This window comes from Scyliorhinus canicula, chromosome 8, assembly GCF_902713615.1.
Source record: "Scyliorhinus canicula chromosome 8, sScyCan1.1, whole genome shotgun sequence".
In the NCBI taxonomy this organism is placed as follows: domain Eukaryota; kingdom Metazoa; phylum Chordata; class Chondrichthyes; order Carcharhiniformes; family Scyliorhinidae; genus Scyliorhinus; species Scyliorhinus canicula.
Window position 1 is genome coordinate 44757262 of NC_052153.1, and position 288358 is coordinate 45045619.

The window sequence follows — 288358 nt, forward strand, 5'->3', positions numbered from 1 at the left end:
GCCCAGGGGTTGGGTCTCTGACGGCATCGGTGCACAGGGCACACGCCCATTGCGGCTGACATGGGTAGGTGCAGCCATGTGGGTCAGGGCGGGGGTGCGACCATTCCCCTGGGGGATGCGGGCCACATGTGTGTGGGGGTCGGGTGGTTTGTGCCGGGGGTACAGTGCTGGGTACTCACCCTGGCCGCCCTGAGGAGTTTGTGAAGTTTCTTCCAGCACTGGTCTGCGGTCCAGGCCACTGGCCCAGGCGGCGTTGGCGGCATTGGCCACCTCTGCCCAGGCACGACGAACGATGCCTTTTCTGACCTCTGTTCCGGCCCGGGGTAAAACACCAGCCACCTCTCCTCCACGGCGACCTAGGGGCTCTTCAGATCGCTGTCCCGGAATCGCAACGCTGCTCTCTGCGCCGCCATTTTGCCTGTGACGTGTGTGTGGGGGGGGGGGGGAAGAATGATTAAGTGCAGCCGCGGCGTCACGTCAATCATGGACCAAGCTAATCGGCAGCCGGTCCATCGGGCGTTTCACGATCCGCCCGTACTCTCCCCTTGGGAGCGGTTGAATCGCTCCACCTCGTCAATTTAATTTAGGTAAAACCGATCCACGGTAAGCTCAATACAGTAAAAGTCAAGCGATTTGAGTGAGCTCTGCTTTTTCACAGCATTTAGGATCTGGGTTTTTGAACGGAGTGAGAATTTTTCATTTGATGACTCCACGGTTTTCACGACGTGTCAACATTTGGCCTTATTTTGGGAGAAGCCAGCCGAGCATCGTAAGACAAGTATACCTGAGCCCCAGCTGCATTTGTAGCTGCTGCGGCAGATTCTCCATGGATTTATAGCTGGATTCTTCCGGAACAACTGCACAATTCACCTTATTCCATAAATCAACTAATATACCAATTCAGAATGACCAATGTTAGTTGGATTATCATGATTCATAAGGATAAGACATGATTCAAAATCAAAAAAAACAAACCAAGCGGCTAAAAAGTAAATTAGTTTCATTGGAATCACATTAGATAGTGCAATGAATATTTACAGTTCATATGGTTCATGGCACAAAAGCAATTTAGTGGTTACATAACAAGCAATCTGTCCAAATTGAAAGTCAGTGGTTAACAAAATGACAAGTGGAAACACAAGCCCTGTACAAATATAATTGAATGCACTTATACAACGCTTCACAGAACCATAATTTCAGTAGCTTGGCGTCATGTACCATTCTTCACATGTTACCGCTCTTAATGGGAACATCAATAGAGTAATAAAAAAAGCAACAGTTAAAAAATCAGAATACAATTAATCAAAGTCAGCACAGGTTTATGCAAGGGAACTCATGTTTGACAAGCCGGGGCCTGAATTCTCTGACCATTACGATTCTCTGTTCCCTCCATCAGTCCATCTCCGTCCAGGGGTTTCCTGGTGGCATGGGGCGGCTTCCACGGAAAATCCCATTGACAGTAGGCGGGAGTAGTGAATTCCACCACCAAGGAACAGCGCACCACCAAAAAACATGGAACGCAGGACCGGAGAATCCAGTTCCTGTTATTTTTGGTGGATGTAACTTGCAATACAGATAAGGAGGAGTCAGTGGATGTAGTTTATTTGAATTTTCAGAAAGCCTCGATAAGGTGCCACAAAGGTTATTACACCGAATTTGGACTCGTGGGACTGGGTGTAACATATTAACATGAATTGAGGATTGACTAATGGACAGAGAACAGAGTTTAGGGGTAGAATTCTGCTAACCCACTGATAGCGGGTCGGTCTTCCCACTGTCTCGTAGCATGAACGTCTTTTGTACTCATTTGCATCTGATGGATGCTCATTTAAGCAATTGCTTGCAGGTATCCTGTCTGGCATTTCAATCTTGCTTCACGCCCCAGAAATCACTTTGGCTTCAAATCCGATTGCTAAAGAATGGCATCCACTAGGCAGCTTTCAGTTTGCAAGAGATTATGAGGTTAGTGCAACAAATGGTACTGCCGTAGTGCTCCACTGCTCCTGATGTGCTGTTCACCATTCTGCCAGGGCACAACGGTTCCTGCCCTCTATCTCCATGCTGAGCTGGTCTTCATGGACAGCACCATGCTGCTGGGTCTGGTGTCTTGGATCAGTACTGAGCCTGAGGTCTTCTTCCTGCCTGATACCACACACCAGGGTCTAGTTTTGCGCTGCGGGACTTATGCAGCCATCACAACAAAAGTCCAAAGTTCAACAGGCGCTGGAGTGTAAGGTGAGGCAGGGGAGGCATGACAAGGACAAGCTAAACCGAGGTGAGAAAAGTGGAAGGAGGCAGTGCATGGTGGGGGGGGGGGGGGAGGGGCAGAAACACTTTGAGAAAATGTGGAAGGAGGGCCATGCAAGAAGTGGGCTGGGGTGGGGGAAGGGAAAATTCTAAGAGGCAACGTGAAAGGAAGGGGAAGGTCAAGGGCTCACAATGGCAGGCAAAGTGGCAAGGAGGTGAACGAAAAGGTCAAACATTGGAATGCAGAGAGAACACCAAGGGGAGAGAACAGCGACAATGTTGCATGGAACACAGACAAACAAAGGGTCAAATGGATAGCACATATATTACTGGAGGGAAACAAAACCAAAAAATCCTGCACAATCTCAGCAAGTCTGACAGCATCTGTTGGAGCTCATGTTTCAAGGCTGAATGACTCTTTGTCAAAGTGACCCGGTGGCACAGTGGTTAGCACTGCTGCCTCACTGTGCCAGGAACCCGGGTTCAGTTCGTGCCTTGGGCAACTGTCTGCGTGGAGTTTGCACTTTCTCCCCATGTTTACGTGGGTTTCCTCCGGTGCTGGGGTGCTCCAGTTTCCCCCCACAGTCCAAAGATGTGTAGGGTAGATGTGCTGGCCATGCTAAATTGCCCCTCAGTGTTCAAGGATATACAGGTTAGGTTATGAGGATAGGTTAGGTGGGGGCATGGGCCTAGGTAGACTGCTCTTTCAGAGGGCGGGAGACTCAGCAGACTCGATAGGCCAAATGGTTTCCTTCTGCACTCTAGGAATCCTATTATCCTATGAAGATGAGGTGGTGCAGGAAGCCTTGAGGATGAGAGGGGCAACATGACAGCAATAATGTCATGGAAGAGTGGAGACATGGGAGGTGTGCCAATGATAACCTCATAGCTGAAAGTTTCCAAGAGGAGTAAAACTATATCCGGCCATCGGGAGACATCTCCTCTCGCCCTTCAAGATATTTTTTGACTTCTGAGGGAATAGCAGAATAATTGCTGAGAGGATGGGTATTCACACTTGGGCCTTAAGAGCTCCTGTTTCACTCAGATTGGATTTTAACTGTGGTCATTAGTGTCCTGGTAATGCACTCACTCTGTCAACGTATAGTCCAGCAAAGGAGAACAATGATGTGAGTTGGATCTGGGCGTTTCCCATACTATGTAATGATGCAAACACTGCCATAAAGGAAGTGTGGACCAGCGTGGGGCTGTCATCCTAAAGTGCATGCCTTGATTTGGGACACTATTAGTTGAAATCCCAAATATGCAGAGAGTCACATTGCTGAGGAGCCCGCCTCAGCTATTACTATCCCTTGAGGACTAATGATTGAGAACTCACCCACATACACTCCGAATAAAGAATTGCGCACATCTCCCTGACAACATACAAGAGTTGGTACCAAACTGACACTAATATTGATATCACATGAATGTTAATCTTAAAAGGGGACATTCTGGGTGGGATTCTCCGTTCGCCGACGGCGAAATCGCGTTCGGCGATCGGCCGGAGAATCCCCGTTCACGGCCAAATCGGGGGCGGTGCCTCTTTCGCGATGCTCCATCCCTCCAAAGTGGCGTACCGACGGCCTCAGGACGTTGCCTGAGGCCAGCCCCCCGATGCTCCACCCCCGACCGCCCGAAGTCCCGACGGCATCGCTCGCGTGTGGCCTCACCCGTCGGGAACTCAGGGTGCCAGCTGCTGACTCAGTCCAGCGCCGCCACAGTGGGGGGAGGGCCGATCCGTGGGCAGGGGGGCTTTGCTAGGCTGGGGGCATTGTTGGGGAATGGTAAGGGGTGTACAAGCTGGCCAAAGGGGGGGCACTATTTCGCAGGCCGGGCCCGCGCTGGCCTTGTTGCACGGGGCGGCCGCTGCAATTCTCAAGGCTGTATTGGCAACTAGAGCCGGGTGCTCTATGCTGCCTTGATGCTGGCCCCCAGCCAAATGGAGGATCGGTGGCCTTTTACACTATTATTTCTGTCGTAAAACGCCGGACATAGCCCCAGAATCTGAGAATCCAGCCCCCTGAGTGTCAGGAAAGCTGAATTTCAGAATAAGAGGATTGAAAAGATCCAAATCAAAATGCTTTCATCCGACCATCATTATTATTTTCCCCCAATTAATGGGGCAATTTAGCATGGCCAATCCACAAACCCTGCACATCGGTGGCTTGTGCTGCTGGAGTTGGTGCAGAAACAGGCAGAGAGAACTCTGTACGGCTGCACACCTTTGGAGTGCCCTGAGTGGAGGCCCCGGGGTATCCAGTGATGTTCATCCCCTGTGGGAGACAGAGGGTCTTCACAAGACCCCTGATAATAATAATAATCTTGATATTGTCACAAGTAGGCTTACATTAACACCGCAATGAAGTTACTGTGAAAAGCCCTTAGTCGCCACATTCCGGTGCCTGTTCGGGTACACAGAGGGAGAATTCAGAATGTCCAATTCACCTCATAGCATGTCTTTCGGGACTTGTGGGAGGAAACCGGAGCACCCGGAAGAAACCCACGCAGACACGGGGAAAACGTGCAGACTCCACACAGACAGTGACCCAAGCCGGGAATCTAACCTGGGATCCTGGAGCTGTGAAGCCACAGTGCTAACCACTGTGCTACTGTGCCGCCCAGGATATAGGGCAGTTGGAGGGAAGTTAAGTGCCTGGTCCCCATGTAGCCCACATCCTGATGGTATCCACCGGGGTGTGTAGCTATTGAAGGCATGGCTGAGTGCAAATCCAGCAAGACCTGCTGGACCAAGATCTCCATGTGGATGTTGAAATTCTCATCGTGGCCTCAAAATGCTTGCATGTGGGCGGTAGAAATTGCTATTTATTATATTTTGTATTCTGTTGCAGTAATGTTATTAACGCCCATGGTTTAAAATACACATGGGCAGTATGTGTTTTAAAGCTGCAATAAGGTGCTTCTAACTACTTACTTGGTTACAGATAATGGACGAATTGTGTTTTATTGCTGGAGATTCCCTGGAGTGTAGATACTTTATGAGGGAGTGGTGTTTAGTCCTAGCTAAGCATATTATGGATCTTAGCGGGATACAGATGATGTAATTAGTGAGAGGAGCCAGGTCTGTTTGTAGTTTTCAGCCCATTATAGGATTTTACATTGAACAGCAGTTTTTCCAAAGATTTAGCAGACGTGTATTGGATCTGCTCTTGAAAGGGATGCACTTCTCCTTGTTATATGTTAGACTTAGTTTCTGAGCCGTCTAGAGAAAACGGTAGAGGTTGGCGTCGTGGTCCTGCTGGTCATAACCGCAGATGGTAACGTTATCCAAGTACGGGAACGTGGCCCGCAGCCCGTACTGGTCCACCATTCGGTCCATTGCTCGTTGGAACACCGAAACCCCATTTGTGACACCGAAGGGAACCCGGAGGAAATGGAAGAGGTGGCCATCGGCCTCGAATGCCGTGTAGTGGCGGTCCTCCGGGCGGATTGGGAGCTGGTGGTATGCAGACTTCAGATCCACCGTGGAAAAAATCCGATACTGGGCGATCTGGTTAACCATGTCTGTAATCCTGGGGAGGGGGTACGCGTCGAGGAGCGTAAACCTATTAATGGTCTGACTATAGTCTACGTCCATGCGGAATTTTTCCCCGGTCTTGACGACCACCACCTGAGCTCTCCAGGGGCTGTTGCTGGCCTCTATGATCCCCTCACTGAGAAGTCTACGGACCTCCGATCAAATGAACACCCTATCCTGCAGGCTGTACCGCCTGCTGCGAGTGGCTATGGGTTTACAGTCCTGGGTGAGATTGGCAAAGAGAGGAGGGGGGGAGATTCGCAACGTGGTTAGGCTGCAGATAGTGAGTGGGGGTAGGGGTCCGCCGAAACTGAGTGTCAGACTCTTGAGACTGGAAATCAAGGCCTAATAAGAGCGGGGCGCAGAGTTCGGGCAGGACGTAGAGCTGGAATTTAGCATAGCTAGCGTCTTGGACTGTGAGCATCGCGGCGGTGCGCCTTGGATCTGGACAGAGTGGGAGCCCGAAGCGAGGGAGATAGTTTGCCGCGCAGGGAAAACGGGGAGCGAACAGTGTCTTACCAGATCTGGGTGTACGAAGCTTTTAGTGCTCCCGGAGTCGAAAAGGCACGGCGTGCTGTACCCGTTGATTTGGACCATCGCCATCGAGTTGTGGAGATGCTTCGGGTGCGATTGGTCCAGTGTGACTGCGCTGAGTTGCGGGAGTTCGGCGGACTCGATCAGCAGTGCTGGAGTGGCCCCGTGATGACTGCCCTCTGAGTTCGTAGTCATCGAGGTGAGTTTCAGAGTTGAAGGGGATGGATCCAAAGAAGCCGCCGCATGAGTCGCACATGGCCGGCCGCATGGAGGAGGATTGCCAAGAAGGCCGCCCCCCATGAGTCGCACATGGCCGGCCGCATGGAGGAGGATTGCCAAGAAGGCCGCCCCCATGAGTCGCACATGGCCGGCCGCATGGAGGAGGATTGCCAAGATGGCTGCGCCCATGAGTCGCACATGGCCGGCCACATGGAGGAGGATTGCCAAGATGGCCACCCCGATGAGTCGCACATAAGAACATAAGAACATAAGAACTAGGAGCAGGAGTAGGCCATCTGGCCCCTCGAGCCTGCTCTGCCATTCAATGAGATCATGGCTGATCTTTTGTGGACTCAGCTCCACTTTGTCGGGTGGGGGCGGAGTCGGCATACAGGCTGCAGCATTTCGGGGCCTGAGGGCCTGTGAATTCAGGGAACGAGTGCTTTGAGCCATAGGAGGGTTAGAGGCTGGGGCTTTCTTCGCCAGACACACTCTGGCATAGTGTCCTTTTCGCCCGCAGCTGCTGCAGGTCTTTTGCAGGCCGGGCAGTGCTGCCGCGAGTGCTGATTCTGGCCGTAAAAGTGGCAGGACGGACGCGCAGTGCAGGCCTGGGGGAGTCGCTGGTCGGGGGCCCATGACGGGGTCGCAGGGTCCACGGGGAATGAGGTGAGACTGCGAAAGGAGACCTCCATAGTTGTAGCCAGTTCAGCAGTCGCTTCAAGATTTAGGGCCCCCTTTTCCAGCAGTCGCTGGTGCACATAATTCAATCTAAGGCCCGCAACAAAGGCATCGCGTACAGCAAGTTCTGTATGTTGTGCCGCGGTTACCACGTTGTGGTGAATGTGATTCACACCGGATTGTAACCTGTATATACATGTGCCTATATTGTAAATGCAGTTGCACTACCTGACCTCCAGGGGGAGCAACTCTGGGAACGCTTGAGAGTTGTACGGGGCTTCTCCCTTGGCACCGCCCAGGACTCCTCCCCCGGAGCTAAAGATCAGTGCCACAGGGTCAGCCGGTCAGTTCACCGAACGTTCAACGGCTAACAGGCTGGCTCTATTGTAAGTATATTAAAACCGCTATTCTAATCCTACAAGCACGTGTCCGTAGAATTGTTGGTTCCAACAATTTAATATACTTAGGAAACAGTCGAAGAAATCATGGAAGCAGCCCTCAAGCCCGGACGCCTAGAACTCGACCCACAGGATGCAGAGGCTAAGGAAATTTTTTCCCACTGGCTGAGATGTCTTAAAGCCTACCTGGCAGAAGCCAGCACCGCCGGAACAACGGAGGAACAAAAACTCAGCCTACTGCACGCGAGGGTAAGCCACAGAATCTCCACACAGCTGAATCCGGCCGGTTCTTACACCGCAGCGCTGGCAATATTGGACAAAATGTACATTAGGCCCATTAACGAGGTTTATGCACGCCACGTGTTTACGACTCGCCGTCAGCGGCCTACAGAAACGCTAGCCGAATTTGTAAGGGAATTGAACAACCTTTCCAATGACTGTAATTATCAAGCCGTTACCGCGGCTGAACATAGGGAGCTTACTGTGCGGGACGTTTTTGTGGCGGGCCTTAGGTCTAACTATGTGCGCCAAAGACTGCTAGAAAAGAGGGCCCAGGACTTAGACACTACTGTGGAGGCTGCTACCACTATGGAAGTTTCCTTCCGCAGCCTCACGTCGTTTCCCGCGGACCCCGCGACCCCATCGTGGACCCCCGACCAACAGTCCCCCCCAGGCCTGTGCCGCACGGCCCCCCAGCTCCCGCGCTGCCGAAGCCAGTTACTCTGCTGCCCCAGCCAGCTACTCAGCTGCCCCAGCCAGCTACTCAGCTGCCCCAGCCTGCCATTTCTGTGGCCAAAGCCAGCACCCGCGGCAGCACTGCCCAGCCTGATCCGCAACCTGCAGCAGCTGCTCACCAACCGACCAACCTTCACGATCCGCGCCAGCTGACTTTCGTGACCCGCACTGGCAGACCTTCATGACCCCATGACCCGTGCTGGCTGACCGTTACGACACACGCTGACCAACTTTCAAGTCCCATTCCGGCTGACCTTCGCAACACTTCATTTTCGCTAACCTTTAATGCCACAGGTGAGCCTGCTTGGTCCTCACAATATGACTTGCTTTGTCATTCAAGTTACATTTCTGCGAAGGACTTCAACTAATAATTTCAGTTCTCGCTGCATCCTTTCAAAAAAATTAACATGTTTGTCCTTGAATTCATCATGCTTAGTCTTCAAATGCTTTTGAAGTTTTGAGGGTTTTAAACTTTCATTTTCCAGCACTTCTCTGCAGAAAACACACGTGGGCCTGCACCTTGACTTGCATTGACAAATTAACAATGCCATTCCTCAAGAAATCATCTTTATACTGCTTTGTTCCCGATTTCAATTTCTTTTTGATGAGCTGTTCACCAGAGGCCCTCGATACAACTCACACCAGCATTGCTATGTCCTGCCGTGGTCCCTCCTGAGAAGCTCTCTCCAGCAGATTCAATTGTGCGATCCTGGCCTGTTTGTGTCTATGGCCCTCTCTTCCTTTATTACAAAATGACCCATCTTCAGTTCTTCACACAGTTTTGTTGTCTGCTTGCTGGCAGCTACAAAATCGTGGAGTCTTTCCTCCGTAATTTTGCGACCAAAGCCCGGACCTAAAGGGCGTGTGACATCAGTGTCTATGCCGGGAGCGTGGCCTGCTCTCTGCTGCCACTTCTGGTGGGAAGACATCAACGTTCGCATTTAAAGGCCAGTCGCTGCGACATTCTCAACTTCGAAGCCGGTCATGGCCGGCATTCTGAAAAGCCAGTGCGCGGCCGTTGGACGTTCCTCCCACGTGGTGAACGCCGAAACTGATCGCTCCAAAACACTCCTGATACCTGCCCGTGACCAACCCGCAGATCACAACTTGGAGTTTGAAAAACCCTGAATTACAGGATTTGTTGAAGTGATGGAGCTGAGGTCAGTACGAGGCTGTTGCAGGATGCCAAGCGTTGTGTCGCCACAGGAGTGATCCCGGTCCTCGCCGGCGAGCTCTGGAACTTGGTAAGGCCAATGGGCTCTGCTGTCCGCCCCCGCCGCCAGTCTGTTCCCCCCCCCCCCCACCTTGTATTAAACATAGAACATAGAACAGTACAGCACAGAACAGGCCCTTCGGCCCTCAATGTTGTGCCGAGCCATGATCACCCTACTCAAACCCACATATCCACCCTATACCCATAACCCAACAACCCCCCCCTTAACCTTACATTTATTAGGACACTACGGCAATTTAGCATGGCCAATCCACCTAACCCGCACATCTTTGGACTGTGGGAGGAAACCGGAGCACCCGGAGGAAACCCACGGTTATTGTGCGGGTTTAGCCTGTATGGAGACAAAGAAAGACATTTGCTCAGAGGAGCAGAGGTTGGGTGAAATGTATGTTCCCTGTGTGTGGTGCACCGTACCCAGAAGGGACTGAGATTGGAGTTCAAGCAACAAGACGGATGAGATGGTGATTTTCAGAAAGTATTGTTGAGGGAGTAGGCCCACTGTTAATGGAATGGTGAGATCTGTGAAGAGTAGCTGTTTGAGTACATGATGCCATCCTGATCCTGGAGGGATCTGAGACAGATCTTGCCCTAGCAGTGCAGATGAAATCATTTATCCACTTCCTGCACTGGGCTGTGCTTTGTGGGTGGGTGACAGCCACCCGTCACCTCCTGGGAAATGGCTTCGCCAGGCCAGAGAGGTATGTTCAGGGTGCTTCTTTGAGCCATCCCTGGAATAGAGGACATGCCAGTGGATCCATACTCCCCAAATAAGGGCCTCGAGGGCCCCAGGGGTAAAAAATTGATGCTGCCTTCTTCTTGAGGCTGCTGGACTTTTCCCTCTGGACTGATGACACCCTGCACGGTCTGGTGAAGACAGGCGGGCTGTAGAGAGTAATATGAGGTTGCAGAACTGGTATTTAAATATGGCACTGGGAGCTTCATACCCATCAGCTGACAGCGAGTGGATGAACATCTGCCGGCACGCCAGGGGAGACGGAAGGGGAACTTATCTGTGCATATAGAATGAAGATCCAAGTGCAGGATCTGGCGTGAGATCCCACCATTCTTGTTGGCGAGACAGGTGCCCATCACCACACTTCGGCTGGGCATTTCCGCTCGCGTTCAAGGCAAGTGTGTGTTTGGCGGCATGACTGGGAAATATCGCAAGGAGGCCAAGATGTGTTTCCCGGTGGGGTAAATGCATGACGCGATCATCCCTTGCCCCTAACCAACATTGGCAACGTCACCATAATACATTTCTATATCATTATCGGACCTAAACAGTGGAACATCCAGGCGACTCTGCACACTGTCTGGTGCCAGGGCCTGGGCCTCAATGAAGGGCTAAAGAAAGGGAAGTGAAGGAAACCCTGGGGCAGGAACCTCAGTGCAGTGGAGGGTGGGGGGGAGTCAGTACAGACTTAAGGTTCCGCGCAGTTGTGGATGTGAGATGAAGTCAAAGGCAAGGAAAATGGAAAAACATGTGAAAGATGTGGCTGGCACGGTGCCACAGTGGTTAGCACTGCAGCCTCACAGCACCAGGGACCTGTGTTCAATTCCAGCCTTGGGTCACTGTTGTGCGGAGTTTGTACATTCTCTCCGTGTCTGCGTGGATTTCCTCTGGGTACTCCGGTTTTCTCTCACAGTCCAAAAGATGTGCTGGTTTGTGGATTGCCCCTTAGTGTCCAAAAGGTTAGGTGAGGATACTGGGTTATGGGGATAGGGTGGGGATAGGTAGAGTGCTCTTTCAGAGGGTCGGTGCCAACTCGATGGGCCATATAGCCTCCTTCTGCACTGTAGTGGTCTAGGTTTCTATGAGTACTCTTTTGCAGCTGAGGCCATTCGACTTGAGTTCAATTGACATGTTTAGAGTCAGACTAATCACACAATTGTGCTCACTTAATGTGTGCAGCACTAATGTGTGAGATTGCCAATGATCTGCATTTAACCCTTAGCGCATAGACTTCCAAATTCAATGACTGCAATGATGTGGCTGTACCATTAACTGATTGGGGAAAACTTGAATATCCCCTGGCACATTACCCAAAGATAGCAGCCTAATCCTTCAGTCTATGCTGAAGTGTCTATTGACAAATGTCCCCAATGGTCCAAGCAGAGCACAAGGCCTTGGAGTGAAGGCGAGGACAATTCCTGCACCTGAGATGAGAACTCAGGATGTAGTCAAATGGTCTAAGCTGTCACCACTTGGTAATGTGGTGTGGGATGGTGTCTTGCCCAACCAGCCTGCAAACAAAGGACTGGGTGTTAATGTTGTGGCTGGAACATGAGACAATGGGGTTTGATAGGTAGCTGCTGATGATAAATGGGCAAAGAATTGTCCTTAGGAGACACATGCTAACGATCAAGTCTCTCTCTTTCATACTGCAGTGAGGAGACTGTCAGGAAAATTGAACCTAGTGATCTTGCTGTCTGCCATATTGCTTATAGAGGAGAAGAGAAGAAGAAGACGTCAACGATGGTACCTGGTTTGCCAAGGCAGGAGCAGAATGTTCCAAGAGCAAAAGCAGAGGAAGAACCCCAGAGAACCTTTGCTACATCCAGGGTCTACAGATGGTGCGTGGAATGCCTGCAGATGTCATAGGACCAGCGTGGCTGAAGACTGCAGATGTCCAGGGAACTCTTCAGTTACGTCTGCAGGATTCGGCACCATGGGGACGTGGAGGATAGCCACTACCAGTGTCACTGAGAATTACAGTTGTGCTCAATATTTACCCCAGTGGCTCCTTCCAGGACTCCACAGGTTATCTCTGTGGAATTTTGCAAGTCTCCGCACACAAGTGGACCCAGGAGGTGATGGACGCAGTCTTTATGAGGGTACACAACTCTGTGCATTTTGACCAGGATCAGATGAGAAAGGAAGCAAGAGCACTCAGATTTGCGCAGACCTCAGGGTTTCCACACATGCAATTGATGGCATTCAGGTGGCACTCAGAGCGCCATGGCATCAAGTGGTCAACTTGATGTGAACCGCAAACGGGTGCGGAAGCAGATGTTGTAGCCTTCGCCTCGTTGATCGCCTGAAGGCGGATCCTGTTAGGGTGGAGATCAACCTCTCCACCCTGTGCCCTGGCTTGGCGGGGGGAACTGCTGGAATTCTTCACTCTTGAGAAGGTCAAATTTGAGCTGAGGGGATGGATAGGGGGGTTCTACAATTCATGGGCATTATTCATTCTGCACTTTCAAGAATTGGATTGCATCGAACATTATTGGGGAGTGGGCTGGGAAGGTTGGGGGGGGGGGGGGACTGTATGTGTTAATGGTGACTATGGGTAATTCCTGATTCCTTTTTGTCATTTATTTATGTTAACATGTGGACTAATGTTTGGGGGTTTGGTGGGAGGGTGGGATCGATGTTATTGATATGGGGATTGACATTGCATTCATTGCTGATTATTGTTTACTGTTGGGTGTAAATTTGGGAGAAAATGTGAAAAAGGAGAATAAAAATATCTTATAAAAACTATGTGAACCGCAAGGGCTTCCATTAGCGGAACATTCAACTGGTCTGCGACCATACCAAACACATCCTCCAGCTGTGTGCACCAGTCCAGGGTGTTCAGGGTTCTCGCCTCGGGGAGAAGAGCTAACCACTCAGATTGTAACTGATAACGCCGGTGCGGAGACCACAGAGTGCAGCAGAGACAAGATAAAACGAGGCTTATGCGGCAACTCATATTTTGAAGCAGACATTTGAGATGCTGAAGATGGGGTTCCGGCCCGACAATGGTATAGTGGATCCTTGCAATATAACCCGCAGAAGGTGCCGTGCATGGTCGACACCTTCTGTGTCCTGCGCAACCTGGAACTGCAACAGAGGAAGTAACTGCCTGAGGAGGAGATGGAGGAGCGGCATGTCTCCTCTGAGGGCAGTGCTTTGATGGCGATGAGGATTGTCATGGGAATATCACTTTAAGAAATGTTTGTCTGCTCAAGTGATTGCAGGGATGTCAGAGTGTGGGTGGAGTTGAGCTCTGGCTCTGCTTTTTAGTTTTGCTTTGCGGAAAAGCTTGGGTGTGTCTGTTGTTTGGTTTCATTTTAGTGTTGGAGCTGAAGCCAGCCAGATCATTTGGTGATTTCAACATGGTGACTGTGCTCAGTAGTGAAGTTAAACCTGGGCCGGGATTCTCCCCTACCCGGCGGGGCGGGGGGTCCCGGCGGGATGGAGTGGCATGAACCACTCCGGCGTCGGGCCGCCCGGAGTAGTTGGCGCCCCTCCGTCCGGCGGGAACGGCCTTTGGCGCCACACCAGCCGGGCCAAAGGGACTTCGCTGGCTGGCGGAAGTCCACGCATGCGCCGGAGCGTCAGTGGCTGCTGATGACATCCCCGCGCTTGCGGGCGGGCTCTGGTGTTCTGGGGGGGGGCGCGGGGAGATCTGGCCCCGGGGGGTGCCCCCACGGTGGCCTGGCCCGCGATCGGGGCCCACCGATCGGCGGGCGGGCCTGTGCCGTGGGGCACTCTTTTCCTTCCGCATTCGCCATAGTTCTGCGTCTGCCATCGTGAAGACTATGGCGAATAGTCTATGGCGAAGCGTGCATGGCAGAGGCTATCCCCCAGGGGTTTTAACATGGAGGCAGTGGTCCCACCTACCAGCCAGAAGGTTGACAGTGGCCCCTCTCCACTGTCTTTGGCAGCCACCCCCCAGGACACCAGAGCCCGCCCGCGCCATCTGGTCCCACTGGTAAGGTAGGTGTATTTGATTCCCGCCGATGGGACAGGCATGACAGCAGCGGGACTTCGGCATATCTGGCGCCGTCCTCAACCCCCTCCTCAGAGGTGGTCACCTGTTTCTCCCCCTCCACCTCCAGCATGTTGCCTCGGTGCTGTGCCAGGTTGTGGAGGGCACAGCAGACCACCGCAAAGCGGGCTACCCTCTGGGTGGTGTACTGCAATGCAGCACCAGAGAGGCCGCGGCATCAGAACGGCATTTTGAGGAGTCCTATGCATCACTCAATGACGGCCCAGGTGGATGCATGGGCCTTGTTGTATTGGGTCTCCATATCGGTCACCGGCCTCCGCACTCGCGTCATTAGCCAGCTCCTCAGCTTATCCCCCAAGATGGTCATCCTGGGGTGGTCCTCAGGACTGCCCCATTGTGTAGCTGTCGCGCACACTCGCTGGGAAGCGTGCATGGCAGAGGCTATCCCCCAGGGGTTTTAACATGGAGGCAGTGGTCCCACCTACCAGCCAGAAGGTTGACAGTGGCCCCTCTCCACTGACTCTGGCAGCCACACTGGAACTGGAGGTGGTTCTGGCATTTCGTTGGCTGAGGTTATGACTTCTGGCCACCCGAGGCAGTGTGTCCCGCCTCCACGATGTGGCATTCAATCAGAGTGCTCGTAGCTCTTTAGTGCCAGCAATGCCACTGAGAGCAGTGGCCACTTCTGGCACTGCAACAGACCCCAAACTGGCAACCATCAAAGAGGCATGGCATAAAGGAAGGTGGGGTGGTGGATGGCCAGGTTCATATTGAGGGGAGGGGGCAGAGTGGTGGATTGTCAGGACAGTGGAGTCTTCCAGTTGGATAAAATACCAGCGGAAATAGGAAGACAACAGGTATTGCAGCCACTGCTATCCTGCCCAGTTTTATACCACCCCGCCACCCCCTTCCACCTCCGTGTCTGCTCTCTGCGGGAAGCATAAAATCCCGGAATTTAGCAATAATCTGGCAGCTGGAAGTCTCCTTCGATTTCCAGATCTTTTTTTAAAAACTGCATTCACGTTCTACAACCACCAATTTTGGATGGAGGGATATTCTCTATATTATTCATCCACACCTCTGAATTGCTGATCCACAACATAACAATTGCGTAATGATGCTTGTGTGTTTCAGAACCATTTATTTTGATGTCGTCAACAATCAACAACATTGGAACACAGTTTTAGTTAACCTGCTGTTGCATCTCCAGACCGATCCTTTGCTCCACAGCATCACCTGCTGGCCTTCTCTGAATAAGCTACTTAACTGATTGTTCAACCTGAACAACCAGCAAACAACGTTCTCCCAATGTATCTGTTGCAGCATTCTTTAAATGGTATCAACTTAATTCACTTTTAGATGGGTGGCTAAGTATAGTTAATTTACTCAGCTTCGATATAATGCTGGCAAAACTGTGGAAAGTCAAAGTTGAACTGTTCAGCATTAAAATAATTTTTAAAGCTCAAATAAACTGACACGAACTGGTGATGTTGTACATTTTAAAGTGTGACCAATCAAATGATTTTGTTTTCATAAAATGAAAAATATGCACCTTCACAAACAAGACCTTTCCTGCTTCCATTTTGTGCTCCTTTTTCTCAGTATATATAGGCGCTAAGGTTCCTCTTGTGCATTTGTATAATTGAGTAACTCATCCCTTGGCCAAATGGTTAGATTTTCATATTTGAGTTGAGTCAATGACTTGTCCAATCCTTCTACTATAACATTTAAGCTAATTTCCATCTTGATGCAAACATTCACATGTACCCTTTTTAGTTAGCATCACAGAGGTACGAACCCTCGCCAAATCATTCCCCCCTCATGTCACTGAGAGCAAAGGTATCACCTCCTATGCCACCTAACCGATATTTGTTCACTCAGCGCTGACCAGGGTTGAGTCCGAAATCTTATATCCCAAATGGTTGCAAATCAGTGACTATACTGACCGATATTAGCTTCTGGGCCACCGAAGCAAAGGTGGACAATGGTCAATAGTCTCACAATGGTGACAACAGCTCACATTGATATGGAGCCTTTAACATTGTAAAACTACCTGAGGCATTTGATAGGAGTGTAATCAGATAAAGAATTGACTCCACGCTATTTGAAAAGACAGTAAGAGATTTGGCCAAAGGCTTAGCCAAAGAGGCAGACATTAAGGAGACCCTTAAAGAAAGGAATAGATGTAGAAATGCAGGGAGAAAACTCAGGAGCTTTGGGTCTGTACATCTGAAGGCACGGCAGCCATTTTGGAGCAAATGGCATGAGTCAGCATTGGAGGAACACGGATTTTTGGGGAGGCTGAAGGGTTGGAGGATGCGATAGAGTTGGGAAGGGAAAAAGTAATGGAAGAACTCAAAAAGAAGGATGAGAATGATAAACCTTTGGTGGGCCAGGAACCAACATAGGTCAACAGGACTGATGGTTGAACAAAACTTTGCGGGAGTTAGGATTCAGGTAGCAGAGATTTGCATGAGGTCAGGTTTACAGAGGAGAATAGAAGGGATGCTGGCCAGGAGAGTGGTGGAGTTGGCACTGTGAAGAATGGTGGCCTCACACAGGATGTCAATGTAGGTATTTCCAGCTGGAAGGATCTGTCTCACGATCTTATTCAGAAGTTACACACGTGCACAACAACCAAAAATAATCAATCCATCATCACCATAACTCCACAACGTTTGTAGGTAAAAGGTTATTGCCCAGCTGAGGTGACCTCACACTGATTGAGAGATAAAAATCCTCAGAATTTCTCAGGAGTTTTGATAGAGATGTTCAAAATCACGAGAGAGCTAGACAGAGTAGATAGGGAGAAATTGTTCCTGCTCGTAAATGGATCAAGAACGAGAAACAACAGTTTTGAAGTGATTTGGAAATGAAGCAACTGTGATGTAAGAAAAATCTTTTTCACACAGTGAGTGGTTCAGATCTGGAATGCTCTGCCTGGAGTGTTGTGGAGGCAGGTACAATCGAGGCATTCAAGAGGGCACCAAATGATTAGTTGAATAAAAACACTGTGCAGGGGTTCAGGGAAAAGGCAGGGGAATGGCACTAAGTCATGACTCACTTGGAGAGCTGGTGCAGACACGATGGGCCAAATGGCCTCCTTCTGCGTCATAACAATTCTGTGATCCTGAATCTGCATTCAAATGTATATCACAGAGACAATAATGAGGGAAGAGCCTGGTGTCAAACAGAAGTGAGTACAAAAAAGTCACCAGACTCGGCAATCTGTTCCAAATAGATTAGAACAACATTGTTTCTTCTCGAGTGTCTCTTCTCTCTTTCTTGCCTTTTGCTCCCTTTTTGTTTTATTTTTGTCTCTCTACATCTCCTCAGTTTCTCCATCCTTTCTTCCTCTCTGATGCTCTCCTTTGCTGTAGAATTCAGACTTGCAGTGTTTATTTTTTCAGCGCCAGAGGTGCCATTTGGTCCCCTGAATGGCGTTCACGGCACCTATGTACACTTGTGGACTGAGGAACATTGAGGCAAGGGTGTGAGTGTGTGCAAGTGAGATCAGTCAGAGGTATACAAAGAGGGCATTGAAGTTAATCAGCATGGCACACTGATTTGTTGTTAGCACTGTCATTTCAGAGTTCCACACTATGGTTTACACCTTCTCTTAACTTCACACCATCAAGCACACATTCATGAGCTGAAAGGACACCCTGGCCACCAGTGTTATCTAAAGGGATCATCAACTATTTCCAGGCTAGTTTCTGATTGATTTTTACTGTCTCCTGCCGCGATTGTAAAAGTGTTTGGGGGGTTTCTAGAGTCCTTTAAACATTGTTAAAGTATGCAGGCAGTTTTGTGACACATACTGAGGGACCTTGTCCTGACTTCAAGCTTTCTACTCAGACTACCTGCTCCCAGTGGGAAGTCTTACAACACCAGGTTAAAGTCCAACAGTTTTGTTTCAAATACTAGCTTTCGGAGCACTGTTCCTTCCTCAGGCGAATCAGTGAAGGAGCAGTGCTCCGAAAGCTAGTGTTTGAAACAAACCTATTGGACTTTAACCTGGTGTTGTAAGACTTCTTACTGTGCTCATCCCAGTCCAACGCTGGCATCTCCACGTCATACTTGCTCCCAGGCATGGGTGGAGGCGTATGTATTCCCCTTGACACAACATGACAGGGAGAATGGGCAGAGGCAACACAGAACAGGACACGCTGCTGGATGATAGAGAGGGAAGAGGGAGAATAATCAGAGGCAACACAGAGGAGGACAGGCTGCTGGAAGATGGAGAGGGAATAGGGAGGCCACTCAGGATGTGCAGGGAGGCATTCTCCTACTTGAACCTGAGAGAATGTGTGTTAGTGTTTCACTAACTAAGTCATCACTGCTCTCTGCCATCTGCTTCAACAAAAACTGTGACTTCAGAGCAATGACAGGATGGCACTGCCAGTGGCTGAGAAGGTGAGTGTGGCCATGAACATTTATGCAGCAGGCAAGAATGATGCCTGCAGAGGAAGCAACATCATGATTCCCACACCCCTTTTCAGGTCTAAACAAATTTGACGTCTTTGCCTCTTTATCAGCCTTTTTCACTCTGGCTTAATTCTTCTTGTTCTTTCTAATCATATTTCTCCCCTCCTACCACTTGTTCCTCTTTCTTTTTCTATGTCTGTTTTTCATCCTGCCCCTTTCCCCTGTCTGTCCCTTTTCTATTTTCCAGCTCTTTGATCTTGCAGTTGAATTTTGCTTCCTCTGTAGTTTCAGTCAGGTTTTTCTTTCCACTTCTGACTTTTCTTCCTTTCTATATCTTTTCTTCATTCTCATTAAGGATCTGGGAATCCTGACACCTAAATCAGCAGAAGTTAGTACATAGATACAGCAAGTGATTAAGAAGGCAAATGGAGTGTTGAGCTTTATTACAAGGGGGATGGAGTATATAAGTAGGAATGTTTGGCTGTAGTTATATACGGTGCAACGACATCCCGAGTAATGTGTACAGTTTTGTTCTCCTTATTTAAGAAAGGATATGAATGCATTTGAACCATGGGGTGGCAGGGTGACACAGTGGTTAGCACGGCTCCCTCACAGCACCAGGAATCCGGGTTCAATTCTGGCCTTGGGTGACTGCCTCTGTGCAGTTTGCATGTTCTTCCCGTATCTCCATGGGTTTCCGCTGGATGCCTCAGTTTCCTACCGCAGTCCAAAGATGTGCAGGTTAGGTGGATTTGCCATGAGTGTCCAAAGGTTATGGGGGGATTATGGGGATAGTGCTGGGGAAGTGGCCTAGATAAGGTTCTCTTTCAGAGGGTTGGTGCAGACCCGATGGGCCGAATGGCCTCCTTCTTCACTGTAGTGATTCTACGAGTCTAAACCAGTTCAGAGAAGGTTCACTCAATTGATCCCTGGGATGGGGGCGGTTATCTAAATGAGGAAATGTTGGACAGGCTGGGCTTGTCCATTGGTGTTCAGAAGAATAGGAAGTGATCTTGCTGAAACATACAAGACCCTAACGGGATGAGACAGGGGCCAGATCTTCTTGTGGGAGAGACTAGAACTAGGGGACACCATTTAAAAATATGAAGTCTCCCAATTAGGATAGCTGAGGAAAAATGTTTTTCTCTCAGACTGCCATGAGTCTTTGGAGGGAACAACAGATGCAGGGCCATTGAATGTTTTTTAAGGCAGTGGTTAACAGATTCTTGATGAGGGGCAGCATGGTAGCATAGTGGTTAGCATCAATGCTTCACAGCTCCAGGGTCCCAGGTTCGGTTCCCGGCTGGGTCACTGTCTGTGCGGAGTCTGCACGTCCTCCCCATGTGTGCGTGGGTTTCCTCCGGGTGCTCCGGTTTCCTCCCACAGTCCAAACATGTGCGGGTTAGGTGGATTGGCCATGCTAAATTGCCCGTAGTGTCCTAAAAAGTAAGGTTAAGGGGGGAGTAGGGTGATCATTGCTCGGCACAACATCGAGGGCCGAAGGGCCTGTTCTGTGCTGTACTGTTCTAAAATCTAAATCTAAATAAATGAGTTAAAGATTATTGGGGGTTGGAGGCATGTGGACCCGGGACCATGATAAGATCAGCTATAATCTTATTAAATGGCAGAGTTGGCTTGAATGGCAGAATGGCCTACTCCTGCTCCAAATTCTGTGATGACTTGCCCCTTAGTGTCCAAAAGGCTAGATGGGGTTACTGGGATAGGGTGGAAGTGTGGGCTTAAGTAGGGTGCTCTTTCCAAGGGTTGGTGCTGACTCGATGGGCCAAATGTCCTTCTCCTTCTGCACTGTAAATTCAATGAAAGGTTTTGAGAGCCAGGGGTGCAATTAATGCATCATAAAAGTTGGGGGTAAAGACATTTTGTTTGGATTAAGGGAGTTCTCTGTCTAGTTAATTATATTTCAGCTTGGTAGGGTTTTGTAATTAATGGGAGTAGATAAGGTATCAAGCATTTTGCAGACCGTTTTCATTGAGTTTTTGATTGAGATGTGAACAGAAACCAAGCATCTTCTTTCACTGCAGTTCAGTTAAAGATATGTCTGTTTCATTCCAAGCGGTTTAGAATTGTGTGATTGGAAGATGAGCTGAAACAAGCTGCGAAATAGCTTCTGAAGAAATACAACCAGAGTTTCTGCATGGTTCTGACAGGCTTTGTGTATTTTCATTAAAGCAGTGTCGAAATATCTTCCCTTCTCAAAGTAGAGTATCCAGGCATCTCTGTACAGCAAGTATTCTTGACTGCTATCTGTATTTGAAAGTGGATAGAGAGCTGAGATGTTTTTTGTTGTTTGAGTGGGAATAAAGATAGCAGTTAAGGGTTATTGTTCCAATGTATTGATTGCCATCACTTAAGGCAGTGATTTTTAAAGTGGGTCATGGAATGGTGTAGAATGGGTCACCAAAACGTCACCAAAAATGATCCCCAATGATGACCATTTTTTTGCCGTTTTCTCTCCAGGTAAATTCTCACTGCAGTCCAATCTACGACCACATGAGACGGAGGTGGAAGCCGGGGCCATGGTCTGCCTTGCCTCTCTGGGCCACAGTGTAGTTGGACAGTTTGCAGTCAGAGACCTGTAAAGTTCTCTTTGGATGGTATTTCCTGCTATTGTATTCAGCTCAGGATCTGTTTTATTTCTTGAGTTCAGAGTGTCACTAACAAACCCCGTGAGGCTTTATCATTCTCTCAGTTAACCCGGACAAGCAGCCTCCTCCACTCCTACAAGCCCCTATGTCCACTCCTTCCACTTCCGAATTCCCTCTCCACACCGGGGCATTTGTTCTTCATCACTTCCCCCACCTCTATCCACCCAATCTTCCCAGGTAACCGTCCCCAAGCAACCGTCTCTGCCCTCTGGCTACATGGACTCCATTAGCTGAATTGGTTCCTGTGCCGCAAAGACTTTGCATCTACCTTTATCGGAACTTCAACTGTTCGCCAAGGATGACATTAGCTGGTGGATGAACTACACTCATGTCTCCAGAGGTTTTGAGTTTAATTTCCTATCCGAGGTTGTCTTAGGTTTTGAACGAGTGAGCATGACATTGTTAAAACTGTGCAATACTGAGTCTGTTAATCTTTCGAGTGCTTGCAATTAATTCCCCAATGTGTGTGAAGATATTAAATAATCCTAAATTACACCCTTGAGCATGGTGTCAGTGTGGAGCTATCGTTTAAGGTGAAACAGCTCAATTTACAAATTTACATTTAATAATACAGACCTGCCATCAATGAGTGTGATATAGTTTTTAAAAGTAACTATGGAGAATCTTTTGTGAATGCGGTATGGATCGCAAGAGTTGGCCATTCTGTAAACATGGGTTGCCGGAAAAAACGTTTGAAAAATATAGAACATAGACATAGAATTTACAGTGCAGAAAGAGGCCATTCGGCCCATCGAGTCTGCACCGGCTCATGGAAAGAGCACCCCACTTAAGCCCACACCTCCATCTTATCCCCGTAACCCAGTAACCCCACCTAACTAAGGGCAATTTAGCATGGCCAATCCACCTAACCCAGCACATCTTTGGACTGTGAGAGGAAACCGGAGCACCCGGAGTAAACCCATTCAGACACGGGGAGAACGTGCAGACTCTGCACAGATAGTGCCCCAAGCCGGGAATTGAACCTGGGACCCTGGAGCTGTGAAGCAACTGGTTTACCACAGTGGAGGGGCTAGTTTAGCACAGTGGGCTAAACTGCTGGCTTGTAATGCAGAACAATGCCAGCAGCGCGGGTTCAATTCTCGTACCAGCCTCCCCGAACAGGCGCCGGAATGTGGCGACTAGAGGCTTTTCACAGTAACTTAATTGAAGCCTACTTGTAGCAATAAGCCATTATTATTATTATTATTAACTGTGCTAATCATGATGTTAAAAACACTGGTTGAAGGGGTAGTTGTGAGTAATTTTCTTGGGTGATGTTAAAAATATTTGAAGATTGCGTTAGTAAAGTTTGTTTTCATGTACCATATCCCTATTTTGTGTGAATTCACTCCTGGTGTGAGGTATCCTTCCCTCACAGTCTTACAAAATTAAAACAAAATATTGGGGTTTCTGTCCAGCATCCTAGCCACTGTTTGGGTCTGGTCAGGGATCGGAATAATGTTCATATGTTCTCTCTCTTGTCCATCCCTGTCTCCCTGACTGCTCCCATCTTTCTTCCTTCCTATCTTTTCTTCAGGAACTTTCCCCCTCCATCCATTCCCCTCCTTTCTTTCTGCTCTCTCACGTATCTTCGCCCTTTTTTCTCCTCTCTTTCTCTATTCTACATTTTTCTTTCCTTTTCTTTCGGTAGTTGCCTTTTTCCTTTTTTCTGACACTTCCAATGGTACAGCCTGTGTGACGTAGCATCCCTATTACTCCCCCCTACAGGCTGTGGCTGCTTGTGTTGGAGCAGGGGCTGGGAGAGATAGTGAGAGGCGGCACATCCTCTGCTCTCTCAGCCTGTGCCTGTAACCATCGCAGAAGTTGCCAGTGTTTGACAGATGCGATTCTAGGAGTTAGACGTGATTTTGGCGGAGGGCTCCACGGGTGTTCGTGGTTCGCTGTGTTATAGATGTGACCGTTGATGTTGTAATGTTAGCAATAAGATGTGAAATTAGAAACGACATTATGTACACGCGTTAGTCCTGAGCGAAGTGACGTTAGAATGTTCTGATAGTATTCACAGGTCCTCCCTTATATTTCGAAGAACAGAACAGAGATTTAGCTTCAAAGGCGGGTGAACCTGCGGAATATTTGCTTCAGTATCCATCCTGCCGAAGGTAAGGAATTAATTTCTTGATCTTTCATGAACTAAAGGATCAAATAATACTTCAATAGTACTTTAACGAATCCTCTAATACTTCACCAGGTTAACTTGAAGTGAACTTGCAGCGTTGAATTGAAAAATGTTATTTAAGACTAGATTTTATTTATGTTGACTAGAATGACTTTGAGTCAAGAAGAGTGTGTAATTAAGTCGGTGGCACCACGGATTAATTTATTTGAAGTCAGATTTAGTTTTCATACAAATGGTCCTTTACAATTTCATGGCACATGGGTAACTGCAGTTTTCAGTCACTCGATTGAATTTCCAGGCAATAAATCACGTTTGGACTGGATGTTTTATACTCTGCTGAAGCAAGCCAAGCTGATTACTGCCTGCATTAAGAAATGAAAAAAACACAGTTTTGGAAATGCACAATAGATATCTGGAAAAATAGACTGGAGTAGCGGAAGCTGTTCCCACAACTTGAGGTTTGACAAAGTCTCTCTGTGTCTGAATTGTTAACTTGTCTTTTTTTTCCATCTGTTGTCTGACTACAGAAATTCATATTTTATCTTGGAATCTAAGCAGTTTTGTTTGCCATCTTTGTTGTGAGGCTGTCCTATAACTAATTCCCCTGGGAACCCACTTTTTAACTTGCCCCCCTTGGTAAGGTTGTCCTGCAATCCATTCCTGAATAACATCTATACCGCAGGTTGCATGGTAAACCTTCTTGTAACTTATTCTCTAGCAAATTCACTCTGCGACCTGGTCCCAGGTACTTTACACTGAAAATGATTCCTGCTTAACCTGCTCTGGAGCTGATTCATAAAATCATAGATGATTACTGAAGGGAAAGGTCATTTACAAATCCAGCTGGACAGATGGTAATATCCTTCCTTTGTAGTATTCAATTGTTCCTGATATGACTTCAGGATTTTCACCTCCAGAACTTGTTCTGCAAGGTTTTTGTTGTTGCACATGTTGTTTACTCTTTGTATGAAGAGAAATGTTCTACTATCAGTGTTAAATCATGCTTCATCTTTAAATCACTGTACTCTAGCTCTCCTCCTATATTTTGATTTCAAGTAATATTCCTGCTTCACTTTATGTCCTTAAAAATCTTATATGCTTTAATATGTTCACTTCTCTGACACTTTCTAAGCTGAAAAGTCCAAGTTTCTTGAAGTGTTTTTTTCTGGGAATGTTTGAAATCAACCTTGTGAATATACGGTGCCTCCTGTCCTTAGATTCTGTTTCTCAGCATTCAGAGCTGGACATAGTATTCAGGACACACTCTGGCCACAGCATCATAAAGTTTAATCACAACTGCTGCTGATTTGTGTACTAATATTTCAGCAATGTAGGTAGTTCAAAATCCCCTGGCATTGATGATTGCTGCCTTCCATTAGTTGGACATATTCAAGTGTCAATTCGAGATCATGATACAGCAATGACAACAATTACGTTTTGGCTCGAACAAAGGTCAATGTACTCAGGAGAAATAAGTTAGAGAGCAAAAAGACATGGATAGGATCAGAGGCAGAATTGATAAAGGTTCAAAGACGTGATCTACGCAGCATGGTAGCATTGTGGATAGCACAATCGCTTCACAGCTCCAGGGTCCCAAGTTCAATTCCTACTTGGGTCACTGTCTGTGCGGAGTCTTCACATCCTCCCCGTGTGTGCGTGGGTTTCCTCCGGGTGCTCCGGTTTCCTCCCATAGTCCAAAGATGTGCAGGTTAGGTGGATTGGCCATGATAAATTGCCCTTAGTGTACAAAATTGCCCTTAGTGTTGGGTGGGGTTACTGGGTTATAGGATAGGGTGGAGATGTTGACCTTGGGTGGGGTGCTCTTTCCAAGAGCTGGTGCAGACTCGATGGGCCGAATGGCCTCCTTCTGCACTGTAAATTATATGATTCTATGATTAATAAACCAAAGAGGAGCTGTTACCCTGCTGGGTCTCCACAGTGGACCACCAAATACTGAGAGAGAGAAGATGGAGATAATTCGCACGCAAATTATTGAAAGAGGTAAAAACATTAGAACAGTGATTATTGGGACATGGGTTATCCTAGCATAGGCTGAGGGAGAAACTGGAAGTCCAAGGAGGGGAAGGAATCCTTGAAATGTGTGCAGGAAAGCTTTTTTGATCAAATTCTTACATTAAGAGTCCAACAAGGGAAGAAGCTATGCTGGATCCAGTTCTAGGGAGGTAAGTAATGCAAGAGGAGCCAGTTTCAGTGGGAAAGCATTTCGGGATGTTATGACATGGCAGGTGGCACATGCCGATTGCCCAAAATCCCAGATGGGAAACATGAAACAGCTGCCAAATAATTTTGTTTTTTGCAATATGTATAGTATGGGGCAAAGTACTATAATCTGGAAATGATGTCCCCAACTACTTGTGATGAATTTATATTAAAGTGAATGTTTATTGAGAAATAAAACAAGAAAATCACTTCAAATCAAAAATGGCGTCAAACGGTAGACGAATTTCAAAATATTTTAACCCCCAAAATATTTTAACCTAGCCACCTTTCAAGCTAAAATTAAAAACCTTCCCCTTTTGTGTTCAACAGCTCCTTGTAGATTTTTAGATCTATAGGATTCCAGTATTTGTTTAACCACACAGTGGCTTTGTTTTCTCTGGGGGGTGCCCTCTGAGGTTGACAGCAGTTGATTTGTCAGGTATGGCATTGTTCACACCATTCTCTGTGAATTCTGACCAACTATTCCTGCTGTCTGATAGGAGATCTAAACAGCTCCTCCTCACATAGGTTTCCATGACTCCTTAAATACACTCTTCCCTTTGATCTCTCCATTGTCTCACCAAGCCTCTTTAGAAATGCTCTCTCCCAAAATTGATCAAATTAATTTATTTTAACTCTTAAGATTTAGAAGAGAAGTAAACTCACCCTATCATTATTTTACTTCCTTACACCATTTTGTACAACCTAGAAATACACATGGGAGTATATGGGGATGGATATAGGGAGGATGGGATCAAAGGCTATGGGGAGACAGCAGGATTAGGCTATTGGGCTGGATGATCAGCCATGATCGTGATGAATGGCGGAGCAGGCTCGAAGTGCCAAAAGGCCTCCTCCTGCTCCTATCTTCTATGTATCTATGTATCTATATATATATATAATTGCTTTACATCTGCCTTCAAAAGAGGATTGTATACTGCCAATGTTATTGTAAAGGAAGGGGCAGGGATAGGGAAATTGGAAAGGATTAAACTGGATATATGAGATATCTGCATGGTAGGTAGTGCTCAAAGATCTAGGTACAAGGCGTATATATGCAAAGTTTGTCGACGAAACAAAGCTTGGAAACGTTGGAAGCAGTGAGGAGGGAAGTAGCAGATTTCCAGAGGATATAGGCAGATGGGTAAAATGGGCAGATGCGTGACAGGTGAAATTTAATGCAGGCAAGCATGAAATGATGCATTTGGAAGTTGGCAGTCAATATAAATTAAATGGGACTAACTTAAAGGGAGTCTAGGGTCAGAGAGATGTTGGGGGGGGGGGGGGGGGTACATGCACAAACCTTTCACCGTTACAAGTAAAGTTGATCCGGCTGTTTGAAAAGGTGCTGGGTCCAAAGGTGAAGTCACACAGGATCAGAGATTAGGTGGTAAGATGGATACAGACTGGTGCAGTCCCGGAGGCAGAGGGTAGCAGTAGAAGGGTGTTTTTATGAATTGAAGGTTGTAACATGTGGGGCGGGATTCTCTGACCCCTCCGCCGGGTTGGAGAATCGCCGGGGGGCGGCGTGAATCCCGCCCCTGCTGGCTGCCAAATTCTCCGAGGCTGGGGTTTTGGCGGGGGCGGGAACTTTGCCACGCTGGTTGGGGGCCGTTGGCAGCGCCCCCCCCCCCCCGGCGATTCTCCGGCCCGTGATGGGCCGTGTGGCCACTCATTTTCAGCCGCTCCCGCTGGCATAAATCAGAACAGGTCCTTACTGGCGGGACATAGCTCCATGGGGCGGCCTGCAGAGTCCTTGGGGGGAGCGCGTGGGGAAATGGCCCCAGGGGGTGCCCCCACGGTGGCCTGGCCCGCGACCGGGTCCCACCAATCCACGGGCGGGCCTGTGCCATGAGGACACTCTTTCCCTCCGCACCAGCCGCTGTCAACCTTCGCCATGGCCGGTACGGAAAAGAACCTCCCTGCGCATGCGCTGGGATGACGCCAGCACACACTGGCACTCCCGCTCATGCACCAACTCGCGCCAGCCGGTGGAGGCCCTTCCGCGCCGACTGGCGTGCCGCCAAATACTCCACCGCTGGCCTAGCCCCTCCGCACCTTTGGTGCGGCCCGACGTCGGAGTGGTTCACGCCACTCCTCGGCTCCGGAGTGGCCCACCCCACCGGTTCGCGGAGAATTCCGCCTGTGGTGTTCCATAGGGATCTGTGCTGGGGCCTCTGTTGTTTGTAGTATACATAAAAGATTTGGTGGAAAATGTAGCTGGTCTGATTAGTAAGTTCGCGGATGACACCAAGGTTGATGGAGTGACAGATAGTGTTGAGGATTGTCAGAGGATACTGCAGGACATAAATAAGTTGGGGACTTGGGCAGAGAAATGGCAAATGGAGTTTAATTCGGACAAATATGAGGTAATGCACTTCGGTAGGTCTAACATAGAGGGTAAATATACAACAAATGGTAAAACTCTTAGAAATATAGAAAGTCAGAAAGATGTGGGTGTACAGATCCACAGATTTTTGAAAGTGGCAACACAAGTGGACAAGGTAATCAAGAAAGCATGTGGAATGCTTGCCTTCATTGGACGGGGTATCGAATATAAAAACTGGCAAGTCATGCTACAGTTGAATAGAACCTTGGTAAGGCCGCACTTGGAATATTGTGCACAATTCTGGCCGCCACACTACCAGAAGGATGTGGAGGCTTTGGAGAGGGTGCAGAGGAGGTTTACTAGGATGTGCCCTGGTCTGGAGGGTATTATTTATGCAGAGAGGCTAAATAGACTTGGACTGTTTTCATTAGAAAGACGAAGGTTCGGGGCAACCTGATTGTTGACTACAAGATTATGAGAGGCATGGATAGAGTGGATGGGCAGGCACTCTTTACCAGGTTGGAGGGGTCAGTCACTAGGGGGCATAGATTTAAGGTCCGTGGGGCAAAGTTTAGAGGAGATTGGGCAGCATGGTAGCACAAGTGGATAGCACTGTGGCTTCACAGTGCCAGGGTCCCAGGTTCGATTCCCCGCCGGGTCAGTGTCTGTGCGGAGTCTGCACGTTCTCCCCGGGTCTGCATGGGTTTCCTCCAGGTGCTTCGGTTTCCTCACACAGTCCAAAGACATATAGGTTAGGTTAGGTGAATTATCCATAATAAATTGCCCTTAGTGACCAGAAAGGATAGGAGTGGTTTTTGGGTTACGGGGATAGGGTGGAAGTGAGGGCTTAAGTGCATCAGTGCAGACTCAATGGGCCGAATGGCCTCCTTCTGCATTGTGTGTTCTATTTTCTATGTGGGAGGCAGGTTATTTTACACAGAGGGTGGTGAGTGCTTTGAACGTGCTGCCAGGGGAGGTTGTGGAAGCAGATACATTAACGGCATTCAAAAGGCATCGCGACAAACACATGAGCAGGATGGGTACAGAGGGATATGGCACTAGGAACGGCTGAGGGTTTTGGCCAATGGTGGTATCATGACTGGTACAGGCTTGGAGGGCTGAAGGGCCTGTTCCTGTTCTGTATTGTTCTTTGTTCATATCCTTGGCTTTAGAAGTAAAAGTGTCGAGTATAAAAGCAAGGAGGTTATGCTAAATCTTTCTAAACCATTGGTTAGACTTCAACTAGAGTACTGTGTCCAACAAATACTGCGGCTGCAAGAGCAATTCAAAGGTTGAGTATTCGAGTATTCTACACCAACTAACTCACTTCCTGACTCCCCTCAACCTTTCCACCACCTATGATGCACAGGCCAGGGGTGTGGTGGAATATTAGGCACTTATCGCGTGTGTGCTGTTCCCACAACACTCACGAAGTTGGACACCATCCAGGAAAAGATATTCTGCAGAAACTGCATTCTATTTATTCCTGTAATCTAACATTTCCTTTACATCAGCGCAACAGAGCTGCGGTGTATAGCACAGACATAATGCACTGCAGCAACTTGCCAAGGTTTATCTGAGAGCATTTCCAAATCTGCAAAGTCCACCGCCTAGAAGGATAAGAACAATAGGCATATGGGAATACCGTAACCTCCAAATTCCCTTCCAGGATTCATTGCACCCTGGGTGGAATATATCACTGATCCTTCATCAGCGCTGGGTCATATCCTGGAACTCCCTATGTAAGAGCACTGTGAGCACCTTCAGCACTGCGATTCAAGAGGGTTCATTGTTGTTAAGGATAGCCGATAAATGGTGACAGTGCTAGCATACCCACATCCAGTGAATAAATAAGTAACTTTGATCAACAAAGTAATGGTCATGCAATCGGTACAGAGGGAAATTACTGAATGTACAGAGGGATAAGGGGCTGTTATGCAAAGGGAGTAGAGAGGATGGGGCGAGGGAATATTTACTCGAGGTGTTCAAAATTATGAAGATTTTTTACAGAGTAGATCGGAGGAAATGTTTGCCACTGGCAGGAGGCTTAATACAGAGGGAAAAGACTGAAAATAGAGGACAGAAATTCCAGGGGTTGATGAATAGAATTATTTAATGGGGAAAGAACATGGAGTGGGATTAATTGATAGCTTTTTCAGTGAACTAACACAGGAATGATGAGCTGAACTATCTCCTCCTGTGCTCTATGTCATTTTGATTCTCATGGGTGTTTTCTATTTTTCATCCTTGAGTGTAGCACTTTCTATGTACCTGCCATTGCTCCTTAATTGAATATATTAGGTGAAATTCTCCCTTTGATAGACGAAGGGCGGGATTCTCTGTTGCCCGATGCCAATATCGTAATCGGCAATTGGACGGAGAATCCATTCCGATGCCTAAATCGGGGAGGGCACCGGTTTGACGCCGGTTTTCGAGTCACCCCATCCTCCAAAATGGCGTCATCGCGGCACACGGCGCACGCCGTTGAAACAGCGGTGTTGTGTCATCAGAAGGCCTTCCCACAATGCTTTGCCCCCGATGGGCCGAGTTCCTGACCGCGCAGTTGATGTGTGGTCTTAGCAGTCAGGAACACAGTGTGGCGGCCATGGAGTGTGTCCAACGGCACTACACTTGGCCAGGATCTGTGCCGCTGGCCGGGGGGGGGGGGGCTTCCATGAGAGCTGGGAGGACTGGTGGTGAGTGGCCAGGGGTTGGCCTGTGGGGCCGCACTTGGCAAGTCAAGTCCGCGCACGACCAGCGCCATGTTGTACAGCGTGTGCATTCGCGGCCACGGACCCGGCCATTCTTCGGGCATTATTGGCAAGGGAGCCAGGAGTTTTACCCGGCGCCGCTGCTAGCCCCTCACCAGTCCCAGAATCGGTGAGGGATCAGCGCCAATTTTAGCGTCATAAATCGTCCGGGAATTCTCCGTTTCAGCTGGCACAGCCACTGAAATGGAGAATCCAGCCCCCTATGTTGAGGCCAGTACTGAATTACATATGGTTCCATTACCCATTGGGAGCGTTTCTTTCTTGAGCAATTCATGACATGCTAAAGGGCCAGCACTCCACCCACGCAAATCTAGAGCATCAAATTCGCTGGCGCTGGAGTTGGTGCTGGAGAGCTTGACAAGCTGGAGCTGCTTATAAGCACTCGAACCCCCACACACTCTCATTCCAGCCAAGACGATGGCCCAGCGAAGTGCTGCCACACGATTATGAGACCGAATATTGGATGCGGTGGAGGAGAAGCGGGTCACCATTTTCCCCAGGGTAGGCAGGAGGCTACGGCCCGCAGTCCTCAACAGGGCCTGGGCGGTGTTGGCAAAGGTGGTGAGTGCTGTGAGCCTTACCAGGCAGACTGGCACACAGTACAGGAAGAAGATAAAAGGCCTCCTTAGGGCATCTCAGGTGAGCCACCACCTCTGTTCCCCTGATATCACTCCTGTCCCTCATTCCTCACATCACCCCCGACCCCCTCAAGGCCAAACAAACCCCGACTGCCCACATCTCCCTCACATCCCACCCTGCACCAAACTCCAACACTTGTATTGTCCACTTTGGTCAGGTGCTATGCACACAAACCACCAGCTACAGACCCCCCACCCCCCATGTAACTCGCCCACATATGTCTCACCGTGTCCTTTGTGTGTCCCCGAGGAAAATATGGCCCGTAACCGAAGAGAGCGCGAGAAGGCTGGAGGGGGCATCTAGGAAATGCGGACTCTCACCCCCACTGAGCAGAGGGCGATGGCATTATCCAGGGAGGTGCAGGAGAGGGCTATCTCCAAGGTGGAGGTTGGCATGCGACAAACAAGTGAACCCCTAATGCAAAATGATGTCGCGATAGCAAGCGAGTGACCGCTCACCCTCGATGCCTTTACTGGCCTAGGCAAGGCAAGGAGAGACTTGACTCACTTGCTGAGGGATGTCTCTGAGCTCCATGGTTGAGGACATTGAGACCTTGATTGGGACGAGAGCGGGCCTGCAGGACTGGCAGTGCCAGTTGATGTTGGAGGCTCTGGACCACACTCCTGCCTCACCTCCATCACATGGAGTAGCCCCGGGGCTATTGAGCACCCCGAGGGAGGAGGATGTGATGGGACCCATGTCGGTGTCTCCTGAGAGGAGGTGCTGGAACACGTCATGGCTTCTTAATACTCCCCACCTGATACTGGTGGACCTGATGGGAATCAGGCTGAACTGTGTGATACCTCGTCACCTGTCACACCTCAAAAGTCAGCCCAGCAAATCCAGGTTCAGGCCCTCCAGAGGAAAGCGACCAAAGGCACCTCAGGCTAGAGGGTGAGGTATACAGCAGGCCGCTTCCACATCTGATGTGCTGTCTGGGGTCACACCGAGTAGAGCATTAAAGATAAGGGGCGGGATTCTCTGACCCCCCGGCCGGGTCCGAGAATCCACGGGGGGGGGGGGGGAGGGGGGGGGCGGCATGAATCCTGCCGTACTCACCGGCGCCGTTTTGAGGGTGGGTCGGGATTCGCGCCACGCCGGTCGGGGGCCGTTGGCAGCGGTCCCCCTGCAATTCTCCGGGCCCCGATGGACCGAGCGGCCCGCCGTTTTTGACCAGTCCCGCCGGCATGGGTTACACATGGGGATCTGGCAGGTGAGTATGCGTGGGCGGTCCTTGAGGAGGGCGCAGGGGGATCTGACCCTTGGGGTGCCCCGCGATCGGGGCCCACTGATCTGCGGACGGGCTTGTTCCGTGGGGGCACTTCTTTTTTCCGCGCCGGGCCCCGGTAGGGCTCTGGCATGGCCGGCGCGGAGAAGAAAACACCTGCGCATGCGGCAAAATATGCCGGCCGGTCTGCACATGCGCGGAATGAGGCCATCTGTTCTGCACATGCGCGAGATCATGCCAACCCTTTGGCGCATGCGCGAACTCAGAGAATTCCGCGCTTTCGGGAGCTGTTGACACCAGAGTGGTTGGCGCCGGTTCTCCCGCCAGCATGGGGACTTAGTCCCCAGAAGGGAGAATCCCGTCCAAGGAGGCTAGGCACCAGTTAAGTTGGCATGGGTGCAGCACATAGGTTGGAGGTAGGAGTCAGGGCACAATAATGTGTCTAGTGACTATTAAACACCTTTTCGTCAACATTCCTACCTGCCTTATTCCTCTGCCTGAAGGGTATGAGAGATGGACTAGGTGCAGAGGGAGTGTCGGATGGGGTTGTGGGAGATTGCTGGTGTGGGGTGTGGATGCTGGAGGATGGCACAGGGCAGGGGCCCCAGGGCAATTGGACGTTCCACCTGGGGTCACCCTCAGATACTGGAGGAAACAGTATGAGGCCACCGTGTGGTACAGTTTACCCAGTGAGTGACCCACCACCGCTCACCATCTCCATACCCCCCCTCACCCCCCCCCCCCCCCCCCAAAAAGAATATATGGGCTTGTGAGATGGAGTTGCCATCACATTCAGGGATCACCCGGGCGGAGAGGGAATGTTATCCTGAAGGCAGGAGTCAAACTTTGTCAAACAATGAGGAGCACCAGGGCTCATCTCATGGCGAGTCATCATCATCTTCCATCCCGTGGGCAAGACCCAGTGATACTGCCAATCCAAGGACAACACCCTGGGGTGATGATGGTATGACCCTTGGCGTGTCGCGTCTTTTCGTCCGACGTCACTTCGTCCAACGTCACTTCGTCCAATTATCCAATTACAAATTAACTCCGTATAAAACCATTTAATTGATAAAATGCAAGTACAATGCAGCAAGTGAATTTAATTGTTAAAATGCAAGTAATTGATAAAATGCAAGTAAACTGCAAGTTGAAAAATGCAGTTAAAAAGTTAAAAAATCTAAAAATGCAGTTAAAAAATCTAAAAGTTTACTAATTACTTAAAATTCCCGAAATTACTTAAAATTGATGTAAATTGTAAATTCCCGAAATTCCCTAAAAGTTAGATTTCCAGAACTGTACCCGAGAGAGAATAATGGAGAGAGGACAAGATGATTTGATATTCTACAATTCCGACAGACACAGATATAAGTGGGAGTCTAATTGGATTTAGACAATGAGTGCAGTTCTGAAAGAAGCAGATTTAAACTCGACTTTCGTCGAGTGATTAAAACCTCTGGTTGGCAGTGGGTTCTGACATTACAGGTCTGAAATGATCAAATATTCCATCAGATACAATGGCTCTCATCACGCTGGAGCATACATGGGTGAATATCCTGCAGCTTATCTTAATAATGTCTGGAGATCAAGCAGCACAAATGCAGAACTCAACATCAAGAGGCGAAATAGATGGAGAGGATCCTTGAGCAGTAACATTGAAAAACTAAATTAAACTATTTGTAATTGGATAATTGGACGAAGTGACGTTGGACCAAAAGACGGGCGGACAAAAAGACGTTGGATCAAAAGACGTGGACGAAGTGTCGTTGGACGAAATGACGTCGGACGAAAAGACATAGCACCGACCCTTGGAGGGGGAGCTGGGATGGCATGGAGTAAAGGGGTGAGGGATAGGGTGGATGCGAAGCAGCTGTGGGTAAGGGGGCACCACGTGGAAGGAGTGTATGGAGAGGTTGGACAGGGTGACGGAACTGCCAATGGCCAGGCCTCCAAGTCGGCAAATCTGATGGTGATGAGGGTGTCCCGCGTGCGGTGGCCCTGGAGCACACATTGGGTGGCCTGCCGTGTCAGCCAGGGCTTTCATGTCCGGTTATTCCTATAGAATATAGAACAGTACAACACAGAACAGGCCCTTCGGCCCTCGATGTTGTGCCGAGCCATGATCACCCTACTCAAACCCACGTATCCAACCTATACCCGTAACCCAACAACCCCCCCCTTAACCTTACTTTTTAGGACACTACGGGCAATTTAGCATGGCCAATCCACCTAACCCGCACATCTTTGGACTGTGGGAGGAAACCGGAGCACCCGGAGGAAACCCACGCACACACGGGGAGGACGTGCAGACTCCGCACAGACAGTGACCCAGCCGGGAATCGAACCTGGGACCCTGGAGCTGTGAAGCATTTATGCTAGCCACCATGCTACCGTACTGCCCGTGCTGTCCTGTCATTCTCTTTGTCAGATGAGGCCTGCCGTTCTTCCTCCTCTTCCAGTATGTCACTCCCTCTACTACACGATGTTGTGCAGGACGGAGCAGGCCAGCACAATGCTTCAGACCTCCTGCGGTTATATTGGAGCACCCCACCAGAGCACTCCAGGCATTGGAAGCACATCTTGAGGACGCTCAATAACATTCCCGGTTGCTGTATGGGCATCGCTATAGCAGTTCTCCACCTCAGTCAGGGGTCTCCAAACAGGTGCCAATAGCCAAGATCTCAGTGGGGAACCTTTTTCGCCTAATATCCAACCCCTCACCCAAGGGGGTGCCTTGTAGGTGCCGGGAACTGACGAGTGCGCCAGGATGTATGCGTCGTGCATGCTGTCTGGGTATCGGGCATAGACGTGCATGATGTGCAGCTGGTGGTGGCACACCAACTGCATATTCAGGGAGTGGAAGCTCTTCCGATTGATGAAGGGCACCCCCTCTTGAGCTGGTGTTTGTAGGGGGACATGTGTCAAATTTATCACCCCTGGACCTGGGGCACGCTGGCGTTGGCGCAAATCCTGATCCAGGACATCCTGGCGGGCTTGGTCTTCATTAAAGTTTATATAGTCTGCAGCTCAGGCGCATAGGACATCCAGCACAGCATGGATGCACATGTGCGCAGATGTCTGGGATATCCCAGACAGGTCCCTGCTCTGCCTCTGGAAAGACACAGAGGCATATACGTTCAGGGTGATCGTTACCTTGATGACCACCAGGGCCAGGTGTCCTCCTCCAAACCCCCAGGGTGCCAGGTGCATCACCATCTGTCACTGATGGTGCACGGTCTCCCTGATAAGCTGGTGGCACATGTGGTTGGCTCAAAGGACAGGCACCGATGGTATATATGTGGCCGAATGCAATACTTCCTTTGCACCTCCTCTTCGGCCTGTTGGGTGTCCAGCTATTCAGCCTCACCGGCTGGCCCCTGTTCTTCTTGGGCAGGCTTCTCTTGTGTAGGGTTCTCACCCAGCAAGCCCTCTGCTCCAGCCTCCGCCCTCCATAATAGCAGCTGTGGCCATATAGTTAGCGAGCATTCTTAGCTGTCATCTGAAATTCAATCTTTGCAGGGCGATAACATTTATTCTGCCATTCCTGTGTTGCCTCTTCTGATTCCACTGCCCCTCCGAGTTTGGTGCCTTTAGCAAGTTTGATAACTTTGTATTGAGTTTCTGAAACGTGGACATTTATTTGAAGGCGGAACAGTCTTGCTCCCAACATGGAGCCCTGGGGCACCCATTGCAGTCTCACCTTACACCCTGAGATCCCACTAATAGATATTTATTGTTCTGCACTTTCTTTCAGTTTCTTACCTGTTTCACAGTTTATCCTGAAGCCCCATTGGTTTGCGTTTGTTCGTGAAAACATTTTTTGGAAATCGAAGAACAGCACATCAAGTCTATCTTTTGTAACATAAATTGGTGAAAGTAGTCTCGAAAGTAAACCCGCCCTGTGATTCGTTCCTTGGCAAATCTTCCCCTTAACTCATGAATGTGGAGATGGCATTATTGTGGGCACTGGCATAAATGTTTAGATCAGTTTAGATCAGTGTTGGTACTGGACACATAGATGTGATTCTGGTATATAAGGGTTATGGTTGTAATGGTTTTGATAGGCATACTGGGTGTGACCATGTGGAGTTGAGTTTTTTGGGTATTGGGGATGTGGAAATTGTCCCACTGTGAGTCCCATCCTTTCCTCCACTTCCAACTCTCCCCATAACCCCTCCCCTCTTCTGACACCACTATTCCCCCCAAAAGCAGATGCAAAGATCTTGTAGGACTTTTTTAATTAGAAAGACCTGAGACAATTTATTCAACTAATTCTTTTGATTTCCCATTTGTCCTTGCACACCAAGCCAAACCTAATCTTGGTTTCCCCTGCTAGAGTCCTAAGCCAACGAATGGGATCGACTGTCGGCGAGATCCTCCGCTTCGCTGGCAGCATGCGCACGCCTGCGGATGTCCCGATGGCGTAAGGGGTGGCCACAATGGGAAACCCCATTGGCTGGCTGCCAGGACGGAGGATCCCACTGACGGCGGTGGCTCTCCGCACCAGAAAACAGGTCTGGTGGGACGGAGAATCCTGCCCTGTCTTTCCCCAATTGATGTCCTATCTGTCCGTGTGTCCTCTTTAAGCTCATCTTGTCAGGGAGGGGTGTTTCCCAAGATCCTGCTCTCACTTAACCTGCTGGTCAGCCAACATCCTTTCCTGGCCTCCTGCTACCTGATGTCAATCGTTTTGCTCCTCAGATACTGTCCCTTTTGCCTTGATTGACATTCACAGTATATCAGCAATGCTAGCAAGGATGATATTTATGTAGTTGAGAGATAGTGGTGGACCTTCTTCGTAAGCTCCTGCAGTCCATTGGTGAAGATTCGTTCACTGTGCCATTCAACATTTTGATCCAGAGCAGTGTGATTTGGAGAGACCTAGAAATTATTATGTGTTGTCGATGCTTCTTGCTTTATTCCTGCTGGGTGATGAAACTTACAGGGTCCCCAGGTTCGATTCCCCGCTGGGTCACTGTCTCTGCAGAATCTGCACGTTCTCCCCATGTCTGCGTGGGTTCCTCCGGGTGCTCCGGTTCCTCCCACAGTCCAAAGACGTGCAGTTTAGATGGATTGGCCGTGCTAAATTGCCCTTAGTGTCCAAAAAAAAGATTAGGAAGGGGTTATTGGGTTATGGGGATAGGGTGGAAGTGAGGGCTTAAGTGGGTCGGTGAGACTTGATGGGCCGAATGGCCTCCTTCTGCACTGTATGTTCTATGTTCTACATATCCAGGCAATGGGGAGTATTCCATCACACTCCTGACTTGCACCTTGCAGCTGGTAGGAGGGGTCAGGAAGTAAGTCATTCAGTGCAGAATTACAGCCTCTGACCTAACCTTGTAAGCATGATTATGTGAGAAAAACGCATGGCAATTGAGGTAACCTGTCATAGGAGACACCACCTCGCTCCCCCCTTCACGAACACCACCCCACCCCACCCGCTTGGAGTTCGATGGTGGAAATTTTGAGTACCAAGTAGTTGGTCTGTTTTCTTTTGCGGGAGGATGGTCATTGCATGCATGACTAACCGTGACACTAAAATGACTTGGTGTTCATCCATCCAAGCCTGGCTAATGGCGAGGTCTTGCTGCACGCGCACTTGGTCCACTTCCATCACTTGAGGATTTGCGAATGGAACTGACCCGTCTGTTCAAATAAGGTGTGTGTGTGTGTGTGTGTGTGTGTGTGTGTGTGTGTGTGTGTGTGTGTGTGTGTGTGTGTGTGTGTGTGTGTGGGGCGCAGATACGCCAAAACAAAATAGCAAACGCGCCCCAGTTCTGAGCATTGTGTTTGGGGGAAGATCATTGTAATGGAGCAATAAAACAGACAGGTGATATAGTGTTGGTGTTGGGATTACTTTGTGGAGGTGATATTCAAGTGAGTGTAGAGTGGATGCAAAGATGCAGGTGTAGATGTTGAGTGTGAGCTCTGCTTTAGTTTAGAATAGTACAGCACAGAAACAGGCCCTTCGGCCCTCAATGTTGTGCCGAGCAATGATCACCCTTACTCAAACCCACGTATCCACCCTATACCCGTTAACCCCAACAACCCCCCCCCCCCTGAACCTACTTTTAGGACACTATGGGCAATTTAGCAATCCCCCCATTAACCTTACACTACGGGCAATTTATCATGGCCAATCCACCTAACCCGCACATCTTTGGACTGTGGGAGGAAACCGGAGCACTCGGAGGAAACCCACACACATACGGGGAGAACGTGCAGACTCCACACAGACAGTGACCCAGCCGGGAATCGAACCTGGGACCTTGGAGCTGTGAAGCATTGATGCTAACCACCATGCTACCGTGAGGCCCCAAATTAGTTTGATTATGAAATTTGCATTTTACTAAAATGAACTAAAATAACTGCAATTGAAGTATGAAATCAGCAAAATTATCAGACATGTCAAATAAATCTCTCCAAAGTTGGAGTGGCAAGGGGGCACAGTGGTTAGCACTGCTGTCCTCACAGCGCCAGGGACCCGGGTTCAATTCCTGCCTTGGGTGACTGTCTATGTGGAGTTTGCACGTTCTCCCCGTGTCTGCGTGGGTTTCCTCCGGGTGCTCCGGTTTCCTCCCACAGTCCAAAGATGTGCGGGTTAGGTGGATTGGCCATGCTAAATTGGCCCCTTTGTGTTCAAAAAGATGGTAGATTAGGTGAAGGGGTTATTGGGATATGGCGGAGTAATGAGCTTGGGTGGAATCCTCTTATCAGACGGGTCATTGCAGACACGGCTGGGCAGAATGGCCCCCTTCTCCACTGTAGGGATTCTATGATTCTATGAAAGGTGACGTAAGTTCAACCATGGAATAGACTCAAATATTTCGCAACATCCATCTCTGAATTGTTTGCTTTCAAAGTTGAAACAACAACTTTAAAGCTGCCAGCATGCTCCAAAAATACACATAACGCTTTTGGAATAGGGAGTGGGAGGTGTCCCAATGTAGTCTCAAAAACAGCGAGCTCCAGCATTCTGCCAAGCTGAGGTTGAGAATTTATCTGTTCTGCATGATAAATCACAATATTTATTTTTCCTGCCTCTTGATACTGTACTTTTTTCATAAACGCATGCCATTCACCTAAACATACATTGTCATTACTGGTGCAACCATCAGACATTTAACAGGTTCATATGATATTTCTCTGCTATTTTGGTGGAGGTATTAAGCAGTTCAAGTAAATGGTTTTATATCTCTACTGAATAAGAAATGTGAATCACTCTCTGATAATATAATTTACAGCAATTTCTGTTAAATTGATATTATGATATTTTGATACAATGCATTAGAGAACAGCTAATGTGGTCTCACTATTTAAGAAAAGTTGTAGAGATAAGCTAGGGAACGATAGACCAGTGAGTCTCACATCAGTGTTGGGGAACTACTGGCGAAGATTCTGAAGGAGAGAAATCCACCTCCACTTGGAGAGGCCAGGTTTGACTAGGGGTAGTCAGCATGGCTTTGTCAGAGGAGTCATGCTGAATATATGTGATTGAATTTTTAGAGGCATGTAACCAAGTGTATAGATGAGGGTAGTGTCAGTTGATGTAGTTTACATGGATTTCAGCAAAGCCTTTGACAAGGTCTCACACGGGAGAATTATTAAGAAGACAAAAGCACATGGAATACAGGATGATTTGATAAGGTGGATTCATAATTTTCTTGGTGGTAGGAGACAGAGGGTGATGCTAGATGGCTGCTTTCGTGTCTAGAAGTCAGTGTCCAGTGGCGTACCGCAGAGATCTGTGCTGGACCCCCTATTGTTCGTCATTCATATAAATGACATATATAACTATGTTGGGGGTAGGATCAGTAAGTTTGCGGATGACACAAAGATTGGCAGGGTGGTTAACAGTGAGGTTGAGTGTCTTGGGTTACAGGAACATATAGATGGCAGAAAAGTGGCAGATGGAATTTAACCCTGAAAAGTGTGAGGTGATACTCTTTGGAAGAAGTAATTTAACAAGGAAGAATACTGTGAAAGGTCTGACACTGGCAAGTTCCAAAGAACAAATGGACCTTGGTATGTTTGTCCATAGATCTCTGAAGGCAAAAGGGCAGGTTAATAGGGTGGTGAAAAAGGCATATGGGACACTCACTTTTATTAATTGGAGCATAGATTATAAAAGCAGGGAGATCATGATGGAGCTGTATAGAACTTTGGTGAGGCCACAGCTGGAGTACTGTGTGCAATTCTGGTCACCACATTATAGGAAGGATGTAATTGCACTGGAGGGGGTGCAGAGAAGATTCACCAGAATGTTGCCTGGGATGGAATATTTGAGTTATAAAGAGAGGTTTGATAGGCTTAGGTTGTTTTCTGGAGCAGAGAAGACCAAGGGTGACCTGATCAGGGTGTGCAAGATTAGGAGGGGCATGGACAGGGTGGCTAGGGAGCAGCTGTTCCCCTTAGTTGAAGGGTCAGTTACGACGTGGACACATGTGCAAAGTGAGGGGTGGGAGGATTAGGGGGGGAATTGAGGAAAACATTTTTACCTAGAGAGTGGTGACAGTCTGGAATGCACTGCCTGGGAGGGTGGTAGAGGCGGGATGGCTCACATCCTTTAAAAAGCACTGGCTGAGCACTTGACACGCAATAACATTGAAGGCTATGGGCCAAGTGCTGGCAAGTGGGTTTAGGTAGGCAGGTCAGGGCCTTTCATGCATCTGTGCAGACTCGATGGGCCGAAGGGCCTCCTTCTGCACTATTAAACTCTATGATTCTATGATTCTGCACTGTAGTATTTTGTGATTCTGTGATTCAGACTGAGTGTACTGGACGTTCCCCTGGAAAAGAAAGAGTGGCTTTGAGAAAGAGCAGAGGCCACACAGAGTAGGAGAAGCTGCTGGAAGAGGAGGGAGAAAGGTTTACAGCCACAGGGCCTATGTGGCCGGGGTTTCAGGGTAAAATCATCCGATTTGAAACTCAGTAAGGAATATTGTATGAGATGTCTACGTTTCAGTAAGAGTACCCTCATTGTTTTCTGCTACCTACTATAGCTACAACCTCAGAGCAGGACAAATAGCGCATTGCAAGTGTCTGTAAAGGTGATGAGCAATTTTATTTGTAAGTGTCAGGGCTCATTCTGGGTTAAATGTTGAGATATTTACAACACGTCACATTTTGCCACCTACTGTTGCATAAGGGGTTTTACTGAGACTCTCCATTCATGAAGATCTAGCCAGATTTTCTTTGCTCTTGTCAAAGACGAACAGATGGAGTGAACACATGGCTTCACGGGGTTGCAGGATGCCATTGACTGCAGCAATATTGCTTTAAGGGCAGCATTTGTCAACTTTACTCTAAGCTGGAATCAAAAGCATGAAATCATACAATGTTGCATCCAAAAGTCAACTAATCAACCTTTTGCCTTCACTTATGCTTGTCTTTCTGTTCTTCTGTAGTGATACCCTAGTGGCTACAGAATGGCTGATGCAAGGCAGCTGATTTTTAGAGGTTGTTGATGGCCTTAAGCAACTCTGGGCCTTGAAAGTTCTGATTCAGACTGCACCTCAGCAGACTGGGCTGACTGGCTGATAGACAACAGTAAGAGCACTGACAGAGTGGCACCCAGATATTGGGTAGCTGCTGCTTGTGCGATATTGGCTACCAGTCACTGCATCATCTTTGGATAATCAAATGTGCTAATGGAGTTGGCCAGCTCTTGCACACTGGAAATAGAGTACGCTCAATACTCCTTGACATATGTCCCTGCAAGTTTTCTGGCGGGCTCCTCATTTCACACTGGGATTTCTGTGTGACAAACACCATTCCGTGTTTTCCGGTAAGTTTCCCCCATCATAATTCCCATCTGAAGCCTCTGCCAGCAGGAACTGGCTTGTCAAGCTCACCCTTTGATGGGCTGGCATGTGCACTATTATTTCATAGAATTCTAAAACCCTTCCAGTGCAGAAGGAGGCCATTCGGTCCATCGAGTCTGAACCTACCCTCTGAAAGAGCATCCTCCCTTGGGCCAGACCTCCCCTATCCCCGTAATCCAGTAAACTCCACCTCACCTTTTGGACGCTCAGAGACAATTTTATCACAGCCAATCCACCTAACCTGCTAATCTTTGAACTGTGGGAGGAAACCGGAGGAAATCCACCAGACACGGGGAGAAAGTGCAAACTCCGCATTGCCAGTATCCCGGGGCCGGAATTGAACCCGGGTCCCTGGCGCTGTGAGGCAGCAGTACTAACCTCTGTGCCACCTTGCCGCCCATTTCTGCTTTGCCTGGTTGCATTCCACTCATACTCGCCGTCTCACCATAACATGTGTTTGTGCTATCGTCTAAATTAGGTACAGTGCGAGTATCTGGAATGTTAGCTCTGGCAATGCTGCGTTTACTTTTTTTGTTGTTCTCCCACTGCGTGATGAGGTCTGTTGGGCGTCTGAAAGGAAAAAGGCAGAGGGTAAGCCTGAGGTCATAGGACTTGGGAAATGCAATCCTACCGATCGCGTTTTGATTGGTTCCTGCGGCTTCTGATTATATACCACTTTCCACTGCAAAAGAACGGGGAGTATTTCAGAGATGTCATGTAATCTGTTTAGGAGGTGTGGTTGTCATGGGAGAACAGCTGGCAGCAGGTGCAAACTGCGAGATGCATGTGCAAGGCTTGTCTTCCCAATAGCATTGTGGGAGTACGTGCACCACATGGATTGCAGCAGTTTATGAAGGTAGCTCACCACCTAAGGATCGGCAACAAATCAACAATTTAAAAAAATGAGGCTTACAAATGTGCGAGTCCTAATTAACAGAGATTGTTGGTTGGTGAGTGGCGGGCATGTGTTGCATTGAGCAGCGTGTGAGGTTAATGGTGCAATTGTTATGGAATGACATTTGAAGATGCATTGACCGTGACTACTCATGTGAGATCATTGAACTTCTTGCAGCACTGCATCCAGACGCTCAGGGTTTGATTCCTGATATGGCCATCCACAATTATCTGCTCGCTCGTTTTTGTGAGGGTCTCCTTGTCATTGCAGTTGACACATCTTTCTTCCTTTCCGCACACTATGCCAAGGCCGTCCAACCTCCAAAAATCTTGGGATTTGTTCTGTCCCATGATGTGTCATTCTGCATTGTTTCCCAGGCCAGGGTCACTTCCTGCATGGCTGCCAGCACCTGATCCAGGCACAATGCTCCTCAAGTTAAGAAATGCAAGCTAGCTTTTAAACCATGCAGGTGAACTTTAAGTTTGACGAGCGGAAGTTTGTTAGGACTCTGCTGAGTGCATGCAGCATTAGTGTCGGTGAAATTCGGCACTTGCTCAAATGAATAGGCAGCACAAAGTTGGCATGTCGCCTGCATAACACTGAATGGACACAAGCTCTTCATTGCAGCACACCACCTCACCTCAGTCTCCTCGCCATCTCTCAGTCTCACACCATCCTTCCCTCCTGGAAGTTGATTTTCCTGAGCTCTATCTGGGGAACAGCAATCAGGTCAAAGAGGATCTTTGAAGTCAGATTTTTGCATTCCTCAAGATGTCCTGGGATAATGGACCTTCCCTCAGGGACAGAGCAGGATGTGCACCTGCACAAGCTTTGTGTTCTCATTGAAATAAGGTATGAGGTTCCTGGGCTTTTGTTTTCAATAGAGTACAAAAAAGATGGTGTTAGAGCTTGTGTCTACACAAGCTTCCTATTGGGTGCCTGGTCTCAGGGAAACAATGTAGGTCAGTGTTCCTTCAAACTTTTTTTCCGGGGACCCATTTTACCAAACGGCAGATGCACTGGCGGTAATTTTCCAAATTCGCTGGAACACTGGGGCAGTCCCAGAAGATTGGAAAACAGCAAATGTGACGCCACTGTTTAAAAAGGGAAGTAGACAAAAGATGGGGAATTATAGACCGTTAGCTTAACCTCTGTCGTGGGAAGATGCTTGAGTCTATTATCAAGAAAGAGATAGGAGGGCACCTCGATAGAAATTGTCCCATTGAACGGACGCAGCATGGATTCATGAAGGGCAGGTCATGCTTGACGAATCTCTTGGAATACTATGAAGACATTTCGAGCAAGGTAGACAAAGGGGACCCAGTGGATGTGGTGTGCCTAGATTTCCAAAAGGCCTTTGACAAGGTACCGCACAAGAGGCTGCTGCATAAGAAAAGGATGCATTGTGTTAAGGGTAGAGTACTAGCATGGATAGAGGATTGGTTGTCTAACAGGAAACAAAGAGTGGGAATAAATGAGTGCTATTCTGGCGGGCAATCAGTGACGAGTGGTGTGCCTCAGGGATCGGTGTTGGGACCACAATTATTTACAATTTATATAGACAATTTGGAGTTGGGAACTACGTGTAAGGTATCCAAGTTTGCAGATGACACAAAGGTGTGTGGCAGAGCAAAGTGTACTGAGGACTGTAAAACCTTACAGAGAAACATTGATACATTGAGTGAGTGGGCAAAGGTCTGGCAGATGGAGTATAATGTCAATAAGTGTGAAGTTGTGCATTTTGGTAGGAGTAACAATAGAACGGATTATTACTTAACCGGTAAAAAGCTGCAGCGTGCTGCTATGCAGAGGAACCTCGGTGTTCTTGTGCATGAGTCACAGAAGGTTGGTCTGCAGGTGCAACAAGTAATTAGGAAGGCAAATGGAATTTTGTCCTTCGTTGCGAAGGGGATTGAGTTTAAAAGTAGAGAGGTAATATTGCAGTTGTACAAGGTGCTGGTGAGGCCACACCTGGAGTACTGTGTGCAGTTTTGGTCTCCACACTTGAGAAAGGATACATGTGCTAGCAATGAGGGGGTGCAGAGGAGGTTCACTAGGCTGATTCCGGAGTTGAGGGGGGTTATCATATGAGGAGAGGCTGAGTAGATTGGGACTATATTCACTGGAATCAGAAGGTTGAGGGGGATCTAATAGAAACATATAACATTTGAAAGGGAAGGGATAAGATAGAAGTAGAAAGGATGTTTCCACTGGTAGGTGAAAGTAGGACAAGAGGGCATAGCCTCAAGATTAGAGGGGAGCAGATTTAGGACTGAATCAAGGAGGAACTTCTTCACCCAGAGGGTGGTTAAAGTATGGAATTCCCTACCGAAAGGAGTAGTAGACGCTACTTCATTGAATATATTTTAAAGATAGGGTAGATGTTTTTTTGAAAAATAAAGGAATTACGGGATATGGCGAGAATGCGGGTAAGTGGTTCTGAGACCACAATAGATCAGCCATGATCTTATAGAATGGCGGAGCAGGCTCGAAGGGCCGGACGGTCTACTTCTGCTCCTAGTTCTTATGTTCTTATGTTCTTCGGGGCCCAACCCGGCCGACCTTCGTGACCCGCGCCGGCCGACCTTCGTGACCCGTGCCGGCCGACCTTCGTGACCCACGCCGGCCGACCTGCGCAACCCACCATTTTCTATTACCTTGTTTGTTGCTGACAAAAATGGAGGAAATGGTTTTGTGTCCTTTGACCCTCGTACACACTCCTCCAATGGAACCTGTTGGATGAAGGTGAAGCCTTCCAGTGTTGGAAAGTATGGAATCTCCATCTTTCCAAAGTTCTGCATTTTTTTTCCCGGTAAAATTTTATCAAATAAACCCCCCCAAACTTGAAAAAAACAAAATAAAATGAATAAAATAAATTAATAAAATTAATAAACCCCACTGAACTTGTGAAAACAAAAGCTGAGACCACTGATAAAAAAGTGGCCGCACTGCGCATACGTTCCCGATCATCGGCGCGCATGCGCATAGTTTTCCACATGGGCGGCGATGATCTGGCACACGTGCGCAGTGCGGTCGCATTTCTTTACATGTTCACGGCCATTTTGAAGGCCGCTTGCAGCCGCCGTTTTTAACAGCCGACTGTTGCGCGCAGATTTGTGCGATCAGGAGCGCCGCGACGTATGGCCCTCCCGACACCCGACCACGACCCATCTGCGGGTCGCGTCCCCAAGTTTGACAATGCCTGATGTTGGTCAATGAAGCATGCAGCTGATCTTTGCATGGCAACAGATTATACCTAATAATGTTAATGACTAATTCTTAATGAATTGACATTCTTGCCAGGTAGAAAGTAGTTACAAGGGAGTCCTCATAATCAACCATTTTGCATAGTTTTGCTTCAGATTGGCTGTTTCATGAAATTGAGCCATTATGGATCAATGTAGCACATCACCCATTTATATTTAACGACAGTGTGTAAAAATGTGCAATAAAAACAGAAAATACTCAACAGGTCTGGCAGCACCTGTGGAAAGAGAAACAGAGTTCTTTCCAGGACTGCGGTTTTCATCAGAAGAATTTACATTGTTTCCATTCTACTTCAATCAATTCCAACTTTATTTTTTAATGAAGTAAAGCGTTTTCCTGAGGTAGTGACAAGGTAATTACGGCTTGCAAGGACTTGCACAGAGGTAGCATATCTTGCAAAGTCAGAATTAATGTTAAACTAAAGCAAAATTATTTGCGCTGCCACTTTAGAATTTAATTTACTTGAGCAATTTTGCACAAGCTTTCAGATTGCCATTAAAAGTCCAACTGTGTCACTATTGTCCATTAGAAAAGATGCCTGCCACCCTGACTTGGTCTGGCCTATAGGTGGCTCCACTGCCCTCTGAAGTGGCCTATAGGAAGACATTCAGTTGTGTCAAAACGGCATCACCAACTCAAGAGCAATAAACAGTGATTTGTTATAATCATTCCCATTTCCTGAAAATGTGTTTTGTTTCACTTGCGATGGTACCTTGGCCATCATGATGCCCACAACAGAAGTCCGGATCCATGAGTCCGATTTATTTCAATCCATTAAGTTTTATTACGACCCCCTGCATTAGTGCACAGTCAATTCCAGCCCCATTTGACTGGGAGGCAACATAATTGAATTATAAACAATTCTTAGAGAAACACTTAAAGTCTTTGGCCCTTGGCTGGCCAATATCTACAGTCACCAGGTTTGTAAATTTAAACACAATTAATTTTATTACTAATAATAATAATAATAATAATTGCTTATTGTCACAAGTAAGCTTCAATGAAGTTACTGTGAAAAGCCCCTAGTTGCCACATTCCACGACTGTTCGGGGAGGCCGGTACAGGAACTATAATAGTCACTATAGTTAAATATGCAACAAATTCAGCAGGTCAACTGTCACCTAATTCCTATCCCCCCCTCCCACTTAACTCGCCCCACCCTCTACACCCGCAGACAAGACAGACAGAGGGGAGACAAGGAGTGTAACAATTATAATGAAAGTAAAAAGGTAAGAGTCTTTGTTTCAGATTGTTATTTTACTGCACACCTTCCTTTAATTCAGGCTTTCAGTTCAAGATTTATGTTTCCAATCTACAATGGTTTTCACTTTAAATTCATTCAGGTTTCTACAGTTTCAGAAATGTAACAGCTATTCTTGAGAAACATGAGGGGGGGGAGAGGGAGTGAGCAGATCATTTTCCCTGGACATCCAGGACTCAACTGTCTTTCCCCCGAATCGTCTTTTCTCTGAAAATCATCCCACTCAGGCAGGACCCAATCATCGCCTGTTACTGGGCAGAATACGGCCTTTTGGCCAATTCATTGGCCACCAACCAACCAATCGAACCGAGTCCCACTGATCTCTCAGGTGCCGAAAGGTCTGAGTTCTGCTGTTCAAAGCCAGCACAGTGTTCTCTTTTGCAACTTTTGAATTCCTCACTTCCTCTGCTCGACTCAAATATTATTAAGAATCCACGGATCAAAATAAAAGCAGCAAAAATGAACGAAGGGGAAATAAAGGAATCAACAGGAAGCGCCCCTTACAGATTACAAGTTGTAAAACTGTGGGGTGTGCACAAATTTGTTCCTGGTGGTTAAAGTGCTTAAAATCTTAAATCTTAAAATTGCCTTGGCGGAATTCTCCATTAACTGACGCTAAATCATGAAACGCGAATGAGCGGAGAATCGATTCCGACGCCAAAATCGCGGCAGGCGATGATTTGATGTCAATTCCCAATTCTGTCACCTCGACAGCGGCACTAATGCACATCATTTGCAGATCATTAGCGGGCCCAACTCGTTATCCTCCTACGATGGGCGGAGTTCCCAACGTTGCGGTACACTTGTGTTTTTAAAAATCATGAACCCGGCATCGCAGCTGGTGATGGAGAGAGAGGAGGTAGGACACAGAGAGGAGCGACAGTGGGCTGCCAGGTCAGACACCCAGCTGGCTGGGGTTGGGGGGGTGGAGGCGCTCTCCCAGGGTCAGGGGATGTGATGGGGGGAACAGGCCGAGTGGCCGGGGTGACCCCCAGGGCACTGGGGCGGTGTCCAGGCACGACCGCCATAACCATAGCCTGTAAAGCAGCCATCTTGGTGCACACCCCACCCTGGCCCCTGGTTCTGCAGAGTGACACTGACAGTATAGGCCCCGCAACACCCTGCCCTCCCCCGCCACCACCCGCCGCAGCAGTCCCTACGGGGGGGACATGGTGCCAGCCAATGGTATCCCTGGCATCTGGGAAAGGCGCCAGGGCCAGAGGCCTCCTGGTGCCGGCCACCGACGGGGCCAGGGATGCGGGGATGGAGTGGATGGAACATGCGGGGGCAGAGCCTGCAGTGCCAACCGGGGCCACCATGTAGCCCGGTGAACCTGGATGGGCACAGGGATATGCACCATGCTAACATGTCAGCCTTTCACCCTTTGCAGACAATGGATATTGGAATTCAACCAGCAATGTCGTCGCAGCCCTGGGGGATGCCCTGCAGCTGTACTATCTGGAGTTGCTCGAGGAGGAGGAGGCAGCAGCGGAGTGGAGAGCTGAAGGGCAGGTGTGTAGGGCACCGCCTGTCATTCGAGGACCTGCCGGTCAGGCATGCCGTTGAAGACTCCGGTTGAGCAGGAGTGCGACATATCTGCCAGATTGTGGCACACCTGGCACCGCGGAGGTATGGGGGAAGGACACCCGCTCCTGGTGACCGTCAAGGTGACGGTTGCCTTGAACCTTTACGCGATGGGGTCTTTCTAGACGCTGAGTGAGGATCTGTCCGGGATCTCACCGACCTCAGTGCACAGGTGCTTCCACACCGTCAAGGAGGCCTTATATGCGCAGGCAGATCATTACATCCATTTCAATGTGGATCAGACTCACCAGGATGCCCGGGCAGCAGGGTTCGCCGCCATCGATGGGATGCTCAAGATCCAAAGGCGATTGACGGGATGCATGTCGCCCTATGGGCACCTGTGGATAACAGGCCACTCTACACAAACCGAAAGGGGTACCACTCAATGAACATGCAGCCGATATGTGACCAACAGCTGCGCATCATGCATGTCTGTGCCGGTACGTTGGCAGTGTGCAGGACGCCTTCATCCTGGCACACTCGATGAGTCCTAACATGTTCGAGATGCCCCCCCTGGCTAGGGGGTTTGGCTCCTGGGTGACAGGGGTTATCCACTGTGGTCGTGGCTGATGATGCCTATCTGGAGGCCAAAGACCGACGCAGAGACCGGCAACAACAAAACCAATACAACAACCAGGCGTGTGATGGAGTGGTACTTTGGCCCCCTGAAGATGCGCTTCAGGTGCCGGGACTCCACTGGAGGGGCCCTCCAGTATGATGCTGAGAGGGTCGTCTGCATCGTGACGGCCTGCTGTATCCTCCACAACATCGCGCAGCAGAGGGGCAATGCATTGGAGGAGGAATTGGAACACCAGGCCTTGTCCGACGAGGAGGATATGGGGGAGAGTGAGGGTGAGCAGGATATGGAGCCCAAGAAGGACATGGGACACTCTGATCGCCTCCAAGTTCAGCGACTGGGGGTGGTGTTGGGGTGCAGGCCAGGGGCACGGATACCACATCCCACCCCCACTCCCCCTCACTCCCACCCCCCTCGCCCCTGGCCACGCCCCAGCTGCACCTCCCTCTGTGATACCTACCTGCCGCACTACGGGGCAGGGGCCCTGGGTTGGCAGTCACACCAGGTCCGGTTTATGAGATGGAGGATGATGACAACCCGCTCTGTGATGAGTTCTGGTGCTCCACATTGCTTGACAACATCTGACCCCTGTCCATGGTGGCACTTTCCACCGTCCACCTGGGTGACCCCTGCATGCAAGCTGGCCATTTCATCACATGGCAGCATCAAATCCCTGGGGTGGCAGTGGTGGGGATGGTCAGAGGTAGTGAGGGGGAATGTGGAGCCCAGGTCAACCACAGGGTCTGCCAATTCCCCCCCCCCCACCCCATGCCCGCCCATTGCCCCCCACCCACGCCGACCCCCGAGATTTTTGAAGCATCCGTGAAAATTACTTTTGAAGCCTTATTGAAATTACTTTTATTTTGAAGCCTTTTCTTTTACTCACCCTTATCTCAAAACATAGAAGACTTTTTGCTGTACTTTCAAAAGTTTATTCAATTTATTTTTGCGCAAATATATTAAGTGAATTCTTGAAAAATAAAGAGTGCTTTGGATACCTCTTCAACCGGACTGAGTACCTTGTCCCGAGTAGACATAAGAAGATCTTACAAGCCCCATCACCACTTCCTTCCTTGGGGTGCCAGATGACCCCGGTCTCCTCCATGGGGCAGGGGTGCGAGGGAGCTGTCCCTTGAGGCTCCCCCGCCACTTGGCACGGCCAGTCCTGGAGGCCCACTCTGATCTCGTCCAGGATGTGCATGCTTGCGGCAATGGCGCACAGGGAGTGGACCATCTCCATCTGGAATTATGCCACATCACCCATTGACTGTGCCACCAGCTTCTAGGTTTGTGTCACATAACAGTAACTGCACCATCTCCCTCTGGGACTGGGCCACCTCCCTCTACATCTGTGCCACGTCAGCCAGCGCCTGGGCAATGCCGCCAATGTTCCCAGCAATGGCCCACTGTGACTGGGCCACGCTCAGAAGCCTCGTTGTGATTTCAGGCGGCTCCGTGACATGGTCGCCTGTGAGGCGGCAGCCCTGTCCTGGGTCTCGGCCAGCACCTGCACGGAATGCCACAGGCCTTGGACATGCTGATCCACAGGCGAAACTGTTACCCACAATGTCTCCTCCGTGGACGCCACCCGTGCAGTGTTGATCTGGGTGGCATGGATTGTTGACACCACCGCTGCTCCAGTACGTGGTTGGACTTCTCCAACTGCACCAACAGGAGCTGGGTGCTCGCCGACAATACCTCATGTAATCCCTGGCTCTGCGACTACATCTCCACTATGGATGGGACTGTTTGTTCCAGAAGCTCAAGTCCCAACTGGACGACAGTTAGGTCCTGAGGTCAGCCTCCCCTCCAACCATCCACTCCCTCGGGTGCTCCTACCTCCACCTTCTGTAACGGGTCAACTGTGCGTTGTTCACCAGATAGTATCCAGCAGCCTCTTCACTAAAGTGCCGAACCGAGATGATAGTCTCTGGGATGGTGTGGTGGAAATTCACTGTCATCCTCGACCCGAGCTCCGATGTCTTCTGAGTTTCAGGAAATGACAGTGTTAGACGGTCCAACGCATGCAGCCCAGGGGGTGGGCAGCTGGTGGCCTCAGTAACCAGGGCAGCCGGCCATGGAGGCCGGTATGGGTAGCGGCGTGTGGGGCTGGTTTCCAAACTGCTCTCCTCGTCAATGCTCGGCTGACCACGGGCATTGGCTGTGGCACTGCCTGGGGGCAGGGGACGCCAGATGGATCCTGCAAGATACAAGACAAGACACATGATTAGACCATGGCCGGAGAGGAGTGGAGTGGGCTTGTGGGTGGGAGGTTGTGGTGTTGGCATGAGGGCGATGTGGTGTTGGCATGAGGGTGATGTGGAGGTGAGAGTGGTGAGGGGGGTCCTGGGGATTGGCACATGTGTCACAGGGAATCGCAACTCAGCGGGGTCTCACTTCCTTGCCCGCGGCCGGTATGGGTAGCAGCATGTGGGGCAGGATAGGGGTTCTGCCGTCCTCCTGGTGGGGGGGTTAGAGTTACAGGTGTGTGGTATCCGGGTTACTGCCAGGGGCATAGTGCTGCCTACTCATCCTGGCAGCCCTGAGGAGGTCCTGCAGTTTTTTACGGCGGTCCTGGCCCATCAGGATGGTATTGCCCACGGCGCTCACGGCCTCTGCGCCCAGGCAAGGTGAATGGTGGCAGCTGGCAGCCTCTTTCCCGGTCCGGGATATAGGGTCATCCTCCGCTCCTTCACCGCGACCAGGAGGATCTCCAACTCAGCATCTGTAAATCTTCGGCTGCTCTCCTCGCTGTCATCTTGTTGGCTGGGATGGTGTGTGTGGCGACAGCTTGTCAGCTTCATCAGTGTGAATCGCAAAACCGGGTGAATCCGGCACCATTTCACATTCAAATCAATTGTGTTCCACATGGCGGCGGTGCCAGTCCCTTAGCGGCCGCGGAATCGTTCCACATGTGACGCCAGTTTTTCTGTCACGAAACTCCACGAATTCTGGGTTGGCAGATTCTGAGAAATGGAGAATCCCGCCCCCTGTATGTGACTAGCTGCCCTTGTGTTAAAGTTTATTATCTTCGGACATTCAGCAAACATGCTGAATAGAACAGGCAGTCAATTACATTTCAAAGACTTTCTGTTCCATTTTTCTTTCCATAGTAGCTTTGTTCCATTCTACAGGTTGTGCTATATTAGTCTGATCTGTTCTGATGGCTGAAGGAGCAAATAAATGCGATTGTACTCTCTGTGTGATTAACTCAGCCTTTCAGCGGCCAAAATGTACATTACAGTAATAGTTCCTCGTATGCTGCATTAGCGTAACCACGTTAACTGAATTGTTTTGTTTGAAAGTATTTTCCTCACTTTGGAAAGCCAAAATCCGAAGTTGTTTTCCATTTCCAAAGTTGGTATGGTTGTTTGTGAGTGACTATGGAGTTGTGAAGGGATTCGCAGGCCAATTCATAGCCTGGCAGGCCATGACATGAAGACCATAAGACATAGGAGCAGAATTAGGCCACTCGGCCTATCGAGTCTGTTCCGCCATTCAATCATGGCTGATACTTTCTCATCCCCATTCTCCTGCCTTCTCCCCATAACCCCGATCCTCTTATTAATCAAGAACCTATCTATCTCTGTCTTCAAGACACTCAGTAATTTGGCATCCACAACCTTCTGCGGCAAAGCGTTCCACAGATTCACCACCCTCTGGCTGAAGAAATTCCTCTTCATCTCTGTTTTAATTGATCGTCCCTTTAGTCTGAGGTGGTGTCCTCTGATTCAAGTTTTTCATACAAGTGGAAACATTCTCTCCATGTCCACTCTATCCAGGCCTCGCAGTATCCTGTAAGTTTCAATAAGAACTCTCCTCATCCTTCTAAACTGCAACGAGTACAGCCCTAGAGTCCTCAATCGTTCCTCATACAACAAGTTCTTCATTCCAGGGATCATTCTTGTGAACCACCACTGGACTCTTTCCAAGGCCAGCACATCCTTCCTTAGATAGGGGCCCAAAACTGCTCACAATACGCCAAATGTGGTCTAACCGGAGCCTCATACAGTCTCAGAAGTACCTCAAAGTTAGCTTTGACAAAGAGTCATCGGACTCGCAACATTAGCTCTTTTCTCTCCCTACAGGTGCTGCCAGACGTGCTGAGATTTTCCAGCATTTTCCCTTTCGTTTCCGAAGTACATATCTGGTCTTGTATTCTAGCCTTCTTGACATGAATGCTAACATTGCATTTGCCTTCTTAACTGCCGACTGAACCTGCACGTTAACCTTAAGGGAATCATGAAGAAGGACTCCCAAGTCTTTTGTGCTTCTGATTTCCTGAGCATTTCCCCATTTAGAAAATAGTCTATGCCTAAATTCCTCCTACCAAAGTGCATAACCTCACACTTCTCCACATTGTATTCCATCTGCCACTTCACTACCCACTCTCTTAGCTTGTCCAAATCCTTCTGCAGCCCCCTTGCTTCCTCAATACTACCTATCCCTCTACAGATCTTTGTATCCGTGTCTCTTTTGTGGTCAAAATCACCTTCATACCAGCCAATGACCTGGTTGGTTCGATACAGCAGCAATGAAAATTTAAATATATATAGTGTTCATCTCAACATACTTCACAGAGGCATTATTAAAGAATAATGAGAATGAGAATGTGAGAATGAAAGATGAGTCATAGCCACAGAAACCCAGGGAAACCGGGTGCTAATAGCCACAGAAACCAAGGGGGAAGAGTGCTAATGGCAGTCCCCAGAGAGGACAAACGGTGGAAGGACAAACTGCAGAGAAACTGACATCAGAGGGTGAACTCTGACAAAAAAAAGTTAAAATGAAATGGGATGAAGTTGTTGAATTTGACGTTCAGGCCGGAAGGCTGTAGCGTGCCTAACCGGAAGATGAGATGTTGTTCCTCCAGTTTGCGTTCTCAGTCCACAGTATAAATATTTCTCACTTTCTCTGTCTTTAGCTTTGGCAGAGGGTCATCTGGACTTGAAACGTTAGCTCTTTTCTCCCTACAGATGTAGATTTTCCAGCATCTTTTTTTTGGTTTCAGATTCCAGCATCTGCAGTAATTTGCTTTTATCGACTGTTATAATGTAGCAGACACAGCGTCCACTTTATGCAGAGCAAGGACCAATATGGAAATAATGACAAGATAATGGTTAGGATTTTCCACTCTCCCCCGCACCCCCACCTTATGGTGGGTTTCTAGGGGGCAGAGGTGGCTTGCCATTGGCCGTTGGCAGGATCTTCCAGTCCCAACTGCCTTGCTCATCGGCTGGGCTGCCGGGGAAGGCGCCGGCCAATGACGACCCATCTCTACCACTGGGAAAACACGGCGCAGAGGTGATGGGAAGGGGACTCCCAGCCAGTCTGGGTTTTTTTTTACTGCTGCCAGAGGGATAAATATTATCTTGGGTTATATGGATAACGTCCTTGTTTTCCTTCAAAATGTTGGCCAGGAAGGGCGGCATGTGGCGCACTGGTTAGCAATGAGACTGCAGCGCTGAGGGCCCGGGTTCAAATTCCGGCCCCGGGTCACTGTCCGTGTGGAGTTTGCACATTCTCCCCGTGTCTGCGTAGGTTTCACCCCCACAACCCAAGGATATGCAGGGTAGGTGGATTGGCCATGCTAAATTGCCCCTTAATTAACAGTCCAAAGATGTGCGGGTTAGGTGGATTGGCCAGGCTAAATTGCCCTTAGTGTCCTAAAAAATAATGTTAATGGGGGTTGTTGGGTTACTGGTATAGGGTGGATACGTGGGCTTGAGTAGGGTGATCATTGCTCGGCACAACATTGAGGGCCGAAGGGCCTGTTCTGTGCTGTACTGTTCTAATTCTAATTCTAATTGGAGGAAAACTAACTGGGTACTCTAAATTAAAAAACGGTGGCCTGGATCTTTTATGAGTGGGCAGGCAGAATTTTGGTTTAGCATCTCACTCACACAGCAATGCAGAGCTCCCTCAATACCACGTTGGAGGGTCAGCCTTGATTTTGGAGAATTAAACCCAGAACCTGCTGCTCACTGAGCCATGGTTACACAAGTGTGTCTTAAAAAACAAAAAAACGAGATCTGGGAGGTTTAGAGAGGGAATCTCAGTTTTAGGGCTGAGGCCGGTGAGGATACGCCAGTAGTGATGGAGGGATTAAAATCAGGGATTCTCAAGAGGCTGGGGTTAAATAAATGCAGATATCTCAGAGGTCATTACAGAGTTTGCGAGGGGGGAGGTCATAGAGGGATTTGAAAACAAGGACAAAAAGCTTAATATTGCGGCATAACCAGGAGCCTGTGTAGCAAGAACAGGGGCAGTGGGTGGATCGCACTTGACGCCAGTTCAAATAAAGACTGCAGGGTTTTAGGTGACAGAAGGGTTTTGTATGCCTACAATACTCACAGCCGTGACTGTCCCACTGAATATCAGGCCAAAATTTAGAGCAGGAGGTTTAGGATTGGACCCTCCGTGTTGCCGCACCTGTTTTCTGGTGCGGCGTGCCCCCGTCGGCACCGGGATTCTCTGTCTGGGCAGCCAGCCAATGGGGATTCCCATTGTGGGCACTCCCATGCCATTTGGAAATACATGGGCCTGTGTGCGCTGCCAGCCAAAAGCAGAATCCCGCCAACTAATGTTTCCATGTGTTGCAACCGCCTGCAGTTGAGCTCAAACTCTGCACCCTCTTGTTTAGAAGCAGGGATGCTGCCACAGGGCAGGAGGTTTCCCCCACAGTATGGATGGTGATTTAATAGCGCAAGCTTGCCTATCACTTCACTGGATAATGCATTGCCTGTGATGGACTTTTGAAACCAGAAGATGACCAGTTTGATGTGTTTGATGTGCAGAGTTTTATGATCTCGCCTTTTGGCAGTAATGGCCTTTTGACAACCAACCAAGCTGACCTTAAACCAGGGGTTTTCAAAGTCCCCGTCATGACCCGCGGGAGGGTGTAAGGAGGGTCAGGGAGCGATCGACCATGGCGATCCCACATCGTTCCCTCAACCGGCTTTTAAATGGAACAATGCACTCTTCCGGCCAGAAGCGGAGAGCAGGTCACGCGCCCAGCAGGGACACTAACGTCTCGCGCCCTGCACATCTGTACTTTTGCTGCAAATTCCGGAGGAGAGATTCCTCCATTTTCTAGCTGCCGATGGAAGGCAAGGAACTGTGGAGAACTGAAGATGGATGGTTTTGTTATAAAGAAGAGGGAGCCAGAGACACAACAGGCAGTGTACCTCCTGGCCAGGAACTCCCAACTGAATCTGTTGGAGAGAGCTGCTCATTGGGCAGCATGGTAGCACAGTGGGTAGCACTGTTGCTTCACAGCTCCTGGGTCCCTTCGGCTTGGGTCACTGTCTGTGCGGAGTCTGCACGTACTCCCCATGTCTGCGTGGGTTTCATCCCACAAGTCCCGAAAGACGTGCTTGTTAGGTGAATTGGGCATTCTGAATTCCCCCTCTGTGTACCCGAACAGGCGCCGGAATGTGGCGACTAGAGGCTTTTCACAGTAACTTCATTACAGTGTTAATGTAAGCCTACTTGTGACAATAATAAAGATGATTATTATTAAGGAGAGTCTATGGTAGGGCAGAGCAGTGGCGTTTGAATTCTGAACAGAGCTCCAGGGCCTCTGGTGAACTGCCTACAAAGAAACAACTGAAATCGGGAACAAAGCAGTAGAAAGATGATTTCTTGAGATATGGCTTTGTTAATTATGCCAATGCATATCAGGATGCAAAACCCATGTGTGTTGTATGCAGGGAAGTACGGGCAAATGAGAGTTTAAAACCCTCAAAACTTCAAAGGCACTTGAAGTTTGAGGACAAACCTCTTGACTTTTTTCAAAGGATGCAGTGAGAATTCAGCTGAAGTCCTTCGCAGAAATGGAACATTGAATGACAAAGCAAGTGAGAGTCTGAGGACCAAACAGACTCACCTGTGGCATTAAAGGTAAGCAATAATTGTGTGTCGAGAAGGTTGACTGGCATGAGGCCCGGAGGTATAAGTAGGTCCCAGGAAAAGAAGTTTGAAAAACACCCTGTTATGCAAAGGAATGGAGACAAAACAATCAGCCAAGGTTCTCAATGCTGATTCGTATCCAATGGCATTAGTAGAATGTATGTGTATGCCGTGGGAGGAGGCTGGCTGTATTCTAATGGAAGGTGAATCTCCAGAGGCGAATTTCCTTGGGGCGCCTTCTGCTTCATCACCATAACTTTGTGTTGAATGGAAATCTTTGTTTCATTTCGACTGCCAAAAACTTTTTGGCCCAGTTTCATGGGAAAGATCTCGAAGTAAACAGAACAAAATGTGAGAAATGTTTATTTCAAAACGAGGGCCCAATTCATGCCTTCAGCTCTGCTTGAACAGAGGGGGTTAAAAATGGTGGGTGCAACCCAACTGTGTGGGATTCTCATGGCCTGGACTAAAGGTATGGGCATCGAGCCCACACTCAACAAATCCACCCTTATTAACCCCATTGTATTTGAGACTCTCCGCTATTTTTATGGTGCTGCACCTGATGTGGTCGACTCTTAAACGCCCTCAGGGATGGGCAATAAATTCTGGCCCAGACAGCGCCGCCCACATTACATGAATGAATAAAGAAAAAAATAGATGTGTTTCGCAGTACCTTAGTGTAGTGAACCGTGGGGGAGCAACAGTTCCAAGTGGGAATTATTAAAAAATCAGTCACCTGCTCCTGAAATTCTTTCATTGCCAGGCTTTGAAATACAAAAATAAATTGGCCTCTCAGTTTCAAGACATTCTGTATTATAAGTTAGATGGACTTTTAATGTACTGATTTATCATAGGGCTGTGGCCTACAAGGTAACCATTACCATCATGCGCATGTGCCGTCATGCATTACAATACATTTCTGAATGGAGAAATTGCCATAATGCATTCAAAAATGCAAAACAAATCTGCTGGGAATATCACCTGTAATGCTTTAGAACAAGATATAAATCTCTAACAATATGCATCTTTGGAAAGCTTGCCCTTGTTGCTCGTTTTGGGTGAGTGTGCTTAACACTCACTTGGCTCTGTTTCTCGTTCTAAGCTCTGGAGTCGCCAGGTGCCGTAAAGACACCGTCACAAGTATCAAGGTCAAGTTCAAAGCAATAAAGCTGTACACCAATTAGTAAGTCCAAAACAATTAGAGTTTATTATAACACAATTATAATAACACTCATGCACACGCTAAAGATTAAACTTACTTCTACCACTAGATAACTAATACTTAGCTAAGAAGGAACTGCGAGGTCAGGGAACAAGGCCTTCGTTCCGTTCTGGGCTGCAGGCTTCGGGTCACTATCGGTCGGCAAGGGTATAAGTAATGCCGGGGTCAGGTAGCGATCGTTGTTAGGCACTTACTTATTGGTGGCTTCAGTTCAATCGGCTGATGGAGAAGACAGGGGTCATGAGGCTGGATTCAGAAGCCGGAATCAGGAGAAAGAATCAGAAGACTGAACCATGCGTGGGACCTCTCTTTTATAGGTCCCAGGGGTCCGCGCCCCTTGGGGCGGGCTTCCTCACCTACTGGGGATCGATTGGGCCTCTTCCCAATCGATATGGTTTGAACCCCCCAATCCTAGGGCCGTTCCTTGATGGCTGGAGCGGTTCTTAGGACTCATTGTCCTGGGCTTCTCTGGCTCCATCATGTCTGGGCTGCTATTAAAAGTATCAATTGATACTTAATTGTATCCATTGTACCTGGGACTGCCCGGTATCACCTCATTACTATGTTAACGGCTTTCCCATTTACAGCGCTGCCTGATCTCTGCAGCTGCCAGGAAACTGGTTTCTGCAATTGTTTCAATGCATAATTGCTTCTGCAAGCTGTTTGCTCTTTAACATGTCCGTTTACCCTGCACTCTTTGCAGTCTTCCATTTTGTGTCCGTTTGTGGCCATCTTAGGTGGCTACACCCTGATATTGAGCATTAAAATAATCTGCTACACTTCATTGATCAACAGTCAAATTGAAATTAAACCACAGCTGCAGCTTAAAAGAAAGGGCATCTCGTCTTTCAGTTTCAATGGACTTTATAGTTGACATTTCCCAGGGTTTGTTTTGATAGCTGAAGCTATTATGAATGTTTGGTTAAGTTGCAAAAGGTCCAAAATGCTTGTTTCAGCAACAGGCGCTCTGTTCACATTTGGATTGATAGGTGAAGATATTCTTAAAGGATTACTTATCTTTGATGTTGTAAATGGGTAAGTGTTTGAGGCCCTGGCATTCATCAATAAAACCAGTAATTGGAGGTGGGCATTTCAGTTTGCTGGTCTGGCTATTCACCCATCTCTGTTGCTGGCTTGGGCCTGCTTCCAGAGGCGGCAGGCTCAACTCTCTCCATCTGCCCCACAACCCCCACCCCCACCACCTCTCCGTGAAAAATAAGGTGAATGGGAGAATGTCTTAAAAGTGATGGATATGCCACGTCGGGAAGTTGCCCGATTCGATATTCTTTCCTCTAAAAAAATCCTTTGGCTCCTTTGCGGCTTAGCGAGCATGTTTAATGAAGGACAGAAGTGCACAGATCTGCCAACATTCTCAGTTGAATCCTGAAACAAATTAGTTGAATTGAACTTGGGTGGCAATGTGTGAGTTAAGAAGAGGAAATCAGCCATTTCTGGTCATTAACCAGTGGCCCATATAAGAGTTGTCTGTGTATGGTCATTGGGTAGGATGGAATAATGCAGTGTTCTGTGTTGTTCAGTGGTCTTCTGATGTTGACAACCAAGGTGAAGAGCACCAATGGAACTGTAACCCAGGAAAGAGCACTCATATATGGGGAGAACAGAGAAAATTGGCAGCACCAAAATCAGAGAGTGCTGGTAGGAGGTGGAATACCAGACTGGTGGCAAATGTTTTGACTGCAGTTCCCATGAGAACCAACACCGGTAGTAGGTACAACGTCAGACTAGACGGGAAGCATTAAGTCGAGCCAGGCTAGTGCCAGCATTTGAACCTATTAGTTTCCTGATCTATATAAATGACATGGTTAGTGAAACTAAGTTTCTAATATTTGCTGCTAAGACAAGGACTTAAAAGTTATAAAATGCCTTTCAGATAGTAAAACATGCCAAAGTGCTTCACCAAGCCAAAGAAGAAAACATTAAGCCTGGTGACCAAACATTTGGTCAAAAAAGTAAGATTTAAGAAGTCTGCAGAGACTGGCAGCATTGCAAAAAGGGTCAGCTTATGGGCAAATACGGAGAATAAATACTGTCAGGGGCCCATTGGCCAAATGATCTGCCTCTGTGCTGTAAAATGAACCATAGGATGACAGAATTCCTACAGTACAGAAGGAGACCATTCGGCCCATCAAGTTTACACTGACCCTCTGAAAGAGCACCATGCCTAGGCCCACTCCCCCGTCCTATCCCCATGAGTCCAACTAACTGACACATCCTCGGACACTAAGGGGCTCTGTAATTCTGTGTAATGTATAATACGTCTTCAGAACCTTTGGACATTTAATATGCTTCACGGTCATTGAAGTATTTCTGAAGTGAGGTCACTGTTGTGACATGAAAATTAGAGGAGCTGATGTTTACACAGCAAAACCCCATCAACAGCAGTGAGGTAATTACCAGCTAATTTGTTTTTGATAATCTTCATTGAAGGAAAACAGTTGAGGAAGAATTCGCATTTTCTTCTTTGAATAGTGTCTCTACTTCACAAAATTCCTTTACCGCCTTTGTGGCTTAGCGAGCATGTTGAACGATGGACAGAAGCGCACAGATCTTTTTTTTTTAGAAATTTAGAGTACCCAATTATTTTTTTTCCAATTAAGGGACGATTTAGCGTGGCCAATCCACCTAGGCTGCACATCGTTTGGGTTGTGGCGGCGAAACACGCGCAAATACGGGGAAAATGTGCAAACTTCACACAGACAGTGACCCAGAGCCGGGATTGAACCTGGGACCTTGGTGCCGTGAGGCAGCAGGGCTAACCCGCTGCGCCACCGTGCTATCCCGGAAGTGCACAGACCTGTCGGCATTCTCAGGTTGAATCACTGGATGGATACATGAATAAGGAGGAAAAAGAGGGATACGGACCAAGTAAGGGAAGAAGGTTTTTTTTTTAGTTAGGGCATCATAATCGGCACAGACTTAAAGGCCGAAGGGCCTGTTCCTGTGCTGTAATTTTCTTTGTTCTTTGGTGTCTTTGAAGATTACCCAAGAGGCCAGAGAGTCTTGGTTTAAGATCTCATCCAGAAATCAATACAGCACCCCGCTGAGGGCTACAGTGAAATGTAAGCCTCTGTTTACAGGAGGTTTTAACCCATAACCTTCCAACTCCAAGGCAAGAACGCTATCTTCCCAGATGTCATTATCTTTTCAAAATGTGATATGTTGGCAAACAAACTACTTCTGTCATTCAACAGAAGATCAATTATCTTTATTATTTAGCAAAACAGCATGGCATTTGCAGTGCTTCTCGACATAATTACACAAGGAAGTTTGTAGGATGCATATCAAAGCTATACAAAAACATTTTGATCAAGATTTGGGATCATTGCCATTCGCAACTAGAACAGATGCACAATGGACATCTTTCAGTCATAGGACCCCAACTATGCCCCTATCCCTCAATCTCACAAGTGCACTACATTATGCGCCTATATGAGCTTTTCTCATTTCTATTACAGCTGTTGTATCGCTGCTGTCAATGAGATATTCCAGTTTTTGGTGGCACGGAGCAGCTTTTTTGCTGTCAGCTATGTTGATTTTGCCAAACTCACAGATGCAGCAGGAGGCTAATTCTTCTGATCACTCCCCAAGCTGGTGCATTAGTATTTGCAAAGAGGAAAGACTGGTAAATGATTTGACTGTAACAGCTTACCCAGAATTCCTGAGCTTTGACCAAGGGGCTACTCCTGAAATAAGGTAATGATGCAAGGTAAACACAGCCGGTCTGCCAGCATCTGTGGAGAGAGGAAAACAGAGGTAAAGTTTCCAGTCCGACGTGACTTCTCTGGAGCTACTGGGTCTTGTCAATGGGATTTCCCATTGAAACCACTCCACGGGCCGGGGTGCGCTGCCAGCGGGAAAAACGAATCCCAATGGTTGAATTCCGGCCACCGTTTCCGAAACGTTACCCTGCCTTTTCTCTTTGCAGATGCTGACAGATGTGCTGAATATTCCCATGTATTTTAGATATTAAATGTTAAGTTCTTCACTTTTGAACTTCTCCAATCATTCAATGATGGATCTGTGTAGGATTTTCAGGGCGACTGTCAACATCTAACCCACTTATATTGATGTGTCAAGTCAATGTGATTGTTAGGTCACAAACCCTTATCCGTCAGGGTGATTGTCAGATCGCCAGCTCACATACTAACAGGTTTATTAGACTTCTTTGAGAATGTAATGAGTCAGGATTGATAAAGGGGAACCAGAAGATGTGGGGCGGGATTCTCCGTCCAGCAACGCGGGATTCGCAAATCGTGATCAGGTGGAGAAATCGTGCGTCTGATGAAAATCGAGGTCATTGCCGGGCACCCATCGGAACGCCATGCTACGGTGCCTCAATAGCAGCGTCAATGCATTCCACGGTGCGTGCCAGCATCGGCATGCACATTTTACAGTAACGGCCGTTAGCATATCGTTAGCGAGCCTGATCCAGTAGTCTCCGGCATCCCATGATGCTCTGCCTCCGCCAGTTCACTTGTGGTATTTAAAATCTCGAAACAGCAATTCTCCGGTCCCCAATGGGCAGAGCGGCCGCCCGTTTTCGGCCAGTCCCCGGTACCGGCGTGAAATAGACATGGTCCATCCCTGTGGGACCTAGCTTGGTGGATGGCTAGCAGAGTCCTCGGGGGGGGGGGGGGGGGGGGGGGGGGGGGGGGGGGGGGGCAGGGTGGCCTGACCCATGATTAGGGCCCACTGATCTGCGGGCTGGCCTGTGCCATGGGGGCACTCTTTCCCTCCGCACCAGCCTCGGTAAGGCTCCGCCATGGCTGGCACGGCAAAGAAACCCCCTGCGCATGCGCAGGAAACATGGCGGCAGTTCTGCGCATGCGCCAGAACACGCTGGTGGTTCTGGGCATGTGCCAACTCGCACCGGCCCATGGGGGCCCTTCGGCAACAGATGGCGCGGCGCCAACCCCGCCGGCACCGGCTTAGCCCCCGGAAGTGCGGAGGATTCCCTAACGTCCGGGCGGCCCGACGCCAGAGTGGTTCGCGCTGCTCTTGGGGCCATCCTGCCAATTGCAGGAGAAGTCCGGCCTCTGTTCCCACCATCTCTTGAGAAAGACAAGGCTCACGATCCACTGAACAAAAAGAATTTGCTCTATCCCTGTCTTAAATTGGCGACCCTTTATTTTTAAACTGTGTCGCCTAGTTCTAGATTCACTCACAAGAGGAAAAATCCTGTCATTATCTCTCTACTTTTGTATTCAATTGTCCTTGCAACAATCAATAACAATCTATTAGCTTTCTTAATTACTTGCTTGACCTGCATAGTGATTAATGCACTACAATTTCCAGATCCATCTGCAAATCAGAGCTCTGCAATCTCTCACCATTTACACAATATTGTTTTTCATTCTTCCTGTCAAAATGGACAATTTCACATTTTCCCACATTTTCTGCTCACTTAATTTATCGATGCCCCATTGTAGCCTCTTTATGTCCTCTTCACAATTTACTTTCTTCCTATCTTTGTGTCATCAGCAAATTTGCCAACCATGCCCTCAGTCTCTTCATCCAAGTCAGTAATATAAATTGGAAAAGGTTGAGGCCCTGTTCTGATCCCCGTGGCACATCACTCATTACATCTTGCAAGCAGACAATGGCCGTTTATGCCTCCCTTCTGTTTTCTGTTAGCTAGCCAATCTTCTTTCCACGTCAATATGTCACCCCCCCCCCACACCATAAACGTTCATTCTTTGCAATAACCCTTGATGTAGAACCTTAACGAAAATCAAAGTGCAGTACATCCATTCCCCTTTATCAATAGCACATGTTACTTCAAAGAATATTTAAAAATTAGTTTAACATGATTTTCCTTTCACAAAACCATGGTGACTCTGCCTGATTCCCTGTTTAAGGAGATGAGGAGGAGTTTATTTCTCAGTTGTTCTCCTCCAGACAGTAGTGGAATGTGAGTCGTAGAATATATTTAAGAGTCGGACAGATTTTGAACTATAGGGTAGTCAAGGGTAACGGTTCTTCTGCCATTCACATTAGATCAGTGTCCTCTGGTATTTGACCCTCTTGCCAACAGGAACAGTTTCTCCCTTTCTACTCTGTCTAGACCCCTCGTGATATTTAACTCATCATTTAAATCTCCTGTCAACCTTTTTCTTTCTGGAAATATTCTTGTCAATCTTTTCTGCACCCTCTCTAAAGCCCTGACAACTTTTCTAATTGGACAAAATACTCCAATCGAGGCTCAATGAGTATCTTATAAAGGCTAATTGTAACTTTAGGTAGATAGATAGAGAAATACAGCACAGAACAGGCCCTTCGGCCCACGATATTGTGCCGAACTTTTGCCCTAGGTTAATCATAGATTATCATAGAAGTTTGGACACTAAGGGCAATTTATCATGGCCAATCCACCCAACCTGCACATCTTTGGACTGTGGGAGAAAACCGGAGCACCCAGAGGAAACCCACGCACACACGGGGGGGGGGGGGGGATGTGCAGACTCCACACAGACAGTGACCCAAGACGGAATCAAACCTGGGACCCTGGAGCTGTGAAGCAATTGTGCTATCCACAATGTTACCATGCTGCCCTTAACTTCGTGCGTTTATAATCTGTGCCCCTCTGTATCAAGTCCAGGGTCCTGATTTCCTTATTAACCGCTTCCTTAATCTGTCCTGCACATCCAACAATTTGTGTCACGCACCCTATTGCGATCCCAGACCAGACCCAAACAGTGGCTAGGATGCAGGACAGAAACCCCAATATTTTATTTTAATTTTGTAAGAAAGGATACTTTTGAGGAAAGGATACTTCACTCCAGGAGTGAAGAAATAAGGATGCTGTGTATTGAAATAAACTTTATTATGAACACAATATTAAAATATCTTTCAACATGATACCAGAAAATAGCTTACAACTACCCCGTAAACAATGCAGTGGATGCCCTTAACTGCTGTCTTTATTCCCACTCAAGCAACATCTCAGCTCTCAATTTACTCTAAATGCTATTGACACGCCGGAATACCTGTTTCAGAGAGATGTTCTTTAAAAAAGAAAGATACTTTGCTGCTGCTTTAAAGAAAAGAGAGGACTCCAGTCAGAACCATGCAGAAAGTCTTCAGAAGCTGTTTCAGCTGGTTTGTTCCCATTTGCAACCACACTGTTCATCTGACTGCAGATACATACTTTAAGTAAACTGCAGAGAGCAAACTTCTTGACGTCTGTTCACTGCTTCATCTAACTCACAACTGAATTGCTTTTCCTGAAAAAGGCCTGAGACCTTAGCTCCTCCCAGAAATGTCATCATCTTACCTAGCTAAAATCTAATTAACTCCCCAGGGAATCCCCTTAATCCAAACAAAACTGCTTTAGCCCAAGCTTTTTACGATGGTTTAATTGTACACCAGGCTCCCAAAACCTTATTTGCCTTTCTAATTAGGATTCTTTTAAAACATAAACAAGTAATCGCACACACACTAACCCAGATTTTTAACCCTTACTGCACCAAATACCTATAATGCAATAGATCTATAATTCCTACATTCATCACAATCAGCAGATATCTCTGCTTCTGCACCCTCTTTAAAATTGTGCCTTTTACTTTATATTTCCTCTCCTCATCTTTCCTACCAATATGTATCACCTAACACTTCTCTGAATTAAATTAAATCTGCCGCGTGTCTGCCCATTCCACCAGTCTGTCCATGTCCCCTTCAAATCTGGTAATATTCTCCTCAAGGTTCACAAGTGCCAATTGCAAATTGTGAAATTGTGCACTGTAGACCCAGCACTGGAACCATAATTTATATCAAGAGAAAGCATTTGTACTAGTACTGATCTCTGGGGAACATCATTATATGCATTTCTCCGTTCTGTAAAAGAAATAACCATTCACAACTATTCCCTGTTTCCTTTCACTCAGCCATCTTCATATTCATGCAGTCACTGTTCCCTTTATTCCATGGTCTTCAATTTGCCAAGAAACCTATTTGGTGATTTTTTTTTCCACACACCTTTTGGAGGTCTAGCTACACCACATCAACTACAATACCTGCATCAACCCTTTCTGTTACATCATCAAATCAGGTTCACCAATCTGTGTTGGCTATAATTACTTAATCCACACTTGTCCAATTATCTGTTAATTTTGTTCCAGATTATTGTTTCCAAAAACTCTCCCACTGATGTTAAACTGACTGCCTGTAGATACTGATATCCTTAGAACCTTTTGGAACAAGAGTGTAACATTTGCAATTCTCCAATCCTCTCTCACCATCCCTGTATCTGCTGTGCAAAGATGCACAATGGGAATGGACAATCGCACAGCAAACATTGTTTGACATGTTAAAGGCAAATATAGTGGGTGGAATTTTCCCGAAAAATAGCAAAGTGGTATTTTCGGCATGAAAATCAGTGCGAATCCCATCGACTCCAGAGGGATCCAGGTTGAAGTCTTTGGGCACTTTGAAAATAAATTGTTTCCCCCACGTAAAAGATAACGTGCCTGAGGCGCACAGCATCGGGTTCACCCTGCCCCAAGGTCATCTGAACATTTCAATCAAGGGGGCATTTAAATGGATCCACAGCACTTACTCACAGTTAAGCCAGGAGGATAACAGCAAGAAGACCAGCTCCCAGATTTTCGGAGGGAACCATCACTCGATTGCTGGATGCCATGTAGGAGAGGCGGATCAAAATTTACTCATCGGTTGATAGCAACCCTGCCTGGGAGACAGTGACAGCACTGGTCAGTGCCAGCAGCCTGACCAAGAGGACAGGGGTTCAAAGCAGGAAAAAAATGAATGACCTATTACGATCTGTAAGTGTCAGTGTCCGTCTCCCCTTGACACTCCACCCTTCTGTCAAACCTCGAAAGTTCACCTTGAACCCACATGCCGCCACCTCACAGGTTCCCAGCTCCCACACACATCCACAAACCCGCCCTGGCACTTCTCATCAGAACCCCTCCCTGCTTAAAGGTACTACCCAAACATACCAGGGGCTGGATTCTCCGTTTTTGGGACTATGTCCCCACGCCGTCGGGAAAACTGTGGTCTTTTACGCAGTTTTACGCCAGTTTTACGGCAGTTTTAAGAACTGGCGTCAAAAGGCCACAGATACCCTGTTTCGCTGGGGGCTAGCAGGGAGCCGCCATAGAGTTCACAGCTCTAACTGACGATACTGTCCCCGCACTTCCGGGTCAGAGGCTGTTCATGCAGAGGCCTCCAGCGGCTGCGCTGTGATCCATGGCGGTCTGAGCCCGCGGACTTGGACCGCCGAAATAGTGTCTGCATCGGCCGCTCGCGAGACCCCAACTGACCTCACAAATTGCTCCCAGCCCCAAATGAAGCCCCCCTCCCCCCCCCCCCCACCCGCCGACTGTGTCCGCAGCCGCCACGCGAGGATCACGAACGGTGGGACCATGTTAGAAACACGGAGTCAGGAATTTAGCCGTTCGGCAACGGAGCATCGGCCGGCGGGCGTGAGACGGTGGATACTCGGCGTGGTGTACTCCACGAGTATGCCGATTTTCGAGGAGCGGAGAATTGCGAAACCGGCGCCGGTCCTGATTCGTGCATGAAAACGGATTCTCCGCCCCATCGCCGAACGTGATTTCGGTGTCGGGGGGCAGAGAATCCAGCCCCAGTTGTCATCGACCTTTGACCTGTCAGGCATCTGGCTCACATTGTCCCCTTTTGTGTCCCTGCAGGAGAAGATAGCCCACATCCGCAGAGAGAGAGAAGGCGGCTGGTGGAATGCCTGAACCAAGGATCTTGGCTCCATTTGAGGAGAGAGCCAGGAAGCTCACAGGGGTGGACCAGGACTGGCCCTGCACAGAAATCGAGGTTGGACTGCGACAGAAAGGTGAGGAGCCAGTGCACCTTCATCCAGATGCCCAGTCTCGAGTTAGAATTTTGTTGTACTCTTGACTAAATCATGGACAAAAGCCATGTTGCTTTGCAGAAACATCAACCAATTAGCCTTGGCAGTCATCCAGCAGTCAACCCCCCCCCCCCCCCCCCCCCCCCCCCCACACCCCCAACACCCCACCGGCCATTCTCGTCAAAACCTCTGAGATCTCAGAGAAGGATATGGATACGGATGATGCCCCACAGATACCACCCACACCATCCACCATCGCAGACTCAAGCACCTCAGTGGGTGAACATGGCAGACAGGCGTCTGTGTCATTAATTGGTAAGCACCGCACTGCTTCTGAGACACATCGGGTGGAGGTAGGAGAACCCCAGGGGTTGAGCGCAGGACTCTTCCGTATCCCAGCCACGTGCCATGCCTCTGTCCAGGTGCTGGTGATGGGAAGGCAGAGCCGGGAATACCAGGACGAGTAGTCAGCGACGCTCCTGGGAGTGCAAGGCTGAATGGAGGAGTCTCAAAGCCTTCAGTCGCAGCAGGCGTTATCGACATTGCATGGCACCCAGGCCAACACTGCAAGGGCAGTGTCTGCAGTGGAAAGCCCAGGTCAAGAAATCAGAACCGTAACTAGACAACTCAAAAGCGCGGCTCAGTCCCTGAGGACCATGGTTGAGGGGTTCAACATCATGGTGGAGACAATGGTGGGCCTCCAGGACTGGCAGCGCCAGGTGACTTTAAGGTTTCTGGAACTCACACTAGCTGCCCCTCTGTCCTATGGAATACTCCAGGGACACACGTGCACCTGGAGGAAGGAGGAAACATTGGAGTACCTCTTGAGGCCTTCCACCAAAGAGAGCCTGGGAGAAACCAGCCCTTTTGATTCCCTCATTCCTGACACCAGCATATTTTGGGGCAATTGATAGTAGGCCGAAACCCTCCGAAGGGCGCCCATGAAGAGCATCTCAGGCAACATGTTGTGGAAAGCAGTAGACCATCTCCAGATCTCGTGTGCACCCTGGGAATACATGGAGATGCAATGGGCGGGTTAACAAGTGTAAGGAGTTGTAGAGGCACAGATTGGGGGTGGGTGACATTAGGCACAAATAGCTGGAGGTCATAATGAAATGTCACAATTGCACTTGTCACTTTATTAAAACCTCTAGTTCACAACCTTAAGGCCTCACTCTCTTTGACCCTCCTCTCACTGGGGCAGGCCTTCACCTCATCTGTACGCAGCTTTTCTCAAAGGCCCTCAATGTGAGGGAAACAATTAGGCCCACTCAAACCGAGAGTTACATACATCCTGGAAGGTCTCTAGCATTAATCAGTGTACCCTAGACCTCACCCCTTATCCCTCTCTCATGCTGTGGAACAAAGGGACGTAGGCCCAAACCTAACTCGCACATGAGCCGGGGAGTCAGCATTCTGGCAGCAGGCAGACAGGAGACAGACATAAGCAAATGCTGAGGAGTATCAGAGCTTTCCTCACTGTGCGTCACCATAACCCCCCCACCCCCCAATCCCCGAATTGACAGGTTAAAAAGGCACAAGGACTCTCAGGCCCAGCACTCTGCAGTCTTGGTTTTCAAGTGGATCCCCTCCCTTGGTCGCAGAGGGGTCATGAGGGCCTTGAGAGGTGGGGGGGTTGAAGTGATTGTAGAGCTGTTGGACAACATGATGGTGCTATTGTACAAAGCTGGAAGCAAAGAGGGCATCCCTAGCCCTCCTGCCCTGCCTATGGGAACCCTCACCCTTGCCTGGTCTTCATCATCCGGCTCCTCTTTGGCTTCTCCCTCCACTCTCTACTGGGCATCCTCCTCATCAGAGGAGAGGTTCTGATCCACCTGGTCATCATCAAAGCTGTCGTCCTACTTCTGTGCCAAGTTATGTAGGGCACAGTTGACCATTCTGATATGGGCGACTCTCTGGGGACTGTACAACAGGGCCTCAGCAGAGACAGCCGAAGTGCATCTTAGACAGCCCGATGCACCTCCCAGTCACAGACTGGGTGGCACTCTGTGAGCATCACTGTGATGGGCTTCTACATCGGTCTCAGGCCTCTGCACTGGCATCATCAGTAAAGACTTCATCGGGTATCCAATGTCCCCATTAAGCCCTCCCTGCAGCCTCTGGTGACCCTCAAATATCCCAGGGATATGAGATTGTCCAAGAATGTAGCTATCATGAACGCTTCCTGGAAAACTTGCACACACATGCATGATCCTCATCTGCTGATCAACGACCATCTGGGCATGAAAGTAGTGGAACCCCTTCCTGTTAATAAATTGGCACATAGAGCCATATGACTGCCATTGATGGCCTCCTGTATCTGTGGCAGATCAGCTATGGCGCAGAATCCCACAGCCCTCTGGTCCTGATCTGCCTGGTCCAGAGCAAACTGAATGTAATCCGATGCCCTGGTATAGAATCATGGATGAATTGGTGTAGAGGTTTAGGACTGCCATCATCGACACAGCCACAGGGAGTGGATGCACTCCTCCTCCATGTAACATCAAGTTGGCAAGAATGTCACACAGGTGCCGCACAGTCTCCCTGTTGAGGCAAAGTGTCCATTAGTGCGTATTGTTCAACAGCTCCATGAAGGACACCCAGATCCTGTAAACTCTTGGTCTCCTTCTTCACCTGCGGGCTCCCTGGTAGGCTTATGCTGCATTGGGCTTTCGAATCTGCCCTGTGGCCCCTTGGACTCTTGGTACTGGGTTCTCTCTGGGTGCAGCTGCTGGAGTCTGTGCTCCTCCAGCGGTGTTATAAGCAGAATTGCCAATTCCACTGGCTCCATCCCGAGATCTCTCAGAAAGCTGCGAGGGATGAGAGGCAGAGAGAGAGAGAATCAGATTGATACCTGAACCAGTTACGTTCAGACCCTTCTCTCACCTTTTGTCCTCCTTGTCCTGGAAGCAACCATTCCTCCATCTTATCTGGTGGATAGCACTCACTCTCATGTCTGGTGCCCTTCCCACTTCATTGCTTGACCGGCCTCGGCCTCTGCCCTCCCCCCTCTAGAGTTGCCTGTGGCCTCCCATCTGGTTGTCCCCTTGCTCAATATTTACATCACCGAGAGTTCTCTCAGGCTGTTTCAAAGGTCGTCCATCCCCCATGGGCAGGGTCAACTAGTCCCTTAGGAATAACTTGAGGGCTAAGATATCCTCAATGGCTGGTGCTGGGAACCAGCAATTATACTAACACATTCCCTCTCAATCCTGCACCCAACCTTTTATCCTTCAGACCTGAGTTTTTGCCCATATCTTTGACTTTGAGAATGTGTGCAGCTGCAACTGTTGAGGGTTAACTCATGATGGCCAATTACCGTCTGAATCAGGGATAGGTAAGACTAAGAGGCACCGTTCTTACTCAGGCTGCATCATCCCAAGATCTCATTGCTATTAAGCCACACCACGATTTTTAAATGCTTTCCCACCTGTCTCACCCCTCACCGTACTGTCACCCACCCCTCCAGGCAGGATAGTGTCCTGCCTGACACCACCTGAATGAAATGAAATGAAATGAAAATCGCTTATTGTCACAAGTAGGCTTCAAATGAAGTTACTGTGAAAAGCCCCTAGACGCCACATTCCGGCGCCTGTTCGGGGAGGCTAGTACGGGAATTGAACCATGCTGCTGGCCTGCCTTGGTCTGCTTTAAAAGCCAGCGATTTAGCCCAGTGTGCTAAACTAGCCCCAGGCTTGTCAGCGTGTCCTGCCTTCTTTTTCGGTATCGTATCCAACCAGCCCCTTAGACGTGGTCTCCTTCAGTCTCATCACACCCTTCTGATCCCCGCAAACACAGACATCCCAGATCCCCCTCATGTCACTAACTTGTCGAAACATGAGTAACTTGGCGCTCAATTTCATTTCCTGATCACACAGTCTGCAGACCAACATAGCACTCTTGAGTATTTTTTTAAATACTCAGCTTACAGCCTTCAGGGCAGAAAATACCAGCCGTGACCACCATCCCGAAGGAGGTACCAAGCCCCCACCCCACCAAAATCCTTGAACCACCACCTCGCTGGAACTGGCCACTGGGAACTGCCCCCTGGTACAGCCTGGTACTAGCGGGAGATGGGTGCTCACCTCATTCCTCCCTCTCGGAGGTCATGGTGCCTGATTCTCATTTTTAAAAACCTGTAGTAATTCACACCCACGTGATTTCCTACCAGTGGGCGGGAAGGTTCAATGGGGTCTGAAGACTCGACTTTAAATTCACTAATTAGAGTTCTCGCCCTTCCTGGGCATGAGGCTGATCGCGATATCAAAGATGGCCCAGATGTTCCAACATCTCGCCGACGCAAATCCGTGTCTGGCCTCTCATGCTATTTTACGGCCATTACGGGATTTACGCACATGGTTAATGGACTCACAAAATCACACCCAGTCTCACAACAGGGGCTTTTCACAGTAACTTCATTGAAGCCTACTTGTGACAATAAGTGATTATTATTATTATCATATGTCACAACAGGTGCATCTGCATCAGGGAATGCGATTGGAGCAGTACTCTCACATGACGGTGAATTTTTTGAAACGACCTATTGATTATGTCTCATGCCCATTGTATCATACAGAATGCAAATGCTCTACTGGGGATTGGGAGGCACTGCATCTGAACATTGCCACATGGGTCTCCATGGTAAAACCTTCACTCTCTGCACTGATCACTGAACACTAACTGCATTGCTAGCCACATCAAGATCCAGTTTTTGTCATCTGTGAATGGTCAGATTGCGTTCATCCCTACAACTTCAAGGTCAAATAGCATGCAGAACTACAACCTCATATTTATATATCACAGCATCATCATCAGGAACCTTCATATTTCACGGACCATTTCAGCACTTAGAAAAAACAGACAAACTGAACTCTAAGAAGTGACGCAACTTACATATGTTTGATGTTTGGAATGATTTAATGTAAAAGCTCATTAGCTTCTTGAGTGTTGTTGGAACTGCACTCATCCAGGCAATTGGAGAGTATTCCATTACACTCCTGACTTGTGCCTTGTCGATGGGGGACAGGCTTTGGTGGGTCAGGAGGTGAGTTACTCACTGCAGGATTTTGACATGCTCTGGTAGCTACAGTATTAATGTGGCTAGTCCAGTTCAGTTTCTGGTCAATGGTAACCCCTAAAATGTTGATTGTGGGTGATTGAGCGATGCTAATGCCATTGAATGTCATGGGCGATGGTTAGATCCTCTCTTGTCGGAGATGGTCATTGCCTGGCACAAATGAAACTTGCCCTTGTCAGCCGAAGCCTACATATTGTCCAGGTCTTGCTGTATTTGAACATTCCCACTTCTGACCTTATGATGGAAGGGAGGTCATTGATTAAGCAGTTGAAGATGATTGGGCCTAGGACATTACCCTGAAGAACTCCTGCAGTGAAGCCATTGAGGTGAGATGAGTTAACTTCAAACACTACAACCATCATGGGCAGCACAGTGGTTAGCATTGCTGCTTCACAGCGCCAGGGACCCATGTTTGATTCTGACCTCAGGTGAGTGAATGGAGTTTGCACTTTATCCCCGAAACTGCATGGGTTTCCTCCGGGTGCTCCAGTTTCCTCCCACAGTCTAAAGGTATGTAGGTTAGGTGGATTGGCCATGATAAATTGCCGCTTAGGGTGAGTTGCAGAAATCGGGCAAGGAATTGCGCCTAGGTAGGGTGGCCTTTCGAAGGGTCGTTGCAGACTCAATGGGTCGAATAGCATCCTACTGCACTGTCGGGATTCTATGACATTCTCTGGGATCTTCCTTTGTACCAGGTATGACTCCAACCAGCGTAGAGTTTTCCCCCTGATTCCCATTGACTCCAGTTTAGTGAGGGCTCCTTGATGCCATACTCGATCAAATGCTGCCTTGATATCAAGGGCAGTCACTCTCACCTCACCTCTGACATTCAATCCTTTCGTCCATGTTTGAACCAATGCTGTAACAAGGTCAGGAGATGAGTGACCCTGGCGGAGCCCAAGCTGAACGTCAGTGAGCAGGCTATTGCTGAGTAAGTGCCGATGGATAGCACTGTTGTTGACTCCTTCCATTACTTTGCTAACCTGGGGCTGGTTTAGCACACTGGACTAAATCGCTGGCTTTTAAAGCAGACCAAGGCAGGCCAGCAGCACGGTTCAGCTGTACCAGCCTCCCCGAACAGGCGCCGGAATGTGGCGACTAGGGGCTTTTCACAGTAACTTCATTGAAGCCTACTCGTGACAATAAGCAATTTTCATTTCATTCATGATGGAGAGTAGACTGATAGAGCGGTAATTGGCTGGTTGGATTTGCCCTGTTTCTTGTGTACATGACACACCTGGGCAATTTTCCACATTGCCAGGTGGATGCCAGTGTTGTAGCTGCACTGGAACAGCTTGGCTACGAATGCGGCAAGATCTGGAGCATAAATCTTCAGTACTATTGCCAGAATATTGTCAAGGTCCATAGCCTTTGCAGTATTCAGTGCATTCAGCCGTTTCTTGATATCACGTGGGCTGAATCGAATTGGATGAAAACTGACATCTATGATGCAGGGGACCTCCGGAGGTGACTGATACGGGTCATCCACTCGGCCCTTCTGGCTGAAGATTGTTGCGAATGCTTCAGTCTTATCTTTTGCATATATGTGCTGGGCTCCTCCATCATTGAGGATGGAGATATTTGTGGAGCCTCCTCCTCCAGTGAGTTGTTTAATTGTCCTCCTCCTCCAGTGAGTTGTTTAATTGAATATAATTCTGCTGCTGGTGATGGTCCACAGCACCTCATGGATGTCCAGTCTTGAGTTGCTGGATGTGTTTGAAGTCTAACCCATTTAGCACGGTGGTAGTGCCACACAGCAAAATGGAGGGTATCCTCAATATGAAGACGGGACTTTATCTCCACAAGGACTGTGCGGTGGTTACTTCTACCGATACTATCATAGACAGATTAATCTGCAACAGGCAGATTGGTAAGAATGACGTTAAGTACATTTTTCCCTCTTGTTGGTTCCCTCACCTCTTGCTGCAGTCCCAGTCTGACAGCTTTAGGATCTGGCCAGCTCGGTCTGTGGTTATACTACCGAGCCACTCTTGATGATCGGCATTGAAGTCCCCCACCCAGAGCATATTCTGCATCCTTGCCACCCTCAGTGCTGCCTCCAAGTGGTGTTCAACATTGAGGAGTACTAATTCAGCAGCTAATGGTACCAATACGTGGTAATCAGCAGGAGGTTTCCTTGCCAATGTTTTACTTGGAGCCGTGAGACGTCATGGGGTCCAGAGTCAATGTTGTGGACTCCTACGGCAACTCCCCCCTGACGGTATACCACTGTGCCACCACCTCTGCTCGGCCATTTCAAAGGGCATTTAAGTCAACCCCATTGCTGTAGGTCTGGAGTCACATGTAGGCCAGACCAGGTAAGGATGGCAGATTTCCTTCCCGAAAGGACATATTTTTAATGACAATTGACAATGTTTTCATCATTAGACTTTTAATTCCAGGTATTTTATCGAGTTTAAATTCCACACCTCCCATGGTGCGATTTGAACCCGGGTTCCTGGATCATTTTCCTGGGCCTCTGGATTTCTAGTCCAGCAACAATATCACTCCACCACTAATTTAAAAAATTGAATAAAGCTCCACCTGCAGACAAAGTATTTTAACAGTGCCAATGATCAGATGACTTGTGGCAACATTTTTGATCATTGTATTTCCTTATATTTTTTAAATAACAGGTCTTTTTTAACAGTTCAATATGTCTGTACTTTAATGGGGTTGAGCAGGGATTGAGCTATAATCTTCTGATTGAGAGGCGAGAGTATTGTCTACTAAATACTCTCAGTGGGCAGCACAGTAGCATAAGTGGCTAGCACTGTGGCTTCACAGTAGGTCCCAGGTTTGAGTCCCCGCTGGGTCACTGTCAGTGCGGAGTCTGCACATCCTCCCCGTGTGTGCGTGGGTTTCCTCCGGGTACTTCGGTTTCCTCCCACAGTCCAAAGATGTGCAGGTTCGGTGGATTGGCCATGCTAAATTGCCCTTAGTGTCCAAAAAGGTTAGGAGGGGTTATTGGGGCATGGGGATAGGATGGAAGTGAGGGCTTAAATGGGTCAGTGCAGACTCAATGGGCCGAATGGCCTCCTTCTGCACTGTATGTTCTATGTTCTAAACAAAGCTGACATTTCAAATTTAAGTGGACTTAAATCGGGATTGGAAAATGTATTGAAATCTCAAATTGTCATCAAAATGTTTTTGGACTGACTTTGAACTACAAAGAATCTGACATAATTTATTTGTCCTGCAATTTATCCGATATCCAGTGGCTTTTCTTTGAAATAAATGTGTCAGCAAATATGACAGTAAAATTGCATACGATAAGTTCACATTGTGAAGACAACAGGAAACTGTGGCTGAATACAAGCTACCTATACCTTCACCAGCTAACAACAGACACATCAAACTGTTTAAAGAAGACCTGTTATTTGGAAAAATATAAGGCATGCCAATGATAAAGCTGGTTGCTGCATGAAATCATATGTTTATCTGTCAAGAGTATTTTAACAGTTTCGGCGATCAGGTGACTCATGGCAGCCATTTCTATATTTCCTGGTATTTTTTAAGTAACAGGTCTTTTTTATACAGTTCAATATGTCTGCACTTCAAAGGGATTGTGCAGAGATTGAGCAATAATCTTCTGATTGAGAGGGCTGCGTATTGTCAACTAAACAAATGTGACATTTCAAATTAAGGCTGATCCTGTAAAGTTGATCACTTCACTGGAAAGTCTGTCTGAATTGCGCGGCTGACCCGTTACCTGTAAATTTCACACTTGGGAGAGGTAAAGATCCACTTCAAACAGGGACACTTTTGAAAGGAAGACACCAAAGATGCAAAGTGCTGGATTCTGATCATATATTTATCTGACATTTAAAATCCTGCGGGGGGGTGAAATAGCCCCCATCTCATACGGATATATATCTTGAAATGTGTCAAAAGCTTTGGAGATGCAAAGATCAAAAAACTGAATTATTCGGTCGACAACAATGAATGCAAGGCATGGTCAACGACTTCCCGTCCGGGAATTTAAAAACCAGAGGTCTGCCAAGCGGAATGAAGAAATAAAAAGCTGGAGGAGAAAGAAACATGGCAGTCATCTAAAAGCACTGCTGGAATAAAGCTGGACCGATCACTCTCTCGAACTGTACACCCTGAGCAAAGAGAACTGCAGAATTCTACAGAAAGCCAATTAACTTCCAACAGCTGCAACGTTCAACAATCTATGGCTCAAAGGCAAGTAAAGGGCTTCATCGTATATTCTTTTAACTTCTAATTGGATTCTTATGATATCTGCATGTGCATCATCAGATGTTTATTGTTTTTTCATGGTTATAATTACTTTTACTCACACAGGAAATTAGTTAATAACTGGGTAATTTATTGCTTGTTGTGTTAGCTGAAGGGGCAATGTCTCCCCATTGTTTAAATAGTGTCAGTGCTCTTTTATATTCATTAACCCAGGTGTATGGGGAGAAAAAAATGCCCTCTTATTACTGGAGTATCCGGCAATGCAGCAATTCTGAATAATTTGATCAACTGCTGCGTCAGGATTGAGTTGTCATCTTCTGATTGAGCAGTGAGAATATTGTCAACTAAACCAAGGTGACACTTCAAATTTAAATGGACTTATAGAAATAGTTGTCAGAATCTTTAGGGAGAGCTGTGTTCAGGATTCAAATGTTAAGGTCAACATTCTGGGTCATCAAAGTGCATAATATGAAAGGAATTTCACTCTTCAGAAAAGAGAAAAGCATTCGTCCCCAGTGTTTTGCTCAACGTTTTCGCTCAATCTGCATTCCAAGCAGAAGTGGGTCCACAATTTGTAAGGCATTAACCATTAGTTAGACTTGCCCTTGCGCATTTGCTTGTTTGTAGCTGCCTGTGTGTCAAGTTGTGAAAGTGCATGCTAACAATATCACAATGAGGGAAACACTGCATCGGGGACCTGCATGAAGCAGGAAAGGAACTATAAATCTCCTTAATCTTATAAGGGTTCTGTACTATTAGATCCCCCATGGCCTCACCTGAGTATGATCTTCCCAGATGAGGGGCAGGGCTACACCCTTTACCAAGGGTGCACTGGGACATAAATACTCCGGCTCGAGTGTGGGCCGGGCGTGGGAGACCCTCCGGGGAGTAGAGTGTGAGTGAGTAAGTCTAATAAAACCTTTTTTTGTCACAATCCATTGTTGCTTGCCTGGATCCTACACTGGACCGACTAGTGTGGGATCCAACGTTTGGGCTACGGGACACGGATGTAAGGTTGACACTTTGCACGGGTGAGCTATTAGAAATCCCGTCAACCTCAGAGGTCCCTATGGAGTACGGGGGGGGGGAGACAATCTGTAAATCTGTCTTTGGTGATAATGCGACGGATGGCCCCCAGCCTGCTGGGGCGAGATTGGCTAAAGCGCCTCTGGTTGGACTGGCAGCAAGTGTGCCAGATGTGCTCTGATGACCCAGATGCGTTTCTGGCAAGATTTCCAGCTGTCTTTAAGGAAGATTTGGGCACCATCCGAAGGACCGCCACCAAGATTTTTGTGGATGCCAAGGCTCAGCCGCAGTACTTTCGCACCACCTCCATTCCCTGTGCTGTGAAGCCAAAAGTGGACGCGGAGCTGGCCGAATTAGAGCAGTTAGGGATTATCCACCCGGTGCAGTTCGCAGATTGGGCACCGCCCATCGTTCCAGTGATGAAAGCTGATGTTCCGTTAGGTTGTGCGGGGACTACAAAATGAGGGTGAACCATGCGTTCCGTTTGGACCGTTATCTAGTCCCACAGAGCGAAGACCTGTACCCACGGATCAGCAGGGTTCGCACTTTTACTCAACTTGATATAAGCCATACCGACAAACAGCTAGTTCTGGACCCTGAGTCACGGAAATACGTGACAGTAAATACACACCGCGGCTTGTACGAGTACATCAGGCTGCCCTTCGGCGTGTCGTTCACCTATGCCATATTCTAAAACGTTATGGAAAACATACTTCAGGGCTTACTGCAAGTTGCAGTTTGCCTGGACAATGTTTTAATAACTGGGTCGTCAGATCGTGGTCATATGAAAAACCTTGCAGATGTACTTCATTGCTTTGAGGCAGCAGGGGTCAGGCTACGCAGGGAAAGATGTGTATTCCACCCCCAAGAGGTGGTCTACCTAGGCTACAGAGTGGACCTCTATATGTTGCACCCGGCCAACGACAAGGTGTGGGCAATCAGGCAGGCTCTCTTAACAAAGCACCTGCGGAACTTTAGTCCTTTTTGGGTCTGATCAATTATTACGGGAAATTCATCCGAAATCTGGAGATCGTATTGGCTCATTTGCACCTTTGATTAAAAAGGGCCAACGATGGTTTCAGTACCCACAATAACAGACCGCTTTCACCGAGGTGACGCGGCAACTCTCATCCTCGTGACCTTTGATGCACTTAAACCCATCAAAGCCCCCTTCTGGTGACCTGCAATGCCTCACCGTTTGACATCGGGGCTGTTCTGGTACACAGGATGGACAATGTCACAGAGCAACCTATCGTGTTTGCATCCCACACCCTGGCAGCGGCAGAGCGGAACTATGCCCAGATAGAGAAGGAAGATTTAGCGATATATTTTGCAGTGAAGCTGTTACACCAATATGTGTAAGGTCATATTTTCACAGCCCTTACTGATCACAAACTCCCCCTCGAGAACCGAGTGATCCCGCTCATAGCTTCCACCAGGACCCAGCACTGCACATTACTTTTGGCGGCATATGAATATGTCCTGGAGCACTAGCCAGGATGAAGATACAAAAGGTGGACAACCTTAGCTGGCTCCCGTCGCCATCCAGGCCACCGACGCCTGGCGCATCGGACGAAGTATTCGCGGCTTTGCATTTTATGAACCCATTGCCATTCACAGCCTCCCCGATTAAGGCATGGACGCAGACTGACCGGGTGTAGGCCCGGGTCCGCCACAGGTATTGTACGGGGCCCAACATCAGGCACTCTGGGATAACCTGAAGGTGTTTACCACAAAGGGAGTGGACCTCAGCATTGTTGACAGTATTCTGCTGCAGGGTTGACACATGATCGTACCTGAAAGAGGCTGAGTGGCCTTTCTACAGGACCGTCACAATGGCCATCCGGGGGGCTCAAAATTGAAGATGGTGGCCCGTAGTTATCTCTGGTGGCCAAAGATCGACACAGATATTGAGGCTCTGGAAAGACAATGCACACGGTGACAAGAACACTGGAAGTGGCCGGGCCGGCTGTGGTCATGACTGCATGGCGATTTTACAGGCCCTCTTCAAGGCTCAATGGTTCTGCTGAAATGGTTAGACCTCCACAGCATCACCACAATGACACCACCGGTCATGATCGAAAAGCTCCACCGAACCTTTAGCACCCACAGACTCCCAGAGGTTTTAATGTTAGACAACAGCACAGCATTTACCAGCTTGGGGTTCGGGAGTTCCTGCGGATGAATGGCGTCCGCCACTTGAGGACTGCACCTTACCATCCATAATCCAGTGGGATGGCCGAGCGGTGGTAGAAACCTTCAAGCTGGGCATGCACAAACAGAACTCCAGATCCTCGGACGCCCATTTCGCCCGGATTTTGTTTCATAACCGTATCACGCCGCACGCCACTACCGGGATCGCACCTTCCCAGCTATTGATATGGCGGTGGCTGCGCAGATGGTTGAGCCTCATCCTGCCGGGCACTGGGGCAAAGGTCTGTGACTGGCAGGAACACCCCGACTCGAGACGACCCAGACCCGTCCGGGAATCGGCCGCAGGCAACATAGTCTATGTGCGAAATTTTGCTGATGGCATCTTGTGGTTTCTGGGGGCTGTGGTGAAGCAGTTGGGACCGATCTCTTACTCAGTACAAGTGCAAGGGAAAGAGTCAAAACAGGAATGTGACCCACCTCCGGAGCCTCACTGAGGAGGTCCTCGAAGACCGCCCGGAGGTCCCAAGGGAAGTGGCGTCACTCCCTTCGATGCAGCTGCCATTGCCATCATTTGAGGGGAACTTGCTCCGTAACTTGAAAATGCGGGATGTCGATACCTCAGACCCGGAGTCCGACATGGAAACTCAACTGACCGAGGTCACCATAGATCCAGTGGCATTCACTGGTACCAGCGAGGTGGTGCCGTTCCGATGATCTGCCCGAAAACATCACTCCCCCAGTCCATTATATGCCGCTGGACCCAGGACAGTGGACATCCAAAATGCAGCCCAGGGCAAATCAGACTGAGGACCAGACCTCTCCAGCTGTTGAGATGGACGACATGTCGGACTTAGGTGGGGAGCGGTGTTCAAATCGACTGGAGGCCATGGTGTCTGTACCTCACCTGAGTATGATCTTCCCATATGAGGGGCGGGGCCACACCCTTAATGAAGGGTGCCCTGGGAGATAAATACCCCAGCCCGAGTGTGGGTCTGGGCATGGGAGACCCTTGGGTGAGTCGAGTGTGTAGTGGGTAAGTCTAATAGAACTTTTTTGTCCCTGTCCATCATCGCTTCTTCATGGTCGCTAACCTGGATCTTACACTTAACAAATTAGATTGAAGCATTGAGAAATTATTCGCACAGAAATTGAAACATTAATCATCGAATTTACAGCGCAGAAGGAGGCCATTTGGCCCATCAGGTCTGCACTGGCTCTTGGAAAGAACACCCCACTTAAGCCCTCACCTCTACCTAATCCCTGTAAACCAGTAACCCCTCCTAACCTAAGGGCAATTTATCATGGCCAATCCGCTGAGCCTGCACATCTTTGGACTGGAGGAGGAAACCGGATCACCCGGAGGAAGCCCACGCAGACACGGGGAGAACGTACAGACTCTGCACAGACAGCGGCCCAAGCCGGGAATCGAACCTGGGACCCTGGAGCTGCGAAGCAACTGTGCTAACCACTGTGCTACCATGCTGCCCACTGATGATCTGGACGCGAATGTAGAATGTATGATCAGTTAATTCGCAGATGACACAAGAATTGATGGCGTGGTAAATAGTGCGGAGGAAAATCTTAGATTACAGCTGAGGCAGAGAATATAAGAGAAGGGAGGTTATGATGGAGCTGTATAAAATTCTCATTAGGCCACAGCTGGAGTACTGTGTGGAATTCTGGTTGCTGTACTATAGGAAGGAAGTGATTGCACTAGAGAGAGTACAGAGAAGATTCATAGAACATAGAACAGTACAGCACAGAACAGGCCCTTCGGCCCTCGATGTTGTGTCGAGCCATGATCACCCTACTCAAACCCAAGTATCCACCCTATACCCGTAACCCAACAACCCCCCCCTTAACCTTACATTTTAGGACACTACGGGCAATTTAGCATGGCCAATCCACCTAACCCGCACATCTTTGGACTGTGGGAGGAGACCGGAGCACCCGGAGGAAACCCACGCACACACGGGGAGGATGTGCAGACTCCACACAGACAGTGACCCAGGGTAGAGGGGTCAATTACTCGGGGGCATAGGTTTAAGGTGCGAGGGGCAAGGTTTACAGGAGATATATGAGGCAAGTTTTCTAACACAGAGGGTAGTGGGTGCCTGGAACTCGCTGCTGGAGGAGGTGGTGGAAGCAGGGACGATAGTGACGTTTAAGGGGCATCTTGACAAATACATGAATAGGATGGGAATAGAGGGATACGGACCCCGGAAGTGTAGAAGATTTTTGTTTTGATGGCCAGCATGTTCAGCACAAGCTTGGAGGGCCGAAGGGTCTTTTCTTTGTTCTTTGTTGTTTTGTTCATTCGAACCATCGGGTCTGCACCGGCCCTCCGAAAGAGCACCCCACCCAGGCCCACTCTGCCACACTATCCCCACAACCCCATCAAACCTGCACAACGTTGGGATGTGAGAGGAATCCGAGCACCTGGAGAAAACCCACACAGATACAGGGAGAACGTCCACACTGCACATGGACAGTCGCCCAAGACTGGAATTGAACCCGTGTCCCTGGCGCTGTGAAGCAGCACTGCTAACCACTGTCCCATCATGCTGCTCATTTGGTTGCAAGACGGAAAGCAGAGAGTGGAAGTAAAGGATAGTCATTCAGAGTGGCAGAAGTGGGAAGTGGTGTTCACAAGGATCACTGCTGTTCACAATTTACATTCACAATTTGGGCTTTGGAATCAGAAACACATTTTCTAAATATGCAACTGGCACCAAATTGCATTGATGGGTGCGGGGGTGGTGGACAGTCAATACAGAGGAGGATCAAATCATATTAATAAACTGGCAGAATTTACAAGTAATTGGCAAATGAAGTTCCACTCAGATAAATGTGAGGTAATACATTTTGGTAGGAAGAAGGGGGAGTTAATTTATGTGTGGAAGAGGCAAGTTTAAATTGGGTAGAGGAACAAGGAGATCTCAAAGGGCAAATATATCAATCATTGAAATTTGCACCATAGTTTAGCAAGGATATTGAAAAGGCAAACCAAGCACCAGACTTTCCTTAGAATGAGAGAATCAGTGCAGTGCAGAAGGAGGCCATTCAAACGGGCAGCACGGTAGCATTGTGGATAGCACAATTGCTTCACAGCTCCAGGGTCCCAGGTTCGATTCCGGATTGGGTCACTGTCTGTGCGGAGTCTGCACATCCTCCCCGTGTGTGCGTGGGTTTCCTCCGGGTGCTCTGGTTTCCTCCCACAGTCCAAAGATGTGCAGATTAGGTGGACTGGCCATGATAAATTGCCCTTAGTGTCCAAAATTGCCCTTAGTGTTGGGTGGGGTTACTGGGTTATGGGGATAGGATGGAGGTGTTGACCTTGGGTATGGTGCTCTTTCCAAGAGCCGGTGCAGACTCGATGGGCCGAATGGCCTCCTTCTGCACTGTAAATTCTATTAAAAAATGTTTTTAAAATGTTTTTAAAATCCATCGAGTCTGCACTCATCCTCCAAAAGAATCTTCCACCTCGGCCAACACCCTAGCCCATCCCACCATAACTTCATAATCTAACCTGCACATCCCTGGACACTAAGGGGCAATTTATCATGGCCAATCCACCGAACCTGTACATCTTTGGACTGTGGGAGGAAACCGGGGCACCCCGAGGAACCCCATGCAGCCACGGGGAGAAATTGCAAACTCCACACAGACAGTCACCCAATTCTTTCAGTAGCCGTTCTCTCAAAACCATTAATAATTTTAAAGGTCTCTGTTAGGTAATCTGGATCCCTGGCACTTTGAGGCAGCAGTGCCACCCATTTGGGAGCAATGGGCAGCACAGTAGCACAGTGGTTAGCACAGTTGCTTCACAGCTCCAGGGTCCCAGGTCCGATTCCCGGCTTGGGTCACTGTCTGTGCGGAGTCTGCACGTTCTCCCCGTGTGTGCGTGGGTTTCCTCCGGGTGCTCCGGTTTCCTCCCACAGTCCAAAGATGTGCAGATTAGGTGGATTGACCATGCTAAATTGCGCTTAGTGTCCAAAAAGGTTGGGTAAGGTTACTGGGCTACGGGGATAGGGTGGAGGTGTGGTCTTGGGTACGGTGCTCTTTCCAAGGGTCGAGGCAGACTCGATGGGCCGAATGGCCTCCTTCTGCAGTGGGAAGTGGTGTTCACAAGGATATGCCTTCTGGAGGGTTAGAACTGAAAGGAAAGAAGTTTTGCTAAACCTATATCACTGCTTGGTTAGACCACCCGATGTTCTGTGTGAAGTATTCTAAGTGTGGCCGTCATATTATAAAAGGACATTGAGGCATTGGAGAGGGTTCTGAGGAGATTCACAAGGATGATATCAGAAAATTGTGGGTATACAGATCGTGAAAGGTTTTGGCTGGGCACTTTTCTCTTGAATAAGGAAAGTTTATGCATTACCTAATAGAAACCTTTAAAATTATGAATGGTTTTGAGAGAGCGGCTACTGAAAGAACGGTTCCTCTTGTGGGGAAGAGCATATTTGGAGATCATTGATATAAGATTGCCACCAAAAGATCCAATAGGGAATTCAGAAGAAACCCAAAGAGTGGTGAGAAGTGAATGCTGTAGAGATATTTACTGGGAAGCTAGACAAGTGGAAGAAGGGGCTTCAAATGGTAGATTTAAATTAGGAAAGATGGGAGGAGGGTGAGTGGAATGGACTAGTTGGGTTGTGATGGAATCACCAATTCACCAGAAACGTGTTTCCGATGTGAATCTAGGCTTTAATCGACTTACTTCAGAGCCAGCCTGTTACCTGTCGATGAACTCGTAGTGACCCAGGCTGACTCTGGACACGGGTACTTATACAGCTGCATGAGGGGGAGGAGTCGTGGGCGGAACCAAGGGTGGAGCCCAGCACAAGTTCCTAAGTGCTCCCAGCGCTACTCCCCTTAGTGGTAGGACAGCGCTACTGCGCTTACAACAGTGTGAATTAACATATATATTAACATATATTACATTCACCACAGGTTGTATGGCCTGTTTCTGTGCTGCATATCCTATGAAAGACAAAAGAGATAAAGAATGGTTTAAAAAGATTAAAGTGTAACATTTTGCACTTTTAAAATCACCAGGAAAAAATGAGCTTCAGACTTGTTCATTTCTAACACCAGAGAGAGATTGATTGTCAGTAATGAACACCTATCATGTCCATAAAATGCTACTTAGACTTAAATGATAAGACTTACTTTTCTGTAGTTGATTTACATGGAATGACAGGAAACATTGAGCACAAAATCAAGCCTGGCATTCTACTCAGCTAGTCTATGCTGACATCTATACTTCACACAAATTTCTCCTGAGTATATCTCCTGCATTTCAACCTTTCAATACATTTTCCGAATCCCTTTTCTCTTGGTTTCCATCTGAAAGCATCTGAGTTACTCCTCATCTGCTTCTTGCAACGGAAAATTCCACATTCAAACATTCCACATTCCCTGAGCAATGAAATTTCTCTTTAATTCTCTGGATTTATTAGTAGTCATCTTATATTCATAGCCCGTAATTTTGGATTCTCACAGGGTAGAAAAAGATTGAGCCCACACTCTACACCCAGGAGAAACTTGGTCGCAGACTCAAAATCCAGACAGAATCAAAAAATATTGGGCGGGTTTCTCCAATAATGGGGCTATGTCCCCACGCCAGCGTCAAAATGCGGGCGTTTTCTTAAGGAAAGTCCAGAGTGATTCTCCTACCTGCAGGGGGCTGGCAGGGCCCCGGAGTGCTTCTCGCAGCTCTGGCTGCGGATACAGGGCCCTGCATTTCCGGTCACCCCATGCGTCATGACGGACTCACACTGCGGATCATGAACGAAGTAGGTTCCTCTGAGATCACGCGTGCCCGCGGATCAGCACCACCTGATCGCTTGTCTGGCCGTCTGTGAGCCCCTCCCCCCGCCGCCTGACGGAATATTCACCGGGTGTCAGCGTCATTTACAGCAGGTTTACAAAAACATGAACCCGCAGCCTCACATCTGAGGGGGCTATCGGGGTTGAGCGCTCTGGCAACCATGAATCTCCAAGGTGATCAATGCTCAGGGTTTACCGGAGAGGGAACACATAAGTTCAACTCAGGGTCAGGGCTGGAATTCAGGCACCCAAGCTTGGTGGGGGGTGGGGTGGGGTCGCCCACAGGCCTTACCTTCCATTCACTTCAGGGCGTCCCTTGTGTGGAAGTCACCACAAGTAGTATATTACATGTATTACGGCACTGCCCATATATTAGAAGTACAAGGGTAAATCCCTGCCTGCCGGCTCCGCCCAGTAGGTAGCGGATAAATATGCGTGCTCTTCTGTGCTGCGGCCATTCTGGTTCCAGCTACTGGAGGCACAACATCTTGCTCAATAAAACCTCGATTATTCCACTATTCTCACCTTTGTGGTAATTGATAGTGCAATAATTTATTGAGCAAGATTTTTTTAAACGATGGATCTCCGCATCAAGCCTGATCGCCTGCAGCTGAGCCCTCAAGCAGCCAACGCTACGTCCACCTTTGACCACTGGCTGGCCTGCTTCGAAGGCTACCTCAGAACAGCCGCTGAAGAACCCTCGGACTCGCAGGAGCTCCTAATCCTCTATTCATGGGTGAGCCCTGACATTTTTGCCCTCATCCGGGATGCGCCCACCTACTCCGAAGCGATGGAGCTCCTGAAGGAACATTACATTTGACAAGTAAATCAAGGATAGGCCAGGCACCTCCTGGCTATGAGACAGCAACTCCCCAGGGAGTCTCTGGACGATTTCTGGTGTGCCGTGCACATCCTAGGTAGGAACTGTGACTGCCAGGCAGTGTCAGCAGTCCAGCACACAGAACTTTTAATTAGAAGCGCTTAAGTCACGGACATGAGGTCTGCGTACGTCTGCCAACGGCTACTTGAAGGCGGTACGTCGATCTTGCGGGAACTAGGCAGCTCACTAACTCGTTAGAAGTGGCCTCCCGTAACTACGCCCCCGACCGCGCGGCACCCTCGTGGGCATCATGGGCCCCACCAGCTGCTGACTCCAGCTCACTGCAAGCTTGCGCCGGGTGACAGCCAGCCAACTCTGGGGGGCCCAAATGTTATTTTTGCGGACAAACAAACACCCCAGGAAGTGCTGCCCGGCACGGAGCGCGGCCTGCAACGGTTGTGGGAAGAAATCCCCCTCACCGTCTGAGGCCTCACGACCCTTAAGGTCGGCCCACCTTCCCTGTTTGCGAACCTCACCCCCGGATTGCAAACCCGTCGCCACCAGGAGCAGACAGCACAGTGCCCAGGACAGGACCTTCATCAAGTCAGAGGTCCAACGGCTTCTGCGGGAAGGGGTCATTGAGGCCAGCAACAGCCCCTGGAGAGCTCAAGTGGTGGTCGTGAAGACTGGGGAGAGCACAGGATGGTCATTGACTACAGTCAGACCATCAATCGGTACACGCAGCTCGACGCATACCCCCTCCCACGCATATCTGACATGGTCAATCAGATTGCGCAGTATCGAGTCTTTTCCACAGTGGACTTGAAGTCCGCCTACCACCAGCTCCCCATCCGCCCGGAGGACCTCCAATACACTGCGTTCGAAGCAGATGGCCACGTCTATTACTTCCTTAGGGTTCCCTTCGGCATCACGAATGGGATCTGGGTCTTCTAGCGAGAGATGGACCGAATGGTTGACCGGTACGGACTGCGGGCCACCTTACCGTACCTAGATAACGTCACCATCTGTGGCCACGATCAGCAGGACCACGACACGAACCTCCAAAAAGTCCTCCAGACCGACAAACTCCTTAATCTCACATACAATATGGAGAAATGCGTGTTCCGCACAAACCGCTTAGCCATCCTTGGCTATGTCATGGAAAATGGAGTCCTAGGGCCCGATCCCGACTGCATGCGCCCCCTCCTAGAACTCCCTCTCCCCCACTGTCCCAAGGCCCTGAAACGATGTCTGGGGTTTTTCTCCTATTATGCTCAGTGGATCCCTAATTATGCAGACAATGCCCGCCCACTCATTCAGTTCACAGTTTTCCTACTGGCGGCTGAGGCCTGCCAGGCCTTCAACCGCATCAAGGCGTACATCGCCAAGGCCACGATGCACGCGGTCGACGAGTCCCTCCCCTTCCAGGTGGAGAGCGATGCATCGGACGTAGCTCTGGCCGCCACCCTCAACCAGGCGGGCAGGCCCGTGGCCTTCTTTTCCTGCACCCTCCACACCTCCGAAATTCGGCACTCCTCTGTCAAAAAGGAGGCCCAAGCCATTGTGGAAGCCGTGCGGCATTGGAGGCATTACCTGGCTGGCAGGAGATTTACTCTCCTCACTGATCAACGGTTGGTTGCCTTCATGTTTAATAATGCACAGCGGGGCAAGATCAAAAATGACAAGATATTGAGGTGGAGGATCAAGCTCTCCACCTATAATTACAAGATTTTGTATTGCCAGCGCACAAGTGGACTGACTCCGGCCTCTCCACTATGACCTCAGCCACTCGGGGGTCACCCGGTTCTTCCATTTCATCAAGGCCTGCAACCTGCCCTACTCCATTGAGGAGGTCAGGACTGTAACCAGAGAATGCCAAGTCTGCGCAGACTGCAAGCCACACTTCTACCGGCCAGACGGTGCACGCCTGGTGAAGGCCTCTCGCCCCTTTGAAAGCCTCAGCGTGGACTTCAAAGGGCCCCTCCCCTCCACCAACTGCAACACGTATTTCCTGAACGCGATTGATGAGTACTCCCAGATTCTTTTTGCCATCCCATGCCCCGATATGACTTCTACCATGGTAATTAAAGCCCTGCACAACATCTTCACTCTGTTCAGTTTCCCCACCTACATCCACAGCGATCGTGGTTCCTCTTTTATGAGCGATGAGCTGCGTCAGTTCCTGCTCAGCAATGGCATTGCCTCGAGCAGGACAACCAGCTACAACCCCCGGGGAAACGGGCAGGTGGAGAGGGAGAACGGGACAGTCTGGAAGGCCGTCCTGCTGGCCCTGCGGTCTAAACATCTCCCGGTCTCCCGCTGGCAGGAGGTCCTCCCCGACACGCTCCACTCCATCCGATCACTTCTCTGCATCACGACTAACGAGACCCCTCACGAACGTGTGTTTGCCTTCCCCAGGAAGTCCACCTCCGGGGTCGCGCTCCCAACATGGCTGACCGTTCCTGGACCTGTCCTCCTTCGGAACCATGTGCGGACCCATAAGTCAGACCGCTTGGTCGAGAAAGTTCACCTCTTACATGCTAACCCGCAGTACGCCTACGTGGCACACCCCGACGGGTGCCAGGACACAGTCTCCCTCCGGGACCTGGCACCTGCTGGATCCCCACCCACGACCCCTGACCTGACACCGCCCCCCCTCCCCCACTCAGTTGCCTCTTTCACCCCTCCACCACTCATTCTCCCTCCAGCGAACCTCACCACAGCCTCCACCCCAGCAGGATCCGTCCTCCCACTGGTTCCACTCAGGGGTGACGAAGACGAGGACAACACGCTCCCGGAGTCGCAGGTGACCAAGTCGGCGCCCACATCACCACCAGGACTGAGGCGATCGCAGGGGAGAGTCAAGGCCCGCGACAGACTTAACTTGTAATATTTTTCACCACCCCCGCTGGACTCTTTTTTTTTAACAGGGGGTGAATGTGGTAATCACCACTAGTAGTATATTACATGTATTACGGCACTGCCCGTATATTAGAAGTACAGTAGGCGGCTTATAAATGTGTGTGCTCCCCTGTGCTGCGGCCATTCTGGTTCCAGCTACAGGAGGCACAACATCTTGCTCAATAAAGCCTCGATTGTTCCACTATTCTCGTCTTTGTGGTAATTGATAGTGCATCACCTTGCTTTAAGGGGGTCTGGAGGCTGACATGCAGACATTGTTTCCAGTATCTTCCTTGCTGGCTTTGTGCTCAAATCACCAGTGCCAGAGTGTCCGTCCTGAGTGGGAGCTGGAAATTGGGTGGGAGGAAGTGAATACAGAGGTTCAGCACTGGGGGTGACAGTGAGGTTACCGGGTGGAGTCCCATGAGAGACCAGACTGCAAGGTCAGAGTGGGGTGCTCATGAATGGGTTATACCCATTGCCTAATGAGGAAAAACTTGGGAAAGCATAACTGAACTGAGAGTAGAGCCTCACAGTCAGGAAGAACTCTGAGGACCAAGGAGTTAAGCTCTATTGAATATCAATTCCACTTGTCTCAGCCGTTTGTCTCTCAGGAATAAGTGTGCAGGGCTGTGAAATGGGAGAATGAGGGTGCCCTCTGGATGTATTATTGTCATGCTAATTGCAGGCTTCTCTCTAATCAGGCTGTGCCTCGTCTGTCACAAGAGCCATTCAACTACATAATATGCAAGTTCACCCTTTATTATTGCCAAGTTAATTGTGCCAATGGAACATGCAGAGCCAAACGTCACTGTCACTGATTGGAGTCTCAAGCATTGAACCCCAATGCTCATACAAGAGTTTACATGACACAGGGTACACTGATGTGAATCCCAATGGAATGCTTCCTGGTGAAAACTATCAGCGCTCACCCCATTACATGTCATGGCTGGGGGCTTCTTTGAGATGCCCCCTATGCATCCACTCAATACTCCTTTTCAACTAACGCAAGAAGTGGGTGGGGGGGGGGGGGGGGGGGGGGGGTAGGGAGGGGGATGGGAGGGGGGGAATGGCCGGGAGAAATGTGCCAGTGAGACTGTTGAATGTTCAGGTGCGTAACCCTGGTGGGGTTGAGAGGGACAGGTGTAGGGATTTGCAAGTGTGAGAGGGGAGGGTGTGAGGCTTTGTGGAAAGGCACTCACTAGGGGAAAGCGCATGGGTGGAGGTCCCAGAGGAGTAGAGGACTGAGCGTCTGGGCTTTCTCAGGAATCCTCGCCGCTCACTTTGGTTTTCTTCTCTTTTCATGCATGATTCTGGAGAATCATGGAGCCTGTTGAGTTGGTGCTTCTACTATTTGCGATTGAGCAGCAGAGTCAGAGATATGCCATTGCACTGAGCCAGGACCAGGACTCTGCTGAGGAGGGGTAGCCCGGGCCCTTTGCTGTATAGGGAGCAGCAGCATAGAGACCTGCTGAGATTGTCCAACATTTTCTACTTTTGTTTCAGATTCCAGCATCCACAGTAATTTGTTTTTCTCTTAACTCACCCTATGCTCACCCATGCCCACCAGGTGCCCACAGTTTCTTAGTCTTCCTCATCTTTCTAACCATCACACTACATCTCAGTGTACCACCAGGACCCACAGCTGAGGTTGAGGCAGCCTGCTGCCTTTCACATCCTGTTGCCTGGGGTGACTTTGGCAGGGATCCCCTCGGGGTTCAGGCGTACTTTCAGCCAGCATAGAAGTTACACTCATCAGTGTTCAGGGTTAGAGTTGTGTTTCTCACTGGGAGAGGGTTGTCAGATCGACTGTACAACCCCCAGGGTCCCCGGGGTGGAGGGCCCCGGACTGCGCGCCTGTTAATTTTTTTCAGGTGCCTGGAGGCCCCTGTGCTCCTTCACGGGATAGAGGGACAGCTGGAGTGAGACCCAGAAGCATATCCGTACCCTGGTGCATGCACACGTGGATTCCCACAATTGCCCTCTCCATGCAGTTAAAGCCCTCAGCCATGGAGGTCACATCCTCAGCAATGGAGGTCATGAGCTGTACCATGGAGGTCATGAGCTGAGCCATGGAACGGACACTCCCCGTCATGGAGTACACATCCTGCATCAAGGTCTCCACTGTGGAACAAAGAACAAAGAAAATTACAGCACAGGATTAGGCCCTTCGGCCCTCCCAGCCTGTGCCGATCCAGATCCTTTATCTAAACCTGTCTCCTATTTTCCAAGGTCTACTTCCCTCTGTTCCCCGCCCGTTCATATATCTGTCTAGATGCATCTTAAATGATGCTATCGTGCTCGCCTCTACCACCTCCACTGGCAAAGCGTTCCAGGCACCCACCACCCTCTGCGTAAAAAACTTTCCACGCACATCTCCCTTAAACTTTCCCCCTCTCACCTTGAAATCCTGACCCCTTGTAATTGACACCCCCAATCTTGGAAAAAGCTTGTTGCTATCCCCCCTGTCCATACCTCTCATAATTTTGTAGACCTCAATCAGGTCCCCCCTCAACCTCCGTCTTTCCAACGAAAACAATCCTAATCTACTCAACCTTTCTTCATAGCTAGCACCCTCCTTACCAGGCAACATCCTGGTGAACCTCCTCTGTACCCTCTCCAAGGCATCCACATCCTTCTGGTAATGTAGCGACCAGACAGCGGTGGCCCCATTGCATTGCATTGATAGCACCATATTCGAGGTCAGAAGATGAGGGGACGCCTCCAGTCGGACTTGCAGTCTGAGATTGGATTCTGTAACACCTTCCCGATTCTCGTGACTCTGCCTTTGCAGTTCCATCAGCTCTGGGACGACCAGACCCAGGGGCACATCACCAGCCAGGGGCTCAGCAGTGTCCTGGGCTCCAGCATCCCTCCGAATGCCATATCCCTGCGACATCACTGCCTCCACCTGAACTGTGAGGTGCCCACCAGTGAGTGGCACAGAAACCTGCCTACTAGTTAATGCCACCGAGGCAGGGCCAGCTCAAGGTACCGGCAACTCGGGCAGTCGCCCGGGGCGCCATGTGCTAGGGGGCGCCATCAACGAGTGCGTGACCGGCGTCAGAGACCTGCCGACAGAGAGACCGGCCCGCTGATCGGTGAGTCCCGATCATATACCAGGCCACTCCGCCCCCCCCCGACCCGACCCGACCTGACCCCTCCCGCCCCCGACCCGCCCCCCCCCGCCCCCGACCCGACCCCCCCCGACCCGACACCCCCCTCCCCCGACCCGACCCCCCCCGCCCCCGAGCCGACACCCCCCCGCCCCCAACCCGACCCGACACCCCCGCCCCCGACCTGACCCGACCCCCCCCCGACCCGACCCGACTTCCCCCGACCCAACCCGACCCCCCCCCCGACCCGACCCCCCCGACCCGACCCGACCCGACCCGACCCCCCTCTCCCCCCCCCCGACCCGAAGGGCGCCGAAGTTCAGCTTGCCCGGGGCGCCAGAAACCCTAGGGCCGGCGCTGCACCGAGGCGTGAGCATCTGCACCGATGGAGGGTGCAGGTGACAGCTCTGATGCCTCTTTGTTGATGTCCTAGATTTCCTCCTCTTGCACGAGTTTCACAGCTATTCGACTGCCATGTTCCTCATTCACCAACTGACCAGATGACACTCGGAGTTCCAGTTCAAAAAACACTTTATTCAAGCTATAGCTAAACATTCACCATGTAGCTTGCCAGCTCACCGAACAAAGAAAATGCAGAACAATTATACCTTTCGCATATCTTCCAAGTAATTATCATATTCCAATCAAAATAATACATTGTGCAGGAATTATCTGTATCCATTCACAACTAATTATTAGGATTACATAATGTATAACATATGAGTATAATTAACCAATTATATACTGGGCACATAAAGTCACCAAACATGTATTTATCTCTACTTATCCGCTAACTGCTAGACATAAAATAAAAATATACCTGACCAATGATGGACCATACTCCCTTCCCATTTCCCCTTGAGTATAATGGACACACTTGACCTGCAGCTGCATGATGATCAATTGAATTTCTGTGTGTAAGATGTGTGACTGCAGCCTCCCTATAAATAATATAGCTATGGTCCTTGAATTATATCTGTAGACAGTCTGAGCTGAAGCAAATTGTTTCTCATCACTGATTTCCTGTCTCTCAGAAGTCAGTAGCTAATAGCTTGTGTGACTTTTAGCTTGTGTACGTTTCAATCCATTCCCCCTCTGAGCTGCTCGGGCCTGTGGTTTCCAGGGGCTGCGATGGTTCGGGTTGTTCTCCTGATTGCCCCACCAGGGAAGGGAGATGGTATTGGTACTTCATGAGGGATAAATCTTCCTCTAAAGATGCTGCCTAGCCTGCTGAGTATTTCAGGATGTTCTGTTTTTATTGCAGACTTACCGCTTCCGCAGTATCTTGCTTTTGTACAAGGCAAAAAGGTATTGGTTCCACCAATTTGAACATCTGAGTTGGGATAATGAACTGCGGGATGTCGATCGTGCGTTTCAGGTGTTTCTTTCCTGACATCACAGCGAGCCTCTGAATGAGGGACCTCCGCCCTGAAGGTGGCAGCAAAATCCAACAGGGTTTTCTGCACAGCTGCCTTGGATGCCGAGTCCCTCACCTGTCGGGGATGAGGCCCTTAAGTGGCTGCACCCTGCACCCAGACTCTGGGCAAGTGGGAATGTGCCCACCCTGCCCCCTCCCGCTTGATCAAACAACACCGCCTTCAGGGTGAGCCGTTAGATACCACCCGATAAACAGCTCTACATCATAGAAAGCTTTAAAAATTAGTTCTCATGATCAAATTCTGATTTTAATCTCATAATCAAGGACCAATTTACCGTCTATCCATCTAGTTCACTAACGACCTTCAGGGAAGGAAATCTGCCACCCTTGCCTGGTCTGGCCTACATGTGACTCTAGACCCACAGCAATGTGGTTGACTCTTAAATGTCCTCAGGGATGGGCAATAAATGCTGACCCAGCGACGCCCACATCCCCTAAATGAATAAAAATACATTTTTTTAAAGTGTTTTCTTAATTTTGCACTAACAGCAAATGGGGATGCAAAGCCTCGTCCCTTGGAGATCTATTTGTCGTTGCATCGGCTCTTATTGATGGGGATGGTAGGCAGAGGGTAAATGCAGTTCCTAACTTGAATGCGCTACTTGGCAATCAGCAAGTGACAGGCATATGATGATAAAACGGTTAGATGCTCTTAAAACAGGCAAATTACACAGTCCAGACATATTGATTCCAGAGCAACGGGCTCAGAGAATAGCTAAACTACAACTGACATTTTACAAAATTAGTCACACTCCGAGGCAGTGAATTCCATCAATCAAGGGAAGGATTGAGAGAGACTGGAGACAGTTAGCAACTGCCGTAGGGAAAGGCTTTGAATTCATCTTCAAAGTCTTTTTGAGTTAACATTTGAAACAGCTTGACTTGTTAAAGGAGAGTTAGCACATAAAACAAGGTTAGACTCAATTAATCTGCTGCTGTTAGGTTCTGAAGGCATGCCCTGGATATTCAGAAAGCTCTTGACATGAGTAACAGGCAAGGTCAAGGATGTAATGGATATGATGGGTGCATGTTAATTAATAGAAAGCAAAGAGTGGGGATTAATGGGTTTCTGTGCTTGGCAATCAGTAGCTAGTGGTGTCCCTCAGGGATCCGTGTTGGGCCCACAATTGTTCACAATTTACATAGATGATTTGGAGTTAGGGACCAAGAGCAATGTGTCCAAGTTTGCAAATGACACTAAGATGAGTGGTAAAGCGAAAAGTGCAGAGGATACTGGAAGTCTGCAGAGGGATTTGGATAGGTTAAGTGAATGGGTTAGGGTCTGGCAGATGGAATACACTGTTGACAAATGTGAGGTTATCCATTTTAGTAGGAATAACAGCAAACGGGATTATTATTTAAACGATAAAATATTAAAGCATGCCGCTGTGCAGAGAGACCTGGGTGTGCTAGTGCATGAGTCACAGAAAGTTGGTTTACAGGTGCAACAGGTGATTAAGAAGGCAAATTGAATTTTGTCCTTCATTGCTAGAGGGATGGAGTTTAAGTCTAGGGAGGTTATGTTGCAATTGTATAAGGTGTTAGTGAGGCCACACCTGGAGTATTGTGTTCAGTTTTGGTCTCCGTACTTGAGAAAGGACATACTGGCACTGGAGGGTGTGCAGAGGAGATTCACTAGGTTAATCCCAGAGCTGAAGGGGTTGGATTATGAGGAGAGGTTGAGTAGACTGGGACTGTACTCGTTGGAATTAGAAGGATGAGGGGGGATCTTATAGAAACATTTAAAATTATGAAGGGAATAGATAGGATAGATGCGGGCAGGTTGTTTCCACTGGCGGGTGACAGCAGAACTAGGGGACATAGCCTCAAAATAAGGGGAAGTAGATTTAGGACTGAGTTTAGGAGGAACTTCTTCACCCAAAGGGTTGTGAATCTATGGAATTCCTTGCCCAGTGAAGCAGTTGAGGCTCCTTCATTACATGTTTTTAAGGTAAAGATAGATAGTTGTTTGAAGAATAAAGGGATTAAGGGTTATGGTGTTCGGGCCGGAAAGTGGACCTGAGTCCACAAAAGATCAGCCATGATCTAATTAAATGGTGGAGCAGGCTCGAGGGGCCAGATGGCCTACTCCTGTTCCTAGTTCTTATGTTCTTATGTCGCTTCAAAGGTTATATATGTCTCAATACATGCAGGGCAAATATACTTGAATGTATATAATGTTCTCCATGTGTTTTACAGAATGAATTATTTTATGAAGTGTGGGCAAAGTTAGCAGTCTGCTTGCATTAATAAGATCCCAGAGACAACACTCTGTGACAGCAGCCTATTTTTTGCTCATGATTTTGTTGGAGGATGAATGTTGGCTAAGATACCGGGAGAATTCCCGACTCTTGGAATACATCCACAGAATCCTGAACAGCCAACAGAAGGGATGGAATAGGTAAGAAGTGTTAGCTGTGGCTCAGTGGTCATTTTCTCATCTCTGAGTTAGAAAACTGTTCAAGCTGCACTTCAGCATATTGAGAACAGAATCTCGGCTGACTATGAGATAGGCTGCTTTCAAATGGGACATTCAACAAAAACCCCTTCTGCCCTCGAGTGGGTGGAGAAACCCCATAGCACAATTTTGAAGAAGAGTGAAAGACCTCTCCCTGGTCTTCTAGCCAATGTTTATCCCTCATTTGTAAAGGGGATTAATACTGAAGGAAAATAGTGGAGATGCTGGAAACCATTTTGAAATAAAGGGACTGAAGGTGATGCAGGTCAGGCAGCATTAGTGGAGAGAAAAAAATGAGCGAACATTTCCAGTCAATAACTGCACATCAGAGATGAAAGGCCATGGGTGGGATTCTCCGTCAGCCGACGCTGGAATCAGGAAATTGTGATTGGGCAGAGAATCGGTTCCGATGCCGAAATTGCAGCGGGCGCCGATTTCACGTCAAATCGCAATTCTCCGTCAGACAAGGCATTCCAGACGGACGTAGAGTAAATGCTGTTGGCATATCATTAGCAGGCCCGACCTGGTATTCTCCGGGGCCTCCCTGATTCTCTGCCTTCCATGGGCTGGATTCCCGATGGCGCGGTTCACTTGTGCTTTTACAAATCGTGAAACCGGCATCTTGGCTGCTGCAGGAGAGAGGGGGGGTGTAGAAAGTACCCAACATCACAATAGTTTGCTGACAGTTGTGCCGCTGGCCGGGGGGCTTCTGTCAGGGCCGGCGGGGGGGGGGGGGGGGGAGTAGTGGGCGTGACCAGGAGGTGGGCTGTGGGGTCGGGGTCGGTGGCAAGGAACACCATTGCCGTGGCCTGCAAGGCAGCCATGCAGCTGCACACAGCACTGACTGCCCGCTGTGAACCTCGGGCCACAGGTCGTATGGGTCCCCTAGGTCCACAGGTCGTATGGGTCCCCTAGGGCCACAGGTCGTATGGGTCGTCCCCCACCCACCCCCCCAGGCCATTCCCCTCTGGCTCCAGTCGACCCATTGGCAGGATGGGCGCACTCCAGTGCAACCAGTGCCATATTGTTAACTGGGATGAGTGTGTGTGGGGAGTGAAGTGTGTACATGCGGCTGCAGCTTGTCAGCGTCCTGAGTGGCAGTCACGAATCCGGCACCATTTCTCATTGGAATCGATTGTGTTCCACATGGTGCCGGTGCTAGCCCCTCAACAGCAGCTGAATCGGTCTAGGTGCGGCCCCAGTTTTGCTGTCTTGGAAGTCCTGAAGAGGTGCTGTCACATGGCACCTGCTGCCCACCACAGACCTCAGTGGGGCAGCATCTCAGATAAATGGGGTGGCATTTAGTGAGGCGCGCATTGCATTCGTGCGAACGACAGCTAGTGCTGAAGATAAGGCCAGACCCTGTGGGATGGCACAGTGACATGAATGCTGAGTCTCAGCGAGCATCCACAAAGAGGAAACTTGTGGAACATTAATGGGAAATGTCTGTGCTTCTGTCAGCATTTCCAGAGGCAGTGTGCGCCCATACAGAGAGATTAGATTACAGGAGTCCATCTCTGGCATGTGTGTCATGATAGCTTAGGCATTTGGGGTGGTGTTCACATCCATTGAGAGAGTAGCCAGGTGCCTGGAGAATTAGATACAGCAGGACACCAAGTGCTTGTTGGTGCTCCTCAATGGTGTCCATACTCTAACTACCAGTTTACAGAACATCAATCAAGGTCTCGCCTTGGTCCTGATCATCACACTGACATTCAGTTAAATGTTATCCCCCACTTGATTAGCAAGAAAGCTCAGGGGGACTCCAAGAGGGAAGATAGAGAAAAAACGCATGGCAGTGGGGACAGTTCACATTGCGTCCCCACATCTTGGCTCTGACCCTCCTTCCTGCAGCAGAGCCGCACTCCCGTTTCCTGTTGTTCTGATGTTCAAGTCTGCCCCTGCGCATTGTTTGATGGGAGCTATCACGAGCTCCAAATTCCAGAGGACATCTGACAGGGGTATCTCATCTGTCAGAGCAGGGGAACAACCTGCCTCCAGGTCCGCTGAAGCCACAGTGGCACCGACACATGGAGATAATAGAACGCATTTGAGGAAAACATGTTAGTTGCACAAAGAGATCACTTGGGTGCTTATGGCTGTGTCATTATTCTGGTGAATCCCTTCATTTCAATGAAAGCATGAATCGCTGTCAACTTGTCATTTTTCATGTTACATCGTCCAGTCACCCTGATCAGTTTGCTTTTGGTGAATAGGATGACCAACCTGATGAGAAGAAAAGGTGCGACTGTGACGATTGGCTGGGTGTTAGTAGGAAGAAGACGTGGGGAAGGTTGCTAAGATCTTAACGGAAAGCGTAGCACGTTGCAAAGTCACTCTTCAAGTGAAGCAGCCTGGATGAGTCAGTTTCAGATCTGTTTGGCAGCCAAGTGTACAACGAGGAATCAAGGGCACATTAAGGCCTTCTCCTCCAAGGATGTCGTAAGACCAGAAGACATAGGAGCAGAAGTAGGCCATTCAGCACATAGATTCTGCTGCACTAACCAAAGCTGATGCTTGACAGCCCAAGCTGGCTCCCATGTTACAGGGTAATCTCACGGGCAAGAAGTTGAGATTCAGCTCAGTATATTTTCTTTCCAAAATATCCTTTATCCATAAAATTTACAAAGCACATTACATAACAGTTCAAATTTGACCATTCCTAATGTGCAACACAGGAGTTTCTTTTAATAAAGTACACAAGGTGCCTCACCACACTTGCCACTTCAGGTTACATTTATAATGTAGATTTACATTCCATGTCAAACATTCAGCTCGAGGGATTCCATCCCCTCAGTGTACAGTGGCAGGAGGACCTTAGAAAGTTGTCTTTCCCTATTGTATCTCTGAGGCTTCAAGATTTTGAGCTTATCGCTGGAACTTGGAATGTTGACACATGTGCGCAATACTCGGCTGACAACAGTTCTACAGATCACTGTAATCTATAATCTAGTTCACTTGAATGATACCGAGCAACGTTGCTGTTCCCTAAATATTCAAGCTGACAGCATTAGACTTTCACTGGGGCTGATCACAGGCTTGTCAATTTCAGCCTTTAATCTGTTGCCAGCAGGTCAGTTTCAGCCAACGATAAATCCCCCGCTCTGCACTCAGCTCTTCCAACTTGGCGAGATATTGAAATGTTGGAATTGGTACACTGATTGAGGAAGCCAGAATGCAGGGTTAAGGAAGGACAACATTTGTTTTCTAAGTTTCTTAATTGGTTTCCCAACTCAGCAGGTTCCCCGTTATCCTTGGAAGCCACCCCGGGAAAAGTGGGAAGAAGGCAGGATGACATTTGGATCTTGACTTGATGTCACGTTTAGGGGATTTGACTCCCTGCATGCACCAAAGCAAAGAGGGCTTGGGGCACAGTGAGAAGCGGCCCTGTCCCTGAAGCCAGGACTTCCGGATTTGAGTCCTGCCCCAGAGCCTGATGCCCAAGGAAGGTGCGTTCACAACACGGCCAAACAGGTTGTGCGTCAATTTGCAAAATCCTTTCAATATGTCAGGTAATAAGATGGGAGAGGCGCCTGGTCATCCCCACTTCACACAGAGCGGTGCCCCTCAAGCTACAAGCCTCTGGTTACAGTTTTGAAACCTGGACCTCACTATGGGAACAGATGCAAATCTACCTTGTGCACCACTAGGGTGAGAACAGAAACAACAGCAATGCACCAAAACCCACCACTCCTTGCCTGAGGAAATTCCACCTTGTTTCAAAAGTACTTAATTGGTTGCAAAACGTTGGGACATTCTGAGGTCAGGAAAGGTGATGTAGAAAGGCAAGTTTCTTTCTTGACTGTCCGGGAGAAGTATTGAATTTAATATTCACCCTGTCAGGGCCAGATTTGGGTCTGCTACAGTATTAATTTTAAATCTACTGCCCAGATTCATGAATGGGTTTAAGTCAATTGACACTGAGATACTGAAGAAACCATCAACCTTCCAGCCTTGGGTGGCTATCTGTGTGGAGTTTGCACGCTCTCCCCGTGTCTGTGTGGGTTTCCTTCGGTGCTCTGGTTTCCTCCCACGGTCCAAAGATGTGCAGGTTAGGTGGATTGGCCATGTTAAATTGCCCCTTAGAATCCAAGGGTGTGTAGGTCAGGTTGAGGGGTTATTGGGATAGGGTGGGAGAGTGGACCCAGATAGGGTTCTTTTTCAGAGGTCGGTGCAGATGCAATGGGCTGAATGGCCTCCTTCTGCACTGAGATTTTATGATTCTATGATAAAACTCTCCCTGAACAAGCCGTAAACATCAACTAGAATCTGAGTGAGTGCCCAGTTGTAATAATCACTGAATTACATCACATAATTGGCAGCTTGCACCAACACATTTGAATTGAATAGCATGTTATTGTTTCAGTTCTAGTTGATGTGTGTAAAACGTATTCATGCTCAACTTGCAGGTTAAGTGATAAGCCCTGGACCTTCAGGAATGGTTTGAGCAAATCTGTCTTTCATCTGAAAGGGAAATCTGGAAGAAAGAAAAAGGAATACCAATTTCCAGATGCACAGTCCATTTTCAACAGTCAGTAGGGAATAAGCTGCAAGGTTCTTTGAGATGATCATTGTTTTTAAGAATCCTAAAATGTCCCTATTTGTGAAATGGCAGATAAGGCTTAGCTTACAAATTCAAAGAGATCATAAAATAGTTAAACAGCAAATTGTGGTCACGAAGCACCTTTAATGTAATAAAACATCCCAAGACAGTTAACAGGAACATAATCAAATTAGAATTGACACCCAAGAAGCTGACATTTGGACAGGTAGCTAAATGATTTTTTCCAAATAAGGTATTGTTCCAAGGAGAATCCTAAAGAGGAGAGGGAGGTGGTGGCAAAAAGGTTTGGGATGAAATTCCAGACGTTTGAACCTGAAGAACTAAAGGGAGAGCTGCCAATGGCGAGGTGAAGGAAGCAGAGTACACAAGAGATCAGATTTGGCGGACCACGGACATCTCAGAAGGTGTAGGGCTGGAAAAGTTACAGTGATAGGGAGGGGAGTGGTTAGCACTGTTGCTTCACAGAGCCTGGGACCTGGCTTGGGTCACTGTCTATGCGGAGTCTGTACATTCTACCCGTGTCTGAGTGGGCTTCCTCCGGGTGCTCCGGGGTCCTCCCACAAATCCCGAAAGACGTGCTGGTTAGGTGAACTGTGTGTGTTATGCTGCTTCGGATAACACAGGCTGCTACTTGATGCAGTCTTAACTAAAGGATGCTCCAGACTCTGAAATGAGTTCAACGTGTTTATTGAACTATTAACACAGTTTTCAAATGAGTTAGTCCCTCTGCTAATCTAACTGTAGTAACTCAGTCTAACTGTACAAGCTTGCTCTAAGCCACATACTGGGGTGTGATGCTGCTGATCAACCCTGTCTAACTCTCTAGATGTCTGTCTGTGGAAAGAAGCAGGGTGTGAGTGCCTCATCCCTTTTATAGTGTTTATGTCACTCCCCCTTGTGGTGATGCCACCTCTGAGTGCCCTGACTGCCCATTGGTTGTGTCCTATTCTGAGTGTTCATTGGTTCCATGTTTGCATATCATGACAAACTGGACATTCTGAATTCTCCCGCTGTGTACCCGAACAGGAGCCGGAGTGTGAAGAGTCACTTTTAATGTGGTTTTCAAAGCATCCCTAAGTTAAAAAACAAATGCTGACTGATTAAGGTGCAGTCCCCCAGAGATTGAGCAATTAATAATTTGTTCCCATTTCTAGATGATTGGAAAAACATTTTTCACCTTGTGTTTAAAGAAACCTTCAATTTCTGTCAGACTGTAAGGAGGGGGGGAAATAACAGAGAGACAGAGTTAATGATAGAGAAGGGACATTTTTTCAAATAGTGCAGAGACACTAAAAAGTAATAAGGAAGCAAAAGTTAAACTGACTCAGGATTATGAAAAGAAAGACACTGTCCTCTCTTGACATATTCTTGAACAGCTTGTCTGTTTAATAAGAATTCTCTGACCCCCCCCCCCCTCCCCGCCGGGCCGGAGAATCAGCGGGAGGTCAGGCGAATCACGCCACGCCACCCCGATGCCGGGATGCCATTCTCACAGGCGGGCGCCCATGGCACCAGGCCGCAAACGGTGATCCTCCGGCGACGCCGCGATTGTCCGGCCCGGAGCCGTCCGAAAAAATCCGAGTCCCGCTGGCGCCGTTCTAACATGCTCTGGGCCGGCGGGACCTCGGGGTTGAAGGGTACGGGGGGCGGCCTGTGCGGGGCGAGGGGGGGGTTCCAACCCCGGGGAGGGCCTCCGGAGTGGCCTGGCCCGTGATCGGGGCCCTGCGATCGGCAGGCCGGCCTCTCTGGCTGCGGACCACTTTTCATTTGCGCCGGCAACTGGATCCCTGCGCCATCTGGCCCCGGGGTGGGCGGGCCTGTGATGTGGGGGCACTCTTTCCCTCCGAGTCGGCCGCTGTAACGGTCCGCCACGGCCGGCGCGGTGAAGAAACCCCCCTGCGCATGCGCTGGGATGACGCCTGTACACGCTGCCACTCCCACGCATGCGCCAACTCACGCCAGCCAGTGGAAACCCTTCGGTGCTGGTTGGCACGGCGTTAATCCCTTTGGCGCCAGTCGGCACGGCGCCAACCCCGCTGGCGCCAGCCTAGCCCCTGAAGGTGCCAGGGATGCCGCACCTTCCGGGCAGCCCGCGCCAGAGTGGTTCACGCCACTCCTCAGCGCCGGTAAGGCCCGCCCCACCGGTTAGGGGAGAATCCCGCCCATGCACTCAAGTTTTGCTCCCGGCGCCGGCACTCTGGGACTGGACCAGAGAATCGCAGCCAAGGTAACTAATGAAAATAGGATAGTGCAGACATGTTCATTATTCTGTTAGAAAACGGAGATAAATGACCTTAATCAGAATCAGTATTCTTTGTCTTCAGGAATAAAACTGCGTAACGATTCAAAACCATTGCACTAAGTATTAACTTATTCCAGCTTGAGAAAGAGACATATAAACATACATATAAAATGTGTTTACTTTATCAATCCTTTGAGTATTTTATAGACCTCGTTCAGATTCTCTCTCATCCTTCTAAACGGCAGCAAGTATAAGCTGCTTAATTTCTCCTCATATGCCAACCCTTTTATCCCTGGAATCAATCTGGTGAACCTGCTTTGAACTTCCTCCAATGCCACCACATCCTTCCTTAAATAAGGAGACCAAAACTGGACACAGTACTCCAGATGTGGTCTCACCAACACCCAATGCAATACTTGCCAGTATCCTTATGTAAGGGTCCATGTTTATTTCCTGTTTATTCCCTTATTTCACCTTTTCTTTATTTTGCTAATGCATTTTTGATTCATAGAACATAGAACATAGAACATTACAGCACAGTACAGGCCCTTCGGCCCTCGATGTTGCGCCGACCTGTGAAACCCCTCTAAACCCATCTACACTATTCCCTTATCGTCCATATGCCTATCCAATGACCATTTGAATGCGTTTAGTGTTGGCGAGTCCACTACTGTTGCAGGCAGGGCATTCCACGCTCTTACTACTCTCTGAGTAAAGAACCCACCTCTGACATCTGTCCTATATCTATCTCCCCTCAATTTAAAGCTATGTCCCCTCGTGCTGGACATCACCATCCGAGGAAAAAGGCTCTCAATGTCCACCCTATCTAATCCTCTGATCATCTTGTATGCCTCAATTAAGTCACCTCTTAACCTTCTTCTCTCTAACGAAAACAGCCTCAAGTCCTTCAGCCTTTCCTCATAAGATCTTCCCTCCATACCAGGCCACATCCTAGTAAATCTCCTCTGTACCCTTTCCAATGCTTCCACATCCTTCCTATAATGTGGCGACCAGAACTGCACGCAATACTCCAAATGCGGCCGCACCAGAGTTTTGTACAATTGCAACATGACCTCATGGCTCCCAAACTCAATTCCTCTACCAATAAAAGCTAACACACCGTATGCCTTCTTAACAACCCTCTCAACCTGGGTGGCAACTTTCAGGGATCTATGGACATGGACACCGAGATCTCTCTGCTCGTCCACACTACCAAGAATCTTACCATTAGCCCAGTACTCTGCCTTCCTGTTATTCCTTCCAAAATGAATCACCTCACATTTTTCTGCATTAAACTCCATTTGCCACCTGTCAGCCCAGCTCTGCAACTTATCTATAACTTCTGTAACTTGTAACATCCTTCTGCACTGTCCACAACTCCACCCACTTTAGTGTCATCTGCAAATTTACTCACCCATCCTTCTACGCCCTCCTCCAGGTCATTTATAAAAATGACAAACAGCAGTCGTCCCAAAACAGATCCTTGTGGTACACCACTAGTAACTGGACACCAGTCAGAACATTTCCCATCAACTACCACCCTTTGTCTTCTAATTTAATTTTATTTTATTTTATTCTAGCCAATTTCTGATCCAAACTGCTAAATCACCCTGAATCCAATGCCTCTGTATTTTCTGCAATAGCCTACCGTGGGGAACCTTATCAAATGCTTTACTGAAATCCATACACACCACATCAACTGCTTTACCCTCATCCACCTGTTTGGTCACTTTCTCGAAGAACTCAATGAGGTTTGTGAGGCACGACCTACCCTTCACAAAACCATGTTGACTGTCTCTAATAAAATTATTCCTTTCCAGATGATTATACATCCTATCTCTTATAAACCTTTCCAAGACTTTTCCCATAACAGAAGTAAGGCTCACTGGTCAATAGTTACCGGGGTTATCTCTACTCCCCTTCTTGAACAAGGGGACAACATTTGCTATCCTCCAGTCTTCTGGCACTATTCCTGTAGACAAAGATGACTTAAAGATCAAAGCCAAAGGCTCAGCAATCTCCTCCCTAGCTTCCCAGAGAATCCTAGGATAGATCCCATCTGGCCCAGGGGACTTATCTATTTTCACACTTTCCAGAATTGCTAACACCTCCTCCTTATGAACCTCAATCCCGTCTAATCTAGAGGCCTGTATCTCAGTATTCTGATCAACAACATTGTCTTTTTCCTGTGTGAATACAGACAAAAAATACTCATTTAGCACCTCTCCTATCTCCTCGGTCTCCACGCACAACTTCCCACTACTGTCCTTGACTGTTCTTACCTTAGTCATTCTTTTATTCCTGATCATGGATGATTAATGGCTATGTCTCTTCAAGGCAAGTGACCTGTGCCTTTACTACAAACCTGTGCTGGTTTAAATTGTTGAGTGTGGACTGGCCAGTGTCAGTGATGACTCAGTTTGATTGATTAGTCTGGTGGCCATGAATTGGTACAAAGGACTGTGTTCTGCCTGGCAATAGGCGGATCTGATGTCACTGCAATGTTTTCAGAGTCCCAAGGCTTGAGTTTGGTTTCCTCAGGGAAGGGCTTTCTATTCTCTCCTTTCCATTTTTCTCCAGAAAGGCAGTGTTTCTGAACTGGCAGAAAGGTTGGCTGAATCTTAAGCTCAGGCAGAGTCCAGAAAAAAATGACTCTCTTCTAAAAGGTGAAAGCAGAACTGATCAACTGTCTCTTCAGAAATATAGAGGCCTGAAGGTGAACCTCGAGGTGAAGGCCCTGTTTGATCCTTGCAATTCTGGGTGATAAGCAGTTGATATAGATTGATTTACTCCTAAGCTATCCATAACTTTCCTGAATAACTTCAACATAAAAGTGGATCCCTGATCTGATTGGTTTCCATAGATTGTCCATGTCTGGTTCAAAAAAAAAGATTAGTTAACTCCTCTCAGCTGTAATATTTAGTAATGGAATGGCCTCCGAAAATCCTCTACACACATCCATTATGGCCAGAAAATACAGATTCCCACTTTTCATCATAGGAAGAGTTCCCACAAAATCAATTAGGATCTTAGTAAAAGATTCCGCAAATGCCAGGATGGGTTTTAAGGGTGCTGGCTTGAGTATCGCTTGGGGTTTTCTTATTACCTGACATGTATGACATGTACGGTAAAATTCACCTGCATCCTTATGCAATCCAGGCCAATAAAAATTGTTTTGATATTTTCGTTTGAGTTTTCCTTACTCCTAAATGACCCACTACTATAACCTTATGCGGCACCCACAATACTTCCTTTCTATAACACCCCGGTAATACCACTTGATGAACTTCTGCACATTTCTCATCTGCCTTATATGTAAAGTTCTCCACTTCCTCATTAATACATTATTTCTAATATAATAACACTCAAATTCTATTTATATGTATGCTTTCTGATACAACCACTTTATCTCTGAATCCTGCTATTGTAATTCTAACAACTTTCCCGAACTAAAAATATTTGCTACATAGCACCAGGGACCCAGGTTTGATTCCCGGCATGGGTCACTGTCTGTTCAGAATCTGCATGTTCTCCCTGTGTCTGCGTGGGTTTCCTCTTGGTGCTCCAGTTTCCTCCCACAAGTCCCGAAAGATGTGTGCTTTTTCGGTGAATTGGACATTGTGAATTCTCCCCCAGTGTACCCAAACAGGCGCCGGAGTATGGCGACTAGGGGATTTTCACAATAACTTCATTACAGTGTTAATGTAAGCCGACTTGTGACACTAATAAAGATTATTTATTATTTATTTATTTGTCCTCATCCATTTCTCCTCCTCCACCTGTATCAACCTATGGCTTCATGGCTTTGTTATCACACAATCTGGAAACATCTCAGGAAATGCTTCTCGCATTACCTCAGTTGTTTGACTTTCCCTGGTGGTTCAACCACAGCAGGCATCACTCCTACCTGTGAATCACGCTATACCAATCCCCAGAATAAATTGTACTCTGGAGAAAGGTAATTTCTCTATTGATTCTACCACCACTTCACCACTTTTTACTGGACTCTCTAACCTTATCTTATATAGGTCACACTACTTCACCACTGAATCCACATATTTTCACCTTTTCTGGCAATACTCCTTCCAAACTACATATCTCCTTACCTCTTACAAGTAAAGATTGACTTGGTCCTTTGTCCCTTAAGATGTTAACTTCCTTATCTACCACACATGTGTAAACTTCACAAATAAAATCTTTAAAAAGGTTGGGCGCCTGCTTATCCACCAACCTGTTTTGCACCTCTTCGGTTGAAACCATGGCTTTTTATTTTCACTTCAACAAACTCTACTGGCTTATTTTGTTTTTACCAATCTGTCTTTTCAGGACTTTTCTTACGCCATCAACACTTCAGCTTTGTGTGCCCAACATTATTACTATGAAAACATTTATGTTTTCTTATCCCTCTTCCAAAGTTTCCTTTTTAACCTGAGGCAAACTTTCCTTAATGCCTCCAACTAAATCTCCTTTGCCTTTCGCACTTTTGCATTTCACATTTTCCCAGTTTCTATCCTTCGCAGATTGAAAACCAAACGTTGATTTCAAAACTAATTAAAAATCATCTGCCATTTCTGCTGCCAGTCTAGCAGTTTTAACTCTTTGCTCTTCCACATGGGTTCTTACTGCTACAGGAAGTGAATCTTTAAATTCTTCCAAGATAATTGTTTCACCATGAGCTCCATACGTTTGGTCTATTTTTAATGCTCTTATCCATCTATCAAAATTATATTCTTTCATTCTTTCAAATATATGCCTGCCCTGCTCCTTCCCTTAGATTGCTAATCTTTTGTCTGTAGGATTCTGGCACGAGTTCATATGCACTTAGTATAGTTTTTCTCGCGTCCATAATAATCCCTATATAGCTTCTCTGATAGTGATTCAAACACTTAACTAGCTCTACCTGCCAACTTTTTTTGAACCAACAATGCCCACAAAGGTTTTGGCCAATGCAATCACTTAGCTACTGTCTGAAATGAGATGAAAAAGGCTTCTACATCTTTCTCATCAAACTTTGGCAGTGCTTGAATATATTTAAACATATTCCCACTAGGATTTTGACTCAGAGGGTTAATCGTTCATTTAGACTTTCTTCAACGTCTGCCTTCAACTCCAACATTTTAAGTTGATATTCTCTTTGCAGTTCCAGCTTCTGAAGTTAATACTCTCTCCCTTTGTCCTTTGCTTCTGCCATAGCCACACTGTTTTTCCTTATCCCTTTCTGCCCTTGGTAATCTTTCCAGTTCCACCTCAAGTTTCCTCATTTCAATTGCCTTTTGATAATTTTGTTCTTTTTCCTTTTCCTTTGCCATTTCTTCCACCTTGTTTTCCTGCATTTCTAATTATTTCACTTGTAATTTAATTTGAGCTACTTCTAATGATTCTGACTTTGTCTCTTGGCAAATTTAAATGCTGAGCTATTGCTTGAATGATCTCCAAGTTCCTCATCCCTTCAGGTAAAGCGAATTGCAGTTTGATTGCCAAATCCAAAAGCTTTGTTTTAACCACCCTTTGTAAACCCATACGAGTGACCTCTTCCACACGCATGATGTTTTTTAGCCACTGAAAGAGCATTGTACTAGTCACCCCCTATTTAAATAGACAGAATTCAACACCTGAAAGAAAGCACCATCCCCTCACTCTCACTGTCCTTAAAACCCAAGCCAAATTTGGAATTATACTTTTAAATTCTGGACGAGCCCCCAATTTTGTTAAGGTCCTCGACAAGATACCAACGGTTGTTGGGATACCGGACAAGAACCTCAAACACTTGTTTTTAAATGTTTAAAACTTTGAGGAAAGTATACTTTACAGAAGTGATTCCATTTGGCAAATATGTATCTTTGCGATGAAAACAAATGTTATTATTAACACAGGATCAAAATACATTCACATCACAGCTTGCTTACCTGTGTTCTTTTTGCACCGTCTTGATGTTGGCAAAGTTTTCTGAGCCCAACCCCCTTTGGCAATGTAGCCCTTCTTACCACAGTTTTAGTATGTATTTGATTTACTCCAGTATTACCCTGCTGAGTGTGCAACCTGTGTACAATGGTGATATTGTTGCATCTTTGCAGCCCTGTTCCTTGTGGTATTAATTTGGTGGATCTTTGCCTATCCCTCGTAGCAGGCTCCATAGATGTGGCAACTTCCATAGCAGCTTTTAGAATTAAATCATTTACAGTTATCAGCTTCCTCTGAATTGCTTCACTGCATGACCCACAAACCAGCCCATCTCGAAGAGTATCATCAAGTGTGATACCAAATTCACACTATCAAGCCAATCTTTTTAAAGGCGATATAAACTGTAAAATTATTTCACTTTCTTCCTGACTACAGCAGTGCAATCGGAACCGGTCAGCACCCAGTAATGGGTTTGGGGGTAAAATGTCCCTCTAAAATTATCATTAATTCACTAAAGGACATGTCCCCTGGTTTTTCTGGGTGAACAAGACGGTAGCAGCATAAACATTTTATGGCCAACTAAGCTGCAAAATGTTGCAACCTTCAGGTCCTCTAGAGTCTGATTAGCTATTAAAACAATTGGAATCTTTCATCACATGAATTCCATGTTTTATAATCCTCATAACCAGTCCATGCCCATTTTTCTCACCATTTTTTGGATCCCAGCTCCGAGGGTCTACACATCCTTCTGACTGTGTTGGAAAGCATGGCACAAACAATTCCTTGAACAAACAACTAGGAAATCTTTCCCTTTTATGCCTGTGTTTTTTAACTTCTGACCTGAGTAGTGGCCCATGTAGAGTTGGCAGACTTCAAAATCCCTGCTCCCCACAGCCGGTGTAGCTTTGCCCCATTTGCAGTTCCTTCAGCCCAGACACTACTCACTTCAACGCAAGTAAGTCTTCCCCGACTGTCGGTCTTCATACTCACAGCCGCTGTCGAAAGCTTTCGTTAAATCTTCAAATTGGCTGCAGTGCTTCGCCCAATGTCTATGCGCATGCAAGTCCAGCCCGAGAATCTTCCATTGCACCCGATGCCGACCCTCATTATGTCAAAGAAAATCATTTTTCCAGCGATTCTTCTGCCTCAATCCTCATCGCCAGTTTTTGCTCCTGTTATATTTCTTTGTTGTCGGAAGGAGAAAATATATGGAGGTGCTCACACTCTGGATTCTTGTAGAACAGGATGAGAGGTTTATTAAGGGTGTTGCTCGACACAATCAAGATGGAGATCTGCTCACAACCCGTGCAAACACTCTTTTGATGTTTCCACACATCACCCGATGCAGAACCGGCAAGAATATATTCCCAGCACATCCTCCCTTAGAACATTGGCTATTTATGTGTTTAGAAAACAGGACTTGGTGGGTGAGACACTTTTCAGCCAACTTGATGCTGTCCAGTCCATCACATTTGCTTTTGTACGTGTTTTGCCTGAATGCTCATTGACTTGACCTGCCAGTGAATCCAAAGGATGCAGTGGAGGCATTGCTCATGGAATCTCTCTCGTGCATGTTCCGTTATGTGGATGCACAGTCCAGGTCTCACTGCAGTACTGGAGTGAAATAACGGAAAATGTTCTGTACACTAGGGATTTTGTTGGCTTGCAGAGGTCTTTGTTGTCAAACACCTGCCATAGTTTGTTGGAGGCTCAGCAGGTACAGGTGATCTGGTGTTGGATCTCCTTGCCAACCAGGGTTTTTTGATAGAGGTTGCTAACTCAGTGTCGGTTGATATGAATTTTGTTGGAGGACAGGCCCATTTCCTTGTGTGCAGAATTGAAGAGATCAAAAGTGGCTTGCAGATCAGAGTAGACAACAACACTACAGTCATCACAATCAAAGATCATGAATGTCTAGTTTTGTTTTGACACTGAGGTGACTGAGGTTAAAGAGTTTTCGATATGGGCACTATTTAATACTAACTCTTGTCACAGACAGAGGGCCGGATTCTCACCTACCCGGCGGGGCGGGGGGCCCGGCGGGATGGAGTGGCGTGAACCACTCCGGCGTCGGGCCGCCCCGAAAGGTGCGGATTTCTCCGCACCTTTAGGGGTCAAGCCCTCACCTTTAGGGGCTAGGCCTGTGCCAGAGTGGTTCCCGTCCCGCCAGCTGGCGTGGAAGGCCTTTGGTGCCACGCCAGCCTGGGCCGAAGGGACTTTGCCGGCCGGCGGAAGTCCGCGCATGCGCCGGAGCATCAGCGGTTGCTGACGTCATCCCCGCGCATGCGCAAGGGAGGGGGTCACTTCCACGTCAGCCATCGCGGAGGTGATGGCCGACGTGGATGGAAAAGAGTGTCCCCACGGCACAGGCCAACCCGCGGATCGGTGGGCCCAGATCGCGGGGGGGGGTCGGAGAATCCAGTCCAGAGTGTTCCATTTACTGGCCATATTCAGTGTCATTTGTAAGTAAGAGGTGCGTCTTTAATTTCCCTCAGAATGTGTGTTCCAATTAAATAATTCAGCAGCAAGCTTCTGAAAGTTTTAAAATAGAGAAAGTAATTTATTCTCACACACTTACTCCAAATTAAACATGGGGGGTGATTCGACAAAAAAAATTCTATATCTCCGCTACTCAATGGCACTGTGCCTTTTTTAGGCCTTGGCAAGGAACACCCCATTGAGGCTGCACTTTAGTCATATCCTGCACTAGAGAGCTCAGCTCACCCAGGCTACTCATGGATTGGGCACCATTTTTAAAGGCAGCCCCAATCTTTTCACCCCCCCGCACATCCCCACCATGGCTCTGCACCCCCTCTATTTCACCTTACTTATCTCTTTAGGGATCCTCAACACCCCCCTCCCCCGACCACATCTCTTTTGAGTAAGGCACCCCCGAGTCAGGCCCCTGGCATGGGCGCCCTGTCACCTGGGCTTGATGGCACTGCCTGCCTGACACCATGACAGTGCCCCTGCTAGCCTGGTAGTGCCACCCAAACACCCTGGAAGTACCAGGGTGGCACTGCCAGGGTTCCCATGGAGTAGTGTCAAAGTGTCCAGGTGTGAGTGTCAGGGTGCTACTCTGCACCGGCCCGGCGCCGGTGTGGTTCACGCCACTCCTCAGTGCCGGTACGGCCCGCCCGGCCGGATAGCGGAGAATCTCGGCCCATAGCTTTCATTTTTTTTTAGAAATTGTGGAGACAAAATACTGCACAAATTCACAGGAGTCTACTGATGTGGTGGATGTGGTATGTATGCGCTTGTGTGTGGAGTGTGTAGTGTGGGATGTGTGTTAGGTATGTTTGTGTGCATGGTGTGGGCAGTATGTGGGTGTGCATGGAGTGTGTGTGGCACAGGGTGTGTGTGGTGTGTGTTTGTGTGTGCGATATGCATCTGTGAAATGGGATGTGCATGTGTGGGATGTGTGTCTGTGTGTGCCTGTGTGGTTTGGGATGTAAGCGGTCTGGGGTGATTATGGTGTGTGTGTCCAACCACCCGGGCATTTCCAATGTCCTGAGAGACCCCCCAGGTGTCATTACAACTGGTTGTGTGGACCAGTACTAAATGGCGCTCTGGCAAGGTCTCCCAGTCACGGCCGGTGAATCCAGGGTGCCAGGTGAAGCTGGCAAACATATATTTAAATGAGCCTAATGGCTCTAAGATCCAGGTTGTGATGTCTCCTGGGGTTCATTTGGATCTTGTGAGATGTCGCAAATCTCACAAGATTCAACGGCCCCGTGGCAACACCACATCGGGCACAATGAGGCTGTTAAATCATGTTTCACACAGTCTCACACACAAAAAAATTAGATATAGTTGAAGGCAATGTGCTATTACAGCTTATAATTCTCTCAGTTTCTGGCTTATCATTTCCTGCCCCCACATGGTCGCCCATCTCTTGAATGGTTCTGATGCTTTGAAGTTGACATGTAAGTCTTGTAAAATGAAGTTTATTATAGTCTAGTTTCTGGGAGATTGGTTTTCAAGTGAATTTGAAATTGGACCAGGTTAGGAGAGTCCTTTTCTCTGTTGGGATTCCCTACTTACAACAATTTCTGTTAATTACCTTTGCTGCTTGAGTTACATCTAGTCGTATAATCGTAGCTGATGTTAATACTGAACAAGTCAGCTCCCCGAATGGAATCAGGATTGATAGATCATGGGCGGGATTCTCCGACCCCCCCCCGCCGGGCTGGAGAATTGCCGGGGGGGGGGGGGCGGCGTGAATCCCGCCCCGCCGCCCTGACGCCGGCTGCCAGATTATCCGGTGCCGGTTTTTCGGCGGGTGCAGGAATTACGTCGCGCCGGTTGGGGGCCGTTGGCAGTGGCCCACCCCCCAGCGATTCTCCGCTCTGCAATGGGCCAAGTGGCCGCCTGTTTTTGGCCAGTCCCGCCGGCGTAAATCAAACAAGGTCCTTACTGACAGGACCTGGCTCTGCGGGCGGCTTGCGGAGTCCTCAGGGAGGCACAGGGGCATCTGGCCCCTGGGGGGCCCCACGGTGGCCTGGCCCATGATCGGGGCCCACCGATCTGCGGGCAGGCCTGTACCGTGGAGGCACTCTATACTCCGTGCCGGCTGCTGTAACGGTTCGCCATGGCCGGCGCGGAGAAGAACCCCCTGCGCATGCGCTGGGATCACGCCAGAACACGATGGCGCTCCCGCGCATGCGCCAACTCGCGCCGGTCGGCGGAGGACCTTTGGTGCTGGCTGGTGCGGCGCCAACCCCGCCGGCGCCGGCCTAGCCCCTGAAGGTGTGGAGGATACCGCACCGTCCGGGCAGCCCGATGCCGGTGTGGTTCATGCCACTCCTCGGTGCCGGAATGGCCCGCCCCGCCGGATAGCGGAGAATCTCGGCCCATAGCTTTCATTTTTTTTTAGAAATCGTGGAGACAAAATACTGCACAAATTCACAGGAGTCTACTGATGTGGCGGATGTGGTATGTATGCGCTTATGTGTGGAGTGTGTAGTGTGGGATGTCTGTTAGGTATGTTTGTGTACATGGTGTGTGCAGTGTGTGGGTGTGCGTGGAGTGTGTGTGGCATAGGATGTGTGCGGTGTGTGTGTGCGAGATGCGTCTGTGGAATGGGATCTGCATGTGTGGGATGTGTGTCTGTGTGTGCCTGTGTGTTTTGCGAGAAAAGCAGTGTGGGGTGATTATGGTGTGTGTGTGTGTGTGTGGTATGGGATGTGTGTGGGGTGTGGAATGTTTGTGGTGTGGAATATGTGTGGTTTGGAGTGTGTTCTGTATATTGTGTGGGATGTGGAATGTGTAGGATGTGGAATGTGTGGGTAGGCGTCTTTGATGTCTGTCGGGTGCTTGATGTGTGTGGTGTCAGATATGTGGGGTGCGTGTGGTGAGTGGTGTGGGGTGTGTGTGTGCGCTCAGTATTTCTGACTGCAGATAGGACATAAAATATGAATAGCACCATAACCTTTATTTCAATGATTATCTTATATCCATGTAACTATGTCTATTAATGCCCCCCCCCCCCCCCAACCCGGTTAACAATAACTCGAGGAGCTTCCAGTAGTAATGGAAAAATGAAAACAATCTTTCATATGACATAACAAAAGCTTGGTTGAAGGTAAAATGTGTTGATGAAGAGGCAGACTTACAGAGTAGTCAGTTCAATTGGAGGTGAGGCAGAAAAAAGCTGCAGCAAACTTCAGTGTAAAATCAACCCAAATTTAGATAAAAGGTCAATGATAATGAATCAAAGTAAATTAACTGTCAACTGTTGGAGACAGAAGAATGATTCTCAGTGTGGATTAGAGGAAATATTGCCTTCAATATGAAAAATAAAATCTGCTTCTCATAAAGACGAAGAGGAGGAGGTGGATGAATTGAAACCTGAGGAGCCAACTTGAGAGGTAAAATAGTGACCACAACGCCACTAAAAATGCGCCCAGGAGATTTACTCAGAATTAACTTGAGGTCAAGGGTGAGAGCATGGTGAATAGACCAAGCTCTGTGTAGAATTGTCTACATTCATTAGTCATGATTGTTCCACTGATCAAGTCAAAAAAACTTCTGATCGCCCATCCAAATTTCTGAAGTTCATGCTACAGATTATGTTAAAATGGGCAAACAAACAAATGATTGCATTTATATCAAAAGGAAGACACCCTTCAACTTTTTGTGCTGAGAATCATGCTGATGCACACTGCTATGCATACACTCAGACATGCATGTTGAGCACAGTTAATATGTTAATTCAATTGGGGTAGCACAGTAGCATTGTGGATAGCACAATCACTTCACAGCTCCAGGGTCCCAGGTTCGATTCCGGCCTGGGTCACTGTCTGTGTGGAGTCTGCACAACCTCCCCGTGTGTGCGTGGGTTTCCTCCGGGTGCTCCGGTTTCCTCCCACAGTCCAAAGATGTGCAGGTTAGGTGGATTGGCCATGATAAATTGCCCTTAGTGTCCAAAATTGCCCTTAGTGTTGGGTGGGGTTACTGGGTTATGGGGATAGGGTGGAGTTGTTGACCTTAGGTAGGGTGCTCTTTCCAAGAGCCGGTGCAGACTCGATGGGCTGAATGGCCTCCTTCTGCACTGTAAATTCTATGATTCTATGAATTCTGGCCTGCGGGATGTATCAATTTGTAAATCAGTTGAAGCTTCTGAGTTAAAACACTCTGAATGATATTAATTGTTTCAGGCAGTTTTTGTCTTTTTTCTATCGCATTATGCACATGGAATGTTCCGGTTGAAGTTATTTAGAGGTTTCTTGTGCAACTTAATCGCTTCAATATAAGTTTTTTTACGATTGACTAATTATCTAAATTGGGGACTCCACCCTTTACTCCCCCCCCTCTCTATGAACATCTCTCCAGCCCCCTCCCCGAAGATTCTCCCAACCTCCATCTACCCCCCCCCCCAACCTTCCAACAAAATTCCCACAGCCACTTTCCGACTGCCCCATCCAACCAACAGATTCTCTCACTGACCCCTTAGTGCCCCATCCAGCCCTGAAGACCTCCACAACAACTTTGACAGTTATAGAGTTCTTTTCAGAACTTGATATTGAAACAAACCAACAACAAAAAAATTGCATTTTTATTATCCCTCATATATGATCCAAAGGTATCATATTGGAAATGTAACAAAGTAAAGGAAGTTGATTCAATCTTAATATATTTTTCACAGTGGATAAATATGGAGAAATTGTATCAGACAAGAAGAGGAAAGATCGAAGGAATAGTTTCAATAAGCACTACTTCAGGTTAACCTCAGTACAGCCTTAGTTCAAACATTGACAAAAGAGCCGAATACCAGAGGTGAGGTGAGAGTGACTGCCCTCGACATCAAGGCAGCATTTGACCGAGTATGGCATCAAGGTGCCCTGGCTAAACTGGAGTCAAAAGGAACTGGGGGTGGGGGGGAACTCTCTGCTGGTTGCACTAGGGGCTTTTCACAGTAACTTCATTGAAGCCTACTTCTGACAATAAGCGATTATTATTATTATTAATACCTGGCACAAAGGAAGATGGTTCTGTTGGTTGAATGTCAACCATCTCAGTTCCAGGTTATCCTCAGGGTAGTGTCCTAGGCCCAACCATCTTCAGCTACTTCATCAATGACCTCCCTGACTGCACAATTTTCAGCACCATTTGCGACTCCTCAAAAATTGATGCCGTCCATGTCCAAATGCAGCAAGACCTGGACAATATCCAGGCTTGGGCTGACAAGTGCCAGGGCAATCACCATCTCCTACAAGAGAGGATCTAATCACCACGCTTGACATTCAATGGCATTTCCATCACTGAATTTGCCACAATCAACATCCTGGAGGTTACCATAGATCTGAAACTGAACTGGACTAGCCATATTAATACTGTGGCTACCAGGGCAGATCAAAGGCTCGGAATCCTAAGGCGAGTAGCTCACCTCCTGATTCCCCAAAGCTTGTCCACCATATACAAGGCACAAGCCAGGAGTGTAATGAATACTCTCCACTTGCCTGGATGAGTGCAGCTCCAACAACACACAAGAAGCTTGACACCATCCAGGACAAAGCAGCCCACTTGATTGCTAACCCTTCCACAAACATTTAAACCTTCCACCACCGATGAACAATAGCAGCTGTGTGTACCATCTACAAGATGCACTGCAGATAGCCCATAGGCATACAAGGTTCAATAGTCATAATTGGCCCAGTTCTTCCAGACTCTGGATAGTCATACTTTGTAGGTACCCCTGAACAAGGGCTGGAAGATCCCTCGCAGATCCCCATGCGGGAGACTGGGCAGGGATTTCCCAGGAAGTTTCAACTTCCTTTGGCCAAGTACCCTCGATCTGGAGCCATCTGAAACTCTGATGGAAAGTCAGAAGGTTTGATCAATCGACCAGGACCTGCCGGAATTGGAGCGGGACGCGGCCAGTAGATCCCAGGAGAGGCACCCCAGGGATTCTTGATAGCTGTTGTGTCTTGTGAGTTCCAACCAGATCTCACAAAATATCATAACTTGGATCCCGCCCATGTAAGGTTAAGTGAATTTAAGAACCCACTTAGTGGTGCTGACACTGGATTAATCAGCCACCCTGAATCTATAGGCTTCACCGGGGAGACCCCAATGGGCGTCATTCAGCACTGCTCCCAACAAACAGGAACCAGGGGTAAAGGTACCGGGGGGGGGGGGGGGGGGGGGGTCTCCTGGGGATCGAAGGCCACTGAGTGGTTGGCCTCCGGGCAGAGAGCCACCCTGGAAATGCTGGTGCATCTGGCCACTTAGGCACTGTCAGCCTGGCACTTTGGCACTGCTAGCTGGGCGCATTGGCAGTAGCACCTGCCAGTCTGGCAATGGCAGGGTGCCCAGGAGAGCTGACAGGCTGGCAAGGGCTCTTCCAGGTACCAGGGTGGCAATGCCAAGGTACCACAGCTGGCATTGTGCCCACACAAGGATCGGGCCCAGGGTGCCCTGCCGGTATGTGGTGGGGTGCAGGGTGGGTGGGGAGGGGGGGGTGGGGGGGGCTCGATGACATCCTGACAGGTGAATTGGGACATTGGAGGGGTCTGGGGTTGTGTTACGGGGCCAAAAGATCGGGGCGCCATTTAAAAATTGTATGCTGACCTCTTCCTGTCGAGCTCCACAGAGATAAGTCTGCCCTCGAGTGGAGAATTCCCCACAAGGCACGAAAACAAGACAGAGCGTCGTTAGGTAGCAGGGTTGTTCCAAAACTACAAACACTGGGAGGGAGCAATCCCTCTAATCACGCCCAGAAAGGATTCTGTTTTATTTTGGTCAGATAGCAACCAGAGACTTCGGATGGTTCTGACTCATTTACCAGGATAGTTACCTGAGAAAAGGTGGAAAGATTAAAACCAGTTTGAACTCTTGAACTCTTGACCAAATGCAGACTGGGTGATCGCTTTGCTGAGCATCTTCTGTGCGCATTCAGGACCCTCACCTTCCGTGCTTGCCATTTTAACAAAAGACCATGCTCCCATGCCCACATGTCTGTCCTTGGCCTGCTGCAATGTTCCAGTGAAGCTCAACGCAAACTGGAGGAACAACATCTCATCTTCCGGTTAGGCACGCTACAGCCTTCCGGTGTCAACATCGAATTCAACTTCAGATGATCAGCTCTACCCCACCTCGACCCATTTGTCTTCATCCCATTTCATTTTAACTGTCTTTTACCATTTCTTTCTTTCTTCTCTTTCTTAATATATATTTACCCCCTCCCCATCTTATCCATCTTTCCTTCCCCTTTCTCCACTTTGCTTCCCCTTCCTCTCACCCCACATCTACAGTTCACCCTCTGATGTTAGTTTCTCTGTTATGTGGAGATGCCGGCATTGGACTTGGGTGAGCACAGTAAGAAGTCTTACAACACCAGGTTAAAGCTTACAACACCAGGTTGGGGCAGCAGGGTAGCATGGTGGTTAGCATAAATGCTTCACAGCTCCAGGGTCCCAGGTTCGATTCCCGGCTGAGTCACTGTCTGTATAGAGTCTGCACGTCCTCCCCCTGTGTGCGTGGGTTTCCTCCGGGCGCTCGGGTTTCCTCCCACAGTCCAAAGATGTGCGGGTTAGGTGGATTGGCCATGCTAAATTGCCTGTAGTGTCCTAATAAAAGTAAGGTTAAGGGGGGGGTTGTTGGGTTACGGGTATAGGGTGGATACGTGGGTTTGAGTAGGGTGATCATGGCTCGGCACAACATTGAGGGCTGAAGGGCCTGTTCTGTGCTGTACTGTTCTAAAGTCCAACATGTTTGTTTCAAATACCAACTTTCGGAGCACTGCTCTTTCTTCTGTTTCTCTGTTGTTTGACCTTTCACATCTTTTGTTCACTCTGGGGACTGCCATTCACACTCTTTTCCCTTAGTTTCTGGGGCCATTAGGTCTCAGTTTCCCTGGGTTTCTGTGGCTGTGACTCATCTTTCATTCTCACCCCATAGTATAAGTATTTCCCACTTTCTCTGTTTGTTAGCTTTGACAAAGCGTCGTCGGACTCAAAATGTTAGCTCTTTTCTCTCCCTACAGATGCTGCGATTTTCCAGCATTTTCTCTTTCGTTTCAGATTCCAGCATCCACAGTAATTTGCTTTTATTTGAACACCCAACTGGACTCCCCACCCCCCCAGCACATGACCCCCCCCATGCGACTGCTTCCCCAACTGCACCACCCAATTCCTTCACTGACCCCCCTGACCGCCATGCCCAGTCGTGACTATCTCCCCAACTATTCTTCTGACCACCCAACTTGTTAGGGGCCAAATTACAGAAGTGGAAATGGTTCCTACTTGATTCTGCTGATATGTTTTTGGCCATATCTTTGTATTAGACACATCTTTTTTTATTGTTTTTTATGAAGCATCTTTCATATCCTCTGGACATCCCAAGGTGTCTCAGAGCCAACCAAGGACGTTTTCAGAACGTGGGCAAATGCAGAAGCTAATTGTGCAGAACAGAGTTTCAAAACAACATGAGAGACATAGCCAGCAAATCCTTCTTTACTTTTCAAGCAAGATCTGATTGTCAATGTGGGAATACCAGCAATACACAGGGAACATCAGTTGTGCAGCCTGATCGGTCTGCAGTTTACTGCTGTACCATCTGGTTCTCCAAATAGAACCATATCTTCTGTAAACAGCATAGACATCCATGGCTAGCTTTTCCTCGGCTATGCCACCTCAAAAAGGAAAAGAAAAAGAAGGAAAATGGAGTGGGGAAAGTTATCAGATGTGGTTTTCCTGCTCTCAATACCCCCTAATCCATTTTTATGGAGTGCCAGTGATGTGTAATACAATATTCGTTTTAGCCTTTCCAGATGAATGTTGTTCCTCGCATTGGTCTCAGCTACTAATCTTCCTTTGCCAAACTCTGCAGTTTTTTGTTCAGCCAGTGTCACACAAAACATTCATCGGCATTAGCTTCCTGGTAGTTCCGGTGTTGAGCCTCTGAATCCCACTGTTCTTCCTTTGTCATCATCCACATTGCTCCCATGGCATCTATTAATGCAGCACAGGATCACAAAAAAAACAGATCAGGCTACCAAATACCTTGTAATTAAAATAATAATAATAATAATAATCGCTTATTGTCCCAAGTAGGCTTCAATGAAGTTACTGTGAAAAGCCCCTGGTCGGCACATTCCGGCGCCTGTTCAGGGAGGCCAGTACGGGAATTGAACCCGCACTGCTGGCATTGTGCAACATTACAAGTCAGCTGTTTAGCCCACTGTGCTAAACCAGCCCCTTGTCCCCGCCCACTATGTTTATCCAATATGATGACGCTGGTCAAGTTTAAGGTCAGAAATTGTGACTTTTAATGTTCTTTTTTGAGAAACCAATCCTCATGCTCAGCATCTTCATTGACTTCAAGGGAGGTGGTGGCACAGTGGTAATAGGCCATAATACCACAAGCCGCATGAGCAGAATTAGGCCATTCAACCCATCAGCTCTGCTCCACCGTTCAATCATGGCTGATCTATTTCTCATCCCCATTCTCCTGCCTTCTCCCCATAACCCCGATCCCCTTATTAATCAAAAACGTATGTATCTTTGACTTAAAGACACTCAGTGATTTGGCCTCCACAGCCTTCTGCGGCAAAGAGTTCCCCAGATTCACCATCCTCTGGCTGAAGAGATCCCTGGGGATCTCTCTGGGGACCCAGGTTCAAATCCCACCACGGCAGATGGTGAAATTGTCAATTGTCGTCAAAACCCAACGGGTTCACTAATGTCCCACCGACAGGACAGACCCAGCAGAGGTGACGGCATACTGATATACAGTCAGAGGGAGGTTCCCTGAGAGTCCTTAACATCCACTCTGGACCCCGGCAGCAAATCAAACATGGGTAAGGAAATCTCCTTCAGCTTACCATGTACCTTCCAGATTTAGCTGAAGTATCAGTACTGATCCATGTGGAGGAAGCACTCAGGGTGGCAAGAGCACAGAATGTACTCTGGGAGGGGGGGGCTTCAATGTCCAACACCAAGAGTGGCTGTGTAGTACCACCACAGACCAAGCTGACCGAGCTCTACAGGACATAGCTACAATACTGGGACTGCAACAGGTGGTGAGGGAACCAACAAGAGGGAAAGACATATTTTACCTCGTTCTCACCAATCTGCCTACCGCAGATGCATCTGTCCATGGCAGTATCGGTAGGAGCAGCCACCATACAGTCATCATGGAGACTAAATCCCCTCTTCACATTGAGGATTCCCTCCATTGTGTTGTGTGCTACCGTGCTAAATGCAATAAACTTCAAACAGATCTAGCAACTCAAGACTGGGCATCAATGAGTCGCTGTGGACAATTAGCAGCAGCAAACTAGTACTCAACCGCAATCTGTAATCTAATGGCCTGGAATATCCACCCACTCTACCGTTACCACCAAGCCAGGGGATCAACTCTGCTTCAATGAAGCGCGCAGGAGGGCATGGAAAGAGCAACATCTGGCATACCGAAAAATGAGGTGTCAACATGCTGAAGCTACAACAAAGGTCTGTTTGCGTGCCAAACAGCAGCAAATAATAGAGTTAAGCGATTTCACAACCAACACATCAGATCTAAGCTCTACAGTCCTGCCACATCTAGACATGAATGGTGATGGACAATAAAACAACTCACTAGAGGAGAAGCCTCCACAAATGACATTTAAGGCGGGATGCTCTATCCCCGCTGCTGTCAATGGGAATTTCCATTGAAGCAACATCGTGCCAGCATTGTCCGTCATTCTCTGTTGGCGGGATTCGTTGGTCCTGGCGGCCACACACCCCTGACAAGGTTGCTTCAATGAGAATTCCCATTGATAGCAGTGGGAACAGAGTATCCCGCCACCACTGAATGGTGCACTGCCTCCTGTCACCAAACAACATGCGGCTGGGAGGCTAGAGAATCACGCCCCTGATCACTTTCAAAGGAGTTTCATAGAATTTACAGTGCAGGAGGAGGCCATTCGGCCCATCGAGTGTGCACCGGCTCTTGAAAAGAGCACCCTACCCAAGGTCAACACCTCCACCCTATCGCCGTAATCCCACCCAACGCTAAGGGCAATTTTGGACACTAAGGGCAATTTATCATGGCCAATCCACCTAACCTGCACATCTTTGGACTGTGGGAGGAAACCGGAGCACCCGGAGGAAACCCACGCAGACATGGGGAGGATGTGCAGACTCCGCTCAGACAGTGACCCAAGCCAGAATCGAACCTGGGACCCTAGAGCTGTGAAGCAATTGTGCTATCCACAATGCTACCGTGCTGCCCAAATCAAATTAGTCAATCTGGTCATATAGATTTTGATGGAATTGCATTCCGTCTCCTTCTCTGCAGTGAAACAAAATGCTTCATCAATCTACAGACCTACTCTTGCACGTTCATCTTTTCAGTTTGATTCCAATTGAAGTCAAATAGCTTTCATCAGGGAATATGTTTTAATGATCCTTGTCTTTGCCCATTGAAAGCAAGTACAATTCTCAGTTAATTTCAGGTTCGGAATTGGATTGTCACAATGTCTCTCAGACCATGTATAATGCACAAATTACTTTTGACAGCAATGCTCAAATCATACCAAATGCTCGAATAGCCCTTTAAATATAAAACTGCTGAGGCCAGAGGGACAGTGTTAAAAAGAAAGAACAGTATTCATACATAACATTTTTCATGACCTCAAGGCATCCCGAATCACTCTATCTCAAGGTCTTTTAAACATAAAGTTGCCAAGGCTTGGTAAATATGAGAGACAGAAGGAAACCTATATTTGTCCATAACATGTTCATGTCCTGAAAGCATCCCAAATCACCCCATCACCAATGAAAAACTTTTGAAGTGCAATCATTAGTGCAATGTGGGAAACATTGCCGCCAATAGGTGGTCAACACGTTCCAACAAACAGCAACATGATGCTCACCAATTCATCTCTTTTGTTGATGTTGGTTGAGGGATGAATATTGACAGCGAGAATACAGCTCATCCTCATTAACACTACACCCTGTATGCTTCATCCGATGCCAATGCTTATGTAGTTACATTGTAGATCTTGTGTTGCCCTATTATGTATTTTCTTGAATTTTGTTTAATTCCCTTTTCTTCCCATGTACTGAATGATCTGTTGAGCTGCTTGCAGAAAAATATTTTTCACTGTACCTCGGTACACGGGACAATAAACAAATCCAATCCAATCTTCATTAAATGGTGCTGCAGGACCTTTTGAATCTGCCTGAGGGGCGGTTGAGTTTCACTTTGGGTGCAGGCGACAAAATGGTTGCAAATGGAATCCAAATGTGTACTAGCTGTTTTAATTGAAGGTTTGATTTGATTTTCCGCTCAGACTAATTTGCACAAATCCTCCAAGTACCAGCATAATTGGACAGCTATTCAGAATGTAATTGAATCTTTTTTTCCCCTTGTATTAAAAGTTATTCCCTGAAGTATTCAAGAGCAGTCATGTGCAGCAGTTTTATCAATACAAATTAAATAAAGTATATCACAAAAAAGAAACCTTTACATTAAGTGCCTAATCCACCAGCAATTTTAAATAATAAAAAATGGCTTTAAAAACACGCACAAAACCATATATCAGTTTCATTGGTGGATTGCGGCCGATTTCAGAGGAAATAAATATTCATACCACTGTCCAGGCAAAATTCCAGACCATAGTATGTACAGCATGGAAACAGTGCATTTAGTACAATGGGGCTATGTCATAGCTTATGCTTCAGAAGAGCCTCCTTCCACCTTACTTTCTCTCATGCTATCAACATATTCTATTCCATCACCTGCAAGAATCAACCTTCCCCTTAGATACATCAATGTGAATCATCTTGGGCGGGGTTCCCAGTTTCTGTGACTAAGTGTTGACACCGGGGCAGGATTCGTGGACTTTCACAACAGCAAAGCAGCAGCTGAAGCTGGACCGATTCAGCAACTGTGGAGGGGCTAGCACCGGCACCAGGTGGAACACAATTGATTCCAATGAGAAATGGTGTGGGTTTCACCAAGTCCATGATTGACACTCGGGAGGCTGACAAGCAGCTGCATATAAACATAACAATCCTAACACACACCATCCGAGCCAACATGAAGGCACTGATAGCGCTGGAGCACGCCCATTCCCCTGATGGGTCAGTTGGGGCCAGAGGCCACCTCGGGAGGTGGCCTGGTGGACACCCATATGACCCCTGGCCTTAAATCCACAGTGCGCTATCAGCGGCATGCGCAGCTGCATGGCTGCCTTGCAGGCTGTGGCAATAATGCTCCGTGCCCGTCCACACTGACCCCATAGCCCCACCTGTTGATCATCCCCCGCTACTCCCCCTGGCCCTGGCAGAAGCCTCTCCAGCCAGCGGCACAGCTTTCAGCAAACTATGGAGATGTTGAATACCTTCCGTACTCGGTCTCTCTCCCTAATGATATGCAAAGGGTGTTTACTGTACGTGCATTTTGGACCACATTGACCTTGTTGTTGAGGTGACGGAGAATAGCGATTTGGCATCAAATCGGCGGCCGCTGCGATTTTAGCGTCAGCCAACAGGAAACCCTGCCCCTTATAAGACCATAGGACATAGGAGCAGAATTAGGCCACTTGGCCCATCGAGTCTGCTCCGCCATTCAATCATGGCTGATATTTTCTCATCCTCTTTCTCCTGCCTTCTGCCCATAAACCCTGATCCACCTATTTAATCAAGAACCTATCTATCTCTGCCTTAAAGACACTCACTGAATTGGCCTCCACAGCCTTCTGCGGCAAAGAGTTCCACAGATTCACCACTCTCTGTGGAGAATTCCTCCAAATCTCTGTTTTAAAGGAACGTCCCTTTAGTCCGAGATGGTGTCCTCTGGCTCTAGTTTTTCCCACAAGTGAAAACATTCCTCTCCACGTCCACTCTATCCAGGCCTCGCAGTATCTTGTAAGTTTCAATAAGATTCCCTCTCACCCTTCTGAACTCCAATGAGTACAGACCCAGAGTCCTCAAACGTTCTTCATACAACAAGTTCTTCATTCCAGGGATCATTCTTGTGAACCTCCTCTGGGCCCTTTCCAAGGCCAGCAATTCCTTCCTTCGATACGGGGCCCAAAACTGCTCACAATACTCCAAATGGGGTCTGGCCAGAGTCTCATACAGCCTCAAAAGTACATCCCTGGTCTTGTATTCTAGCCCTCTTGGCATGAATGCTAACATTGCATTTGCCTTCTTAACTGCTGTCTGACAATAACCTTAAGAGAATCGTGAAGAAGGACTCCCAAGTCCCTTTGTGCTTCTACTTTCTGAAGCATTTCCCCATTTAGAAAATAGTCAATGCCTAAATTCCTCCTTCCAAAGTGCATACCATCACACTTTTCCACATTGTATTTCATTTGCCACTTCATTGCCCACACTCCGAGCTTGTCCAAGTCCTTCTGCAGCCCCCTTGCTTCCTCAATAACACCCGTCCCTTTACAGATCTTTTATCATCTGCAAACATAGCAATAGTGCCTTCATTACCTTCTTCCAGATCATTAATGTATATTGTAAAAAGTTGTGGTCCCAGCACACCATTGGTCACCGGCTGCCATCCTGAAAAAGACCCCTTTATCCCCACTCTCTGCCATCTGCCAGTCAGCCAATCCTCCATCCATGCCAGGATCTTACCCTGAACACCATGAGCTTTTCACTTATTCAACAGTCTCCCACGTGGCACCTTGTCAAAGACCTTCTGGAAATCTAAATAAATCACGTCCACTGGTTCTCCTTTGTCTAACTTGCTTGTTACCTCCTCAAGGAACTCTAACAGATTGGTGAGGCACAACCTCCCTTTGATAAAGCCGTGCTGAATCAGACCTATTTTATCATGCATTTCCAAGTGCTTCGTGATCTCATTTTTAAGAACAAACTCTAAAATCTTACCAATAATATTTTATTTTCATTCAATCCACAAACTGAAAATAAAAATGCAATTTTCAAAGAAAACAAAGGAAATGGATTAAGACAGTTGTCTTCGTTCTTCCTTCTTCAAAAACTGTAATTGAAACGCAAAGAAAAATTGTAAATTCTCATGGCAAATATATGTGTCCACAATAGGACTCTCTTCTGCAGCCACAGAGATTTTCTATTTTCCATTGACCCAGAATCACCGCTCAATCAATTGCCTTAACAACTGTTCTTGTCGTTCTATCACAGCTTATACTGCTCTTTACTCAACTTAATTGAAAGTCCAACTACATACACACAACGACCTTGAAATAACTAACAAAACCAGTCCACAGATTAATTCAATGACACAGGCACTAGAAACAGACTCACAGATAAGGAAAAAAAATCACACACACTAAAATACAAACAGCAATTTAACAAACCAGTTCCTTTCAGGAGTTGATTAAAGTCTGCAGATATCTTTTAATCTTATATTCAATAAAACAAATCATTTACTCAATTTCTTTCAAATAAGCATTCAGCATACAGCAATTCAAAGCCTTTTCCAAATCGTAACTTTGCCAAATTCAAAAGCCATAGGGGTGAATTCTCCGTCGGCAGGATTCCATTTTGCGCCAGCAGCCCACCCAGGCCCCGGGATTTACTGACAGAGCAGGTGTGCCCACAATGGGAAACCCCATTGGCTGGATGGCAGGATGGAGGATCCCGATACCAATGGGGGCGCGCCACACCAGATAATGGGTGCGGTGAGATGGGGACTCCTGCCCATTATCTCCCAAGTCTATATCTCTGTCCTCTTTATGTTCATAGAATTTACAGTGCAGAAGGAGGCCATTCGGCCCATCGAGTCTGCACCGGCTCTTGGAAAGAGCACCCTACCCAAGGTCAACACCTCCACCCTATCCCCATAACCCAGTAACCCCACCCAACACTAAGGACAATTTTGGACACTAAGGGCAATTTTGGACACTAAGGGCAATTTTTCATGGCCAATCCACCTAACCTGCACATCTTTGGACTGTGGGAGGAAACCGGAGCACCCGGAGGAAACCCACGCACACACGGGGAGGATATGCAGACTCCGCACAGACAGTGACCCAAGTCGGAATCGAACCTGGGACCCTGGAGCTGTGAGGCAATTGTGCTAACCACTATGCTACCGTGCTGCCCATCTGTCTCTTGATCCCCAAAAGTGCACATCATACCTCTTTGGACAAAGACAGGCAGGAGATTCTAACCTCTTTTTCTCACACTTCTAACATTAAGGTGCTCCCAGAGCACCAATTTCCACACTGACGGCTAAAACTCATAGATCTCGACTCACGTCTTTCTTTTCTCCTCAGGATAGTGCCTGATCATCCGGAGCAGAAATTTCCACATTGACTTCTAAAAACTCAATAGACCAAGTCTTTCTTTTTTTCTCTGGAAAATCCCTGACTATCCAGAGCACAAATTTCCATATTGACATCGAAAAGCTCATAACCCCCTTACCCCTTTGACACAAAGGATTCCTCAAGGAGCCGTTTGTCACTGGCCACCTTCCACAAAGTGGTTTGAATATCCTTTCCCTATTTCCAGGCTTTGGGTCAGAGACCCTTGCTTTTTTGGTCACTTCCTTTAACTATCTCTCTGCTAAATATCCCAGTCAACCCTTATCAGTATAGGTATGAAAAGCACGGCGGATTTATGTCAATGGTAACAAACTTACCGACTACAGGATGGCCTTGGAATCGAATGGGGTAGGAGTCCGGCTTTCACTAAATTCCCTCCCGCAGATTCAAACCAACTCCCTTGACTATCCTATTTCTAACTAAGCAGTTTGTTCACCTCGTGTTATAGACACCTGGTTGTGTGGTCCTATTTACTGATCAGATACCTATACTCTGGTCCACTCACTTCAATCCTGCCTGTTAGGTGGGGTGACTGTCGCCTTACTTCAGGCTCAGGCTGAATGTTGGATTATACAAGATTGGTGGGTTTGAATTCAGAACAACAAGGTCATTTTGTTATCGAATCCCACCCAGGGGACACCAACTGTTGTATGTAAAACCTCAGACATTTCGTCAAGTTTATTACCAAAATGTTTTGCCCAGGTGACCTTATTTGCAAGATGAACAAACAATAAACACACATTCATGTTTAACCCAATTTTATTCACAGTTCTCTCACTCACAAAAAAATATGATTCAGACTCACTAGTGAATTCTAGATATTACCCGCACTTAGTGAAGGAGACCGGCCAGGCTATGATTACATAGATTACATAGAATTTACAGTGCAGAAGGAGGCCATTTGGCCCATCGAGTCTGCACCGGCTCCTGGAAAGAGCACCCTACCCAAGGTTAACAACTCCACCCTATCCCCATAACCCAGTAACCCCACCCAACACTAAGGGCAATTTGGAACACTAAGGGCAATTTTATCATGACCAATCCACCTAACCTGCACATCTTTGGACTGTGGGAGGAAACCGGAGCACCCGGAGGAAACCCACGCACACACGGGGAGGATGTGCACACTCCGCACAGACAGTGACCCAAGCCGGAATCGAACCTGGGACCCTGGAGCTGTGAAGCGATTGTGCTGACCACAATGCTACCGTGCTGCCCCTAATCACTCGATGTGGATATCTTCTCTGGGCTGGGAACCCAGGACTCCTTCTTCTTGCGATGGATGTGCGTGGGAGACTCCCAGGTTATCGCTAAAGATATGTTCCGATGTTCCTTCTTTTATTCTGGTTCTGCTGGCACTGAGTGATAGGTATACACCCCCACCTGGCCTGAGTTCTATTGTCTCTTCAGACTTAAACTCGTTAATGGGAATAAACAGGATACGCCTGTTCAGCCGGGTGATTCAACCTGTCCTCTGAAACAGTGTAGGGACACACCAGCTATTGGCCCATTCTAGAGTCCAATAGCTTCTTTTGTCTCTCCTTGGTCCTGCTGCAAAGCTGACCACCTGTATCTAGCTACATATTCATAGCATGGTTTTGTTTTATGTGTAAACATGAGTTGGTAGTCACAAAATCCATATAACAATAACAAATTTATATGTTGACTTGAATGCTTTTGCAGACAGTCAGTATCAATTCCAACCTGGGCCTCATTTGGCACTTTCTGTTCCAGGCCTAATAAGTCTTGCCAACCTGTTTCCAGAACCACGCTAGAGAGACAGAAGTTATATATATCGTTAAGACAATGATGATATACATTGAACCAGATTTCAAACATATAAAAACAAATTGATGGCGATACACATTGAACCAAATTGCAAGTATATAAAAACAAAGACAATCAAAGGTATCAGGTCTATCAATGTAAATGATGCAGATTCACACACCACCTGCCCCGATATTAGACAAATTGGTTTAATTAGGACATTTAGGATTGGATGTTTGTGTTTTACTTTGTACATCCATAATGAGCCAAAGTACCCATCTGCATAAATGCAGCATTCAACAATTCGCTCCCTGCTAACATGATTATTGATGGGCAAGTAATTGCTTAAAAGTGGTTAGAACTACTGAAACAAACTTTATGGCCATTATGATGCAACTTGGTCACCTCCTGGGGTCCCAGAAATCACATGTCTTCAGGCAATGCAATTTTCTCCACATGATATCAAGATACGGCTGAAGACACTGGATACTGCAAAGGTGATGGATCCTGATAACAACCCAACAGCAGTGATGGAAAATTCATCACCAAAACAATCTGTATGCCAGACTAAGCTGTTCCAATACAGCTGCAACACTGGCATCCAACTGACAATGTAAGAAGTTGCCCAGATCTGTCCTGTTTACAAAGGCAGGACAAATCAAATCCGGCCAATTACCGTCCCCATCAGTCTGCTCTCCATTATCGGCAAAGTAATGGAAGGAGCCATTGATTGACAGTGCAATCAAACGGTAGTTACAGCAATAATCTGATCAATAATACTTAGTTTGGGCTCTGTCAAGTCCCCTCGGTTCCTGGCATCCCTGTGGTTTCAAGGAGCCTGAGCAACATTGAAGTCTATGAGGATAAAGGGGAAACTCTTGTAAGGGCCCTTCCCACACATTCCCTTTTTTCTCCTTTCTTTATTTTTGCCACTATCATTTTTGATCTAGGTATGCTGAATGGACATGTGTCATAGCATTTACAGTGCAGAAGGAGGCCATTTGGCCCATTGAGTCTGCACCGGCCCTTGGAAAGAGGACGTCACTCAAGCACACACCTCCTCCACCCCATCCCCTTAACCCAGTAACTCCAATTAACCTTTTTAGACTCCGCACAGACAGTGACCCAAGCCGGGAATCGAACCTGGGACCCTGAAGCTGTGTAGCAACTGTGCTAACCACTATGCTACTGTGCTCGCCCCGGTATCTTTAACTATCTTTAAGATAGCTTGACTATCCTTAAGTCAAGCAGCAGAGAGAATGAGGAATTCAAGAAGTTGCAACATAGTACATGGTGCTGCTCGTGTTCAAACAGGAGAAATCAAGCTTCTCAGGACCTGAGTGGTGGGGTGGAGATTCAGTTCAATTGATTGAATTGGCCAAAAAGCCATATTCCATCCGGTAACAGGCGGGGTTTGGGTCCTACTCAAGTAGAATGATTTTCAGAGACCCAAGGAGCTCAATTGAATCCTAGACACACAGGGTCAAGACCTTTCTCCCTCTCTTTCCGTTCTCTCTCTCTCCAGAAAGGCTGTTGAGTTGCTGTATTTCTGAACCTGCAGAGACCTGAATTAATCTATAGTGAAAACCATTACAGACTGAAAAGCAGAAATCTCGCCCTGAAAGCCTGGTTTGAAGGACAGTGTGCTAAAGACAACCAGCTGAAACAAATACTTTTTTTAACATTTTACCTATTTTACCCTCTCATCCCTTCTATGTTTGCCTGTTGTGTGTGTGTGTGGTGTGTGTGTGTGGGGAGGCAAGGTTAAAGTGGGGGATTAGGAATTAGATAATAGTTAACCAGTTGTATTTGCTGCATATCTCGTTATAGTTCTTGTTATAAAATCTAACTCTGTTGAAATTTACAAACCTGGCAACTGTTGTTGCTAATTGTGTTCTCTCTTTAATTGGCTCTGTTTATGGCGGTTAATATGGTCGCCTTCCTTAAAATTACGTTTGCTCAAGAGTCGGCAGGTATCTTTCGATACCGCCACAAGGTTCAAAACCGAATACTGATCAAAGACACGATACACCAGTTAGTAAGTTCGAAATCAATGCTCATTTATTTACACACACAGTAAAATATACTCATGCACAAAACTCTACCAACTAAACTATCACTACTACTAAATACTTAAGCTTCGGGCGCCCACTCAGTCAGAGGAACAATGGCTATTGTCCGGTTCTGGGGCTGCTGGGGTTGAGCTGGTACGGAATAACAGCTAAGACCATCTGCCTATCTAAGAGCGGGTCTCTCTTGGGGGATCCTTCTTATACCCAAAAGGGGCTTCGCATGCATTTGGGCGGTCCTTGAACTTGGCACCAATTAATTGGGCCGTTTCTTGATCATTCCTATCGGTTTCCTCCAATAAAGGGGTGGGTGCCCTGATTGCTGGGCGTGTCCTAGGTGGCTGTTGGCCTGCTTTGTTCTAGTCTCCTCTGGCGCCGGGGTGTCTGCCTTGGTATTGTTTACTTAAATGTTACCCTTTTTGTCCCCGGAGGTGGCTCATTAGTATGGTAATGGCTTTGCAGTATCGGTCTTGTCTGGAAGCTACAACTCCAATCAGCAGACAAACCTTGCACCTGCTTGCTTTCTCAGCATTGTCCATTTTCCCTGCATTCTTTGCAAAGTGTCCATTTTGTAATCGGGATGTGGCCATCCCAGATGGCTACACTGTAATTATTGGGCAGCCAAGGGCCAAAGACTTCAGGTATTTTATAAGAATTATTGGTTAATTTGATTGTGCTATGACTCCGGGTAAAGTGCGGCTGGAATTGACCGCACACTAGCCCAGGGTGTAGTAATACTCTCCACTTGTTGGAGTCATTCCTCCCAAAATGCAAGATGGCTGTGGGTGTTGGAGGCCAATCATTTTAGTCGTGGTAAATTCCTGTAGGAGTCCCAGGGATAGTGTCCTAGGCCCAACCATCATCAACATGGCATCATCAATGGCATTCTCTCCATCATAAGATCATAAATGGGTGTGTCCGCAGATGATTGAACAGTGTTACGCACTATTTGTAACTCCTCAGGTACTGAAGCAGTCCATGACCATTTTCAGCAAGATGTGAACAACATTGAGTCATGGGCTGATAGATAGAAATACATCGGTGCTTCACAAATCGCAGGCAGCACGGTAGCACAGTGGTTAGCACAGTTGCTTCACAGCTCCAGGGTCCCAGGTTCGATTCCGAGCTGGGTCACTGTGCGGAGTCTGCACGTCCTTCCCGTGTCTGCATGGGTTTCCTCCGGGTGCTCCGGTTTCCTCCCACAGTCCAAAGATGTGCATGTTAGGTGGATTTGCCATGCTAAATTGCCCTTAGTGTCCAAAAAGGTGAAGTGAGGTTATAGGGATAGAGTGGAAGTGTGGGGTTAAGTAGGGCGCTCTTTCCAAGGGCCGGTGCAGACTCGATGGGCCAAATGGCCTCCTTCTGCACTGTAAATTCTATGATCTATGACAGTATCTAATCATCTCCCCATGACATTAGTGACATTATGTGGAGGTGCCGACATTGGACTGGGGTGGGCACAGTAAGAAGTCTTACAACACCAGGTTAAAGTCCAACAGGTGTATTTGGAATCATGAGCTTTTGGAGCACAGCTCCTTCATCAGGTGAGTGAAGAGGTAGGTTACAGAAACAGAGCATATATAGACAAAGCCATATATAGACTGGAGAGAGGGATAATCACAGGTTAAAGAGGTGTAAATTGTCTCAAGCCAGGATAGTTGGTAGGGTTTTGCATGCATGGTGGGGCGGTTAAATGTAGTGAGAGATAAATCCAAGGTCCCGGTTGAGGCCGTACTCATGCGTGCGGAACTTGGCAATCAGTTTCTGCTCGGCAATTCTGCGTTGTCGTGCGTCCTGAAGGCCGCCTTGGAAAAGGCTTACCCGAAGATCAGAGGCTGAATACCCTTGACTGCTGAAGTGTTCCCTGACTGGAAGGGAACATTCCTGCCTGGCGATTGTCGCGCAATGTCCGTTCATCCGTTGTCCCAGCGTCAACATGGTCTCGCTAATGTACCACGCCTCGGGACATCTTTTCCTGCAGCGGATTAGGTAGACAACATTGGCCGAGTCGTACAGTATGTACCGCATACTTGGTGGGGGGGTGTTCTTACGTTTAATGGTAGTATCAAGTCAATGATCTGGCTGAGGTTGCCATGGCAGGGTTGTGTGGTGTTGTGGTCGCTGTTCTGAAGGCTGGCTAGTTTGCTGCAAACAATGCTTTGTTTGAAGTTGCGTGATTGTTTGAAGGCAAGTAGTGGGGGTGTGGAGATGACCTTGGCAAGATGCTCGTCTTCATCGATGACGTGTTGAAGGCTGCGAAGAAGATGTCGTAGTTTCTCCGCTCTGGGGAATTACTGGACGGCAATGGGTACTCTGTCGGTTGTGTCCCGTGTTTGTTTGCTGAGGAGGTTTGTGCGTTTATTTGCTGTGGGGCGTTGGAACTGTTGATCGAGTACCATATCCCGTTCGTACGAGGGCATCTTTCAGCATCTGCAGATGTCTGTTACGTTCCTCCTTGTCTGAGCAGATCCTGTGCATAATGAGGGTTTGTTCATAGGGGATGGCTTCTTTAATGTGTTTAGGGTGGAAGCTGGAGAAGTGGAGCATCATAAGGTTATCCGTGGGAGAGAACTTATTGATGTCATTGTGTAATCGTTTTAGTAATTCTTCGCCAGTAATTGTTTAATGACATTGCCATCGCTGAATCCTGCACTATCAACATCCTGGGGTTTACCATTGATCAGGAACATAACTGGACTAGCCATGTATATATATTGTGGCTGGACAGAGGTTGGGAATTCTGTGGTGAATAACTCACCTCCTGATTCCGCAAAGTCTCTTTAGCAGTTACGAGATACAAGTCAGAAGTGTGATGGAATATTCTCCACTTGCCTGGATGAGTGCAAGTCCAACAACACTTGATAACATTCAGGGCAAAGTAACCTGAATTGTTGGCACCTGTCTACCTTAAACATTCATTCCTCCACCACTGATGCACAGTGATAACAGTAGACATCCTCTACAAGATGGATGGCAGCAACTCACGAAGGCTCCTTTAATAACACTCTCCAAATCTTACACCAGGTTAAAGTCCAACAGGTTTGTTTCAAACACGAGCTTTCAGAGCACTGCTCCTTCCTCAGGTGAAGCAGTGCTCCGAAAGCTAGTGTTTGAAACAAACCTGTTGGACTTTAACCTGGTGCTGTAAGACTTCTTACTGTGCTCACCCCAGTCCAACGCCAGCATCTCCACATCATGACTTTCCAAATCCTCATCCTCTACCACCTCAGAGGACAAGGGTGGCCAATGCATGGGAACACCACCAAATTCCCCTCCAAGCCACATACCCTTTTTTAAAAATTTTAAAATAAATTTAGATTACCCAATTTTTTTTCCCAATTACGGGGCAATTTAGCATAGCCAATCCACCTAGTCTGCACATGGGTTGTGGGGGTGAAACCCACGCAGACATGGGGAGAACGGGCAAACTCCACACGGACATTTACCCAGGGCCGGGATTCGAACCTGGGTCCTCAGCGCCGTATTCCCAGTGCTAACCACTGTGCCACCGTGCTGCCCTCCACACACCACCCTGACTTGGAATTATCTCCCCGTTCCTTCCCTGTCACTCGGCTAAAATCCTGGAATTCCCTAACATCTCTATAGGTAGGCCTACATCAGGTAGACTGCAGCAGTTCAAGTACATGGCTCACCACTACCGTCTCAAGGGCAAATAGGCTTGAGCTACAATTGTGACTTTGCCAGCAATGCTCAGATCCCATGAATAAATTTTAAAAATCAACTTGTTCACAATATTATTTTCTACTTACTACAAATTACAGTTTCCATATGTGAACCGATACGAGTGTCATATCACACAAAGTGAACATTCCAATTATTGTAAGCTTGCAACATAGATACATCACACATCACTTCAGAAGACAGATAATAATCTACCCGATGTAAATATTTTACAAAATTGTCTGAACAATTCATCAGCTGTTTGCCACTAGAACAGGTCAGAGGCTCGGAATCCTGCAGCGACCAACTTACTTCCTGACTCGCTAAAGCCTGTCCACAGCCAACAAAGCACAAGTCAGGAGCGTAATGAAATTCTCCCCGCTTGCCTGGATGATTGCAATTTCATCAACACTCAAGAAGCTCAACACCATGCAGGACAAAGCAGCCCACTTGATTTCTACAGGTTCACAAACATTCAAACCCTCCACCACCGACCAACAGTGGCAGCCGTGTGCGCCATCTACAAGATGCCCTGCCGGAACTCACCCAGGCTCCTTCGGCCGCACCTTCCAAACCCACAGCCACTGCCATCCAGAAGCAGTAGATACCTGGGAACACCACCACCTGGAGGTTTCCCTCCAAAGCACTCACCATCCCGAGTTAAAAATATATCACCATTCCTTCACCGTCACTGGGTCAAAATCGTGGAATTCCCTCCCTAACTGGATTGTGGCCGTACCTAAACCAGATAGACCACAGAAATTCCAAAAGGCAGCTCACCACCACCTTGTCAAGGGCAACTAAGGATGGGCAATAAATTCTAGTCCAGCCTAAATCCTGTAAATGAATTGTTTTTAAAAATTGTTCCCGCAGACAAAAGTAGTGACTATGAGGGCAAAATTCGATAACCCCTGAAATAAGGGGCTGGTTTAGCACAGGGCTAAAGAGCTGGCTTTTAAAGCAGACCAAGGCAGGCCAGCAGCACGGTTCAATTCCCGTACTGGCCTTCCGAACAGGCGCCGGAATGTGGCGACTAGGGGCTTTTCACAGTAACTTCATTTGAAGCCTACTTGTGACAATAAGCAATTTTCATGTATTTCATTTCATCAATAGCAGAGACCGTGACGCGCACTTAGCCTAAGCCTGTTGTTTCCAATGCAAGTAATGAACAATCTTGAAGCTGAATGTCAATTTAAATTATAGCATACAGTCTAGCACTAGAAGGAGTGCTGGACACTGCATGCTTCAAAACGAGACCCATGTTTGTGTGAAGCGAGAACAACATATCATTTATCTGCACTATTTAAAGCCAGCCTACACTTTTCAAAGGGTTGTGTATTCTGGCCTGAGCAAGTTTTTGAGGTGTCAGGGAGAGACTGTCTGACCTGCAAAAAGAGTAAGTAATGATGCATTACGAGAGAAAGCATGTTCCCGAAGATTTCAAACTGTGCACTTGAGGCCTTGGTGCAGAAGGTGGAAAAGAGGAGAGATGTTTTCAGTCCAAAAGAGTCTGCAAGGTGCTCCAGAGGGCTGTGGGGCTAGATAGCCATGGCAGTCAGTGGCAGGTATGTAGATCTGAGGACCTTGGTGTAGTTCCACAAAAAGTTCAATGATCTGACACAAGAGGCGGAATTCTCCCCCCCCCCCCCCCCCCCCCACGCCGGGTCGGAGAATCGCCAGGGCGCCGAGCGGGTCCCGCCACACCGCCTCAGCACCCGCACGCGATTCTCCAACCCCCTCCAAACTGGCGTGGCGAGTTTGTAACGGGCAAGCGGCGATTCTCCGGCCCGCATGGGCCGAGCGGCCTGCCCAACACGACAGGTTCCCGCTGGCGCCGTCCATACCTGGTCGCTGCCGGCGGGAACAGCGCGGGAATGCTGGGGGGGGGGGGGGGGGGGCTGTGGGGGGGGGGGGCCTGTGGGGGGATGGGGGTTCTTGCACCAGGGGGGTCCTCAAAAGGGGTCTGGCCCGCAATCGGTGCCCACCGATCGGCAGGCCGGTCTCTCTGAAGGAGTGGCGCCGGTCAACCTGCGCATGTGCAGGTGACGTCATTTACGCGGTGCCGGCCGCGTCATTTACGCGGTGCTATTTTAACGCAGCGCCAAGGCCCGGCGCGCGGAAATGACGCAGCGCCGCTCCTAGCCCCCCGGGTGCGGGAGAATAGGGGGCTGGGAGCGGCCTCTTACACCGGAGTGAAACACTCCGGTTTTCACTCCGGCATCGGGACTTAGTCTCCCGATGGAAGAATTACGCCCAAGAGGTGAAGGTCAGTGAAGGCATTTTCAATTAACACACCCTGCCAATTGCACCACCGGCCTCAGGCACTGCTCAATTCACCACACCTCCACATTCATCTACCAATAACATACATCAATCACAATTTTACCAAACATGACCTCACATTCGCACACTGAGCACTGCTGCAAAAGCTGCACACTCACAAGCCACAGCTTGCATATGTGCAAATAGCCAAGTCTAGAGGTCCAACAAAGGCATAGATGACGAGCACTTCTAGAGCCAGAGCTGTTAAGGGTATCCTGTGAGACTGTCTGCAGTCCAGCCAACTGAAAGTCAGTAGCCATGCTACAGCCACTGTGGTAGCACTGTGTAGGAGCTCTAGGCTGGATAAAGGTACAGAGAAGACAGGCAATAAGGAAATGCGCAAGGGTGATTATTGATGTTTGTATGTAATGTGGCACTATATAATTTATACATTTGGTTTGGTATGCTTGTTTTGTGGTGGCTTTTATTTTGTCACGTGGACGGCATGGTGAGTACTGGGGGAAGGTAAGATGTTGGATTGTTTGTGAATGGGGAATTGAAGTTGCGATCACTGGTACCCCAGTCAGATGAGTTGATCACAGACTGCCCTCCCAGAAGGTAATTCTGCTGATTGCTGTTGTATTCTGTGTTCGTTGTCAAGCAAGGAATCCACAGAACTGCTGGTGACTTGTCCAAACCAGGATTTTTATGAATGTACACATGGTAAGGTAACGCTCAGATACAGAGTAAGTTATCACAGAGTTTCTTTAGACTCCGATGCACGATTGTCCTCATGTACGTCTTACAACCTTCCGTGGATAGCCAGATGTGCCCTTACTTATATCTGACGCCACCTGCTGGTGGGAGGTTACACTGCTGCAAATATGGCCACCTGCTGGTGGGAGGTCACACAGCTGAGTACATGCAATATTATCTGCAGGCATATCACCACAATGGCCACCTGCCTCGTCCTTGTCCTCTTCCTCATTCTAAAAATCCTTTCCCCCTCTTCCTGTTCCACTCCCCCCTCCTCTTGTTTTTAGCTGCCACCAAGGGCTGTGCCATCATGATTGTGAAATTGTGCCTTAAGCAGCGTACCAGGACAAATACTGAGACCCACTCTGGCAAGTACGGCAGGGCACCTCCAGACTAGTCCAAGCAATGGAAGAATTGTTTCCACACATTTCATGAGACAGTTTGGCTTTTGTTATTTGCTTGCAGCCCTCACATACAGGGCTTACTCTCTGGTGCCATGCGGCCATCAAATTGCCCTTATCCCCTGCTTCCAGTCTCTGATTTGTTGCACTGGCTCAAATTCAGATGGTCAGCACTCTTAATTAACTGTACAAATCACCAAACATTTTCACAATCGCAGCAACAACTGGTAGAAATTAATCAGCAACTAACCTGAAAGTGGGTGATTATCCCTCTCAATAATGCTGATAGCGGGTCCCTCCTATTGATGAATACACATTCAGCTGTGGGTATTTAAGTTAGGGCATTGCTGGGCCCAAAATGGCAGCACGGACTTCAAATCAGCGTTTCACACAGATCAACATCACGATCCGCCTATTCCACAGGTTTCTGGCCCACGCCCTGTGCATCTGTGTCATTGCACCACCCAAGATGGCATCTGGCAGGGCCCACACAAGGAACAATCTGCGGCTGACATTTTAGAATCAAATGCGGTTGCAGCTCTCAAACAATGTGTGCTGCGGAGATAAGTTTCATGCCAAAGATATTTGTCATCTCAAAATGGTGTGGAAAGGTTGGTCCACGAAACTGGCCAGGTACCTGTACTTAAAACGCAGCTCCAACCGGTGTTATTCATTTTGATCCTCATGGAAACTATCGAGTTGCAATGGTATCTAAATATTGACTCCATGGCTCAATATCTGAAACTGTTCTGTACAACTTGGACCAACTATGATTAATGAAAGTAATCACAACCAATCCCCCATAAAAACATTCATGTAACTTTAAAGTCTGCCCTCTGGATTGCGCCTAGTCTTCACTTTGTAATACTAGTCATCGAGATACTAAATTATGATAAGCTATTAAATATGGAACATATGATGTGTGGAAAGGGAGACTGAAGAATTATTTGCCTACAGGGAAAAAATGTTATATTTAATAGTTAATCATAGATTTTTTTTGTCTGTAAGTCAACATTAAATTAATGCAGATGTTTTCCTTTACTGAGGATGCTCATCAGCCTAGCTTATTTTCAAGATTAGTACTTGCAACGATAAATCAAAGGAAGCAAGAAGCGTATTTTTGCAGCATCTTTCACAACCATTGGATGTCTGAAAGTGCTTCACTGCCTTTGGGATACTTTTGAAGTGTAGCCAATTTGTGCATAGCAAGATCCAAAATGCAGAAATGTGATCATGTGCAGATAACCTGCTTCATTGGTGTCGGTAGATCCCGGGAGAGGGCACTCCCAGGATTCACGACGGTCGTTACGCCTCGCGAGATCTAAGCAGTCTTGCAAAGTTCAGTGAATTTAGAAACCCACTTAATTCTGCTGACGCCGGACTGAATGGCCACCCGGCATCAATTGGCCTTGCCGAGGAGACTCCAGGGCACCGTTTAGTACTGGCCCCCACAAATAGGAACCATGCGGAATGGAACTGGGGGGCGGGGGTGCCCCCAGGTGATCAGAGGCCACCGGGTAGTCAGCCTCAGGGCAGGGTGGCACCCTGTCATGGCTGGTGCCACCTGGACACCTTGACACAGCCAGCTGGCATCCTAGCAGTGCCACATGGCACCCTGGCAGTGCCACCTGGGTGCCAGCCTTGCAGATTCCGGGTGCCCAGGTAGCAATGCCAAGGTGCCAGGCTGGCATTATGCCCATGATGGGGATCGGACCTGCGTGCCCTGCTTATTTGAGGTGGGGTGCAGAGGGGCCCGCAGGCCTCCTTATAGTTGAGCTAGGGCTTTGGGGAGCTGGATGTCACATCAAGGGGTATTGAGTAATCGGGGTGCCATTTAGAAATGGTGTCCCGATCGCTTCCTACACTGAGAAGCTCAGCTCATCAGAGCACCTCGGTGCAGGAAATGGTGCTATGTGCGGCCTTGAGGGGGTGGCGTTCTCTGCCTGCCTCTGCCCCATCTTTAAGAGAGTTTTAAGGTCCCCTATACCCCCTGCAAGCAGGCAGTGTCACCCCCTGCACACATGGGTATTACCCCACTTCCCCCCCCCCTCCCCACCACCATGTGAGTACACCCTGCTTTTCCTGTGGAAAGGAATGAGGGCTAAACTGGCTGGAGTGGATTGGAAATGGAGTTTAGCAGAAAAGATGATTGATCAGCAATGGCAGACATTTATGCAAATAGTTCCTGACTCACAACAAACATGTATCCCAGTGAAGAAAAAGAATTCTAGGACTGGGATAAATTAACCATGTTTAACCAAGTAAGGTACGGATAGTATTAAACTGAAAGAAAAAACATACAAATGGCAAATATTACTGGTAAACCAGAAGTTTGGGAAAGTTTTAAAAACCACCAAAAGCAGACCAAAAAAAAGGAGGGAGAAAATAAACTATGAGGCAAGTAATATAAAATGGACAGTAAGAGCTTCTTTAAATATGCAAAAAGGGAAGTGAGAGACCAAAGTGAACATAGGGACTTAGAAAATGAGACTGGGGAGATAATAAATGGCAGAGGAGTTTAATAAAAACTTTGTGTGGTAGAAGACACGAATAGCATTCCAAAACAGTAATTAAAGGGCAAATGATAGGGAAGAAATAAATATAATTCTTGGAATATTCCCCTAAGTCAGTGTTTTTCAAAAAGAAATTTCCCGGGACCACTTTTGCCAACTAGTTGAACTTCGGGACCCACTTGTGGCCAGCACAGACACGATGGGCTGAAGGGTGTCTGTCTGTGCTGTAAAACTCTATAACTCTATGGAAGTAGAGAGCTATTCCAAGTGCAGAGGGGAGTCATGAGTTTGATGTCAATGTTTAAATAATGTAAAGAAACAAGATTTGCAATCACAACTACATGAGTACAAAGTATTTTTCAGCAATGTCACCCCTTGCACACTTGAGCATTACCCCCCCCCCCCCCATGTGAGTACACCCCATTATGGGGTGTTGCACGTTTTGCTATGGGTGTAAAACGCGTTTATTGGGGTGTATTAACTTGCCTGTGTTAAAGGCCGTGTGCTTAACACCACTAGGCTCTGTCTATGTATTTTCAGCTCAGGAGTCGCCAGTTGCCATATAGACAACTCACATATATCTCAAGGTCAAGTTCAAAGTAATAAAACGATACACCGATTAGTAAGTTCCAAACGATCAATATTTATTATACAATTATAATAAATACGCATGCACACTCTAAGGGACTAAGCTATGACTAAACTAAGCAAACAGAATACTTAACTACACAGGAACAGGCAAGGTCAGGGAGCGAGGCCTTCGTCCTGGTCTTGGGCTGCAACCTTCAGAAAGCGTGCTGGTCACTGGGGGTCTAGCGGGCTTGGTTCGCGTAGCGAGCGTCGTATTGGCACTTACGGTTCGGCGGCTGGTGCTCAACGGCTGGAGTCAGGATACGAGTTGGAGGTCTTGGTCAAAGCCGGAGCACGAAACAACAGACAGGACCATGTGTGGGGGTCTATATTTATAGGGGTCCCCAATGTCCTTCCCTCTTCCTGGGCGGGCTTTACCTTTAGGTATCGATTGGATCGCTTCCAATCGATATCTTTTGAATTCCTCCAATGTAAGGGTCTTTCTCGATGGTGGGGGCGGTTTCTATAGTGGATACTTCTGGTGCCGCTCTGTCTGGACATCCACTTAAAGTATCTTATTCAAACCCAAATGTTGCCATTGTGTGTGCCTAGATCTGGACTGCCTCATTAGTATGTAGAACGTTCTGCCATTATCACCTTTGGTTGGAGATCTTCCACCTGGCCAGAAACTGGTTTTGCTGCTTGCAAAATGCTAATGAGTGTTTGCAGGCTGTTTGCCTTGGCTAAACTGTTTTTCCCTACAGTCTTAGCGATTCTCCATTTTGTTTGGTTCAGTGTCCATTTTAGGTGGCTACAGTGGCTACAGGGGACACTGAGGAAAGGAATGAGGGACAATCTGGCTGCTGTTCTCCCATTTTTTGCACAGCAAGCTCCCACAAACAACAAAGTGATAAAGACCAAATAATCTGCTTTCTGCTGACTGAGGGATAAATGTTAGCTACAGGTGGTACGGTAGCACAGTGATTAGCACTGTTGCTTCAGAGCGTCAGGGTTGCAGGTTCGATTCCCGGCAGGGGTCACTGTCTGTGCGGAGTCTGCTCGTTCTCCCCATGTCTGCGAGGGTTTCCTCCGCTGCTCCGGTTCCTTCCGACAAGTCTCGAAAGACATGCTTGTTAGGTCAATTGGACGTTCTGAATTCCCCCTCTGTGTATCCGTACAGGCGCCGAAATGTGGTATCTAGGGGATTTTCACAGTAACTTCATTGCAGTGTTAATGTATGCCTACTTCTGACACTAATAAAGATTATTATTAGGACATCAGGATAGCTCCCTGCTCTCATTCAATGTAGCCCCATGGAATCATTTCCATCCATTGAGAGGCAGAGCCTCCATTTAACATGGCATCTGGAAAACAGCATTTCTAACAAGGTAGCACCCCTGCAGTACTCCACTGGGCTGTTGGCCTAGATGTGGAGGTGAACTCACAACCATCTTGTCTGATGTAGATGCAAGCACATTATCCACTGAGCCATGACTAACACAGAGGAAAGAAAGATTATACAAATAGAGGCTTAATGGCCCTTAATCTTAAAGATAATCTTGCAGGAGAAGATAAAGTACCTCATAAATGGTTGGGAAAGATGAAACTAGAACATTATTGTAAATTAAACTGTGAGAGTAAGACAAGATGATACAGGTTTAAACTCGAGAAGGCTGCTTTTAGATTGATAGCAATAATTTTTTCAATTCCAATACAATATATTTTTTGGGGATGGGGTGGGCGGGGGGCAGACGGAGACAAAGACAGCGAATTCCCATAAAGTCAGAGGGTTTTCCTTCAGTCGCTGTTATGAAAGAATCTGTGTGTGATTGTTCTGTGCGAGATTTAATCCAGTAAATGCAGTGAGTTTATCTGTGGGTGTGGGTCGACACCCAGACCCAGAGAAAGTATTCTTATCTCCAAACCCTCAGCACATTTTGAATGGGTGCGTAAACTCTCCAAATTGCTGCGGGATTCTCCGTTTCTGAGACTAAGGGCTGGATTCTCCGATTTTGCAGCTAGGTGTCGATGCCAGTCTGGGAACAGTGGTGCTTTATGACAGCGAAATCGGAGCCGAACCCCACCGATTCCGGGACCAGAGAGGGGCTAACAGCAACGCCGGGTAAAACCCCCGGCTCCCGCGCCAAAAACGGACGGAGAATGGCCGGATCCGTGGCCGCGGTGACGACCTGCAGTAGTCGCGCCGTACAACATGTGGCCGGTCGCGTGCGGACCCGGCCTGCCAGATAGTACCCCCCTGTACCCCACATCGCCACCCTCAGACCACCCCCCACCAGTCCCCTCAGCCCCCGTAGAAGCCTCCCTGGCCAGTGGAATGGCACCCCCCCCACCGACATGTCACGGCGTGGCCACAGTCCGCAGCCACCACACGAGGTTGACGAAAACTCAGAGCTCACGTGTCCTGCACCGTTGGGAAATCGGCCATCGGGGGCGGAGCATCGGGGAGGGTCTTCAGGTGATGGCCTGAGGCCGTCTCAATGGTGTGAGGCGTACTCCTCGATGACGCCGTTTTGGAGGGGGCGAAGCATCCGAAAACAGGCGCCGTCCCAATTTAGGCGTCAAAAGGGATTCTCCACCCGGTCAAAGTGTGGCACTGATTTTGCTGTCATGAAAGTTCACGAATTCTGCATTGGCGTCAACACTTAGGGCGGGATTCTCCATTGTCCGACGCCGATCACGATATCGGCATCGGACAACGGTGAATCCCGCCCTAAGTGTTGACGCCAATGCAGAATTCGTGAACTTTCATGACAGCAAAATCGGTGCCACACTTTGACCGATTCCGTAACTGTTGAGGGCTAGCACTGGTGCCATGCGGAACACAATCGATTCCAACGTGAAACGGTGCCGGATTCCTGGTTCTGTGATTGAAACTCAAGAGGATGATAAGCTGGCGCCGCATATACACACTTCATTCCCACACGCACCATTCCAGCCAACAATATGACAGCAAAGGGAGCAGCTACACGCTTTACCGATTGAGACCCTCCTGGACGGGGTGGAGGAGAGGAGCATGATCCTGTAGCCCGGCCCGGCCCGGGAAGAAGGATTCCTTTCCTTCTGGATACCTTTTCCCAGTTCCAATAGGACCCAATTTAACCAGGCTTTCTTGAGTTCAAGAAAGAGTGCGTTTATTAGCAACTAAATGTGAGGACTGTAATAAAACATGCGCACATACTTTTACACAGATTAGAAATGAGGAGTGACTCTAAAAACAAGTTTTGAAAAAAAGATATATCCAAATCAGTCTTTGACTAGTCTGTGGGGAGTCAATGGTGGAACATTGCAGCCGTTAAGATTCACAATTTTAGTAACACTGATTCCAGCAGTTGAGCAGTTGGCTTTGAGATCCCAGGGTTCTGCAGTTCAGCTGTCACTTTGCGACTTGGCTTGCTCCCAGCAATCAGAGAGAGAGTGAGGCTTTTGTTTTGCCTGTCAGAGAGGGGGTACTCTGCTGTATTTTTCTTTCTGTTTCACACACTCTGACACACCCATCACTAGTCCACACTGACCAAGTTTTGTAGTTGGCTTTTACCCCAGTCTCTTGAATATTCCTGGAAGATGAAAATACAAACCGATCTAGGATATAGGGCCAGCACGGTAGCATGGTGGTTAGCATAAATGCTTCACAGCTCCAGGGTCCCAGGTTCGATTCCCGGCTGGGTCACTGTCTGTGTGGAGTCTGCACGTCCTCCCCCTGTGTGCGTGGGTTTCCTCCGGGTGCTCCGGTTTCCTCCCACAGTCCAAAGATGTGCGGGTTAGGTGGATTGGCCATGCTAAATTGCCCGTAGTTTCCTAAAAAGTAAGGTTAAGGGGGGGGGGGTTGTTGGGTTACGGGTATAGGGTGGATACGTGGGTTTGAGTAGGGTGATCATTGCTCGGCACAACATCGAGGGCCGAAGGGCCTGTTCTGTGCTGTACTGTTCTATGTTCTATAACTTATGGGATATAATTCCTGCTGAGACGATATTCAGCTTCCATTGTCTCCACAGGAGCCGGCAGTTCATGGCTTCTTCCTTTCAAATGTCTGTCTGAGATGGTGTGTAACATTCCATTATCTCTCTCTTAGTATCACCCACACCAGAGCAATTCAACAATCACTGAAATAATTTTCTCAGAATTTACGTCCTCAGTCACCTTTGGCTTGTATGTCCTATTTTGGAAAGACGTGTATTATTTAAAAGTCAGTATATAATTCAAGGTTTTTCTCCATCATCATGACACATGAGAAAAATGGGGCGGGATTTTCCAACACCCACCGGGTCGGAAAATCGCCGGGGGCGGGCGGCGTGAATCCCGTCCCCGTCGGCTGCTGAATTCTCTGGCGCCGGGGTTTTGGCGGGGGCGGGAACTGCGGCGGCCGGTCAGCGGCTGCTGGCAACGGCCCCCCCCGGCAATTCTCCGGCCCGCAATGGGCCGAGTGGCTGCCCGTTTTCGGCGGATCGCGCCGGCGTAAATCACAGCAGGTCCGTACCGGCGGGACTTGGCTCCATGGGAAGCCTGCAGAGTCCTCGGGGAGGCACAGGACGATCTGGCCCCGGGGGGAGGGGGGTGCCCCACGTTGGCCTGGCCTGCGATCGGGGCCCACCAATCCGCGGGCCGGCCTGTGCCATGGGAGCACTCTTTCCGTCCACACCAGCCGCTGTCAACTTCCGCTATGGCCGGTGCGGAGAAGAACCCCCCTGCGCATGCGCTGGGAAGATGCCAGCACACGCTGGCGCTCCTGTGCATGCGCCAACTCGCGCCGGCCGGCGGAGGCCCTTCGGCAGCAGTTGGCGGGGCGCCAAGCCCTTTGGCGCCGGCTAGCGTGGTGCCAACACCGCCAGCGCCGGCCTAGCCCCTGAAGGTGCGGAGGATTCTGCACCTTTGGGGCGGCTTGATGCCGTAGTGGTTCACACCACTCCTCGGCGCCGGAGTGGCCCGCCCCACCGGTTCGCAGAGAATCCCGCCCATGAATTTTAGGCAGCAGTCTTCAAATAGGTGCTGGGAATGGTGAGGGGAGTTGTTGAATCATGCAAGAGGACAGTTGCCAGAACTGTTGTTATGGGAGCGGCGTTTCAGAACCCCAAAATGTATCATGGAGTTCAACCAACCTCTCCCTTTAATGTATTGTTGCCTTTGAAGCACACGACTTGGTCTCCAAGTGTGGTATTACAATTATGGACACTTGGGTTTTTAAACACAATTTATTCCATGAATTCAACTTCACCTTTTTAAATGAACATTGGATCCCTTAACACCCCTTACTTCAAAGATAACCCCAAAAATAATACAACACTAAATAATCCCTCAAAATGTTCCTTCAAACCTCCAAAAGACTTAACACCTTTAAACAGAAACACATCAGGTTAAAGACATTACTATTATAAGTTTAAATCACCCAAATGATTCAGAGATAGTCTTTCCTGGCAGAGATCACAGCAGATCCAGCTCACTGCAAACACAGACACACCCAAGCTCTTTTTCTCAAAACTGAAACCAAAACACTACAAAATGGCTGAGCTAAAACCCCAGCTCCACCCATGACATCACTTCAGTAATATGAGCGGCTCTATTTCTTAAAGGTACATTGCTTAAACATCCATTTCTTAAAGGTGTTCTCACATGACACTGTGACATCGGAACAAGATACTTACTGCCACCTCAAAAAAATTCATTATTTAATTAAATACTGACAACTGAAGAACACTGAACAAGGTTTATCTGCACCTTTCATAAATAGTTAATCATTTATAGTCTCTTATTAGCATAAATGGCCTGTCAGCTATTTCAGGCATTGCCCAGGATGCCTCGATTTAGCAGTAAGACCAATACCTGTACAGGTTGGACACAGGTCAACTCATTGTTAAGTTGGTATGATTTATATACATTTTATTGCCCATGGTTGGGTGAAACACTTGTCACTTTCTACCGCGAAGAGTTGACCAAGGTCAGTCAATCTGAAAAACTCAAATTCAATTACTTCTTCACAGGAAATGATTTGGAAAGCATTTCAAAACATGTTAAAATAGTCCACAGAAAATATATGTATTTATTTTCACCCCGATGTTCGGGAATGCTGTTGAACCATTGTGGTCTAGCATTTGCACCCGGGAATGGAGCAAACTTTATACGGTACAAGCTCCCAGCTAACGTTCCATTGGTCACTGGGGCTTACAGATTCACCGTAGGAAAGCTGACGCTGCTGCTTATTTCATGTATTCAGTGATTAAGGTGCCACTTAAAGAAGTTGGAGAAAGGTGTGATGGTCTGTCAGGCTATAAAGGGAGTTCTCTCAAGTCAGTGCTGGAGAGTGTCTGCAGTCCATAGATTGGGGTCGGGTGGAGGGTGGGGTTTGGTGGGGGGGGGGGGGAGCGGGATTGTCAAACATCTGCACTGTGAGCTTTGCTTATGATTGCTGAGCTTGAAACAGTGTCCGGGAGCACTGTGCCTTTTTAATATTGTGCCATTAAAAATTCAGCCCGCTTCCTGACATTACCTCCACCCAGCCCTCAAACTCCCACTTTCCTGCCGACACAGAGAACTGGTGCCCATTCTCAGAAGTGACCGAACTAGGCCCAGACGAAGGGTGTGAGAAACACACAAGACACGAGATTGGGCTTTGGGGCAGAGGAAGGGAAATTTGGGATGGGGTAAGTGGGGCTTCGAGAGATTGGGACTGGGACAGTGAGTCTAAGATAAGGGGTTAGAGGAGAAAGGGAGACTGAGGGGTTGAGACCTTTCCCAGGCTCAATTCTCTTTGAGCCCTCTTTACCCAGAGTAACAATTCCTCGACGAGCCCCCATTCACCAGTCTGCATCTCCCTCTCAACGCCTGAGGATTATTGTGCACCAGAGATAAAAACAAAATCCAATCTCCGCACCGTATTTTTAAAAACAGATACCCAATCCATCTTGTTATCGTTTAGTGATCGAGCCTTCCTGGTTTTAGCTGGACTCTGCTCCAATTAAAGGTCGCAGTCCTGAGACAGATGTGTCTAACTCAGGAAGAAGGTTAATTTTATCCTAACTCAGGAAGAAGGTTAATGGGCAGCAGGGTAGCATGGTGGTTAGCATAAATGCTTCACAGCTCCAGGGTCCCAGGTTCGGTTCCCGGCTGGGTCACTGTCTGTGCGGAGTCTTCACGTCCTCCCCGTGTGTACGTGGGTTTCCTCCGGGTGCTCCGGTTTCCTCCCACAGTCCAAAGATGTGCGGGTTAGGTGGATTGGCCATGCTAAATTGCCCGTAGTGTCCTAAAAAAAAAAGTAAGGTTAGGGGGGGGGGGTTGTTGGGTTACGGGTATAGGGTGGATACGTGGGTTTGAGTAGGGTGATCATGGCTCGGCACAACATTGAGGGCCGAAGGGCCTGTTCTGTGCTGTACTGTTCTATGTTCTATGTTCTTATCGCCAGTCCAAGAACATGCCACAGTGTCTGGGAGCTCCTGATGCCACCTGGGTATCCTGGCACTGCTTGATGACCCCCTTATAGGTGAGTTGGGGCATTGGGGGGGTCACATTCAGGGGTCTCGAGATTGGACTGCCATTTTAAAATGTCGCCCTGATCTCTTACTGCACGAGCGAGCAGAGCCCCTCAGTGCAGGAAATTAGACTAAGTGCGGCCTTGACGGGGGGGTTCCCCACTGAGGCCCCAAAATTAAAAGTGTCTCGTTAGATAGTGGGATCTTTCTCGCTGCTAAAAATGCTCGACACGAGACTCTGTTACACTTCCGTTTGATCGCACCCATAATAATTCCCACTTCCATTGTGCCCAAGTAATATTTGCCCAAGGTGCCCCACACCGAATGCCACGTTGCTGGATCAGGCCAATGCTAATTGGGCAGGGGATCCAAAGGCAGCCTCTTAATTGGCACTTTTCCCGCTCTCTTTCACTTGAGTTTTGTTGTAGCTCCTTCCATTGGTCCAACCCTTTCCCTATATATCTTTCCTGATTGTAGCTACATGACAACTGCCCTTGCTATTTCCTGAATGATTATACCAGATAACTTTTAAACTAATCCATGAAAAGGGTAACAGACGAACACCTTATCAATGTCTCAGTTAATTTGCTGCATTTCTAACAAGCAGGTTTCAACTCAGAGTGTATTCAACAAAACTATTTCCAAACTAACCATAATAATTTCCGTTCACCAGTTATGTAAATAACGACGTCGTTCCTTTACTTGTGATTACAATGCAGAGGCTTACAGTCTGGTGCCTGCTATTCAGCTACCAGGATCAAACTGATTCAGAAACCCATGCTTGCTTGGGGATGCCTCACCCTGGTCCATGATTGGTTACCCAGATCATGTGACTCTCTCGGCACTTCGCCCATGAAGGGAACAAACATCACATCCCTCCCTCTCGAAGTTCTTTAATACATCGATAATAATTAAGTTACTTAGTCGCCACGGTAGCACATTGGTTAGCATTGTTGCTTCACAGCGCCAGGGTCCAAGGTTCAATTCCCGGCTTGGGTCACTGTCTGTGTGGGGTCTGCACATTCTCCCCCTGTCTGCGTGCGTTTCCTCCGGGTGCTCCAGTTTCCTCCCACAAGTCCCGAAAGACGTGCTGTTAGGTAATTTGGACATTCTGAATTCTCCCTCGGTGTACCCGACAGGCACCAGAATGTGGCGACTAGGGGCTTTTCACTGTAACTTCATTGCAGTGTTAATGTAAGCCTACTTGTGACAATAAAGATTATTATTAAGATTATTTTTATTAGTCCCCAATAACTAGAGCATTAAAGACATGCAATTAGTCCATCATAAATCGAGTCTTTTAGATGGTTTCCGATTTCTAGTGGAGCAAAATAACTTCTCCGCTGGGTGTGGCTCAAATGTGGTACATTCTGCAGAAACCACTATACCCAGTACTCCTCAGGCACCGGTAACTCATCTTCATCCGTTTCCTTGGGAGGCGACTGACTCGCCTGCCACAGTCTGGCTCGGTCCTTGGATAGTCAACAATATTTCCTACTGGCAACATGGCTGCTGGGGCAACTCTCGTCCTCATAAATGGTCTACATGCTCGTGGATAATTCTTCCTTGTGGATCCACTCCATAAGCCAAAGGTCCTGTTTTTACTCCAACTACTCCAGGGACCCAAACCGAGTTGCTTCCAAAATTTGACACTGAAAGCGAACTTGCTGATTTGCCTCATGCTTTTTTCTTCATGATTGCACTGACTGGCCTCTACCCTCCCCAGAAAATTCACAAACAGCAGGCTTAGTCTGGTCCTAAGACGCCGGCCCATCAACAACTTTTAAAAAAAAATTAGAGTACCCAATTATTTTTTCCAATTAAGGGGCAATTTAGTGTGGCCAATCCACCTACCCTGCACATCTTTGGGTTGTGGGGGTGAAACCCACGCAGACACGGGGAGAATGTGCAAACTCTACACGGACAGTGACCCAGAGCCGGGATTCGAACCCGGGTCCTCAGCGCTGTAGGCAGCAATGCTAACCACTGTGCATCCGTGCTGCCCATCAACAACTCTGTTGACGGAACTGCTATTGCAGAGAACAGAATGGTTCTGTAGCCCAGAAGGAATTGTGAGATTCTGGTCTCGCCCCTGACTGCTTCTTAAGGCCTGCCTTGAAGGTTTGGACTTCTCGTTCAGCCAGCCAGTTGGATGCTGGTTGGTAAGATGCAGACCTGACGTGTTTGATGTCATTCATGGAGGTGGAATTTTGAAATTCAGCACTTGTAAAGGCTGTTCCATTATCCAACACTGTGACTTCAGGTCTCCTGTGGGTCAGAAAACACTGACGCAATTTCTCTATTGTGGCGTGCAACGTTGTGGACTTTGTTTCAAACACTTCAATCCACTTTCAACAAAGATGAAAAACAATTGTTTCCAAGAATGGCCCCATGCAATCAGCAGGGGCTCATACCCATGGCCAGGCCGCCATTCCCAAGGGTCCAGTGGGGCTATAGCAGGCAACCTTTGTTGCATTTGGCATTGTTCACAGAGCTTCACTAGACTCTCGATGTCAGCCTCAATGTCAGGCCACCATACATAACTTCTGGTGAGCATCTTCATCTTAGATATACCTGGCTGGGCACCGTGCAATTTGGCCCAGGGCAACTCCGTTCCCGGTACCATGGCTTCCCAAAGTATGATGCTATCTTCACAACCTAATTCATCCCTTTGTATATAGTATGGTTTTATCTCTTAATAAACTGAATCACTGGCCCAACCTCTTGGTATCCTCAGTCTCACTGTTGACAACAGTGGATCTCTGCTGGTCCGCCATTCGATTTGCTGTGCTGAAACTGGCAATGTGTCCAAGAAATTGAACAATGTAACAAGTTCGTGCGGTACGAGGGGAGGTGCTGCACTCTCTGGTAAAGGCAGGTGAATAAGCGCAGCAGCATTCGCGGTATGTGTTGGCAACTAGGAGCTATTCACGGTAACTTCATTGCAGTGTTATTGTAAGCCTACTTGTGACAATAAAGATTATTAAATTAGTAAGTCTCCCATGTGGGACCTTGTCAAAGACTTTGCTGAAATCCATGTAAACTACATCAACTGCATTACCCTCATCTATTCACTTGGTTACATGCTCAAAAAATTCAATCAAATTTGTTAGGAATGACCTCCCTCTGACAAAGCCACGCTGACTACCCCTGGTCAAACCTGGCCTCCCCAAGTGGAGGTGGATTCTCTCCTTCAGAATCTTCGCCAGTAGTTCCCCCACACTGATGTGAAACTCACTGGTCTGTAGTTCACTGGCTTGTCTCTACAACCTTTCTTAAATAGTGGGACCACATCAGCTGTTCTCCAGTCCCCTGGCATTGACCCCGAGGCAAGAAAGGAATTTAAAATTTGGGTCAGAGCCCAGCAATTACTTTCCTCACCTCCCACAGCAGCCTGGGACACAATTCATCTGGACCTGGAGATCTATCCACTTTTAAGCCCTCCAATACCTCCATTACCTTGTCACTCTCTATGACAATTTGCTGAAGAGCCTCGCAATCTCTCTCCTCAAGTTCCAAAGCTACCTTCTCATTCTCTTGAGTGAAGACATATGTGAAATATTTGTTCAACACCCTACCAATGTCTTCTGGCTCCACCCACAGACTTCCCCCTTGGTCCTCAATGGGCCCTACCCTTTCCCTGGTTATCCTCTTCCCATTGATATACTTATAAAATATCTTGGAATGTCCCAACGTTTACCAGCCAATTACAATACTCTATTAAAATTTCACTCTGGGTACCTTGCAAACCCAATGCTGGTGTTTCTTCAGTAGCATATGCAAAGGAGCCAATAATGTTGACAAATTTGGTAGTAAACAGCCATAATAACTCACCATTCCTGAGAATAACTCGAGTTCAGGTGTGTTTCTGGGGGCTGGTGCCGCCTTTATTGCCCTGACCTTGGCTTGGGGCGCAAGCCTTGTGCATCCATGCGATACCCCAGATAAGCAATCTCAGCAGTTTGAAAAGTATATTTTTCCTTCTTGAGGCATAATCCAGCCTCTTTGAATTTCTTTAGCACCTCCTCTAAGTCAGCTAAGTGCTCAGCTTCTGACAATCCAGTTATCAAAACATCACCAAGGTATACTACAACTCGCAGTAGACTTTGCAATAGACTTAGCCTTGTTATCTGGAAGAAAGCACATGTCCACAAAACACCAAAGGGTAGGTGCTTATACTGAAACAAACCTTTGTGTATGTTTACCATAACATTAGTTCAGGAAGCCTTGTCTAACTCAAGCTGTTGAAATATATGGCTCATATTTAAATTTGTATAAGGCTGACCTCCAGCCAACTACGCATACATGTTTTCAATCTTGGGGATTGGATACTCACCTAACTTGGCAGCCTGATTCACTGTTAATTTGAGGTCTCCACAGATATCGACAGTCTTGTCGGGCATTATCACAGGGACTATAGATGCTGCTCACTCGGAGAACTTAACTGGCTGGATAATACTCAGTTCTTCCAATACCTTCCATTCCGTGTCCAACTTTCCTGCAAGGCATATGGTACTGGTCTCAATCTAAAAAAAACAAAGGGTTACTTCTGGACCTACATAGATCTTCGCCTGGAGTCCCTTTTTTTCCCTAATTCATCGTGAGAAACATTCTCATACTTCTTCATTAACTCACGCAGTCCCCCTTCCCGTACTTGAAAGATGTCCATCCAGTTTAACTTGATTACCTTGAGCCAATCACAGACCAAATGAGTTGGCCCTTGGCCTGACAGTATTATTATTGGGAACTGATTTATTGGGAGCTGAGTGCCTGCTGATGAGAGCGTGCAGTTATGTGATTGTACTTTTTACCTTGATGGCTTCTCCTGTGTAATTTGTTAGTTTTGCTGCGGCATTCCTCAAACTCAATGGCTGGACTCTTGTAAATATCAAAATGTGCGTTCTCCATCACCACGGCAGAGGCTCCCATGTCAACTTTCATATTTAAGGGCCAACAATTTACTAAAAGCATCACAGTAATGGGGGCTACGTTACCTGTTTTCACGTTGAACAATGCGTGAACATTTAAACCCGTAGTACTGAATTCTTCCATATATACACTTCCAATGTCGCACTAACTCTGTTATTGGGCAGACTTGACTTACTTTTACATCTGTGCCCTAAGTGGCCTTTCCTGTGCCTGACAAACCATTCAACCTCTTTATACCAGCAGGCTTCAGGGGAGTGATTACTGGTAACATTCTACTTCAATCCTCGGCAATTGATTGTCTCTTTTAAATCCTCTCATTCATGGCTGTATTTGCTTTCTGTTTTAAAACTACAACTTAATTTTTGGCAGCATTTCTGATCACAGCTTCTCACCCTAACCGGTGAATTGAGACATTTTTTGCATTCTGAAGCTACTGGGCACCCTTCTCAGAACTCTCCATTATCAATGCTATCTCCAGCCCCTTCTTAAAATTTATATCTGCCTCAACTAATAGCTTCCTTTCAGTGACCTCATTGTTTACCCCGCAGACTAAACGGTTCCGCAGCATATCATTGAGAGTCGCTCCAAAGCCGCAGGGCTCTGCAATTTGTCTTAACTTTGTAATATACATTTTTTGAAATAACTTAAGAGTACCCAATTCATTTTTTTCCAATTAAGGGGCAATTTAGAACATAGAACATAGAACAGTACAGCACAGAACAGGCCCTTCGGCCCTCGATGTTGTGCCGAGCAATGATCACCCTACTCAAACCCACGTATCCACCCTATACCCGTAACCCAACAAACCCCCCCTTAACCTTACTTTTTAGGACACTACGGGCAATTTAGCATGGCCAATCCACCTAACCCGCACATCTTTGGACTGTGGGAGGAAACCGGAGCACCCGGAGGAAACCCACGCAGACACGGGGAGGACGTGCAGACTCCGCACAGACAGTGACCCAGCCGGGAATCGAACCTGGGACCCTGGAGCTGTGAAGCATTTATGCTAACCACCATGCTATCATGCTGCCCCAAATTTAGCGTGGCCAATTCACCTACCCTGCACATCTTTGGGTTGTGGGGGCGAAACCCATGCCGACACGAGGAGAATGTGCAAACTCCACACGGACAGTGACCCAAAGCCGGGATCAAACCTGGAACCTTAGCGCCATGAAGCATCAGTGTTAACCACTGGGCCACCGTGCTGCCCTGCTTCATAATATAAGTTGCCATAGTATCCCGAGGGCTCTCCCGGCTGAGTTAAATTTAAATTGCTACAATATTACCAATGACTTCGGGTGGGAGTGTGTTTTCATCAATTCAACTATCTCAGTGAATGACTTGGCGTTGGACGCTCTTGAGGATGTGAGACTGTATATAAAATTGTAGGCGTGGGTCCCATACACACTGAGAAGGATTGTCTTTCTCTTCCCCTCCTCCGCCAATTAGTTGGCCTGCAAAATGTGGCCCAAAAGTTCAATATATTGTGTCCAATCCTCCACAGAAGCATCAAAAAGATCTATCTGTCCAAATAAGGGTATATCAACAAACACACTTCTGTTTCTTAACTTACTGAACTTAGTATTCATGATCTTGGGGCCGCTTTTTTGCTTTTATCCTCGTCACCCATGTAATAATTCACCAGTTATGCAAATAATAACTGGAATGTTTATTTACATGTAACTACAATGCAGAGGCTTGCAGCCTTGTGGCAGTGAGTCAGCTCCAGTACTGAACTGATACAGAAACCAACACTTGCTAAGGTGATACCCCACCCTGGTCCCTGATTGGGTATCTGGGTCACATGACCCTCTCAGCAGATCGGCCATAAAGGGGACAAACACCATGCTAATGAACAAACATATATGTTCCTATTGTTTTTCTTTAAATATTTTATTAAGGCATATTTAATTTTAATAATTTTCAAGAGGAAAAAAACAAAGTAAATAACACCCATCCAACCAACAGCCTACCCCAGCCATCGTGGCTTGCATACGCAATTCCCCATTCCCCCTTTCCTACCAACTATTTCCCACCTCATCTAACCTCCAATGCCTCCTTTCCTTTTACCCCCTCCCCCCCTCTGCTGACAGCTTAATTTTCCAGATCCGAGTCCTTGGATGGCGTACTTGATCTTCTCCAGGTGGAGAAATTCTGACAGGTCTCCCAGCCGGTTTGCAGCTGTGGGTGGTGCTGCTGATTGCTAGCCAAGCAGGATTCTCTGGCGGCCCTCTTCCCCATGTGTAACTCTGGCTGTACTGATACCCCGAGGATTGCCACTCTCGGGCATGGCTCCACCCTCACCCCTACAACTTTGGGCGTCTCCTCGAAGAAGGCTGCCCAGAACCCGACAAATCTGAGGAATGCCCAGAACATGGGAGCATGGTTGGCCGGGCCTCGCTGGCACTGTACACTTTTGTCCATTCGGGTTGTCGTTAGGTGCGCTCTGTACACCACTTTAAACTGCATGAGGCTTAGCCTTACGCAGGAGGAGGTGGAGTTGGCTCTATTTAGTGCTTCGCTCCAGAGTCCCCACCCCACTTCCATCCCATGTTCGCTCTCCCATTTCTGCGTTGCTCATCCAATGGTGTCCTTGCCCTTCCCAGCTGTCATCCATCGATGTCCCCACAGTTCCCCTTCGCCTTATTGTCTGTGTTTAGTAGTTCCTCTAGTAAGGTGTTTCTCAGGGCCCTCGTCGTCTCCTTGCGAAGAATGTGTTCATTTGTAGGTGCAGGAGCTCTCACCTCTTTGGTAGTTCTGGTTCTACCATTAGTTTGTCAAGGTTGTGAGTCTGTAGCCCATGTAAAATCCCCTGACTGTGAACATCCCCCGTCCCATCCCACTTTTTAAAGGTTGCGTCAAGCATGGCTGGTGGGAATTTGTGTTTGCTGCAGATGGGGGCCATGGAGGATAACTTGGTTAAACCAAAATGTTGCCTCATTTGCTTTCATGTCCTCAATGTGGCTACCACTACTGGGTAGGATGTGTATTTTGCTGGGTGGGGCTCGGGGGATAGGAGCGTAGCCATGGGGAGGGCTCAGAGGGTCTTTCCCTTGCAGAAGGCCTCCTCCAGCCTCACCCATTCCTTGTTTGGTAATCATATCTATCCCCTCACCCTCTCGGCTGTGGCTGCAAAGATGCACTGACATTGAGAGGTGTATAACAATGGAACGTCATTAATGTTCAATTATAAAATCACATTTGCTTTCAGTAACTAGATACTGATTTGTTAGTGCAAGGCATTGTGGTTTAAGAATTACATCGTCATGCCTGATAATTAAAAGGTTAAAAGTTTACATCACTGCACGCTTGGCAATTTTATTATATGAAATTTAAAGCAAAATGTTCAGGTTAGTTGCAAGATTCCAGCTGTCACTCATGTCAACTCCTTCATTCTGGTTTATTCTCCAGTGTTATTATCCTTCACTTCCCTGAGATACAAACATTCAGCACTATTGTGACTTTGACAACACTGAGAGTTCAGCCCTTGTGGTTGAGACTCTCTGCAGGATAGCTTGCCGGAGATGGCCAACACAGATCAATGACTTTGGGCATCCGGAAGGGTTCAGTGGAGAAGGGCACTGGTACAAACTCCTGGTACAAAGACTCTGGCATCCTTGATTCGTCTCTGTCTGCTTCGATAAAGACACAGACTAGAAGAGGGACTCATAGACGATAACTGTTCATGCAAATGTACTTGCAGCAAAATACCAGCTGTTGAAAATTGAAGAGACTACTTCCTGAAAGGCCAGAACTACTTGGGAATGTCAGTCTTATCGGCAGGCTAAATAAACCACAGTGCAATCCATGCATAAAACTGAGGAAGTTAAGCAAAATTTTGTTAGATGGCCCTCGTTAAAGGAAGACATTTTGTGAATGTCTGAAAGTTAATTAAACCAGAGAAGACAAAGACTGGTTTTGAAGAGAGCGGAGTCAATATAGATTATCAGTGGGATCGCCACCTGGAGCATTATAATTTAAACTGTACGTGAAAAATGCAACATAATAATAGGGTAGGTTTGCAGATGACAATAATTGGAGGTTGCACGACATGAGGCAGACAAATGTGTTTGGATTATCTCAATAACTGAACTAGAGCACTAATGTCTTTCAAAATAGGGGCATTTGCAATCCCTCGTGTCATGTAAGAGTACCTTTAAGAAATGAGTGTTTATAAATGGGTGTGTATGTAAGTATCGGTAGTGAGAGTATCTTTAAGAAATGGTTGCTTATTACTGCAGTGATGTCAGACAGTGGGTGGAGCTGGGCTGTCTGTCAGCTTTTTACTTTCGTTTTAGGCTGTTTGCTGCAGGGTGTGTTTTAGTTTTGTTTTCAGAGCTGGATAGCTGCAGTCACAGCCAGAAGGCGTATTAGAGTATCTCTGTAACCTAAAGACTGTAAATCGATCCTGGGGATTTAAAACTAATAACAGGAGTGACTTTAACCTGATGTGCTTCTGGTAAAAGGTGTTTTAAGTCTTATGGATGTTAAAAGGAAAGCTTAAAGGATTACTTAGTGTTGTTATCTTTGGGGGTTGTATTTAAATTAATGGTTGCAAAGATGTTCATTGTATGTTTTAAAAAGGTTAACTTGAGTTCATAGAATAAACATTGTTTTGCTTTAAAAAAAACTTTTCCATTCTGCTGTACCACAACTGTAGAGTGGGCCGTGTGCTCCCCATACCACAATCTATTAAACGTTGTGGGTCAGGTGAACTCTATGATACACTTTGGGGTTCTCTAAATCCTGGCCCAAAACAAATTGGGGGCTCATCCGGGATAAATATCTATCTGTTGGATTGGCTTAGTAAACTTAAAGACAGGCCGGGATTCTCCCCTACCCGGCGGGGCGGGGGGTCCCAGCGTGATGGAGTGGAGTGAACCACTCCGCCATTGGGCCACCCCAAAGGTGCAGAGGTCTCCGCACCTTTAGGGGCCAAGCCCTAACATTGAGGGGCTGGGCCCGCGCCGGAGTGGTTGGCGCTCCGCCGGCTGGCGAGAACGGCCTTTGGCACCATGCCAGCCGGGGCCGAAGGTACTTCGCCGGCCGGCGGAAGTCCGCGCATGCGCCGGAGCATCAGCGGCGGCTGACATCATCCCCGCGCATGCGCAGGGGAGGGGGTCACTTCCGCCTCCGCCATTGTGAAAACCATGGCGAAAGCAGAAGGAAAGGAGTGCCCTCACGGCACAGGCCCACCCGCCGATCGGTGGGCCCGATCACGGGCAAGGCCACCGTGGGGGCACCCCCAGGACCAGATCACCCCGCACCCCCCCCCCCCCCCACCCCAGGAGCCCGCTCGCGCCGCCTGGTCCCGCCGGTAAGGTAGGTTGTTTGATCCACGCCGTCGGGACCAGCATGACAGCGGCGGGACTTCGACCCATCACAGGCCGAAGAATCGCCGGGGGGGGGGGGGGTCCCACCGACTGGCGCAGCGCGATTCCCACCCCTGGTGCCGGAGACTTCGGGACATGACGGGGACGGGATTGACGCCGGCCCCTGGTGATTCTCCGACCCACAGTGAGGAGTGAGCATATTGTGGTTGTTTTTCAGGTGTGGTATTTCAGTTTAAGTAGGGAGTGTATTGTGGAGAATGGCTCTTTCAGAGGCTCAGATGGTTTTGGGGTGGAGACGGTCACACACTGTACCTTACAGACAGAGACTAAAAGCAGACTGTTAGGTACGGCAAAAACTTGCAGTTGACATTACCTGACAAAATGCAAAAAGATGAGGTCATGATGGTGGTGGCTAAGCATTTAAAGTTGCCCGAGATACAGTTTGACTTATTGGAAATGGCAAAAATTCAGTTACAAATTAAACAAATGGAACATGAGAAATAATTAAAGCAGCTTGAATACGAAAGAGAGAGAGGAAAAAGAGAGAGAAGAAAGGAAAACAGAAAGAGTAGCCCGAGCAGAACAAAAAGAAAGAGAAATGGATTTACAAATCAGGGAAAAAGATAAAGAGAGAGAATTTGAATTTCAGAAAATCACCATGAAACATGCCAGTCAGTTAAAATTGGCAGATGTAAAGGGAAACATACAGTTGGATGATAGTGATGAGGATAGTGAGAAAGAGCATCAAAGTTGAAGGCTTCGTGGGAATCTATTTAAATATGTCCAAGCATTGCCAAGGTTTGACAAGAAGGAGGTATAAGCCTTTTTCATTTCATTTGAGAAGGTAGCTAAACAAATGAAATGGCCACAGGACATGTGGGTATTACTGATTCAAACAAAGCTGGTAGGTAGGGCTAGTGAAGTGTTTGCATCACTACCGAAGGAGGTATCTGAGATGTATGAGGAGGTGAAAAATCCATCTTAGGTGCACATGAACTGGTGCCTACACACAAAGGTTTAGAAATTTAAGGAAAGAATGTGGTCAAACATACATGGAGTTGCAAAGGCTCAAACAGAGTAATTTTGATAGGTGGATAAGGGCTTTGAAAATAGACCAAACGTATGAAGCTCTCAGAGAAATTATACTTTGGAGGAGTTTAAAAATTCAATTCCTGATGTAGTGAGAACTCATGTAGAAGAGCAGAGGGTTAAAACTGCGAGGTTAGCAGCAGAAATGGAAGATTATTATGAATTAGTTCATAAATCAAAGCTTGGTTTCCGACATCAGTTACAGCCTGTGAAGGATAGAAACTGGGGACATGAGAAAGTGGGAAGGTAAAGGTGATCTGATGGGAGATAATAAGGAGAGTGTACCTCAGATTAAAAATAAATCCAGGAGGGTGGAAAAGAAATGAAAAATGTCAAATGTTTTCACTGTAATAAACTAGGCCACGTAAAGTCACAGTGTTGGTGGTTGAAGAAAAGCATTGGGAAGTCTGATGTGGTAAAACAGGATAAGACAGTGAGGTCTGTTAAAGTGGTAAAGGAAAGCCCAAGTGAAGCGAAGGAGGTGCAAAAGATTGTACAGCCTGATCAAGAGGTGATTGATAAGAAAGTACCAGATCTCTTTATAGAATTTACTTGCATGGGTAAAGTTTACTCATGTGTATCAGGAGAAGGTAAAGAAGTCACAATTTTAAGAGATACAGGAGCTAGTCAATCTTTAATGGTAAGAGGTGAGGAGTTATGTGGTTTGGGAAGAATGTTGCCAGAAAAGGTGGTAATATGTGGAATTCAGGGTGAGAAGAGTAGTGTTCAATTATGTAAGGTAAGGTTGGAAAGTCCAGTGAAGAGTGGTGAAGTGGTAGCAGGAGTAATAGAGAAACTATCTTGTCCACGAATACAGTTTATCTTGGGTAATGATGTAGCTGGATCACAGGTGAGAGTGATGCCTACTGTGGTTGATAAGCCAGTGGAAAATCAGACAAGTGAAGTGTTGAAGGACGACTATCATGGGAATTTTGAGATTGTGTAGTAATAAGGTCGCAAAGTTATAGGTTAAGACAAAAGGAGAAATCAAAGAGTGAAGATGAAGTTGAAATGCAATAATCAGAAACGATTTTTGATCAGATGGTTGAAAAAGAACAAGAACAGGTGGAGGATGAGGCGGATATTTTTAGTTCAGGAAAATTGGCGGAGTTACAACAAAAAGATATAGAAATAAAACGGATGTATCGGAAAGCATACACGAAAGAGGAATCTGAGTGTGTACCAGAGTGTTATTCCTGTAAAAATGATGTCTTGATGAGAAAATGGATATCTTTACATAGGCAGGAGGATGAAAAGTGGGCAGAAGTTGATCAAGTAGTATTCCTGGTAGGGTATAGAAAGGAGGTGTTGCGAGTTACCCATGAGGTACCAGTGGGAGGTCATTTAGGAATAAGGAAAACTCAAGATAAAATACAAAAACATTTTTGTTGGCCTGGACTACATAAAGATGTAGTTAAATTTTGTCAATCATGTCACACATGTCGAGTGATAGGGAAACCTCAAGCAATGATAAAACCAGCGCCCTTAATACCCATGCCAGCATTTGAGGATCCTTTTACAAGTGTCTAATTGATTGCATAGGACCGCTTCCTCAAATGAAAACTGGGAATCAATATCTTTTGACTATAATGGATGTGTCTACTAGGTTTCCAGAGGCCATTCCAGTATGTAATATTGCAGCTAAAAAGATTGTGGAGGAGTACTTAAATTCTTTACTAGATATGGACTACCTACAGAAATTCAGTTGGATCAAGGGTCAAATTTTACCTCAAGGTTATTCAAAGAAGTTATGGATAACTTCGGAATAAAACAATTTAAATCAACTGCGTACCATCCAGAATCACAGGGAGCGTTAGAAAGGTGGCATCAGACATTAAAGATAACGTTGCGGGCTTATGTCAAGATTATCCAGAGGATTAGGATAAAGGAATTCCATTTGTACTGTTTGCAATTAGGAATGCACCTCATGAGTCAACCAAATTTAGTCCTTTTGAACTAATTTTTGGTCATGAGGTAAGAGGATCACTTAAATTGGTTAAGGAAAAATTGGTGAGTGAGAAATCAGAAATTACATTATTGGATTACGTGTCAAATTTTAGGGAACCATTAAATAGAGCAGATGAATTGGTTAGACAACATTTAAAAGTTGCACAAAATGTGATGAAACGGGTAGCGGACAAGAAATCCAAAGTTCATAGGTTTGTCAGTGGAGATAAAGTTTAAGTTTTGTTACCAGTGGTAGGTGAACCTTTAAAAGCTAGGTTTTGTGGACCTTATCAGATTGAAAGGAAATTAAGTGAGGTGAATTATGTGGTTAAAAACACCAGATAGAAGGACGAGTCACCGAGTGTATCATGTGAATATGCTTAAAAGGTACTTTGAAAGGGAAGGAGAGAAAAAGGAGGAGGTTGTAATGATTCTAACTAAAAGTGACGAACCAAATCCAGATGACTGTGAATTTGACATACCTCAAATTAAATTGGAAAACGAGGATGTTCTTAAAAATTGGGATAAATTGTTGAGTTACCTTCCAGAGGAAAAACGGACTGACCTGAAAGAGTTATTGATATCACATGGGCAAGTTTGTGGAGATAACTTGGGAAGTATTAAAATAGCTATACATGATGTAGATGTGGGGAATGCTGTTCCAATCAAACAACATCCATACCTACTTAACCCTTTAAAATTGGCACAGGTTAACAAAGTGATTGAGAGTATGCTTAAAAATGGCTTAATTGAAGTGGGTTGCAGCCAATGGAGCTCACCCATAGTGATGGTACCAAAACCAGACGGTACCCAACGGTTGTGTGTGGAATGGTTGTGAAAGGTTATCCTATGTTTGGAGGATTGCATTCAGAAAGTGGAACAATCAGCTTTTATTTCCAAATTGGATTTACTTTAAGGTTACCTTTATCTGAAAGGCCGGAGGAGATTTCAGCTTTGTAACTCCAGATGGTATATACCAATTCAAAGTTATGCGATTTGGCATGAAAACACCCCAGCCACATTTCACCGGTTAACTAACAAAGTTGTTTCAGTATTACCCAATTGTGCAGTAATCATCGACGATCTGGTAATTTTCAGCCAGACATGGAAACAGCATTTAAAACATCTTATGTAGTTATTCAATCGGCTTCAGGAGGCGGGTTTGGTGGTAAACCTCGCCAAAAGTGAATTTGGAAAAGCCCAAGTCACTTTCCTTGAGGTGTTTTTGATACCCTCAAGACGAAGGAAGAAATAATGTGATTTCTTGGCATGAGTGGATTTGATCGAACATTTGTGCAAAATGTTTGTGGCGTGGCGGCTCCACTGATGGACTTGCTGAAGAAATGTTGAAGATTTCAGTGGACAGCGGAGTTTCAACATGCATTTGACTGCCTGAAAGCTGTGAAACCAATGCTCCTGTGTTGGAGAATTACAAGGGACTCTGTGATCAGATTGAACTAAAGTATCTGACTTTAAAAAGAAATGCCGAGGCGTAGAGAAATGGACTGATCGTGCAGAGACTTTCTTGTTCAAAGAAACCATCAATCGACAAGGATACAGTTGGAGGAAAAACAAGAAATGGACAATATTGTTGTACCTGTTTGTGTGTGTTTTTTTTAACGAAAAAGTATATTTACTGTGTGCATTTCTTAAAGGATAGTGAAAAGGTGAAAAATGAAACCACCTTGAAGTTGATGGGGTTTTTTTTCATTGCGGAGGGGGAGTTGTCATGTGAGAGTACCTTTATAAGAAATAGGTGTTTATTACTTTAGTGATGTCAGAGAGTGGGTGGAGCTGGACTGTCTGTCAGCTTTTTACTTTTGTTTTAGGCTGTTTGCTGCAGGGTGTGTTTTAGTTTCGTTTTCAGAGCTGGATAGCTGCAGTCACAGCCAGAAGGTGTATTAGAGTCTCTCTCTGTAACTTAAAGACTGTAAATCGATCCTGGTGATTTAATACTAATAACAGTAGTGACTTTAACCTGATGTGCTTCTGGTAAAAGATGTTTTAAGTTTTATGGATGTTAAAAGGAAAGCTTAAAGGATTACTTAGTGTTGTTCTTTGGGTGTTGTATTTGAATTAATAATTGCAAAGATGTTCATTGTATGTTTTAAAAAGGTTAACTTGAGTTCATAGAATAAACATTGTTTTTCTTTAAAAAATACTTTTCCATTTCTGCTGTACCACACCTATAGAGTGGGCCATGTGCTCCCCATACCACAATCTATTAAAGGTTGTGGGTCAGGTGAACTCCATGACACACTTTGGGGTTCTCTAAACCCTGGCCCATAACACTCTCTAGTCTGTGTGAGTGAGGAGGAGGAGGAATATAAATTACCGGCTGTGAGGGGCAGCACAATGGTAAGCGCTGCTTTCTCACGGTGCCAGGGACCCGGGTTTGATTCCAGCCTTGGGTAACTGTGTGGTGCTTGCACATTCTTCATGTATTTCCTCCAGGTGCTCCGGTTTTCTCCCACAGTCCAAAGTTGTGCAGGTGAGGTAGATTGGCCATGGTAAATTGCCCTTAGTATCCAAAGGTTAGTCGGGTTATGGGGATAGGGCAGGGGATTGGGCCTGGGTGGGGTGCTCCTTCAGAGTGTTGATGCTGACTTGATGGGCCAAATGTCTTTCTGGAGGGAGAGATAGCAATCACAGCAGCCTTTCTGGGGAGAGTTTGCAAGTTCATACCCCTGGTCTGCCAAAATCAAAACTGAAAAACCTTGGGACTCTGAGACGCCTTCCACTGGGATATAATCCAATCACCGCCTGTTATCAGGTAGAGTACAGCCTTTGGGCCAATTCGTTGGTCACCTGCCAATCAATCAAACCAAGTCTCTTGGCACACTGGTGCTGGCAAGGCTGTGGTCACCTGTTCAAACCAGCACAGACTAGCAAAGTGATCTTGCCTGTAACTTCTGGATGCTTCTGCATGAATTAAAGATACAGGCTTCTTGCCTTAAAGAGACATGTCCATCAATTATTCATGGGCTAAAACAAACGGCAAAATATAAAAAAGGGGAAATAAGGGAATAAACTGGAAGGTCCCTTACAGTCCGAAGAAGGGTAATAGTTTCATGGAACTCCATGTACTCTCTGTCACCTGGCGGAGATTTTGATCTGTGAGCCCATACTCAACGTGTCAGAGACCTGCCCAGCATAGCCACATTATTGTCCTGGCACTCAAAGCCGCAACATTGATCAGTTCCCACCTTGTAGTTGTTTGTATTGCAGTCACAAGGCTCTCCTCACGATGTAGGGATGCGGCGCTGGGTTATACAGTCTGCTTAGCATCCACACGCCATCACCCACCGATTTCAGTGCCCTAGATCCAAATATTGATGTATGCCAACCAATGGCCCCTCTGAGCATGCTCTTGATCCACTTAGGGAAGGGAAGACAATGCAGTGGGCTAAGAGTGAGGAGGTAATGAAGTTGATTTGTGCTGTTTATTGTCAATGAAGCATCACCATGAGGGCTCTGTGGTGTATTTATATTTAAGGGAGACTGTATGTGTCAAAGAAGAGGAATTTTCATGTCAACTAGGCAATTGTGTGAACATGGTCATCCACAAGTTGTCCACATCCATGGAAAGATCAGGCTAAATGTCAGCCCGCATCCATAACTGAGATGCCAATATGATTGAAAGAAAGTGACAGAGAGGACTGAATGATCTCAAAACAGATTTACACCTGCAGAATGTCCTCAACTGCCATGACCTAAGTATCACCTATCGGTATCACCATTGTAGTTACACAGAATGCGTTGATTCATTATTAGAGATGGAGCTACTTGAGGAGCTTTGTTGGAATGAAGGTACACTGCAATGAGTCCTATGAGTGCTGTAGAAACCTCCTGCCTAATGTAAGCTGCACTAGCATAATGGGATCCTGGAGAGATGATTGAAGCAGCAGCACCTTCTGACATCTGGTGCCAGGATGCCCTCCTCCAGTTAGCTCCTCACCTCAGCAAAGATGTATGCTCCCCACCTCAGCAAGGACACCTGCTCCCAAGTCATCAGCATCCTTTAAAGGATCAGCCATATGTTCAACTGCTCACTCTAAGATTGAAGTGGATGATTGAAATGAGAGTGATAGCAATATTGGTGTCCATGTATGCCCATGATGGAGGGCACTTCTCTAAAAGAAAACGCATAACTACTCGTTATTCTGCTCATGGAATTTGGTGACTGGGAGGGCCACATGTGCATCTCTATCTGCATAATCTGGTCCGTGCTATGGATTCTTGCGCTGTAGCCTCATCTTCCTCAATATCAACACCCTCATCCCTTTCAATGTCTTCCTCATCAGAGGAGACATGCAGTTTCTCCATGTCAGCATCTGGCAAGTCCGCTCCCCTTTATAGCACTAGGGTATGGAGTGCATAGCAAGTCGCGATGATTTATCAGACCCTCTACGGAGGCATTGGAATCGTATCTTTAAGATGCCTATGGTGTGCTCCACCAGAGCTCAGGTAGTGGCATGAGCCTCTCTGTACCTTCTTTCTGCAGGAAGCTGACGCCACCATATAAGCATCTTGAGCCACTTCCTTTGCGGGTACCCTTCATTACCAAAAAGCCAGCACTGGATCCTGTATGATCCCTCGAAAATCTCCGGGATCTGTGTTCTACTTAAGGTGCAGGAGATATAGATGCTTCCTGGGTATCTCACACTAACGAGCATGTTTCTCATGACCAGCTCTACATTGAGTGAGTGGTAATCTTTCTGGTTTATGTATTTGAGTGCCAATTTTGATCCCATTGTGATGGTGATGTATATCCCTATGTCGTCCCCTGAATGGACTTGGTGGATGTGCCTATGTCCCTCTAAAACCTTACCCCTCCCGAACTTGATGCCTATTGTGCAGTGTGGTATAGAGCCCTCCACCCCATGAGACCTTTTCCCCATCCATAGCCTTTCCTGAATGTGAGTGCGCCAATTGCGGCCCAATATTAATGTATAAAGGCCCTAGATAGAGGTGCCTGGTTTAAATACTACACCTTGCACACAACATGCTGGCCATGACTGACAGTAGACACATACCCACCCCCTCCCTGGACTTAGACAGGGACCGTTTTGCAAGGTCAGCAATGTAAACTGAAGCACTTCTTCACTTCCGTTCTAGACCCAAATCACTTATGTCGCTCTCTAAGACACGTTTCCCCATTTTGGCGCACAGGATGCTTTCAACCTACAACCCCCTCCCCCTCCTCTCAGTCATGTGTCTGAATGCAACCTTCACCCCTCTCCCCCCCCCCCCCTAATAGAACCTTTGTCCTTGGGCCCCCTCCTTTGACTCTTTTCAGTTTCCCACTTCCGCAGTCGAGCCAATGCTCTACAGGACATTCCAAGCCATCCCTGCCTTGCCACTGGTCGGGAGATAGGGTCTTGCCTGAGAAAGCCCCTGATAGTGAGGTGGTGCTGCCTGCAAAGCCTGGTGCTGAGTTCAAGGTGCCACTAGTGCTACACGATGCAAGGTATGTGAACAGACCTCAAAGGCACAAGTCAAATGCAAGTCACTAAATGCATGTTGCTTATATGCGGTTGTGAAACACAGTCTAAAGAGATGCCAGTGTGCCCTAATGAGCCAGTGTGGGAGGAGGGGGTGATTCCGGTGAGCAGCCATCAAGTGAAAGATGTAGAAATTGTTATATATTAAATTTTATATGTGTTGCAGTAATGTTATTAAAAGCCTGGGTTATGATATATATTTGTTGCAGTAATGGTTTAAAATACATACAGGCAGTATGTTTGTTAAAACTGTGATTAGGGAATCATAAAATGTGAGATCATGATTGATTCCAATCACTTACTTGATTACAGATAAAGGTCTAATGGAATATTGTTATGACTGCTGGAGATTCCCTGGAGAGTAGATAATTTATGAGGGAGTGCTATTTCGTCCCAGCTAAGCTGGTGACATCTTAATTGGATACAGATGATGTAACTAATGGGCAGAGCCAGGTTTGTCTGTAGTTTGACAGTCTGCTAGAATATTTTAAGTTGGACAGTGGTTTTGTCAAATGCTATCAGGTTGAGCAGTTGTTTACTGGTTCTGTTCTTGAACGGAAGTCTCTCCAAAAGTCTGCACAGTTAAGCAAGTAAACCTGTTTTGTTAACTTTATTTACAAGTGGCATTTATAGGTTGGAGTTAGTAGCTGGTTAGTACAAGTTCAGGTTTTTCCTTGTATTTAAGAACTGTTTAACTAATAATTTGTAAAGCTAATTCTTTGATGTTAATATGGTTAATTCTGTGTTTAAATTAAAGCTTGTTTTCACATAAAACATATTGGTCAGAGTCATCACTCCTGTGCTGAAGTATCCTTTTTCGTCTGGTATCCTAATAGTTATGATGAGTATACAAGATATTCAAATGTATCAAATTGATATTCCCAACATGGCATAGCAGGAAAAACGGGCCATCATTGAAGTCAGGAGTGAACTATGTCGGCAGCATGGTAGCACAGTGGTTAGCACAGTTGCTTCACAGCTCCTGGTTCCCAGGCTCGATTCCCGGCTTGGTTCACTGTCTGTGCAGAGTCTCCATGTTCTCCCCGTGTCTGCGTGGGTTTCCTCCGGGTCCTCCGGTTTCCTCCCACAATCCAAAGATGTGCAGGTTGGGTGGGCTGGGCATGATAAAATTGCCCTTAGTGTCCAAAAAAAGGTGAGGTGGGGTTACTGGGTTATGGGGATGGGGGTGGAGGTGTGGGCTTGAGTGGGTGATTTTTCCAAGGGCCGGTGCAGACTCGATGGGCCGAGTGGCCTCCTTCTGCACTGTAAATTCTATGATACTATCGCAACCTGTTGTCCTATTGACGTAAGATGGATTTTTTCAGTCTAGCAACGTTTTCACTCCCAACAATCATGATACCTATAACGGGCAGGAGTGGAGGATCCCAGTCATACAGTGGGAGTTGGATAGGTTGAGAAGGCTGACTGATGGGAGAGAATGTCATTTATTCAATGGTAAGTAAATTCTCATAAACCATCGAATGCAGAAAACGCAAGATAATAAGAAAGGAGCTGAGAGAACATAAACCAAATGGCTCTGAGCTACAAGGCAGCAGAGGAATCTGGAGATTTTGATGAAGTGTGCAGTGTGCAGCGACATTAAAGAAAGCAAACCATATTGATGACCCAGGAGATGATGACTCTGTACGACCACAATAAATTCAGAAAATGTTGGAATTACTCGGCAGCTGTGGCAGCATCTATGGAGAGGGAGAAATCAAGTTAATATTTCAGACTGAGGAGCTTTCATTACAACTGGCTTGCTTCATCAGTTCTGATTTAAGTTAATCGATTGTAAACATTAGGGAAATTGTTACAGGCTTGGGTATGTGTTAAATCCTCTTAAACAGACAGAGGGTCAATATCCCAACATCATCCACCCCTCTTCAAAGCAGGTTTCGGAAGGGCACGGGAAATGGCAAACAGCTGTTGGGAAACAAATTCAAATATGAAAAGACTGAACTAACTGTCTTCAAACCCTGCATTCTGCTTTAACAGGCAGTGTAAGGATTCCATGATCTCTCTGTATCACGCCAGGGTGACTTGTGTTTGCAGGGTTGTAGTTTACTCTCCTGTATCTCAGTGTCTTTGCTGTCAGCCTTCACTGCAGCCTGGCACGGCAGCACAGTGGGTAGCACTGCTGCTAAAGTGGGGTTAGGGGAATAGGGACAAGGGAATTGGGCCTTGATAGGGTGCTCCAATGAGCAAGGGTCGGTTCAGACTGGATGGGCGAATGGCCTCATTCTGCACTGCAGGGATTCTATGCTTCCATGAAACTTTGCAACAGTAGTTTGAACCAATGATGAGGAGCATCAGAAGTAGCCACAGCAACAGTAGTGGCCTCTAAGGTCAACAAACATCCTTTCCTCTTCAACAGGACCAATTGGACCATTCAGCACATACCAGGGTGAATGCAAAAAGGTAGAGGCCATGAAAAGGAAGAATTCACATTGACTTTTGTGTTAATTAAGATAAATATCATTATTAACACATTAATATTGTTAGATGGACCCAAGTGAATTGAGAGCTCAGCTGCCTTCAAACTGCAGTAACCAACAATTGACAGCAAAGATCTCTGCAAGTCAACAAATGTTCCACCACTTGTCGTCATGACACTCCAGTACTACAGTGGGACTTGGACTATGTATCGGCAACTCATAAAAGCATGAGAAAAATTCCACGAGCTGTGCCCCAGCCACATCCTCCAGGTTGAATGGGAGGACTTTCGAACAAATGCTAGTGTCCTTCTTGAAATCAGCTCCTCAAGTATTCAGGCAGAACCCCAGTAAAGTCAATCACAATGGATTGGACATGGGGTGTGGATGTTCAAAAAGCATCTTCCCTCCAACTCCTGTTCTCCCAACTCTCAAATGGCCAGCGTTCCAATGGAGGACAGAGACGTTCTGAAGCTGTCCGTGAAGAAGAGCAATATTGACATTAATGACTGGGAAGAGCTTGCTGCTAATCGTACAGAATGCTGACAATTTGCCCATCAAGCCGCATCACGCTTTCAGTCACAGTGCAATGGCAGGGGGGAAAGCAAAGGAAGCACCCTTCACACCAGATCCCACTGCCTGGGTGGGACATCCTGTCCCAAGTGCCCAAAGATCAGCGGTCAAGAATTGGCCTGTCCAGTCACAGGAAGACCAATCATCCTCAAATCAAGGGACAGCCGACAATGCGTCCCTTTGTGAAATTAAGAGCCGAGATTTTTATGGACTCGGAGACTCTGCAATGTTTTAAAATGGTGGTGGGAATACAGGTCTTGAAGTCCTTTCCCCATCTTCAGCAGATTCTATTTTCACCAGTACGGGAATTGGGGGCAGCACATTACTCACATGTAAGGGAAACCCAAACTCAGCAGGGCCATTTGAACTTTTTGCTGGAGCAAGAGCAATGTGTGAGCTATGAACTTTTAGAGTAGTCATAAATGCTCATAAAATGTGGATACAACACCGAGGATGCAGATCCAATCGGGCTGGTTTAGCTCACTCGGCTAAATCGCTGGCTTTTAAAGCAGACCAAGCAGGCCAGTAGCACGGTTCGATTCCCGTACCAGCCTCCCGGACAGGCGCCGGAATGTGGCGACTAGGGGCTTTTCACAGTAACTTCATTGAAGCCTACTCGTGACAATAAGCGATTTTCATTTTTTAATTTCAATCCCAGCCCTGAATCACTGTCCGGGTGGAGTTTGCACGTTCTCCCCGTGTTTGCGTGAGTCTCAGCCCCAAAAACCAAAGATGTGCGGGTTAGGTGGATTGGGCATGCTAAATTGACCCTTAATTTGAAAAAAAGAATTGAGTACATTAAATTTATAAAAATAAATAAATAAAATGCGGATAAGATGTGTTAGTTTGTCAAGCTGCTAAATTATTTAAACCTCCTGTTGTTTGGATATTGAAGAAAACAGGCTATCAGTGTCTATAAATTGAAATAAATCTGTGCTTGCACTGTCAAGAAAGTTTATTGACATAACCCTCTGTGCTATCATTTATCATTATTACTGCTTGACTGCTTCCAAAACATGTCATTATAACAGTAGTGGGGGGGTTGTAAATTCATGGTTTGACAGTTCCGAGGGATTATTAAAGGACTAGCTATCTTTGATGTTGGATTATGAAGACAAATATTACTTTTTAAAGGGGATTAGGTACGTGAGGGCATTAAATGCATTGACTGAGCTTTCACAAATGAAAGGATGTGTGTGTATATATATATATATATAGTGAAGTCAGTAATAGATATCTAGAACTTTGTTTTATTTCATTTAGGCCGGCATCTGAGATCTTCCTATGGTGGATGCTGGATGATTTGGCATGGAGGGTGTAAAGCTAAAGGTTTTGCATGAGTGGACATGAAGTTCACGTCCCGATGTAGGTGGCTATGGGGGTGGGTGGGGTCTAGATTTTTCTTATTATCATGCCAGATATAAACTCCAAAATGCTGAAGAGCTAATAGCAATGGTGGAATACTTTATTTGGCACAGATGTAGTTTCTTTGAAAAATATCCCAATGGCCTCTCTATTCCTGACTCGTCACCCTGTAGTAACATTGCCCCACCCCAGGTCACTGGCATCTGTGCCTTTTTTAAAGTGTTTAGAAAAATCAGGGGGCCAACATTTATTCCCTTACCAATACGGCCCACGATTTCTCAAAAGCTGGCTGGCATTCTGCGGACTAGACCATTTTTGCTTATTTTTGCAATAGTCAAAGGTACCACTTTAGTACTAAAGTTAGGTACAAATATTCTATAGAACCCTCGAATGCCTAGGAAACTTACAATCTCGCATTCCATTTGGGAATGGGGAAATCTTGTGACGCCCTTTCTTTGACTGTTCTGGGTGCCACTAGTTCTTGCATATGTCTCATCTACCTCATTCACCACACCTGCTCATAAAGCAGTATTTACCTCAGGCCTCCAAGAACCCCAAAGATGTCCCATGGGCCTCCCACACAATCTCTAACATGCTGAATGAACGTTTCCCACCTTATTACAATGGTAACACTCATGAGTTAGACAGATTTTTAATTGGTAATGGGTTGATAGGTTATGGAGAACGGGCCGGATGGTGGAGTTAAGACCAGGATGAAATCAGCCATAATCAAATGGCGGAGTAGACCCGATGGACCAAATGGCCTAATTATGCTCCTATATTGTATGAACTGTCCTTTTATTAGACTGGTTTGTGTTAGAGTGGATGCTGTATAATTTTCCTTCAATGGACAGTGTAATATTGGTGTGGATGCTTATATAAATTTCTTTTTTAATGGACAGGTTTGTGTTAAAATGGATGCTAAATATTTTTGGTTTAGTGGAGACCTTTGTGCCGCAGTAGATACTTTACAACTCCCCTTTAATGAACCAGTTTGTGCTGAAGTGGATGCTATATAGTGTCCCTTTAGTGGGCAGGTATGTGTTGCTTTAGAGTTTTATGGTACCCACTCAGCCAATATAATATGGTCAGAATAATTTCAGAGCAGGATGTCATAAAATTTGTCTTGACTCTTCGGCAAATGAGCATTCCCAAAAGCTCAATTCTTTTGCAATTCCTCTGAGTAATTATAACAGTGGAGGTAATGCATAAGTTTTCAACTTTAAGTCTCAAGGCATGTGTTAAGATATGTGAGAGAACAAAAGTAACACTTTCATTAAGTTTTGCCATTTATCTTTTTCTTATTCCCATTTCCAGAGCAGTAGCCAGAAAAAAGCTAATTGCTCGCTCCCAAGGGTTGAAACATCAAGAATTACCTGAAATACATTTCATACGTTGCTAACTTCGATAAAAATTTAATTTTAACACAACATTAATTAAAACAGTTTACTTGAAATGAAAATTGCTTATTGTCACAAGTAGGCTTCAATGAAGTTACTGTGAAAAGCCCCTAATTGCCACTGTTCCGGCACCTGTTCGGGGAGGCTGTTACGGGAATCGAACCCTGCTGCTGGCCTGCCTTGGTGTGCTTTTAGCCAGCGATTTAGCTCAGTGAGCTAAACAGCCCCGCACAAGCTCCTTGACCACAGATCTAAAATAATAAAAATTTGCCTGGCCGTCACAAAGTTTGTGTCCCGTAGATTCATTTAACTCAATGAAGTTTTGTTGGGACCCAACTATCGGAGTTTATGACCATTAGGAGAATGATAAATCCTTTCCATCTGTTTAAAGGCCGTTGCAGAATAGAATGAAACATCACACAAAAACAGAAAATACTGGACAATCTCAACTGGTCTGACAGCATCTGTGGAGAGAGAAGGGAGCTGGCCTTTCGAGTCTGGATGACCCTCTGTCAAAGCCCGGATTCCAGCGTCCGCAGTAATCTGCTTTTATATCGGAATGGAATGTTATCCTGGCACAAAGTACGCTTCCTGGTGTGAGGTTTTGAGCCAGGATTTTCCCGGTGTGGGGTGAGACCTGACACTGGAACTAATGGAGCCCAGGTGGGTGGTGAGTGGGAACACAGTGGCAATCTACCCGGTGACAGCAAATTACCAGACAGCCGGCACCAAGACCACCGTTCAGTAAAGGATGATGGGCTGGCTCTCCACAGAACATCAGCTCTGCATCCTCAGCAGCGCAACCAAGAGAGACGGCAGTAAGAGGAAAACAATGAGGTTTTGCATGTTGACGTACCCCTGCAGGGCAAGTAGAAACCATGGGCGGGATTCTCTGTTGCCTGACACCGATATCGTAATCGGCAATCAGGCGGAGAATCCCTTCCGCCGCCCAAATTGGGGGCGACATGTTTTTTGAGTCTTCGCCCAATCCAAAATGGCGTCATCGCATCAAGCGGCGCACGCCGTTGAAACAGCATTAGTACTTCATCGGAAGGCCTTCCCGCAATGCTCCGCCCCCGATGGGCCAAGTTCCCAACTTGTGGTCTGAGCGGTAGGAAATCCGGCGTGATGGCTGCGGACTGTGTCCAGCACTGGCACAGTCGGCTGGGAGCTGTGCCGCCGGCCAGCGCAGCTTTCGCGAGGGCTGGGGAGGCTGGTGGGGGGTGGCCTGTGGGGTCGCATTTGGCTGGTTGGGTCCACGCATGGCCGGCGCCATGTTGTACGGCGCGCGGCTGCAGGTCATCGCCGTGTGCATGCGCAGCCCAGGGACCCGGCCATTCTCCGACCATTTTTAGCGCGGGAGCCAGGAGTTTCACCCTCATCGGTCCCGGAATCGATGAGGGTTCAGCGCCGATTTTGACACCATAAAATGCCCCGGAATTCTCCGTTTCAGCCGGCACTTATCTGCTGAAACGGAGAATCCAGCCCCTTGTTCCTATGTCGGGGTGTGCAGGCAGGCAGGCAGTGCCATTGGTTGGAGGTGAAGCCTGCAATGATGTTGGGGCCATGGACAAAGCCTTTAAAACAGGGACCCCTGCCATGGGCCATGGATGCAAAGGGAACAATCACCCCTCAACCCCCCCAATTCCCCCCCCCCCCCCACCCCCACCACCACCACCGTCACCACCACCACCACCACCCCGCCCCACCCCACCAGAAGGCCACCGGAAGCATGGAATGCAGGGTGAGTAGTAGCTCAATTGGCTGCCCACCCTCCTGCCCTCCCACCACTAATAAAATAACTACCCCCCCCAGAGGCTGGTAAAATCTTAGCCTTGGTGCTGGAGACCATTACTCGGGAAAAGCAGAAGGAGCTGGATTCTACATCTGACAAAACTGTGCCTCTGGGGCATTGCATTCTGCAGTGAAAACTGGGCCTGGACCCAAACCTGCATTTTGTGGTTTCCTGAACAACTTTTGCTCAGTTTGATGTACGAATTGCCAGCCTTTCGTGAGATGCTTCTTGATTAACAAATCCCAATGCGCCTCCGTCCAAAAAATTAGAAATGTAATCTTCCAGCATTAATGGATTCCCAAACATTTATGTTTAATTGGCGATTGTTAGGAATACTCATTTGTCAGCAGCAGTAATGATCCTTCCTCACTTCTGAGACAGCTACTGAGCACTTTGTGCAGCAAGTCACAAAAATCAGAGTTTGCTCACAGCTGTGCAAGAAAACAAACTTCCATTTTTTTAATGATCTTGTAGCTGTAATTGATTTGTCTGAGATTCAAAGTGGAGCAATAGAGTTTCACACAAGCCATTACTTTAATGGATATGTTAGGTCCACATTAAAATTGGCATTGGTCAAGATTTTCCCAAAAGATTCAGCTGTCTCTTCATTTAGTCTCAGGTTTGTTCCTTTCCTTTATCAGGTTTGGGCTGTTCTGTTGACTCGCGATGTTCCGGGAATGTTTCCCACGGACTGTTAAAGTCAAATTTGTGGAATTCTTGAGCACGTAGACCAGACTCAGCTACAATACATTTGACTTCATAATCAGAACGTTCCTCCACATAGCCGAGAGTGGGAAGTCTTTGCAAAAAAGATGTCCTTCAAATCTATAGTCTGTGAGGATTCGCCTTAGACCTGCATGATCAGCAAAAAAACACTAAAGATGTCTGCGTAGCTTAGTTGGTGGAGCATCAGCCTTTGGGGTGGCAAGTTGGCACAGTGGTTAGCACTGCAGCCTCACAGTGCCAGACAGTCGTGCCGCTGGCCAGGGAGCTTCTGCCAGAGTCTGGGGGAGTAATGGGAGGTAGGTAGGAGGTGGGCTCTGGTTACGCTATCGCTCAAGTGAAATGAGGTCGGTGAATAACGGGAGAGGCAGAAAACCACACTCGTGCCAGGCATCAGCTTACAATGCAACCGGCCCGCTCCCGTAGGCGAAATCGAGATCTCGCCCGAGCGTGGCGAGAAACTAATTATCACCACTTAAGACTTATTTCCATACCATTAACAACCATTATCCGACAACCTCCCATCATTCACCACACACCCATCAGCGAATATCCGAACACTCAAAGGATGGGACACAGCTCCGGGAACATATACAGGGCCAGAGGGTACGTGAGTGCCACAGGAAGTGGACCAGCGCCAGGTCCAGGTAGCGTTGTGACCGGGTATCCAGAATACGGGAACCGGAGCATGGTAAGGCGGGCCCGCTGCAGCCAGGAGTGCATGGGCAGGGCATTCCAGGTGGGTGGGATCAATTAGGGATTGGACTGTCCCGGGGTGGGAGCCACTACTGTTTGTCAGTCCAACACCCTTTCCCAATTCCTTACAGATATTGAACACGATGGCAGGGATGTTGGATGTAGAACTTGCACTAGTGGTGCTGCTGGTAGTGTTATGGGCCAGAGCTTAGAAACTCCAAACTATGTTATGAAGTCCACTTGACCGACAACATGGATGTTGAATTTGGCTAGGATGAGCACAAGAGCCTTCCCTTCAGGTGTGATTCATCTGTCTTCCTAGTCACTTTAATCAAAACAAACTTTATTCTTCAGAAATTAGTTAACATATATATAAACACACGGCAAGAATTTTTATCAATTACAAACACAGCTACAGTAATCTATGTATAACACTTAATAAACTCCCCCTTAACTGTTCCAATTCAAAAACAAAATCCAATCAACCAAAAACCTTTTTTCAAGGGCGTGGCATTCCCACTTGAAAGGGCAGCATGGTAGCACAGTGGTTCGCACAATTGCTTCACAGCTCCAGGGTCCCAGGTTCGATTCCCGGCTTGGGTCACTGTCTGTGCAGAGTCTGCACGTTCTCCCAGTGTGTGTGTGGGTTTCCCCCAGGTGCTCCAGTTTCCTCCCACAATCCAAAGATGTGCAGGTTAGGTGGATTGGTGATGCTAAATTGCCCTCAGTGTCCAAAATTGCCCTTAGTGTTGGCTGGGGTTACTGGGTTATGGGGATAGGGTGGGGGTGTGGGCTTGGGTAGGGTGCTCTTTCCAAGAGCTGTTGCAGACCCGATGGGCTGAATGGCCTCCTTCTGCACTGTAAATTCTATGAAATGAGACTTGCTTTTCCTGAGATTCTGATCCCGTCTCACCAGCAGATTTAACCTCTTCCGGAAAGCAAACTATAACTTTTAAGTTACCAAAGCAGATAGTGATAATCAATGGGTTTTTTTATTGGAACAACACTTTAAAAATGAAAACATAGAAATACAGGAAAAAAACACTTCTTTCTCCCTCAGACTCCACAGCAGTCGAACTGAAAATTAAAATGGAAAATCTCACAGCCACAGCCCAGCTCCACCTACAAAATGACATCACTGAAGCCATGTGATAAGACAAAAACCTTTCTTAAAGGAGCACTCCCATGGCAGTAGTCCGGGTGGCTAGACGCCAGAGATGGCGTCAGCGGAAGCAGCGTCTGTAGATGCTCGAGGCAGCAGCCCATGTGCCGAACCCGGCCCCATGACATGAGGACCCGGCTGCCCATTAGGCCAGGGAGGGACCCAGATGGAACAAAGGGGAATATTTGGAATAGGGTGGAGGATAGGGGAGATTAAATAACAAATGATTTCATGAAGCAACTGTGAAAGGAAGAGTTAATGGAGAAGCAACGGTTGTGTCCAAACAAATAAAAAATCTTTATTGTCACAAGTAGGCTTACATTAAGACCGCAATGAAGTTAATGTGGAAAGCCCCTAGTCGCCACATTCCGGCACCTGTTCGGGTACACAGAGGGAGAATTCAGAATAATCAGCTGGTATGGGAATTGAACCCGTGCTGCTGACTTTGTTCTGCATCACAAACCAGCTGAGCTGAGCTAAACCAGCTGCAAGTGAGGTGTGAATGGTTACATAGGAACCATCTGAGTTCAACATGAAGGAATAAAGAAAGGAACAAGACAAGACTAAGCCAGCAAAACAAAAAAAAAGAAACAAAAAATGCACAGAACAAGTCGGAGACTTGGCCTAAGGTTGTTAACTCAATGTTGAGTCATTAAGATGCTGTTCCTTAAGCTTGTGTTGAGCTCCCTGTAGCGGGCAGTGGAAAGAAAGGCTAGCACGGGAACAAGGTGGAGAATTAAAATGATAAACAATCAGAAGCTTGGAGTGGGGAGGTTCCTGCTTGTGGACTGAACCAAGGTGTTCCACAGAGCAGTCACCCAGTCTGTGTTTGGTCCCATCACACTGAAAAAGGTTTCCTCAAATCCCCTCCTGTCTTTCATCTTAAAATTATGCCCCCTTGTTACTGACTCTTCAACGAAGGGGAACAGCTGCTTTCTATCCATCCTAGCCATAGTCTTCTACACCTCAATTAGGTCCCCTCTCAGCCTTCTTTGCTCCAAAGAAAACAAGGCGAGCTTATCCAGCCTCTCTTCAAAACTAAAATGTTCCATCCCAGGCAGCATGCTGGTGAAACTCCTCTGCACCCTCTCCAGCGCAATCTCATCCTTCCTCTAGTGTGATGACCAGAAGTGAACACCATTCTCCAGCTGTGGCCTAAACAAAGTCCTGTTCAGCTCCAACATAACCTCCCTGCTCTTATAATCTATGCCATGACTGATAAAGGCAAGCGTCCCCTGGCTTTCTTAATTACCCTAGTTGGCGCAGACTCGATGGGCCGAATGGCCCCCTCCTGCTCTATAGGGATTTGATGATTCTATGAACGTATCTTGCTGCCTTCAGGGATCTGTGAGCAAGCACCCCAAGAACCATCTGTTCCTCTGAGCATCCTAATATCCTGTCATCTCTTGTCGGGTTAGTCCTTCAAAGCTCATCACCTCACACTATTCAGGGTTAAATTCCATCTCCACTCGTCTGCCCACTTGACCAGTCCGTCTAAATCCTCTTGTCACCTAACACCTTCTCTTCACTTTCAACCACCGGCTAATCTTTGTGTCATCTGCAAACTTACTTATCGTCCCCCTCACATTTTCTTCTATATTGTTTATATATATTTCGTACAAACAATAAGGGAACTAGCATTGATCCTGTGGCTATCCACTGGACACTGGCCTCCAGTTTCACAAACAACCTTCTACCACCACCCTTTGTCTCCTACCACCAAGCCAATTTTGGATCCAACTTGCCACGTTTCTCTGGATCCCATGTGCTTTTACCTTCTTTATCAGTCTCCCATGTGGGACCCTGTCAAAGGCTTTGGTGAAATCCATACAAACTACATCAACTGCACTGTACTCATCTACACACCTGGTCACCTCCTCAAAAAATTCAATCAAACTTGACCACCCTGTGACAAAGGCTTGCTGACTGACCCTGATCAAACTTGACCACCCTCTGACAAAGGCTTGTTGACTGACCCTGATCAAACTTGACCACCTTCTGACAAAGCCTTGCTGACTGACCCTGATCAAACCTTGCCTCTCCAACAGGAGATTGTCCTTCAGAATTTTCCCTACCACCGATGTGAGACTCACTGGTCTATTCTCTACCACCATTCTTGAAAAGTGGAACCACATTAGCTGTCCTCCGATCCTCTGGTACCTCTCCTGTGACCAAAGAGGAATTAAAAATTTTAGTGAGAGCCTCTGTAATTTCCGTCCTTGCCTCCCGAAGCAGCCTGGGATACAACTCATCTGGACCTGAGGATTTGTCCACTTTTTAAGCCTGTCAAAACCTCCAGTATCTCCTCACTCCCTATGTCAAACTGCTTAAGAATCTCACAGCCCCCCTGTCTGAATTCTGCACCCACATCCTCCTTCTCCAAAGTGAAGACAGATGCAAAGTGCTTATTTAACACCCTATCAATGTCATCTGCCTCCAAGCAGATTACTCCCTTGATTCCTAATGGGTCCTACTCTTTCCCTGGTAATCCTCTTCACCTTGATATACTTGTTGAATATCTGTAATCTTACCCACCGGTGCTTTTTTGTGCCCCTTTGCACTCCTAATTGTTTTTTGAATTCCCCCTACACTTCCTATATACTTCACAACCCTCTGTAGAATTGCTCCCTTTGTGCATGTTAAAAGCCACTTTTCATTTCTATCCAGTTCTGAAGATTCCTCAACATCGAGTGTTCTCTGGTCTTGTTGCTCATACATTTCACCCTGAAAGGAGCATGTTGTACCTGTACTCTCGCCAATTTCATTTTGATTGCCCCCCACTGTTCTGCTGTAGAATTACCCAGAAGTAGCTTCTCCCAGTTTATTTTGGCCAGATCCTGCCTTATTTTAATAAGATCAGCTTTCCCCAAATCCAAAAACCCTTTGTGCAGACCACTTTTTTCCTTTTCCTTGACAAATTTAAAACATAACATTGTTGTGGTCGCTATCACTAAACTGCTACCTCAAACACCTATCCGGCTTTGTTCCCCAGAACTATATCCGGCGTGGGCAGCATGGTGGGACAATGGTTAGCACTATGGCTTTACAGCACCAGGGTCCCAAATTTAATTCCCGGCATGGGTCACTGAGCGGAGTCTGCACGTTCTCTCCGTGTCTGCATGGGTTTCCTCCAGGTGCTCCAGTTTCTTCCCACAAGTCCCGAAATACGTGCTGTTGGGTAATTTGGACATTCTGAATTCTCCCTCTGTGTACCCGAACAGGCGCAGGAATGTGGCAACTAGGAGCCTTTCACAGTAACTTCATTACAGTGTTAATGTAAAACTACTTGTGACAATAAAGATTATTATTAGCACTGTACCATTCTTTGTTGGACCTTCAACATGTTGAAATAAAAAGCTCTCTAGAGTACATTTCATGAAATCTGCTCCCTCTAAACCCTTGACAATGTGATCAACTAATGTTGGGAAAATTGAAATCCTCTAACTGTTTTTATACACCTCAGTGAATTGTCTACATATGTGCTCCTCTATTGCCCACTGACTATTGATGGTCTATAATACACTCCCGGCAGTGTGACTGCGAACTTTTAATTCTGAAGCTTTACCCACAAAGCCTCATTAGAAAGCCCTTCCAAGATATCGTCCCTGCTTACTGCAGTAACAGACTCCTCAATTAATAGTGCAACATCACCTCCGCTTTTACACCATCCTGCCTGAAGATCCTATACCCCAGAATGTTGAGCTGCCAGACCTGCCCCTATCTCAACCACGTGTCTGTGATGGCAACAACATCGCAACTTCACGTGTCAATACACACTCAACTCATCTGTCTTACCTATGATACTCCTCGCATTAAAGTAGAGGGCATCCAGCCTTACTCCCTTGAAACTCTACGTGCTGTGTGCCTATTACATAAACACCCTCTATCTGCCAAATGAGTTCACTACTTCTCCAACTACGCACTTACCTGCATTAACTTTCCATTTTTATACTGAACAACAGGTAGCACCACAAGCAATCCTGAGATGATGACCTTTTGAAGTCACGTTTAGTTATTCTGTTACCCCCATCTCCTGAAACACTTCCTCAACGTTTTTCCAACCTGGACCACAGCTACTGGCTGTTTCCCATCCGCAAAATGTTCTGCAATTGCTAGGTGCTATCCTTTTGAAATGTTATTGTGAAATATCTTATCTTTATCCTTACAATGACGTGGAAATAATTTTCAACATTTCTGAGAGATAAGATGAAGATGGTGAGCAGAAAATAAGTTTGAATAGTCATTTTTGCTTGGCGGTTCCTGTTCTTACTTTGCTAAATTGTTCTCATTGCTCATTTCGATTCCAAGAAATTTGGACATATTCAGCTGCGATGCAATGCCAGAAGCGTAACATGACATAGAAAATGGGCACAGCTTGCCTTCTACATTACTGCATATAAGTGAAAGGCGCCATAGTCCCCGAGGATCACAGGCCATTCCCTCCTTCGAGAGCTGACTGGTTAATGATTTAATCCGAGGGTCACCACACCTCAGGTGAGGGGCGAGGTTGAGAACCCGCACTGTTGGAACTGTTCATGTAATAATGTAGCTGCGAAGTGATATGTGACTAACTCTGTTGCCTTCTTCCATAATAGAGCCACAACAATGAACAAAGTACTGGAACAGAACCTCTCCTCCCAAGACTATCGCTCATTCTTTTTAAATGAATCAACTTCATATTTTCACCTTCAGAGCAACATTACATTTCTGCCCTTTTACCAGCACACATCTTCAATTGCCACAGTCTTCATTGTCTCATACCTTCTAATCTTCCTGCTCTGCATGCTTGGCAATGGACTGGTTTGCTTTATTGTGGTGAGGAACCGACACATGCGGACAGTCACCAACCTCTTCATCCTTAACCTTGCCATCAGCGACCTCCTGGTTGGGATATTTTGTATGCCTACCACTCTTCTGGACAATATCCTGACAGGTAAGTGCAGGAATGCTAGTTATTTTTTTCCCATAAGCTTATTGTGAGCATCATTCGGAGAATTCCGGGGACTGTGCATTATGAATCAGAGCTGGCCTCTATAGCATTACTTGTTAAATTCCAGCTATCGAAGAAAAGTCCAAACTTTCTGTGCTCATAACTCTCCTAGGTGGGCATTGGCCACAGTGCAGAAAAACACGGGCAAACACACTGGGCTGAGTTCAAGACATTCAGAAAGGATAGGCAAGGAAGGAAAGGATATATTGGCAGTATTAATTAAGGAAAGCATTGCCGTGCTGGAGAAAGAGGATGTCCCAGAGGATTCAAGGACAGAATCAATTTTGCTAGAACTGAGGAACAAAAAGAGTAAAATTACATTGCTTGGTGTAGTTGAGAGGCCATCAACTCGTGGGAAAAATATGGAGGAACAAATTTACAGTGAAATTACAGAGAGATGTAAACATTACAGAGCATTTAAAATGGGGGAGTTAAATTACGCAAGTAGAGACTGGGACAGTGATAGTGTAAAAGGCAGAGAGGGATGAAAGTTCAGGAGACGTTTCTGCAGCAGTATTTGCGCAGTCCAACAAAGAAGTACTATTGGACCTGGCTCTTGGAAATGAGGTAGGCCAAGCAGATCAAGTATCAATGGAGGAACATTTAGGAGACAGTGATCATTGTATCGTAAGGTTTAGGACAATGATAGAAAAGGTAATAGGCAATCCAGAGTAAGAATAATTAACTGGGGAAGAGCCAAATTCAATAGGGCAAGAGCGGAGCTGGCCAGATAAACTGGAACAAAATGTTGGCAAGAAAAACTGTAGCTGAACAATGGACTACCTTCAAAACAGAAATGGTCCAGATCCAGTAAAAGTATATCCCCTCAAAAGGCAAAGGTAAGGCAATCGAATCCAGAATTCCCTGGATAAAAAAAGGAGATAGAAATTAAGATAAGGAAGAAAAAGTAATCTTCTGACAGATGTCAGGTAGAAAATACAACAGAGAACCAAAACCAATACAGACAGTTCAGAGGGGAGGGGAAAAAGTACATTAGAGAAGTGAAGAGGGATTATGAGAAAAGGCTGGCAACCAACATAAGGGGAAAATCAAATTCTTCTCTTTGCATATAAATAGTAAAAGGGTGGTAAAAGGAGTAGTAAAACCTATTAGAGACCAAAAAAAGGATTTACACAAAGAAGCTGGACACATAGCTGAGGTGTTAATTGAATGCTTTGCATTCATCTTTAACAAGGCAATAGATGCTATCCAGCATGTGGAAAGGACAGTGTTCCTAGAAGGATTCAAAACTTGTAAGGAAGAAGTGCTAAATAGACTGTCAGTACTTCAAGTTGACAAGGCACCAAAACTGGAGGGGATGCATCCAAGGAAATTGAAGGAAGTGAGAATGGAAATTGCAGGGGCACATGCTAAAATCTTTCAGTCTTCTCTATACTCAGGGATGTGCTGGAGGACTGGAGAATTGCAAATGTTAAACCCAGCAATTACAGCCCAGTCAGTTTACCATCAGTGGTGGGCAAGCTTCCAGAAACAACTGTGCAGGGTGGAATTAATAGTCACATGGAAGAATGTGGGTTGGTGAGGAAGAGCGAGCATGGATTTCTAAAGGGGAAATCATGTAGAAGTAAATTTCTGGTGTTTTTTGAGGAGGTAAAAGAAAGGGTCGATAAGGGTAATGCTGTTGATGTAGTAAAGATGGACATTCAGAAGGCATGCAATACGAGATCTCACAACAGACTTGTGAGAAAAGTTATAGCTCAGGAAATTAAAGGGGCAGTAGCAATATGGATGCAAAACTGGCTGAATCATAGGAAGCAGAGAGTAATGGTCAATAGATATTTTTGGGCTGGAGGAAGGTTTGTTGTGGTGTTTCCCAGGGGCTGATATTGGGACTCTTAATTTTCCTGATATATATTAATCTAAATTTTGATGTGCCGGGGACAATTTCAAAGTTTGTGGTGATACATAACTTGGAATGATTGTAAACTTCGAAGAAGACAGTGTGGAAATTCAAAAGGACATAGACAAGAGAACTAAGGGACTGCTGTGTGCTCTGTTTCACGGAGACTTGGCTCACTCCTGCTTCACTGAACTGCGCCCTGCAACCAGAGGGCTTCTCATTCCACCGAATGCACCGTACGGCGGCCTCAGGCAAGGCTAGGGGAGGTGGGGTCTGCCTCCTAATCAACACCTCCTGGTGCCTAGATGTAGCAACACTGTTGAATCTGGTGAACTGGTGCGATGACAATAATGTCCCCCTCAATGTCAACAAAATGAAGGAAAATGTCTCCCCCCATTCCTCTGAACTTTAGCGAATGCAATCCTAACCGATTCAACCTCTCCTCGTACGTCAGTCCCGCCATCCCTGAAATCAGTCTGGTAAACTTTCGCTGCACTCCCTCCAGATCAGGAGATCAAATCCACATGCAATATTTGGCCTCACCAAGGCCCTGAATAATTACAGTAAGACATCCCTGCTCCTGTGCAAAGAATAAAGAACTGACTCGCTGTACTCGAATCCTCTTGCCAAGAAGGCCTTCTTTACCTCCTGATGCACCGGCATGCTTACCTTCAGTGACTTTGCTACCAAAGTGGATAACCTCACATTTATTCAAGTTATACTGCATCTGCGAATCATTTGCCTACTCACTCAACTCGTCCAAATAACACTGAGAGATCTCTGCAGCTTCCTCACAGCTCATCCTCCCACCAAACCTGGTGTCATCTACAAATTTGGAGATACTACATTTTGTTCCCTCATCAAAATCATTAGTACATATTGTGAATAGCTGGGGTCACAGCACCGATCCCTGCGGTACCCCACTAGTCATTGCCTGCCATTTGGAAAAAGACCCGTTAATTCCCACTCTTTGTTTCCTGTCTGGCAACTAGATTCCATTAATCTCAATATACTACCCCCTAATCCCAAGCACTTTACTTTTACACGCTAATCTCTTATGTGGGACTTTGTCGATAGCTTTCTGAAAGTCCAAGTAAACCACATCCACTGGCTTCCCCCTCATTAACTCGACCAGTTACATCTTCGAAGAATTCCAGTAGATTTTTCAAGCATGATTCCACCTTCATAAATCCATTCTGACTCTGTCCAATGCTGCCACTATTTTCCAAGTGAGCTGCTGTAAAATATTTCATAATGGGTTCTAGAATTTTCCCCACTGCCAATGTCAGGTTTACTGGTCTATAATTCCCTGTTTTCTCTCTACCTCCCTTTTTAAATAGTGGGGTTACATTAGGTACCCTCCAATCTGTAGAAACTGCTCCAGAGTCTGTAGAATCCTGGAAGATGACCACCAATGCATCCACTGTTTCTAAAGCCACTTCCTTAAGTACTCTGGGATATAGATTATCAGGCCCTGGGGATTTATCAGCCTTCAATCCCGTCAATTTCCTCTACATCATTTCTTGACTAATATTGTTCCCCTTCAGTTCCTCTCTCTCACTAAACCCTGCATTCCCCAACATTTCTGATATCTGAGTTGTCTCTGCATTTGTGAAGATGGAACCAAAGTATGTCTTCAGTTGTTCAGCCATTTCTTTGTCCCCTATTAAAAATATCCCTGTTTCTGACTGTAAGTCATTTGGCTTCACCAATCTTTTTCTCTCCACTTACCTAGAGAAACTTTTACACTCAGTTTTTATGCTCCCTGCAAGGTTACTCTCGTACTCTATTTTCCCCTTCTTCATCAAGCTCTTGGTCCTTCTTTGCTGAATTCTAAACTACTACCAACCTGCAGACCTGTTGTTTTTCGTGGCCAATTTGTATGCTTCTTCCTTAGTTCAAATACTGTCTCTAATTTCCTGATAAGGCATGGATTGGCCACCTTTCCCATTTTACTTTTGTGCCAGACAGGAATCAACAATTCTTGATGTTCCCCCATGCATACCTTGAATGTTTGCCATTACCTATCCGCAGTCAACCCTTTAAGTAATGTTTCTAATCAATCATAGCTAACTCGTACCTCGTATCATTGGAGTTTACTTTATTAAGGTTCAGGACCTTAGCCTCAGAATCAACTACATCACTCTCCATCTCGATGAAGAAATACTCTTATCATATTATGGTTGCTCATCTCCAAGGGGTCTTGCACAATTAGATTGCCAATGATTCCTTTCTCATTATGCAATACCCAGTTGAGGATGGCCAGTGATCTAGTTGGTTCCTCAACTCATTGGTCCAGAAAACCATCTCATATACTCTCCAAGAATACCTCCTCGATGATATTGGAACTAATTTGATTTGCCCAATATATGCAGATTAAAATCATCCATAATCACACATGCTATTAGATGGATTTGTTTATTGTCACATGCACCGAGGTACAGTGAAAAGTATTTTTCTGCCAGCAGCTCAAACAGGTCATTTAGTACATGAAAACAAAATTTAAAAGAATAAAATACGTAATAGAGCAACACAAGGTACACAATGTAAATACATAGACACCGGCATCGGGTGAAGCATACAGGAGTGTAGTATCAGTCAGATCAGTCCATAAGAGGGTTGTTTAGGAGTCTGGTAACAGCGGGTAAGAAGCTATTTTTGAACCTGTTCGTGTGTGTTCTCCTGCCCAATGGAAGAAGTTGGAAGGGTGAGTAAGCCGGGTGGGAGGGGCCTTTGATTATGCTGCCCGCTTTCCCCAGGCAGCGGGAGGTGTAGATAGAGTCAATGGATGGGAGGCAGGTTTGTGTGATGGACTGGGCTGTGTTCACGACTCTCTGAAGTTTCTTGTGGTCTTGGGCTGAGCAGTTGCCATACCAGGCTGTGATGCAGCCCGATAGGATGCTTTCTATGGTGCATCTGTAAAAGTTGGCAAGGGTTAATGTGGACATGCCGAATAACCTTAGTTTCCTGAGGAAGTATAGATGCTGTTGTGCTTTCTTGGTGATAGTGTCGACATGGGCGGATTAGGGTAGATTTTTGGTGATGTGCACCCCTAGGAATTTGAAGCTGTAACCATCTCCACCTCAGCCCCGTTGATGCTGACAGGGGTATGTACAGTGCGTTGCTTCCTGAAGTCAATGACCAGCTCTTTAGTTTTACTGGCATTGAGGGATAGCTTGTTGTTGTTGCATAACTATTTATAACTGTGGGGCATAACTGTGGGGCAGCAGGGTAGCATGGTGGTTAGCATAAATGCTTCACAGCTCCAGGGTCCCAGGTTCGATTCCCAGCTGGGTCACTGTCTGTGCGGAGTCTGCACATCCTCCCCCTGTGTGCGTGGGTTTCCTCCGGGTGCTCCGGTTTCCTCCCACAGTCCAAAGATGTGCGGGTTAGGTGGATTGGCCATGCTAAATTGCCCGTAGTGTGCTAATAAAAGTAAGGTTAAGGGGGGGGGTTGTTGGGTTACGGGTATAGGGTGGATACGTGGGTTTGAGTGGGGTGATCATGGCTCGGCACAACATTGAGGGCCGAAGGGCCTGTTCTGTGCTGTACTGTTCTATGTTCTATGTAACTCCACTAGGTTCTCTATTTCTCTCCTGTATTCTGACTCGTCATTTTTCGAGATCCGACCCACTATGGTTGTGTCGTCAGCAAATTTGTAGATGGAGTTGGAACAAAATTTTGCCACGCAGTTGTGTGTGTACAGGGAGTATAGTAGGGGGATAAGTGTGCAGCCTTGCGGGGCCCCAGTATTGAGGAGGAGGTGTTGTTGTTTATTCTTATTTGTTGTGGTCTGTGGGTCAGAAAGTCAAGGATCCAGTTGCAGAATGAGGAGCCAAATCCTAGGATTTGGAGTTTTGATATGATCTTATTTGGGATTATGGTGTTGAAGGCGGAGCTGTAATCAATAAATAGGAGTCTGATGTAGGAGTCCTTGTTGTTGAGGTGCTCTCGGGATGAGTGTAGAGCCAGGGATGTGGACCGGTTGCAGCGGTATGTGAATTGTAGTAGATCAAGGCGTTCTGGGAGTATGGCGTTGATGCACCTCATGGCCAATTTCTCGAAGTGCTACATTACGATTTTATCGCATGCGTCTCTGATTTCCTGTTTAATGCCATTCCCAACATCACCACTACAGTTTGCAGAACTATATATAATGCCCACTAACGATTTTTGCCCTTAGTTTTTTTCAGCACGACCTACCAAAAGGCTAAATTGGCCCTTAGTATCCAAAAGGTTAGGTGGGTTACTGGGTTACGGGAATAGGGTGGAGGCAGGGGCTTAAGTGTGGTGCTCTTTCCAAGGGCCGGTGCAGACACGATGGGCCGAATGGCCTCCTTCTGCAATATAAATTCTATGATTCTATCCAGATTCCATTTTGTCAGAGCTAATATCGTTCTTCACTATTGTGTTAATTTCCTCTTTAACCAGCACTGCAACCCCATCATCTTTTCCTTTTGTCTGTCCTTCCGAAATATTGAATATCCCTGGATGTTCAGTTACCCTCCCTGCTCACCCTGCAGCCATGTCTCTGTAATCCCAATTATTACACATTTATATCGATTTGGGTGATTAGTTCATCCACTTTATTGTGAATGCTCCACGCATTAAGGCACAAAGCCATTAGTTGTCCTGCTCCCAATATTTTTCACTGTGGCCCTGTTTTAATTTGACCCTTGGGATCTCTGTCAATCATTTTTCCTACTCCCCTTTCTGTAATTTGCCCTTGTTTCCTCCTCCTCTGACTCCTGACATAGGTTCCCATCGCCAACCCTCCCCAACCACTCTAGCAAATAATCTTCCTTGGGCATCAGTTCTGGTCCAGTTTGTACAAGTCCCACCTCACCCAGAGCTGGCCCCAATGTCCCAGGACTCTGAAACCCTCCCCTTCTCGCCATCTCTTCAACCACGTTTTCATCCAATCAATCCTGCCATTTCTAGCACCTGGGATGTATAATCCTGAGATCATTACCTTGACGTCCGGCTTCTCAACTTTCTTCCGAACTCCCTATATTCTGCTTTTAGGACCTCATCCCTTTTTTTACCTTTGTCGTTTGTACCAGTGTGAACCACAGCCACTGGCTGTTCACCCTCCCCCTCCAGAATGTCCTGTAAACTCTCCGAGACATCCTGGACCCTAGCATCAGGGAGGCAACATACCATCCTGGAGTCTCTTACAATTGAATCTCCTATAACTATTGCTTTCCTACACTTTCTACTCCTTCCCTCTGCAGCAGAACCGATTATGGCGTAACGCATATGGCTGTTGTTGCTTTTTCCTAAGCGATCATTCCCCTCAGCAGTATAAAATGCAGGGGCGGCACGGTGGTGCAGTGGTTAGCACTGCTGTACCGTGACGCTGAAGACCCGGGTTTGATTCTTGTCCCGGGTCACTGGCTGTGTGGAGTTTGCACATTCACCCCGTGTTTGCATGGGTCTCAGCCCTACAACACAAAGATATGCAGGGTAGGTGGGTTAACCATGCTAAATTGCACCTTAATTGGAAAAAAAAATTAGGTACTCTAAATTTATTTAAAGAAGTATAAATGCGGTCTATCTGTTTTGCAGGGGAATGGCACAGGAGATTTCTACACCGCCTGCCTAGCAGTCTTGCTCTGCCTGGTGGTTTCCCGTTTCCTGCCTCCCTGTGGTGTGACTACCTCTCTATACTTGTTATCCACGACACTCTCCACCTCACGGATGCTCCACTGTGTCCCCAACCATTGCTCTAGCCCCAGAATCTGGGCTTCCAGGAGCAATAGTTGGAGATACCTTCTGCACACATGCTGGCGCTGGGCACTGGAAATGTTCCCGGCTTCCCACTTGGAGCAAGAGGAGCAAACAACGGCTTTGAGCTCTCCTGCCATGACTTGCCCCTTTAATTTAAACCTGTGGAACATTAAACTACAACCATGCTCAATTGGAAAGGAAATGAATTATCGGGCCAATGCTGAAGCATCAGTCATCAGATATAACTCGGATTGTGGTGATTGTCCGTTTAAGGGCAACACAGCAGAGTAAGGATCACCTGGTCTGTGTGACCAATCAGGACTCAGAGTGGGGAGTCACTCCATGATGAGAAACTTTCCTAGGCAAGAAACAATTTGGCAGCTCGCTGCAACCATGAGGCTGCTGTACAATTCTTATTATTAAATACTCTTTGTGTTCGCTAATAAAGTCTGTGAAAGTGCATCTTCACAAACCTGTAGGCTGATGTGGTTATTATTTAATTTAATTAGCGAATCCAAACTTCCAAAGCCAAGCGATGGTCTCCTCAATTGCTGAAATTAAGATGATCAGTCCACCACTTAGTAGAGGGGACACTCCTCGGTCATGTGCAGCATTGTGTCTCTGTACAAGTACATCGGGGGATGGTCCCGAGACCACCACGGTGGAGCCTGCCTGCACAGGGGCCTTGGCCTGTCCTGAACCTGTTTAGAAAAGACCACTCTCATCACGGTAGTTCAATTCCACCCGCCAGCCGGTGTTTGTGACAAGGGACGTGTTAGTAACTTCCCGTGTTTCCCGTCCCTTGATCCAAAGGGTGTTTGCTGCTAGATCATGCTCAGGAATGTTGCTCCATATGGGGTGCCAGAGATGTAAGTGGGTTGAACAGATTATCGTAGAGTGGCAAGTGAGATGCAGCACAGATGGTTTCAACCAGCTTGTAAGTTTTCATCAGTTGGCGGATGTGTAATATTATCCTTGAATAAGCAGAAGGCATTGACATTAGTGGCAACCTCATTGTCGTGCCTGTGCTACAAGTTGGTCTGCAGGTGTCATTGCTGGAGATGGCAAAGCTCTGCAGTTTTCTCCTGACTGGCTGACAGCCTGTGGGTGCAGGCTGTTTAGTCAAGGACAGCTGATATGCCTGATGCTATAAGTCAGTGCTGATCTTCCCAGCATGTCTGCATTCATCTTATACAACCAACAGCTTTATAATGTCTTTAAGCCCAGCTAAGCCAATTAGTATTGACAATGCAACTAAATAGATGATTCAGCTTTTACATGAGGTAGGCATAAAAGCCATCACCAGGGTATGCAACAGTGTGTTTACAGTTAATACATGTGTAATACCGAATTAACTGAATCTAATTTGAATTTGGCTGCCAAGATGTCGGGGAAAATAATTGGACAGACTACAGAAGAATTAGTCAAATGGGCCTGTCCTTAAAATCCTACTGAAAGTAATCCTACTTAGAAACAAGAATATAATTGAAAAAGAAGTCAGTGAAACGCAAAGTGGCTTTCTATCTCGCAAAGCTGCTGGAGAAGGTATCTTTCACATGTATGTGACACTAGGAGATGGATTTAAGTGTGAGTATGTTTCATAAACTATGGTCATGTGAACCATTAATAACTCACTGAATATCTGAAGAACATAAGAACAAATTGGGAATGGTCTGAGATCAATAAGAAATTTGTACTGGAACAAGAAAGACTTTTATAAGATGAAGTACAGACAAATCCCATTTTTAGGTAGTACCATTTTATCACAACTGCTGGCTTTAGGGAATGAAAGTGACAGGTTTGTAAACTGACGGTTAATACTGGCTGCTCCCCTCAACCACGTGAAATCACTTGAACCCCTGGGAGAGGTTTTCTCCCTGTATGGGAAGATCTCAGAGGTTCTCCTGGAATCATAGAATCCTGACAGTGCAGAAGGAGGCCATTCAGCCCATCGCGTCTGCACCAACCCGCTGAAAGAGAACCCTACCTAGGCCCAAACCCCCACATTAAGGGCAATTTATCATGGCCAATCCACCTAACCTGCACATCTTTGGACTGTGGGAGGAAACCGGAGCACCCGGAGGAAACGCAGACACAAGAAGCACGTGTAAACTCCGCACAGTTACCCAAGGTCGCAATTGGACCTGGGTCCCTGGTGTTGTGAGGCAGAGAGTGATTAAGGACAAAGACAGGGATAAATTAGCCAATAATCTAGCTGGGGAAACATGAGGCTGGGAAATTAACGGATCTCCTCTCCCGTAAGCAATTTTTAAAAATGATGTGGAACTGAAAGGAGGTTAGATCTCAGACCCAGACTAAGACTCAATGTCACTGGTTGTGGGAGCTGTGTCCTCTGTAGCTGCTGTTGCCACAATCCCGGGAATGGCCGCTGTGGTGTTCTTCGTGTTGGTTATTTCAGGATGGTTGATGTAGTGCGATGCGACCATCAATTCACGTGAAACAGAGAGCGGATGTAAACTGTGGCTTTAATCGACGAGAACAGTACCTGCCTGCGACTGCTCTGCTAGTGAGAGCTGCCTACAGGGCAGCTGCCCTTTATACCTCCCCTCAAGGGGGCAGAGCCAGGGGCGGAGCCCACAAGGGCACAACCTGATACATTCCATGTAATATCGTACAAAGGTCCATAGGTGGAGCCCACATGGGCAACAGCCTGATACAGTAACATACATGGTGAATGGTTAATACAATACGTTCACCATTCACCCCCTGTTAAAAAATTGAAGTCCGGCGGGGGTGAAGGGTTCACAGGTTCACTCTGTCCGGCGCCCGTATTGTTGGCTGTGATTGCCAAACCTCTGGTATCGCAGCTGATCCGGGTGTCAAACTCATCCGTGCGGGCATGGGTAGTGAAGCCGCCGGTGCAGGGACAGTCGTGGACTCCGGGAGCATCTCTTCTGGAGCTTCGTTCCTGTGGGTCGGTGAAGAGGGGAGGGGAGCAGGAGGGGGTGCGGGTGCCACGTAGGGGCGGGCGTGCGGATGCCATGTAGGGGTGGGGGCGCTGGTCAGCGTAGGTTGGGCGGGGTAAGTTGGGGTGACGGTGGTAGTGGAAACTGTGAGTGCCAGGTCCCGGAGGGAAACCGTATCCTGTAGGCCGTCGGGGTGTTCTATGTATGCATACTGGGAGTTGGTGTGAAGGAGCTGGACCCTCTCAACCAGGGGGTCGGACCAATGGCTCCTGACGTGTTTGCGGAGTAGGAGGGCCCCGGTGTCTTCAGCCAGGATGGAAGCGAGACCCCGGAGGAGGATTTCCTGGGGAAAACAAACAGGCGGTCATGAGGGGTCTCATTTGTGGCCGTGCAAAAGAGGGACCTGATGGAGTGGAGCGCGTCGGGGAGGACCTCCTGCCAGTAGGAAACTGGAAGATTCCTAGACCGTAGGGCCTGGAGGATGGCCTTCCAGACCGTCGTGTTCTCCCTCCCCACCTGCCCGTTTCCCCGGGGGTTATAACTGGTAGTCCTGCTCGAGGCGATGCCCTTACTGAGCAGGTACTGACGCAGTTCGTCGCTCATGCACGATGAGCCCCGGTCACTGTGGACGTACGTGGGGAAACTGAACAGGGTGAAGACACTATGTAAGGCTTTAATGACGGTGGCCACGGTCATGTAGGTGCAGGGGATTGCAAAGGGGAAGCGGGAGAATTCGTCAACGACGTTGAGGCAATACATGTTGCATTTGGTAGAGGGGAGGGGCCCTTTGAAGTCAATACTGAGGCACTCAAAGGGACAGGATGCCTTTACCAGGTGGGCCTTATCCAGTCAATAGAAGTGCGGCTTACACTCCGCGCAGATTTGGCAGTCCCTAGTCATGGCTCTGACCTCCTCGGTGGAGTAGGGCAGGTTGCGGGCCTTGATGTAGTGGAGAAGCCGGGTGACCCCCGGGTGGCAGAGGTGATCATGGATAGCCCAGAGTTGGTCGTCTTGCGCACTGGCGCATGTGCCGCGGGGCAGGACATCTGGGGGCTCGTTGAGCTTCCCAGGACGGTATATGTCGGGCGCGAGGAACACGCGTCCAAGATGGCCCATGAGTCGCACGTGGCGGGCCGCGTGGGCGACGATGGCCAAGATGGCGGCCCCCCCGTGAGTCACGCATGTTGTTTGGGCTTGAAGATGGCTGCCCCACGGACAACACGAGGCCGATGACACGTCCGGGGGGGCGGAGCCGGCAGGCACACAGCCACATTTCAGGGTCTGAGAGCCTGTGAGTCTGAGAGTTGGGCCTGTTAATTTGAGGATTTGGACCTGGCCAGGCAAACTTTAGCGAAATGTCCCTTTTTAACCGCAGTCGCTGCAATTCACATTCCAGGCCGGGCAGCACTGCCTGGGGTGCTGGTGCTGGCCGCAGGAATAGCAGGGTAGCCCCCCGTGCTGGGCGGACAGCCGCGCGGCACAGGCCTGGGTACTCTCTGGTCGTGGGTTCAAGAGGGGGTCGCGTGATCAGACGGGAACGCATTGGGGCTCTGGAACGCTACTTCTCGGGAGGAGGCTAGCTTTACCGTCTCTTCCAGGTCGAGGGCACCATTCTCGAGTAGGCGCTGTCTCACGTAGTTGGACCTGACTCCAGCCACGTAGGCGTCCCGGACGGCGAGGTCCATATGTTGAGTGGCCGTAACGGTGGTAGTTGCAACTTCGCGCAAGGACTTTGAGGTCGCGTAAGTACTCCTCCAGCGATTCCCCGGGGCGTTGGCGGCGGGTATTGAGGAGATGCCGCGCGTACACCTCGTTCACTAGCCTTACGTATAGGCGCTTCATTATCGCAAGGGCGTCTGCGTAGGTGGAAGCTTCCTCGAGTTGTACAGAGATTCGATAGCTTACCCGGGCGTGGAGGAGGCTCAGCTTCTGATCGTCGGAGATAGAAGGCGAGGAGGAGGCGGCGAGGTAGGCCTCAAAACAGCGAGGAGCCAGCGCAAAAAAATCCCTTTGGCCTCCATGGCTTGCGGGTCGAGTTCCAGTCGGTCAATTTTGAGGGCCGATTCCATTGTGGTGTTGTAGTCGATTAAATTGATGCGACCATCAATTCACACGAAACAGAGAGTAGATGTAAACTGTGGCTTTAATCGACTAGAACAGTGCCTGACTGCGATTGCTCTGCTAGTGAAAGGCGCCTACAGGGCTGCTGCTCTTTATACCTCCCCTCAAGAGGCGGAGCCAGGGGCGGAGCCCACAAGGGCACCAACATGATACATTCCATGTAATATTGTACAATGGTCCATAGGTGGAGCCCACAAGGGCAACAGCGTCATACAGTAACATACATGGTGAATGATTAATACAATATGTTCACCACATAGTGTTCACAATACGACAAAATAGCTTTAACTTAAAAAAAGTTATAAATGTATTAACATGACTAACTTGGATACAACACATACTCCCAAAGAATACACAGTTGATTAATAACATATTAACTACACTCATCTACAGCTAATCTCACTGCTGGTTTAAACTATGATCTGCTCTCACTTACACTATCTGTTCTTCAGTCACTTTCTAGCTAGCTCCTGCACACATTTCCCCACAAGGCTTAGGATCACTGCCTTAGAAAGTTGTAACTTTAGATCCCTCTGGTGGCTACTCTCGACAGTTCATTAACCCTTGCAGTTCTGACAGTTATGATAATACCACAGCAGCCTCCCCGAGAATCGAACTGCCGTAGCCGCCGTCTCCTGACATTTTGCCGGCGTGACCCACCCAGATCTGCTATCCAGCAGGGGATTTTCCGATCATCATCTCCACTGCACCCATGGGGTCCTCTGGGTTTTCGAAAGTGATGAAGCCGAAGCTACGGTACATCAAGTCACCATCCTTGTACCAGAGTGTGTCTCAAAATAGAGCTGCTCAGGTAAACCTGCTGAAAATTGAAAATTAAGACCTTTTATGTGGCGGGGAAACCTATGAGGGAGGTTACTGTGGTAGTCACCACTGTTGTGTCATATTGTATATATGGGTTTTACGGTAAGGCCCCTGTACTATAGGTACGGGGGTACATCCCTGCCTGCTGGCTCTTCCCAGTAGGCGGAGTATAAATATGTGTGCTCTCCGAACAGCAGCCATTTTGTCAGCTGCTGTAGGAGGCCACACATCTCTGTGTAATAAAGCCTCGATTACATTCTACTCTTGTCTCGTCGTAATTGATAGTGCATCAGTTACGACCTTTTTATTCTTGCAGTGCATTTATTGGGCCATTGAGAGGAGACTCTGATGGCTCTCGCTGCTGCTGCGGGGAGGCTAGGTTGCCACCAGCTTCTAGAGAAGGCATGGGATTGATCCACCACCTCACCCAGAGTCAAGACAGTGTCCCAACACACAAGTCCCTCAATTTCCACACACACGCCCAATCTCCAAAGGCATTGCCACAGGGCTGGGGAGATTCTGTCCCATACACTGTGCAAGTACTTGCACTAGATTTCTGTCTCCCTCGATAATAATGGCCTGCAACCTTTATTCAAAATTTACTAAAATAGCCACTCCGTGCTTTGGGGTATCCTCCATCACATTATATGCAAACGGGGCAGCATTACTGAAAAATAGTATTGACACAGGAATGTCTCCCGCAATGACAAATAACTGAGACGATTAATGATGGTGTTCAAGGCAAACAATCAGTCTTCGTCGATGCCATTCTCATTATTTATGGCTTCCCAGCTTAAGTGGCAGACTCTTCTGTGTGATGAGCCATCAATTGCACGAGAGACGAGTTGCTATACAAAAGTTATGATGTGGAGATGCCGGCGTTGGACTGGGGTGAGCACAGTAAGAAGTCTTACAACACCAGGTTAAAGTCCAACAGGTTTGTTTCAAACACGAGCTTTCGGAGCACGGCTCCTTCTTCAGGTGAATGGAAAGGCTTGTTCCAGAAATGTTTATATAGACACAGTCAGAGATGCCCGGAATGCGAGCACCTGCAGGCAATCAAATCATCAAAGATGCAGAGAGAGAGGTAACTCCAGGTTAAAGAGGTGTGAATTGTCCCAAGCCAGTTCAGTCGGTAGGCCTCTGCAAGTCCAGGCTTGTTGGTGGGGGCCGAATGTAATGCGACATGAATCCCAGATCCCGGTTGAGTCCGCATTCATGCGTGCGGAACTTAGCTATAAGTTTTTGCTCAGCAATTTTGCGTTGTCGCGTCTCCTGAAGGCCTCCTTGTAGAATGCTGACCCGGAGATCAGAGGCTGAATGTCCTTGACTGCTGAAGTGTTCCCCAACTGGAAGGGAACAGTCCTGCCTGTTGATAGTCGCACGATGCCCGTTTATTCGTTGTCGCAGTGTCTGCATGGTCTCGCCAATGTACCACGCTTCGGGACATCCTTTCCTGCAGCGTATGAGGTAGACTACATTGGTCGAGTCGCACGAGTATGCGCCGCGTACCTGGTGGGTGGTGTTTCCACGTGTAATGGTGGTGTCCATGTCGATGATCTGGCATGTCTTGCAGAGATTACCCTGGCAGGGTTTTGTGGTGTTGTGGTTGCTGTTCTGAAGGCTGGGTAATTTGCTGCAAACAATGGTTTGTTTGAGGTTGCGCGGTTGTTTGAAGGCCAGTAGTGGGGGTGTGGGGATGACCTTGGCAAGATGTCCATCCTCGCTGATGATGTGTTGGAGGCTGCGAAGAAGATGTCGTAGTTTCTCCGCCCCAGGAAAGTACTGGACGACGAAGGGTACTCTGTCAGTGGTGTCCCGTGTTTGTCTTCTGAGGAGGTCGGTGCGGTTTTTTGCTGTGGCGCGGTGGAACTGTCGATCAATGAGTCGAGCGCCATATCCCGTTCGTACGAGGGCATCTTTCAGCATCTGTAGGTGTCTGTTGCGCTCCTCCTTGTCTGAGCAGATCCTGTGTATACGGAGGGCTTGTCCATAGGGGATGGCTTCTTTAATGTGTTTCGGGTGAAAGCTGGAGAAGTGGAGCATCGTGAGATTATCTGTGGGCTTGCGGTAAAGCGAGGTGCTGAGGTGACCGTCCTTGATGGAGACGAGTGTGTCCAAGAATGGAACTGAATTTGGAGAATAGTCCATGGTGAGTTTGATGGTGGGATGGAACTTATTGATGTCATCGTGTAGTCGTTTCAGTGATGTCTCGCCGTGGGTCCAAAGGAAAAAAATGTCATCGATGTATCTGGTGTATAGCATCGGTTGAAAGTCCTGTGTGGTGAGGAAGTCCTGTTCAAACTTGTGCATGAAGATGTTGGCATATTGAGGTGCAAATTTGGTCCCCATGGCTGTTCCGTGCGTCTGGATGAAGAATTTGTTGTCGAAGGTGAAGACGTTGTGGTCTAGAATGAAACGGATGAGTTGCAGAATTGCCTACCGACTGAACTGGCTTGGGACAATTCACACCTCTTTGACCTGGAGTTACCTCTCTCTCTGCATCTTTGATGATTTGATTGCCTGCAGGTGCTCGCATTCCGGGCATCTCTGACTGTGTCTATATAAACATTTCTGGAACAAGCCTTTCCATTCACCTGAAGAAGGAGCCGTGCTCCGAAAGCTCGTGTTTGAAACAAACCTGTTGGACTTTAACCTGGTGTTGTAAGACTTCTTACTATACAAAAGTTAGGCTTTAATAAACTAGAACTTAGCCCTGCGGTTGTCTACAATAAAATGGACAACCGCCTGGCGTTCCGACTATTTATACCTCGGTATGGAGGCATGGTTAACTCAGCCTCTCGACCAATCGGAGAGCTGTCACATGACTGGTCTCAACCAATCGGTCGAGAGGCACATGACCGACCAGGGCCAATGGTAAGCCGGTGTTCTGCACCAATGGCAGACAGCTATGCAAATCATATCACCACACTGTGTTATCCAGACCAGTTTGCAATGTTTGCTAGAAGAGAATGGTTGGTCTGCTGCAATGTTCTCCTTTAAGATACATTCGCTGAGGTCTATCCTAAAGCCCCACTAATCTAACAGACACCAAACAGTATTTGCATACCATGAACCATGCTGGCCATGAAAGGCATGATACCGTGCCTTTCCACAGAGTCCAATACTTCCTATGCCTCCCCTACATAGGCTGCATCATCCAATAAATTCACATTAATATCACTATGTTCAGCTTTGATGGTGTGTCTCTGCCGATGATGCAGCGTGATCGTTGTGTGACATCAGCGTCCTTGGACACTGAGACTTCTGTGCACAGAAAACTCCTAGAACAGTTCATTCACTGCGTCATCCAAATAGCCTCAGCTTTAATGAGAGGCAAGCGTAGCAACAGGCCCTCCTCAATATGCATGTCTATAAAAAATTCTCAATTGCAAATCTACAGTATCACTTGTGCACAATTCAGTCAAAATCAGTGGGCAGGATTTTCCAGTCCGACAGAACAGCGAGATCATCCGATCCCACGGATGTAAATCTAGATTTCAGTGGCTCGCCAGCCCCACTGCGGGGAATATGGGGGCTGGAAAATTCCAGCCTAATTATGGTGGCTGGTGGGAAATTTGATATGGCTCTGATTGGACGGTGGGGCGGGTAAAGACTTACGAACCTCCATTGACCAGCTCATTAATTATGCATCAGCGAGGAGCTGAGCAAATTCCGTGGTGGGCTGGGCAGGAAGTCCCCACCCGGCCATTACCTCATAGAAAATCCTGGTACCATAGTCAAAGGGCAACCTGGACAACCATTTACATGCCATGTCAGGAGCCCCGCATTACTCCTACAGAGGGTGGAATTTTGACCCCGTGTTAGTCGTCAGCGAGAAAGGCAACTAGAGTCGGGAAACGCGATTCTCGCCAGTGAGATCCTGTTTTGTGATTTTCCACACGCCTCGCTGGTGACCTACAAGGTTTTTGCCCAGGAAGGTCAGAAGCCTCATTTTAATACATTATAGTATCATTAGCAAGCCATGCCACCGGGGTTTCCCCCGTCTCCTCCCTTCAGGGTGACAAATAGAGAGGGGGCACCGGAGAGGAAGTGGGGGACACAGATAGGTTGAACTCGGGGCCTGTGAGTTGGTCGAGTCTCGGCACTTGGGGAAGTGGGGGAGGGGCGGTTGACTCATGCACAGGCCTTTGTGGGGCTCTAGGTCTCAATGATCTGGCGGCTGGGGTGGAGGTTTCCCCTTGCTGGGCTTGTGGGCAGCACGGTAACAGCAGTGATTAGCACTGTGGCTTCACAGCGCCAGGGTCCCAGGTTCGATTCCCCGCTGGGTCACTGTCTGTGCAGAGTCTGCACTTTCTCCCAGTGTCTGCGAGGGTTTCCTCTGGGTGCTCCGGTTTCCTCCCACAGACCAAAGACGTGCAGGTTAGGTGGATTGGCCATGATAAATTGCCCTTAGCTACCAAAAAAGGTTAGGAAGGGTTTTCGGGTTACAGGGATAGGGTGGAAGTGAGCGCTTAAGTGGGTCGGTGCAGGCTCGATGGGCCAAATGGCCACCTTCTGCACTGTATGCTCTATCACTGCTGAGGGATTGCTCTTCTGGAGTGGCAGCTGGAAGTTGGTGGTAGAGGGTAAGAACAGGGTGAGCACAAGGGGCGACATTGAGGTTCCAGGGTGGGGTCCCGTGAAATGTCAGGCTGCATGGGCAGAATGGGGGACTCTGATGAGGGGTGGTTACTTGCTACATGAGGGCAGAAGACCCTCACACGGGGTGGGAGGATGGGTGCAGTCAGAATGAACCCTGACCCTCAGGCTGCAAAGTGAAGCCTGACGGCGCGGTTCAGTGAACTCAGGTTAAAGGTCCGCTGAACGGCGTCCAGGTGACAGTGCCAAGGTGCCAGGCTGGTGATGCCAAGGTGGCCTGGTGCCAGGAGGAGTGCCAGTGTACCACCCTGCCCTGTCCCCGACTACCTGGGGTCTCAAATCACCAGCAAGACCCCCCCCCGAGGTGCATTCACGCCTGGTTGACGACTTTCACAGCGCCCAGTTGAGGCCTCGCTGGCGGGGCCAGTGAATCTCGGGCCCTGGGTGAATTGGTTGAACGTATATTTAAATGAGCCTGATTGCTTACTTAAATATTCACACCCGGATCACGCCCAGATCGCGATATGCCGCAAGATTCCGTTGAATCCGATGACATGTTTTGAGTGTCGCGAATCTCGATGCAGGCCTCTCATGAGATCCAGGGGCCTCGTCCTGACACCGTGTCGGGTGCGATGAGGCCGCTTACTCATGCCCAGTGTTCATGGAGGCCAGGCTATGAAGAATTAAATTATGGGTGGCTGGCTGTTTAAATTGTGAGACCCGTTTAATCCGCATCCCTTGATGAGGGTGACAGGTAAGGATGAAGCTGACTGCAAATTGCATTGTTAACGTGAATCAGGTGTGCGTTGCCTGCCACAGGAGGAAACCAGTCGCCTAATCAGACCCCTGACCTTTCCTTGATGAGTCAAGAATCAATTTAGTCAGCTTCTCAGCTTTTTGGCTGAAGTTATCACAGAATTTACAGTGCAGAAGGAGGCCATTCGGCCCATCGAGTCTGCATCGGCTCTTGGAAAGAGCACCCTACCCAAGGTCAACACCTCCACCCTATCCCCATAAACCAGTAACCCCACCCAACACAATGGGCAATTTTGGACACTAAGGGCAGTTTATCATGGCCAATCCACCTAACCTGCACATCTTTGGACTGTGGGAGGAAACCGGAGCACCCGGAGGAAACCCACGCACACACGGGGAGGATGTGCAGACTCCGCACAGACAGTGACCCAAGCCAGAATTGAACCTGGGACCCTGGAGCTGTGAAGCAATTGTGCTATCCACAATGCTACCGTGCTGCCCAAGTCAAGTGCAGTATTGCTGCTCGGCCTCTTGGCTAAGATGAGCATGAGGCCAGGTGTAATGCTGGATCTGGTATGTCTCTCTTGTGGGGAGCATGAATTGGATTCAATTTGAATTGGTGTTTGAAGAAGGCAAGGAGCTGGATGAGGGGTTTCAGCCTGTCCACACTCTGAGCCCTGGCTTTGTAACTCTGATAAAGTAATTTTTAAAAAGTATTGCAATGCTTGAGTATGGCACTGATTGGCGCTTAATAGTTAACCTCTTGGGAGCTGAGCTCCCAAGTCCTACACCTACGTCTCCATAACAGATGTTGGCCCCAATGCAAGACAGTAGGATAAAAGCACTCATCAGTCAGCCATTACAGGATGTGACAGGTACCAGTGTATCAAACCCCTGTGAGGTTAGAATCATAGAATTTACAGTGCAGAAGGAGGCCATTCAGCCCATCGAGTCTGCACCGGCTCTTGGAAAGACACCTCCACCCTGTCCGAATAACCCAGTAACCCCACCCAACACTAAGGGCAATTTTGGACACTAAGGGCAATTTATCATGGCCAATCTACCTAACCTGCACATCTTTGGACTGTGGGAGGAAACCGGAGCACCCGGAGGAAACCCACGCACACACGGGGAGGATGTGCAGACTCCGCACAGACAGTGACCCAAGCCGGAATCGATCCTGGGACCCTGGAGCTGTGAAGCCATTGTGCTATCTACAATGCTACTGTGCTGCCGTTAGAACACAGGTCACTTCAATGCACTTCTGTGCCCTCAGCCCTCACCCTTGGGCAGGGGGGATCACACAGCCTGCTGATGCTCTGAAGGATCAATGTGTTTCTGGCATGTGAAGTTGAGAGGGGAAACTGTGGGGAAATGGCCGTTGTGTGAGAGCAAAGGGAGTGAGGCTCATTGGAAAGGTGCTCACACAGGCGAATGTGCACAGGTGGATGTCCCAAATCCAGAGAGAGCTGTGGGGCAGGGCATTGTCAGGACTCCTCATAGCTGACAATTATATTCATTTTCAGATTTTGATTTGGGAGAATCATGGAGTCAATCGAGCTGGCAAATATTTTGATAGCTATGGAACAACAGCAGTGACATCAAGTAGCCACTGCACGTCCTGTGGAAGAGGGGGAGTCTGGCCAGGGTGCAGGGCCATTCAGAGAGATGGCTCTGAGGAGAAGCTACTGGCCATGTGCAAACTGGAGGAGATATCAGAGGTGCAGCGCCGGAGAGGACTGTGTCTGCCTCAAGGGGCGGTGGACCATCTATATGAGATGATGCAAGGGTTTGCGCCACATGGACTGGGAGATCACCTATTGCTTATGGCCCTGAAAGGCACTGTCACAATGACCTTTTACGCCAGTGGCTGGTTCCAGGGCTGCACGGGTGACCTTTGCGGCATCTCCCCATCTGCCATGTAAGTGCATAAGGGAGGTGACTAGATGCGCTACTTACAACTACAACAACTTTGACTGGGACCAACTTTGACCAGAGCCCCAGCGCTGTGGGCCTTGCCCGCATAGCTGGCCTGCCCCAGGTGCAATGTCACAGAGTACACCACATGGCTCTGCATTCCCCATGGCAACAGGGAGTGCCGCTTGTCAACTGTAAGGGATTCTGCTCCCTCAATGTCCAGATAGTATGTGACCATGCCATGCGCATATTTCAGGTGTGTGCCCATTTCCTGGAGAGCATTTATGATTTCTATATCTTTGGACTCTCACAGATACCAGCCATTTTTTAAAAATATATTTAGAGTACCAAATTATTTTTTTCCAATTAAGGGACAATTTAGTGTGGCCAATCCACCTAACCTGCACATCTTTGGGTTGTGGGGGTGAGACTCACGCAGACACTGGGAGAATGTGCAAACTCCACACGGTCAGTGACCCAGGGCCGGGATTCGAACCCGGGTCCTCAGGGTACCAGCCATTTGTGAGGGAGAGCAGTGTCTAGAGGGATGGTTCCTCAGGGACAAAGTGTACCACTCAGGAGGTGGCTGCTGATGCCAGTGCCCCAAACACCCACTAAGACCCTTTGTGAGGCTCACGCTTCAACCCATGCACTGGTCGAGCAGGCGATTGGTCTGCTCAAGATGTGGTTCTGCTGCCTGCACCAGTCCGGCGGACGCCCTCCAGTACAGCCCCAAAAGGTGTCCCACATCATAGAGGCATGCTGCACTCTGCGCAACCTGCAATGGGGCGAGGCTCTGGATGAGAAGGACATGGAGGAGCACCACATCTCCTCAGATGAGGAGGAGGTTGAGGATGGCAGCCAGGGCAACCCATGTAGGAGGCAGAGGAAGGACTTTGGGCAATAGCCAGGGTCCAAATAGGGCACATGGCTCGGCACGCCCTGATTGCTTCTTGCTTTGGGGATGACTGGGATGAGGGTGTCAGGACCTCCCCGACCATGGGGTCTGACAGCTTTTCCCCTCGATTAAACTTGGAACAAAGGCCGGGGAGACTGCACCCCACTGACTGCAGAAATTAGGCTATCGTGGGGCGAGCGAATCAGAGGCAGGCCACCATGAGCGGGGCATGAAACTTGTCAAAAATATATTCTTTTCTTATAGAGTCTGAATATATGGTGACTCTCCACACAAACGGCGCCAGCGGGATTCTCTCCAGTTTTCTTGCCGAGACTGACACTTAGACAAAATATAGCGTAAAATTCCACCCAGAATCATTGCGGCCACAACTTGTGCAGGAGAAACTTGCAGATGTCAACAACCACATTCTGGGACAGATAAGGGTGCCTTCAGCATTGCTTTCGCTCATCTCTAGATAAGAGCACTGCTAGTAGTTGGGCTAATACTCGCCAGTGCAGCAGTGGTCCATGTTCACCAGACACTTGCCCTTATCGAGGCACCACTACTTTGTGCTGCTCAGGCCCTTGCTCCTCCTGGCCCTGGGCCAACCAGCAGTGGGCCTTCCTCCTCATCTGGGTGAGAGCTATTATCAAGGCAGGGTTGCCTGCAGCCTCCGTCATCAACACCTCAGTGGATGTGTGAATGAATTGAAGTGATGCATTTAGTGAGCACGTCCTTTACATGTTTCCCTCCATCTCAAAGACAGCAGGCACGTGTTATGCCCTTCAGCTGACTTTAATCTAGACATCCCTTCCAGGTAAAGTTAGGAGACACAGGAGTCAGGAACAAACTTGCTGTCTGCAGGGAAGAGAACATTTTTGAAATCTAGTTGCATCATATTAATTAGGGTGTCTCTTTAGTCAGTCACTGTGCTGATGTTGAACTCCACCCAGCCGAAAAGACCCCCTTCCCTCTTCACGAAATCACACAGAGCGATTGTGTTGTCAGGAGCAGCCCTGATAAAATGGTGCGTTTAACTTTTCAATCTTGTCCCTTCGACACTCCTTGTCACATACCAACCCCTCCCCAACACCCATGACTCACCCATTATACCATTCCTCTCCCCTTGTTACCCTGGAATCTCCTCTTGTTACCCTGGACCCAATCATGATCCACCTCCACATACCTTTTCTCCCTTCAGAGCTGAAACCCATTACTGTCTCCATTCTCACCATGCCTTCTGCCGTTCTCCAAACTACCTGCCTTGATGCCCACCGTGATCCACCCAATGATACCTTCACCTACCAGACTCTCACCCTGGAACTGCCAACCTATCACATCCCACTCCCCCCTTTGACTGTGACTGTTCCTTCCTACCGTCAGTACCGTGGATTCCCTGGCACCCCACCATCGAGAGAACCAACTCCACCTTTTAAAGCATTGCCCCCCACAACTTTCCTGGATAATCCACTTTCCCTGGGCAAACCCTCCACACCTCTCCCCCCCCCCCTCCCCCCCATAAGCTTGCCTTGTCTAACCAACTTGGAGCTGCCGGTGATACAAGCATTCAAAATCCCACAGTGACACTCTTAAAGTTGGCAAGAGCAATGCCTCTGTACCTCAAAGTCTTTGACGAAATGACTGCATGGCGCATGCCACTTATGTACCATTGCGGAACAGACCATTCTAATTTTCCACTGGCAGGGTGCTTAATTTGGAGGGTGAACGTAATTCCAGTGAGTTGGCCTTTTAATGAGCATTAATGGATCAGAGGGAAGCTCGACCTTCCTTTAACCCACCATCAAAGTCAGAACAAAATTCTAAGCTCATTTTTTTGCCGGAGGAAAATTGATTTTTTTTCCCATCGTGCACCTGCCTGTCACAATTCCCTGCCACTGACAGGAACAGAAAATTCTGCCCAGTGACTGCGCTCAAAATCCGGCCAAGGACCCAGTTCCTAGAATGTCCACTGAGGGTTCCTCATGATTAATTACATTTGACCAATGCTATTTTCAAGCGTGTTTTCTTAGCTGCAACAGTGCAAGGCCCTGTGCAGAGTCCGCAAGGCAGTTTCTCCACTGGAGTGAGCCTGGTGTGTCTACCATCTGATAGACCCAGCAGGCTGTCATGTTCATTTTAAGGGCTGGTCCATAGCATATTTAGCTGACGATGATATCAAGCTGCCCAGCAGGCAGACGTTAGGGACCTAAGAATGTAGCTGTTGGTGGAGGCAGTGGGGGGAGCATCTGATCTCTGGATGGTGTAGTAAAAGCCTAGCCTGAATAAGTAGAGTCAAACACAGCTGTCCTTTGGCTGGGCTGCACACCCAGATGTGCTGCGCATACTTCATCAATAATGTTAAAGCATTGGCAGGTGGGATGCAGCAAAGTACTCTGATTTTCTCTTTAGTGGGGCATACTGCCAGGTTCTCTGGCTTCCCTATGGTAAGAATTGTGAGGTGGGGGGGGAGGATGGGGTGTGTAGTTCATGGCAGCCACAGTGATGGTATCCCATGGCCATCGAGAACATTGGGTGTCAGCTCCTTGACTAAGATCACTTACCTGTACAGGTCTGGATCGTCTGGGCATTTTACCATTCTTAAATTAGAATCCAATAGTTTGAATAACTAGGACAGCATCTGTCTCCGACATGAGATAAGACTTGGGGATAAAAAATAGTTGTTAGTTTTTCTGTACGAAATTAATCTCCAATCATCTCTGCTATTTCACCCCCCCCCCCCCCCCCCCCCCCCCCCCCCACACAAATTGAATGACATGCTCTGTTTTACAGGATGGCCCTTTGGAAGCTTTGTTTGCAAGATAAGTGGCTTGGTTCAAGGAATCTCTGTCTCAGCCTCAGTTTTTACCCTCGTAGCTATTGCAGTGGACAGGTAGGTGAACATGGAAAATTTGATGTACACATTTCACTAGACCTCCACGGCATTGATATTGAGATATCATTGAGAATAGAGTACACAATATGGAACTGGGTCCAAAAGGTGCAACAAATGCTTGAATAAAAGCAAAATGCTGCAAATGGTGAAATGTGAGAAAAAAAAGTGTTGGAAAAACTCAACAAGCTTGGCAGCATCTGTGGAAAGCGAAACAGAGTTAACATTGTGAGTCCAATATGACTCCACTTCAGAACCTTCAGGATGCCTATTTTTAAAACTCAGAATATCCTACCTGGACATCTCAGAGAGATATATCTCAAGGTTCACAATGGAAGCTGTCCTGGGACTGTGCCATCTCCTGAACGTTGATGTGTCGATGGGTTCCATCACAGAGATAGTTCATGTCATAGCTGTCAAGTTCATCAGTCTTAAACCATCGGATCTTTCCAAACTACTACTGGTGATAGCTGCCAAGTTAGTCATCAGCTATCCAGATGTAGCAAGCAAATGAGTGAGGCCTTATTCACAAGTGTCAAGAGATTAGTTATTTTTCCTGAGGAAAAGAACTATTAGTAGAACAAGGCACAGATCTTCTACTGAGTTTACGGTTATTCAGAGTGCAGGACATTGGCGATAATGTCCTGTTCTTCCTTTGCCTCCATCACTTCCTACTGCCCACTCGTTCACCCAGTGGTTGCATCTCATGTTCACAACTGAATGGGACATGTATAACCTGCTGGCTGAGAAGTGAGAGTTTTACAACTGACACTCTGGCACAGGCACTGCAAGCACTCAGCTCTTATAATGGCTTATAGAATGACAGAAAAAGGGACAATGTTAGAATGGTGGGATTGTTATAAAAACCCATGCCACGAATTACATTTAAGGAAAGAAACCAACAAATGCCCACTGAAATGACCCAGAAATCCATTCAATTCAGTTGTAACAAACTGTAAAATGGAATGGATGGATGGACCAGCTGGCATTAACTTAAGCACAGAAAAGGCAACAGAAAGGTCAGCCCTGTTAGACCATAAGACCGTAAGGAACAGGAACAGGAGTAGACCCCTCGGCCCCTCGAGCCTGCTGCACCATTCAATAAGATCATGGCTGATCAAACACTCCTCACATCCACTTTCCTGCCCTTTCCTCATAACCATTGATTCCCTTACTGACCCCCTCTGTGTCGGAGAATCGCCGGCAGGCCGCGCGAATTGAGCCACGCTGCACCAATGCCAGGACCCGATTCTCCGAAGAGCGGAGAATCGGCGTCACTGGGGCCAGCGTGGTCGGCGCGGCGCCAGTCAGGGTATGAGCCGACTCTCCGGTCCGGGCCGGCATATGGCCTGTGGGGGGGGTCCCGACCCCGGGGGGGGCGAGCCTCCATAGTGGCCTGGCCCGCGATCGGGGCCCACCGATCGGCAGGTCGGCCTCTCTGACTTGGGGCCCCCTTTCCTCCGCGCCGGCTCCTGTAGCCCTGCGCCATTTGGCATCAGGGCCGGGGCGGGGAAGAAGGCCACTGCGCATGCGCTAGTTGGCGCCGGCCCAACTGCGCATGCGCGGACCCCACGCCGCCGGGTTCATGTCGGGATCGACAGTTGGAGCGGTGTGGGCCGCTTCAGTGCCGTGCTACCGCACTGTAGCCTGGAGAATCCGGTCTCGGAACGGGCGCCGTTGCCAGAGTAAAACACTCCCGTTTTTACACCGCCGTCGGCACTTAGCCGCCCGATGGGAGAATCGTGCCCCATATCTCTCAGCTTTAAATATACACAAGGACTCAGCCCCAAACCTCTCTGTGGCAAGGAGTTTCAAAGACTCACATACCTCTGAGAAGAAATTCCTCCTCATTTCAATCTTAAATTGGCATCCCTTTATTCTGAGACTATACCTTCTGGTCTGAGACTCTCCCACGAGGAAAAACATCCTCTCAGCATTTACCTTGTCAAGCTCCTTAAGAATTCTCTATGTTTCAATGAGATCATCTCTCACTCTGAATTCCAATGAGTAAAGTCCCAACCTGTTACCTTTGCTCCTAAGACAACCCCTCCATACCGGGATCACCCCAGTGAACCTTCTCTGAACCCCCTCCAATGAAATAATAATGTTGATGCTGCAAAGCCCCCTTTCATCAACATTTGAGGACTTGTGCCAAAATTGAGAGCTGTCTCGCAGCAACAGCCTGATACAGTCATCCTCACAGAATCAAAGAGCACCGACACTGATGCACCATCAATTGGACTCGAGTCGTAGAGAGGTTCCAAACAACAGGCTTTAATACGCTAGATGTGTGCCCGGCAATTGTCGTACAGAGAAAGGTCGACTGCCAGCCAGTACGAGTTCTTATACCCCGCCTCGTAGGTGGAGCTACCAACCTCTCAGCTAATCGGCGGGGAGTCACATGACTAGCCACAGCCAATTGGCAGAGAGGCACATGACTTGCCTGGGCCAATGGGCAGCGAGTCTGCTGTACCAATGGCAGCTTGGTTCTAAGGTAATATGATCTCCCTAGTCATACTACCACAGACACCATCCCCTGAAGAAGCATTGCAGGGAGCTGTCAGAGTCTTCACCCGGAGGGGTTCCTGTCCATGAAATTTCACATTACCCCTCGCCACACCCACCCGACCTGAGAACCTGCCGGGAAGGGAGCATAAAATTCTGTCCCTGAGCTAACAGCGGGGGAGCAGGAAAATAAACCATTTGTACGCGATTCTCTGGCTACAAATGGACGGATAAGAATAGAACAAGGTGAGTGCAGTCTCACCCAGCTGAACAACAGCTGGAGAAGCATTGGAGGAGGATGTTGTGGTGAGACAGTTTGCCTAGGATGAGGAGGGGTAGTTTACCTTTGTCACAGTTACTTAGGATGTCCTGTGACTTTTTTAATAGCAATTTCGCTACTGTGAAAGGGGTGTGAACCTGATTGGAAGGATTCAAAGATAAACGTCCCCAGTGCCCCAATAGGCCCAGTATTCTCCAACATTCTTATGCCCATTTTTATCCATTTCCCTTTAAGTGACTACAGCCCCTTGGTGTTGATTAGCTCACATGAATGTCACTACCTTTCCCCAAGAATAAGTCAACAATTGTGCAGAAACTTCATGCAGCTAATATTGATAAAATGTTGCGAACCCATCCCATGCTGTTCTATCAGGTACAGCAGGCCATGTACGGAACCAACATTGCAGAACCTGACCCAACAGAGGATCTGTTCTATGAGACCTTTCCAGCAGCATGTCATCAACCAAGGCTCCCGGGCAGCATGGTGGCGCAGTGGTTAGCACTGCTGCCTTACGCCGCTGAGGACCCGGGTTCGATCCTTGACCCGGGTCTCTGTCCGTGTGGAGTTTGCACATTCTCCCCATGTTAGCGTGGGTCTCACCCCCACAACCCAAAGATGTGCAGGCTAGGTGAATTGGCCATGCTAAATTGCACCTTAATTCGACAAAAAGAGTACTCCAAAATTATTTTAAAAAGGGACAAGAAAAAAAACAACATAGGTTCCAGTTTTTCTTTTTCTGAAGTGCCTTCCTGATCGCTAACCTCAGCGAATCTGGGCAGTGGCACTGGCCGTTTAATTCACGTCACAAATCTCCTGCTGTAGCCTGACCTATTGCTGATTGCAGCTCTTCAGGATACATAGAGCATTCCATGGCATCTTTTATCTCTCAATGATAAAAAAGATCTTTTGAAATAGGTGCAGGTTCACAACGAGCCATGAAAAGCACTTGAGAATAATAGAGCTACTCTTTCAATGTTCAACATTGCAAACACTAATCTATTATCATTCTTCTGCGCAATTTGAGGCTTCATTAGTCAATATTTCTAGTCCAATTCTTTCAGCTGGCTGATTGCTGGCATGCACAGCATTCCTAAAATATCAAATTATTTTTTCACCACAGCTTAGAATTCATTTCATGTCTCCGCAGGGGAAAGATCTTTCCCATTGCACCAAAGAGACTGCTGTGCACAATTGATACAAAATTAGAATTTGATACGTTTTGAATCATGGTTTGATTACAATTTGGAACCGACGTCCCTTTAAGGGGGGCATTTCTGGTTTTCCTAATTCCAGTTGATGTCTTAATCATCCTGATTGATAACAACAGCAGTAGAATCACTCCAGTTTGGGGCATTTTCAGGTAAAGGTTGGATTCTCCTCAGAACTTTGTATAGCCTGTGGGGAATTCAGGTGCGCATGGTCCTTGCTGAGTTAACTATGTACTATAAATTGGATGTTCTCTATGCTGAGACCAGTACTACGCACAACTAGTGTTCAAAAACGCACGCCAAGTCTATTCTTCGAACCTGGCAAAATGTTTCTTTCATTTTTTAATTTAATTTTAATTGAGCTCATTGATATGATTATGCTCCAAAATTGCCAGAGCTGCTGATATTGCAATCGTCTCACTTTCACCACAGCAGTTTAAAAAATGAATTTGTTCAAAAAAAAATAGGACCTGATTCCTGAAAAATGCTGAGAACTTGAGCTTCATTGTGAGGTTAAGAAGCCATTTTGTGCAGCAGTACCAAAGCCTGAGGCTGTTTTATATGAGGGAATTGGCTAAGCTATCAAGGTTTACTCTCAGTGGGAATGGGGTGGAACTCGTCATATGTAAGTTCCCTTTGTGAATGATTTCCTAGCACTGTGTTATCATGTATCTTTCATCCTTTCTGACTAACCTGGTCCGCCCCTGGGGTCAGCTATAAGTATTGCTTTGTCAGCCCGACATATTCTAAGGTAAATATGTGTCTCAAATATACAAATCATGGACATTATCCGAATTTTAAACAACTGTATTCTTTTTGTTATTTATTTTGCAGGTTCAGGTGTATCGTCTACCCTTTCAAACAAAAACTTAACATGGCTGTTGCAACGGTCATCATCGTTGTCATATGGCTTTTTGCTGTCTCGATAATGTGTCCTTCGGCAATCATGCTACAAGTAACCAAACTGCCCGACACCATAAGGATTATCCAACGTCGTAACAAGATGTATCCTTGCTATCAATGCTACGAGGCTTGGCCAAATCCGAAAATGAGAAAGATTTACACCACAGTGTTATTTTCCAACATTTACTTGGCCCCCCTGACACTCATAGTTATTATGTACGCACGGATAGGAACTGCATTGTTTAAAACCAGCAAACCTGTTGGGGAAGGGTCTCATCAGGAAAATGGCAGTACTGTGTCTAAGAAAAAGCAACGGGTGATCAAGATGTTGGCCACGGTCGCCCTGCTTTTCACCTTGTCATGGCTCCCGCTCTGGACTCTGATGATGCTCTCTGACTATGCAAGGCTCTCGCACAGTCAGTTGAGAATAATCAATTTGTATATCTATCCCTTTGCCCATTGGTTAGCCTTCTGCAACAGCAGTGTCAACCCCATCATCTACGGTTATTTCAACAAGAATTTTCGGCGAGGGTTTCAGGCTGCCTTCAAGTTTCAGCTGTGCTCTTCTGAGGTCAAGCACCGAGAGACCTATTCTCATCGGATTTCCAACAAATTCATTCTAACAGCACAGAACAAAATCGGGCAAGATCCCGTGACTAGCAACTCGGAGGCTGCCGACGGTTGTAGCACAAGTCGAGCAGACAAAAATACCTGCAGGGTGAGCGAAAACCTTGTCCTTGAAGAGTTGGACAAAAGAATAAAAAACAGTGTTCACAAAGTTTCGATCTAAAGCGACTGTGCAGAGTTGAAAATCATTACTAAGAGTGTATAATGCTTTTTACACCGTATTAAACATTAAGTAAGCCCGACTAGGCAAAAAAAGCATGACTTGTAAATATGTACCGTGAATGAAGCTTAAGTGACTAACAATGTTTTAATTTATTCTACGATTGGGTTCATGGGGTTTGGATCATTTTTGAGAAAGTACGACCACTCTAAAAGGCGGAGCGAGAGTCCAGTGTTGACAAAGGTGAAACATGGGTAAAGTAAAGGCCAGGTCAGAGAAGGATTGGATAGGTGGACAACATCAGGAACTGGACCAAGGGGAGAATGACAGGCTCATGCAGGATTACACTGAACAAATATATGTCCACGCCCCCTTGTGAATTAGGAGTAATTATGGCTGGATGGATGGAATACTGTGACCAATTTTCTGATTTAAAGATTAAGCATTCGAGATTAATCAACAGAAATTAATCTGTTTGAGGCTTTGCTCTGATACACGTTTCTCTTGATGGTGGCATTCACCTATGTAATGAAGTCACTTTTGTCTTTCCCCTCCGCCCTCCCTGCCTGACTCCCACCTACCCTTGATAACTGTCATCTTTTTGCTTTCTGTCCCACCCCAGCATTGCAGCAAAACCACAGTTTTAAACATGTGGGAGGAAACTCAGAGAAGAGAGGGCGGAATATGGATAAAGTGCCACTATAATGAATTGTAGCCCCTACTTGAGGAAAGGTAGATTCCGAAGAATATTTAAACCCAATGGCTAGTCGCTTAAAAAGTTGCTCAGATACACTAAAAAAAAACTTTTTTCTTAATACTTGTTTCCGTGGGTGCGATATAACAGCCCAACTTGGTGGCGGGACGAGACAAGATTCGCGACGCTCGGATTGTCTCATGAGATTCAACCTGACCTCGTGAGACATTGCGATCTGGATCCCGCCCACACTTGGTGAGATCCAGATCAGTATATTTAAATGATCGATTGGGCTCATTTTAATATGTATACACCAGATTCTCCAGGTGCCTGGTATTCAACAGCCGCACTTGGGAGACTTCTCCTTATGATTTAGCAAGGCCTTTGCCAAGGTACCCCATGGTAGGTTGTTGCAAATGGTTAAGTCTCACTGAATCCAGGGTGAGGTAGCCAATTGGATACAGAATTGGGTTGGTGACCGAAGCCAAAGGGTGGTTGTGGAGGGCTGTTTTTGAAACTGGAGGCCTGTGACCAGCGGTCTGCCTCAGGGATCAGTGCTGGGCCCACTGTTATTTGTTATATATATTTTGATGATTTGGATGAGAATGTAGAAGACATGGTTAGTAAGTTTGCAGGTGACACCAAGATGGGTGGCATAGCGGACAGTGAAGAAGGTTATATAAGATTGCAACAGGAGCTTGGCTAATTGGGCCAGTGGGCTGATGAATGGCAGATGGAGTTTAATTTGGATAAATGTGAGGTGATGCATTTTGGTAGATCAAATCAGGGCAGGACCTGCTCAGTTAATTGTAGGGAGTTGGGGAGAGTTACAGAACAAAGAGATTGAGGGGTACAGATTCATAGCTCCGTGAAGGTGGAGTCGCAGGTGGACAGGGTGGTGAAGAAGGCATTCAGCATGCTCGGTTTTATTGGTCAGAATATTGAATACAGGAGTTGGGACGTCTTGCTGAAGTTGTACAAGACATTGGTGAGACCACACATGGAATACTGTGTTCAGTTCTGGTAACCCTATTATAGGAAGGATATTGTTAAACTAGAAAGAGTGCAGAAGAGATTTATGAGGATGCTACCAGGACTTGATGGTCTGAGTTATAAGGAGAGGCTGGATAGGTTGGGACTTTTTCCGTGGAGCGTAGGATTGATTAGGGGTGATCTTATAGATGTCTATAAAATAATGAGGAGCATAGATAAGGTAGATACTCAACATCTTTTCCCAAAGGTAGAGAAGCCTAAACAAGAGGGCATAGGTTTACGGTGAGGGGGAGAGTCACAAAAGAGACCAGAGGGGAAATTTTTTCACACAGAGGGTGGTGAGCATCTGGAACTGTCTGCCAGAGGCATTAATAGAGGTGGGTACAATTTTGTCTTTTAAAATGCAGTTAGACAGTTACATGGGCAGGGTAGGTGTAGAGGGATATGGGCCAAATGCAGGCAAGTGGGACTAGCTTAGTGATAGAAACTGGGCAGCATGGACAAGCTGGGCCGAAGGGCCTGTTTCCATGCTGTAAACATCTATGACTCTATGACCTCACCCGGGTGCCATTTAGTACTGGTCCATACAAACGTGAACTAGATGTAATGACACCTGAGGAGGTTGTCCAGGCCAATGGAGACCCCCGGTGGTCGGTGACAGGGCAGAGTAGCATCCTGGCACTCCCGCTGGCACCTGGGCATCTTGGCATGGCCAGCCTGGCATCCTAGCACTGGCACTTCAAGGGTGGCACTGCCAGGCTGGCAGTGCCAAGATGCCCAGGTCCCAGGTTGCCCCTGCCAGGGATCAGGCCATGGGGTGCCTTACCTGTAAAGGGGGGAGGGGGTCATGGACCCAGAGGGGGAAAGTTGGGTGAAATGTGCAGGGGGGGGGGGGGGGGGGGGGGAGTCCGAAGATTGAGGTAGGGGTGCCGTGGGGGATTGAAAGATGGAGACTGCCTTTAAAATGGTGCCTCAATTCCTGAGCAGTATAATAACTAAAGTGTGGCCAGAACACGGCGTTCCTCACCGAGGCCAAAGGTAACGGCAAAATGCCATTGAGTAGCGGGGTCTTTCTTGGTGTGGAAGGCCATTGAGGTTTTACATTGAATTCCACCCCAAGTCTCAGCTTCTTTTTGTCTTCTTTGTATTTGGTATTTAGGAAGGACAGCCAAAAAGGGAAAGGCGATGCAGTGGCAGTGCTGGCACTAGTGAGGAAGGATATTAGCTCTGACAATGTGGAATCTGTATTGGTAGAGCTGAGAAACACCAAGGGGCAAAAAACATTAGTGGGCATCGGGTATAGACCCCCAAACTGTAGTGGTGATGTTGGGAATGGCATTAAACAGGAAAGTAGAGATGCCTGCGAAAAAGGAACATTTGTAATTACGGGTGATTTTAATCTGCATTTAGATTGGACACATCAAATTGGCCACAATACCTTAGCGGAGGGATTATTGGACTGTATACAGGATGATTTTCTGGACCAATATGTTGAGGAACCAACTAGGCTACAGGCCATCCTAGACTGGGTACTGTGTAATAAGAAGAGAATCATTGGCAATCTAATTGTGCAAGACCCTGTGGGAATAATTAACAGGAGGACCAAGGTTCATCTGGTCTACTTTCTACCATGCTGCACTATTCACAGTGATCGATCTCTATCAATTGCTCTGCAGGAGTCCCAATCTGAGGGGTTGATTTTGAAACCGCGTTAGCCGTCAGCGAGAACGTGCCATGGGACAGTGCCAAGGGTGGGCCCTATTTATCTGTACTTTTTCAATTTAGTTACTGTATTCACTATTCACAATGCAGTCTCCTCTACACTGGAGGGACCAAACCCAAATTGAGTGACCACTTTGCAATTTCTGTTGAGCCAGAAAAAGTGACTCGCCAGTCATTTAAGTTCTCCGCTTATACTTCCACTCTGACCTCTCTGTCCTTCCTCCTGCACTCTTCTCATGACATTCAACAAGAGCGCAAGGAATCACAGCATTAAATTTGGCACTTTAGTGCCTTCCAGGCTCAAAATTGATTTTGATAATTTGAGATCATTCCTTCAGTCCTAATTTGTTTTCCCTTCTTGTGGTTTTTGGTATATCTTTTTAAACGTCAGTTACTGATGATTATGCATTCTCCTTTTACATCTCCTCTGGACACACCATCTGTTTCTTTACTTTCTAATTTCCATTTATTTTCGCCTTGCACTCTCATCTCTTTTGTCATTTAATCTCCCCAGCTTTCCATCCTATTACAGACCTTCCTTTTGTTCTTTCCTGTACTTTCCTTGCCAATGTACACGCTTAACACTTTTTTACATGCGGTCTGAAGTATGGTCTGAAACTTTGATCTCTATTACAAATTCTGCTCTTGCCCACCGATTCCATCTCTTCCATGCAACGGTCTGAGGGTGAACCGGACTGTTTGCAAACTCAGTGGCCAATTTGACCAAGAGATGAGCTTTCATTCACACATCTGTGCTATCGCTAAGAGTGCCTGTTTTCACCTCCATATCATCACTTGTTCCCACCCCTCCCTTAGCTCACCTGTTGCTCAGACCCTGATCCATACCTTTGTTACCTCCACATTCTATCACACCCCTGGCTGGTCTCCCACATTCTACTATTTATAAAGTGTGGGTAACCCAGAGCTCTGTTGCCAGTATCTTAACTGACATGGAAATATATCAACGTTCCTTCATTGCTGCTGGGTTGAAACCCAGGAAGTCCCTTCCTGACAGCACTGTGGGTGTAACTACGCCACATGGATGGTTTGAAAAGGTGACTCACCATCACCTGCTCAAAGGCAATTAATGATGGCAAATAAATGCTGACCGAGCGAGCAACACACACATCTCTTAACGTTTTTCTTATGAAAGAATAATTTTTTAAAAAACATATCAAATTCCTGTGCTTGCTGATCTAATGTCTCGGTTGCTCCGTTATTGTTTTCAGATCCCTCCATGGCCTTGGGTGGGATTCTCCAGCCTCCCAGCCGCTCGTTTCTTGGCAGCGGGAGGCAGCGCGCCATTCGCTAGCAGCGGGATTCCTGCTCCTACCGCTGTCAACGGGATTTCCCATTGGAGCCACCCCTCGCTGCCGGGAAACCCACGGGCGGGTATGCTGACAGGACCAGAGAATCCCATCGCCAGCGGACGGCCGGAGAATTCCTCACGCCAGCTTTTCCATTTCTCTGTGATCTCTGCCTGCAGCACCACAACTCTCACGGATATCTGCGCTTATCTAATTCCAGCCTCTCGCGGGCCCCAGCTTTAATCGCTCCAACATTGGCGGCTGTGCATTTAGTGCCTCAGGGCCAAGCTCTGAAATTCCCCCCCTTAACTTCTCCGTCTCATTTGTACATTACGATTCTCCTCACAACCCATTTCTTTGACCAAGCTCTTCGCTGTCTGCCCTAATATGTCCCATGTGTACAATGTTTTCCACTAATCTTGTGAAGTTCCTTGAGGCATTTAATTACATTGAAGGCAGTACATAAATACAGGTTGATGGTGATGTTATCTCAAAGCTGTCCTGTAGAAATTTGCAGCAATGTTGATGACATTTTCCAGTGCTGCCCCGGCCTTCAGTTCCCATTTCTGCCTTTGTTTCGTCCACCCCTTTACTTCCCCCCCATCTCACTTTTCAGGGTCCCAAATCCACACAACATGGGCTGGGTGACCACTTTGCAAAACACTCAGTTCACACGTGCGACCCCGTGCTTCTAGTCTCCTGTCATTTTAACTCTTACTCTGTTTCAATGAAGCTCAATAAAATCTTGAGGAGCAGCACCTCATCTTTTGATTGAGCACTTCACAGCTTACTGGACCCTACACTGAGTTCACCAATTTCAGTTCATCGCTACAGCCTATTTTTTTTTTCTCTTTATGTGTTTTGTTTCGACAGCAGCGGTTGATAATTCTGCTCTTCACATTTCTTTTACCTTTATTTGCCCCGTCACCATTTTGCTGTATTACCCGGGGATCGCTGATTGTCCCAGGAGATAGCTGTCATGCACACTCCCTGGGAAGCGTGCGCACACATGCATCATCCGTAGGTGGTGGTCGCACACAATCTGAACATTCAGTGAGTGGATCCCCTTCCTGTTAAGGAAGGGTGCTCCATGACGTCACGGAGCCCGCAAGGCGACATGCGTGCCAACATTACCCCCTGAGCCTGGGGTTTCCCAGCGATGGCAGAGAATCCACAGCCCGGCACCTTGATGGGTATTGGTCCATCTCCAAGTTTATATAGTCAGCTGCCCGTGCATACAGGGTAACCGTGACGTCACGGATGCACTTGTGGTATGGAGCTTGTGATAAGCCGCACAAGTCCCCGCTCGAGCCCTGCAATGAACCAATGGCATAAATATTCAGGGCTGTGCTGACCATCACGGCCACTGGGGGCAGGTATCCTCCTCCTCCACGGGGTACCGAGTCTGCGAGGACATGGCACAGGTGCCGCACCATCTCCTTGCTGAGACGGAACTTTGTGCCGCACATGCTGTCCGTCATCTCCTCGAACGACGCTCGTACACCGTGGGTCGTTGCTGGCCTCCTCCTCTGGGTCTTTCCCCAGCCAGATGGGTGGCTGGGTCTTCAGTGTGTCCGGCGGCCCCCTGCAAATGGGGTGCTGCCTCAAGCCTGCTGCTGCCTTCTATGGAGTCTGGCCACCTGGGCTGCCATCAGCATCACGAGGGCAGCTGCTGCGCGGTCGACAGCATCCTCCATATTGTTACGTCTGTAAGGAATTGGAGAAGGTGACAGACTGATGATCAGTTCTGGCCTCCACTCCGGGACCCTCAAATGCCCAAGCCTCCTCCACCCTTACGTTTCCCGCTTTCTCTCAGAGTGCCATCCACCGTACCAGTTGTGCTGGGGTGACCCCGCCCTGCACATTCACCCCCAGACACATAAAGAGCTTTGAGACCCCAGATCCCAGACCCCTGCCTGGAACATTAGGGGGACCAGCTGAGTTACCCTCCCCAGATCCACACACTCACCCTCTGGTTGCGGGGATATCTCCAGTGCTGAAGCCCGGTTCTTGAGTGTTTGATTGTTGGCTGATGACCCCATGGTTCAGGCAAAGTGTCCAGGCCTCGCAGCTTGATTGGATTGCCAGGTAATAAAACTTGCTTGAGACACGGCACGTGTACCCACAGAATGTATTTATTTGAGAGCTGTGAAGTGCTCAAATAACTAACAATGCCTAATTCCTTAGCACTGTTGCTTCACAGTTCCAGGGACACAGTTTGATTCCCGGCTTGGGTCACTCCCTGCGTCTGCGTGGGTTTCGTCCGGGTGCTCCGGTTTCCTCCTACAAGTTTCAAAAGACATGCTTGTTAGGGTAATTGGACATTCTGAATTCTCCCTCTGTGTACCCGAACAGGCACCTGAGTGTGGCAACTAGCGGATTTTCACAGTAACTTCATTGCAGTGTAAATTCAAGCCTACTTGTGACACTAATAAAGATTATTATTATTATTAGCTATAGCCTTCAGCTGTGCAGCCAGAGGCTGCTCACAGTCAGAGGGAGTTAAAGTGACCTTCATCGTATAACCATGAACAGGGCATTGTCCGGGAAGTGTTTGGTGGGGCAGACAGGCAGCAGCTGAAGGTGCCCATGTTATGGGTATACACAATTTGGAGTGAAGGCCTGGAGGACCCACAGACGCTGAGCACTCACCCCCCAGCCTAGGGGTGACCCCTGACCAATGGCACCCTGCCGCCCGACCAGACCCATCCCCCACTGTGTGCTCCCCATCCCAACACCACACCCCCCACCCCGAGCACAAGGGAAGCAGCCCCAGTGTCAGCAGCATCTGTGCCCCTGGGCTGCATGTCTGTAAACAGAAATGGCTACTTACCACCTCTGATCCCTTCAGCAGCCATTGCACTAGCTTCCCTTTTTAAAATAGAAGTGCTGAACGGAACCTGTGTGACCTCTCACTGGGGAGCCAGTTAGTTCCTGGGAGGCTGTGAGATAAGGCGTCCATATCGTTAATGAGATGTAGATCGTCTTTTGTTGGTGACAGTTGTCTTTCAGCGACATCCGGAACTTGCCATCGGAAGCGGGTCAGTAAGATCGCGAACCCTTCGGCGCCCAGCGCGGATCCTGATTTTGGTTTCTCCCGCGATTTAACCGGAGCGCTCGGATCCGTGCCAACGCAAGGTGGCCAGTAAATCACACCCTAATGTCGCTATCCTTACATTTTAAGATCCTTCACTCTGAGTAAGAGCCTTATGCTGCAAATGATGCAGGATGGACTGACTTGAGAAGATTTCACCCAAAGTTTCTATCAAGAAATGTAGGAACATTTGTGGGCCTTTCAACTCCTCAAGCCTGTTCCACCATTCTGTTAGATCATGACTGTGTGCTGGACTTGAATTCCATTTGCTCTGCTTTTTCTGTACCGGTTGATACCCGAAACTTAACAAAAATCTATCCGACTTGTCCCAAAAGATTTAGGGCTGAATTTTCCAGCTCTTCCCATCGGCGGATTCTTCCAGTCCCATCAAAGGGTACCCCCCCCCCCCCCCCCCCCCCCCCCCCCACACCGGCCCTCATGGCATAGCCAGAGAACAATGCAAAACACTGTTTTCATCGGCTGGATTGGAAGACCTCGCTGCCAGCCAATAGCGAGCTGCCTCCGCCATGGGAAAACATGCCTGTGGGGGAGGGGACAGAACATAGAACATAGAACAGTACAGCACAGAACAGGCCCTTCGGCCCTCAATGTTGTGCCGAGCCATGATCACCCTACTCAAACTCACGTATCCACCCTATACCCGTAACCCAACAACCCCCCCTTAACCTTACTTTTATTAGGACACTACGGGCAATTTAGCATGGCCAATCCACCTAACCCGCACATCTTTGGACGGTGGGAGGAAACCGGAGCACCCGGAGGAAACCCACGCACACAGGGGGAGGACGTGCAGACTCCACACAGACAGTGACCCAGCCAGGAATCGAATCTGGGACCCTGGAGCTGTGAAACATTTATGCTAACCACCATGCTACCCTGCTGCCCTGAAGAACCTGCTTTCTTGAGAACCCGCAATCGTTGGATGACAGAACTTTAGATTTCCATTACTCTTTGTGTTTCCTCATTTCACTTTTGAAAGGTCTAGCTCTAATCTTCAAATCAGGCCACCTTGCTCTGGATCACCCTCCCAGAGGAAATTGGCACTCGTCATTGACCTTTTATCATCTTAAGCTCCAGCATCAATATTTTAAACTCAAGAGGGCAGCACGGTGGCACAGTGGTTAGCACTGCTGCCTCACGGCGCTGAAGTCCCAGGTTCGATCCCGGCTCCGGGTCACTGTCCGTGTGGAGTTTGCACATTCTCCCCGTGTTTGCGTGGATTTCACTCCCACAACCCAAAGATGTGGAGGCTAGGTCGATTGGCCATGCTAAATTGGTGGATTGGCCATGCTAAATTGCCCCTTAATTGGAAAAAATGAATTGGATACTCTAAATTTGAAAAATAAACATTTTAAACTCAAGGGACTGGGACACAAGTGTAACCCGTCCTCACAAATGAGTCCTTTAAGTCCCCTGGATGTAGTAACAATCTGGGCGTCAATTGCATTCACAATTCTGCTACCTTGCCACTGTATATTTTTGACAAGGCTGCCACTCAAACTCACTTGCATTTAAAAGCCTTTGTTGACATAAGTTCTGTGGTGTTAAAAAAAATTCCTTGATGCATTTAAGAGTGCTATTCTGCTACAGTTTTATTAGTACAATTTAAAATAGATTTATGACAAAAATCACATTTTTAATAAGAAAATCTTCCACCATGTGTGAGTAACTTATTTTCGAAACATTTGTAGATCTTTTTAAAGCTTTGCACGATGGTTTACTGGTTTTATTGATGTACACTAGTCAATTGCTTGATAAATTTAACACTTTTTGATGTTTAACACAAATCGAAAGTGCCTAAAACTAGAGTTTAATTTAAGAGCTTTAAGGGCCATAAACATACCTAGTGAACAGTAGCTTTTCAGGGTGATTAGTTTGATCTGGGAATGTGACAGGTTTTGTGTGCAGGGTAAACTCCCAGCATGAATTTTCAACATTAGCACAAAAGATCATGGAAACCTTGGATGTAACTTGTGCTTTGACTTTCCTCAATCTTTTGCCTCAGGTTTGGCCGATTTTGAGCGTATTGGACTGTAAAGCACGGTGCCAGCTGAATATATCCCAAGGGGAACTTCCCTCCATTCCAGTCAGTGCCTCTCATTCCCCAGCCTTACTGTTAACTTTTTCATATTTGCTGAAAACTGGTTAATTCTACAATCCTGTTCCCTCAGGAGAAAATCCATGCTCGACTGGAATGCAGATTATAAAGTTATGATCCCATAGTGCAAATGTAAACCAAAATAACTTAATTTACTGGATGACCCCCCCCCCCACCCAGTGAGTAATGTACCAGCAAGATTTTGTTTTTTGAGCTTTTACTTTAACATTAATCAAAATTAATGTGATTTATGGATGAATAACCTGGCAAAGGACACATCAAGTAAGAAAGGTAAATGTCGATTTAAATAGTCAACGCGACAAAAATGCATCTTGTGCAATCACAAGTTACCCATCACTCCCCACTCTCATATGGCACGATGTAGCTGCACAAGTTTCACATCCAACAACAGCTTTCATGTTTGAGTTTCACGGGTATGATTATCATCAGCAGCGCACAGTTCTGTGAACCCTCTCTCCTTTGGGTCGTGACAGTCCTGGGGCTGGATTCTCCGACACCCCGCCGGGTCGGAGAATCGCCGGGGACCGGCGTGAATCCCGACCCCGCCGGCTGCCGAATTCTCCGGCACCGGATATTCGGCAGGGGTGGGAATCGCGCCACACCTGCCAGCGCCCCCCCCCCCCCCGGCGATTCTCCGGCCCGCGATGGGCCGAAGTCCCGCTGCTGTAATGCCTGTCCCACCGGCGTGAATCAAACCACCTCCCTTACTGGCAAGACTGGCGGCGCTGGGGGGGGCGGGGGGCGATCTGGCCACGGTGGCCTGGCGCGCAATCGGAGTCCACCGATCTGCGGGCGGGCCTGTGCCGTGGGGGCACTCTTTTCCTTCCGTGTCGGGCATCAGCCTCCGCGATGGCCGACGCGGAGGTGACCCCCCCTCCCCGCGCATGTGCGGAGGTGACGTCAGTAGCCGCTGACGCTCCCGCGCATGCGCAGACTTCCGCCGGCCGGCGGAGCCCCTTCGGCCCCAGCTGGCATGGCGCCAAAGACGTTTCCCGCTGGCCGGCGGCGCACAAACCACTCTGGCGCCAGCCTAGCCCCTAACAGTGAGTGCTTGGCCCCTAAAGGTGCGGAGGATTCCGCACCTTTGGGGCGGCCCGACGCCGGAGAGGTTCATGCCACTCCATCCCGCCGGGACACCCCGCCCCGCCGGGTCGGGGAGAATCCAGCCCCTAGTTGTGTTTCTATTCAATGAACCACTTCCAGGAATACCCTGCATTCTTCAGTGTCTCTGAGCTGTTCACACATTTTTCCAGGTTTTAGGCCCTTTTAGCTAGCTGATACAGTGCCCCCAAGAGCATGTCTTTCTTTCTGCCAAACAAAAGCTGAGCTCTTCCTGAAAGTGACTTTCTTTTTCTCCGCACAAGAATTCTGTGTTCCTCTGTCCGTCTCTGTCGGCTTTTCATTTGTGTTTGCCTCCGTGTAGTGATCACTTTCAACCTCCTTGCTCTTCTGGGTGTAGATATCCATTGCGCCTGCAGCTTTCGTTTGTGTCTGTCAGCTGCACAGGTTATTTCTTAGCTTCTTTCCTGTGGCTACTGCTTCCAGGTCAAGGGTCACCTGTCTCATGAACCTTATTGTACTGCTTCTGGGTCAAAGGTTGTCACAATGGATATATTGATATAGATATAGATATTTTCAGTGGTTCAAATAGGTGGATTACCGCCATCTTCTATAGGGCAACTAGGGATGGACAATAAATCCTGGCCTAGCCAGTGAAGCCCGGATCTGATAAATGAATAAAAAATAAATAATAGATATACATAACAATACATAATTAATTGCCACAGTTTGTCACAATCATATAAGTAACCCTGAGACAATCCTACTCCTCAATTCGCTTTCCTTTTTTTACTTTTCTTCACAATACTGTATTTTAACTTCACTTCCATCCATCTTAAGATTTGTCTTTCCAATTCTCTCCTGATTCAGCTTACTTTTAGAGATTGTTCTGCCTTGCACTGTACTTACACTTCTAAGTGTTCTCATATTTTCTATTGCCCCCACTTTGTGCTTTCAAAATCTATAGTGAAGGTCACACGTGTATTTCCCATCATAGAGAGTGCAATCGAAGGAACATGTGTTAAAGATAGGACTGCAACATAGAACATAGAACATACAGTGCAGAAGGAGGCCATTCGGCCCATTGAGTCTGCACCAACCCACTTAAGCCCTCACTTCCACCCTATCCCCATAACCCAATAACCTCTCCTAACCGTTTTGGTCACTAAGAGCAATTTATCATGGTCAAGCCACCTAACCTGCACGTCTTTACTGTGAGAGGAAACCGGAGCTCCCAAAGGAAACCCGTGCAGACACGGGGAGAACATGCATACTCTGCAGAGACAGTGAGGATTCGAACCTGGGACCCTGGCGCTGTGAAGCCACAGTGCTATCCACTTATGCTACCGTGCTGCCGTAAAATAATCGCTTATTGTCACAAGTAAGCTTCAATGAAGTTACTGTGTAAAGCCCCTGGCGCCTGTTCAGGGAGGCCGGTGTGGGAATTGAACCTGCGCTGCTGGCCTTGTTCTGCATTACAAGCCAGCTGTTTAGCCCATTGTACTAAACATTAGAGTCTAATTTCTCTGACCTACACATTGTGCTTGGACTACAGGTTGTGGCATTGCCCCTAAAATATTTGCAATATTCCTTCCAATGATTAAACTGTGTACCATCCTTGTGAAGGAATTAGAAACCGTTGTGACTTGATTGAAGTCTACTCTGGGCAAGTTCACCTTAGAGTATTTACAAAGTGATATGGAACAGACCATCATGTGTTGTTGGCCTTAGGATGAATATGTGGCCTCAAAATATGCAAAGTCAGAGTTCCAACCCATGGTCATGGAGCACAATTATCTTCTGCTGCGACTCAAAATTTCTGCCACTTAATAATTGGTTTACAAAGTGCCAGAACTTGCATTTTTTACATTAAATAAATACTGAGGTAAACATTATGAATCAGCCCTTCCAACAGAAAACTTCACGTGACAGAAGTAAAAATTGAGAATTTGAATGTGGAAGTCAGTATAAGTTACAGAACCTATTATCTAGCCTTGGTATCCTTGATATGACTTCCAGTTACTGGAAGCTTCAGGTCAGGACTACCAATTTATAAATTTCTACATTTCCTCTATGAAGAAAAAAAACTGTAGACATGCCAGCATATTATTCACAACTCATTGACATAACAAGATTATTAAAGCATGAGTAATACCACCTTCAGCAAATAAACTGGAAATTAAATTTCCCGTGAAATAGTTTGAAGCAAGCTTGCTATTCTCGAACTTCCATTGAAGCCTATCTTTCCAGTTGCCTCTCACCCATCTCACCTGATGTCCCACCTTTCTCAGTGAAGCCCATCTTATCAGTACTCTAAATCTCTGCCCAAGTATCTAATGCTTGCCTTGTCACATCTGGCTGTATTGAACATTGCTTGCTTATCCCACTGTTCCCTGGCATGGAAAGTCAATCGTTGAGTAAAATATATTTTCCTAATGATGCCTTTTGGTCATGGATTTCAGTTTTTTCATTAGACGCGATATTCTGTGCTTATTCCTGTCGTGCCTTCCCATAATTTATATATTCATATATTCCAGATGAAAAATTCAGCATGCCGTTACAAAAACAATCTCCATTAATACATCGTCCCAAACATTTGACTATAAATTCAACGATTACTTCGTAAAGGTCATCTAATCCTGAAGAATGAAACATCTAATAGCAGCTTAGAAAGATTCACTGCGTGGAGCTGTTTCAAAACAGTATGCTGCATGTGGCATGACCATAAATTAAGCTTGTCACGGAGTTGTTACATTTTTCAAATTTCTTTCTGCATGATTTAAGAGAGCAGAGTCGACTCTTAGTCATCCTGCATTACATTAATTTTGGCAACAGTCTGTGAATTTATTTTTATAAATTTTTTATCAGCTTCTTCAATTTTTCTTTTACATAATTTACATTACACATCTTTAACTAACATTTAACAATCCCTTTTTCAACCGGAAAACAATTCATCAACTAACTACCCCCACCTTTTAGCTGACTGGGGTTAATTCCCTAAAGTGAAATATGGGCGGACGGCATGAAACCCCTCCTCATTCCCTCTTAAGTTAAATTTAACCATCTCTAGGCTTAGAAACTCCATTAAGCCTTCCAGTCATACTGGGGCACAGAGTGGAACAACTGACCTCCAACCCAAAAAGATTCGCCTCCTCACCACCAGCGAGGCAAAGACTGAAACATCTGCCCCTGCCCCTGTCTGGAGCTCCAGCAAGCCCGACACCCCGAAAATGGCTCCCAGGGGACTGGGTTCTAGGTCCGACTGTAACACTGCCAACATGGTGCTAAAGAAGGTGTCATACAGTTTAAAGGGACCACCATTCAACTTTCAGCTGAGGTGCTTTGGAGCGCCCCTTGCTGCGACAGAGTTAGTAGAAGTTAGTACAGAAGGAAGTGCTGTCGATCAAAAAGGCCCCCAGAGCAGAAAACCCGCTGCCAGTCCTGGGGGTTGTTGTTGTTGCTGTTCCTCTTGAGCTACAGCATTGACGGGGAAATGGAGTTGAGGTCGGCAGAGGATGGAATGAGGGGGGCTCTCAACAGGATTCCTTAGTCACCCAGAGTCTTCAGAGAGCACTTTTCCTACTACTGTCCCAGCCAAGAGCAATACCTACGTTGGCTAAGTTTCACCAAGTAGACCATCACAAAACTGTATCATCTCCTCCAAGTAGGCCTGCGGGCTGTAAAGGGCATCACAGCCCTCAATTTCTATGCCAGTGGATCCTTTCAGGTTGGATGTGGTAACTGTGGTGGTATGATTAGCATAGCTGCCTGCCATTGGTGCATAACACCGGCTTACCATTGGCCCTGATCGGTCATGTGCCTCGCGACCGGTTGGTTGAGACCAGTCATGTGACGGCTCCCCGATTGGTCGATAGGCTGAGTTAACCCCTGGAGGCGGGGTATAAATACCCAGTACTCCCAGCGGTCGTCCTTCTACTGTAATCGACCGCAGGGCTAACATCTAGCAGATTAAAGCCATACTTTTGTCCAGCAACTCGCCTCGCGTTCAATTGATGGTACATCAGTAACACTGCAAACATTTCTCAGTTCCGCTGCTTTGCTGCATCCAGGAGATCCCACATTTATATAGAAAGGGGACTTTATTGTCTTCGCTCTATAGAGAAGGATAAAAAGTGGGCAAATGGCTTCCCATTGTTGCAGATAGGTGTTTACTGCACACATATGGCTCTTCAGGTGTCACATCTCAATCGGAGAGATATACAAACAGCTACGAATACCAAACCCTTAACGTGCACCACATACAGACCATCATTTTGGTGAATGCCTGCTATTGCGGCTGTGGCCACAATGCTTACATCCTGTGCCAGCTAATCCTCCCTGCCATCTTCGAGCCATCTCATCAGTGTGGCTGCTCAGTGACAAGGGTTACCTCCTGTGCGAGTGTCTAACGACTCCCCTGCATAACCTAACCAGACACAGACACGGCTCTCACAAACAGAGCTACACAGCAACAAGGAGCCTTGTGGAGTAGACCATCGGCATCCTGAGACAACAGATTTCATAGAATTTACAGTGCCGAAGGAGGCCATTCAGCCCATCGAGTCTGCACCAGCTCTTGGAAAGAGCACCCTACCCAAGGTCAACAACTCCACCCTATCCCCATAACCCAGTAACCCCACCCAACACTAAGGGCAATTTTGGACACTAAGGCCAATTTATCATGGCCAATCCACCTAACCTGCACATCTTTGGACTGTGGGAGGAAACCGGAGCACCCGGAGGAAACCCACGCACACACGGGGAGGATGTGCAGACTCCGCACAGACAGTGACCCAAGCCGGAATTGAACCTGGGACCCTGGAGCTGTGAAGCGATTGTGCTATCCACAATGCTGCCGTGCTGCCCTGGTTTACCACCTGGAAAGCTCAGACGGGGCCCTCCAGTACTCATTGGATTCTGTCTTGAAATTCATGGCGCTCGGCTACGCCCTTCATAACTTGCCAAACCGAGGGTGTAACCCTTGCCACCATGCCTTCGGAGGAGGAAGATAACCTCCTTGGGAGGAGGAGAACGACGAGAAGCAGGAAGAGGAAGAGGAGAGACGGCATCTGGGTCATCATCACTCCGGGCTGAGAGGGTTTCCTCTAGTCCTGGTTCTCCTGAAATGATTCTCAGATCACCATTGCACCACCTTTCCTCACCTTCCTGTCCCTCTGCCACAAACCATGACCACGTCCACTTGGCCAAACTTTTAAATTGAAGGATTTCACAAAACAGCCAATCCAAAAGCAGTTACATGTGAACAACACTTCCAACCATACATTACACACTCAGCAAGTCATCCTTGTGCTTTCTCTTGGTGACTTTGTAAGGCCTAGTGCTCCTGTACCGTGCTGGCCCAGTAGCTGTAATGTAGATGACTGGATACTTAGTACAGCATAGGTTCACCAAAACGATACCTGGACTCCACAAGTTAAATCACAAGGAGAGATTTCAGAAACCTAGGGTTGTACACCTTCGAAATAGACAGTTAAGGTGAGATTTTAGCATATTAATGAGGATGGGCAGACAATTTCCACTGGTTGGCTAGGAAGAGGGGGGCATAATCTAAAAGATAGGGTCAAATGTTTCAGAAGTGAAATTAGGAAAACACATCTACAACAAAGAGTGGTTGAAGTTTGGAACTCTCTCCCACAAATGACAATTCATGCTGGATCAATTGTTAATCTTAAATAGATTGACCAAAGAATTTAAGGTAGGGAAAAGGGGCTGGATTCTCCATTCCTAAGGCTAAGTGCCGACGCCAACGGAGGATCCATGGTGTTTCATGGCGGGAAAATTGGCACGAAACCCTCACCGATTCCGCTACCGGTGAGGGGCTAGCACCGGTGCCGTGTGAAACACACGCGGAATGCGCGGAAAATGGTCGGAGAATGCCGGGTCCCGTGCTGCACATGCGCAGGGCTGACAAGCTGCAGCCGCGCATGCCTACATGCCCCACATGCGCACCAGTCACGGCGGAAAACATGGCACCAGCTGTGCTGGACCCCGTACCGCCCACCTCGACCCCACAGCCTACCTCCTGGCTACCTCCCACCACTCCTTCCAGTCCTGGCAGCCCCCCCTCGGCCAGCAGCATGGATCTCGGCCGGGTGTGGCAGCGCTGGACACTGTCCACATGTGGTCCGCGCCGTCGGGAATTCAGCCCATCGGAGGCAGAGCATTGCGGGTGGGCCAGCTGATGATGTAACAACCGCGTTGGGACTGCACGCGATGCACGTCCCGATGGAGCATTGTGACCCGGTGTCAAATCAGCACCTGTCCCGATTCCGAAGTCGGGCGCCAATCTCGCTTCCCGATTTTGACGTTGGGTTCGGAGAAACCCGACCAAGATGTTTGGCTACAAATCAGGCACAGTCACACTGAATGGTGGAACAGGCAGAGGAGCAAAGTGGCCGACTCCTGCACTATTTGTTCATTTGGTCCCAAGTCTTCCAATGGGAGAAACTGTAGATGACCTCACAGGATGTCCTAGAGTGACTGTGGGCCTTGAGAACCAGGCACGCTAAATTGCCCCTTAATTGTAAAAAAATAATTGGATACTCTAAATTTGTATTAAAAAAATAGATCTCGTGGCTGCAGCCTCTTCACCCAGTCAGGTGGCTCCTGCCTTTGCTGCAGTGGAAGCTGGGAGGTCGACTATATCACAGCCAGGTCAGAGATTGGTATCATGGAAGTCGCACCACTTCCACATTGGGCTCCAAGCTCTTGCCGCATTCCTGTATCACTAGGAGCCAGGACACTTTTCTTCTTGTTCTTCATCATCTCTCACCACTGGCTGGCCAGGCAGCTAGCCATGGATATCTGAAAACATAATTACAGATGGAGAAGGTTGGGTTGAGGGAAGGGAATGAGAAGGAAAGCAATGGCACACTGTTACACCATTTATTATTTGTACTTCAGACCATACTGAAGGAAGGGGCAAAGTAGGATTTGTAAACGTGCATAATGGATGGTGCTGCCATCCTTCAGTAACACTGGTTGCAACAGTCTCACTGAGGGCTGCATAAATAATGCAGAGCACAGTCTGTCTTCGGTGCTCAGGAGATGCAGTCATGCCTGTCCTCTGACAATTCTATGTTGCTCGCTCCTGACCTGTGCCACTTTGTCCTGCAAGAGAAAGGAAAGAGTGTCAGTGAGTGGGTGAGTGGGAGAGACTTCTTGTCAGCCAATCAGGTGTGGAGCAGTTCTCCTCAACCATTAGGCCTCTGGTGACAGACTAGAGACCTGGGCTGGGATTCTCCCCTACCCGGCGGGGCGGGGGGCCCCGGCATGTTGGAGTGGTGTGAACCACTCCGGCGTCGGGCAACTCCAAAGGTGCGGAAGTCTCCGCACCTTTAGGGGCCAAGCCCTAACATCGAGGGGCTAGGCCTGCACCGGAGTTGTTGGTTGGCGCCCCGCCGGCTGGCGGGAACAGCCTTTGGCGCCACGCCAGCCGGGGCCGAAGGGACTTCACCGGCCGGCGGAAGTCCGCACATGCGCCGGAGCGTCAGCGGCTGCTGATGTCATCGTCGCGCATGGGCAGGGGAGGGGGTCACTTCTGCCTCCGCCATCGTGAAGACTATGGCGAAGGCGGAAGGAAAAGTGTGCCCCCACGGCACAGGCCTGCCCACCAATCGCGGGCCAGGCCACCGTGGGGGCACCCCCCAGGGCCAGATCGCCCCGCGCCCCCCCAGGACCCTAGTCCCGCCGGCAAGGTAGGTGGTTTGATCCACGCCCGCGGGACCAGCATGACAGCGGCGGGACTTCGGCCCATCGCGGGCTGGAGAATCGCGGGGGGAGGGGCCGCCGACAGGCACGGCATGATTCCCGCCCCAGCCGAATCTCTGGTGCCGGAGACTTCGGGACAAGGCGGGGGCGGGATTGATGCCGGCCCCCCGGTGATTCTCCGACCCGGCGGGATGTCGGAGAATCCCGCCCCCGTTCTGGAAATGACTGGCTATGGAAGCAGACAAAAGTCTGCCTTAGCACATCATTAGCTGTGGGTAGAGAATTGGACCATTTCCACAACAAACCTATCCAATTTCTTTTTACCCCTTTTGTGTTATGAAATACTTTCAGCTCAGTATGCTGTGTACTTTCCTTCCCATTCACTGAGAGAACCAAGTACATACCTCCAAGTATCTTTACTATCCCCAAAGTATTTAATTAAATGAAATGAAATTTGCTTATTGTCACGAGTAGGCTTCAAATGAAGTTACTGTGAAAAGCCCCTAGTCACCACATTCCGGCGCCTGTTCAGGGATCGAACCGTGCTGCTGGCTTGCCTTGGTCTGCTTTCAAAGCCAGCGATTTAGCCCAGTGAGCTAAACAGCCCCTTAGGGAGGGGGAAAGCTATGAGAAAAGATGTTGGGCATAATTTGAATGATTTTATCGATCGAGTTCAGAGGTTAGCAAAGGTTGAATGCAGTTAACATACAATGCATGACTTGAAGTTAATGGTGTCATTATTGAACGGAAGGAGTTTTCTCAGGCAGTGGCTCAGACCCTGACTAAGTATAAGGCACAGCATTTGTCAAATGATGACTTGCCCCATCTCTGACTTATGTACTTGTCACAAGGCTTCATGATGGAATCAAATCCCTTGTACTTTTAACCCTTAAATCTCTTTCCGCCTCGGGTCTGAAAATGCAAGTGGTTTGTGCCCTTCTACTGTATGACATGGGCTAGAGATACCTGGATGCAGAAGGATGATTCATGAAGTGTTGAACCTTGGTGTATTTCTTCCGTAAAGTAATATCTGCACTCAAAAATATTCTTTCATCTTATATTCTTTAATATTCTTTAATCATCAAAGAATGACGTGGCATTTTGAGGAAGCTTTGTCTCGAATGAAGGTTCACAGAATCAGTTCTGTTTCTGGCATTGTTACAGACAGGAGAAGCGTTAATTTAAACAGCAGTAATATCAGCTCTCACTGTAAACTAAACAGTCTGGAAACAGAAAGGTGTTTTGATTTGCATCCCCCTTTATTAGCAGTGGCATATTTCCCAACCCCTCAGTTTTGGTGTGATCCAATTTTCTATTGGTAACCCCACAGCAAACCCGAGATAGCATGAACTCGAAGGGTTAGTTTATTTGTACACACTCAAATGTGGGTGGACGGTTTTAACATTGACTCATTTGCACTCGTACAGTAAAAAGGGATAGAGAAAAGAAGGATCTACAGTGCAGAGGCCAGAGAGACAAGAACAATTGTTTCACGTGGGTTCCAGAGTCCAGAATCGAAGCCCAATGAGGTATTTCTTCACGGAGGTCAACAGGTTGAAGGTCAATGGTCAATAATTCACTTTTGTGGCGGAGTTGACTTCACTCAATGTCACATGGCTCTCATCTCTTAATTTTTGCTTTGGCAAAGGATGTGTATCCTCATCTGGATCCTCAAAATGGTTAAATGTCTCAACCATTAAAAATTGGAGGGAAGATTACGGGGCCTTTTGTCATAGCAGACAAATAGACCAACCTAGATTCTTCATATAGCTCTCTTTGAATTTGGTTTAGCAGCCCACTGGCGAGTTGTTAGTGTCTTCCGTGGATATAGGTGTGCAAGTTTCCCTCATACCGCCAAGCAGCTCATTTTGTTTTAGGGTCAAATACAGACATAGAATCAGCCATTTTAAAAGGCCCTTGTCCAGTTTTTAACATTTTAGTAATGGCCATGAAGCTATCTACATATATTTTATTTTAAAAAATATACAGGATGAGGTCTTAATCCTCCTACAGCAGGGGTGGGCAAACTACGGCCCGCAGGGCCGCATGCGGCCCGCCAAAGGTCTTTATGCGGCCCACCAAGATCAAGTCATAAAAATAAAAAATAAAACAAATAAAAATTTTATTTTGTAAATTTTAAGGTTAATGGGGGGGGCTGTTGGATTACTGGTATAGGGTGGATACGTTGACTTTAGTAGGGTGATCATTGCTCGGCACAACATGTGTTTCATGTGAAGTTTCTACTTTAAAATATTAATTAATAAAAATTAATTGTTTTTTTTCTTTAAACTGAGTTACTTTGTTTTTCAAATAAATGTGTTTCATATAAAGTTTCTTCTTTAAAATATTAATTAATAAAAATTAATTGCTTTTTTTTCTTTAAAAACCTTTTATTTTGGCTATTTTAAATATTAATTATTTTACTTAATATACTATGCGGCCCTTTAAAATTGTGAATTTCTGAATGTGGCCCTTCCACGGAAAAGTTTGCCCACCCCTGTCCTACAGTCATCCACACTCATTTATTCCAACGCTGTCTCAGCCAACCTCCTTTCCCTCATCCCCCATAAACTTGATTACATACAAAACCCTGCTGCCTGGATTCTAGCTCATGCCAAGACCAGCTCGCCCATATCCCCTGCCACAGCACAATGTTGATTGCTCATCCTAGTGGTCTCACCCCTCCTTTTGCACCCAATCCCCGTAATCTCCTCGAGCTCCACAACCATCCAAGATATCTGCATTCCAGCACCTTAGGCCTCCCGAACATTCCTAAATTTGTTCCCCCACCATTGGCAGCTGAACCTTCAGCCATCTCGTCCCAAAGCTCTGCTATTCCGCCCCTAAATCACTTCACCATTATTATTCGTTGGGTCACTGTTAATTCTGGTAGACTGACCTGGCCTGTAAAGCACCTCAGAATGTTTTACTATATCAATGACATCACGTAAATGCAAGTTGCTGTTTTTCTGCGCTCCATCCAAGCTGATAAAGAAAAAAACCTGACCCCATTATTGTGATCTAGTAAAGTGATTGCCATTTAATTTTGATCTTGGTGGCTTGTAATTTCTTCTGTAGGTATTGTGCAGCATGTGAAAATGTCTGTCAATATTTAACTTGTAGTAATAAACCACAATGCATGTAAGCAGTAATGATTTCTCTGTTTCAAGCTCGGTGAAGAGTTCATGAGAACTGATGTCTTAATGTTTCAATGTCTGTGTGATGGCCAGACAGAGGAAGAATTCCTGGTTGTATTATGTGCAGTGAAAATGTACACAAAAAGTACTCGAGCAATACAGTACTTTCCGACCTCAAGAAGATACTATAATATGTCAGAGAGGGGCAAAGAAATGGACCATGAAATATGGTTGTAGGGGAGGTGGTGCATGTGGTATTGTCACTGGACTAGTAAACCAGAGACCCAGAGTAATGCTCTGGGGACCCAGGTTCAAATCCCGCCACTGCAGATGGTGAAATTTGAATTCAATTTTTAAAAATCTGGAATTAAAAGATGACCATAAAAGCATTGTCGATTGTCGTAAAAAAAACATCTAATGCCCTTTAGGGAAGGAAATCTGCTATCCTTACCTGGTCTGGCCTACATGTGACTCCAGATTGATAGCAACATGGTTGACTCTTAACAGCCCCCTCAAGCACAATTAGGGATGGGCAATAAATGTTGGCCCATTGTTGGTGATTAGAATGAGCATTCTTGGTGAAAAAGAATTTCAACTGCAAAAGCAAAGCTGTGATTTCTGGAATCCTGAAATAAAAACGCGAAATGTTGAAAATGCTCAGCAGACCTGGCAGCATCTGCGGTGAAAGGTCATCAACTTGAAAGGTTTGGGCGGGATCTTGTGTCCTGTCCAGTGGCATACTTGGAGCAGGAAGGGCACTAAATATAGTGGAAGGGTGGCAAGTGAACAGCCCGACCCACCACCTTCCCATCTCCACTCCGATTAAGTATCAGACCAGATGGCCCGCCCGTGGTCAACCTTCCAGCCTCACCGCTGACTGAGGCTCTTAAGTCAAAAAATTAATGGCCACTTAAGGGCCTGATCCACCATGGTTGGTATTAACCCAGCAGCTGGTAGGCCTGCCACCACGTAGCATGCACAAGTAAACCTATGTGTTATCTCTCGGGGGCATGGGTGTCCCTCCTTCGAAGTCATTAAGTACCTGATCAAGGGACGGGGCACCAGGGAGGGTGGCACTGAGAACCACCCCCTGCCCTTGCAGCCAACTCCCCATACTCCCCAAGCTCTTGACCCCTACCCTGTGAAACCGCTCCAGCCACTATTTATCTGTGGCCTGGGTTACTCTGCGATCTTGAGCCTCCAGTGGGTGTCTTTCCTGTAGCAGCCACAATCTCACCTGTGGCGCTACTGAGCAAAGAGCTGAGAGCCCCTGATTGGCTGGCACTTCTCGGTAGGCAGGACCCCCGGCTCTGGGGTCCTGATTTGGGGTAAAGACCCGCTATTGGTCTCTATACTGCCTGATTGGCTCATGGTTCAGTGGCAACGTGGGTCTCCCACCAGTTCTCCAGCCGACAGGCGAGGCCCCTATCACCACAGGAGCCCGTCCATCAAGTCTGTTTCTCTCCCCAGGAATACTGCCTTACCTGTTGAACATTCCCAGCATTTTCTGATTTTATATTAAGTATTTCTATAGAATGCTTAGATGATTCATTGCACATGACCGCAGAGGAAATCTTCCCTTGAGATTTCTGTCACAACAGTTTATTTTTAACAAATGTATAAAAGCCAAGATTCGACAACTTGAATTTCTGATGAAATGTTAAAGTCATTACAGTAACTGGAGAAATGTAATTATTGCATCAGCTTTATATATTCCCGTATTGGAATGATGTGTATTTTCCTGAGATGGTGAATTTAGTGTTGTTGGATATTGTATTGTTTTATTTGCTCCAATTGCATAAGAACAGTAAATAATCTCAAGCTGTTTGATTTTTTTCTTTTGAAACTCTTTTCCTTTAATTTTTAGATACCTATCACAACTTTACAATCAATAGGTCACTGAGTCCTGTCTTCTGAAGCTAATTCCAACCTTCTGTAACACCTTTACCAGAATTAGACACAAACCTGTGAACTCCTAGTCCAAGAAAGATTTACGTTTTCGGTTCTTGGCGGGTTATTTTTCTCAGGTGCAATGTCTCAAACCAATCCTACACCTTTGCTCTGTGGAACCCAAGACTTGCGTCCGTCTATGCAATATTGAGGTGAATTATAGCAAGTAAGGACAGAAAACCCTTCTTCATTATAACTGAGTTCCTGGTTATTTGATTTATTGTCACACGTACCAAAATACAGTGAAAAGTATTTTTCTGTGGCCAAGTGAACATACACAGTATGTACATAGTAGACAAGAAAAGAATAATCGACAGAGTACATTGACAAATGGTACATCAACAAACAGTAATTGGTTACAGTGCGGGACAAGGGGCCAAACAAAGCAAATACATGAGCAAGAGCAGCATAGGGTGTCACCTCTGCTTGGATAGCACTGGTTCAGTGCCACTTGTATTCTTCATTCAGGCCTCTGAAGTGAGACTTGGGCCCATTGCTTTCTAACTCAGAGAGGCACAGTTATCACTTCATCACAACCTTCGAGCCATGCTCCACAAGTGAATAAGGTGTCAGCAGTTGTGACCGACACGACATCCAGGACAAAGTCAAGGAGACAGTGGCTGTTCCTATTCCTGAGGCACAGGAGCTAAATTGTTTCTGTCCTCAGTGTCTCGACACAAGACGGATGGCATGCATCCAGTGGGCACTCCAGCTACAGTGACCCGAGCCACCAGCATTCCCAAGCACAGGCTGTGTTCGGAAGGACCTGTGTCTGGAAACGGGTCCAAGAAACCGAAGGTCGCAATCTCATGTTGGATGCACTGATGGGGACATTGAGAAAATGGGCGGCACAGTAGCATAGTGGTCAGCATGGTTGCTTCACAGCTCCAGAGTCCCAGGTTCGATTCCCAGCTTGGGTCACTGACTGTGCGGCGTCTGCGCGTCCTTCCCGTGACTGCGTGGGTTTCCTCCGGGTGCTCTGGTTTCCTCTCACAGTCCAAAGATGTGCAGGTTAGGTGGATTGACCGTGCTAAAATTTCACTTAGTGTCCAAGACGTTTAGGTGGGGTTACTGGGTTACGGGGATAGGGTGGAGGCATGGGCTTAAGTGGGGTGCTCTTTCCAAGGGCCAGTGCAGACTCGCTGGGCCGAATGGCCTCCTTCTGCACTGTAAATTCTATGATTCTATGATAACCTTATATTGACTAATTGGCCCTGTCTTGGTTTGTTGCCAGCAACAAAGGCAAAGTCCACCATCACTTCCTAAGTTGTTGTTACCTTTATGGATACATTTAATATAGTTGGGGCATCAGTACACTTTGTAAATTCATCTGTGAAAGCAATGGTGTTGATACTTAGGGTGCTCCGTTTCTGGTCGTGAAGCTGTTTCCATAGGACCTATTTCACAAGGCCACTTGGACATGGAACATGTCAGCTGGTACAAGGCCTTCAATCACTTTTGACGAGAAGCTTTTTCAACATTCCTGATGGGGTGAGAGGTCCCCCTTTATCATTGAGATGGTGACAGCAGAAAGTCTTTTTACAAATTACTTCATATCCAAACTTTTAGCTGAATTCTGAGCTTTCTGTTTGATAACAGCTGCACCCTATTATTACCAAACAGAAGGAATGTTAAATGCTGCAGTTACACTGTCATTACACTCCATGACAAAAGCAACCAATTGTCTCACTGAAAGCAAGCAACCTGTACTTAAAGATCTGCTGTCCTTCAACTGCAGCTAATGTTACAGGAAGATGTCTTTTGCGTGAATGAAATGTGCCCATATTGTCAGCAGGATCCTTCCAGCGACCAGTGTAACTGGGCTGCATTAGATTTAGCACACAGTTAGGGGCCGGGATTAAAGCACACAATCTTCACCATGATTATTTTACAAAATATTATCTGTGCTGGTGCAGAATTAAATGTGGAGTACCTGAAAGTTGTATATTCAACCCATGAGCTCCACCACCTAGGTGGACAAGGTGCGTGAGAACACCATCACCCTCAAATGTGCTTCTTGGTCACAACATCTCGTTTGGATATTAATCACTGTTCTTTCAGTGTTTCCGGAACTCCCTCCATAGCGGCACATTCACCCGTGGACTGAAGTGATTCAAGGAGAAGTCGGGTTGCCACTACCATGACAAGAGGAACAAGGGCTATCCAAATCCCAAGAATATATATTTTTAAACATGTCAAAACAATGGACACGATCGTGCCAAAAGGGAACAAAGTTCCCTCGCGAGCGTGTTTAGCCGTGTGTTTCGCGGTACAGAAAGTACAGAGAAACACATGGCTATTCAATGTGACTCGCTTTAATCATAGAATTTTTTTACAGTGCAGAAGGAGGCCAGTGCAGGAGGAGGGGCAGCACGGTAGCATTGTGGATAGCACAATTGCTTCACAGCTCCAGGGTCTCAGGTTCGGTTCCCGGCTGGGTCACTGTCTGTGCGGAGTCTGCACATCCTCCCCGTGTGTGCGTGGGTTTCCTCCGGGTGCTCTGGTTTCCTCCCACAGTCCAAAGATGTGCAGGTTAGGTGGATTGGCCATGATAAATTGCCCTTAGAGTCCAAAATTGCCCTTAGTGTTGGGTGGGGTTACTGGGTTATGGGGATAGGGTGGATGTGTTGACCTTGGGTAGGATGCTCTTTCCAAGAGCCGGTGCAGACTCGTTGGGCCGAATGGCCTCCTTCTGCACTGTAAATTCTATGATAATCTATTCGGCCCATCGCCTCTGCACTGGCTCTTGGAAAGAGCACCCTACCCAAGGTCAACACCTTCCACCCTATCACTATGGGGAACGCGTGGCCGAGGCTGCACATCGCCCCGTTTTTTACAATGGGGAGCTCCGCTCGCTGGAACTCCCTATTGTAGTGAGAGATCAGGTTGTCATTTATAATTGGCCTCCCGATCACCAAGGCCCTGAAAAGAAACCCCAACCTCCCCCCCCCCCCCCCCCCAGCCCAAATGCAACATGGGAGGGACCCGACAACCCCCACTGCTCCCCCACCGGGCACCCCCAGCCCGATCACGGGTGCGCCAAAATTCCAGCTTGGCACCTTGGCAGTGCCAACCTGACACCCTGGCAATGACCCTGCCAGGCTGGCACTGCCAGGATGCCAGGGTGGCAATGCCAGGGCACTACCCTGCCCAAAGGGCTTGCACCTGAGGGCCTCTGATCTCCTTGGAGACTATCAAGAGTGGCGTTCCGTCTGGTCCCATTTGTGGGGGGGCAGTACTAAACGGCATCCACCTGAGGTCCCCAAGGCAAAGGGATTGAACCCCAAAGCCTCGGGTACCTCAGGATTCTGCACATTAGAATAAGGCTTACTGCCTCGCTCTAATATGTAGATTTGCTAAAAAGTGATTCCGTCCATTGTGGGAGAAGCGCTGAAGTGAGATGCTTTTCCGGAGGATCACACCCAATAACAGTGGGCCAGGGTTTTCCAGCCCTTGCCGTTGACAGAATTTTCTGGCCCCTCCGAAGGTGACCCCCACCCCACCTGGCATGGCGGGCTCCCCGGCAGTGGGATATGTGGGATATGTGAACCATGCAAAATGTCGTAGACATCAGCGGAACCAGACCACTGGTGACCAATGGTAAACTGCCACTGCCAGTGGAAAACATGCCGCTGTGGTGGGGGAGGGGGGGGGCCATGTCTCAAGCAATGTTATTATTGATGTGACCATCAATTCACGGGACACGTGCTTTAGGACGTGAACAGTGGTTTTAATCAACTTACAACAGAGCCAGCCTGTAACACGATGAACTCCAGATGAACTGGTGGCTGGCTCTTCGGCATCATCCTTTATATGTCAGTCTAGGGGGAGGAGCCGTGGGTGGTGCCAAGGGTGGAGCCCAAATACAAACTCCTGTGCATTCCCAGTGCAACTCCCCCTAGTAGTAGGGCAACGCAACTGCTCGTATGTCTAGCTTACAGTGACATGGTATAATATATATTACAGTGTGAATTACATTCACCACAATTATCCAACAAGATGTGCTGAATATCTTTACACGTGAGGGCAGGGGAAGTCGTACCTGATCAGGGATTGGTGAGAGGATTAGGGTTATGTAAATATTGAAACCAAAGAGAAAATGCTGGAAAATCTCAGCAGGTCTGGCAGCATCTGTAGGGAGAGAAAAGAGCTAACGTTTCAAGTCCAGATGACCCTTTGTCAAAGCTGACCTGCTGAGATTTTCCAGCATTTTCTCTTTGGTTTCCGATTCCAGCATCCGCTTTTATCCAATGTAAATATTAAGGTTGAAGAGATAGGACTTGAAGGCAGATTGTAACCCATGAAGAATTTAGTATGACATTTAGGAATTAAATTCCATACTTAAACATTATCAATTCAAACACAAAGGTTTAAGCCTCTCTTCTCTTTGGTAAAGTGGAGGAGGGAAGATGCACAGTGCACCAGATTGCGAAGATTAGATGGAGAAAACGTTCCCCTGCATTTGGTAATGCTGCTTGAAGCTGACCCTGGTATCCTGAGATCGGAAGAATTCAATTCCTTATCATTGGCCTCTGCTTAAATTTGCAGAACACCAAGACGCAATTTCACAATGAACATAACAGAGATTATGGGTACTTACTTTTCTAATTCAAAAGAAGCTTTCAACTAGACATGTTTCCCAATCAATCATATGGCACGTTTATGAATTGTGTGGCTGCTGCTGTTCGCCCTAGCGATCGAACCACGAGCAATCGCGCTCAGAGCAGCAAAAAGCTGGAGGGGGATCTAAAGGGGAGGCAGAGAGCACAGAGTCTCACTTTATGCAGATGACCTGCTCCTCTACATTTCGGACCCACAGAGCAGCATGGACGGAATCATTGCGCTCCTGAAAGAGTTTGGCGCCTTCTCGGGCTACAAACTCAACATGAGCAAAAGCGAGATCTTCCCGGTACACCCATAAGGAGGGGGGCAGCACTAACGGGACTGCCGTTTAAACAAGCCTGACACAAATTCCGCTAACTGGGGATCCAAATAGTCCATGACTGGAAAGGGGGGTTAGGTACGTTTTGGCGCAGCTATTTGGGCGCGGCCATTGTGGCGCGGCCGTTTTGCCGTCAGCCGTTTTGGCGTCAGCCGTTTTGGCGCCAGCCGTTTTGGCGCCGGCTGTTTTGGCGCCGGACGTTTTGGCCATAATAACATTTCTTTATTTGTAAATTAGCCTCAGTTGAGTTGGCTGCTGGTGCGGGTCCGCTGTCACAAGTGTTTCGTTCTATCACCATCTTTTTATATATTTTTTAACTAAACCAATTTGCATATGATGGCTGAGGAAGTATCAACGAAACGTGGTAAAGAAAAATTTGTTCATAACGGATTCCTTTACGTCTTTGACAAAACAAGCAAAAGTGACAGCGAAGTGAAATTTTGGCGTTGTGAGCAAAAAAAACCGGTGCAAAGCACGGCTCCATACTAAAGCTGCAAACGTGGTGAGGCAGCTGAACAGCCATTCGCATGATGCTTCTGCTGCACAAGTAGAGGTTGCACTCGTGAAAACTAAAATAAAAAAGAGAGCACAGGAAACCCTTGAGGCACCGACTGTAGTCGTTAATGAATGTTTGACAGACATATCCCAAGCTAGTCTACCAGCCATTCCTAATATATCTGCTTTGAGGAGAATGATAAGCAGAAAGCGTAATTATGTATTGAACACCCCCACCAATCCAAGTGATTTACAACAATTGATTGTGCCAGAATGCTACAGGATATATGTCGCTCAACCAGGAGTGGAAGAAAAATTTTTACTTTGTGATAGCGAACCAGGTCACGACCGGATATTAATCTTCGGAAGACAGAGCTGGCTACAGCACTTATTGACATCTGATATGCGGTTTGCAGATGGCACATTCAGTATTACTCCCAGCCTCTTTTCTCAGATTTATGTAATTATGGTAAAAAAACACGGAGGAGTTACTCCTACGGTTTATGCTCTTTTGCCCAACAAGCAACACACCACATATGCGAGAATGTTTGCATTATTGAAAGAAATCGAACCCAACTTGAAACCCAGTTCAATCGTCTGTGATTATGAACAAGCTGCGCACAGTGCTATGAAAGACATATTCCCTGATGTTCAAATAAAAGGATGTTTTTTTCATTTAGCTCAAAATATGCAAAAACATCTAGCTAGTATGGGGTTCCGTAGTTTGTATAACACTGATCCAGATTTTGCGTTAAAAGCTAAAATGATTATTGCCATTGCCTTTGTACCTTTGAACAAAATCGATGAATATCTGGATGCTTTAGCGACCCAACTGCCGCAAGAACTTCAAGATTTACTCAACTGGTTTGAAGATACATATGTTGGTCGTCTGAACAGACGAGGAAATGGTAGACGAACACCTTTATTTCGGCCTGAGATTTGGAACCTTTATCAGAGAACATTAAACGGGGAAGACCGCACAAACAATAATGCGGAGGCAGCCCACCGTCGATTGAAATACGAACTTGGCATGCATCATCCCACCATATGGAAACTAATTGATGGCCTGCGTAAAGTACAGAAAGGTAGAGATGCATATTATGAAAGGTTACTAGCCGGCCATGAACCGCCACAAAAACTAAAAAAGTATAGAGATGCAGATAAAAGAATACATGAAACTGTTCTTAAATTTGAAAACATGGATGCTATCGAGTACTTGAGAAGCCTTGCTCATAATTACCAAATGAACTATACTAAATGAACTAATTTAAGGTTTTTAACTAAATGAACTAATTTAAGGTTTTTAATTTACAATAAAGATAAAAGAATACATGAAACTGTTCTTAAATTTGAAAACATGGATGCTATCGAGTACTTGAGGAGCCTTGCTCATAATTACCAAATGAACTAAAGTAAATGAACTAATTTAAGGTTTTTAACTAAATGAACTAATTTAAGGTTTTTAATTTACAATAAAGTTAGTTTAAAAACTTTTTAAAGCTCATCTTTTAATTTACAGTTTTAAGCTTGCTTTTAAGTCCTTCCTTCGAATGATACTGAATCTTGCAACAATTTACTTGCAACAATTTACTAGCCACAAAAACTAAAAATATTTCTGTCGTCTGCGCCCAAACGGCTGCGCCAAATTGGCTGCGCCCAATTGTCCCATACCGTGGAAAGGGATCCACAAATGGAACCTCACCAGTCTGACGGAGGAAGTAAAAAAGGACCCGCAAAGATGGAACAACTCCCGCTGTCCCTCGCGGGGAGAGTCCAGACGATCAAATGAACGTACTGCCCAGGTACCTCTTCCTACTTCAATCCATTCCGATCTACATCCCCAAGGCCTTTTTCAAAGCGCTGGACAAACTAATCATGCCGTTCGTACTGGGGTGGGGGGGGGGGGGGGGGGGGGGGGGGGGGGGTCTGTGACCTATACACGGACGGCAGGATCGCAACACTGGACGAACTGACAGAGAATTTCCAGCTAGCCAGGGGAAACGAGCTAAGGTATCTACAGCTCAAAAACTTCCTGCAAAAGGAGACAAGGACGTACCCACAACCGCCACGACAGACCAGACACTACTGGAAGAACTACTGGACGCAAGCATACTAGATAAAGGAAACTGTAATGACATGTATGATCGACTATAGAAAGGGCCAACACCGTACTGGACGAAACAAGAAGGAAATGGGAGGAGGACCTGGGGATTGATAGACGGTGGGGATTCTGGAGTGAAGCACTGCATGGGGCCACCTCCACGTGCGCAAGACTCAGCCTGATGCAGCTAAAAGTGGTATATAGAGCCCACTTAACAAGAACCCGTATGAGTAGGTTCTTCCCGGAGGTGGAGGATAGATATGAACGGTGCCAAGGAGGCCCGGCCAACCACGCCCACATGTTCTGGTCTTGCCCCGGACTTGTAGGGCACTGGACAACCTTCTTCGAGGAATGTCCAGGGATGAGGGTGGAGCCAAGCCCGAAAGTGGCGGACTTCGGGGTTTCGGACCGCCAGATCTATTCCTGAGGAGGAGGGCGGACGCCCTTGCCTTTGCCTTCCTGATCGCCCGCCGTAGAATCCTGTTCGGCTGTCGGTCAGCAGCACCATCCAAAGCTGCAGACTGGCTCTCCGACCTCTCGGAATCTCTCCAAATGGAGAAAATCAAATTACCATCCGAGGCTCAGACGACGGCTTCCACAGAACGTGGGAGCCATTCACGCAATTGTTCCGGACCTGTTTGTGGCCAATGAACAAGCGGAAGAATAGCCAGGTAGCCAGCCAAGAATCAAGGGAAGTCGCCAAAGCATGAGAGGGAGAGATAGACCGGGATGGGGGAACAGCTAAACCTAAGAGGAAAGAAAGGCGGATCACGGGGGGGGGGGGGGGGGAGAGACAGGGAACAAGAGAGGAGAACCAGGAAGGTGGGGGGGGGGGGTGGAATGAGAGCCGGAAGGAAGGCACGGGATACAATAGCGAACATGGCATCTCCAGGAGCAGGGAGCGAGGCGAATAAAGACGAAAGACGGGAGGAACGGCAGAAGCGGAGGTGAGCGCGAGATGGCAGTGAGATCCGTCCAGGAGAAGCAAGCGACAACACCAACACCAAACCCATTCGAGTATTGCCCACTGTAATTGTTTCTCTGGCACCCAAATGTATATTCACCTCCCCCAGTCTCCACACCCCCTCCCCTTCCCTCCCCCCCCACCAACAGTCGCCCACTTATGTGTTGTAAATAATTTTGCCAGGTGTACAGAGTTGTTGCTGCTAAGCTGGTGCACAATACCCTACCAGTTATTCTATTTTATTTTTATTGTATTTTTTTTATTATTTACTATTTTATTTTCTTTGGTATGTTTGGGTGTGCCCTTCTCTTCTATATATGTGTATATGTCTCTTACCCTGTGTACATAACAGTAAATATACTTTGTTCAAAAACCCAATATAAACATTTTTTTTAATGAATTGTGTGGCCGGTTCCTCAATGAGCAAATTAGCCCAGAGGCAGCTCATCAATTATCAAAACATTGGCATTTATGCTTGAGCGGAGTTTCTGGTCAATGCACTTAGTTTATAAGATCTTGTTTACCGTAAGTGAATTAACAAAACCACTAACTAACTAAAAGTCACCACCAGGTATTTTATTTTTGGCCCTGTGCCAATTCCTGCAGATACATGCTGGTAGGTGGCAAGCGAAGAGAGTCTAAACCTGACAGCAGGAAGATGACCTAGATATTCCCCCAGACATTTGATGGACATATGCAAGTCACAAACAAGGGTGGAAATAGGCAAGCCACTGATTAGGCCCCACTTGGCCCTGGTTAGACTCCACCTGGAGCACTGTGAGCAGTTCTGGGCATCACACCTTTGGAAGGATATTTTGGCCTTGGAGGGAGTGCAACGTAGGTTTACAAAAATGACACCTGGATTACAGGGATGGAATTACGAGGGGCGATTACTCAAATTAGACCTGTTTTCGCTCGAATTTAGAAGGTATGGGTGATGTGATCGACGTATTTAAGATATTAACAGGAAAGACAGGGTAGATAAAGATAAACTATTTCCACTGTTTGGAGATTCTAAAACTAGGGGGCATAGTCTAAATATTAGGGCCAGACCACTCAGGAGAGATGTTAGAAAGAATTTTCTCCTCTCAAAGGGTGGTAGAGGTTTGGAACTCTCTCCCATAAACAGCAGTTGAAGCTAAATCAGTTGTCAATTTAAATCTGAGCTCGATAGGTTTTTGTTAAGCAAAGATATTAAGGGATATGTGCCAAAGACAGGTAGGTAATTGGAGTTAGACAGGCTAGAGGGGCTGAATGGTTTACGACTGTTCCTATGTTCCTAAAGCAAACCTAAGAGAGAGTGCCAGACTGAGCTAATACTTTACTGGAGGCACATTCTTGAGACCATCACTTTGATCAATGACAGACAACATTTATTGTATTTCTAATTAAGCAGTGACTCACATTGATGGATTTTCAAAGGTCTCAGTGTGCGCTCATTTCCAGTTGATAAATCTCATCCTCCGGCAGTCCATTCAGGAGTCTGTGCCATCTGCCGGGCTATTAATAAACGAACATGGCTCTGCTCAAAGTTTGTGACAGCAATAGACTGCACTGTCATCATTAAATTAGCAACATACATATTTGTATTTCAAACATTACCTCATTTTTTTCGACATGCATTACAATTTTCCGAGCTTTCATTTCTTATCTGCTGCACAATCGTTTATATTTAAAGCCATACAACATGAGGGGCAGGGGCGTGGGGTGGGGGTGGGGGGGGGGGGGGGGGGGGGGGGGGGGGGGAGGTCGGGAGAAGAAGATTTCCTCCGCTGCTGTGTGCAACGAGTTTGCAAATCTTCATCATGAATCTCATGGTTGGGCTGATTTTGTGAAGTGCCACCAGTGAGTGAGGCTCCCAGCAGTAGCTTGCATTTCCTAAATTGGGCCCATAGCGTGGAGAGGAGCATGTTTACCATCCCTCGGTATTAAGAGTGCGGTGTTTCAAGATCCCAAAGTATTTCTCCAGCATGCCATTAGCTTCTGTTTTTTTCCAGTTGATATTTCTAACCATCTTTTGTTGCAACTACATTGTTTGCCCATTACTTTTGTTTAAATTCAGTTTTGGGATCTGGGCAAGACCTGCGTTTTTGCTCATTCTTTAGGCCAATTATCTGAGGTAAGAAGAGGAGTGGGGAAATAACCAAGTAACACAAACCGAAACTGAGCACAACGTTCTGGAAAAGTACACTTCTGCCAGCAGTCATAAATACAAAAGAGAAGTTAGCAATCCAGATGCTACTTCAACAATATCCTAATTCGGTAAATCTGTTCCATGCTTTATACAACCATAAGATCATAGCCCATAAGACATCGGAGCAGAATTAGGCCACTCGGCCCATCGAGTCTGCTCTGCCATTCAATCATGTCTGATATTTTATCTGTTGTATTAAATCAGAATTCCCCAAATGATTAATTCTACAGGTTTATCAACAAGGCCAGGCTGATATTCCTTGTCCCTTGTCTGTCTGTCACTCTGGGAGGAGTCTTGCAAAGTGCCTTGGAAAAGTTCAAGATCTGGTTAGGCCTGATTCTAATCTGGTTGATCAATGCTTGGTGTTGTAATCTTATAATGCCTGCCTCTTGCAAGGGCAAGTAGGTCAAATGGATTTGGGCCGTGACTGAAGGATTTCCTATATTGGGCTTCCCCTGCTCATAAGTGACACCACATAAGACCACAGGCCATTAGATCAACTCGATTAGGCATACTGACGTCCATCGGTCTCCGTGGGCATGGGGAGGAGAGTGAGCTCTCTGAAAGTTGATCCTTGTCAGAGAAACCTTTTAACGAAGTGCCCCCCTGGCAGACTGAAGAGGCTAGAGAGACTAGAGGCTTGGAAAGGGCAGGGAAGAATCCATTTGTTGTGTACTGCACTGAGAAAAAACCCACTGTGATATTGTTATATTATTCATAAAGTGTTAGGAACTAATTGTTACGCCAATGTAGCACCAGGGTGCCACTTGTACTGTCACACTGAAGTCAGGTGCTGAGCAACAATGCATTAGTCTACAAACCACATGAAGAGCTATCAGAAATACAATTGACAAGTTCCAGCACTTTGAGTCTAATAGACCCTTTCCATGACCAGTGCTTCTCCTGTGTCCAGCCCTTTATCTGCCCCCCACCACCCATTAATCTTCCCCTTCACATCCCTCAAGTGCCCAGAATTGGGAACCATTGTCACAAAGCTATTTTGTATAAGTGCAGCAAAAATTCTTGACTTTTGCCTCATTTATAAAGCCCATTAGAAGATTAGGTTTCAGTATGGTAAACTTTAAAACTACAGCTTTTCCAGGGAATTAAACACAACTTTGTCATTCACATTAGACAACCAGCTCCGTTTCTTTGAACCTGGCCCAGTGCAATAACACGCAAAAGACTTGAGCCTTTCAAACACCACAAACAACAATCCTATGTTTGAATTGCTTATTGTCACAAGTACATAGAACATAGAACAGTACAGCACAGAACAGGCCCTTCGGCCCTCGATGTTGTGCCGAGCAAAGATCACCCTACTTAAACCCACGTAACCCGTATACCCGTAACCCAACAATCCCCCCATTAACCTTACACTAGGGGCAATTTAGCATGGCCAATCCACCTAACCCGCACATCTTTGGACTGTGGGAGGAAACCGGAGCACCCGGAGGAAACCCACGCACACACGGCGAGGACGTGCAGACTCCACACAGACAGTGACCCAGCCGGGAATCGAACCTGGGACCCTGGAGCTGTGAAGCATTGATGCTAACCACCATGCTACCGTGAGGCATTGAAGTAGGCTTCAATGAAGTTACTGTGAAAAGCCCCTAGTCGCCACGTTCCGGCGCTTGTCCGGGGAGGCTGGTACGGGAAGCGAACCGTGCTGCTGGCCTGCTTGGTCTGCTTTAAAAGCCAGCGATTTAGCCCAGTGAGCTAAACCAGCCCCTTTTACAAATGTACAAATGAGAATATCCTAACAGTGACATGTTCAATTGGCGCATGACTCCTTGTTTAAAAATGGCAAAGCCCTCCTGTAAACTAGCAGAAGCCTGCAGGAATATACTATTTCCATCCACATAAGTGGGCTTTATTTACAGAAAATTACACATTTCAATGGTAAGTATTTCTCATTTTAAATTGACACTAACCACACTTTCAAATGCCCTTCATGGAACATATAATAGGAGAGAAACTGGAAACCTGAATTCTAAACAGAAATTGTTGGAAATATTCAGCAGACCAGATAGAATTTGTGTCTCGAGAAACAAAGGTCTATGCATCAGGTCCACGATCAGCTCCAATTCTGATGAAGAGTCAGTGCCTTCTCCTTCTCTCCATTCAGATGGAGGCCATGCATTGTCATCTGCCCATATCATCTACATCATTGTAACATTGGCCCAGGAAGATCCAGCATTGTATCCTCTTCACCAAAGGGGGGAGGGTGGGAGGCGGGCTTGCTAAGCCCCAAGTGGTCAGAGGTCCTATTTAACGCCATGACTAACGATTTCCTGTTTTAGGTGGTTGGCATTAAAAAATGTGCTTTCAAGATTATCCCACAGCTCAGCCGAAAGCCAGAGAACCAGAATTCCTTCGAAGCGCTTTATTTCCAGGGTCGCTAAAACATAATTTACAGAAATAAAAAGATTTGATTTTAAAATGCAGCGTGCAGGGAACTGATTCTTGTGGTTGATAAAAATGTAATGCCCCTAGTTCTGCTGTCAGATTGATTTCCCCCCCCCCCCACCACCCCCCCCCCCCCCCCCCCTCCCCAAGGAGTCCCAGCAATTATGGGGCAGTGGCTGGCTGTCAGAATCGAGGTGTTCAGTGTGATTTGTGGCTGTCTCTATCACCTTATCATTTCAATCAATCAAAACCAACCATAAAACTGTGTTACATAATCAATTCTTCAGACATTGCAGCATATAGCTGCTGTATTTTATTTTTTAAATTGATTTTACATTGACAATGGACGATGGTTTATTTAAACATTGTGCAGTAGATGCACCAACCAAATGAACAGGCTTGTTTGATAGCAGTACTTTGTGATAGCATCTTCCTGATGTGCCAGCATTATGAACCTTTCACACTTTACCAAATATATTCAAACAACTAGACCATCATTAGGTGTGTGCGCAATGCATCTGCCAGACCAATTCAATACCTTGATGCCAAGCTCATAAAGATGGCAAGCCTAAAAATAAACTAGCAGCGCAAATAATGACATATTTCTGAAAAACATGGTAGTGTCATGTGAGAGTACCTTTAAGAAATGGGTGTTTATAAATGGGTGTGTATATAAGTACCTGTCGTGAGAATACCTTTAAGAAATGGGTGTTTATTACTGCAATGATGTCAGAGAGAGGGTGGAGCTGGGCTGTCTATCAGATTTTTACTTTTGTTTTAGGCTGTTTGCTACAGGGTGTGTTTTAGTTTCATTTTCAGAGCTGGATAGCTGCAGTCACAGCCAGGAGGTGTATGAGTCTCTCTCTGTAATCTAAAGAATGTAAATCGTTTCCCTTGGTGATTTAAAACTCATAACTGCTCTCAGTAATGACTTTATCTGATGTGCTTCTGTTAAAAGTTGTTTTTAAAGTCTTATGGATGTTAAAAGGAAAGTAAGAATTACTTAGTGTTGTATTCTTTGGGGGTTGCATTTGAATTAATGGTTGCTAAGATGTTCACTGTATGTTTTAAAAAGGTTAACTTGAGTTCATAGAATAAACATTGTTTTGCTTTAAAAAATACTTTTCCATTTCTGCTGTACCACACCTGTAGAGTGGGCCATGTGCTCCCCACACCACAATCTATTAAAAGTTGTGGGTCAGGTGAACTCCATGATACACTTTGGGGTTCTCTAAACCCCGGCCCATAACAAATTGGGGGCTCGCCCGTGATAAAAGTCTACTATTGGATTGGCTTAGTGAACTTAAAGACAGTCGGGGTGAGCATATTGTGGTTGCTTTTCAGGTGTGGTATTTTAGTTAAGTAGGGAGTGTATTGTGGACAATGGATCTGTCAGAGGCTCAGATGTTTTTGTGGGTGGAGACGGTTACAAGCAGTACCTTACAGACAGAGACTAAAAGCAGACTGTTAGATTTGGCAAAAACATTGCAGTTAACATTACCTGACAAAATGGGAAAAGGTGAGGTCATTATGGCGGTGGCTAAGCATTTAAAGTTGCCTGAGATATAGTTTGACTCATTGGAAATGGCAACAATTCAGTGACAAATTAAATAAACGGAATATGAGAAAGAATTAAAGCAGCTTGAATACGAAAGAGAAAGAGAGGAAAAAGAAAGAGAAAGAGAGAGAGAGGAAAAAGAGAGAGAAGGAAGGAAAACAGAAAGAATAGCCCCAGCAGAACAAAAAGGAAGAGAAAGGGAGATACAGATCAGGGAAAAAGATAAAGAGAGAGAGTTTGAACTTTAGAAAATGGCCATGAAACATGACAGTCAGTTAAAATTGGCAGGCGTAAAGGGAAACGTACAGTTGGATGATAGTGATGAGGATAGTGAGAAAGAGCATCATAGTCGAAGGCTTGGTGGGGATCTATTTAAATATGTTGAAGCATTGCCAAGGTTTGATGAGAAGGAGGTAGAAGTCTTTTTCATTTCTTTTGAGAAGGTGGCTAAACAAATGAAATGGCCACAGGACATGTGGGTATTACTGATTCAAACAAAGCTGGTAGGTAGGGCTAGTGAAGTGTTTGCATCACTACTGAAGGAGGTATCTGAGATGTATGAGGAGGTGAAAAAATCCACCTTAGGTGCATATGATCTAGTGCCTGAAGCCTACAGACAAAGGTTTAGAAATATAAGGAAAGAATTTGGTCAAACATACATGGAGTTTGAAAGGCTCAAACAGAGTAATTTTGATAGGTGGATGAGGGCTTTGAAAATAGACCAAACATATGAAGCTCTCAGAGAAATTATACTTTTGGAGGAGTTTAAAAATTCAATTCCTGATGTGGTGAGAACTCATGTGGAAGAACAGAGGGTTAAAACTGTGAGATTAGCAGCAGAAATGGCAGATGATTATGAATTAGTTCATAAATCAAAGCTTGGTTTCCAACATCAGTTTCAGCCTATGAGGGATAGAAACTGGGGACATGAGAAATACTCAAGTGGTAAAGGTGATCAGATGGGAGATAAAAAGGGGAATGTACCTCAGACTAAAAAAGAAATCCAGGAGTGTGGAAGAGACATGAAAAGTTTCAAATGTTTTCACTTTAATAAACTAGGCCATGTAAAGTCACAGTGTTGGTGGTTGAAGAAAGCACTGGGAAGGCTGATGTGGTAAAACAGGACAGGACAGTGGGGTTTGTTAAAGTGGTAAAGGAAAGCCCAAGTGAAGCAAAGGAGGTGCAAAAGATTGTACAGCCTGATCAAGAGGTGATTGATAAGAAGGTGCCAGATTTCTTTAAAGAATTTACTCATGTGTATCAGGAGGAGCAGGTAAAGAAGTCACAATTTTAAGAGATACAGGAGCTAGTCAATCTTTAATGGTAAGGGATGAGGAGTTTGTAGTTTGGGAAGAATGTTGCCAGAAAAGGTGGTAATATGTGCAATTCAGGGTGAGAGGAGTAGTGTTCCATTATGTAAGGTAAGGTCGGAAAGTCCAGTGAAGAATGGTGAAGTGGTGGTAGGAGTAATAGAGAAACTATCTTGTCCAGGAATACAGTTTATCTTGGGTAATGATATGGCTGGATCGCAGCTAGGAGTGATGCCGACTATGGTGGATAAGCCAGTTGATAAGCCAGGATGAATGTCCTGGGATTTTTATGGATTGTGTAATAACAAGGTTGCAAAGTCACAAGTTAAGACAAGAGGAGAAATCAAAGAGTGAAGATGAAGTTGAAGTGCAATTATGAGAAACAATTTTTCATCAGATGGTTGAAAAACAAGAACAGGTGGAGGATGAGGCAGATATTTTTAGTTCAGGAAAATTGGTGGAGTTACAACAAAAAGATACAGAAATAAAATGGATGTATCAGAAAGCTTATACGGAAGAGGAATCTGAGAGTATGCCAGAGTGTTATTTCCGTAAAAGTGATGCCTTGATGAGAAAATGGAGACCTTTACATATGCAGGCAGATGAAAAGTGGGCAGAGGTTCATCAAGCAGTATTGCCGGTAGGGTATAGAAAGGAGGTGTTGCGAGTTGCACATGAGGTACCAGTGGGAGGTCATTTGGAAATAAGGAAAACTCAAGCTAAAATCCAAAAACATTTTTATTGGCCTGGACTACATAAAGATGTCGTCACATTTTGTCAATCATGTCACACATGTCAAGTGATAGGGAAACCTCAAGCAGTGATAAAAGCAGCACCCTTAATACACATTCCAGCATTTGAGGATCCTTTTACAAGGGTCCTAATTGATTGCGTACGACCGCTTCCTAAAACGAAAAGAGGGATCAATATCTTTTGACTATAATGGATGTGTCTGCTAGGTTTCCAGAGATGTGGAGATGCCGACATTGGACTGGGGTGAGCACAGTAAGAAGTCTTACAACACCAGGTTAATGTCCAACAGGTTTGTTTCAAACACGAGCTTTCGGAGCACTGCTCCTTCCTCAGGTGCTTCACTCGTGTTTGAAACAAACCTGTTGGACTTTAGCCTGGTGTTGTAAGACTTCTTACAGGTTTACAGAGGTCATTCCAGTACACAATATTACAGCTAAAAATATTGTGGAGGAGTTACTTAAATTCTTTACTACATATGGACTCCCCACAGAAATACATTTGGATCAAGGATGGAATTTTACCTCAAGGTTACTCAAAGAAGTTATGGATAGCTTTGGAATAAAACAATTTAAATCAAGGAGCTGGTTTAGCACAGGGCTAAATCGCTGGCTTTGAAAGCAGACTAAGGCAGGCCAGATGCACAGTTCAATTTCTGTACCAGCCTCCCCGAACAGGCGCTGGAATGTGGCGACTCGGGGCTTTTCACAGTAACTTCATTTGAAGCCTACTTGTGACAATAAGCAATTTTAATTTTCATTCATTTCATTACATTCAACTGCATGCCATTCAGAATCGCAGGGAGCGTTAGAAAGGTGTCATCAGACATTAAAGACAATGTTGAGGGCTTATTGTCATGATTAACCAGAGGATTGGGATAAAGGAATTCCATTCGTACTGTTTGCAATTAGGGATGCACCGAATGAGTCAACCAAATTCAGTCCTTTTGAACTAATTTTTGGTCATGAGGTAAGAGGACCACTTAAATTGATTAAGGAAAAATTGGTGAGTGAGAAATCGGAAATTACATTATTGAGTTACACGTTACATTTTAGGGAACAATTAAATAGAGCAGGTGAATTGGCTGGACAACATTTAAAAGTTGCATAAAATGTGATGAAACGGATAGCGGACAAGAAATCCAAAGTTCGTAGTTTTGCCAGTGGAGATAAAGTTTTATTACTGTTACCAGTGGTAGGTGAACCTTTAAAAGCTTGGTTTTGTGGACCGTATCAGATTGAAAGGAAATTAAGTGAGGTGAATTATGTGGTAAAAACACCAGATAGAAGGAAGACTCACCGAGTGTTTCATGTGAATATGCTTAAAGGGTACTTTGAAAGGGAAGGAGTGAAAAAGGAGGAGGTTTTAATGGTTCTAACTCAAAGTGATGAACTAAATCCAGATGACTGTGAATTTGACATACCTCAAATTAAATTGGAAAACGAGGATGTTCTTAAAAATTGGGTAAATTGTTGAGTTACCTTCCAGAGGAAAAACGGACTGACCTGAAAGAATCATTGATATCACGTGGGCAAGTTTGTAGAGATAAATTGGGAAGTACTAAAATGGCTATACATGATGTAGATGTGGGAAATGTTGTTCCAATCAAACAACATCCATATAGACTATACCCTTTAAACTGACCAGGTAATTAGACCATTGGATGATGATTGACTGTCAGTTTAAGGGCCATTTGTTTACCCATTTCAATATTTGCATATCTGGTAAAATAAAACATTTAAACCATCTTTTTCAATGTCCTGATGATTTATCTCCAGCAGCAGTGTCCTGGAAATTAATCTTCAATTCCTGGAGACCCCAGGCCTCGACTAAAGGGTCGTTGTTGCATATCTGGGAATACATTCTTCCTGGCTCTACATCACGTGATGTGCAGTGGCATCAGCAGAGTGTTTGCATGGGGTTTGGGCAGATCACCTTCTTTTCTTTTAATTTAGAGTACTCAATTATTGTTTTTCCCCAATTAAGGGACAATTTAGCGTGGCCAATCTACCTAACTGGCACATCTTTGGGTTGTGGGGGGTGAAACCCACGCACACACAGGGAGAATATGCAAACTCCACACGGACAGTGACCCGGGGTCAGGATCGAACCCGGGTCCTCAGCGACATAGGCAGCAGTGCTAACCACTGCGCCGCCGTGCTACCCAGAAGATCACCATCTTGACTGCATGAGCAATACCTTTAATAAACCTTGCATCATTGTTTACAAGAATCCAGAGTGTAGACACCTCTATACCGGTTCCCTTTGTGGTAACAAAAATAAGATAACAGGAGAGGAAACTGTTGATAGAGGCAGAAAAATTGCTGGAAAGAAGATTTTCGTCCACAAATTCTGAGGCGGCAGTGGGAGTAAGGGGAGATTCTCGGGACCGCCTCGCTCGCACACACACAGAGGTTGGGCGAAGCACTGCCGCCAATGCAAAGGTATAACAGAAAAAAATGTCAACAGCTCCTGAAGACGGACAGCCAGGGAAGACTTGCTTGTGTTGAAGTGAGTGGGGCCTGGGCTGCTAGGACCACACACGTGGTAAGGCTACAAGGGATGCAGGGAATGGGATTTCGGATGCCGACCCTGCACAGGCCAGTATTAGGTATAAAAGTCAAAATACTCAGGAATGAAAGGGAAAGAATTCCTAGTTGCCTGTCAAAGGGATTATTAGTGTCAAACTTTCCAACACAGTTGGAAGGAAGGAAGTGCAGACCCTAAGAGCTGAGAACTTAAAATAATGCAATAAATGGGTGTTGAATGAGGATTATGAAATATGGAATTCATAGAATTTACAGTGCAGAAGGAGGCCATTCGGCCCATCGAGTCTGCACCGGCTCTTGGAAAGAGCACCCTACCCAAGCCCATACCTCCACCCTATCCCCATAACCCAGTAACCCCACCCAACACTAAGGGCAATTTGGACCCTGAGGGCAATTTAGCCTGGCCAATTTACCTAACCTGCACATCTTTGGATTGTGGGAGGAAAACGGAGGAAACCCACGCACACACGGGGAGAACGTGCAGATTCCACACAGACAGTGACCCAAGCCGGGATTCGAACCTGGGACCCTGGAGCTGTGAAGCATTTGTGCTAACCACTATGCTACCGTGCTGCCCATATGAAGTCAGATTGCAATTATTTTTAATAGCTAACCAGACATCGGAGGACCTAAAGGTCACAACATTTATCAGCTCAGTGGCCCGTCAAATGTTAATGTTATGACAGAATCTTGCTCGCCCAGCAAAACCAGGAGGCGAGTCCTTCAGTGAATAATGAAAATTTCAGAGGAACTCCTAAATCATTACCGATTGCAGAAAGGTTCCAGTTCCACCACTGTAGTCAGGAAGAAGGTGAAACCATTTGATAGTTTATAGCGTCTGTAAAATTAGCTAGATATTGTGAATTTGGTATAACACTTGATGATACTCTTCGAGACGGGCTGGTTTGTGGGTTACGCAGTGAAGCAATTCAGAGGAAGCTGCTCACTCTGAGTGATTTAACTCTGAAAGCTGCTGTAGACGTTGTCACATCTACGGAGCTTGCTACAAGAGAAGCTTCACAGATAGGGGCTGGAGGGAAGATCCACAAGATGGACACCTCAAAGAACAAGATTGCAAAAGTGCAGCCATGTCAGCATTGTACACGGGTTGGACACTCAGGGAAGGAATGCTGGAGTAACTCGTATGAATGCAAGAATTGTGGCAAGGAGGACAATTTTGCTTAAGTGTGTTAGGCTCAGAAAACCTCTCCTACACCGAGGAAGTGCAAGAGGAAATACACAAGTAAACAATCTAGTCATGTCTATCAATTAGTGGATGAAGTTCATGATCACTCAAAAGACAGCGAAACCAAGCCATTGAAAGCATTCAAACCTTGTCAATGGAGTGAGATCAACAACGTTTTTGGGCATATCCAAAACATGAAATAAAAATGAAAGTGGATATTGATGCAACAATATCGCTAATACTTGAGACAATTTATTATCAAAATCTGAGACATCTGCCTTTAAAGTGGTCAAATGTGATCCCAAGGACGTACCATTAAAAGGATGTTTTATGGAGAAAGTAGAAGCAAATGGGCAAACTGCGAAGTTGCCTCTTCACGTTTTCCATGGAAAGCTCCCTGCTCAATTTGGCAGAGCATGGTTGGCTAAGATTGGGATTAACTGGGAAACAGTCAATCAATTAGTAGATTCAAAGAGCAACTTGCAGAAACCTCTGAAGAAGTATGAGAAGCTGTTCAAAGATTCACTAGACTCAATGCTGGATTTGAGCTACACCTAAAGACAGACAGGACACCCAAATGTCTCAAAGCTAAAATTGTGCCATATGTCAATCAAGCCTAAATTTGAAGAACTAGAAAGATTAGTAAAACAGGAGACATTGAATCTGTCGCTACAAGTGATTGGGTAACACCAATCGTTTCTGTATTAAAACGGGATAGCTCAATGAAAATTTGTGGAGATTTTGAAACTACTATGAACCCAGTTTTGTCATAGGTCATTATCCACTGCCGTTCATTGAAGACTTGAATGTTAGACATTCTGGAGGACAGAAATTCATTAAATTTACTCTTTCACAGGCATATCTGCAGATGAATGTGGCTGCCAAATCATAGGCACTACTCACCATCATGACACACAAAGGTCTATTTTGTTACAGAAGACTTCCTTTTGGAATAACATCTTCACTTGCTCTTTTTCAAAGATCAGAGGATCTAATTCTAAGTGGGTTGAATTGAGTGCCATGGTTTTTAGATGACATACACAACACTGCTTTGAATGAACAGGAACACTGAATTTGGAAGCTACCCTGAAGCGGCTACAGAACCACAACCTGAGGGTTAAGAATGAAAAAAAGTGACTTTTTCAAGTCATATCACCGGCAAAGACGGTTTACACAAAGACCAAAGAAAATGCCAGCAATCTGAGAAGCACCACATCCTCAATATGCGACACAATTAAGGTCATTTTTAGGATTGATGCCTAATTTAGCAACACGATTGAAACCTTTTACATATGCTGCTGTGTGACAAACAGGCATGGCAATGGTCAGAAGAATGTGAAATAGGAACAGTGAAATGCAGGAAGCTTCACAGACGTCAGAGCTGTTGGTTCATTATAATCCCAAATTGAAGTTGCAATTAGTTTGCGATGACTCATCCTATGGGGTTGGTGCAGTTGTCTTGCACACTATGCCTTCATTTGCTTCACGCACACTTACTAGCGCAGAAATGTATTATGCTCAGCTAGAAAAAAAGCTTTGAGCATGATTTCTGGTGTAAGAAAGTTCCACCATTACCTTTATTGGTGTCACTTTACCCTTTGAACGGATCATCAACTCTTGACTTCAATCCTTGGGCTGTAAAAAAGGAATATCTTCTTTGGCAGCTAGCAGAGTGGAAAGATGGTCAATGATATTGTCAGCACACACTTACGATATCACAAGTCAGTCCAGCATGCAAATGTTTGATCACGATTGCCATTACAAGTCAAGCACGACCCAGAAGAAAATTGTGCCGATATTTTGTATTTCTTGCCTGTGGATCGTGTACCTGTGACTTGATCACAACCTCAAACATATACAAGAACCGATATAGCGATGGAGAAGATGATGGACTTGGTCCAAAGAGGAACTCTGTCAGATGGTCACAATCCAGATCTCAAGCCCTACATGACATGAAGACTTGAGTTAACAGTACAGAATTAAGTTCTATTGTGGGGAATTCTGTGATTATTTCTCCGTGCTTACTCAGTAGAGCCCTTGACCAACTGAATGAGGGACATCCTGGTGTGGTAAGAATGAAGGTATTAGCATGCAGTTACTTTTGGCAGTCAGGATTAGAAGCTCAAATTAAAGAGAAAGTTGGGCAATGCCAATCTTGTGCAAAACTAAGGAACACTCCACCGTTACATGGAGCTGTAGGTATAAAAACCTTCCCTTGGGGAATGGCGGCCTCACCTCCAGGGAGCGGACCTAGTGGGGCGGAGCATCGGAACTATAGATATAAAAACCTTACCTCGGGGAAGCTGAAAAAAATTCCTATGATGGCTCACCCCCGGTGAGGGTCCCCCATCCCAGCTGAGGGTCCCTCACCCCCCCACCAAGCACTGCGGTGGCAATCCCAGCACCCCCCGGGGTTCTTTGCTTGTCAGCAAAGATGGCTACTCACCACCTTGACTCCCCACCCTTCTGCCAGGTTCACATTTTTCAGAAGGAGTACTAATTGGTGCCAGGGTGACCACTTGCTGGGGAGGCTGCTGAATGACGGGAGGCCGTTGGATGTGGAGTGGCTCCTGTTAATTGAATGGAATTTGGTCTTAAGTGATGATAATTGGCTTCTTGCCTCGCTATGGCGAGATTCCAATTTAGCCTACGGGTGTGGGGTGGTTGCATCACAAACTGTTTGATGCCTGGCGTGGTTCTCGTTTTTGGCCTCTCCCGCTATTCACCGCCTTCTTTTCGCTTGAGCGAGAGCGCAATGAAGCCTGAGAATCGCGCCCATAATCTCTGGATTATTACCTGAGCCACGTGCAAATTTGAATCGGGTTGCGAAAATTTGGGAAGTTAACACGTGGCTAAAGGAGTGGTGCAGCAAAAAGAGGTTCCATTTCATGGGACACTGGCAGCAGTATTGGGACAGGAGGGATCTGTACTGTTGGGATGGTCTCCACTTGAACCAATGGGTCCAGAATCCAAGTGGAAGGGATAAATAGGGTGGTCAAAAGGATTTTAAACTAGCAAATGAGGGGAGGAGAAGGCATCAAGGGAACTTAATAATAATAATCTTTATTATTGTCGCAAGTAGGCTTACATTAACACTGCAGTGAAGTTACTGCGAAAAGCCCCTAGTTGCCACACTCTGACGCCTGTTCGGGTACACTGAGCCAGAATTCAGAATGTCCAAAATACCTCGCAATGCGTCTTTTGGGACTTGTCAGAGGAAACCGGAGCTCCCCGGAGAAAACCCACGCAGACACAGGGAGAACATGCAGACTCCGCACAGACAGTAATCCAATCCGGGAATTGAACCTGGGACCCTCATGCTGTGAAGCAACAGTGCTAACCATTGTGCTACCATGCTGCCCCTGAAGAGAACTCAATACAGCTCCAAAAGCAAACAGCGGAGCAGAGAGCAAAGAAATAACCAGGAACCCAGTTTCAGGAATTGCAGCTAGTGGCAAATCTACAAGAAGTTACTGGTTAAACCAAAAATGAAAAGTAATAAACAAGCAAATAAAGCATCAGTGCTGAGGGATAGGAATGAGGAAATAGTCCAATTGAGAGTTCTAAATACTAATTCTCAGAGTGTAAGGTTGTATTATATATTTGTTGCAGTAATATTTTTAAAAAGTGAGGTTTAGCATATAGACAGGTGGTGTGTCTGCAAAATATGCAATTAAGATGTTGTATCCCGCCCAAGAACTAGGAATGAGATGTAATTAATGGGAGGAAGCAGGTCTGCAGCAAGAAGTTTAGCTTTCAGTCTGCCAAAGACAGAAGGACTTGCAGGTTATGCCTGAATGGTTGTCTCACATTTGCTGAAAGCAACTCTCTACACTGGACAGTAAGTAACCCTGGGTTTGCTAACTTTATTTACATGTGGCTTCTGACCTGTAATGGGCTTTGCTTAATTGGCGATAGGGAAGGTATAAGTTAGTAGTTAAAATGTTTCTTTTTATTGTTAAGAATTTTTAAACTATTAATTGTACGCTATTTTCTGTGATGTTAATGTAGTTGGCACTGTGTTGATAATAAAGTGTGTTTCAAAATAATTTTTTAAAAATAAACTAGATGAGCTGCAGGTGCAAATGCAAATTGATGATTATGATGTGGTCGCTATTCCAGAAACATGGTTGCAGGATGGTTCCGACTGGAAACTAAATATACCTGGTTATAAAGTTTACAGGAGGGACAGGGAACATGGCAGAGGGGATGAAGTAGCCTTACTGACGAGAAACATTAACACCTCAATGGTGAGGGAGGATATTATGAGGGGAAAGCATCCAGTGGAGCCCAATATGGGTGGGACCGAGGAATAAAAAAAGGATGTAAACTGTAATGGGTGTTGTGTATCAACACCCTGGGAACAGTTCTGAGGTGTGAGATTGTATAAATGTAGAAATTAGATAATAGTGTAGCAAAGACAGAGTAGTATTAATGTGGGATTTTAATTTACACGTAGATTGGGAGAGGCAGACAAGCACCTGCCAGAAAGGTAGTGAATTTCAGGAATGTGTCTGGGATATTTTCCTACAGCAATATGTTCTCGATGCAACAAGGGTACAGGCGATATTAGATTTAGTTATGTATAACGAGCCAAATTTAATTAATAGCCTAATTACGCGTGAATATTTATGAAATAGTGATCACAGCATGACTGAATTTAGTGTAGCGTTTGAAAGTGAAAAACGGGCTTCAGATAGTAGAATTTTAGACTTAAGTAGAGCTGCATTTAACGGGATTAGACAGAGACTGTTCACGGTAAACTGGGAAGATCTGTTAATGGGTCAACAACTGAAGATCAGTGGAGAATTTGTTTTTAGAAAATATTTTATTGGGGCATTTATAATTTTAATAATTTTAAACACCAAGGGAGGGATTCTATGACCCCCCACCGGGCCGGAGAATCGCCGGGGGGCGGCGTGAATCCCGCCCCGACGCCGGCTGCCGGATTCTCCGGCGCCGGTTTTTCGGCAGGGGTGGGAATCGCGCCGCGCCGGTCGGGGGCCGTTGGCCGGCCGGCGGAAGCCCTTCGGTGCCGGCTGGCACGGCGCCAACCCCGCCGGCCTAGCCCCTGAAGGTGCGAAGGATTGGTTCGAAGGATTGCGCCGGAGTGGTTCGCGCCATACCTCGGCGCCAGTACGGCCCGCCCCACCAGTTAGGGGAGAATCCTGCCGCAAATTTCAATACAGGCAGCAGGGTAGCACAAGTAGACAGCACTGTGGCTTCACAGCGCCAGGGTCCCAGGTTCGATTCCCCGCTTGGTCACTGTCTGTGCGGAGTCTGCACATTCTCCCCGTGTCTGCATGGGTTTACTCCGGGTGCTCCGGTTTCCTCCCACAGTCCAAAGGCATGCAGGTTAGGTGGATTGGCCATGCTAAATTGCCCTTAACGTCCAAAAAGATTAGGAGGGGTTATTGGGTTAAGGGGATAGGGTGAAAGTGAGGGCTTAAGTGGGTCAATGCAGACCCGATGGGTGAATGGCCTCCTTCTGCACTGTATGTTCTATGTTCAACAAAAACAAAAGCACTATAACATACCCAACAAACCACCCTCCCCCTGGCACAAACCCCAGCCAACATGGCTTACACAAACAGTGCCACCTTCCCCAACCATCTTTTTGCCTCATCTTTTTGCCCCTCCCCCACCCCCTGCTGACAGCTTAATGAACGGCTGCCACCTCCGAGCAAACCCCTGTAATGAACCCTTCAAGGCAATGTCTGAGAAACCCCGCCATGTCGCTAACCCACAACCCGACTTCAGGGGCTCCGAGTCCCTCCATCCAGGAAGATTCGTCACCAGGGATGCAAAGGCTAGGATGTCGGCCTCTCTCACCCCCTGGGCTCCCGGGTCTTCAGACACACTAAAGTTCGCCACCCACACTTTTAAGGCCTCTATGATGATAGAAACCCTTGCCAGTAACCCCTCAGCCTCGGACACGCCCAAAACATATGGACATGGTTTGCAGGACCCCTCGCACAGCGCCCACACCTGTCCTCCACCCCTTCAAAAAACCTGCTCATCGCAGCCACAGTGTGCCTTATGGACCACCTTGAATTGTACCAGGCTGCGCCTGACGCACAACGAGGACGTGTTTACTGTCCTCGGGTCCTCCTCCCTTAACCCGGCCTCCAATCCCCACCCAGCTCTTATTCCTACTTTCTCTTCACCTCCCCTATCGGAGCCCCCTCCCACTCCATCAGCTTCTTATATATCTCTGAGACCTTTCCTTCTCCCACTCCTGTTCTTGACACCCCTTATCCAGTAGCCCCTGGGGCAGCAGGTGCGGGAAGGTCGAAACCTGCCTCTGCACAAAATCCCTCACCCGCAAATACTGGAACCCATTTCCCCCCTGGCAACTCAAACCTCTCCTCCAGCTCCTCCAGGCTTAGGAAACCCTCATCAATAAAGAGATCCCCAAATCTCTCAATCCCCACCCGCTGCTATCCCCGAAACCCTCCGTCCAGCCCCTCTGGAGCGAACCGGTGATTATTGTGGCCATAGAAAATGGACACTGCAAAGGATGATGGGAATTGTGGTCAGGTTGGGACACAGACAAGATGCAGCTTGTGTGTATTTGCAAACAACAACCCAGACCGAAGCAGAAACCTGCACCTTCCAGAGGCCACTCACAGGTCTCCCCAGGACAATGGGCTTCAGATTGAAACTTAACATTAGTAGCAGACTCAGGGGCGTCTATTCACCTTATTTGGAAGTGCATACGTGGCTTGGACAATAACAACTAGGACCCGCCCAGCTATCGAGGTACCCACCCCTAATTGGCCAGAATCGATATGGGTAATTGAAACCCTATTAATCCATTGGGACCCAACCTGGGACGGCCCAAAAGAGCGCGAAAGATCGGAGGATAAGAAGAACTGCGCAATCAATATTCTGCCTCTTCTGGGGGACCGGCCTCTGTCATCCAACTGCAGCACATCGACCAGCCAAGTTCAAGGACCCACAATCGCTACCTGAAAGACGACACTCAGCCTAGACGCACCAGACAACCTCCAGCCGCCACACGTGGGGAACCAGATAAAGGCCTTACCTAACCTGCACAGAGCCGGTCACTTGGAAGTTAAGTAAAGGTTGTTTAACTGCTAGATATAATCTAATAAGTAGTAGCGTGTAATTTATTAAGTATAGAACCAATCCTCTGTTTGCTAATGAACTATAATTGTATTAACATACTGGATGTGTGGTCATTTGTCCAATACATGGATCGCACTCGCATATTGTGGTTATTAAGAGTAATACAGATAAAGGGCAACAAAACTATGGGGTATTCAACCAGGGAGAGAGAGTGCTATCTCTCACCAACAAGAAATATGTACCAGCTATGATCCTAGTGAAGACAGGTCCAATTTCGTACACCGTGCAGATGGATGATGAAAGAGTTCGGCCATTTCATGCTGATCAGTTACTTGTTGCATGAAGTGAGTTTGCAGAATATCTCAAGAGGTTCTATCTTTAGAAGATCTGGGTGGCTATACTTTGGAATGCAGACCAGAGACAGTGACAAATTCAAATTCCGTTTCTGAGGACTTTTCCTCTACAGAAAAGAATAAGAACACTTCAAAGGTCACAAGTAGCTGAGTTCAAGAACGCCAAATTCGATCAAAAAGGATTAGACATCTATCACAGAGACTAATTGTATATATGTATAGAAATAATGGGCTGGATTCTCCCAAAATGTGACTTGTCCCCACGCCGGCGTACAAACGGTGGAGTTTTACTTCAGAAATTCCAAGAAGCAAGTTGAGCTAATTCAATGCCCTGCAGGGGGCTAGCAGGGACCCGGAGTAAATCTCGCAGCTTTAGCAACAGATACGGGCCCCCGCACTTCCAGTTTGGAGTCCACGCATGCGCACGGCAGCGGCCTCCAGCAGTCGCGCCGAGCTCCATGGCGCACTCGGACCGCGGAGCAAGACGGCAAAATTAGGCCCCCCCGATTGGCCATGTGCCCAAGCATCAAACCGACCGGATCTAACCCCCGTCGCCTATAAGGCCGCCCCCCCCCCCCCCCCCCCCCCGCGCTCCCCGATATCCAATCCCCCCACCCTCAACCAGGGCGGCCGCGGACTGAGTCTGCAGCCGCCACGCCAGCATCCCGACCGGCAATAGGTGAGGTTAGTTCCACGCCGTCGGGAACTCGGCCGGTCAGGAACGGAGGTTTGCTGGGCGGGCCTCTGTCAATGGGCCCCCAGCCGTGCGGCGTATTCCGATTTTCGGGTCCTGGAGAATCGCCGAACCGGCACTGGGCCCAATCATGGCGTGAAAGTAGATTCTCCGCCCCTGCACCGGCCACAATTTCGGCACGGGGCTGTGCAGAATCCAGCCCATCATGTCCTGTTGTATATATGTTAATTGTTGTTATTGTACTAATGAAGTAAAGAGGGAGGAATATTGTGTATCTGGGAATACATTCTTGCTGGTTCTGAGTCACGTGATGTGTGGTGACATCAGTAAAGTGTTTGCGTGGGCGTTGAGCAGATCATTATCTTGATTGTATGAGCAAAACCCTTAATAAACCTTTCATTGTGTTTACAAGAATCCAGAGTGTGACCACCTCCATACCTTTTCTCTTTGTGGCAGCCAAGAAATATAACAGTCGGCAACCTAAATGTCAAGAGATGATTAAACATGGGCAGCACGATGGCACAGTGGTTAGCCCTGCTGCTTCATGGCGCCGAGGTCCCAGGTTCGATCCTGGCTCTGGGTCACTGTCCGTGTGGAGTTTGTACATTCTCCCCGTGTTTGCCTGGGTTTCGCCCCCACAACCGAAAATTGTGCAGGGTAGGTGGATTGGCCATGCTAATTGGAAAAAATGAATTGGGTACTCTAAATTTATAAAAAATAAATTTTAAAAAAGAGATGATTAAACATAAAGTGCGAGGAATAATTATTGCCAATGAGTTAAAACAGCAATGCACAAACTATCAGAGGCCCGAGAGGCAGTAATACATTGCAAAGAATTAATTACAATCGAGATTAATGAGACATGGTCACAGAATAATCAGGACTGGGAATTAAACATGGCTGGATGTAACATATTTAGGAAAGGTCGAGATGTCAACGGGGAGATGGAGAGCTTGTACTTAGCAGAGATGACACATTGACAGGCACGAAACAGTAGCCAAGCAATCAATAAGGCAGAAATAGAATTCACATAGATAAAGGTAAGAGCAATAAAGGAACAACAACGTTAATAGAGCTAGGTTACAAACTATCCCAAAGTGGGAGGAGATGGAGGAAGCAAGATGAAAACAAATGAAAAAAATTAGTAAAATAAAAATGGGCCAGAATTTAACGCCCCCCCCCCCTCCCCCCATCTCCCCCCCCGCCTCGTTCTGAGATGGGAGGTAGTATGACATTGCGTGGATGAGACTACCTCCCGGTTTCCACCTGCCCCCACCTGATTCCGATTTCAACGTTGGGGCGGGCAGGGCCTCGGACAGGAGGCCCACACTTGCCTCAGTTAAAACTTTCAAGTGGCCATTTAAGGGTCTTTCCCCACCTAGTCTCAATTTTAATACTGGCAGATGGATGATAGATTTGGGGGGAGGATGGGGGGGAGGGGGAAACCCAAAGATGAACAAAGTTCAATAAAAATTGAGCTGAGTGGATGATAGATCTGGGGGAGGAGGAGGCAGCCAGGAGCAGGGCGGGTGGGTGGGGGGGGGGGGGGGGGGGGGGAGCTGAGTGATACCAAAATGAGAAGGGGAGGGGAGGAAAAGAACACAAAAAGTGGGGGAGGTTACGGGAGTCGTTCCCGGGCAGGGGAGTCACCACCCTGACAAACGAGGAAGTAAGAGGAGAGGGGAATCCAGGACGCAGCTCCCGAAAGGGAGGGAGCGCCTCGCAGAAGGAGGGCACAACATCAAGTCAAGGGGAAGGGAAGGAAAAGGGGAAGAGGAGGGGAGATAGAGAGGGGAAGCCCATAGAGGCTTGGGGAAGGTGGGACGGCAAGGCAGAGGGGTGGGGGGTGGAAATCGGAGGAGAAGGGTAAGGAGGGTGGGGAGGGGATGGATAGATTGCTGGTTCCAACAGGTCGCACATGAAGGTGGCTGGAACACAGAACACAGTGGTGGCCATTTTTGATTGGCCCCAAACAAAGGGAAACCCCGGAGTGCAGGGCACAACCACATGGTACATATGGCTGACCCCACAGGAGGGGAGGGTGTGGGAGGACAGGAACCCCCTATCAGGATAGTCACCTGGAAAGTCAGGGGCTTAACGGCCCGGTGAAAATATCTACAGTCTTTGCCTACCTGAAAAGCCTGAGGGCCAATATAGCCTTCCTCCAAGAGACACATCTGGGGGAGGAGGACTGACTGAGGGTAAAGAAGAGTTAGATAGGACAGACCTACCAAGCTGCTTTGGTACGAGGGCGATGGGGTGGCCATACTCTTCGATAAGACGATGACAGTGATGAATATGGTGATGGTCCCGGGGTACGGTATGTAATGGATGACGTATGTATCCTTGAAGGGGCACTAGTGGTAGCTCATGAATATATAGTCCCCTAACTGGGACACGCAGACTTTATCAAAAAGGTGATGACAGAAATCCCGGACCTAGTCTCCCACTAACTTATCATGGGGGGGGAAAATTTCAATTGTATACGGGACCCATGGATGGACAAATCCAGACCTAGCCTTTGCCTCCGTGATTGCCCGCTGGAGATCAGCAGTGCCACTTAAGGCCACAGATTGGCTGTCCAACATGGCAGAATTCCTTAAATCGGGAAAAAAAATATAGGACGGGATTCTGCGACCCCCCCCCCCCCCCCCCCCCCCCCCCCACCGCCACCGCCAGCCGCCGAATTCTCCAGCCCACCAAAAATCCCTCCGATGTGAATCACGCCGCCCGTCTCTGAGAATGGGCGCCGGGGCCGCCCGAATTCTCTGGCCCGCGATGGGCCGAGCGGCCGCCCATTTTAGGCTCATCTCGCCGGCGTAAAATAAGGTAGGTACTTACCTGCGGGACCTGGCTCCGCGGGTGGCCTCCGGGGACCTTGGGGGGGTACAGGAGGGATCTGGTCCCGGGGGGTGCCCCCACGGTGACCTGGCCCTCGATCAGAGCCCACCGATCGGCGGGCGGGCCTGTGCCTTAGGGGTACTCTATTCCTCCGCGTCGGCTGCTGTGGACCTCCACGATGGCCGACGCGGTGATGAACCCCCCTGCACACGTTCTGGGATGACACCAGCAAACGCTGGCGCTCCCGCACATGAGCCAACTCGCGCCGGCCAGCAGAGGACCTTCGGCGCCAGTTAGCGCCAAGCCCCTTTCGTACCGGAGTTGCCCCAGTCAGGGATCGGAGGAAGGCTTCCACAACACCTGGAAGCTATTTTGACCAGCCTATTGCAAGACCTGTTTGTTACCAGCAACCAATAGGGGAGGGCTGAAATATTCAACAGAAAGAGAAAGAGGGGGGGCGGAAGGAAGGGGTGGATCGGGGGGGAGGGGGTGGGTAGGAGGAGGAGAAGGGGGAGGAGGGTAGGAGGAGTAGAAGGGGGTTGGACTGCAAGGAAAACACAGGGCAGGTAGGGCAGAGAGGCCAGAAGGGACAAATGGTGGGAACACACATGGGTGCCACCACAACAGCAACACCAAGACATCAAACACATGTTCGAACACCAGGAGGCAGCATGTACATAATTCAAACAGAACGGTTGAGGCAACCGATCATTGTGGGCCCATAAACAGGAGCCCCATACCTGCACATATGTTAATTTTGGATGTTTATCTATCTTCTATTTTTCCCTTTTTGTATACCCATTTCTTTTCTCTATTGTTGTGTGATAGCCCGCAAAAATGTTATTAGAAATAATTGTGAAACCAATAAAAATATTTTTGTCTAAAAATAAGTCACATGGTGGTCCTGCTGAACCACTCTCAGTGAGGTTGATGCTAACTCCACTTCCATCTTTTGGCGCATGCTCCCATCTTACTCATCAATGGGTGCTGACGTTCAATGACATTTTGGGTGCAACCACTGCATTAATCATGGGGTGGGGGTGATGGTGGACATGGCGCTGCACGTGTCATGCGGAACCAGCAACTCAGTGGGGTCTCACTTGCTCGCACGATGCTGATCTCCGCCCCGGCGATAGCCCTCTCTCGGGCTCACCGGCCAGGATCAGTGCCTGCTGCTCTGCTGCAGTGAGGCACCACACGTCCGACGGTCCCCTTTCCCAGCGGTCGGGGGCTGTCTCCTACTGGGGGGGTTGGACTGAAAATGCATAGTGTTAGACAGTTTGATGCATGCAACACAGGAATGGGAAGCTGGTGGCCTTATTGGCCAGGGCACCTGACCTTGGTGACCAGTATGGGTGGTGGTACCTGGTGCAGGATGGGGGTTTGGTCGCCTTCCGGGGTGGGGGGGGCTAGGTTATGGGTGTTTGGGACGGGGGTTAGTGCCAGGGGCGCAGTGCTGCCTACTCACTCTGGCTGCCCTGATGAGGTTGTGCAATATTTTACGGCTCTGCTGTCTGGTCCTGGCGGTGGGCGCCCAGGCTCAGTGTATGGCGGCGGGTTAGAACATAGAACATACAGTACAGAAAAAGGCCATTTGGCCCATCGAGTCTACACCAATCCACTTAAGTCCCCACTTCCACCCTATCCCCATAATTTGGTGGCAACCTCTTTCCAATCTCGGGGTACAGGGTAGACCGCCTCTCCTCCACAGCATCCAGCATGGTCTCCAGCTCCTGCATCCACAAACCGGGGTCCTGCTCTCCGCGTAACTATCTTGTTGTCTGGGATGAGTGTGTGTGGGGAGTGGAGTGCAAATATTTGGCTGCAGCTTGTCAGCCTCTCGAGTGGCAATCCCAGCACTGGTACATCCAACACCATTCGGCATTGGAATCGCTCGTGTTCCACGTGGAGTCAGTGCCTGCCCATTAATGGTTCCGGAATTGCTCAATTTTACTGCCATTGAAGTCCACAGATTCTGTCCTCGCGTCAACACTTAGACTCTGAAATGGAGAATCCAGCCCATGATCTTTCCGCTCTGATGTGATTACACATTTATAACAAGGCTCTTAATTAGAGTCAAAGGACCCTGGGTGGGATTCTCCGTTCTAGAGGCAAACGCCGGAGTGTTTTATGATGGCGTCATAGGCCGCTCGGAGCAGCGATCCTGCACCGCACAGGAGGCCAGCACGGCACTGGAGCGCTTTACGCATCTCCAGCTGCTGATACGGGCGCCTGCACGGGCTGCGCAGGTCCATGCGTGCGCGCCACGGCCAGCGCAAGTGGGTTGCCTTCTCTGCGCCGGCCCCGGGGCAACATGGCAGAGCCCTACAGGGCCCCTGCGCGGAAGAACATAGGCCTGCCCGGGATTAGCTCGCCCGCCAAACGATCGCGGGCCAGACCACCCAGGACGCCCACCCCGGAGTAGGATCCCACCCTCCCTCACATCAGGGCGGCCCCCGCAGCATGAATGCCGAGGTCCCACCGGGTAGGACCACACGCGAACGAAGCCGGGGGGGGGGGGGGGGGGGGGGGGCTCGGCCAAACTCGGAGAATCGGCGGGGGGGGGGGGGGGGGGGGGTCGTGTTGATTGGTCCCCAATCAGTGGTGCGGCGGCCATGCCAGTGCCATTGGCGCCGATTCACCGGCGACCGGTGAATCGCGGACCGCCCCCCCCCCCCCCCCCCCCCCCCACCACCACCACTGCCGATTCTCCAGTCTGGCACAGGGTCGGAGAATCCCGCCCCCTAATCCTAGCAGCCACATACAGCCTTGCATTGGTTGTCCTCCAGTTGTCCTTCCAGCAACTCGTGATATCCAGTTTGTGCATTTCTCCTTTCTGCAAGGATACTGCCTGAATGCATGACCAACGCACTGGCAAGATGCGGGATTGCAGGACTCATGCTGCTCCTCAGCAGCAGATGTGGACATTGATTCTTGGACCCTATATGCAATCTGACTTTCCTCTGAAGGGATCTGGTGCGACTTAAGACTATGCGTCACGCACCTTCTTGAAAGTGTATCCGTGGAAAGCGACGGGCCCCGACAGAGTCCCTGGGCGAGCACTCAGAGCCTGCGCAGACCAGCTGGCAAGTGTATTCGTAGATATCTTCAACATCTCACTCCTCCGCTCTGAGGTCCCCACCTCCTCCAAGAAGACCACCATAATACAAGTACCATAGAAGAACAAGGTTACCTGCCTCAACAACTATCGACCGGTGGCCCTGACGTCTGTTATCATGAAATGCTTCGAGCGGCTAGTCATGAGACGGATCACTGTCAGCCTCCCAGACGGTCTCGATCCACTGCAGTTTGCCTATCACCGCAAGCAGTCCACAGCAGATGCTGTCTCTCTGGCTTGACAATCAACGCTGAAACACCTCGACAACGACACCCATGCAAGACGCTGTTCATAAATTACAGTTCCGCCTTCAACACCATTATCCTGACAAGACTGATAACCAAACTCTCCAATCTTGGATGTGATCCCTCCCTGTGCAGCTGGATCCTTGACTTCCTCACCAACAGGCCGCAATCGGTTAGGATGGGTAACAGCACCTCCTCCACAATAGTCCTCAACACCAGGGCCCCCGCAAGGATGTGTGCTCAGTCCTCTACTGTACTCCCTATACACACACGACTGTGTGGCAGGATTTAACTCCAACTCAATCTATAAGTTTGCGGATGATACGACTGTGATTGGTTGTACCTCAATCAACGACAAATCAGACTACAGGAGGGACATAAATCACTTGGTTGCATGGTGTACCGAAAATAACCTCTCTAAATGTCAGAAAGACCAAGGAACTGATCATCAACTACAGGAAGCGTAGCACGACACACACTCCCATCTGCACCAGTGGCTCCGAAGTGGGGATGGTCAATAGCTTTAAGTTCCAGGGGGGTCACCATCCCCAACAGTCTGTCCTGGCCCACTCACATTGACGCAACAGTCAAGAAAGCCCAACAACGTCTCTAATTCCTACGGAAGCTATAGAAATTTGGCATGTCTGCATCGACTCTCTCAAACTTCTACAGATGTGCGATTGAGAGCATCCTATCCGGCTGCATCACAACCTGGTATGGCAACTGCTCGGTCCAAGATCGCAAGAAACTGCAGAGTGTGGTGAACTCGCCCAACGTATCACACAAGCTTGCCACCCCCACATTGATTCTGTATACATCTCCCGCTGCCTCAGGAAGGCAGACAGCATTATCAGAGACCCTCCAACCCAGGCATTGCCTTCTTCCAGACCCTTCCATCAGGCAGAAGCCTGAAGACCTGCACATCCAGATACAGGAATAGCTTCTTTCCTACAGCTACAAGACTCCTCAACAACTTCCCCTTGGACTGATCTGTTGCCTGTAAGAATACTACTCACGTCGCCCTATGCTGCTCTTGCTCGTGTATTTGCTTTGTTTGGCTCCTTGTTCCGCACTGTAACCAATCACTGTTTGTCGATGTACCATTTGTCAATGTTCTCTGTTGAATATTCTTTTGTCTACGATGTATGTATTGTGTATGTTCCCTCGGCCGGAGAAAAATACTTTTGACTGCACTTTGGTACATGTGACAATAAATCCAATCAAATCAAACTCAAATCAAACCTAAACATCATGGATTCTCTTCTGAATGAGGAGCATTAGGAATGGAGACAAGTTCAATCATTGTGTATGAGACCCTTGAACGCAGCTCCAAGCTGAACCATTGTTTCAGCAATAAATTTACAGGGCACACCTTCAATAGGCCAAGATTTTCTGTGGTCCAACACCTACCATATGTCCTGAAACCCCATCCCTAGTGATTTCAAGCTTTATTTATTAACAGCACCATTGAAAGTTGAGCTGTAAAATGGTGCAGTCTATATTCTGTGGGGCGCTAACTCCCAATCTCTCCAATCACACAAAAGCCCGACCCATCCACCGCAATCCTCGCCACATCCTAATTACCCTTTTGCCCATCACCCTCGGGCATCCCCCATTACCCTCTAGCCCAATGTTATATATGCTGGTACCCCTGTCCACTCCACAACCCCGCCAAACCTGTTAATGTTGATGTCCCCATGACCTTCTGAAGGTCACATGAATCCCTGACTTTCCGATCCACTCCCTCGAGACCATACAATACCCCCATAATTTTTCAAATCCTGACTTACAAGCTTCAACTGCCTCCCTTAACCATGACTGTGCCATATGCCTCACTGTTACAGGCTTCAAAACGGCAAGACAAAATCCTCCACATGATAGTCTGTTCAATATTCCCCGTCAGCGTGACCTCAGCCCCAGGACAGTCTGTTCAATATTCCCCGTGACAGCGTGACCTCAGCCCCAGGACAGTCTGTTCAATATTCCCCCTGACAGCGTGGTCTTGGCCCAGGACAGTCTGTTCAATATTCCCCCTGACAGCGTGACCTCAGCCCCAGGATAGTCTGTTCAATATTCCCCCTGACAGTGTAGTCTCGGCCCAGGACAGTCTGTTCAATATTCCCCCTGTCAGCGTGACATCAGCCCCAGGACAGTCTGTTCAATATTCCCCCTGACAGCGTGACCTCAGCCCCAGGACAGTCTGTTCAATATTCTCCCTGACAGGGTGGTCTCGGCCCAGGACAGTCTGTTCAATATTCCCCCTGACAGCGTGGCCTCAGCCCCAGGACAGTCTGTTCAATATTCCCCCTGTCAGTGTGACCTCAGCCCCAGGACAGTCTGTTCAATATTCCCCGTCAGCGTGACCTCAGCCCCAGGACAGTCTGTTCGATATTCCCCCTGACAGCGTGACCTCAGCCCCAGGACAGTCTGTTCAATATTCCCCCTGACAGCGTGGTCTCAGCCCAGGACAGTCTGTTCAATATTCTCCCTGACAGCGTGGTCTCGGCCCAGGACAGTCTATTCAATATTCTCCCTGACAGCGTGGTCTCGGCCCAGGACAGTCTGTTCAATATTCCCCCTGACAGTGTGGTCTCAGCCCCTGAACAGTCGCATCAATATACTCTATGACAGCTGTAGTGACATGCTTAAACAAGTGTACGTGTAAAGATGTCCAGCCTCCGACCAGTAGGTATCAGGCAAGTAAAAGCACATGACACTGTAGCTGGAGGGGGTGCGTTCCTTGCATGCCCCCACTCCTTGCCCCTCTCCCCGCCCCCCAACCCCACTCTTGTCTCTGTCTTCCCCCCTGTGGTGAATGTGATTCACACCGGATTGTAATCTGTATATACATGTGTCTGTATTGTAAGTGCAGTTGCACTACCTGTCCTCCAGGGGGAGTAGCTCTGGGAATGCTCGAGTTGTATGGGGGCTTCTCCCTTGGCTCTGCCCAGGACTCCTCCCCTGGAAGCTCCTGTATAAAAGCTCAGTGCCACATGGTCAGCCGGTCAGCTCACCGAAAGTTCAATGGCTAACCGGCTGGCTCTGTTGTGAGTATATTAAAACCGCTATTCTAATCCTAAAAGCACATGTCCGTAGAATTGTTGGTTCCAACAATTTAATATACTCAGGAAACAGTCGAAGAAATCATGGAAGCAGCCCTCAAGCCCGGACGCCTAGAACTCGACCCACAGGATGCAGAGGCTAAGGAAATTTTTTCCCACTGGCTGAGATGTTTTAAAGCTTACCTGACAGAAGCCAGCACCGCCGGAACAACGGAGGAACAAAAACTCAGCCTACTGCACGCAAGGGTAAGCCACAGAATCTCCACACAGCTAAATCCGGCCGGTTCTTACACCGCAGCGCTGGCAATATTGGACAAAATGTACGTTAGGCCCATTAACGAGGTTTATGCACGCCACGTGTTTACGACCCGCCGTCAGCGGCCTACAGAAACGCTAACCGAGTTTGTAAGGGAATTAAACAACCTTTCCAATGACTGTAATTATCAAGCCGTTACCGCGGCTGAACATAGGGAGCTTGCTGTGCGGGACGTTTTCGTGGCGGGCCTTAGGTCTAACTATGTGCGCCAAAGACTGCTAGAAAAGGGGGCCCAGGACTTAGACACTACTGTGGAGGCTGCTACTACTATGGAAGTTTACTTCCACAGCCTCAACTCGTTTCCCGCGGACCCCGCGACCTCATCGTGGACCCCCGACCAACAGTCCCCCCAAGCCTGTGCCGCACGGCCCCCCAGCTACCGCGCTGCCAAAGCCAGTTACTCTGCTGCCCCAGCCAGCTACTCGGCTGCTTCAGCCTGCCATTTCTGTGGCCAAAGCCAGCACCCACGGCAGCACTGCCCGGCCCGTAACGTGACCTGCAGCAGCTGCGGGCGAAAAGGACACTATGCCAGAGTGTGTCTGGTGAAAAAAGCCCCAGCCTCTAACTCTCCCACGGCTCAAAGCACTCGTTCCCTGAATTCACAGGCCTGCAGGCCCCAAAATGCTGCAGCCTGTATGCCGACTCCGCCCCCACCCGACATGTGCGACTCATGGGGGCGGCCATCTTGGCAATCCTCCTCCATGCGGCCGGCCATGTGAGACTAATGGGGGCAGCCATCTTGGCAATCCTCCTCCATGCGGCCGGCCATGTGCGACTCATGGGGCGGCTATCTTGGGATCCATCCCCTACAAACTCTGAAACTCACCTCAACGACTACAAACTCAGAGGGCAGTCATCACGGGGCCACTCCAGCACAGCTGATCGAGTCGCCGACTACCCGCAACTCAGCGCAGTCACCCTGGATCAATCCCGCCCCAAGCACCTACGAAGTTCGATGGCGGATGTCCAGATCAACGGTGTGGTGAGATAACCACTGTAGTTATGCGTACTGCAGTAGGGGGATGTATGCCTGTACCTGTAATACAGGTTCCTCCTGTGAGCCCCTGCCGGCTAGCTCCACCCACAGGGAGCTTGTGTATAAATATGCATGTGAGCCACTCAGACCTTTAGTCTACAGTTGCAGATGGAGGGACAACATCGTACAACAATAAAGCCTCTATTGTACCAGTCTCTCGGCTTTGAGTATAATTGTTAGCGCTACAATTTATTGTTGTACGATTTCCCATTCACCATGGACATCAGAATCAAGCCTGACCGTCTGTAGCTGGATCCGCATTCGCCTCACGCCAGAAAAGACTTTGTTCACTGGCTCGCAGTCTTCGAGGCCTACATCTCTTCAGTGGACCCTCCCCCGACGGAGGCTCAGAAAAAGCAACTCCTGTACTCCAGACTTAGCTCCAGTGTCTTTCTGCTAATTCGAGATGCGACTGACTATACCACAGCTATTGAACTGCTCAAGGAGAACTACGTACCATCGGCGAACACCATGTTTGCGAGGCATCCGCTTTCTACTCGCGTCCAGCAGCCGGGTGAGTCGATTGAGGACTTCTGGAGGGCCCTTATACCTCTGGTACGAGACTGCGACTGCCGGGCCCTCACAGCCATGGAACATTCCGATTTACTCATGCGCGATGCCTTTATTACAGGCATTGTATCGGACACCATCCGGCAACGACTGCTGAAAGGGGCCGCTTCCGACCTCGCGGCCGCAAAGGCCCTGGCGCTTTTCATGATGGCCGCCTCCCGTAGTGCGCAAACTTACTCCGCTACCTACTCGGCCCACCCGTCCTACCCCTCGTGGACCCCACAAACGGCCCCCCAGGCCCATCCGTCCTACCCCTCTTGGACCCTACAAACGGCCCCCCAGGCCCATCCATCCTACCCCTCGTGGACCCCGCAAACGGCCCCCCCAGCAGCCGCCCCCACGCACTATGCCTGCGCTGCCGCCGCACCGCACCCGCTGGGGGTCCCCACTGTTACTTCTGCGGTCAGCAGAAGCACCCCCGCCAACGCTGCCCGGCCCGCACAGCGACCTGCAAAGCTTGTGGCAAGAAAGGCCACTTTGCAGCGGTGTGTCAGTCCCGGACGGTCGCCGCTATCATGCCCCCGGTCCCCTCGCCTCAGCCGCTCCCTCAATGGGCCCCGCCATCCGCTTCCCCCGACCCCATGTGCTATCAGTGGGCGCCGCCATCTATCGCCGCCCCCGCCATGTGCGCTCCTTGGGCGCCGCCATCTTCATCCACCACCGCCATGTGCGTTCCATGGGCGCCGCCATTTTGTTCCGACCCCACAACGTGCGCTCCATGGATGCCGCCATTTTACCCACAGGTACTGCAGATGCCGCCATCTTGTCTCCAGGTGCCGCCATTTTGTCCTCTCCCCGGGACGGGGCCACGGGACACGGGTCGCTACCGCTCCTCGTCGGACTCATCAGACTCAACCGCCGATCAACCGCTGCTCGCCTCCGTTGCGCTCGACCAGTCCCGTCCTCGCAACCTGGCACCCTCTTCCACATCGGTGCTGGTCAACGGCCACGTGACCTCCTGCCTCATCGACTCCGGGAGCACCGAGAGCTTCGTCCACCCGGACACGGTAAGGCGCTATTCCCTTGTGGTCCATCCCGCCAACCGGCAGATCTTTCTCGCCTCCGGTTCCCACTCTGTCCCGATCCGGGGTTTCTGCCTGGTTAAACTTACTGTACAGGGCATGGAATTCGACCGTTTCCGTCTGTACATTCTCCCCAACCTCTGCGCGTCACTCTTACTAGGCCTGGATTTCCAGTGCAATCTCCAGAGCCTCACCCTCAAATTCAGCGAACCCCTACCTCCCCTCATCGTTTGCGGCCTTGCGACCCTCAAGGTCGAGCCTCCCTCACTCTTTGCCAATCTGACCACAGATTGCAAGCCCGTCGCCACCAGAAGCAGACGGTACAGCACCCAGGACAAGGCCTTCATCAGGTCCGAAGTCCAGCGGCTGCTTCGGGAGGGTATCATTGAGGCCAGCAACAGCCCTTGGAGAGCCCAGGTGGTAGTGGTTAAGACCGGGGAGAAGCACAGGATGGTCGTGGACTACAGCCAGACCATCAACCGGTACACACAGCTCGACGCGTACCCTCTCCCCCGCATTTCTGAGATGGTCACTCAGATTGCACAGTACCGGGTCTTCTCTACTATTGACCTGAAATCCGCCTACCACCAGCTCCCCATCCGTAAATCGGACCGTTCCTACACTGCCTTCGAGGCAGACGGTCGTCTGTACCAATTTCTTAGGGTTCCCTTCGGCGTCACGAATGGAGTCTCGGTATTTCAGCGAGAAATGGACCGAATGGTTGACCGGTACGGACTGCAGGCCACCTTCCCGTACCTCGACAATGTCACCATCTGCGGCCATGACCAGCAGGACCATGATGCCAACCTATATAAATTCCTCCACACCGCATCTCTCCTTAATCGCACGTACAACAAGGAGAAATGCGTGTTCCGCACAGACCGCTTAGCCATCATTGGCTACGTAGTCCAAAACGGACTACTGGGGCCCGATCCCGACCGCATGTGCCCCCTCATGGAGCTCCCAATCCCCCACTGCCCCAAGGCCCTCAAACGCTGCCTTGGGTTTTTTTCTTATTACGCCCAGTGGGTCCCACAATACGCGGACAAGGCCCGCCCACTTATCCAGTCCACACATTTTCCCCTCTCGGCCGAGGCACAACAGGCCTTCGCCCGCATTCGATCTGACATAGCCAGGGCGGGGATGCACGCAGTAGACAAGACACTGCCTTTCCAAGTAGAGAGCGACGCTTCAGATGTCGCCCTTGCCACCACTCTAAACCAGGCAGGCAGACCCGTGGCATTCTTTTCACGCACCCTCCACGCCTCCGAAATTCGGCATTCCTCTGTTGAAAAGGAGGCTCAGGCAATCGTTGAAGCTGTGCGGCATTGGAGGCATTACGTGGCCGGCAGGAGATTCACTCCCCTCACTGAGCAACGGTCGGTAGCCTTCATGTTCAACAACAAGATCAAGAATGACAAAACCTTGCGGTGGAGAATCGAGCTCTCCACCTTTAACTACGAGATCTTGTATCGCCCCGGCAAGCTCAATGAGCCCCCAGACTCCCTCTCCCGAGGTACATGTGCCAGCGCACAAGTGAACCAGCTCCGTGCCTTGCACGAGAGCCTTTGCCATCCGGGGGTCACTCGCTTGTACCATCTGATCAAAGCCCGCAATCTGCCCTGATTGCGCGCGCCTGGTAAAAGCGTCCCGCCCCTTTGAACGCCTCAGCGTGGAATTCAAAGGGCCCCTTCCCTCCACCGACCACAACACCTACATCCTTAGTGTGGTCGATGAATTTTCTAGGTTCCCATTCACCATCCCATGCCCGGATATGACGTCTGCCACCGTCATCAAGGCCCTGGATTCCATTTTCGCCCTGTTCGGTTTCCCCGACTACATCCACAGTGACAGGGGATCCTCGTTCATGAGCGATGAGCTGCGTCAGTTCCTGCTCAGCAGGGGTATCGCCTCCAGCAGGACGACCAGCTACAACCCCCGGGGTAACGGGCAGGTAGAGAGGGAGAACGGGACGGTATGGAGGGCCGTCCAGCTGGCCCTACGGTCCAGGAACCTCCCAGCCGCTCGCTGGCAGCAGGTCCTCCCGGATGCGCTCCATTCCATTCGGTCGCTACTGTATACCGCAACTAACAGTACACCCCATGAACGTGTTTTTGCCTTCCCAGGAAGTCCACATCCGGGGTGTCGCTCCCGACGTGGCTCACGACTCCGGGCCCAGTCCTTCTCCGTAGGCATGTACGGCACCACAACGCGGAATCCCTGGTGGACAAAGTACGCCTTCGCCACGCCAACCCTCAGTATGCCTACGTGGAGTTCCCCGATGGCCGCCAGGACACGGTCTCGCTCCGGGACCTGGCTCCCTCAGGTGCCGATCCCATGCCCACAACCCTTTCTCTTCCCGCGCCAACCCCGGCGCCCCCATATTCGTCCCCACCAGGTCCATCCCTCATCCCCCTGCCCACCCTGGAGGACACGGAAGATTTTGGCTTGCTCTCGGAGTCATCCCGCCAGCAGCCAGCACCAACACCGCCAACACCTGTACCATCGTTGCCATCACCCCCTGTGCCGACGTCACCACCACAGCTACGCCGATCACAGCGGAACGTTCAACCACCGATTCGGCTCAACCTGTAACCTGCTAACCAGATGGACTCTTGATTTTCCTTGTTTGGACCCTCTTGTAAATAGCATCCTTTGTATTAGAGTTACATGTCACCCCCGGCGGACTCATTATTTTTACAGGGGGTGAATGTGGTGAGATAACCACTGTAGTTATGCGTACTACAGTAGGGGGATGTATGCCTGTACCTGTAATACAGGTTCCACCGGTAAGCCCCTGCCGGCTAGCTCCGCCCACAGGGAGCTTGTGTATAAATATGCATGTGAGCCACTCAGACCATTAGTCTACAGTTGCAGATGGAGGGACAACATCGTACAACAATAAAGCCTCTATTGTACCAGTCTCTCGGCTTTGAGTATAATTGTTAGTGCTACAAACGGGTACAGCACGCCATGCCTCTTTGACTCCGGGAGCACCGAGAGCTTTATACATACAGAGCTGGTAAGACGCTGTTCGCTTTCTATTATTCCGGTGAACCAAACTATCGCCCTCGCTTCGGGCTCCCACTCAGTCCAAATCCAAGGACGCACCGTCGCTACGCTCACAATTCGACGCGCTAGTTATTCTAAATTTAAACTTTATGTCCTGCCCGACCTCTGCGCGCCACTCTTATTAGGCCTGGATTCCCAGTGCAACCTCAAGAGCCTCACCCTCAGTTTCGGCGGGCCCCTGCCCCCACTCACTATCTGCAGCCTAACCACGCTGCGCATCTCCCCCCCTCCGCTCTTCGCCATTCTCACTCCAGGTTGCAAGCCAGTAGCTACTCGCAGCAGGCGATACAGCCTACAGGATAGGGTCTTTATCCGATTGGAGGTCCGACGGCTGCTCAGTGAGGGGATCATAGAGGCCAGTAATAGTCCCTGGAGAGCTCAGGGACTCTGGTGGTCCTCAAGACCGGGGAAAAATTTTGCATGGTCGTCGACTGTAGCCAGACCATAAATCGCTTTGCGCTCCTAGACGCGTATCCCTTCCCCAGAATTGCAGACATGGTTAATCAGATCGCCCAATGTCAGCTATTTTCCACGGTGGATCTGAAGTCTGCATACCACCAGCTCCCAATCTGCCCGGAGGACCGCCACTACACGGCATTCGAGGCCGATGGCCGCCTCTTCCATTTCCTCCGGGTCCCTTTCGGCGTCACTAACAGGGTTTCGGTGTTCCAACGAGCAATGGACCGAATGGTAGACCAGTACGGGCTGCGGGCCACGTTTCCGTATCTGGACAATGTTACCATTTGCAGCTATGACCAGCAGGACCACGACGCCAACCTCCACCGTTTTCTCCAGACAGCACAGAAATTAAATCTCACTTATAACAAGGAGAAATGCGTTTTCCGCACAAACAGACTGGCCACCCTCGGCTACGTCGTGGAGAACGGAGTCCTGGGCCCAGACCCGGACCGCATGCTACAGTAGAACTCCCCCTCCCTCATTGCCCCAAGGCCCTTAAACGGTGCTTGGGGTTCTTCTCATACTACGCCCAGTGGGTCCCTCAATATGCGGACAAAGCCCGCCCACTCTTTAAGGCCACACGATTTCCCCTGTCAGCTGAGGCGCGCCAGGCCTTCAGCTGCATCAAGGAGGACATCTCCAAAGCAGCCATGCGGGCGGTGGATGAATCCACTCCCTTTCAGGTTGAGAGCGACGCCTCAGAGGTAGCTCTAGCAGCCACTTTAAATCAGGCAGGGAGGCCCGTTGCATTTTTCTCCCGTACCCTATCCGCTTCAGAACTCCAACACTCCTCAGTCGAGAAGGAAGCACAAGCCATCGTGGAGGCTGTTCGTCACTGGAGGCACTACCTCGCAGGTAGGAGGTTCACCATCATCACCGACCAACGATCGGTTGCCTTCATGTTTGACAACTCGCAAAGGGGCAAAATAAAAAATGATAAAATCCTTTGGTGGAGGATCGAACTCTCCACCTAAAGTTACGATATTAAATATCGACCGGGGAAGCTCAACGAGCCTCCGGATGCCCTATCCCGCGGGACATGCGCCAGCGTGCAGATCAGCCGTCTGAAAGCCATCCACGTTGATCTCTGCCATCCAGGGGTCACCCGGCTCGCCCACTACATCAGAGCCCGAAACCTGCCTTTCTCCAACGAGGAGGTAAAAGCGGTCACCAGGGACTGCCCGATCTGTGCAGAGTGCAAACCGCACTTCTATAGACCAGACAGGGCCCACCTGGTCAAGGCATCTAGGCCCTTTGAACACCTTGCGATCGATTTCAAAGGGCCACTCCTCTCCACTAACAAGAACATTTATTTCCTCAACGTCATCGATGAGTTCTCCCGATTCCCTTTTGCCATTCCATGCCCCGATATGACCTCCCACACAGTCATTAGGGCCCTGGATAGTGTCTTCACCCTGTTCGGTTTCTCCAGCTACGTGCACAGCGACCGGGGTTCGTCCTTTATGAGCGACGAGCTGCGTCAGTACCTGCTCGACAAGGGCATCGCCTCGAGCAGGACTACCAGCTACAACCCCAGGGGGAATGGGCAGGTGGAGAGGGAGAATGCGACGGTCTTCCAGACCGTCCTACTGACTCTCCGGTCCAGGAATCTCCCAATCTCCCATTGGCAGGAAGTCCTCCCAGACGCGCTCCATGCTATTAGGTCTCTCTTATGCACAGCGACCAATCAGACCCCTCACAAGAGGCTCTTCAGTTTTTCCAGAGGCACTACCACGGGGTTCTCTCTCACGGCATGGCTGAAGACACCGGGCCCTGTACTCCTCAGGAAGAACGTCAGGGCACACAAAACCGACCCCCTTGTTGAGAAGGTGCGCCTGCTTCACTCCAACCCCCAGTACGCCTTCGTCGAGTTCCCCGACGGCCGTCAGGACACCGTATCCCTCCGGGATCTTGCACCCGCCGGGTCCAGCATCCCCTCTATCACTACAGATGCACCCCTCACCCTACACCCCATCCTGCCACCCCCTCGCGCTCCCGAGCCCACTGAGCCCACTAGCTCGCCCCACCTGTTCCGCGCGCCCGCACCTGCTAACCCCCAGCGCCCTCAGTCCCCAGTCAAACCAGACGGGTATGGAGCTCGGACGAGATCTTCCCCTGGAGTCCGCCATCGTACCCCAACCCACAACACCCGTCCAGCCACCGCAAGAGGCTGCAACCCCGGTGCTCCGCAGATCACAGCGGACAGTTCGACCACCGGACAGACTGACTTTGTAGACCACCACCCCCGCCGGACTTGGTTTTTTTTGTAGGGGGTGAATGTGGTGAATGTAACTCCGTAGTTCACACTGTATTGTATATACATGAGACCATGCATTTGTAAGCGCAGTTGTGTTGCCCGACCACTACGGGGAGTAGCGCTGGGAATGCTTAGGAGTTTGTACAGGGCTCCACCCTTGGCTCTGCCCATGACTCCTCCCCCTGGACTGCTGTATAAATACCAATGCTCAGAGCCAGTCTTTCAGTTCATCGAGAGTTCAACACGGAACAGGCTGGCTCTGTTGTAAGTAGATTAAAACCACTGTTCATATCTTAAAGCACGTGTCTAGTGAATTGATGGTTCCATCAAGTATTGACAGATTTCCTGGGCTTCCTTAAACTCGCCACTGGAACCAAGGTGAAAACACAACAGCCGTTCTCAATAAGAGTCAGGCAAGAACTGCATTAAATGCTCAAAGCTGCTTTCCTACTTGTGGTGAGAGACGTTTAGTTTCTGCAGTGTGGAGGTTTTCAGAATCAGTTCAGGAAGGGCGGTGCCACGGTCAACTTAGCCTGAACCTCTGACCAGAAACACGGTGAGCATCCGCAGCAGTAATAATGTTGGGCAGAGAGATGGGCAGCAGAGAGATGGGCAGCAGAGAGGTGGGCAGCAGAGAGGAGGGGCAGCAGAGAGGAGGGGCAGGAGAGAGGTGGGCAGCAGAGAGGAGGGGCAGCAGAGAGGAGGGGCAGGAGAGAGGTGGGCAGCAGAGATGAGGGGCAGGAGAGAGGAGGGGCAGGAGAGAGATGGGCAGCAGAGAGGAGGGGCAGCAGAGAGATGGGCAGCAGAGAGATGGGCAGCAGAGAGACGGGCAGCAGAGGGGAGGGGCAGGAGAGAGATGGGCAGCAGAGAGATGGGCAGCAGAGAGGAGGGGCAGGAGAGAGATGGGCAACAGAGAGGAGGGGCAGGAGAGAGATGGGCAGCAGAGAGGAGGGGCAGCAGAGAAATTACAGACCATAATTCCCTCCTGGACCATTTTCGCAAGGATAAGACGATTCCACCCATAATGTCGGCACACATCAAGCAGTGGGCTCTGCTGCTCGCCGCTTTATGAGTATTCTCTGGGACATAGGCCGGGGACTAAATCAGCACATGTGGATGCATTGAGCCAGTTGTCCCTGCCAACCGTGGCCTCGTCTCCCCCTCTGACAGCTGAGACAGTGGCTATGTTGAACTTTATGGGCTCCTTGCCGGTCACCGCACCTCGTATCTGCGAATGGATCCAGGCGGATCCCATCCTTGCCCGAGTGCTTTTTCTACCCGGATGTCAGAACTAAGTATCGAAGTTGGGGTTCTCCTGTGGGTACACAGGTTGCTAAGGGCCAGGCACTTGTGTTGCCGGACTTACACAACAGGCACCCGGGGTTGAACAGGATGAAGATGCTGCCGAGGAATTATGTGCGGTGGCTGGGCCTCGACACCGACATTGAGAAGTTAGCGCAGCAATGCTCCATCTGCCAGGAACATCAGCAGCTCCCCACCACCGCATCCCTCCACCCCTGGCAGTGGCTGGGCTACCCGTGGACGCAAGTCCATGCAGACTTCACCGGCCCGTTTATGGGCTCAATATTCCTTCTTTTAGTGGGCACCCATTTAAATGGTCAGAGGTCCTTCAGAAAGTGGCGATCACCTCTCAGGCAATGATGGAGAAGATGCACTCTCTTTCCCCACACATGATATTCCAGAGGTCCTTGTGACGGATAACGGGGCGTCCTTCACATGACGACTTCTTGGAGTTTCTTCGGACAAATGGCATCTGGCATGTGAGGACAGCCCCCTATCATCTGGCGTCCAACAGGTTGGCAGAGGCCATCATCCAGACCTTTAACAAGCTGCAAACAGCTAACGGGATCCTTAGACACGTGTATGGCCCGAGTTTTGTTTTAGTACTGCACCACACAACATACCGTGACCGGGGAGGCTTCAGGGAACTGCTCAAGTTCCGACACCTCCGCATCCACTGAGGGTTGTTACTCCCGGACATTGGAGTGAAGGTGCGATGTGCCCAAGATCAGCTGGTACATGTCCTGCCCCACGTCATCCAGCCTGGCAGTTTGCCTCGGGAGACAAGGGCCGGGATTCTCCGCCGGCGTGATTCTCCGTTATGTCGGTGCCCGGGCATTTCCCGACGGCGTGGGCCGCCCCACAATGGGAAACCCCATTGACCGGCTGGCAGGATTCTCCGTTACGCCGGCCGGTCGAAGCAGAAATGTGGCGCGGCGGGGTGGAGAATCCCACCTAAGGTTTTTGTCTGAAATTTCAGCCTTGGTACCCATTACCTATCTGGCACTGTGCTGCAACACACTGGTCCTGCGTCCTATTGGCTTCAGCCAGGGGCCCAACAGTTGCAATGACATTTAGATCACCTGCGGGTGTGCCGACCGCCTTTGTGGACAGTGGCAAGTCCCGTTCCTGAGGATCCAGGGCCAGGGTTCCGCAAGCCCGTGATGCTGTCATCCAGCTGCCCTCTGGACCTGATGGCAGTACCTCTTCGGATTCAAGGATGGAGACAGAATCCCCTGGGCTTCCAGGGGGAACCGGAAGTACAGGCTCCGCCCGCCACTGCCCTGCTACCACGTTCCAATCATAAGATACACCCTACCGGGGGTGCCGCCACCCTGATCCTCAGAGCTTCCTCCAGCACCACAGTGGGTTC

At 47.8% G+C, this 288358-nt stretch overlaps 1 protein-coding gene across 3 annotated transcripts; it reads left to right on the forward strand.

The window, feature by feature from the left end:
* Nucleotides 1-23148: 23148 nt before the first annotated feature.
* On the forward strand, nt 23149-215339 carry npffr2a (neuropeptide FF receptor 2a). Of its 3 annotated transcripts, none has more exons than XM_038804460.1 (5): nt 23149-23512; nt 68950-69104; nt 184658-184995; nt 209477-209576; nt 214404-215339. In XM_038804460.1, exons 3-5 carry the CDS (start codon nt 184668-184670, stop codon nt 215260-215262), a joined length of 1287 nt encoding a protein of 428 aa, XP_038660388.1. In that variant the 5' UTR covers nt 23149-23512; nt 68950-69104; nt 184658-184667; the 3' UTR covers nt 215263-215339. The 3 variants fall into 3 exon arrangements, with proteins under 3 accessions (XP_038660388.1, XP_038660389.1, XP_038660387.1); XM_038804461.1 differs by lacking the exon at nt 68950-69104 and adding an exon at nt 184371-184556; XM_038804459.1 differs by lacking the exon at nt 68950-69104.
* Nucleotides 215340-288358: the final 73019 nt, after the last annotated feature.

Coding starts and splice junctions, on each gene's coding strand:
- npffr2a (XM_038804460.1), top strand. CDS start 184,668: ATGAACAAAGTACTGGAACAGAACCTCTCCTCCCAAGACTATCGCTCA. Junction 184,996..209,476: donor TCTGGACAATATCCTGACAG/GTAAGTGCAGGA, acceptor TCTGTTTTACAG/GATGGCCCTTTGGAAGCTTT. Junction 209,577..214,403: donor GTAGCTATTGCAGTGGACAG/GTAGGTGAACAT, acceptor TTTATTTTGCAG/GTTCAGGTGTATCGTCTACC.